Source organism: Nycticebus coucang, chromosome 1, assembly GCF_027406575.1.
Source record: "Nycticebus coucang isolate mNycCou1 chromosome 1, mNycCou1.pri, whole genome shotgun sequence".
In the NCBI taxonomy this organism is placed as follows: Eukaryota; Metazoa; Chordata; class Mammalia; order Primates; family Lorisidae; genus Nycticebus; species Nycticebus coucang.
The window spans coordinates 194,377,461-194,665,818 of NC_069780.1; the positions used below are offsets into that span (position 1 = coordinate 194,377,461).

At 46.7% G+C, this 288,358-nt stretch overlaps 1 pseudogene; it reads left to right on the plus strand.

The window, feature by feature from the left end:
* Positions 1-202,497: 202,497 nt before the first annotated feature.
* Positions 202,498-202,579, plus strand: LOC128591935 (uncharacterized; annotated as a pseudogene).
* Positions 202,580-288,358: the final 85,779 nt, after the last annotated feature.

Below are 288,358 nucleotides of genomic sequence, written 5' to 3' on the forward strand. Positions count from 1 at the left end.
GACAGCCATCATTAGTGTCGAGTTCTGTGACCCCCTCCGCCGGCTACCAGTCAGAGTTTCCATATTTAGGAGTATGTACATCTTGTCTAGGTTTGCAATAACTTATCCTTACTTAATATCACTACACTTCCAACCTCCAAAAGCCATTTGGCACATACTTTTAAATCATAATAAGTTAAAATTAGCGATTGCTTTTTGGAGGAACATTGTGTGCCCTTCAGATAATGATGGGCACTGGGGGAGGCTGCCTTTGGGCTGTTGGAGGTGGGAGGAAGGAGCTCCGCTCTGGGAAGACCCAATGGGGGTGTGACTGAGACTCAGGCTGTGCAGATGCCAAGCCTTGGAGACCACACACCTCTCCTGGCCACAGGGGTGGGGCCCACAAGCACCAGCCCCATCTTAACTTGAGACATGTAGCATTTGGGAGCACTAAACCTTCCCATCTGCACCCTCGCCATCCTGAGGGTGACATTGGTTCGTTTGTGGATGTATGTCATAATTCTTGGGCATCCTGATGCATTCAGAAGCCTATGCACGTGACAAGATAGCTCCCTAAAGAGCTATATCTTTAGGAAATTCAGGGTCTCAATGTCCAGAATAAGTCCTCTCTGGAAAGCACACATGTCTCAAACTCCATGGTTTATGTTCTTAACTGCTGATGGCTTAGAAATCTGGGAACTAGGGTTAAATTTGGAAGACAAATAGGAGAGCAAAACTTGAGTGGGGAAGTTAAAGAAACATCAGAGAGTCCGGTGCTTGGGGGTGATCACGTGGAACTGGAACATTCCTACGAGTTGGTCCTGGTGGTTGGCTCTCTAAAGAATAATGTGTTGGAGAAATCAGAGATAACACAGCTTCCATTGCACTGTTTAGGCACAGCCTGGAAATATAGGTGCAGGAACATGAATACCTTCTCTCCCAATAACAGGGGGAGAAGGACAAAACGCATGGAAAGAGAAGATCATGAAATTTATCTTTGAGGAATGTCCTAAACAGACTAACTAACAGAGCTGATCTCCAAAGCAGGCACAATCACTTAGGGGAGCAGTAGAGCTCCTCCCTGTCTGTCAGTGGACACGAGCCAGCACATGCAAGTCAAAACATGCCACTCCCAGCAACTGCCTTAATGACAGACATGCAGATACAACAGGGCTGAGGAGTGCGTTGGCCGAGCTCCACACTTGAATTCCACGTGGGACTGTGTGTTTCATTTCAGGTTGGCTTGGGAGGCATTTTTGTTTTGTTTTGCTTAATATAGGAAACAAAGAGGTGTAGATATGTGTGCATAGAAGTGGGTGGTCTTAAATTCACCAAGGCAGAAATTTAACATGAGTTCCAAAGAGGAGAATGTCTTCCAAGGCAGAAGGCTTTCCAAATAACTTACATCAGGACGGAGAGTATAATTACCTAATTATGCAAGCCAAGACACTTTGCTTTTATAGAGGAAACGGAATGCACACGGGAGCTCTTTTCCTTTGTGTGAAACAAGGTATGATGAGGGGAAAGATGAATGTACACGTTACAGAGCTGGTGATGGTAACCCATGTTTTCTCCATAGAAAACCTCCACAGGCTTGGACATGGTTGGCAAAATTTCCAGAGCTTTGGTTCTCATGGTGGTAGAATTGAGATGGCCACGGATTCTTTACTCTCCACCACTGAAAGGTGGCTTTTAATTCTCCTCTTCTTGATAATAGGCTGGCCTTAGTGATTGATTTGACTGACAGAATGTGGCAAAAGTCATCAGCTTCTACTTTCTGTGTCATGGGCTCCCAGGAGAGAAGCTAGAATAGCCAGAAACTGTCTTTCCAGAGAGGCCCTGTGTAGGTTTTCTGCTTCAGAGCCTTGGCCAAACCTGTCTTTCATCCTTGTTCACAAAGATACTGGTTATATCAGCAGGAAAGCTGATCGGCTAGCTGAATTTCACCAGTCACCTCAGTTAACAATGTATGGAGCAGAAGAATCGCCCAGCTGAGCCTTGTTCAAATTCCTGATACCAACATTGTGTGATATAATGAATCGGTTGTGTTTTAAGCTTTAAATATGCAATAATTTGTTACACAGAGGTAGATGACTGGAACAGTCATCAGTAGCCTGCTTTCAGGGTTTTAACTCTGAGTTTAGCCTGATGTTTATTAGGCTCTAATCTATAAATTTAAACATGATAAGTAAAAAAAAAAAAAAGGAAAAAATAAATAAACATGATGAGTCAGAATCCTTTGGACATACCTTTTTCTATTTACAGAATATATGCAAAGTAATTCTGAAAATTGTATAGTGATGTTTATGTAATTATGTATCAATTTTATAATCATGGAAAAAGTTTTTAAGCTCTTTTTAATTTTTTTATTTGTAAATGAGAGATAAATAATTTCTACCTGGAAAGTTGCTTTGAGGGATTACAGAGTTACTTGAGAAATCACATGTGAAAGTGCTTGGCATCTTAAAAAGTCAAATGCTTTGAGAAAGAAATATGATAGGAAGAATTTTCATAGGAACTGCTTTTTAATATGAATGATTTCCTATCTATATAAGGGATGGCTTAATTCCTGTGAGTATTAAGCTTTGGGTTCTTACAATATATAGTCCAACTACTCACTTATATAAATAGTTTTCCAAATCCTTTCACAGATTTTTATTATAGTTATTTTTCACACTAAATTCAAACATGATAATTTATAGAAGAAAATTTTCAATGCCAATATTATTTATGCTTCAAAATATTTGACTAAACTATATTTTGCATATAAAAGTATAATAACAAAATAATTGAGAAAACTCTACTACTGTAAGTATAATCACAAAATCTTGAAAACCCTTATTAAGTTGCAAAAAATATTTAAATGTCTGAATTTTTATGGACTCAAGTTTCCTTAATTTGTCTTCTTTGTACAGATACTTTAAAATGTGACATGGAGAAGGTCAGAGCTTCACACTTGCTCCCTTATGTATAAGAGAATGGGGCTCGGGAAAGTCCCCCTGGTGTGACAGCTGCATTATTAGCTCTTTCCAAAAGTGGAACGTTGTGATGTACCAAAATTTATAGCTAGGGGGAAGAAGGGAGGCTGAAGAATATTCCAGAAAGAAAAACAAGGAGGCACAAAACTCCTGAGTCCTGGGGACCAGAGAAGAGGCTTTCCGGAGCAGCAGCAGCGGGAGCCTTGCAGCTGGGTATGGGGTTCAAGGAACAGAAAGGTGCAGTTCTCCAGCACCCTTGGCCACTGGAGTCTGGGATTTCTGGGAAGAGAAGGCAGATAGTGTTGGGTGGAGAGAGGAATTTGAGGAATAGAGGAGAAGCTTGACAGGAAGGTGGGGAGAGGGAGGGAGCTGGATGCCTTTACTGGGTTGAAGAAGGACTTTTTTAAGACCAGAAATGCTCTAATGTAATTACTGATCCAAAGCAAAAACATGCCCCCTTATCACAAAGTTCCCACCACAGCAGGAAGGGCAGAGTTCTACAGGTGGGGAGGCAGGTACACAGAAGGAGGCCTGGGCATCCTTGCAGGTAGATCTTGCAGCTGCTACTGTCCAGGACAGCAGGGGGTGAGTGAGCCTCTGGGATGTGAGGGAGGCAGGCAGAGGGACACAGCCCTGCACAGCTGAGCAATGAGACGGGAGCAGGCCTCTTGGCTGGAGAAAAACAAGGGCTGGGCAGTTCCTCAGGGGCCCCGCTCATTACTGGTCTTCCTCAGCAAGCTCCCTCATCCTCAGCATCCTGCACCCTGAGAGTCCACAGAACTCTCCACTTAGGACAGTTTTCAGCTTTTCCACTTGCTGGGAGAGAGAGCTGCGCAGATGTTCTCCCTGATGCCTGGAGAAGCTGACCAGTAGCTCATCTTCTCCTGTGGACTCCCCTCCTTGTCCTGTAGAGTGGATTGACACCCACATAGAAAGTTCTGTCCAAACATGAGGACTTGCCAGGCGGAGCCTCTGTGTCTTGCTCAAAGGTAGACGTAGGGGCAGACATTCATGTCTCATCACTTCACTTCTTCCTCCCTCTCTAGAGACCCGTGCTAACAGGTTAAGGCCACACCAAAGGAGCAGCACGTGGTCCCCTGCCAAGTGATCGTTCTCCCTTGTTGGAGAGTTAACGCTTTTGTGCCGTAGACATTCAGCAGGAAATCAGGCATGGAAAATTTCAGTCTGGGGAGGGCAGAGTGCCCAGGAAAGAGGCCGAGAAGCTCAGAGGAGTCTATTAAGGGCAGAAACACCATGAAGACCTGGTGATGGCATTGGGGGTGGGAGACTGGCCAATTAGGGGTCAGTCTCTGCCGCCAGCTTGCTGGGGACCCTGGGAGGCGAGGACTGTCCCCATACCCTGGCTGCTCACAGGCAGGATGAGATTAGGCCAGGATCACCAGATAATCTCTTAGATCGTTTCTAGCTTAGGAATTCGATGAAGTCCACCAGGACTTTACCAACCTGGTGAAAACCAGTTTCCGTAAAGTCAATGTTTCACAAAATTTTGTGATTTAATTTTGAATGCTTTAAAATGCCAACCCTGTGTTACTAGCAAATTCTGATTTGCAGGCTTAGAGGTGCTGATGACTTTTTAGAATAATACTGACAGGTGTACTTTGAACCTGCTGCTCAAGCCGGACACCGTTCCAAGTGCTTTGTGTTGTAGGTTGATTTCATTTCAAAGCAAGTCTGAAGTTAGGAGTAAGCATCTTCATTTACAGAGGAGGAGATTCCAGGATAATTCACTCTGGCTGACAGTGAGACTGGCTGGAACAGACACAAGAAATCTGTTACTGAGTTAAGTATTTCTTATCCCATGATTTTTCCTTCCTCGGCGATTATAAATTTGATTCTTAGGTTTATAAATTGCTTATTTTGACTACAGATTAATTAAAATACATCACTTTTCACTTACTTTCGATGCACGCAGGTTCTCAAGGCCAGCAAGCTCAGCTGCTGGAAACCACTTCCAAGCTGACTTGTGGGGCTCCCCCCGCCTGCCCCACAGCACAGGGGCTGCCCCTGACATTTCTTTCCGTGTCAGAGTTGCCAGAAAGAGGTGACACATTTAAGTCAGTTTGGCTTTCCAAGGGCAGAATTCTTATTTCTAAATTCTGAACGCTTGTAACAGTTGGGTACAAGTCTAATTTTCTTTAAAATGACCTTTTCTGAAAACAAGCACCCACAAAAAGAAAATGGGAGGGTTTTCCTACCTATCAGCTTAATACGTGGAAGAAAATGTGGAGCACTGTATCAATGTCTTTGCCACGTTGGCAGAAAAGTCCAGCTGGAAGCTCTGTTCCAGTCACCCTCTGCCCACGTCAGTCTTAATTGCTTCAGAACCTCCCCATTCCACTCTCGATTCAGGCTTCAGGAGAACGGTGGGAGAAGATTTTTTGAGATGGTCATGCCTCTTGTTTCGTACCCTGTGCAGGTGACAATCCTGCTCAATTTCAGCTGTGCTGGGCCAAATGGGAGGGACAGGTGGTCCCAATGCATTATGATGCCCACGGTATTTTATGTGGTATAAAATAATTGAGGTGAAATTCGTAAAACAAAACTGTTTTAAAATAAACAGTGCAGTAACCCCTATATGATGTGACTTGATGCTGTTGTCCAGCCACCATCTCCCTCTAGTTCTGGAATATGTTTGTGCCTCCAGGATGCTTTGGGCTAGATGATGCTAACTCCAGAAAAGGCCACGGTGAAGACCATCCCTGTCTGCTCTGTGAGAATTGCAGACAGATATGGCCAAGGCCAAGACCTCGGGCCAGGACCCATGAGCAGGGTGCAGCACGGGGTAGGGGTGCCGGTGAGGATAATAGCACTTTCCTGTAGAGCTAGCTGGGTGTGGTCCAGTCCCCCTGGCCCCGTGACCACAACCTGAGAGCCTGTGTGCAGGGTGGGACTGAAGCCGGGTCCCCCCCGGCCCTGCCCGGTCCTCTCCCACGGCCTGCCTGGCCCTTCCCTGCCCTCTGGGTTCCCTGAGGCGGCAGCAGCAAAACACCACAGAGGGAGTGACTTCCAACTTGAGGAAGTTATGCCTCCGGGATGGAGGCAGGAAGCCTGAAGCCAGCTGCGGGCAGGTGCCCCCTTCTTGGCTGACAGATGCTGGCCTTCTCCCTGTGTGTGCCTGTCTCTGTGTCCAAGTGTGTCCTTTCTGTAAGGAGACCAGTCACTGGATTGGGGCCTGCCCTACCGATCTCACCTGAACTCTGTCCTCTGCAAACACCCTGTTTTTGAAAAAGGTCATATTTGAGGTGCTGGGTAATGACTTCAACATCTTTGGGGGTACAAAATTCAACCTGTGACAACCACTGTCTGCCCAGACTTTGGTGAGGGAGGCAGGGGGGTCTGAGATCCAGAGGAACAGCTCAGGTGTGTGGCTTGCTCCCCCAAAGAAAGAGGGTGGGTGGTTTGGGATAGCAGCTCCTACCCCCGACCTCAAACATGTTACATTCCACAGAAAGAATCGGTTCTCTTCAAGTGTGAGTGGTGTGGTTTGAATGTCTGCCCCACCCAGCTCATATGGGAATTTTATTGTTATAATAACAGTGCTAGGAGGAGGGGTGATCAGGTGCTGGATCCTAACGGCTGTGACAGAGTATGTCCAGCCCCCTGCCCTCTAGTTTGTGTCCTGACACCACCGTCCAAGGAACAGCAGAAACGGCCTCTTCAGCAGCCATTGCTGGGGTCTGGGACTGCCCAGCCTCCTGAGCACATGCTGTCTACACTGCAGCCTGGTCCCCCAGCATGCTGTCTGCACTGCAGCCTGGTCCCCCGGCACACTGTCTACACTGCAGCCCGGCCCCCTGGCACGCTGTCTACACTGCAGCCTCGTCCCCCGACACGCTGTCTACACTGCAGCCCGCCCCCCCCCCCGGCACGCTGTCTACACTGCAGGCTGCCCCCCGGCACACTGTCTGCACTGCAGCCCGGCTCCCCGGCACGCTTTCTGCACTTCAGCCCGGCCCCCTGGCACGCTGTCTACACTGTAGCCTCGTCTCCCGGCATGCTGTCTACACTGCAGCCCGGCCCCCCAGCACTCTGTCTGCACTGCAGCCCAGCCCCCCCCCCGGCACTCTGTCTACACTGCAGCTATAATTCTGTTAATTCTGTTCTTCACTCAAGCGCATGTATGCTGTCACTGTGTCACAAATGGATGAAAACAGAGAGGAGTCTGCATTTGATGAGACACATATTTATTCATTCAGGACAAAAAAAGCCCAAGATATGCACATTGTGCAAAGCAGCGAGGACCTGAAGAACTGAAGAATCCAGGTAATGTGAGCCTCAGTGCTATGGGGGCTGCTGCACCTTCATGAGCTGTGGTGTAGACAATGTGCTGTTGGAGACCAGGCTGTGGTGTGGACAGTGTGCCCTCAGGGACCAGGCTGTGGTGTGGACAGTGTGCTGTTGGGGACCAGGCTGTTGTGTAGACAGTGTGCCCTCAGGGACCAGGCTGTGGTGTGGACAATGTGCCGTTGGGGACCAGGCTGTTGTGTAGACAGTGTGCCCTCAGGGACCAGGCTGTGGTGTGGACAGTGTGCTGTTGGAGACCAGGCTATGGTGTAGACAGTGTGCCCTCAGGGACCAGGCTGTGGTGTGGACAGTGTGCTGTTGGAGACCAGGCTATGGTGTAGACAGTGTGCCCTTGGGGACCAGGCTGTGGTATAAACATTGTGCCCTCAAGACTAGGAGGTAGTATATAAAGCGTGCCGTCAGGTAGTATATAAAGAGTGCCATCAGGGCCACTGCTGTGTAGACAGAGTGTCGTTACATCCTGCATGTTGGAGATACATTTTAATTGATAAAACAGTGGATTGTGTCAGATGGATGATGACAGTGTCCAGACCGATGTTTGACCCAACCACTGGGCACACAGTGCTCCAAGCCTCCACACAGACCACCTTCTCCTGGTTTGCCCAGGACAGGCCTGGTTTCCACACACTCTTGCTATAATTATTAATAGGTCCTGACACTCCTGAAAGGTGCTGCTATTTGGAAGACACACACTCATCTCCCTTCCAGGGAAGAGCAGGGCCTCCATTAGCCTGCAGAGCTGGTTGCAGGACCGTAAACCTGTTTGTTAATAGGGCCCATTTAATAGTTTTCCCAGGTGTAGCCTAATTGCATCTAATATCTGCTTTCAGTGTAATTGCATATGAGGTTAGGGAAATTAGGTAGTTCAACTCACCCACCTGAAGTTTTCCATAGTCCTTCTCAGCCACCAGCAAGAACCTGTATGTCTTACGTGACCAAATTGGCATAGGTCTGCCGGGGATGCCCAGGCCCCAGGAGGTGTGGCCAGGGGACATGTTTCCCATTTCATTTTATGCTGGCCTGGCTGACATCATAGCACAGATCCTGCAGGGCCCGACAGGTTTGTGGGCAGGGCGGGGGAGGGTAAACTTCTTTCAGGGTGGAAGGCTCCTGTGGAGCTTTCTCCAGCTAAGACCCCCTGATGGGCTCCTTCACCTGCACTGGCATTTCTCAGAGTGAGACCCACAAGTCTCAGAATGAAAACAGATCAGCAGCATTTAAGGATGTAGTCTGGACCCTGACTCAGAGATAACCAATCAGAATGGGGAGGCCGGCTGGCCCCTCAGTGACCAGCCTCTGGAGCCCACACTGCACAGCACTCCATGTGGCGCAAGAGCTGGTCTGTGTGACAGCTGTCCCCTCCAGTTCATCTGCAAAGGGCAGCCTGGCTCTTGGCTTCCGTGGGCCCTCACTCTGGGGAGGCTGGCAAAGGGAGGCCGAGCAGCTTCCAGCACAGCCCCTGGTGAGGAGCCAGAGCCTCCTGGTAGCAGCAGGGACAGACCCATCTAGGAGCAGATACTGCCGTGCTGGTCCAGCTTTGAGGTGATGACAGCCCCCATGGACAGCTTGGACCAAATCTGTGAGAAACTCTGAGCCACAGCCATGCAGTCAGGCCAGTCTGGGATCTGGCCCCCAGACACTGTGCAGGTGGTCAGTGTTCAAGGCGAGTCCGGGTTTCGGCCCCCAGATGCCATACAGGTGACCAGTGTTCATGGCCAGTCCGGGCTCCGGCCACCAGACACCATGCATGTGACCAGGGTTCAAGGCCAGTCTGGGCTCTGGCCCCCAGACACCGTACAGGTGACCAGTGTTCAAGGCCACTCTGGACTCCGGCCCCCAGAGACTGTACAGGTGACCAGTGTTCAAGGCCAGTCCAGGCTCCAGTTCCCCAGAGACTGTACAGGTGACCAGTGTTCACTACCCCTCACTGCTCAGGGCACAGGGACAGACCACCTGTGGAAGGTGGGAGTCTGTGCTTCTGGCAGCAGGTCAGTCCCACACCTCAGTCAGTGGCCTTGAGCTGTGCACAGACAGCCAGGTACTTAAGACAAAAACATGAGATGCCATCCACACAGCAAGTCAGGCAACTATCTCCGGCCACCTGGACCGCAGTGAGTGCCTGATGTTCCTGCAGCCTCTGGAGTGGCCTCACCCAGAGCCAGCGTCTAGCGGGTGGGTTTGGTGCAGTGGCTCTGCCGTCCCAAAGCCTCCCACACTCACACAGGCTTTGCTACAGCCAACCTCCCTGATCTCACATACAATACCCTCTTTTCTTCTCGATGGTCTGGCCATCTTGGCCTCTGGCTCTTTATTAACCAAGCCAGCAATGACCTAGTTCGGGGACGTGGTTCTTGTTGCTTGAAGTCCCATCTCAGAGATTGGTTCTGCAACGACCCCCCACCCCACCACCACCGTAGGTGTGCACCCTCTCCTGCAGCTCCTACCCGAAGGCAGCCAGCAGAGGAGTGCATCTTCTCCCCCGGCTCACTGCCCCCTGCCTGATGCCAGGTGTGTGCCTGACACCCACTTGAGCCTTCATCAGTTTTCATCACCTAAGTGGGGAAAATGCGTGTCTGGGAGATGCTAAGCCCAAGTGCTTATCGTTCCCAGTCTGCTTGTTGTCAATGAATTTCTAACTTTATTTCCATGGGTGCATAATTACCTTAGGAACGATGATAAAATGTCACTATATTTTAATTAAATTACTTAAAATTAAAATGCAGTGCGGAGCTCCCCTCTTCTGCTCCTATGCCTGTTCCTAGTGGGGAGCTCCCAGCAGCAGTGATGCTTGTGGAGCCCACTCCCCGGAGCTCTCTATCCCCAGCACCCCCTGGGGCCGGGCAGGGTCTCCAGGGGGCTCAGCAGACTTTGACCACCACCACCTGCCATGTGAGCTAAGCATCCTCTCAGATGCTGTCCTGGCTCCTGCAGGTGTGGCGGAGACTGCCAGGGCTGCAAACTAGAAATATTTGCTGCCAGTCCTCTGCAGAGAAAATGTGCCAGGCCCTGATCTAGTGCACAGAGGAGTTTGACAACATTTGAGTCCACAAAGGAATAAACTAATAATACTAGGAAGCTGTGATGAGGTGTCAGTACACGCAGGTTAAAAAGATGTGATTTAACTATTCCCGAAATCCCTCTGAAACAGATCACTTAAAATTACACCATCTAAAGACACAAGTCACATATGACATCCATTATTTAGTGGTACGTGTCACAGAACCCAGAGTTGAAAAATTCAGCAGTTCCCATGTGATACAGTTAATAAGCAGTAACTGTGTGCCCCAGATATTCTAAAGTTAGAAAAATGAAACAATAATTTGGAAAATCTCAAATATGATATTGATGAATCTTGTTCTAAAATGTATTCCATGATTAATGGATTTTTTAAATGTATCATTTTATTATTGTCATATAACTTTAATTTGCTTTTAAAATGGACGAATAGCCCAAGAAATTTCTAATTAGTGGCGATTTATGCATTTAATATCCCATGGAGGAGGTTGGATTTTCATAGCTTTTTAGAGCAGAAGTCGGTAGTCATTGTGGACCCTGGTGCTCCCTTTGACACATGGCGGGTGTTGATGGGAAGTGTGTCCAAGCTGAGCCTCGAGAAGCACAGGGCCCTCTCAGTGCACACACGGAGGCTCGGACTTTATGCAGAATGGCTTACTGGGGTGTAATCATTTATATAGAATTGAAACTGAATTTACACGGGGACCGAGACCAAATGAATATCAAAGGCAAGGCCATTAAAAACAAAATTATGACCCTGCTATTCCCAGGCACTCCGGGATCGGGAAGATGCTGGCGTTCCCGTGGGAGGTGAACTCACTCTGCCAAAACCCTTCCAGCAAAGCCACCTCTGCTCTCTGCTCTGCAAGTAGTTTGCTTGTTCTCCAAATTTTAGGGATTTATCTGTCTAGAAAAAGGGAGGCTATGACTGCCCATCCACCTTCTCACTTCTTTTTAATTTGTCTTTTTTGCCTTAGCTGGGTGACACCTCAGCCTTAGGAGTTTCTTCCTATTATGAATAATTAAGAGTGTTTTCTGAGTTAAGTCAGATGTGTGCAAAGGTCATTACCACTGTTTCTAAGAGTCTTGCTATTTCATGTCCCTTGCCTGGACAACAGCATGTGAGGACCTTGGGAAGAGCCCGCTGGGCTGTGAGTGCTCCCTGAGCACCTGCCGCATGCCTGGTGGGGACAGGGCAGGAGCCAAGGGCAGTGGTTTGTCTGCCCTGTGGAAGACACTTTCTAGTGAGGAAGAACAGTGCTAACATGTGAGTAAGTCAAATAGGCAGCGTGTGACCTGGTAACGAGTGCTAAGGAGGGAAACTGAGCCCAGAAGAGACCGTGAACTCCAGGTGAGGTGGCCAGAGGACCTCCCTGAGAGGTGTGGTGCTGAGCCCAGTCTGCCTGGGGCATGGCTGTCCCAGCTGAGAGAAGGGTGGGAAGGGCAGCTGTGTGGGTATGAGGCCGTGGCTGGTGGCACAGAAGGGCTGACAGGCCCAGGTGCAGCCCCAGCAGGGCCCTGCGCTGTGCAAGACCTGCTCCAGGGAGGGGGAGGGGCAGCTGCTTCCCCCAGGTCTCCACTTTGCACCTTAATCACATCTGCCCCTTCTGCACCTGCCAGAGGGCTTCTGCGCTTCCCACCCCAAGGCTTCTTCAGGCTTCACCTGCAGAAGGGATGCTTAGTAGGCCAGACAGGAAGGGGGCGAGCTCCACTAGAAGAAGGCCACAGACACCTGCAGGGGGTCCAGGTTTCTCATCCGGGCACTTACTAGACTGGACAGGTGGCGCAGAGTGCTGCTGTGCCCGGCCAGCTCGCTGGAGCCGCCACATGGGGACAGCACATGCTGGTGGCCTCCAGTGGGGGCAATATGCTTGTATTTGTTGAGGGCTCCCAGTCGGGGCATGTGGCTAACTCTATTGTGGGCTGTACAGAACTGAGATGGAAAGATAAGACAGCCCAGGCCAGGAGACTCAGAAATTCCTTCCAGATGCTTTGACCATGGAGGGAAAATAAAAACCCTGGTGAAGGAGGGGCTTAGAGCAAAACCGTGCCCCACGGGCGCTGTGGGTGCTGCAGCTTCCACAGTACCCGGCACACAGGTGCTCAGTGCACTTTTGCTGAATGAATGACGAATGAATATCAAGAATGAATACATTTGGTTCTGGTATTCTTAATAAAAGCTAAATCTTGTGGTAAAAAAAATCTTCACTTCCACAAATACTAGTTTGATGTTTCCCACTACAACTCAGTCTGCCCTTGGGTGGACAATTTCTCAGGAGGACTCGCCCCACTTGTGAACACCTTTGTCCTTCTGAACATGTGACAGAGAAATGTGTCAGGGCTGGTGATGGAAGACCCTAAATGTGGATTGTTGAAAACCTATACCTACCTTCTTTTAATGAAGAGATTTTTAAAATTCATTGCTGCTGGGCAGTGTAATGGTTCACAGATGATGGAGAACACAGCGGCTGGAGCTCTCGGGGCCATGTCCCAGTTACCTGGGTGCACTCACTGGCCTGCTGGAAACTGGGCATTCAATTTGTGGAACGGATGGTTTCTTAATAGCACTGTATGTTGGATGAATCCTGAACTTCCTGGAACCACAATTTTCATGCATTGTGAGGTGATCTGTAGGGTCATATATTATTATAATCATGGAGTGGAAATTAACAGTCGCTGACAGGGAACCACACACAGAGGGAAACCTCAGCAGCAGGAAAGCTCCACTCCTCCTCACTCTCCTATCTTGAGAAATCTTCCCCTGCTCAGAGATTCTTCATGTTTCCACAAAGGGAATGTGTGGACATCTGGATTTTTTCAAATAATCTATATTGAATGGGCACCAATACTGTTAGAGTAGCAGAATGTTTGATTGCCAGTTTATTGTCAATCTATTTAGATCCTTCTGCTCAAAGATTAATTTCTGAAATAATTTAACTTTCACAATCTTTATAATGAATTACATTGTAGATAAAGTATAGTGTGAGAGTTTTGAATAGAATTCCCCAGCTGGTACACTCAGGGAAAGGTATTTATGCAAAACCATGAACCCAATATTAAATTTTTTTTTTGAGACAGAATCTTACTGTGTGTCCCTTGTTAGAGTACCGTGTCATCACAGCTCACAGCAACCTCAAACTCTTGCGTTTAAGCAATTCCCTTGCCTCAGCCTCCCAAGTAGCTGGGACTATAGGCACCCACCACAACTCCTGGCTACCCAATATTAAGATCACTGGGTCAATATTACTTTTTACATAGAATGCCTGTCAGTTCAGGTGAGCGAGTCTGTGGAGCAATTGTGTGTGTGTGTGTGTGTGTGTGTGTGTGTGTGGACGGATGGCCAGCACTCCTGGACAGGTGGCGTGTTGTTCACTCAGGATGTGAGGCATTGCCAAGATGCAGACAGAGGACAAACGGCGGGCTGAGACCACAGCGACTTTCAGCCCAAATGCAAACGTTTAAGGTAGCGTTTTCAGCCTTTCTTATCGCATGGCACACTAGAACCTATAGCTAAACTTCCACCGCACACTTAAATTATGTTGATAAAAAAGAGTAAAAAAAAAATACACTTACCGTGCTTTGAACTTCTTTTGAAAATAATCTAATTAATGATCTTTAAAATTTTTCATAACACAGCTAAGATCCTCTCATGGCACCCTAGTGTGCCACGGCACACTGGTTGAAAATCACTGTTTTAACATGAGTCACACACTTTGGCATCTGGGATTAGGATAGTTTACACCAAGAACTGAAATGATAGATGGATGTGTGTGCATTTATGCACGTTTTCATTGAAGCGTCTTATCTCAGTAATATACAGTATTTTTTTATTATAAAATATTTGCACAGCAAAGAAGAACAGGAAGTTAAAATCACTGATTTTTGTTTCTAAGAAGTTAAAAAAATGTAAATTAAATTTAGTGTAAGTAAAAGAACGAAAAGAAAAAATAAGAAAGCAGATATCAGTTAAACATAAAAATCGTAAAAAGTGAATTATTTGAAAATATTAATATAATAAGTCACCTCCTGCTGGGGACTTATCAAAAGAAGAGACAGAATCACCTCCCCAAGACACATTAACTCTGCATGATACAAAAGAGCCTTTTAATATTTCTGGATAAGTCGTGTCCCCCTCCCATGGTGATCAATTTTATAATGTGGATGAAATGGACTAATCCCGGAAACGCAACTTAGAAAAACTGACTCATTCAAAAATAGAAACTACAAAGAGTCCTATGGCTGTCAGAGAAACCAAATACGCTGACAGTAAACAGAGAGATTTCCCCACAAAGAGCACTCCAGACCCACATTACGCCCTGGGCACCTTCCTCCACAGATTTAAAGAAGAGTCTCAACCTCACAGGAACACTGTCAGGACAGAGTGAATGGGGATGCTTTCCAACTCCTTCTGTGATGCTAACAGTGCTCAGAAAGATTCGACAAAACCTTTTATGTCCCCCAAATAAAAAAGACAATATTCCTCATAGAACTAGACACACAGATCTTTTATAAAGATTAGCAAATTTTACCCAGCAACACACACACACACACGCACACATCCACCCCACACATACATGGTGCTTTGGTATATTTTATTCCAGAAAATCAATCTTTGCTATTGATTGACTTGTGGGAAAGGGTCTGTCCACCCCAGCTGCTTTTGAAAGGAGGACATATGTGGGCAATGTGGGCCCAGCCTTGTAGCAAAGAAAGTGCTGTTTTAATTGAAAGAATCTGCAGAAAAAACTTAGGGGTATAAATGGGATCAATAAAATATAAGTCACATATTCAGTGGCAGGTTCTAGTGCTCACGGGGCAAGTAGGTTGCACGTGAAGTTTGTTCTGAGTGTGGATTTGCATGTGATTTACTGTACAAGTCACCTGAAATCTAATGATTCCTGCTTTTCATGGATCATCCAGTCCAGGAGGAGGGTGGCAGTCTGAACAAGCTGGAAACACTCAGCCCTGACTTGCTCTCCTACAAACATTTAGGACCAGACAATTTTCCTGGTGGAGTTGGTGAGGTAATGTCAGTTGCAATCAGCAAATGTTTTCAGGAATTAAATATAACATGTCTCTCTTGCCATAATTGCCTGATAACTCCCAAGATATGTAATAAACTAGAAACAAAGCCTTTTGATAACATTTATATAATACTTTTTCCTCAATAAATGTGTTTAAGAACTGCTACACTGTTTGTTGCATTAATTCCCAGAGTGTCTCTGTGGTGCAGGCGTGCGTGTCTGTGTACGCACTTGCATCCATGTGTATAAACATATATCCAGGCCTAAATATAAGTATACAAATATAGCGTGCCCTTTTACTAGAGACAAACTATTGTATGGAAAGCATAATAACACGCCTGGTCTTGTATGGAGAGGCTGAAAGGAAAACACTTATGGAGATAAACTGGCCTCCTTGCTCCGTGGAGGGGTGGCATTCAGGGCCCCAAAGTTTACGAGGTCAGGGAAGGTCCTCTCACTTAGAGTAAGTGACAGCCACTGTTGGTCCCCTCTCAGGAGCAGGTGGCTTTGAACTGTTCGTGCCAGGAGGGGACTGCAGAAGGCTCAGTCAGGAACAGGCCATTGGCAGGAAGCTGAAGGATGGAGGCAGAGGCCACACCAAGTATGAGGCCAGGGGATGGAGTCCATCCAAGTTGAATGGCACCCACATCAGAACAAAAACATTTGTCAGATTCCCTACTGGGGGTGGGTGGCAAATGAGAGCAGCACCCAGGCATCTCATTTGCAGGCTCCTATCTCTCAGGTGTCCCAGCACCGACTTTGGGGGACTTCCCTGCCCACAAGTACCACTGTCAGTCATGAAAGCATGGGGTGGGGGGCGCTGCAGAGAGGCAGCGGGGGCCAGTGACTACAGGCAGGATAACCCTGCTGTCCAGCAGCGCAGGAGAGCACGCACCTATGTGTGATTAAAAATGAGCTATTCACGCGCCCGTGAGCACGCCGAGTGTGCACGGGGAGCTCTGCTTGGTCATATTCATGTTTCCATTACTAAGTTTAAAACACAACCTGGTACACGGGAAAACCCAGTTTGATGCTGGGTTCCTGACCTTCCTGTTGAATATGCAGGAACGAGGTGGGTCTCTTTAGAAAGCAGTACAGTGCCTGCTTCTGGAGACAGCCATCGTGAGCCCAGAAGTCCCACATCCCCCCCCAAAGCCTGGGAGGGACCCTCAAAGGAAGTTAAAAACACACTCGGTGCTGGAGCCAGGACAGGGGTGCTGGGAATGCTGGAGAGGATCAGGAATATCCCCCTGGGATGTGTGGATGGGGCCAAAGGAGAAGGAGCCCTGGGCTCTCGCTGGTCCCCTGAGGCTGGGCTCTGGGTCTCGCTGACATGAAGGTGCTGGAAACCAAGGGCTTCCCGGGGATTGGTGCCAAGCAGGGATCTCAGTGCCACTGGCCTTTCCCAGCTGCACATTTCTCAAGACACTGGGCCTTCCCCAGCTGGAGGGTCCCTTCCCTGCTGCTGGGCAGTTCCCAAACCCAGGAGAGGGATGCTGTCCAGGAGGTGGGGGAGCCACACACCAGCCTCTCTCAGCTCTTCTCCCTTGTCACTCTACCCACGTCGTGCTAAACCCTTTCAATGAGCTTCTTTTCATCTTTTTTTCTTCTCTTGTCTTAAGATGGCATAATTTTTATCAATTTAAAAAGTGAAAAACAAATCCAGCCATTTCCTGTCATCTCTATCCTACTGTTAAGCTTGTTCTGTGATTAAAATTTCAGCTATTATAATTTTCAGCTTTAAGACTTTAGTTTTTCCTTCTGTTTTAGTTTATATTTCTCTGCCATCTACTCTTTTTATGTTCATAATAGAGTATTTCCCTTACATTCCAAACAGTTAGTCACTACAGCCATGTTAGAACCCAGGTCCCCTCGCAGCGACACGGGGGCCGAGGGCTTGCTCCCTCGAGAACACGCGTGGCCTCCCGATCCTTCATCTTCAGTACCGTGAAGGATGTGTTATAGAAACTTTAGATCTCTTTAAGTGCCTCAGAAGACTCTTGCTTTATTTTTTAAGTATGCAATTAAGCCGACAGATGTCAAAATGCAGAATCTGTTCCCACTGGGGTGGAAGGCGACTCAAGTAGCTCTTCGATTCTTTCAGCTCAAGTGGGCTGTGCAGGGCGCAGGCTGCATGTGTGTGGGTAATGGACCAACCAGACACGGAGGCAAAGCGGGCGCAGACTGCAGCTCCCTCCATACCACACAGCGTGAAGTAGTGGTAAGGACAGAGGGCATTAAGTTTCATTTCTGACTTCGTAGGAAAGCTCTTATACTGTTTGGAAATTACCAATCAATTCCTATTTTTGAGGAATTGCTTTTTTTAATTCCTATTTTTAATGCACAGCAGGGTGACTTTTATTAAACATCTCTATGTATCTGTGAAGGTATCATATAACCTCTTTCCTTACTCTATTGGATGACTTTCCTACTACTAAGCAACTCTTAAGTTCTTTGCAGTTTCCAAGATTGGCCAGGATGTCTCCTTTAGAATGTCTATATACTTCGGCTAAGTTTCTTTTTAAGAAATTTTGCATTGATATTCACAAATTAGATTTCTCAGTAAGGTTTTTCCTTGTTAGATAAGTAGTTTTCAGGATTTGGATCAGGGTATAAATCACAAAATGAACTTGCAAGTTTTCCTCCTTTCTCTCTGCTCTGAAACAGTTGGGGTGCAAGGGCCTTCAGAGGTTGAACAGATGTCTCCTGAGGAGATGGACAGATTCCGATTCATTTCTGTGGCTGTGCTTTATCTGTGAGCTTTTCTGGGTATCAATTCATTAGAATTTCTATCTCTTCTGGAGGCAGCTTCAATAAGGAGTACTTTTACATTAATTTGTACACAGAGCAGTTTCTTTTACACTTTTTTAAAATATCACTTTGAATGTTCCTTCTTCCGTTTAACTTTTTGTATTAACATTCACCATCCCATCCCACCTCATACATTTTTCTTAAGTTAGCTAATGTGTTGATTTTAATAAACCAATTTTAAGTTTATTAGTGTACTGGCTTTAAAGTTCTGAGCCCATTCCTCCCTGCCTTTCCCTTTATTCTCTTACCTTAATTTACTTTGATATTCTTTCTCTTACTTCTTGAGTAGGGTACACCATTAAGTTATTTTTACTTGACAACTTTTATTGACAGTGTGTATTTAATTCTTTTCTTTTTCATCTAATAACTATTTTAGCTGTATCTCATAGATCTAATATGTTGTATTTCCAAGAGATTTTTTTTTTTTTGAGACAGACTCTCACTTTGTCGCCCTCAGTAGAGTGCTGTGATGTCACAGCTCACAGCCACCTCCAACTCTTGGGCTTAAGCGATTCTCTTGCCTCAGCCTCCCAAAAAGATGGGACTACAGGCACCCACCAAAATGCCGGGTTATTTTTTTGTTTCAGTGTCGTTATTGCTTTTAGCAGGCCCAGGCCAAGTTCAAACCCACCTGCCTCGGTGTATGTAGCCAGTGCCCTACCTACTAACCTATGAGCACTGAGCCTCAAGAGATTTTTTAATGTTTTTTAAATTTATCTTTTACCAGATTTTGCCACATATAATGTATACTCTTTTGCCCAGATTTCTAAGGGAAAAATAAGAATGTGGGTAGTGTGGCTTGTGAGTGGAAAAGCCCAGCAGGTCTCCCGGGGTGCGGCACCTTCCTTCCTAGGCCCACCAGAAGCACCGGGTCCAGCCCACGGGGATCTGAGATCTGGTGGGGACAGCTGGAGTGGCCTCTGCTGAGCACTGTGATAGGGGAGGGGACTGTGGCAGGGCTTGTGGGCCAGGGCCGTGTAGGGAGAGGGCCAAGTCCTGAGGTGTGGCTGCACTGAGGGGGCCGGACCCCTGTGCGGGGATCCCACAGGCTGGTTGCCTGTGGGCCATGCGACCTCAGAAGCTCCCATCACACCAGCCACACATGTGGCCGTCTCTGCCACAGCTCTGGACGTGGCAGGGAGGGAAGGTCTCCCGGGAGAGAGGGAAGGGGCAGCCTTCACGGAGTGGGCAGCTGCAGAGGGCAGGGTAATCTGCCTGTTTACCAGAGGAGTGTTGGCCCTCGCCAGATGTGTCTTCCACAGCCGGGAGCCAGCTCTCTCTCTCTCTCCCCATCTCTCCTTCTCCCTCTCTCTCTCTCTGCTTTCCTGAAAGTTTGGACCAAAAACATGGATACACATTCCACATGGGAGCACATATATATGGAAAAACGCAGGATGATTCATCACGTATTTAATAATAATTTTTGAAAAACGTAATGGTAGAAAGTTTTTTTATTTAAAATTTTAATTCAATGTATTTTTATTGGATTACGGTTAGAGAATTCTGATTGCATTTTTCCCTATATTTTGTAGTAGTGTATGGAGTGTCTCTTTGTGGCCGAGGGCGTTCTGTACCAGCACACACAACCTTGAAGAGAAAGTTTTCTCTGTTATCGAGGACCCGAGTTCCAGGCGTGAGATTTCCCTATTGAATCTGTTCCTTAAGGCTTCCGTGTCACTACGTATGATTCGTCCACCCCATCACTGTGCAGGGGTAGAGGCCCATCAATGCCTACTTTGGGTTTCATTGGGTTTTTGCCTATTTCTCCTCACAGGTTCTCTGCCTTCTGCTTTGTGAAAGTTTTTATTAATTGCCGTCACATTGTAATCGTGACTTGCAGCCTTCAGTTGTCTAAGGTGAATAATCTTCCTTTTAATGCTTCTGGGTCAGATATAAAAGTTACATGTGTTGCCTTTGCATGTGTTTGTGTGTTTGTGTGTGTATGTGTGTGAGAGTGTGTATGTGTGTGTCTGTATGTGTATGTATGGGAGTGTGTGTGTATGTCTGTATGTGTGTGTGAATGTGTGTGCATGTATCTGCATGTCCATGTGTGTGAATGTGTGTGCATTTAGGTATCTGTGTGTCTTTGTGTGTGAATATGTGTATGTGAGTGTGTCTGCGTGTGTCTATGTGCGTGTGTGTATGTGTGTGAGAGTGTGTTATGTCTGTGTGTATGTGTGTGTCTCTATGTGTATGTATGGGAGTGTATGTGTGTCTGTATGTGTGTGTGAATGTGTGTGCATGTAGGTATCTGCGTGTCCGTGTGTGTGAATGTGTGTATGTGAGTGTGTCTGCGTGTGTCTATGTGTGTGTGTGTGTGTGTGTGTATGAGTGTGTGTGTGGTATATCTTTACCTATCATTTTCATTTTCGTTTTCCCAGGTCTCTGTTGGAGGTGTGTCTGTACCACCAGGCAGTTTGGGATTTGGCTTGGTTAGTTTATTTGAAAAACTTGTCTCCTTTGCTAGTGAACGAAGCTGATAGACAGAGGTGTAGTCGGTGCACCTGAAGTCAGCCCAGCTGTGCTGTTATGTCAAACCCTCAGCTGAATTTTCATACGTGTGCACATAGCCTTGGGTGTAGCTGTTCAATATATGGGTTATAATTTTTGCTTTATATTTTTCTTTCTTTTTATTATATTTTTCAGATTTAACTTTGATTTATTTGTATTCTGGTTACACTTATGTCAATTTTTATATTAATTCCTTAATATAATGACTAACATTCCTTTCATTTCTATTTATTCTAGAAGAAACAACAGTTATATTAGTTACAAACTTTTCTTCCCTCTTCTTTTCTCTTTATTTCTCTTATAACTAATGTGAAGTAATATTTTTCCCCATTAAAAGATGTAAGGCAGTGGCAAGCTTATTTTATTTTTATATGAGCTGTTCATCATCCTGCAATTTTAATGACTGCAATTTATCTACATCTTCAGAGAATACAGCCATCATATACTGCAGTCCATAACATATAATGATTATTTTTTTTGTTCCTCAGTTAGATTAACATTTAATGTTTCCAAACAGTTTTTTTTTATTGTTTTTCAAACAGTTCTTATGTAGAATAGTCTAGTAAGATTGGCTATTTGAAACTAATTTTCTAGGAAAGTTTTCAGGCAGTACTCAAGGGTACAAGACCTCCTGAATTTTTTCATGTTGATAACAATTTAACAAGTATCTTTCATATTTAAGCACCAGCATAGTTAAATACCAAATCCCTGACTCTCATTTGTCCCTTGGAACACTTTAAACACGTTCTATTATTTTTAACATAAAACGGTACTGTCAAAAATTTTACAGTTATCTGTTTTTATAGGGGTCTTGCCGTTTTACTTAAATTTCCAAAGGATTTTTATTGTGGTGTTTTGTTTCTTGAAAGTCTAACAGTTTAAACTAAAATGTTACAGAGTTAGTAATCATGATTTGCTCCCCTCCCCCACTAAATACACCTTTAAAACATGTATTTGTTTTTTAATTACAGGAAAGTAAACAGAAATTATAGCACTGAGTTTTTCTCCTCTTTGTAGGATCCTTTTGTGATGACATTGGGTGGCTCTGCTCTTCAGGCTAGTGTCACCTTCCAAAAAAATCCTTTTCAGCACGTTCTTCACCTCCTTTTCCCGAGTTCTAACGCAGTCCTCATTCCCCGTCTGTTTCTGTAAGCCTCTCTGCCGGGTTCATTAACTCTTGTGCTACTTCTGGGTTAGTCTTCTTTTCAGACATGATTTTTTTTGTGGTTTTCTTGGTCTTTCTTAAGTTCTATTACTTTATTTCAAAGCCTTTATGATTACTTAAATTTTTTAGCATTTATAGATTCTATTATTCTGTTAATGTTTTTAGCTTGTCCTACAATACACTAAAAATAATATCTATGAAACCTCAAACTACCAAAGGTATAAGAAACGGAAACATTCAGTTGGGAGAAAGTATTTTGCAACACATAAAACTTACTTGTGATAAAAAAAATCTTTCCAAACTAATTAGAACTAAAGAAACCAATATAAGGATAGCAAAATATACAAATACATAATATCATAAGAATATTGGTCCACCTTTTCTTTTCAAATTTACAAGTATATGAAATAGAAACTCAGGTGGCGGCAGGACTGGCAGTGAGAGAGGGGTAAATTTTTCTCCCCTGCAGGTGTCCTATTTTCTACTTTGCAAAGAGTCCTGGCGGAAGTAGAATTGAAGTGTCGGAAACCAGTTATGGTACCGTGTTTCAGGAACAAGCAATTCTACTCACAGGATTTTAATAGAAGGAAACAATCAGAGATAGAAAATAGCTTCATGTTTGTTTCAGAAGATGTCAGAACATTGAGTAAAGATCATCTTAACCTGTATTTATTGTAAGTAACTATCCCCCAACACAGAATATTACAAATCTGGGGGGACACTCATAACATAGAGCAAGGTACTGACATCAAAATAATGTTTTAGAAACATATTTCATGTCATAAAGAGATGCTATCACTCACATCGTCCTACTTATATAAGCAAAAGTATTGTAAAAACTGTACAAGAAAAAAACAGAGAAAATAAACTAGTGACTAATTCTCACACACATTGGATTTAATTTTGAGCAAAGTACATTACTTAAACATGAATTTTTAATTCAACTTGTTAATATGTTGTTTAGGATAGTGCATCCTCATTTATAAGTGAAATATGTTTGTAATTTCCCCTTTATAATAATATATTTTCTCCAATTTTAATATCAGGTGTACCCATATCAAGCAGAATGATTTTGAAGTATTTCTTCTTTTGCTAGTGTCTATAAGATTTGGCATGATCTGGTTTTTGAAATTATCTTTTACTTTTATTTATAAATATTAGTTGTCCATTTTTTGAGACTTAAAAAAATATGATAAGAAGTTAACTAATGATTCCATACTGAATCTCAGAGACAAAGCACTCTATAATAGACATACTCTTATTTGACAATGTGAATGCTACTTTCTTTGTATTATTATTATCATTGCTTAATATTTCAATGCAGCAATTATCTGATTTCTTTTCTGAATATATTTATGTTCATGCGTTCTTTACAAGGTTTTTGTTTCTAGTCCTTATCTTAAACATTGTTATTGTTACTAAATTTTAAACCTTTTTAATTTTGTGAAGGCAAAAAATGGAAACCTAACAAACACACGTTTATGTAAAAATAAAAAAAAACTGTACATACAATGTTACCAATTTCCAACAAAAATATTCATAGAAATAAGATGGAAATATATAGATATGTACACACACATATAAAGAGTTGGAAGTTATTTAGTCTAAAGTGTGAGACTATGACAGATACTTTTGTCTTATTTTGCTGTTTTAAGATGTATATAATACATTTTACTGGAATAATCTAATTTTATTTTATTTTATTATTATTTTTATTATATTTTATTTTATTTTATTTTGATTAAATCATAGCTGTGTACATTAATGTGATCATGGGGCACCATACACTAGTTTCATAGACTGTTTAATTTTAATGAAAAACATAAAGGAAAACGTTATTGATTATCTCATTGTTTTTCCTTTGGGTTTCTTTTTTTGCCAAACACTTCTCTTAAATGAATATTTATACTCTAATTTTTAGAATAAAAGCTTATTTGTGAGTCAGAATATCTTTTTACATATAGTCATTTGTGGCCGTGGCAATTTATCTCATAAAAATACAGTATGGTCCTACCACATTTTAAAATAATTAGCCACTTTGTTAACAATGTTGACGTCTACTTTATTAAAAATAATTAATATGCCATAATTAAAAGGGATATGTTTGCCACTTCCTTCCACATGGTCCTGCTAAGTATAAACCAACAAAGGCTTTTCTGGAAGTGAAAACTAAGAAATACTTTGGCTTTCAACAGAAGTTATGACTTTTGTAGTCTCTAAATGCTGGCATAGACGTTGTCTACATTTGCAAACAAAGTTTATTTATTTTTTATTTTTATTTTTTATTAGTATTAGATCATAGCTGTGTACAGTAATAAGATCATGGGGCATCATACACTGGTTTTATAAACAGTTCAACACATTTTCATCACACTGGTTAACACAGCATTCCTGGCATTTTCTTACAAAGTTTAAACCGAAGGGCCACAGATTGGAAGGAACCCTGGTCCACTTGCCTCCTTTGCTACCACATGCCCTAGCTATTTGATCCCAGAATCCGACCCGTGGTTGTGAGCATGTGTGCCTGCGTGTCTGTGTGGACAGGCCTGGCCTGGGGTGCTTCTCTCTGAGCCCCAGGGGACGGCAAGGCGGGCAAACACAGGCAAACACGGCTGCAGCCTCACCCCAGGCCCAGGATGGGCCAGGCTCTGCCCCCAGGGACTCAAAGGAAACCTCTCCCCTTTAGGCTGTGTTGTTCAAATGAAGACACCTCTATGTAAAAGGGGCCACTGGCCGTCTCCAGCAGGACATGCTCAGCTAGACACCGCTGGGCTGAGATGGCTTCACTTTGTTTCCAGAGTGTTCTAAAGGGTGTAGTGCTGCCCGGCTTCCTCAATCCTGTTTGCGTCCCTGCTCCCTTCTGGATCCCAACACACATGCACACACACAAACACACACGCACATAAGTACACATATGCACACACACAAACACACACGCACACAAGTACACACATGTACACAGTAACAGACACAAACACAGGTGCACACAAGTGCACACATGCACACATACAAACACACGTGCACACACTGACACATACAAACACACGTACATAAGTATACACATATACACACTAACACATGTACTTATGTAAACATAAGTATACATGTACATAAGTATAGACATGCACACTAGCACACAAACACATGTACACACATGCATACACTAATACAAACACACCAACACACATGCACACACACATGCACATGTACACATAAGTACACACATGCACACAAGTACACACATGCACACAGACAAACAAACATGCACATAAGTGCACACATGTACACAGTAACAGACACAAACACACGTGCACACAAGTACACACATGCACACACACAAACAAACATGCACATAAGTGCACACATGTACACAGTAACAGACACAAACACACGTGCACACACTGACACATACAAACACACGTACATAAGTATACACATATACACACTAACACGTGTACTGATGTATACATAAGTATACATATACATAAGTATACACATGCACACTAGCACACAAACACATGTACACACATGCATACACTAATACAAACACACCAACACACATGCACACACACATGCACACATAAATACGAATACTCACAAACATGCATTCACACACAAGCACACCCACAGATACATCACACAGGCAAACGTGCACACAGTCACACATGCATAAACTTACACAAATACGCATGCACACAAGTGCACACACAAACATGGAGACACACACAAACATATCACACAGACATGCACGCATCAAACATTCCACACGTAAAGTACATACATGCCACATGCTGCACACATGCTCACACAGCAGACACATGCAAACATGCACACACCACACGGTATCCACCACACATACAACACATACTTAGACACCACACTCCTTGTACACATACTCACACACACATTGTACATTAGCCCCCAACTCCTCACATACAACACATAAATGCTGCACGTGTACTGTATGTGTGCTCCAGCCACACACACACACATCAGAAACACAAAGGCTCTCTCCAAGGCAAGTAGATTTTGAATGACTGTGTTATAACCTTGACCTTATATCATTTTCTCTTTCCCAATAATTAAATTAATTTCAATTAATGATTGAGTCAAAAGGTTTACACCTGTCTGTACATTAATCATTTCCAAAACATGTTGTCATTAGAAATTTCTTACAAGATATTGCTCTTTTGGCAATGTTGCTGGTTTGGTTTAATTAAGGTGTTAAGTGAGTTAGAAATGACATCATCACAGAGAAATGATGACTGGGTTGGAAGTGGGTCAGCGCGTCTCCCAGGAGCACAGAGAAGGGCCCACAGGCACGGGCATATTAATTTATTAAAGGCTTATGTGTTTCATGCAATTAAAACGACTCTTAGTGTTAAGTCTCCACACCCTAACAGTAGCCCCTCCAAGGGCAAAGAATTCAGTGCCTGGGAAGAGCAGCCTCTGTAAGGACCGTGATGTTTGCAAAACCTAAGTTCTCTTTACCTGTTCTCTCCCCGACTACTTGGAAGATCATTCTCTTAGCCTGGATTTTAATTGGATTGTTTGTGTGGGCTGCCTATATAATTATGTCTGTGTTACAGAGAGGAAACAGTTTCTTGTCTAACTTTCTGTGCTTCTGGGGCAGATTGCATTTAATCATGAGCACAGAGTGATCTCGCTTCCCGCCCCGAAGGCCATGCTTACCAGCACTTTGCTCACGGGGCAAGTTCAGCGTTGTTGCCGTGTAGAAGTCTTACTGAGTAAGACTGGGACCTGTGCTGGGAAAGCCTGCTGTAGACATACACGTGGGTCTGAGCCAGAATGGCCCTGTCCCAAGCCAGAGAGGGGCCGGGGCTCTGCAACCTGCAGGACTCCTGTCCTCTGCCATTGGCAGCCTTGATGGGCTGCTTTGCTTTGCCACTTTACCCAAAGTTATTAGAGCTAAGCGCTGGAAGCAAAGGCCAGGTGCTGCCAGCAGGGCCCGGGCACAGGCATTACCAATCCTGGGAAAGTGAACACAGTGGGTGGAGGGCCAGACCACAGAGAAGAGGCTGTGCAGGTGTGGCGACCCAGGCTGCTCTCCAGGACCCTCTTGCTGGAACTCCGTGCACTGCAGGGCTCTCTGAGGTCCTGTGATAGAGACAACACCAGAAAACACGCCTGTTTCTTCTCATCAGTGACCTCTGTGCTTGTCTGTATCCACAATAAGCTGTGCATTTCTGGGTGCTGGGTCCTGGGCCAGCCCAGAGATAAATCATGAGGCACAGGCAGTGTGCCCTGCTCCCGAGGCCCAGAACCACAGGACCACAGAGGCAGCTCTGTGGTCCCGCTGTGCGCATTGGGGGTGGAGCCCGCCGTGCAGGCATAGGGTGACCATCTCACTCACGCTTTCCTGGCTTTAAGGAGGGACCCCTCCCCAGTTACTAGAGTTCAGCGGTCTCAATCTACACTGCAAAAAAGTCTCAGGAAATGGGAAGATTTCCATCTGGGGGGGCTTACAATCTCCCAGCCCCTTTGCCAAAATGAAAGTGGCATTGATCCTGCATCCCTGGCTCCAGTAGCAGCTTCACCTGCTCCTGGTCCCGGAACCCAAAGTGATAAGCTTCCTGACCCCTCCTCCTTTCCCCATACCCATCCCCCAAACCACTGCAACAGCAGGCCCACGGTTTTTAGCGCAAGTTGAGTCCCAGACCAGCTAGCTTTTCCCGCCACCACCCCAGCTCAGTCCTAGCCCCCCAACTCTCCTTCCCGGACAGCGCCTGCCCCATCCATTCTTACCAACTCCAACACTTCCCCACTGTCCTCTGGAAAGACCTTGGATGAAGATAGAAGTTTGTGTCTCCTGGCTGCCCCTAGCCCATCACTGCCTCCCTAGACTCTGGGGTAACCCACAGCTGGCCCTGAACCCTCTGGCCCTGGCCAGGGCCACACCCTCTATCCAACAGGGCTGCTCCACCCTCCCTGACCTCTCTTGCTGATCCATCCTCAGGGCCCTCGGCACCCTCTCTGATCCATGGTTTGGGTCTGGTTTGCTGCTCATGGTGGATACTGCATGGGCTGTGGGGTGCCTGGAGCTCAGAGGAGAGGCCCTGTTCCTACACGGGGCTCAGGAAGGGTTTGCCCCTGAGCAAAACGCAGAGGAAGGTAGGTAGGCGTCAGGAGGTCAGGGAGCTCCTGGCTTGTCAGACGAGTGAAGAGGGCAGCCCACTGGACCCTCTGAGCACAGTGAGCATCCAGGGGTCTCCTACACATGCAGCATCATGGGTGCCCCCCGACACGAAATCTCCAGGCCTCCTGGTTCCCTACCAACCTCTCTTTTGCTCATTAGACACGAGAGTCCCTGGCTCAGGTTGAGCAGGTGTCCCATGGGGGCCCAGAGGTGAGGGCTGGCTGGAGTGGCTATGGGGACCTAGGGGCTTGGCACCTGCAGTCTGGGCTGTGGCCTACTTGCCCCTCTGTGCTCTGACTGGCCTCTTCCGACTCCCACGTGTTCTCTCTGTCTCTCTCCCCCTCTCCCCCCCACCCCCCGCCCGCCTTTGCTTTACATCCTGTCCTGCACCACACTCTCCTGTTACAGACCTAACCTGGGGAACGTTTGGATCTGATTGGATTCCTTCCTTCCGTCGAGGTCCTTTCTAGCACTCCAAGTCCAGGGCGGCCTCGTTCTTTGGAGCGTGTCCCAGTTGCTGGATGTCCAAGTTGCCACATGATTCCGCCATGGATGAACACAGGCCTGCACATGGCTCCTGGGCACGGACATGGCTGCAGGACTGAGATCTGGGAATGGCTGGGTCTGCGGTATACACATGATGTACATGTAAGGCTTTGGAAAGCCTCCCCAGGGGCCCTTGAGAGTTGGAACAGCCTAAGTGTCCACTGATGGCCATGCCCAGTTCTCCTAGCAGGATGTGCTTGAGAGGGTGAAACCGGCCTGGAGGGAGTCCTCCGGGCTGGCCCTGCCCACAGTCTCTCCACTCACAGGGCATTCTTCTCCCTCTCCTCTGCCAGCACTGGTTGGGGGGGGATGTCTCACCCTGTCTTGTGACGCCCAGTTATTTGTGCCTAACCTGATCCCATGCACACATCTGAGGACCTTCTTCCTCATTTCAGCTCCACAGGAGTGACACTCCCCATTCCCAGATCACTATGACAAATAGGCTCTGTGACAGGTGAAGAACAGATGCTCTCCCCTCTGAGCCAGGCAGCGGTGCCCACCCTGGCTCCCAAGGCCTCGAGGCCACTGAGAAGGGAACTCAATGCCGAGATCACAGATGCCTCTGCTAGAGCACAGAAACACAAGCACATGGCGGGTGGGGGAGGACGGGTACCTCCCTCGCCTAGCTGTGGTGGGCTTCAGCTCAGTATGGGCCGTGGCTTTCTGCCATCTTACTCCTTGGGGAACATGCAATGTTCCAGTCTCTTGGCCATCGCTGTCCCTGAGGCCTTCCTGGCTGAGCCACCTGCTTGAATGATGTGTTCCCAGATCAGTGCTTTCCACAGGGCCTGCAGGAAGCCAAGCCGGGCAGACGGTAGCCAGGCGTCTGGGGAGAGAGGCAGCTGTTGTGACCCACAACTGGTGTGAGGATAGGCCATGGACCTGCTGGAGCCACCTGGGAACTGCTCAGTGGATGCAGAGCAGGCGGGACTAGCTGCATCCTGTGGTGATGAGATGGGGAAGGTGGGGATGGCAGGAGCCCCTCTGAGCACCAGAGGGGACACCGCCTGAGGATACTGCTGTGGCTCTGCGGGCCGTGGGCAGGCAGGGACCAAAGCGAGGGGCCTCTGACCTGCGCTGGGGTGAAGACCCAGAGTGGGGTGATCCGCTTTGCTGTGCTCACCACAGACAGGGCCTGGTCCTTCCTGGAACCTCCTGTCTGGCTGGTTATATGCTGTTCTCCCGGAGCCTAGAATGGGATCCCTCAATGAGTATTTCTGAATAAAAAGAGCTTAAACCCATGCACAGTGTAAAGTTGATGTCAAAGGAGGTGGGTAGCGGGCACAGGCCCCTCATGAAAGAAGGTGGTCCAGCAAAGAGGGACCTTCCCACCTTGAGCAGGTGGAGCCACCGGCATCCTGGGCTGGAGGGACCTCACTGGTGCCACCAGGTGACAGAGCTGGCAGTGCCAACCTGGGGAGCCACCCCTGGCCCACCAGTCTCCCTGCCCTTGGATGCAGGATGGCCTTGGTCTGGGCCCCAGGAGCCTCCTGGCTGCTGCCCCTCAGTGCCCTCAGGCCTGACCTCCGGGTCCACCTGCCTGGACCCCTTCATTCAGCCCCCGCCCCCAGCCCTCACAGTGCTTTGCGTGTGTCCAGATGCTCTGAGCACCACCTGCACGTCTCTCCTCTCCATCCCTGACCCTCTGGTTCAGGGCAACTTCCTCTCTTTTGGTTCTGAGGTGGGGGAGGGGAGTACTGACCCTGAGCTTGCCCCTGAGCAGATCTACAGGGCAGACTGTCATGGTGGTGGTGAGCCCTACAGACTAATGGAAGTTTGAGAAGACCCAGCTTGACACAGTTACTGCTTGACACAGGGCCACAGCATACCCCTGAGAAGAGCATGTCCTGCTGTCCTGGAAGGAGCCACTGGGCACCTACTCCTGGGCACACCATGGATGGTTGTCCTCCTTGATTGTAGGGTGTGTCCTGTGGTGGGCAGCTCCAGCGGCAGAGTGTGAGAGGCCCCCCAAATGTGATGCAGTTGCACTTGACCATGGGTGGGCTGTGTGCCAAAGGGACACTGGGCAGGGCTAACCTAATTGGGTGAGCCTCAGAGAGCTGCCTCTGTCTGGCCTGATGACAAGAGTCCATGGCAGGGTCCACCTCCAGGGCCACAGGAAGGGGCCTGAGGGGGCATCTAGGACCCGACTATGTCCCCAGGTGAAAGGCAGCAGGAGACAGAAACCTCAGCCCTGCAACTTGGAGGAGACTAGTGCCACTAATGGCCAGCTGGCCTGAGAGTGGGGCTGGCACCTGCTGAGAACAGCACTCACCGAGGACATGAGCTGAGGACATGAGCTGAGAATCCAGCCACCCTGTGCCCAGAGTGCTGACCCACAGGACCTGTGGGTAATGGCTGCTTGCTGCCCGGACCACTGTTGGCGGTAACTCAGGATTCACCCGGAGGTAATGCTCTGGCTCTGTGATGGCCAGAATCCTGGACACCCCCACGGAGCCACTTCCAGTGTTCCGCGAGGAGGGTACGGTGCCTTCAGCCGCCTTCTCTCATCTGCGGCGTCTTCCCGTCACCCCTGCCCTTGCCGTTCTCTGCTCTGGCACAATCTGAATTTGTGCTAGAATAAGAATGGCCTTTTGTGAAGTGTAATAATCCAAAAGAATTAGCACAATGTTGCACTGTGTTATGTTGACTCATTTAACACTGAATAAGAATCCTAAGAGGATTAATGAGTTCATGTCTTAAGATATACAACAAGAAGGAGCAAATTGGCCAGGCGTGGTGGCTAACACCTGTAATCCTAGCACCCTGGGAGGCCGAGGTGGGTGATGGCCTGAGTTCAGACCAGCCTGAGCAAGAGAAAGACCCTCTCTCTACTAAAAGTAGAAAAACTAGCCAGGTGTTGAGTTGAGAGCCTGTAGTTCCAGCTACTCAGAGGTTGAGGCATGAAGATTGCTTGAGCCCAAGAGTTTGAGGTTGCTGTGAGCTGTGATGCCACAGCACTCTACCCAGGAGTAGAGGCTGGGTAGAGTGAGACTATGTCTCAAAAAAAAGAAAGAAAAGGTACAAATACTATTAAAATGAGATAACACAATTTGCTTGAAGCTCAGAACTATGCACATTCCTGCACTTTGAACCTTTGACTTGCTAGGTGAAATTCCGATGGAGCATGTTACTTTCAAATTCTCTAAATGTGTCTACAGTTTGAATCCAGCAGGAGGTGAGGAAAGGTGCCAGGGTGAGGCGTCCTGGCCTGCGAGAGGTGAGTGGGATGGCAGGAGGCCTGCTCGAGCACGCCGGCCTTGCAGATTGCGGTGTCTGCAGCCACCTCACGTGCTTTACTGCATCCCTAGAGCAGCTGTGGATGTGTCTATTTGGGGAAAAGTCGTCACTATGAGTCCTAGTTATTACGTCCTTTACAAGGGACTTTCTCCTTCTCGTTATGGAAATGAAATATTAATTATCCCCTGTGAGGATGTTCTACGAGGGCCCGGCTTTTTGGTGGCATCTTTCCTGGTTAGTGTTTGACCCACAGTTGATCAACATTAGCTTATCTGTCCTGACGCCTCTGCAGACTCAGCAGATGCTGATGGGAGGGAGGATGAGGCCTCCCACCAGACAAAGTTGGGTGTAGTGTCTTCTGAGCTGTATTTCCGAGATGTAACTTCCAGAAGAAAATTGACACACCACTTGGTCTGAAGAGGAAGAGGAAGCACATATGTCAGTTCAGTGACAGCGTAAGATGAAATCCGATGTTCCTGATAGGTGGTGACTGGCAGAGGAACCAGTTCTGTTTGTAAGCTGTGACGGAGTCCAGACTTGCTCCCAACCTGTGGGTGATGTCTGTTTGCATGTGTGTGAGTGTGTGGGCACATGCATGTGCTCAGGTGGGGTGTCCACTCCTCCACTTAATGGCCCTTAATGGAGTCCCCTTGATCTACCACCAGCAACAGTGTCTCTTTATGATCTCACCCGAGGCCTCCCCACTTTCCCTGCCTCTGCCACCAGATCACTGCAGGCCGAGCAGCTGGGTAGGCCGTGCTCATGAAGCTTTGGACCAGCACGGTATGAAAAGTCACGGAGCCAACAGGATGTTGCAACAATTCGTTTTCTTAACTGTTTCCTGTGACTTTTTACAAAAGTAAATATTGGTGCCTATTTCCAAAGATTAGTTTGGGGGAAAGAGGAACGCTGCCTGGAACCACCTGGTTCCTTCCACCAACAGTGAAGGAAAATCCCGCAGTCCATGAGTTTAAGAATGCCCGTGTCGAACCTGGAAACGTAATCAAACTTTCAGAGAAAAACGGAAGTAACCCAAGCATTCATTGCAATTAAATCTAGGGACTATTCAAAGCAACAAACTATAGTTAAAAAAAGCATAGTGTGTTATGATGTCACTTTCATTAAAAAATAATTTCCTTACAGAATTGTAAGAATGGTCAATGAAGTAGAAACATTTTCTTTTTCAGCCTTATTCTCTCATGCTAACTCCTCCCTGGCTCAACACACACAGTCTCATACAGTCACAAACGCACTCACACACTCATACACAGCCACTCACACATAGTCACACACAGTCACACTCACACACAGCCACACACACTCACATGCTCACAGGCTCACACACAGTCACACTCACACAGTCATACAATCATGCAGTCACACACAGTCTCACACACACACATAACTCACGCATAGTCACACACAGTCTCACACACACACACTCACACACTCATACACAGCCACCACCCTCACATGCTCACACTCACACCTAGTCACACACAGTCACACTCACACACAGCCACACACACTCACATGCTCACACGCTCACACACAGTCACACTCACACAGTCATACAATCATGCAGTCACACACAGTCTCACACACACACACATAACTCACGCATAGTCACACACAGTCTCACACACACACACTCACACACTCATACACAGCCACCACCCTCACATGCTCACACTCACACCTAGTCACACACAGTCATACTCACACACTCATACAATCACACACAGTCTCACACACACACAGTCTCACTCAGACACTCACACAGTCTCACACACAGTCTCATACACACACACACTGTCTCACACACATACCATCTCACACACAGTCACACACAGTCTCACAAACACACTCACACAGTCACACACAGTCTCACAAACACACACATACTCACACAGTCACACACACAGTCTCTCTCTCTCACACACACTCACACAGTCACACACAGTCACACACACTCACACACACTCACACACTCACAGGTACCTACTTCCTCTAGGAGCTGACCCTGTCCTCCTGGTCCTTCAGGAGCCACCTCGTGTCCCCAGTCCTGGCACAGAGCGCTGGTCCAGTGATATCAAATACCCTATCTGGATCATTAACCGTAGAGAGCCCTCACTAGGGGTTGGAGGTTGAGAGGAGATCCCCGCCTACCTGTCTGTGCCTGAGCTCGAAGTTTGTGGTTGGCAGCCACTTTCTCCCAGGTGCCAAGAAAATTAAGGAAAGAAAGCTGACTGGCCGGGAAAAGGAAGAGGCGCTCGGACGCTGTGCAGGTCAGAGGTGCAGGGTGGGGTGGGGTTGGGGCGTGGGAGGCAGTCCTCACCTCCAGGAGCCATTCAGAACCTCGAGGGACATCCTTTTATAAACTCATCTATTGCTTTAACCAAATCAAATTAGATTTCTCTCACTTGCATTCAAAGGAATTCTCGCTAAAACCATGAGATGAAATTGACCACAACATTCATAGTGATTATTGCTGCTTAATAGAATTAGGATGTTTTTTATGTTTTCTTAGTCCCACAGCAAGAGGCTTTCTGGAAATTTTATTTTTTCTTATTCCTGGAGCTTGAGACTTGAGGAAGTATAAAATCAGGAAAACAAATGTGTTTCCAAAGAAAGAAAATAGCGGAGATTTCAAAGCTGCTGAATAAATTGGTTATCTAGTTTATCTCCTAGATACTGATTATTTTTATCTTAATTATTTTCTATCAGGTAAATATCAGGTAATGAGGCAGAAAACACTTAGCAGAGGGCTACCCAGGACAGATGCTCACCTGAGAGCAGGTGATCAGATCACTGCTTGAGAACAGTCTCAGCTTGAGGAGCCTCTGCTCCAAACATGGGATGAGACATGTGCTGACAGAAGGAGTTAGTGAAGCGGCTGCCTGGTGGCCAGGCAGCTCAAAAGAATATTCTGGAAGGTCTTCTGCTGGAGGGACCACTCCATAGCCAGAACCACTTCTGTTTCCACTTGAATTTTCCAGAGGCAACCATGTCAAAGGGCCCCTTGGCAGAGCCCTCCTGGAACTGGCACAGAGCACGTGGTGTCCCCACGAGGACATGCACTCCCAGAGCTCAGGCTGCTGTACACTCAGAATGCAGCGAGGTTATCGTCCCTGCCCAGGTGTCGCATGCAGAGAAGCAGGGATGCTCGGCTGACTCAGAGGTAAGAGTGCCATCTACTGAATCCAATATCTCATTTCCCGCAGCCCCACAGCTGATCCCAGGAAACTTTCCACCCCAGACCCCAGAGGACTCCATAGCCGTGGGGAGTGACCAGACAGAGACCACAGGCAGCAGGACCTCCATAGCCGTGGGGAGTGACCAGACAGACCACAGGGAGCAGGACCTCCATAGCCGTGGGGAGTGACCAGACAGACCACAGGGAGCAGGACCTCCAAGCACAAGGGCAGTGTCAGAGCAGGGTCCACTAGGGAAAGGAGCATTAGGACCATTTCAAAGCAGATGGCTTGTCACTTGCTAGATCAAACGTCAATTATGGCAACTATCTGAGAAGACATGGGCTGCAAACCCTGGGAGTCACACAAACTGTCCTGGGGCAGTTGGTGAGCCGGACCTGCCAGGGAGGACTGTGAAGGGCAGAGCCAGTGGCCAAGCAGACAGTTCAGACACAGCAAAGACATCATTGAAACAGGCCACGGGGAGGTCTGGTGGCCATGCCCAGACCAGACAGAGCCTGTGGATGCATGAGGTTTCCAATCCACCTGGGACAGGAGTGTTGTGTGGGGGGCGGTTCCTGGGCATTAATGTATCACTTTCACTTAGTTTCTCTGTGTGCAAATCAAGGTGATAATAACACACGATTCACCTACCTCACATCTTTGTAGGCAGAAGATTAGTTTGCCAATGTTTTAAAGAGGCTATGAAGACGCTGAGTGTTATCATGATAATTGCTACACAGAGTTCCTGAAAGAGCTTACAGTGAGCTGGAAGTCCACATGTTTCCCTGCATTTATGGTACCCGGCTGCACATCTTGTATAATTTGTGCAAATACCTGATACAATCTGAAATACTAACGTGTCACAAGGAGGGCACAGGGTGCACTTCCTGGGCTGGATGGTGGGACTCTGCTGCCTTCAGGGCATGTCAGACGTGAGGAGGTTCACTTGTTATAAACCTCGATTCCCCTGAACCCATGTGGGCAGCAAGTGAGGAGCCCTCTCCTAGCCTTGCAGCTGTTCAGTGGAGAGGGGCCCCCAGGTGCACCAGGGCTGGGGGAGAAGCTGGTGCAGGGGCTGCTGTAACCGTGGTCTTAGTCAGCACCTTCTCTGGTCAAGCACCAGGAGACAGATTAGTCCTCTGCCACAGCCTGGCCTGGCCAGTCTGCAGGGGAGTTTGGCCTCTCGAATGTGGAGAAACACAGCCCCTAGTTCCATGGATGGAGCCCAAGGCCACTGTTGCCATGGTGGAGCTGCCCCCAGAGAGCCTTAAGGGACCCCTCTGTGGCTCTTAATTTCTGAGGGAATCCTTCCTCTCCCTCCTTCCCTCCTTCCCTGCGTCCTTCCTCCCCCGACCTTGCTCCTCCCTTCCTTCCCCACACAGTAGGTGGTGACCTGTGGCTGGACCTAATGCAGACTCCATGGCTTTGAGAAAGAAAAGGAGGTGAGTGGAAAGCATAAGCCAGGAGGATCTGACCTTCTCTGAGGCTGGACGTCCTCCTAGGCCTCTCCCTGGCTGTGGACAGCTTCTTCTCCCTGTGACCTCCCAGGGCCTCCCTTCTCTGGGTCTGGGTCTCGTCTACTCTTTTTACAAGGACACAAGCATACACCTATGTGGCCTCCCTAACCTCAGTTACCGCTTTAAAGACCGTGTCTTCAGTCACATCCTGAAGTTTTAAGGTTTAAGACATTGACATAGAAACAGTGAGGGGACACAGAAGGTGGGAGAAGGTGGCGTCTCAGGGAAGGCAGCAAAGAAGAGCGAGACAGCTGTGATTTTATTACTTCATTAGCAGCAGGATATGACGGAGAGTCTAAGTTATTCCTCTACATGAAGAAGCTGGGTAAGAGAGAGAGATAATTTTTTGCATCACCAAATCTCATTACATTTTCTTTGATGTTTTATTGCTAAATTCTTTTCTGCAGTGTGATATTCTGATTTAAGAGCAGGTAATACACGTTGCAGCCAAGAATATATTCAAGGTACTATAAATACATTAGCTAACATCTTCCCTTCCAGATTATTTCAGTGATAATTGATGTGAGTATTTCATAGCCTATTGAATTTTCAGCTGAATGAATGCTCTCAGAAGAGAAGTGCTCAACTATCTGAAATGCTCCAACCTCCTTCCTTGTTAAAATATTAGGTCATTTCAAACTTTCCAGAAGCAAATATGTGGTTCAACTCTTCTACCTCTGATTCAGGGGTCTCGTAGCCTATAAAAATATATGATTCAGTCGTGAGTCAAGTAATTTGGTAAGTAAATTACTAACTAATAAAATATCCTTTCTCCCCATGATCTACTATCTCGAATAACTTAATCACACAGAAGCAAAATCAATGCTTGGTGTTGCAAAAGAGATAAAAGTCATTGAGACACGTGCACAAAACTATATTGGAAATGTCTAGAGTATTGAAGATCAAGTGGATGGAGAAACTCTTGGACAGAACATGGATTCATGCATAGGAGTCTCTGCAGCTGATGGGTCCTGGCTGCCACCCACATACTCACACACTCTTTGAAGGGTTTGTAGATTAGCGCACCCAACTGCTCTCATGAACTTGCAGATTAAACACGGGCTTCCTACTTGTCAAAGGTTCTCCCACATGGGGGAAAGGACTTTTGAACAATCTGAAAAGCCAGTGAGTCTTATTTTGGTTGTCGTGCAACTGGAATTATTCAGATGGCTGACCACACAGGGTGGACCCTGGGCCTCTCCAGTGGAGTAGATTAGGGTGGGGCAGCCTGTCCTCTGGGTTAGGGTGTGCTATTTTGTAAACTCAGGTGAAGCCAGGCCCTGCAGAGGTTTCTACGAGAAGGGACCTCACTTCCGTCCTCTGAGGATGCAGCAGGGTTCACCTGCAGAGATCTGTCCAGGTAGGAACCATTTCATAAAGGAGACTTCTGTTAGAAGGAAATATAAGGGCCCCGCCAGGAGCTGCCTCTTCTCATTGCCGCCGCCAGGTTTGTCCTGGAATTCCATGACCGCCTCCTCTCTGGTCTGTTTATTCTGTTGCATTTAATTTCTTCCTCAGGTAGCTGCTAGAGCGAGTTTTTAAAAATACTGAGGTGTGACTCATATGCACTGCAATTTACTCATCTTAAAGGTACAGTTTGATGAGTTCTGACAAATGTATGTAGGCACGTTAACAACCACCATGATAAAGATTTGGGACATTTCAGCCACCCCAAAATGTACCTCTTGCCCCATCTCAGTGGATCCCTCCTGCCACCCCTTGGTATCCACTGACCTGTCACTTCAGTTTCGCCTTTTCTAGAATCGGGCAAGACTGGAATTGACTGGACCGCGTGCCGTGTTTGTGTGGCTGTGTTCACCTCTCCCCCAGAGGGCGTGATGCTTCAGACGTGCACTGGTCCAAGCGTGCCGAGTGCCGGCAGCTCACTCCTGTTACTGCAGCTTTGCATCACTGAGGGTGCGTTTGCTCTGCACCCATCAGATGACAGAGAGGGGAGCGGTTTCCAGTCCTGGCTGTTCAGAATAAAGCAGCCGTAGGTATTCAATTACAGTCTGCAGACATGCTTTCACTTTCCTTAGGTAACTGCTTGGGAGTGGGATTCTTGCCGAACGATGTTAAGAAAATGCCAACTGGGGCAGCGCCTGTGGCTCGAAGGAGTAGGGCGCCGGCCCCATATGCTGGAGGTGGTGGGTTCAAATCCAGCCCCGGCCAAAAGAAAAAGAAAAGAAAAGAAAATGCCAACTGTTCTTCGAAGTGACTAGACTATTTTACACTCCCACAAGCAATGCATAAAAGTTGCAGTTGCTGCACAATTTTATTAATATTTGTTATTATCGGACTTTAAAATGCTTTACCATTCTAGAAGAGATTTTAGTTTTCATTCCTAAAATGCAGTTCGTTTTATCTATAATTAGTCTGATGACGAATTGAGTTGAGGATTTTTTTTATTGGGTACTTACAATGTATTAACCTTAGACACACCTCTTTTAGTTAGTGTTTCTTCAAGTATTTGTCCCATTTTATGTTTGTTAGGTTGTCTTATTATTGAGTTGTAAAAGTTCTTTAGACTTGAGGAGACAATATTCTTAAAAAATAAGATAGATGTTTTTTAAAGCATTTTTCCTAGTCTGAGGATTCTTTTTTATTTTTCCTAAAAATGTATTTGAAACAGCAAATTTTTAAAATTTTAACAAAAATAACTCATTTATTTATTTTGTGGTTTTATAGCTCAGGATTTGGATGTATTATCTAAGAACTGTGACTAGCCCAAAATCACAAGGACTTTCCTCCTAAAATGCAGCATAGAAGTCTTATAGATTCAGCTCTATGTTTAGATTTGTGGCCTGTTTGGGTTGATTTTTGTATATGGTCTGAAGCAAGGGCTCAAGGCTGTTTTGTTTTTTATTTTGCATGTGAATAGCTAATTGTCCCAACACTGTCCGCTGAATTGCCTTGGCATCATCATGGAAAATGAGTTGACTGCATATTTGTACATCTGTTTCTGGATTCCTTAATATGTTCTAATTTTTATGGTAATGTCACACTTTCTTGATTATAAAACTTTATATAAATCTTGAATAATGTAGAAGCCTTTCTATTTTTTCAAAAAGTTGTGTTGGAGACTATAAATGCATTGCATTTCCCTACAAAATTTTTAATGTATTTTGCTAAATTTATCCTTAAGTATTTCACAAGTTTTGATGCTACTGTAAATAGCATTTGAAAATTAATTTATAATTCACTATGGTTTTTATTTTCAAACACAATTGTTAGTTTTAGTAGCTATATGTGTAGCTCATTTCACAATCTCTACCCATGTAATCTAGTTATTTATAAGTACAGACATTTTTCATCCTCCTTTCCAGCTTGTTTACCTTGCCATGTCCAGTGTTTTCGCCATGAATAAGTGTTGGATTTTACAAAATACCTTTTCTGTATCTATTGATATGATCATATGACTTTTTTCTATTATTTTAGCCAAATAAGATTAAATGTATTGGTTGACTTTCCAATGTTAAACCAATTTTGTATATCCTACTTGACAATTATATGTTACCATTTTTTTAATTGCTAGATTCGATTCACTAACATTTTTAAAAGGAATTTTATGACTATATTTATGGTCTGTAGCTTTCTTATAAAGTCTCTGCCTGGTTTTGGTATCACTATGTTGTTGGCATCAAAAAATGATGGGTACAAATATAAATCTTCTTTTTCTTCCTCATTTTCTTACAGTGTTTCTGTAGAACTGGTGTCATCACTTCCTTAAATCTTTGATAGAATTCACCAGTGAAACTGTCAGAGCTCAAACGTTTATGAGAAGGTTTTACAAGGTGACATTAATGTCTTTAATAGAAACAGCTCTAGACACTTTTATTTCTTTCTCAGTGAAATTTGATAGTTTGTGCCCTTGGAGGACTCTGCCGGTTTCACCTGAGCTGCTGAGTTTCCCGGCATCCAGCTGTTCACCAGACGCCTCATTTTCCTGTCGGTGTCTGTAGGATCCATAGTGATGTCTCACTTCTCGTTCCTGACTTCGGGGCAGGACACTGTCAAAGCCTCGATCCCAAGGCTCAGATGCACAGTGATAAATTGCTATTAACAAATTTGAGTCAGGTACATCTCCTCACCTCCTTCCTTAAATGCCAAAGGAATTGAGGCAGAAGAGCTGCTGGATCTGTTCACACGTTCATCCTCTGGAACTCTCCACCCTAGGCCAGGTTCCCACTCCCAGTGTCTTCAGATCTTAAACCTCTTTCCTTTCCTGTTGCTTTTGAACTTCAGGAAACATTGGCCAGCAGTCCTCAGACTTTCCTATGTGTCTCTGTGGCTCTGAGATGAAGCACTAACTATTATACTTAAGAGAAAGACGGTAAGTGTTGTGGGGACCGCCTGTCAGCTCTCCAACTCCGAGTCTTGTGTCTGTAGGACGGATACCAATGAGCCAGCCACAGGGCACTGAGGAACTGGACATGTGTGCAGGCCAGAGCAGGCATGTGCTCTGGGTCAGACAGCCCGGGGGCACCACCCACACTGTGTTCATCCACATTCTTTTCTCAGTATTTCTGCCTTATGCTCTCCTGGCTCATTCCTCGCTGCTCAGAGTAAGAGAAAAGCGTGTCCCTTCCCAGCAGTGATAACTGCCAAAGAGTCCACATGAACATTATTAGATAGAAGAGGAAAATGTCTCCATGCCCAAAGCAAAACAAAACAAATAAGCCACATCTTTACTCACCTTGTGACTTCGTCACTTCTCTGTAAAATGGTTATTAGATGAATTCACATTTCTCCAATAGCTGAAAAGCCATATGGGATTGATGAACTAATATCTAAACTTTTCACCTTCATTGCTGCTGGAGAAACAGTCATAATTACGGAAAGTCTGGATAGCAGATTTTTTTTAGAAAACTTGCTTTAATGAACTGTAATATTACCCTCCAGAAGAACAATAGCTCTTTACTGAAACCCTCTAATACTCCAGATCTGTCCTAGGCTTTCCTATTTATTTCCTCTCTATATACACAAAACAACCATGAGATAAGTATGATTTTTATCTCTATAGTACAAACAAAACAAAACAGGCACTTAGATACGCAATTGGCACAGATTTCACAGTGGGTCACTGGAGAGTTGGGATGTGAGCCAATCTGGTCTGACTACAAGTGCACGTCCTCAGCCCTGTACCCTACCGCTTTGCTAGAAAACTTAGGAATGATTTGTTCCTGCCATATTATAAGTGCTTGTCATGAAAGTGCTCCTATAAAATGCTTGAAAAACTTGCCTTGTGATCCTGACAGAGTGGGGGAAGGTTCGGGTTGCAGAATTGTCTGGAAAAGGCTCAGAGAGGTTGGACACTTGCAGAACAAGGTTGATACATTCTTGCCCAAGGTCTGGTCCTTGGTAGGCCACTGCTTGCAAGGCCTGGCGCAGCCTGGGGTGGTTGCATATCTGATGGGCTAAACGTGGTCACGGGTGGTAAGGTGGTGGCACACACGTCACGATGCCCATCCAATGATTTGAATGCCCATGTCACAAGCAATTAGCACATGTGGGCATGGAGAGCTGTTGTTAGTCCTGGTGCTGTGCAGCTCATCCATCTGCTTTGCTTTCTAGAATAAAGCTCCAGTGACTGGGAGCAAATTTAAACGCATCTAGGCCTCCCGGTGTGTTTTAATTTTTTGTGCACTGCTTTTGACAGCAGGGGCCTGGGCGTATTTAGTGCTTGTGGACTGACACAGCCCAGTAGCTTTCTTTTTTATAATATGTCTAGAGGGAGAAAGTGAAAAATACAAAACAAAATCAACAAACAAAAAGATAAAAATGATAACAACAAAATTTCCCACACCCCGGCAGAGCTGTCTGGCCCACGGTGGTGCTGGACTGCGTATCCTCCCACACCCAGGAGAGCTGTGTCTGGCCCACGGTGGTGCTGGACTGCGTGTCCTCCCACACCCGGCAGAGCTGTCTGGCCCACAGTGGTGCTGGACTGCGTGTCCTCCCACACCCGGCAGAGCTGTGTCTGGCCCACGGTGGTGCTGGACTGCGTGTCCTCCCACACCTGGCAGACCTGTGTCTGGCCCACGGTGGTGCTGGACTGCGTGTCCTCCCACACCCGGCAGAGCTGTGTCTGGCCCACGGTGGTGCTGGACTGTGTGTTCTTCTGACTTCTGTGTCAGGATGGCAGTGCCTGGACATGGGTGAGCCTCATACCAGGACACTGAGGGAGTAGAGGTGGGGCTGGGCAGGAAGCTGGGGGCAGGTGGGAAGCAAAGCTCAGTGTCCAGCATGGAGTAAAGGACAGAGAAGGCTGAGGACAAAGGTTCAGTGGCATCTGCTGGGTCTCAGGTGAGGGCTATTACAATGAAGAACAGAAGTCCTGAGCTTGACTTTGAGCAACTAAACATTCGTGTTTTCTCCCTAAAATAATAGGGAAGAAGCTGGTTAGGGGATGAGAAGGATCTTGGATGTGAGGTTCAGAAGACATTCTGGTGGTGTCCGGGGGTGGTAGTGGCAGGCGACAGGCCTCAGAGAAGACCAAGGTGGAGACAGACCAGGGAATATATGCTCATGTATGTGTAGTCCCGGGGGACAAGAAAACCCAGGTCAGGGAACAGTCTTAAGAGGGTCTGCAGGAAAGGACCCCCCAAAGGGAGGCCCTACTCACATTGGGAGGCTGCAGGGGTGCAGGGGTGCAGGGGTACAGGGCAAGGGCCCTGGGTGCGTGATCGTTGCAATGGCCCACAGTGGTCTGTCTTCTGGGTGGCTCCTGCCCTCAGAACTGTACCCTCCTGCTTTGTCCTGCATCCCTGCCTCTGTCACCCTGATCCTGCCTGTCCTCTCTGCTTCCAAGTGGCCCCAGAACACGGATGCACTGAGTGGAGTCCCAGGACCACAGGGCTAGCCATGGACACTCTTGTTAGCTTATTAAGGAATGACTTTCCTGTCTAGTCTGACTGTCTTCATTTCACGTGACTGCTGTGACACTCTCCAAAGCTTTATTGGCAAGTCAGTAGCCCTCCTGGTGGCATGGGGACGTCTGAACCTTTTCCTGAGCCAGGAGTACGAGAAGGGTGTGCCCTTTGCATTCCCAGAGAGTGGCCGAGCCCTCTCCACTGTGACTCACCCTCTGGCCCTTGCTGCCCTTCCCATCTGTCCCTGGACACCTGTTCAGGTGCCACTTTCAGCACGAGGCTCCCCACACCCCACCCGGCCCTTGTAGCCCAGTCCTCAGGTCCTGTCCTCACCTTGAAGACCAAGCTTGGTGATGATGTGGTTCCTGTGTTCCAGCTCATCACTTGACATTGTCCACTTGATCTATTGGTCTCCAAGAGCAGGGTGCTAAAACTTTCAACCACAATTCCAGGTGTAAAAGCTGCTTTTGCAGTTCTGTCCCCAGCTTCATGGTAAAACAATTTCAAAAATTTAATATTTTTGCATTGGATTCTGTCCATTGCACAGTGCTTTTTGTGGGGACAGGAGGGAGGGCATCGAGGACTTCTGCGTTCCCTCCAGGGAGCCCTGCCTGTGCTGATCTCTGCCTGGAAAGGGCTTGTGTGGACTCACGGTCAGACTTGTGCTGCCTGGCTCCCAGTTGGGCTGGTCAAGGGGACCCTACAGAAAACAGAGGCAGCACCAGCAGGGTCAGAGTGACTCCCGCCTCCCCTTCCAGGCTGCCCCTGGGTGCCATGAGCCCACCTGTGCTGCCCAGATGGTTGACTCCAGGGGGCTCTTGATGTCCAGCCTAGGAGGTGAGTCCTCTCTGTAGCTGCTCAGATCTGGAAGTGCCATTGGCTTGCATTTGCCCTGCTCTGGTGCTGTACCAGCCCTGGCTTACCAGACCCAGTCCTCTGAGAGGGGTTTGTGGATAAGCTCAGTTACTGCGTTTTGAGGGGGCCATCTTTTTCCTTTGGGGACACACATGGCAGGTCTTAAGTCCATTTCTCAACTTGCAATCTGTGTCCTTCCTGTTTCTTTTAAACACTATATAAAGGAATATTTTAAAAGCATTCCATGCAAAAACTCTTTACTTTTGAATAACTGATATATAATCAGTACTGGGGGATGGGTGTAGTTCCACCCACGTATTTTGTGTGTGATTGTCTATTCTACACTCTTTGTATTTCTCTGGCTATTTCCATGCTCTTTTTATTTTTTCTTTTTCAATCTTGTATTGTATTGATTAAATTTTTATTGCTTTTTTCCTCCTCTGTTGGTATGTAACCTATGTATTCTATTTATATTCTTTTGGTGGTTACTCTTAAAATGTTAACAAGCGTACTTGACCTACAAAAGTCTAAAGTTAATCAATATCTCTGTGCTTTACCCCAACTCTCTAAGGGCCTCTCCACTAACAAGTCATTCTTTATGGCATTTTCCCACCTCCCCAACCTCCATATGATTCATCTTGATCACAGTGCTTGCCCATCACAGCTCATGTACATCAAAGGGGACTTTCCCCACTTCCTCTCCCCGCCACTGCTTTGTACACCCAGCCTTTCCATTTGAGTTAACTTTCTCCTTGCTCGTGTGCGTCCTTTGGTAATTTTTTCAGTGAAGGTCAATCCATGTTGACACCATTTGCTCCCATTTTAATAACAGTTTGCCAGGGGCAGAGTCCTTGGTGGCCCGATACCATCCCTCAGCATTTTGGCACCTAGCTACCTTTATTTCTGCACCCCAGGTGCTACTGAAGGGTTTCTGGTTGGGCTAATTGGAGTTCCCTTCATGGATATGTCTTTTCTCTGGATGCTTTGAAGACCTGTCTCCGGGATTCTCCTGTTCCATCAGAATGTCAGTGTCCCTTGTTTCTGTTTATGTGAGTGGACTTCAGCTTCCTCACTAAGGACTGTCTCTTTCATTGCATCTCGGACGTCACCCCTCTTCACATGTTCTGGAATTTCTGAGTATAGCCATCTTCCTGCTGGCTTCCAGGGTCCCTGTATCCTGACCTCACTGCCACCTGCCTCCCTCTCACCTCTCTGGGCATATCCATGTGGTTCAGATCCCCTGGGCAGTTTGCCAAGGTCTCCCCAAGTGCTCACTTTATCATCAAATTCATCCATTGAGCTTTACATTTGAATGATTAGAGTTGTTCTCTTTTTTTTGAAATTATATTTCCCTTTTGGGCCTATCCACTTAAAATTGGTTCTGACCTCTCCTTCGGTAGCTTAAAATCGTTGGAAACCACTTACCCTGTAGTCCCTGTGTCAAGGTCAGTTCTCACTCTCAGGCTGGTGCATCCTCCACGGCCGCATCTTGACTCTTACCCTGTGGTCTCTATGTCAAGGTCCGTTCTCACTCTCAGGCTGGTGTGTCTTCACAGCCATGTCTTGACTCTTACCCTATGGTCTCTGTGTCAAGGTCACTTCTCACTCTCAGGCTGGTGCGTCTTCACAGCCTTGTCTTGACTCTTACCCTGTGGTCTCTGCATCAAGGTCAGTTCTCACATTCTGGCTGGTGCGTCCTCCACAGCTGTGTCTTGACTCTTACCCTGTGGTCTCTGTGTCAAGGTCAGTTCTCACTATCAGGCTGGTGCATCCTCCACGGCCGTGTCTTGACTCTTACCTTGTGGTCTCTGTGTCAAGGTCACTTCTCACTCTCAGGCTGCTGCGCCTTCACAGCCTTGTCTTGACTCTTACCCTGTGGTCTCTGTGTCAAGGTCAGTTCTCACTCTCAGGCTGGTGCGTCTTCACAGCCTTGTCTTGACTCTTACCCTATGGTCTCTGTGTTAAGGTCAGTTCTCACTCTCAGGCTGGTGCGTCCTCCACAGTTGTGTCTTGACTCTTACCCTGTGATCTCTGTGTCAAGATCAGTTCTCACTCTCAGGCTGGTGCGTCTTCCAGGGCCGTGTCTTGACCTTTACCCTATGGTCTCTGTGTCAAGGTCAGTTCTCACTCTCAGGCTGGTGTGTGTTCACAGCCTTGTCTTGACTCTTACCCTATGTTCTCTGTGTCAAGGTCAGTCTCACTCTCAGGCTGGTGTGTCTTCCACGGCCGTGTCTTGACTCTTACCCTGTGGTCTTAGTGTCAAGGTCAGTTCTCACTCTCAGGCTGGTGCGTCTTCACAGCCTTGTCTTGACTCTTACCCTACGGTCTCTGTGTCAAGGTCACTTCTCACTCTCAGGCTGGTGCGTCTTCACAGCCTTGTCTTGACTCTTACCCTATGGTCTCTGTGTCAAGGTCAGTTCTCACTCTCAGGCTGGTGTGTTTTCTATTGCCATGTCTTGCTTGACCTTTACCCTTTGGTCTCTGTGTTAAGGTCAGTTCTCACTCTCAGGCTGGTGCATCCTCCATGTCTGTGTCTTGACTCTTACCCTGTGGTCTCAGTGTCAAGGTCAGTTCTCACTCTCAGGTTGGTGCGTTTTCCCCTGTGGTCCCTGTGTCAAGGTCAGTTCTCACTCTTAGGCTGGTGTGTCTTCCACGGCCATGTCTTAACTCTTACCCTGTGGTCTTAGTGTCAAGGTCAGTTCTCACTCTCAGGCTGGTGCGTCCTCCACGGCATGTCTTAACCCTTACCCTGTGGTCTCTGTGTCAAGGTCAGTTCTCACTCTCAGGCTGGTGTGCCCTCCACAGCCGTGTCTTGACTCTTCTCCATCATGATTCCTGATCTGGGTGATTCATTCTTTCCCTTTGTTTCCTATGAGAAAACAACATGCTAGATGACACTTCAGAGGTTTGGTGTTTTTGTTTGTTTTATTGTTTTTCCCCAGGGCATAGGTAAATCTGTGATCACTGAACAGTTTATGTATTTATTTATCAGTGTGTAACTCTTGTGTGACCTGGGCCAGCTGCATGAGGACCTTACTTGCAAGTTCCACACTGGGGCTTTGATATAGGTAGATTTAGCTTCTCTCTCTCTCTTATTTGTCAATCACTTCTTTCAACTTCCAGCAGATGAGCAGCCTCCTTCTTGCTTTTCCAGGAGAGTGGAAAGAGGCCCCAAGACTCTCCAGGTTGAGAAGTCATTTCATTTCTCACGGTGAAGCTGATGATCTAGGCTCTCCAGAAGCTCACCAGGGCAGGGTCCACTGTGCTCGGATCTTCCTGGGGAAAAGGTTTGTGTGAGGACAAGAAGGGGGGACATGGACCAGGCTGTGAGCTAAAACCAGGACCCAGGCCCCCCTGAGGGGAAAGAGGGAGTGGCAGGTGGGGATAGTCCTCAGGAAAGTTTGGTAGGGCCAACAGTGACTGTTCAGGGCAGCCCAGGTCCCTCAGACAAAGGCAGTTCCTGGGCAGCTTGGTCTCTGCTTGAGTGCGGCTGACAGTCTTAGGACACATTAGCAGCCCTGGACCTGTCATGCACCCTTCAGTCGAAGTCTGAGAGTACAGCTGTGTGGAAGCTTCCAGCCTGTGACCAACCCTAACAACTGGAACTGCCTCTGGGGCTCCCCAACCTGATTTCCAGTTCCCTGCTTGCCTCGACACATGAGGGTTCCCCGTTTCTGTGACTTGAGCACCCTGTTTGTCTTGGCACATGAGGGTTCCCCGTTTCTGTGACTCAGTACGTGTGTACAAACTCATTTTTTTATGAATCTGTATTTTTTATGAATTAGAAGTTTGACAGTTTTTGCTTCCTCTCAGGCCAGCACATTGACAAAAGGGACATTTTTGGTTAAAATTGCAGAGAAAGTATAATGATTTCAATTTAAACCATTTCTTAGAGTACATGCCTCACTCTCTGAGAACACTTATTTTTGACAAGCCTGTCTCACTTGATACCAGGCTGACTGGTGAGTGCCTCCTGCTGCCAGGCCCGTCCTCAGGAGTCAGCCGCAGGGTGTTCCTGGGTGTCATCCAGCCAGGCAGTTCAGTGGGGATCCCCTCCCTCTGCCATTACGAGCTTTGTAAAGTTTCCTTTGGCAGAGGCCTCTCAGAACCATTCTAGGGGCTGATGTGAATCCACTCTGAGCTCTGTGAACCCACTGGTGCTAATGCACTGACCACTCCCAGCTTTGCTCTGACCTTCCCTAACTGTGTGCCAACTACCTGGAGCTCTGAGCTGACCACCCCTCACTCTGAGCCGACCACCTCCTGATCTGTGCTGACCACCCCCAGGTCTGTGCTAACCATTCCCCCTCTGTGCTGACCACCCCCAGCTCCATGCTCTGCTGGTGGAAAATCTCTGCTTCCCTCAGGATAGCTTCCTGCTCCCACAGCTCGCTCCAACCCTGGCTGTAGTGGCCAGCAGAGCCCCCAGCCCAGTGTCTCCCATTTCTCACTTCCACTTTGGAGCGGGCCCCGAGGGATTGGGTCCAGTCCCTTTTTGGGATGTCTAGGAAACCTCTCTTTTCTGAAAAAGATTCCACGAGTGTCTCCTGCTCTCCTCCCTTAACACAAGGGAGAGAAGAAGGCAGGCTAGCACTGGACAGCAGCCGTCCTGGGGTCACTGGGGCTGGACACTGTCCAGGACCCAGGACAACAGAGCCCAGCCCTGAGGGGAGGCAGGTAGGAGTCCGGAGTCAAGCCTGGGATTTGGTGTCTCCCTTACTGAGACTTGAGACCCACTACATCCAACCTGAGCTCTCCTGCTCGAGATGGAAGGCCTCCCAGGTGGCAGGTTCCCACAGGCTGAATCCCTAGCCTCAGTGAGCACCCCCACACCCACCCCCAGAGCTGTTCACAGCCCCAGAAAGTTATTAGAAGGTGATAAATATTTGTTGACCTGAAATGAACTCTCTGGAAACAGAATAATTTGAACATGATTAAATAGTTTTCTGATGACTCAAGGTCATCATTAGGAACATGATTATTGCATTTTGTTACATTGAAGAGATGCCCTCAGGAGCTTCTGGTCTGTCCTCGTTACCCACTGCAGCCCTTCCTCGGGGCCCAGGCTTCTCTTTGCTCCCATTCTGGGACAGCTCTAACACCATGTCTGCTACAGCTTCAGCCACTGCTCATGGTGCCCTGACAGCACCCAGGACATGCACAGGACGGGCTGGGGCCAGGGCTCTCCAGCGGAGGCAGTCGGTCAGCCGGGCCTGGTGTATCAGGAGTGCTGATCTCTCTCCCAGCACCAAGTATGTCCAGTGCTCCCAAAGACCGGGACCTGTGAAGGCCCCCCCAGAAGCCCTCCCCCCAGGGTCTTCCCGGCTGACGTCCTGACCTATGGCTGGATCCAGAGTGCTCTGCTTACCGGAAGTCTGACCCCCAGACATGCTGGGAATTACAGTAGCTCCTCACTTAAAAGATTTGTTAAAAGACTCAAAATGACAGCCGGGTGAGAGGAGCACTTCCAGCACTGGGCAGCACTGCAGAACGGCCGCAGTTGGGAGGTACACGGAACACCCCAGAGTAGGGAAATGATAAACGTTCCAGACAATAGCTGTGCTAATCTCCCTGACCCGATCCCTGCACATTACATGCCAGGGACATCACTCTGTACTCCACAAATGTGTACAATTATGTGCCAGTTAAAAAGAAATAAATGAAATTTTTTAAAAAAGTAAGTGGTGTCACAGAAGCTTCACACAAGCCTGCCCAAGATCTCAAGCAGACAGATCACTGCGGACAGCCTGTTTCTCAGTTAAGGGTGAGGTTGGCCAGACCCCTGGTGGCCGTAGGCCTGGTCCAGCCCAGTCCACACTCCAGGAAGCTGTGCCCTTGGCAGTCCCCCTACCTTCCCCCCAGGCTGCCTGGGAGGACTGCAGTTACGCTGGCTCCTTCCTGCTCCGGGTCTGCCCTGTGCCCCCAGCTCCCTTGTCCTGGCCACTGGCTCTGGAGACAGTCCTTTGATGGCAGCCACACGGGTGAATTCAGCAGGACACCGGGGTGATACTCCACCGCCTCCCACCGTATGTGCTCCCTATAGCTGCAGATGGCTGTGAGGTCTGGGCGCAACTGCCCTCAGCCTGCTCTGACACCACCCAGCCTGGGTTCCTCCCTTCTGGAAGTAGCAGACCAAGGACTGTCACCCAGTGCTGGGCTGCCAAATCTTTTCACTTTCTAGTCTCTCAGAACCTGTGTGCTGACTTGGCTTCTGTTTCTTCGACCGGTATTAGAAACTGATATATAACTTTTGGACAACCTGCTGAATGTGGAGTCTATGATTCAGACCCACAATGATGAAATATTCATAGGGAGTTCAGCTAAAACTGGAGCAAAAGGGAAGGTCAGCTCCTGCCCACTGCTTTGAGTCGATGTTTATTCTTTAATCTCTCCATCGATGAGCACGTTAGAGAGTTCTCTGTCAAAGGACCTAAAATTCACTATTTCACAGGTGACAAAGTTGAGGAGGTGCGGCATGGAGAACACACCGGTGGCACACAGGGACCGTCCCAGGAGGCATTGCTGCTGACGTGGGAGGAAGCGGGGCTGATCAGGCACCTCCAGCTCTGAAGACCCAGCTGGGCACCACTCAGAGCACACGGCCTCTGTCTGCACCGCACCCTCGGCTGTGCTCAGTCCCAAGCAGGCGTCTGGGTTTCAGGCGCCAGGGAGGCTAGCATGATGGAAATGTGGACACTCACATTCTGACACTGGAAATAAAGAGAGGATCCAACCAGGGGGTTTAAATTGGAAGCTTGACAAACAGGAAATAGGTACCCAGAAGCTTCCATCTGAATTTCAACATCTTATTATGTATAAACTGAGGCAGCTATTTTGATTTTTTAGGCTGATTAAAAAATAAAGTTAACATCTTCATAATGCATTTATTTAATTTTAAAAATCCCTTGTTTGCCTTATCAATAAAAGTAATTGGCAAAAATATTTAACAGTGCAAAGACTGGAATAGGAGAAAGAGCTAATCTTTCAGGAAAATCCTGCACCCGGGAGCTTTTGTGAGTGTGGTGTGCTCCAGCCCCAGAAGCCACAACTGGGTGCACACCACTCAGTGTGCGAACCGCGGAGAAACAGAAGATGGACGGATGGGATCAATGATGACGCTCTTTTCTATGAGGCACAGCCACAGATGAAGTCAAACAAATGTTGGTTAAAAGTCAGCTGCCCACGTGTACACACTCATATCAGAAGAATGGCTCTCAATGTTTTTGCCTCTTAGGATACATCACGACATTTTAAACCATCTACGAGTGATTGATTTTTCCACTGAATGGGAAAAAGCACAGTGTTTGTGCCGGTATTGCGTTTGGAGAGCTGTCTGCCTGTGTCTGGAGAGGGGGGTCACATTCCGAGGTCTGGTCACGTCCACCCCACAGTCCTCTCCAGGGTCACCATCCCTCTGGTGAACAGACATTTGGAGCAAGAAGTCAAGAACTACAGTGTCTGCATTCTCCACGCAGAAGGTTTCGATGTGTTTTCCAGTGTTTGTTCTCATCTTACACGCAACAGAAATTTTTAATACATAAGGCACCCACTGCCTCTCACTTTCCCTGTTGTTTTAATCATCCATTTAAGGAATCCCAACACTCCAGGTCTCGGAGTGTCAGGGTCCTTCTGAGGCGTGCAGCTGCCCCACATGAACCCCTGGCTGTGTGTGCAAGTTGCTGCAGAGACACCAGCAGGCTGAGCACAGCTCAGCATGACCAAGGGTGACCAGCTGTGGGCATTGCTGCCCCCTGGGAGCCAGACCTGGGTTTTTAACTAAATGTCCCCTGATGGCTTCGACAGCAGGAGCACACGGGGCCTTTGCTCCTGTAGACAACCGTAAAATAAAACCAACATTTTGATTGATTTCGTCTTCCAGGCAATACTGCAGCTAGTCTGCATTTCTTTTTTTTTTTTTTTTTTGTAGAGACAGAGTCTCACTTTATGGCCCTCAGTAGAGTTCTGTGGCCTCACACAGCTCACAGCAACCTCCAACTCCTGGGCTTAAGCGATTCTCTTGCCTCAGCCTCCCGAGTAGCTGGGACTACAGGCGCCCGCCACAACGCCCGGCTATTTTTTGATTGCAGTTCAGCCGGGGCTGGGTTTGAACCCACCACCCCCCGTATATGGGGCCGGCGCCTTATCGACTGAGCCACAGGCGCCGCCCGCTAGTCTGCATTTCTTAATCAGAGATATCTGATCATGCCTTACACATGGGCCCTTAGGTGACTTCCTGTTCTGCTGAAATTTAATTCTGTTCAACAAACATGTACGGCCGTTTGCTGCGTGCATGCTGTACCGATACAGGTGAGGGGGCTGGGATGTGCCCATCAAACAGGGCAGGGTTAGAAGCCAAAGGGTTGTGGGTCTGGGATGGGGGAAAGACCCTAGAGGGTATGGAAGGACCCATGGCTGTGGTCCTTCCAGGCTTTCAGGAACTGGGGCAAAATTCCTCTGCCATCTCCCAGGGCAGGGATCACACGCTGTCTCCCTACCCTCATCAGCAGGCTCTCTCTCAGCCACAGACTGTCACTCCCCGCTCTACTTGGACACAGACAGAAAAGGAAGAACCAGCATAATTCTGGGAGGGACAGCAGGTGAATCTCGAAGGCACCATGCCTCGGCTCGGGAGGCAGACAGCTGTACTAGGGTCTCCAACTGCACTGAGCTGGCCCTCTACAGCATCTCACAACAAACGGATTTTGAATGCAAAGTAACTGACCACAGGGTTTCATCAGGAATTTTGGTTTGATTTACTGCCTGCATTGAATTCAATTCAAATTTGACCAATTTCAGCAATTTTTTTTTAATTTTGTTGTTGGGGATTCTTTGAGGGTACAATAAGCCAGGTTACACTGATTGCATTTGTTAGGTAAAGTCCCTCTTGCAATCATGTCTTGCCCCCAGAAGGTGTGGCACACACCAAGGCCCCACCCACCTCCCTTCTTCCCTCCTATGTACTCAATTTTGATATGAGGACAATTAATGACAATTAAGATTATGGGGGGGGCGGGAAGGAAAAGCAGAGAGAAGCAATTTCATCAAATTTTTATGGGATATCTGCTCATAGACAGGGGCTGCATGGAGAATATAAAGTCAAAAGAACATGTTTCTACATTCCTGGAAAAGAGGAGAGAGTATAAATTAGGCATCAGGAGCCCACAGCTCAGTGGTTATGTGCCAGTCACATGCTACGGGGCTGGTGAGTTCAAACTCAGCCCTGCTAAACAAACAAACGAAACAAACAAACAAAAAAATAGCCAGGCATTGTGGCAGGCGCTTCTAGTCCCAGCTACTCAAGAGGCTGAAGCAAGAGAATCGTCTGAGCCCAAAAGTTGGAGGTGGCTGTGAGCTATGATGCCGTGGCACTCTACCAAGGGTGACAAAGTGAGACTCTGCTTCAATAAAAAATAAATGAATAAATAAATAAGGCATGATGCTAAAAGCCAAAAATAAACTGTATTTCATATTTATTTTCTAGAAGATTTCTCCTTCTTCAGTTAATTTGTAATTTTGTTGATTCTCTTACTTTTGTCTTGGGAACTGGGGAACAGCATGACTCATGAGGTGTCCAACGCGTTTGGGGTGGAAAAACAATCTTTAAGACAATCTAACATTTCAGACTCCAACTCAAAGTAATGGTTTTTATTCTTGCTAAAGAGGAGAAATCAAATAAATAAGTTAAACTAGAGCTAAGGATGAGGTGAAAGAGTGCGTCAGCCTGTGTGTCAGTGATGCCGTCCGGAGACCCGGCTGTGGGAGCCTCCGCGTGGCAGCCCTCCGTCAGGGGCCCACGGTACCTTGTGACTGCAAGGCACGGCCAGTGCACTGTGATCAGGTTTGACAAATTCCTACCCACGGCCTGATGCTCTTTCTTACCAGGAGAAGCACAACCATTTGTAGGGCTCAGGCAAAGACTCAGAGCCTGCGTCTCCTGTTTGCCCCCAGATGGTGTTTCACGCAGCTTAGATTACGGAGCTTAAATTAGCATGTCCGATAAGAGAAGCTGCATCGTTTCTTGTCACAAGGGCAGCCAGCGCTGGTCGCTGTGGCCAGAATGGTGACCTCCAAGCAGACAGCCACAGTAAGGCGAGTCGCTGTTGGAAATTATTTATCACCCCAGCAGGTCATTTTGTTTCAGCCTCTGAGACCCTGCGCATCAAATTGACACAGAGATAATGGCCTATGAACTTTTGGTCCAATTAATTGTTAATGAGCGTTTTGATTAGCAAATAAAAGGCCTATTAGGTTAGCTGGTTGCTTTTCTTTTATGATAGCAGAGGTTCACAATTTGCCGGAAGAAAAATAAAAGTACGGCTTGTGCTTCTCTGCTAAGTAAGCCACTTGTTCTTTGATATTAAGTAAAGTTAATCAGAAAGTTTGGTCAGACCTAGAAACACATGCATAAACAGACATGCTAGATATATTCTTGAAGTGTGCTTACAGATGCATTTTAAATCATAATAATTCTTGTGATTCTTGTGACGTTTGCCCTGTATGAATGTAATTTAGAATTTCATTTGTCTGGTATAAGTGGTAGAGGAAATCAGTTTTATCTTATGCAATTAGTTTCTTCTTTTTCTTTTGAGAATGAAACAGAATTTATATTTTCCTATGATTAATAAATGCTCATGCAACAGATCAAGAAAATCCAGGAGCATATTTTTGAAAAGTAGAAAATCACTCCTAATTCTCCCAAGGAGAGATAACAATTGCTGAGTTAGCGTGGAACGCCACAGTTAGTTTGTGTCTGTGGCACCTCCAGGGGATGCCAGTCTCGCCAGGAGCTGCCCAAGAGGCTCCGGAGCTGGGCAGATGTGGCACAACCTGGACATATTTTTGTACAAAACACACATGTACATGTGTGGCTGTGTAATTACAAAATCAAGCTTATGTTGTTTTGAATCCTTTGCTTTTAATACAGGAAAAATTTTAATTGCTTCCCCAAAGAGATATCATCATTGTGCTCTGAATGTTCAACAAAGAAAGTGAAGTCTTGACACCTCCGTGTAACTGTCTTTAATTGGCACGTTGAAGAGGCTCCTCTAACAGTCAAGTGTGTATGTGAGTCAGAGTGGGCCAAAGTGTCGAAACTCGGCACAGAAAGTGCTGTTTTTCTGCTCACCCTGCAACAGGCAGGCAGGGGACAGGCAGGTGCACTGGGTGCTCACAAGAGTCACTCTCAAGTCTGGATGTCACTCGTTATGTGACATGATTGAAGCACAGCGGAGTGGCTTCTGCTGGAGTCTCACCTTTACAGCTTTGAATATGCCATGCTAATATATTGTTGAGAGTTAACACATCAAGCTGTCAATCAACCAAGCCCTACAACTCACTGCCTCCTGGCTCCTGACTCATTAAGTGGGTGACCTTCTGCAGTCAACCCCCTCCGAGGGCCACTCACTCTCCTCCATGTGGAGTGTGGCAACCAAGGTGAACCTCCTCACCATTCCTGGGGACTGGCACACAGACAGCACTCAGCAAATAACAACACAAACACTGTTGTTGGTTCTAGTGCTATTCTAGGGCACAGAAATTGGACAGTCAAATGTTTGCATGATTTGGTTTAATCAAACAACCTGGTCCCTACATGGCAGACAAGGTCAGCTTCGTCGATGTACAGCAGGCCAGACAGAGGGTGAGCACTGGCATGTGGGAAGTGACCAGGTGTGGATGGCTGTGTGGAGTGTTGGCAGAAAGAGTCCCACTGGCCAACTGGCAGCCAAGGACAATGGCTTTAATCACTCTCCATGCCCTGTCCAGCATGTCCTCAGCGTCGGGGTGATATATACTGTGTTATTCTTGGCTCAGGACTGTCTGAGGCTGACAGCAGCCATGCCAGACTGACCAGCTCACAGCCTCATCCCCCAGTGGAGCCGTGGCCCCTGTGTTTTCTGTGTTGGGCCTGGGGAGACAGGGCATGTGGCACAGAGGAGATGTCTTCAGAGAGGCAGGAGGGGCCTCAGCGCTGGGCAGAGGTGTGTGCAGGAATGTTGTGTGGAGAAGGGCCGGGCTGTCCCGTGGGAATGACACGCAGCCCACGCTGGGCAGTAGCACAGGCAGATGGACAAGTGTGTGGCGGAGCTCATCAGGGGGCCTGGGTGCCATTCGTGATGTGTGGTCCGAGAGGCCACAGTGGCCAGCTCCTTGGGAGTATGTGAATGGTCAGGAGGTCGGCTCTGGGGAAGGATGGCAGTGTCCTGCTTCCCACGGCCTGAGTCACCTTCGGCACTAGGTTGGGCACTCCAGCTCGGGGCCCCCAGAGCAGCTTGGGCTCCTCATCTCTCCACCTGCGATCCATTGATCCCCGGATACCTGCACTCCATCCCCATGCTCAAGTGCACCCCTGCTCCAGAGGAGGGAGGAGGGAAGGACTTCTGAAAGAACAGCTGCTCACTCCAAAGACGTCTGCATCTAAAGAGCTTGTTGAAGGGATCCCAATGGGAAATTTCGACTTTCACTAAGTAAATAATTCATAAGACAGATTAGTTAAACCTGAAAAAGATGGAGAGCTTTAAGTTTGGTTGAAAATCTCCTTAAACCAGTGGCAACTAGTGAGAGAATCAGGATTATCTGTTGGAAATGAACAGCCTCTCTTTTGTTTTGCATGGTTGAGCACCAGTGAGGAATATGTTTCAACCCCACTAATATACCATCTCATTATCTTCCCAGTATACACAGGACAGAGGCGCCATCCCTACCTCTGTGCAAAGCTGAAGAAGCAATTATTGAGCCCAGCGGCCAGGCCTAGGAGCTCGTCTGTAAACTACCATGCCCTTCCCAGAACTCCACTCTGGTCCCAGAGGAGAAGATTAAATATATTTTTGTCAAAGAGGAGAAATAACAATGGGTTACTTATTGCAGAACTAAGGAAAATCAAACATGAAAATATTTCAAATTTCAGAACAGACAAAGGGCTGAGTATTAGGGTTGCACTATGGTTTGACAGACAAGGGGGCAAGTATTAGGGTTGCACTATGGTTTGACATAAAAGAGGGTGAGTATTAGGGCTGCACTATATTTTGACAGACACGGGGGTGAGTATTAGGGTTGCACTATGGTTTGATAGACAAGGGGGCGAGTATTAGGGTTGCACTATGGTTTGATAGACAAGGGGGTGAGTATTAGGGTTGCACTATGGTTTGACAGACAAAGGGGTGAGTATTAGAGTTGCAATATGGTTTGACAGACAAGGAACTGAGTTTAGGATTGCACTGTGGTTTGATAGACAAGGGGGCGAGGATTAGGGTTGCACTATGGTTTGACAGACAAGGGGGTGAGGATTAGGGTTGCACTATGGTTTGACAGACAAAGGACTGAATATTAGGGCTACACTATGGTTTGACATAAAAGAGGATGAGTATTAGGGTTGCACTATGACTTGATAGACAAGGGGGTGAGTATTAGGGTTGCACTATGGTTTGATAGACTGGGGGTATTAGAGTTGCACTCTGATTTGACAGATGGGGGATGAGTATTAGGGTTGCACTACAGTTTGACAGACACAGGGATTATATAGGGTTGCACTATGATTTGAATGCATTCAGCATCCTGCTTGCAGGCTTGTGGGTGATCTTGGTACAGGGCAGGATGTGTCTTTCTGAAAGCCCTTCAAGTGATGCAAAGTCCACCTCTGAGTTGAGAGCTGCTCAGGAGCCTCTCAGGGCCTTTTAGGTGATAATGACCCCCCAGAGAGGCCCAAGGTCTTCCTCAGTCCTCACACTGACCTCCAAAGGTGATCCTTAAAACACCTGCCATGGAGACAAGCCTCAGCTCGGCAAGGTCACCTCTCTGACAGGGGCATAGTCCTCAGCAGGATGTGAACCCCGACCCTCCCGCCATGCCAGATCCTAAGGCTTCCCATCTTAACTTTCTCTGCTCCATTTTCAGGGACCACTTCCTGTTTCCCAGGCTCCACTTTCCCTGGACCACCTGTCCCTCAGCCTGGGGTGATCAGCACCCAACTTGGTAAACCAACCACACATTCCGAGTTCCCCCTAAAGCTCACCCCTGCACAAGCACAGCTTATGGACTCCTCTCTCAGTCTTTATAAGAACACTCATTTTTCTCAAAACATGTACTGATTTCCCTGACTAGTTATTCTCATGTCTGTCTCTTGTTGTGCCATCACTTCTAGAAGGCTGAGACCACGGGGCACCCTAAGCCCAGTCCTTGTCACAAAGATGTGAGATGGAGAAATGAGGCCTTGAACAGGTGACCGGCAGATGGAATGCGCATTGCTCAACACCAAAGTCGGCACGTAAGGGGGCTCAGTCATCCTGAGCATTTTGAAACTTCTGTGTGAACACAGAAAAGTTCATGTTTGATATTTATATAATTGTGCATTTAAACTTAAAAAAATTAACTCAGAGGCTGAAGCAGGATTTCAATGCTACGGTGAGTTGTGATTAGGCCATTGCCCTACAGCCTGCATGATAGAGTTAGACCCTGTCTCACTCCCCCCCCAAAAAATATAATTTAACAAGGGAATGGAAGTGTTAATAGGCATAATGAAATGTTGGTGTTTAGTTTCATTCTCGTAGTGGTGATTCTAACTGGAAGTATTTCCACCGTAATACAATTCTCCCTAGGGTTCCCTCTGTCAGGGTCTCTACACTTATCAGGCTCTTACCAGGGAACCCTTTGGGAAGCCATGGAATATAGCAAAGAACAAAAATTTGAAGTTAAAAACTTGAAAAATACATATACTTAACTATTAAATAATTCAGATGGTTGAATTATAATTCCATGTGGACAAAAGAGAGGTTTTTAAATCAAGAGAAATAATTTGCCTAATGACATATATAAACATGGGGCTGATAATAAATTAATGAGAGGAATGTAGAAAATAATTTTGAAACTGTAATTATGTCCTTATACAAAGATTGTATCTTAAGGCATGTCTACACGATACTAGGTTAAGGGGAGATTAAGCAAATACCGTTTTCTTTGATCAGAAGAGTCAAGTTGATTATTTCAAGCCAAACAATTTAACTCTGAGAACATAATTATCAGTACTAGTTATCTACACAGAATAAATTAACCAGCTAATTGTTAAATTTTTACTTCATTTTCTCTTGTTGCAGCTTTAGATTAGATGATTCAAACCTGCTACTTCCTGAAACATGTAAACCATTCTCTTTATCCCAAAAGCTCATCTGTCATAATGAAATTATCTGATCAGATTTTTACATCCATTATGCCATAACTGATACTAGAGCAACCTTCCTTCTATGAACAGCTATGGACATGGACAAAATTTATGAGGCAATGAAAAGAAGGTAAGTTCAGGATGTGGGGTCCATGGTCACCCAGCTCTCACCAGGGGACAGTGTACAACTGAGGCAGAGACTGCTGGTCCCAGTGACCTGAGGAGGCAGAGGTCAGAGTTTGGGACCCAGAGATAAATGTGACCCTGTGAGATGAGGCATTGAGACAAGAGAGCTGTGTGCTAGGGAGACCAGAGCACCACAAGGGGCTTCCCTGCAAGTCCAGGGCTGCAAACCCAGCCTGTGTCTGTGTGCAGGGAGAGAACTTTGGAAGTCTGGCAGAGAGCAGGCACTGTGGAGTTGAGGTGGGAACAGAGATGCTGGAGACGGGGCAGTGACAGGGACCAGCAGGATTGGTCCTCAGGAGCCCCAGCTTTGCCCACATTGGGAAGGCTGAGCTCAGCAGGGAGGACCGAGCTCAGAGTGAGATCTCGTCTAGATCTACCCTAACCAAGTGCGAAACCAAGTTTCACAAATTAAATGTGATCAGCCAATTATCTGCTGCCTGCAAAAAACAAGAACCATAATCCTTCAGAGAGCAAAAACGAAAGTTGGAATTTCTAGAACATTCGATGCATCAGAAGTTATTAAAAGTGCAAAGGAACGGAAAATAGCTTTGCAGCTAAAGGCTGTGCGTGCGCGTGCACACACACACACAAAGGAAAGAAAATGTGGCCATGATGAGGTGCCAGAGGAATCTGAACACAGCACTGAAACCACAAAAAGAACCTGAAGAATATTCTAGAACTGAACAAGAAAAAAGTAACTGAAAAAAAGTGGATAGTCTTAAGTGTAGACTGCTGAGGAAGGGAAAGAAAAAGTCGATTCACTTAAAGACAGTAGAAATTATTTAAAATTAAAATCAGAGAGAAAATGGATTGAAGAAAATTAGACTAAGCCTTAGGACTTGTATGAAATCATTTACATTCAGTAAATTGGGCACCAGAAGGAGCAGAAAGTGAGTCTGGAGTAGAAAAACTGTTTGAAAAAAATAATTACTAAAACTTCTTAAATTTGATTTTCATTTATAGGACACTAATGGAAGAAAGACGGTCAGTGAATCTTTCCCACGGGCACGTGTGTAGGAGAGACTGAGTAACACACCGTCTTTCAAGGCCTGAAAGAAAGAGAAAAAGAAGTTCTGTACTCAATAATGATTTCCCTAAAAATAAGAGAAAAATAAAGACATCTTAAGAGTTTTTTTTAAAGAAAATCTGAGTATATTTGTTGCAGGCAGATATAATACAAGAAATAATAGTGAAGTATTCTCATAGGAAAGAAAAGAATATGTCCATAACAGAAACTGGATGGTTAAATATATATATATATATATATATACACACACACACACACACACACATATATATACTGATACCACACTCCCACATATATATACTGATATGTGTACATGTGTATGTACTTGGCCGGGGGCGGGTTTGAACCTGCCACCTCTGGTATATGGGGCTGGCACCCTACTCCTTTGAGTCACAGGCGCCGCCCTGAATGGTATATATATTTAATATACCAATTGCCAGAACAGGCAAAATAAAGCTGTGCTAGTAGAAATCAGATGAAAAAAAAAAAATGATTTAAAGTACAACTGACTTTTGCCAAAGAAAAAATAATAACATTGTATGGTAAGGATTTCATAACTACATAAATTCTTTAATATATAATATATGTTATATATTATGCAGTTATATAATAATGTTATAATACTAGTATTATTATACACGACAACTCCAGTAATGATGGAGGATAGGTCCACAGAATTATATGTAGCAAAGTTATTACATTTTTGAAGTGAGATGCAAAAAATGTCAGGCGTAAAATGTGAAGTCTTAAGTGGGAGGAAATAAAATATTGAACCTAGAACAGACTCTGATAAGTAACGGATGCTAGTTATTAGCCTTAGAGTAACCACTAAAAATAGTAAAAATAAGTGCATGGACATTAGAAGCTAATAGGGGAAATAAAAAGAATATTAAACTATTTTATTAATCCAAACAAAATAGTAGTAAAACAAAACCCGGGAAGAACTCATGATACTAGAGAGAAACGTGCAGATTTAACACAACTGTGTCAATCAGGATATTGGATTTACACAGACCAATTATGCAAATTATAAGACAGAGATTTTAGACTGATTAAAAAGCCAGACCCACTGATTAAATTGTCTGCTAGAGATTCGTTTTAAATATAAAGACAAACATTAAACAAAAGAATGGTATTTGTGTAATACATACATAAATGTATTCCAATAAACTAATAAAAATATTTATAAGGTAGACATCCCAATAAAAAAATGAGTGAACTATTTTAAAAGCTATTTCACAAAGGAAGACGCCTAAGTAACCAATAAGCATATGAAAACTGTTCATCATCATGAGTTGTCTAGTACATGCTCCCTAAGACCACAATAATCCCAGTTCCCAGTAAAAGATAAAAAGAGTGATAGTGCACAATGTTTTAGAGGACAAATGGAACTCTCATATCCTGCTGGCGAGACTATAACCATTTTGCAAAACAATTATAAAATTAACACACACCTTACACTTACCACAAGGTCCACTCTTAAATATTTACCTTAATCCCCATGAAAATGACTTAAAAATATCCCCTTTCTCAGCAGATGGATGGACACAGGGCATCTCACCACGGATGGCCACTAGCACAGGCAACACATGGCCCTACAGGTGCTCTTGGGAGTCCAGAGTCCAGAGAGGGAGCAGTAAGGTCTCTGCGATTTTGTTTATATGAGAGTCCAGAACAGACAGAATGAAGCTGTGCTAATAGAAATCAGATGAATGTTGGTCCTAAGACGGGTCATTTGGTGGGGCGGAGACCTTGAGTCACTTCCTGGAGAGAGCGGAATGTGCATCTTGACTGAAGTAGTTTCTTAGCTGAAATGTCTGTTAAAAACGTACTCCAGAAATGTGTGAATTTCACTGTACGTGAGTTACACATTTACATTAAAAATGACCAGACCTAGTGAGAGCTCGCTGAACCAGCTGGCTGGCTGGTGTCTTCTCTGCACCCTATGCTGCCCCATGTTGGACATCAGATAAGGGAGGAGACCTCTGCACACAGCACACCCCGGTGAGGCGGACAGCAGGGCAGGAGGCCAGCTGCCCTTTCCTGCGGGTCGAGTCTGAGTGCCTGTGGCTGCGCACCTCAGGAAGGTGGCAACTATCTCCAAGGCGATCTAACAGCACCAGCATCTTCTGCAGGCTCTGCCCTCTGCCAACCTGCCAGTTGGATTGAGAATAGACCTATTGTTTGGAATACCTGATGAGCAAAATTCTTCCATCCAGGACTGACTCATCCACGGTCATGTTTCCAAACCAAAATGTTACAAAACAGAATGATTGTGTGCTGTGCGCTCCTTGTTTTGAAATTTCTAAATTTTACTTAGGAATATAATTTTCTTACAGTTACCTAAAACATAAATTATAAGTGCTATCTGAAATTTTACCCAATTATGGATTTTGATTTACTACCTAAAGCAGCCTGCGTTATCTGGGATAAATTTGTCAGATTCATTCACACGTTATATCATCTATTGCTTCAGAAGCCTAGAAACGCTAATAATTTTGCTCCTTTATTTTCTTTCAAAGCCCACAGAGTCTAATGTTTTCTCCTTTGCTTAGATTGTTTTTTTGTCATTAAAATTTGTTTTGGCTTCGTCCCAGCTCTTCCATCAGTATGTTATAATCTCACAATTAAAATGTCTAATTTATTTCCTCATGTTCCCGATGTTATTGAAATTGGCTAGCACGCTCTGGAAGAGATGCCAAAGCCATAATAGATACCAAGGTAACAAAACATTTTGTCTGCTTTTATTTTTCTGTTTTCATTATACTAACAAAACATTTAACCTATAGTCAGATTGAAATTAATTTGCTTTTATTTATTTTAGAGAGAAATCACTCTGCCTTAAATAAAGGTGTTTTTATGATCTCCCATTATAGAGAGGAAATACAGTCAGAAAACGTAACGTTGGGATGTTAATTTTAATAAAACAGTAATTTCAAAAGCTACCTCACAGCCATGGCTAATGCTGCGAGGGAAAAGGGACCAGTTCATCTTCATTGTGTTTTTTAGGCTGATGTGTCTATAAATTATAAACGTGATAAGCAGAATAACTGGATGGAAATTCTAAAATGAAACTGAAATGTAACTTTTCTGCCTCATCTCTCCACTTGAGATTTCCCCATGTGAAGCTTTACTCGTTCTAATGTAAACTTTTCAAATTAACTGAAATACTTGTTAAGCTCACACCAACCCTGGTTATGACCAAGAATGGCCAGGAGGAAGTGTGAGGATGGCAGGGTTTGGAGGGCTGCCTGCCCAGTCATTCAAGACGCAGCACCCGTGAGGCGCCCGAGGCAGCTCTCCAGGCTCCCGACATCCCCACTCACTGAGATGACCCTCCTGGCCAAGACCAGAGGTGGTGCCATCACTTTATCCCACTGGGCACTGGGCTACAGCCAGCCCTGTCCTTGGAGAAATTTGAGTCTAGTGGGGTAAACAATAATTCAGGATGGTCTTGAGAGACACCCACAAGGGTCTCCCCTGTGTCATTGACAACACAAGGCCCTGTTGGTGGAGCTATTCTGATTGCTGCATAACAGAGCCTGAGGCCGAAGACACCATGCTGCTTTAGCTCTCAGGGGTCCGTGGGTCGCCCAGACAGCTGGACAGTTGGCACTTAGGGCCTGTTGCACTGTTGCAGCCAGATGTGAGGGGGCTGATGCCCCTGAAAGCTCCACACTGGACACTCAGCTGTCCACCAAAGCCTAGGACGTGGCTGCTCTGTGGCTCACGCTGCTCAGGACACAGGGGCTGGCATCCTGAGGGAACACCCAGGAGCAAGTGTTCCCAGAGGCGGGCAGAGGAGCCGTTAGGCTCAAGACATCAGAACTTTGTGGAGCAATCACAGCCCCACCCACTCCAAGGGGTTAAACAACAAGCCTCATCTCCTGGTGGGAGCTGGGAAGGACCCCTTGCAGAGGGCCCTGTGGGGGAGAAAAGAACAAGGCTGTCATCTGGGATGCGTAACTCATGGCTGGATCTAAGATGGCTCCTGGGCTGTCTCGCATCGTGGCTAGTGAGACAAAATCGCAATAACTTTTTGGCTGGGAAGTGCCAGACTTGCCAGCCACATGGTGCCTGATCCCTCCCTAGTAAGTCCTCAGGACACTGGTCAGGGGAACTTTGCCGCCAAGATTCAGCGTGGAGAATCCAGGTGGGCAGAGGAGACCCGGACACCAGAGCCCTAAGAAGGGTGCCAGCAGCCAGCAGCACTTATCTGTCATCCTGGTTTGAGGTTCCCGTCAGCAGGATGCCTTTCTGCTCATTAAAAATAAAGGGAAAAGTAATATTCCACCACCCCGCCCACCATAACTCCTGGGCAAGGCCCAGCTTCCGTCAGAGGTCCCCACGAGGCCTCAGAGCTAATGGCCACATGAGTTTGTGGCACTAGCTGGGCCCCTTCTCACAAAGCCCAGTGTCCTGTGAGGTGGACACAGACAGCCTTCACTCCCAGGTCTTGGGGAAAGACTGTCACATGGGTTAGATGGGGGTAGACATGGACCTTTGCTCTTCGAGGCTGACGTCACACCATGTGACACAGGAGCAGCTCTTTCTCTGCTGAAGCAGGTCAGTGAATTCATCACGCTGACTTTTCCTTCAGCTTCCATGCTCAGAGAACAGTTTCTTATTGGTATTTATTCTGCTCCAAATTAGCTATTTGCTTATTGACCCAAAATAGTTATCATCTCAGCTGGAAATATATTGGAACTCTGGTTGCCAAACAAATATTCAGCAAAAGATGAATAAAAGCATATGGGGAGGAAAACCCCACCAAGCCCGGCCTGCCGGCGCTCTGGACGGCGCTCTGGACGGCAGCCATGTGCCCCGCTGGACGCAGGATGGGGGTGGCAGTGATGGATTTAGCAGTGGGAAGGTGCTAATGACAGTCGGCGCTGATGGCTGAGGCACTTTGCCGTCATTTGCACCTCCATTCATCATCTCTGCATTTATCATCGCAAGGAGGACGCCAGAGCTAATTAAAGTCTGGGCTAACAGGGTGGCCAGGGAGTCTGGTGGCCACCGCCGCCGAGGCAGACCCAGGAAGGCTCCAGCAGGAAGGACACCAACCTCTCAGCAAACCCAATTAACTTAATTCTTAACGAAACCATTTGAGGCTCTTCCCACCGGGTAGACGAGAAGATTACAGCACACTTCATATTTTATACTTAAATCAAGGGCTTGGTGGAAACAGGCCTTGGCCACAGTGTTACCTATCCACCCCCGCCCCCCGAAACCCTATTTCTGAAAGCCCATGCATTTCCAAATGCAGAAGAAACATTTTCAATCTAGATTTTAAAATAGAAACACGGCGGCTTCTGTTTTCCTGGCACTACACGCCTCTGTAATGCTGTTTCAGATTTTTAAAAATTATCTATAAATTTAATTCAAGGAATAAATTCTAGATCATTCATTCCCTACATGAACACAAATCATTGATGCACATCTTTGGAATAAGATGGGACACTTGTAATTCACTCCTTGCATGAATATACAAGTTATGATCTCCAAAGTCTATTTTTCACTATGTGCAAAATTTCCTTAATGTATTTTCATCTGTGTGTTTTTCCCCTTTAGTATCCATGACAATAAATGGCATCATTAAAGGATGGAATTTAATTTTTCCTTTATGAGTTTTAATTAGAGACTGACACTTTGATTCCTCTTCCCCTACACAGCAGATCTAGGTAGGCTGTTTAGGGGTTCAGCTCAGCCCTTTGTCCTGAAATTGATCTGGGAAATCCAAGATGCCCTTGTAAAAAGCCCTCGTGCTGCTGTCCTACATGGAGGAAAGGAGAGGGGAGGACCTTGACACTTTGTAGAACTTGGGGGGACTCTGAGTCTGGATGGAAAAGGGGGGCCCTCTGCAGCCTTGGACATGACAACGTGCCAGGAAGATGCGTGGTGGGCGGCGTCCACGTGAAGTGCCCTCTGTTCTGATCTGAGGCGAGGCTTTATGAAGATGCTTCTCCCCCGGAGGAGGCCTGGTGAGGCATTCTTGATGGAAAATGGGAAGCAACGGTGGTGTCCTCGGTGCCCAGGGCCTCGGGAGGTCTGGGGTGCAGCGGGGCCCACACAGCTGTGTTTGGGGCTTCTCCCCTCTGCCTGCACACTAGGAAGCTATGGTGGGGAAAGTGCAGCCCCTCTCCTGGGTGGCCTTGGGGGCTGAGCACCATGCCCTCTGCCCCGACACCAGTGCCATCCCGTCACCCCATATGCCGTGCCCCAGGGCTGCCTTCTGGGATGTGTAGTGTCAGCAAGGGAGCAGGAGTCTTACCCCCCCAGACAGCACGCCCAGGGGACCCTGAGCAGGTGGGTGCACAGCAAGTGTGCAGCAGGCATTTGTGAGATGAGGAGATAGAGGAACCCTCCACTTGTACTCAGAGCGTGTGACGGGGCTGCTGTGCTGGTGGCAAATCTGTACCTCGCTCCTGCCCTGAGCCGTGCCCTGTTGAATCCCCGGCTCTGGCTGGCTCCACTCCCTGCCTGTGAAGTGGCTCCTTGAAGGGAGCACTTGCTGGGACCACTCTTGGTTCCACCTTCCAGCAGGACAGGCCACCTGCAATCGAGGCCGGCTCTGCCACCGGCCCCCACCTCACTGTCTTCGAAGCCAATGCACTCTGACCTTAGGGTGCCCCGGAAGGCTCTGTGCTAAGTGTGGTGTCCTGAGTGTGGAAACAAGGAAAGGCTGTGATGTAGGAATCAGAAATAAATATTTCACGAAGAATGATGAAGTTTATAATTGGAGAAATGATGCTTTCTTTCCATTACCAAGGTACTGTTGATATAGGAGCGTGTCTCCCTCTGAGCGTTGTGTCACTGTGCTGATCTATCCCACAGATGAACTGAATTACTCTGAATTCACAGCAAGGAGCAGGAGGAACCAAAGCAGTCTGGGAACAATCAGGCTTCCTGCACCAGAGGTGGCCCCGAGCGGTTGCAAGCGCCCCATCAATTTCCTCACACTCCGTTAAGCCACTAACCTTGCAGCTCACCAAGATATAAAGAAACCGATTTTCCATTCCTTAATTTAATTCCAGGGAGCCTGATTCTCAAAGAATGTGAGCTTCTCCCAGGAGGAAGTGAAGCGCCATTATCGTCACGCGGTCACTGTTGTCATCAAAGCATCTATTAAGCACCTAACTGTGCATAGCACTCGGGTAGGCGGGGAGCACAGACGTGGAATTTCTGGACTTCTCCGAGCTTATTAGGCACAGAAGAGAGTGAATACAGAGCCAGATGAGAAGCCACTGGGTTAGTTATCCTGCAGGGACAGAGAAGAGGGACAGTGTCACCTCACGGGGGAAGATGGCTCAAGTTGCCCCCCAGCTGGGCGGGGACTGTACTGAAGGCATTCCAGGTGCTGCTGGGAGGGCCAGGAAGGAAAGTGCCCAGAGGGACATGGGAAAAGGCCCTGGGGGACAGGCTGCCACACTCAGAAACCAAATCCACTCTGGATACGGGTGACCACATGTGGGCTTCCAAGAACATCAATGGCATGGTTACATTTGATCAAAGACTTTGAATAATAAGAATCTTGAAAATGACCTCCAGAGGTCATGGCTTTGTCACTTGTGTCCACCGTTTGACGTGGCAAGTGTTAGACGTTGCTCACAAATTATCCGTGTTGGAGAAGAGGCAGGTTCCAGGAGGGAGCAGGGAGCAGACAGCAGGAGCCAGCGTGGCCCACGGGACACCAGGTGGGGACATTCCTGCCATCCTCCTCCATGTGCTCTGCTGCCAGCTGTGGTGGGGTCAGCACGGGGGGCTGCGGGAGGCTAGGGAGCCGTCGCTGTCTATGACTTCCAGGCAGAGGGTCCTTGCCTCAGATCCATATGGACACTTGCTCTGATTTCTGACTCCCAACTGCAAATTCCTGGGAGGGAACCAAGCTGGGCCAGCTTGGAGCAGGCGGCAGTATTGCTGCCCAGTCCCCGTGACCAGGCCGGACACACAGGTCACCAAAGGTAGCAGGTGACAACTGGCGGGTTGGTGACCTTGGTGTCCCTCTGTGAGGGTCTGCTACAGAAGTCACTGGCCCCTCAGCATCTGGAAACCACAAATGCAGAGAAACTTTCTAATCAACTGTCACAGAGGCAGCATTTCAGTCATCAGACAACACTGACTATTTTTTCTCTGAGGCTTTCTTTTAATTTTCTTTAGATTAATCTTTTTCATTTTATTATACTCCGTGTTGTCTTTATGGAGACGTTAATTGGCATGCAGTAAAATCTGCTCATTTTAAGTGTGCGGTTGGGTGAGTGTCGGCAGCTGTGTGTCACCACGTAAGCACCTCCACCCTGCAGAACCTGCATCATTTCCAGGTGTGTCCTCCTGCCCCAGCGCAGTGGATCCTCTTCCCAGTGCAGGCCTCTGATGAATGCCGCTCTGCTCTCTGCCACTATATCTTGTCATTTCTAGATTTTTATAGAAATACAGTTATTTATTATGTTTTTGGTCCGACATTTTTCACTTAGCAGATGCTCTTGCAGCCCATGCGAGTGGCCTGTGGCTGGGGCCTGCTCCCTGCTGGGAGGTACGGGTGACATGGACGTGCCCCCGGGTGCTCACCCCCTCACTGAGGGGCTGTTAGGGTAAGGCAGCTACTGGCTCACGTGAAGTGTCTCGGTGAGCGTGGGCTTTGTCTTCTGCTGGGCCGGTCCTGGGTGCCACGGCTGGCCGTAGTGATGTGCAGTTCTGTAACATGCTGCCCCTGTTTCCACGGGGCTTTACCCTTCTGCATCCCCACCAGCAAAGTATGTGTGTCCCACCATCCTCATGTCACCACACTGTGTGTGTGCAGCTGCGTCTGTGAGATGCCCTCCTTCCTCCATTTGTTTAAGATTCTTGAGTTTTTATGATGCTAGCTTTTTAAATCTGTGTTAGCTCCTTCAGTGGTGCTCAGGACTGAAGCAGCTACTTGCTGGGCACACAGTGACCAAGCTACAGTGCATTCCTGTCTGCTAGTCTGGTGTCCCCGCCAGCGCCTGGCTAGCACCAGCAGCAGAGGGAGCGGCGAAGTGCACGTCGGGGCAGCCCCGGCCTCCAGCACACATCAGCAGTGTGTGCCAGAGGCTTGCCGGGAGCAGATCCTGGGAGGGCCCCTGGACACCGAGACGTGCCCCTCCACTTTCCTCTCCTCTCACACCACTGCAAGTGCTGTGATCTTTACCACATGGCTGCCACATGCACTGATAACTTTTCCTTCTCTTGGCAGCTTCACTACAGGCTGACACTGTGACTATATTCTCCTGGCTGAATCACAGCCACCCTTAAAGCTTGATATTTATTAAAAAAAAAAAAAGTCAGTGGTTTAAGCAGAGCACTTGTATGGTTTCCAACTCCATTTTGTTCTCATTATTTGAACCCAACCCTTACAAACTGACTATGTGCCACTCCACAGTTGAAGCCCTGATCTTTGAATGTTGGGGTATGGGGTGGGTGAAGCCTTTCAGAGGAAATAAGGGTGAGATACAGTCTTGAGGGTAAGGCCACCCCAGAGTGCTGCGGGAGCTCTGTGAGAAGGTGGCCGTCTGCACACCCAGAAGAGTCCTCCCCAGAACCAGCCGGGCGGGCAGTGTGGTCTCAGACTGTGGGAAATCAACTCCTGCGGCACAAGAGCCCCAAGCTGTCGGGCCTTGTTCCCGCGACCTGATCTGACCGCCACGCTAAGTTCCAGCCAGCATTTAAACCGCGCTCGTCTGCTGCCTCTGAACTAACCTCACACAGCCCATCTTTCTGGTGCCTTTTGAAAACCAGCAACATCAAAGATCAGAAAACAGGTCAGTGGTCGTCGGGAGCAGAAGGTGGGGAGAACAGGTGCAGCTTCCTCTTCAGGGTGGTGAAAATGTTCAAAATTGCATAATTGCATAGCTGCGCAACTCTACATATACCAAAACCACTAAATTGTACACTTTAAAGAGAATTTTACAGAATTTGAATTACATCAAAAAAGTGTTATTAAAAATACTATAGAACTACATATGGAATAACCAATTGCAATAAAAATCCATCTTCTCTTAGCCCTTTGATCTGTGTGCCTGGACTCTGGGGGTTTGATGAACAGGGAACAAGTTTATGTCCTTCCCCCGAGATGGACTGGAAGGGTCTGGGCAGCACGCAGACATCGCTGACCACGCTACTTAAGGCCAGATGGCTGTTCAGGAGCACATGGACATACAGAAACCCCTATTTCCAGTTATTATTTTATGATAGGACAATGAATATCTTACATTTAATGTATTTTCTTCAGAAACTTCCAAAGTGCAAGGCCTGTGGTATGATAAGCAAACTTTTGTTATGACTTGGTTCTCTTGTTGAATTTTCTGAAATATCTGCTTTCTATTTAGCAATTTCCTCAACTGTTCTGTTAAATCCTTTTACTACTTGTTTGAGAATTAAGATTCTTTAAGGGAAGTTAATCCTTCAGCCTATCCTGGCTCCTTTGGCAGACCCAGGTGTGCACCACGGGCCTGCAAGTCTTTTGTGGACGGCCCAGGGCTCTCCTTGGACTTTGAGGCTGCTCTGTCTCCACGTCTACACCTCTCTCGGAGAGGAGGCTGAGGCAGTTCCCCTCCACCACTGGGATGGGGAGCTAAGGAGAAGGAAGAGGAGGAAAACACATTTGTCCAAACATGTCCTGAAGAGCAGGCACCTTCCTAGTCTGTCAGCTCGTAACTGACCCCCCCAAAGGAAAGAGGGCTCTCGTCCTGGCTGTCTTAAGTTTGTTTGTTTGTTTACATGTTGTTTATACTCAGAACTGGGTTCTTTCCTTCTAGAGCAGTGTCCTCTAGCAGAAATACATTGTGAGCTGCAGAGGTGACTTAAATTGCCTAGTGGCCATTTTTTAAATAAGTAAAAATGAACACAGGATGAAATAAAAAAACCTCTTAGCATATCCAAAGTATCACTTCAACACGTAACTAATATAATTACTAAGGCATTCTGCATTGTTTGAGTTACATGAGGTTGTCCAAATATGTGAAAATTTAACCTCTATAATGCATCTCAAACCAGCACCAAATCAGTGGTGATTTAAATGAAGTGTCATTTTAGCAAAAAAGTCACGTTGTGTTTAATAGATTACCCTGCATCAGCCTTAAAATCTCAGCTGCGTAAATGAAGATGGACATTCTGAGTCCAGTCCCTCGGGCACCACGGTTGTTTTATCAGAGTGGCTGTAGCACAGGGCAGCACGGTCCGGACCATGCCACCCTGGGAAGGGAGCAGGATGCGAGTGGTCACCTGGGTGGGGCCACAATCTCCCTACACGTCACAGGTAACCAGGTGTGTGCATGGCCCTTGCCCCTTGACGTGAATAACGGGTCTGTGAAGACGGGTCTTGCTACCAGGAAGAGTTTGAAGCTGACTCCCTTCTTTCCAGGTTCCATAGCTGATCCCAAATCCAGGAAGATCCATGAATCACAAGTTTGAAGGCACATCTGCAGAGCCCTTGGAGAACCATCTTATCTGCTATGTGAACTGTCCCCCAGAACGCACCTCTGAGGTTGGGGTGAGGCAGGAGGCACAGCGTGTTGGGCTGGGAGAGCTCCCTGATGCGTGGGGAGACCATTCCCCCAGTGCTCGACCCCTGGCCTGGAGGAAGCCACCACTGTCCAGGTCCCTCTGGCAAGGCCACCTGCAGATGCCTCTAAAGTCTAGGTCAGCAGGTCTCTTAGCTCTGCACCGCACACAGGCCTGAACTTGTGGCTGGGTCTGGAGACCCAGGGAGGCCCTGACATGGGGTGGGGTCTTTGTTTGCTGGCTCCTTCCCCAGCCAGACCTGGAGGCCCTAGAGATGGGGGTTGACTGGGTGACACACTCTGCCCAGCAGCCAGCCAATGGTTCAGAGGGACAGTGTGGTGTCATGCTTTGCCCTGAACCAGGCCATGTGGGGAGGACACAGGAGAACAATGCTTTGCCCCAACATTATTTGCACTGGTATATGAAGAGGGGGAGACTTAGAAGCTGCCCTGTGAACACAGCTCCTGCTCTGTGAAATGTGGGGCTGACCAGAGGGCCCACAGCTGCTTCTGTCCTGAGAGGGGCAGAACCTCTCATTCTAAGCCTGCCTGAAAGAGGCCATCGATCCCTTCATCTGAGCTGGCACAACACTTGGCTCTGACTTCCCTGATGGCAGTCGTCAGACCCACACAGCCGCTGGGATGGCTTCCTGGAGGCATTTGCTGGAAGCATAAGTAACCTGGGCAGCAGAGACAGAGTTTGTGTGAGGCTTGGTGACCTGGTCAGATCAGAAGGCCTCCTTCCCTACACAGACACACCCACACACGCACCTGGGAACTTAGGGAAATACCTAAGATTTCAACAAAATAAAGAGAAAGTGCATCCATTTTGAAAAAGAAGAAAACACTGCAAAGGTCGAAGTTAAACTTGTCTATTTCTGTTCCCAGAGAGCTGAGTCAACTCCAGGAGATAAGGGCAGGAAGGAGGCTCCTCCATCGGGGCCAGGGGCCCACACCTGGCCTCTCTGTGACCACCGGAGCCAGCCAGCCCCAACACCCATCTAGGAAGCATGTTGGCGAGGTGCACCACCATCCAGGAACAGCTTGGGGTGTGATGCACTGTCCCGTCCTCACCAGTGTGTACCCCAAAGTTGGAGCTCGAGGCAGACTGGAGTTCAGGTGAGGTGAAGCAGGAAGAAGGGATGGAGGAGCTCAGGGACCTCAGGAGACAGGTCAGAGCTAGGAAGACTTCAGGGAGAGAGTGACCTTGGACTGGACCTGCAGGTGGCAGCTGGTACAAGAGCAGAGGCCAGAGGCTCAGCCTGCTTCTGGACCACAGCCCACGTCTCGGGCTGGTGTTTTCTGAGCACTTTGAGATGCACAGCCAGAGAGGGGAACGCCTCTCCCCCCGTTTTCACTGGGAATTACTGACTAGTCACTATGATCCCGGCACACAGTCAGCCGTTTTGAGGCTGGTTGCTCTCTTAGTGGGCCAAGTTTCAAAAGCAGGTGGTTGATTGTCCTAGTTGAGGGAGGACAGGCCCTGCTTACGTCTCTCTGAGAACCCACAAACCCCTGGTGCTTCTGCTCCTGAAAGAGGACAGGGTAGCCGGGCGATCTGCATCCTTCATGGGAAGCATGTGAAGGGCTCAAAGGCACAAGGGGCCAGTGCTGCCCCACATTTAGTTTACTGGACTACTGTGAATTATTTTTATGAGGAAATAAACAAAAAGGCATTTGCCAATGGGAAGAATCATGATAGATGGAGAATGGACGGGTGGATGGGTGGAGAAGGAAAGAGAGTGTCTGTGCACCTGAGTCACAGGGCTGCCTCAGTCTCAGCCCTTGGGTAACTGCAAGGGCTCTGGTGATAAAGGTGACACAGGGGTGATGGAGTCCCCTAGGGTCGAGCCTGGTCTGCCTCAGAGGGACTTTGGGTTTCTCTGTGTTGGGGGAGCTGCCCCTCCCTGTTAGACCAACCTCTGTTGAGGACAGCATGCCCATGGGATGGGGGCTGAGCAGCAGCCCCGGCAGGTGAGCGTGTGTGTTTCTGAGCAGTTCCTTCCTGGGAACTGAGATGGTGGGATAAATAAAATTGTAAATAAAATTGGGAACTATCTGCAGCCTTCCCTAGACTTTTAATCCTGAAATCCAGGGGCTTCCATGGACACCGAAGGCAGAGATAGCTGACCCAAGTAAAGGGCACACTTAGTCTTCCAGCAGCCGTGTCCCAGGGACCCTGCCTGGACAGGAAGGTGAGGGGTTGGAAGGGAGGGACAGCAGGTGAGGGGACAGGAGGTGAGGAGAATGGGAGATAAGGGGGATGGGAGATGAGAGGGACGGGAGGTGAGGGGACGGGAGGTGAGGGACGGGAGGTGAGGGGACGGGAGGTGAGGGGACGGGAGGTGAGAGGGACGGGAGGTGAGAGGGATGGGAGGTGAGGGGACGGGAGGTGAGGGGACGGGAGGTGAGAGGGACGGGAGGTGAGGGGACGGGAGGTGAGGGGATGGGAGGTGAGAGGGACGGGAGGTGAGGGGATGGGAGGTGAGGGGACGGGAGGTGAGGGGACGGGAGGTGAGAGGATGTGAAGTGAGGCCCCAGGAGGCTGCAGAGAGCAGCCCTGAGGTGGTGGCCCTTCCCTGGTCTCTCTCCCTCTCCTCGTTCCTTTTTTGTTTCCAGTCTTCTTCTAACCATCTTGTCTTTCCTTAAATTTTAAAGCCATTTTTCCTGTCCCCCCTTTCCTCTTTCCACTTAAGAAGAAAAGTTTTGTTTCCCTTCGCTGGCCCCTGCTCTGCCTGCTTCTTGCCACAAGACAGTTCCCAACCTCTTCCTTTTGCCTCCTCCTCTCTGGCCCTTCCTGCTGTTTCTTTTTTCCCTATTTTTTTAAAGTTATTGAGAACCTCCTGCAGCCCCGGCCCCCTGCTGGGCCGGCGACAATGGCGGCTGAGCTTCTATAGAAGGCCGGCTGCTGCCAGGAGCATCTTTCCTGGCGGCTTAAAGGAAGGGACAGGCCAGAGGCTCTGGGATGACAAAGGTCCCCTTCATGCCCTTTCTCTCCCTCAGAGGGGGTGGGTGGGCTGTGTGCCCGGTGTGGGCCACCTCCAGAGCCCTCCAAGGCCATCTTTTGTGAAAAAGGTTTCCCAGAAATTAGTAGCTGACTGCTCCCAGGAATCACCAAGTCTGCCCTGCGCTCTGCAAGGCCCGGGCACCTGCCTGCCACTTTGGTCTCTCTCCAACAGGCCACAACCAGGAGATGCACATTCCTGGGCATTGCTGCCCTCTAAGGGGTTACAATAGGGTGAGAAAGATTTGTGAAAACGTTGTTATTTTTAACTTCATCATCTCATTGAAAGGTCACAAGCACAAACAGAGAACTGGAATGAAACAGATCTTAAAAAAAAAACAACAACCATCAGAGCAAACCTTAAAATAGCTCAGGGTGTCAGGTTCTCCCTGCCCAGGAGCTGCTCAGGCAGCATGGCGCCGCTTGGCGGTGGCCTGTGTAGCATGTGTGTGTGTGAGCAAGCTGGACGGGCGTGGGCCTTGTGTCCCGGTGGTGCCCATGGGCCCAGGCCGCTGCAAACTGCAGAATGCCCCCGCCCAAGTGCAGTTCCACCCAGTGACAGACACTAGAACGCAAGGCACAAGGTAGCAGAGAAAGGCACGCTGTGCTAAGTGCCCACCTGCCCCAGCCAGCCCAGGCCCTGCTCCCCTGCACGGCCACCACGGCAGTCATCACCCCTAACAGGCCCGGGGCGGCTCCCAGTCACCCTCCTGTAAAGGGCGAAGGGGAGGAGAAGAAACCACTTTAAACAAGTTGTTTCTGCGGCTGCTCTTTGTGATAGGGGACGCCTGTGCCACGCTGTCAGCCTGGCGCCATATGCTGCGGGGGAGCAGGGGCCCTTGAAGGAGCAGAGGCTCCTGAATTATTGATCAATGATTAGCAAATGCAATCGAAATTGTAGACTTGATGTTGTGCGGCCATCCATAATTTATGAGTGGACAAAATAGGCGGTGGCGGAGGTAGCAGTAGGTGACTCCAGCCCACATATTGATTACTTAGAACAACAGGAGGTAAGTACACTCTGACAGATGGGACAAGAGCTGACAGCTCTCTGGCTGTCCATCAGCACAGCCCGGAGCTGGGGAATACGGCCGACTGCAGAAGCAATTGCATTTCCATTGTGTCTCTTTGATCATTATGCTGTTCTACGAGACCAAAGGACATATTTGTTTATAATTTATGTCTTCTCTCACTATAAAAGATTGATGCTGCCCTCTTAGATGCTTGAGTATCTAAATACCCAGGTAGTTTGTACCTGTGACAGCCGGCAAAGCGGTGCTGTGAAAGTGTCCTCCACGGTCAGCTGCAGAGGGGCCGCGGCTGTGCCGGGCACTGGGACCCTCGCTCGCCGCCGCTCCCTCGGGGACACGCTGGTCTGGAGCTCCGCCAGGACACGGGGGGGAAGATGGCCTGATATTAACCCCTCAGTCAGTTCCCTCAGAGTAGAAGTCAGTGCAGGTGAAATGTAGTCTTCTTCTGGGGAAGTTTAAAAGAGGACATTTGAAACCAATTCTCTTTGATAGCCTAAATTTATGAAAATTATGTATTCTGAAGTATGTAATTTTAATTACAGATATAATAAAGGCAGTTTGTCCATTTAGAGCAGCAGTTCTCAAAAAGTGAAGCTATTTTGCCCCCAAGAGGGCACTGAACAATGTCTGGGGACATCTGTGTTGCCACAGCTGGGGCGAGTGCTGCTGCTGCTGCTGCCAGCAGGTGTATAGAGCCCCAGAAGCTGCTAGCCACCCGCAGTGCCCAGCACAGAGCACACCAGCCAGAATTGCCAGCTGCAAAGGCCAGCAGGGCCTATGTGGAGAAACCCCAGTTTAGAGAAAGGGAGCAAAAGAGAGAATTCATAAAGTTTCCTCCTTCTTAGGGAGGCCGCCCCATCTCCAGGAGCACCTGCTCAGGGCTACCTCTGCTTGAGGATGACTGTGGCTTTTCCACAACTGGCTCAGCTAAGTGAGGAATTCCCAAACCTTTGGGTCACAGTGACCCCCTCATGGAGTAGGGATGCCTCAGACCAAGTCTGCCACACGTGATGCACTGAACACAGGTTAACTTACTAAGTCTATTGTGACTGTAGTTCACTAAACAGCGCACACTCCAACTGTCGCAGCAAGAATTCTGTGCAAGATTCAGCTTGCTTATTTTCTTTCAAACCTATCATCTATCTATCTCTTTCATGTATTTATTTACAAATCTAGAGAGATGAGTTAAAACAGATCTGACAACTTTCATAATTCTGAGCCCCTTCCCCCAAAATGTGGTGAGAGAATAAGAAGGATGCTATTAAATAACTCCATTGTTAAAGGTCTGCAAATCACTGCAAAATGTTTCAGAATAGCATTATAAATGACAATAGGAACACCACTGCACTCTGGGAAGTCACTGCAAAATATACAATGGATAAGAAAGCATTCTTAGATTAAGGGAAAATATTCAAGGAGATTTTTGAAATCAGTTTGGAACTCCTGCCCTCTATTGTTTTAAAAATGTAAAACAAACAAAATGGAATTTGTTCACAAGAGCCTTCACGGTTTGTCATCATTTGCTTTAGAAGCTTAATTTCTAGCTAAAATGGATTTTGGAAAAGTAATTTACAAAAAACTGATAAGAATAAAACTGCCAGCATTCCAGTTTTCATAATTATTTTATGATTAAGATCCAGAAATGATCAAATAGCTACCCAGGCAATGACTTCTAATCCTCTCAGGACTGTTACTGCTTTAAAAAACAAGAGCAGCTGTCCCCAGGGCAGTGCCGAACACAGAACTCCAGGGGCCTACGTCCTCCAGGCCTCCTGAAGCCCAGGTCTAGGCTCTGTCACTAAGAGCACTTGTTGCAACATACGGTGTCAGGGTAGTGTTAGAGATCTGGCTTCATCTGCAGGGTTCTTCCAGCTGAGTGAGGTGCCTGACTCAGGACACATCTGCCACCAAATAGTGTCTATAAAACATAGATGATGAGTTTATCTGCTCAGAAGGAGGAGGTTTTTCTGGTCAATTATAATAATTTTAGTTTGTGTATTATGAATTTGCAATTAAACATTCAGAGCTGCAAAGCTCACAGGCCAGTCTCTCCTCCAGAAGGTGGTGATGTGCTTTCTATGGTGTCACACCAAGGCAGGTGCTGCCATTAGATGAGCTGATTTTACCAGGAGCTCTTGGCCACCCATCCCAGAGAGTCCTTCAATGGCAGGGCAGGTGTGCTGCAAATTCTTTGATGCCCAAGCCTAGAGACAGAGCCCATGCATGCCCCAGCCCTCACCCTGGCTGTGCCTGGCTGTTTCCACCAGTGCAGGAAGGCAGGAGTGATGTTAGTGACTTCTGAGGCCGGGTCATGAAAGGCAACCCAGGTTCTGTGAATACCTCCAATTGCAGTCTTGAGCTGCCACATCAGAATCCTCCAGCCCTGAGGGCTCCCTGGCAGAGGACCTCACTGGGTGCTCAGGTCCAGAGTCTAAGCTGCACCCCGGTTTCCAGCCATCCCTCCAAACCAGGCATGTGTGTGGTGCCATCCTGAGCCCTCTACAACATCCATCTACCTGCTAAAGACACCAGACGTCTTTTGTTCATACAACAGGAACAGATGAACCACCCAGCTAAGCCCTGAACAATTCCTGATGCACCGGATTGTGGGATATGAATGGTAGGTGTCCTAAGGGAGGTGTTCTATGTTTGGGGGATTTTGTTACAGAAAATTACAAAACTGTAATATCAGGCTAACTCAAAATTATAAAGAGAAAGATTCTGTGGTACAAAATAGCACAAATACAATTTATTTAAAGGTGGACTTTTTGTTTTAGTGGCTTTCAGACCCTATACTACAAAGTACAATTAGTAATTGTACACGCATATAACAGAAACAAGTGTCACACAGTGATACCCAGGCACACCATCTTCAATAAAATCTGATATTTTCTCTTTTATTCTGGTTTTACTTTTATTTCATTATTAAAATACTGACAGAGCCCACTGCATTGCTAGCATCTCGTGTTGTGGACCATGACCCACAGTTTGGGAAACACAGCCCATGTGACTTTCAGCCCAGGAATGCAGCTCTTATCTGCTTCATTACTTTGTTTGAAACTGAGGTACTTTATTTTCCCAGTACTTGTTTGGCAATATAATTTCTTTCAAATGCTAGTTTGTGCTTTATTTCCTTCTGGAAATGTTGACAAATAATTGTAAGGTTTTCAAGATGCTGTTAAGATGTGGCCCTTTGTGTGTCTGCAGACTCCTGTGTTTGCGGGCAGGTGGATGGGGTCTGTGGCCACAGCAGCTCCCGCACATACACACCCACCCCAGCCGTGGAGCTTTCCACATTTCCCACTAATTGGTTCTGTGTTTTCTGACTTCTATTTCTGCTTGACAGAAAAAAAAAAAAAAATCACCTGGTTTCTGTTTTACAGGTTCTACAGGTAAATTCAATCAAATCTTATGATTTCCCAGGCAAACCCCAGCTCTGTTAGGTCTCTGGCAGATGAGAGTGGGGTGGAGTGAGGGGATCACACGGCAGGCACCAGCCTTTGCCACCCAGTCCTCCATCCTGCCAGGTCTCTGAGCCCTCACTGGCCATGGCTCTGGTGACCCACACACCTGAGACACACAGGAGGACGCTGGGCTGTGACCCTGCCTATTGTCAGTGCTCCCTCCCAGCACCCCTGAGGCCTCCCCACTGCCCAGGCACTGGAGGGGCTTCCCTGCTGGCCTGGCCCCCGAGCTGACCCTGAGGGGCAGGTGCAGCCCCTCCCTGGCTCCTCCAGGGAAGGGTCCAGTGTTGTTCCATTCTGCCTCAGGCTGCAGAGACTGGGGGTGGTGGGGTCCCCATCTACTGTGACATACAGACTCCTCTCCAGTTCCTGTGGACATTGCCTTCTTCAGGAGGGCAGTTTTTATCTTGTTTCTCTGCCTGGTAAAGTTTCTTCCAAATCTGTTGTTCCAGGGCAAACGCTGGCTCAGGCCCTGCCTATGTGGCTGATTCATAGAACCACACAGCCTACCTCTCTCCTAGCACATTCTTTTATGGGAAAAGCCTGGTTCTTGGAAATCAGAAAGGTCTTGTCTTCAAGAGAACGATTCTGTTTTGGATTTAAAAGCAAAACAAAATAAAACAAAAGGCAAAAACCAGAATATAAAAACACTATATTCAGAAATTACATCTGACTTTTTTTTTTCCATTGGATTTTGGTGTGTTCTTCGTTCCCTGGGGCACGGGTGTGTGTGGTGTGTATTTTGTGTGTGTGGTGTGTGTGGTGTGTACTTTGTGTGAGTGGTGTGTATTTTGTCTGTGTGGGGTGTGGGTGTTTCTGCAGAAGGGTTCCGAGGGAAGGGCTGAGGCCCACAGGAGAACAGTCACACAGAGCCCTGGATTCCACCAGCCGCAGGTAGACACAGGTTTGTGAGATACCACCTTCCTCACAACAGTGGGCGTGTAAAACAAAACACCACAACCCCTTCCGTAGATACAGAGACCACATCGTAGACAGTGAAACTATGATGGAGTGCCTGCATCAGAGATGGAAAACTCAGGCAGGTTCTTGGGAAACAAAATCAAGCTTTGTTTATCTCACACATCATTCTTGGGTTCCATGAACTTGAGAGAAAGTTAGGAAGAGCTGGGCATGGCTTATGTTTTTGTCCAACCCGACAAAGATCAACCTTTCCTGTAGAATTTCCATCTCACTCTGGCTGAGTTGATGGACACATTGACACCCAACAGCCAAAACGTGCAGTCAGCGTAGCAGACCATCTAGCCACTGCAGAGCGTCACCCTGGGTCCTCCAAAGTCCCGTCTAAGGTGCCTGGCCTCCTTTCGCTACTTCTGTGCCCTGAAATAACCTAAGACTGAGCTCCCTTTGTGGGGGACAGAGCTGGCTTTGTTTTGCTTTCTCCTGGTTTTCTTCTCTGGAGACACCAAGGCTGCAAATCCTGCCGGATCCTGGGCCTGAGGCTTGTTGGGCCCCTGCCCTCTGCTGCCAGCTCATTGGAGGGACTCTGACTTCAGAGACTGATTCCTGGACTTAAAGACGGTGGACCAGCAGGCAGTCATCTCCCTCTGTGGTGCTGCTTCCTGATTCAAAGGGTCTCACCCTATCAGCATGGCAACTCTGCTCCCCTGCTGAGGCATTGTATGTCTGCTGTGCCCACCCACGGATGGCAGCTAGTGACTTGAGACTTCCACCCCAGAAAAGGCTGTGGCCACAGCTGGGGGTTTCTTTTCTGAGATCCTTGATGCTGCCGCTGCTGCTGACGTCACCTTAGGAGTGAATGTTTACCTGGGAGAAAACAAGCCCAGGGCAGTGTGGCCTTAGGATGGGGACTGGTGTGCACTTCAAGCCGGGGTCCTATCGGGACACTTCCTCAGCACAGTGGTAGTGTGAGGCCACACCAAGTCTGGTTATCGTAGACCAGGCCTCCTTTGATAAATCAGTTGCCAAACACTTCAGATGGGATCTTACATGAACACATTTCACAATAAAATTGTTTATTTAGCAAATGACATCATAGCAAAGTATAAGCATCCTCTGTGACGGGCTATGCCAAGGTGGGTGTCCTGCCTGGGGCTGCCGCAGGAGAACGCTCGGGACAGTGGCTAGAGAGCCCCATCTGAGCACGGAGAGGCCCTGTCCCAGCACAGAGAGCCCCCATCTGAGCACAGAGAGCCCCCATCTGAGCACAGAGAGCCCCCATCTGAGCACGGAGAAGCCCTGTCCCAGCACAGAGAGCCCCATCTGAGCACGGAGAGCCCCCATCTGAGCACAGAGAGCCCTGTCACAGCACAGAGAGCCCCGTCCCAGCACAGAGAGCCCCATCCCAGCATGGAGAGCCCCCGGCCCAGCAGCACCTGGCCAGACTCTTGGGTGTGAAGGGGGAATGGAACTGAGAGGTGGCTCCACGGGGCTGGATGAGATGGGCAGAAATCTCAGCGGGAGCTGAGGCTGCAGCAGCTGCCTCTGCCAACCTGTATGTGCTGTAGGAGGCAGCAGATGCCAGGGGACAAACGGAACTTCCCAGGAGATGTGAACTGTTTGTTCACGTGCTGGGGTGTCCTCTTTCTAGGACATGCATCGTGGTTTAAGTTTATAGACTGCAGATGCCTCACAATCAACACTGACCCCGTAGAGACCCTGTGTTGGTCGTGGGTGGCACTGACTTCTGGGCTCCAGAATTCCCAGGGAGGCTGTCCTGGGCCTGGGTGTTCTGGGTCTATGGGCTCAGGGGCCTGATGTGGGGCTAATGAGGGTCTCAAAGTCTCCAGAAAGTGGGATGGGAAGATTTGCTTTATCTGAAGCAATTCCTTAGGCCATCATGGGAGCTACACTGGTTCTGGGCAGAGATGGCTCAGGATGCAGCTGCTGAAAGATCCTCCCTCCCCCAGCTGTGAGTCTGAGTGCGAGAAAACCCTGGAAGGAAGGAATCTACCCTGTGGCGTCCAGGAGTCCAGCTTCCCCGTGCGTCCAGCTTCCCGCACATTGTAGCTCATTCTCTGCATTTCACTAGGCGAGCACCTTCGGCTGCTGTCTGCTCCCTGGCAGGCTCGGTTGGGCAATAAGTCCAGACAAAATCCAGGGTGGAGAACAAACTGGGACTGACATCCATCCTGACGCACCAGCCTGCGGCTGAGCAGGAACAAGTGTCCAACCCCGAGATGCCGGAGAGAAGCCCTTGGCTACAGCCCACTTCATCCACATTGTTTTTGAGGCAGGGTCTCTCTCTGTCCCCCAGGATAGAGTGCAATGTCCTATAGTTAACCTCTAATTCCCAAGCTCAAGTGATCCTCTCGCCTCAGCCTGCAGAATAGCTCAGCCTACAGGTGCACCACCACACCCGGTTAATTTTTCTTTTCTTTCTTTCTTTCTTTCCTTTCTCTTTCCTTCCTTCCTTCCTTCCCTCCCTCCCTCCCTCCCTCCTTCCTTCCTTCCTTCCTTTCTTCCTTCCTTCTTTCTTTCTTTCTTTCATGAGAGAGTCTCCCTACAGTGCTCAGGCTGGTCTCAAACTCCTGGCCTCAAGGGATCCTCCCACCTCAGCCTCCCACAGTGCTGGGATTACAGGGTGAGCCACTGTGCCTGGCCTGTCTTCATTTTCTTGTTATTGTTTGCTTGCTTTTTAACAGCTCAGTCACCAAAGTCTGATGTTCTGATCCCCACCTGCCCGTTCTGTCTCTTCCCATTGGCTCCAACTTGGGCGAAGAAGGTACAATACTCAGCTCAAAATTCTGTACAGACCTGCTGGGGCAGGTGCTAAGCAGCTCATGCCCTTTTGCCCTTTTAACCTTAAAAGAGTTTCATGGAAGGTAAATTGTTATAATTTCCAATTCACAGGCAAGGAGAGCCAAGGCTGGGAGAGGGGTGCCTGCCCTCTGTGGTCATCCTACAGGACATGAGTCCAGGACACCAGACCCCAGAGACCAGCTTCTGACCAGTGTGCCACACTGTGGTGGGGACAAGACCAGACCACGGATCAGAAACCAACCTTAGCTCATGAGCGTCTGTGAGTGAGGGGGGAGATTTTGTTCACTTTTAGGGCACAGGTTTTGACTTGGTTTGTTTCTTGGAAATTTTCCAGCTGGTCTTGTGGTTTCACTGGAGATTTTTGTTCCTTTGTTTTTAATTGACAGATAATCGTGCGTATTCATGGGTACAGCATGATGTTTTCAATACTTGTACTCATTGAGTAATGAACAGATCAGAGTACTTAGCATTCATCACTCTAAACATTTATCCTTTCCTTGTGGTAAAGCATTCAAAATCTTTCTTCTAGGTATTTTTAAATACACAGTACATTTTTGTTACCTCTAGGCACCCTGCTGTACTTCACCAGACTTATTCTTCTACGCCACCGTAATTTCGTACCTGCAGACCAACCTGCCCCCACTTCACCCCTCGCTCGTGGTAACCCCTGCTCCACTTTCGACTCCTAGCAGATCAGCGTTTTTAGATTCCAGTGTGGGTGAGGTCAGACAGCATCTGTCTCCCTGCGCCTGGAGTATTTCACATAACATAGAATCTTTCAGGTTCATCTACATTGTCACAGATGACAGGATTTCTGTTTTATGGCCAAGTTGTATTCCGCTGTGGATATCTGCCACGTTTTCTTCATTCACTCGCCTAATAATGGACACTTGTTCTGTACTTCGGCTGTGGTGAGCGGTGCTGCAGCGACCTGGGAGGGCAGGTGTCACCTGAAATACTGATTTCATTTCCTCGGGCACATACCCAGCAGTGGGACTGCTGCGTCCCGTGGCAGTTCTGTTTCTGATGCTTTGAGGACCCTCCACAGTGCTTTCTATAGTGGTTGTAGAGATTTGTGACCCTTCACGGTTGCAGGGGTTTCCTTCCCCACTTCTCCCCAGCACTTGTGATAATGACCACTCTCACTGGAGCGAGATGGGGCCTCACGGTGCTCTCAGCTTCCTTGTCCCATGGTTAGACATGTGGATGCTTATTTATAGCCCTGTTGGCCACCTGTTATGTATTCTTTTGATAAATGTCTATGAAGAGTCTTTGTGCCCATTTTTAATTAAGTTTTTGTATCTTTGCTATTGAGTTGTTGGAGTCCCAATCTGATTAAAACAGACTTCTGAGAAGAGAGAGGGCTATGTCAGAAGTATCAGGAATTTTTTTTAATTCACAGTTAATTTAGTGTGCGTCATGTTTGACAGCAAATTTACATGAAGTTTTCATCTGTCATTGATTTGGGGGCATCTCAGTCACCAGGAGACCAGGTTCCGACAAGTACAGACAATTTTTATTCAAGCTACTTACACCTCAGAAAGTCACTGCAAGTGCTGAATTATAGAATTCTGAGCCCCTGGGGAGACACAGGAATGGGCTCCTCCAAGCCTTGGGCTACATCAACCAGTCCACATGTAGCCTGGCTTCATGGGTGTCTGTCTAAAGACACGTTATCTGTCATGTGACAAAGGAGCGTGTTTCAATCAGTGATGTGAATCTTCGCTGCACCTTGACTATGTTGAGATCTGTTAGATCCACAAGTGTTTACCTTGTGCTGCTTCTACCTGCACTGTTTGGTACAGTGACCAGCTGTGCAGGTGTATGGCCGGGGCATAGGCTACACTATGCAGGTAGTGTAGTCAACCGTCTGGGTGTCCACGCCTGTGATGCCTACACAGTCAGGAAGTTGTTAGTCGCAGAAATGCATTTCTCAGAATGTATCGCAGTTGTTAAGCAACATAGGATGTGTATTGTTGATTCATTTACACCAACCTTGTGGCCAAGCACACTGTAACTCATGCCAGAGGGAGCCACTAAACATAAGCGTCACAGCTTTCTTGTACTAGACAGCAGCTCGATTTTATGCCTGGAACCATTTGAAACAGCAAAGTCACCAAAAAAACACAAAAGTATGGCACTAAGTAGGCTATAGAAAGGACAGTTACAGGATGACAGCTGCCACAAGAAGAGGCAAACACACAAGCCCACACACTCACACCCACTCACACACAGTCACACACAATCACACACTCATATACACTCGCGCACACACACTCACACACATATACTCACATACTCACTCACATACTCACACACTCGCACACACATTCACACACACACGCACACACACTCACTTGCACACACATACAGTTACGGGCACTTGTACACATACACACACCCATGCACACACACAGCCTCACATACATCCACGTGCACACACACTTACACAGTTGCACACACAAACTCACACAGTCCCAGGCACTTGTACACACACTCGCACACACTTGCACGCACACTCAGCCTTGGAAATTGGTCCCACTTCTCCTGGTTGGCCAGCTCCGAGTCTTGCACAAAGCTATCAACACCACACAGCAATTTTCCATAAAACCTCTTGGCTCATCTCCAGAGCTGGCCTCACATTTTTTCCCTCATATTTCAGGAAGTGAAATGGTATTAATTTGAGCATCTTCATGTATGTGGTATCAATTCAGTATAAAACCTACTCACTGCTCTATTCACTCAGGAATTCGCAAAGGCTCCCTGGGCGCCAGAGTCGCACTGGCTGTCGGCTGGTCGGGGGAGCTGGTGAAAACGGCGACCAGGCCTGCCTGGCCCTGGAGTGGCATCTTTCACCCTTTTCTAGCTTTTTCCTTCCTAGTCATATTCTATAACCCTAAATATTATCAGAGATAAAAACGTGAGTAAGAAGTGATTCTGCCTTTCAGGAACCTGGATTCTCTGTGGCATCTCCAAACTGTGTCCGGCGACGTGGCAGTGTCTCTCAGTATTAAAAACTTCTTGAAAAATGTGCTTTGTGGGCCACATCCCCACATAGACAGAATACGACCATGAACACGTTGAAGGCTCTGGTGGACAGTGAACAGACTTATTTAATTTGGTTAAAATAATTAATTGGAAGTCATTACAGTGAGGTGGGTGCACAGTTTAGGTCCCTACATAAGTAAACCAAAGCCCAGCTCATTGCAAATGATAAAATGAAACTTCAGCCTAAACGATCAGAAATTGCCAATTAACCTCTAACTGGGGACTTTCCCCGGAAGGATAAAGCCACTGGCCCCTTTTAATATGGCATGTTCTTCACGTTGCTTCTGCACTCTCCCCACAAAGCCCACCTGGAGCTGGCCGATATAGAAGTCGTGTCTGCTCAGGTAAACCTGGCTGTCCCGACTAGGTGTTTCCAAGCAGTATTGTCCACTGAACTCCTGGCACGTGTTAGAACCACGTAAGCCCCAAGAAATACAGCACCCCCGTTGCTGGGTGCTGGTGGGAATCCAGGTCTGAGGGTCACTGTGGAGTGGACTCAGAGAGGGCAGAGGGGCCAGGGGGCAGGCAAAGGGCTCCTCCCCTTCCCATGCTTGGAGGAGGGCTGCTGCCTGCCATAGCTCTTTTCCCCACGCACTGCAGAATTTAGGTGGGCTGAGAGCAGGCTCCTGTGGGACGTGCAGACTGCCCATGTGGTGATTGTTTTCCTGCAATTATCTTTTATGAAAAGTGTCCTGACCAAGTCTGTGAGGAGCAGGCCCACAGTACGGGAGGCAGCAGTGGGGCAACTCTGGCCTGTCTACTCCCCAGAGGGTAAGGGCAGAGCTGCAACCCGCTTCCTGGGTCCTTGGAAACCTGGCCACTGGAAGGTGGGGAGTGGTGACCACTTGCTTTCTCGACATCCTAGTCCGTCCTCATCAGGCTCAATAGCTTCACACATCTTTACAGAACACTTTCATCTCTTCTCCATCAGTAATGTGTCTCCAGCCCTCGCTCTGTTTGTCAGTTTGTAAGTATGTGTAGTTTGAGTACCCCCCCCCCTGCTCTGAGCACCTGTCATAGCCCCAAGTGCCAGGTATTGTGGCTTCTCTGCTAGCCACCAGGTCTCACTGGTTGGAGAGGCTTTCAGACCGTTGGGAAAACAGACGTGCTGGACACTGGTTTACACTGCTGCAGGGCAGCTACCTCCCTGGGCCACCACGGCGGCCTCACCCATCTGGGGGCTAAAGACATCTTGAACGGTGACCTGAAGTAGGTCAAATCCAAAGGAGAAACAATGGCTTATTTCAAAAATATGACTTTCCATATTTTGGATGTATTCTGTATTAATAACATCTGAAAGGCATGGGTGACGGTGTTTTGACAACTGCTGTTTATTTTCAAATTCAATCCAAAATATAGATACATGCTCTCACTGCAAGCACAATGTATTATAATTAAAGTGAGCATTTAATTGTAGAAATAATGAGTGCCCAACAAATCGTGGTTATCCATCGTTAGACTTCATAGATTTACAACGTGACCGATGAATGGGAAGTGTCTCAGTTCTAGGGATGTCTGAAGTGTGTCCTCTCATCCTTTTGTTTGTAAGCAGATCTGTATTAGACATGCAGGGATGCATTTGCCTGGTGGGAACTCAGGAGTGGGAGGGAGGAAGGGAAGGGCCAAGTCACACAGGAAGCCCCCAGGCCGGCGCCAGCCCGGAACGGCAGCACCGGGAACAGTCCAGGCCGGCGCCAGCCCGGAACGGCAGCACCGGGAACTGTCCAGCCCTGCGCCAGCCCAGACGGCAGCACCAGGGAACTGTCCAGCCCCACGCCAGCCCAGACTGCAGCACCGGGGAACTGTCCAGCCCAGACTGCAGCACTGGGGAACTGTCCAGCCCGTGTTGCCGATGCGGGATTCAGAGTTGGGATTCCCAGAGGAGTTCTGTGATCCAAATATGAGTCTGTCCCTGCTCTTTGCGAGACTTGTATTTGGGAGAGATTCTGCCCCTCTGATGCTCAACCCTCAGCTTTGACCCACTCTGCGGCCACTCTAGGAAGGCCTGTCTGGCTGTTTCCCGAGTCACGTGCAAGTTTTTCAGGTAGCACTGGTCACCTTGTGATGAGGATTCCATCCACGATGATTGTTTTTTCAAAAATAAAATGATATAAATGGAGTCTCAGCACAGTCACCTCCTCCCATTGGGTGACTGTGAAGGGACCATCCTGTGTTAGCAGGTCTTTGGGGAAGATACATTGGACTTTAATAAAATTTGATCAGTACGTTTAAGTCAGATTGAATTATATGTAAGTGAATAGGCTTGACATATGTTTCAATATCTGCGAGTGATACATTATTCTCCAGTGAGCATAAAATTTAATGAAATATAAATACCCATTAATCCTTGCGTTTCAACCAATCAGTCACTGCCGCCCCTGCCTGCTGTGAGCAGAAGCCAGCCCAGAAAGTCATCTGTTTCATCTGCGCGGGAGCCCAGGCCTGGAAAGACATCAGACGGCCTGGAGGAGAGGAGGCCGGCTGGGGAGGCTGCCAGCTCCTCTGTGGGGCGCGGCAGCCACAGCGTGAGCGGAGACTCGGGCAGAGGGGGCTGGTGCCTTTGAAATCGTCCAGGCAAAGAGCACAGGAGCAGGACAGAAACCGCTGCCCTCCCCAGACATTCTCTCCCTCTCGTTTCACAGTTGAGTTGTCATTATACATCGTGAACAGTGCCGGGCATGGCCGCTGCTTCCGTGGACAGTGGCACAACAGAGCTCTTGCTGCACCAGGAGGGGCACTGGGATGTCCCCTAGTCAGGGGGAAGCTCTTCAAAATGTGCTCACAGAAAATAAAAGTGTCAGACCAGGAGGGTAAGAACGACAAGCCAGATTTCCAGTCGCATGTGCCCACGCCTTTCCCTCTGCAGCCAAGAAGCAGAGAAGAATCACCTCTAGGGCACAGGCAGCTCTGAACCCCCCTTGTGGGGAGGATGCTCTGTGGCCCCGGAGGCCATATGGGGACTGATAAGTGCAAACCACAGGCTGGGCAGTTGTCCTCTGTGGGGGAGAGAGGTGGACGTGCAGGAGGGTGGGGACAGGTAAGAGGGCAGGGGGACACAGGGGGGCACTCATGGGAGGTCAGCCAAGCTGAGACGACTGTGAGCCCTTAGTCTCACTGTTTGTGATGTCCAGCCACCCAGGGCTGGTTGCTACAGAAACTTGGATTTAGAGGGTAATGAGGCTTTGTTGTTATGTGACAGACAGTTTTATGCTGAACATCTTTCCAAGGGGCCGTTGTGTACCTCACAAAGAGTCGGGGCCCCAGGTAGTGACATTCCACTCAGAGTGAGACCCCTGGCAGCCAACACGATTTGGATAGGGTCATGTTCATTTAGCTCCTGCCTCTGCTCGGCTCAGGCTGTGAGTGAGGCAGGTGGGCACCCAGCACCTGCTCACCAGGAGGGCCTGTCAAAGCCAGAGGCATAAAGGCCTCATGTGCAAAGGGGCTTCACGAGATTGGGATGTGGTTGGGGGCGGCAGACCACCCTGACAGGGAAAGTGAGTCCCCTGAGGGGAGCAGAAGGGCCCTGTGGGCAGAGGGGGAACTGCCTGCAGGGGTTGCTGGGAGCACAGAAGGTGATGGAGGGACCCTGAATCCCTGCTGACCTAGGGCCGGGGGCCTTGCCGGGCAGGCCCAAGTTTGCAGTTGCAGTTAGAAGACCAGGCTGGACGATGTTCCAAACTGAAGAACATCTAAGCCTAAGGTCACAGTTGGGTGGAGAAAGGATGCGGCAGCCACCTGGGAAGGGACAGCAGTGTGGCTGAGGAATGTCCAGGCCCTCTGGGACCCCGGGGGGGGTGGCTCCCTCCTCACAGCTGCTCCCAGCCTGTAGGCTATGGGCAGCGTCCACCGCACATCTGGGGCCAGGGAAAGAGCCACCTGAGACCCCGCAGGTGCCATCACCTCTGAGGCCAGAAGACCTGCCCTCATCCCTGGTTAGCCCCAGCTTGCCAGAGTTTCCGATACAGAATTTTCTTCTTAAACATGAGACAGAAACACAAGCTTGTAAGAAGGATTGGTAAACTGAAGAGGGAGGTGAAGACCCCAGTGAAGATTGAGATTTATGATGCCACTAATGTATTTACCGACATTTTTATTTTTCCATATGCTTAACTCTCAGTTAATTAATTCACATAGCATGATGGTGAAGAAAGAGCCACCTCTCATTTTTATTTCACAGATGAGGGCCATAAAATTAGCTAAATTTAAATGGCCCACATCAAAGGAGGTACCTAAATTTCTGGCTGCCATCTGTAAACCACCCTAGATGTGACTGCCCCAGCCACAGGTAGAAACCCTTTAGCAAATTTTAGACAGTGATGACTCTTGTATGTATCTTGGAACCTGAATTATGTGAAGTCACAAATGTCAACTTCCTTTGTAATCTGTCTGCTTGTCTGTAGAGTGATAGGGTCAAATTCCAGGAGTCTCTTAGCAGGGACTTGAGGACCCTCTGCCCCCCGGGACCTGGAGAGGCCCCACATTCTCTTTGGCACAATTTTGGGTCACAGGCCTCCAGGAGAAAGGCACATTTTTATGTTGGATTTTCAGGCTCTGGGACGGGCTGAGCATGAGGACACACCCATGAAGAGGAGCTCAAGCTGCTGGAGGTCAGAGGCACATCTGTTCTTGACTTCTTAAAACATTGTGAGATACAGTAAAAGAAGAAAAAGCATAAGGTCACTCTGGGGTGACAGGCATGTCTAGACCCTGACTGTGGCCGTGGGAGCAGGGATGCAGGGGTCTCATCCAAGCTCGTCAAAATGCATCGATTAAGTATGTGCCATTCTTTCTGTGTTGATCCTGCCTCAGTAGAACACAGAGGCTAAAAGCCACACTGACCCAGCTGCAGGAGACTCGGCAGGCATGCCGGGCTCAGCTCTGCCCCGGACTCAGCTCCGCGCCAGGCTCAGCTCTGCGCCAGGCTCAGCTCTGCCCCAGACTCAGCTCTGCAACGGGCTCAGCTCTGCAATGGGCTCAGCTCTGCGACGGGCTCAGCTCTGCACCCGGCTCAGCTCTGCCCCAGACTCAGCTCTGCCCCAACTCAGCTCTGTACCGGGCTCAGTGTACTGGCGGATTTTTGTTGCCAAAGGCTGCAGTGAGCTCAATTGGATCATTATTATGCTTGGATTGCACCCAACATGCTCTCCTATTCACGACACACGTCTAAGACGTCATCATGTTAAATAGCTAGAGGCCTCCTGGGCCCCCAAGAAGGGAAGAGCTTGGGGGAGGAGGTGCACGTCCAGCCAATTCACAGGGGGCTGGGAGTCCAGGAGGCAGGGACAGGCATCCCTCATGCTTACCCTTTCCTTAACGCCTAAAGCAAGCCAAAGCCTTTTCTGTGCAGGGTGTCTCTCCTGTGTGAGCCTAGGATGTCCCCAAGGCATGGGTGCAGGCGCGGTACCCTGTGTGACACTCCAGGGCAGGAGCAGATGGGGCACAAGGTCTCTGCTGCACTGCACAAAGGACGACCTATCCTGTCAAAACTGAACTGTGCAGGAACACAAGGCTCTGAGTCTTCAGCTGTGTCAAGGGACAACTGAGGGTGGGCAAGGACCTGTGTCTCCAGGAATCCCTGGATTTCTAAGAACCGCCCTTGGGGAGTGATCCCCTTCCGAGTGCATGTTAGTGAGCATCTGTGGTTGCGTCTACTCTCGTGTGAGGAGAGGCTGGGTCTGGTGGGCACTGTCCATGTGGCCAGTGAGTCAGGACAGCTGAGTTGCCTCATTCTGTGTTCTCATCCCAGGGTTTGGGCTGCTGGGGTGCCTGTGCCATTGACTTCTGTGGTGGCACAAGCAGCCTACTTCTCCACCCCAGAAATGCCATTGACCTCTGTGATGACACAGGCAGCCCATCTCTTCACCCCAGCAATGCCGTTGACTTCTGTGATGACACAGGCAGCCCACCTCTCCACCCCAGCAATACCGTTGACCTCTGTGCTGACACAGGCAGCCCACCTCTCCACCCCAGAAATGCTGTTGACTTCTGTGATGACACAGGCAGCCCACCTCTCCACCCCAGCAATACCGTTGACCTCTGTGCTGACACAGGCAGCCCACCTCTCCACCCCAGAAATGCTGTTGACCTCTGTGATGACACAGGCAGCCCACCTCTCCACCCCAGCAATGCTGTTGACCTCTCTGATGACACGTATAACCCACCTCTCGACCCTAGCAATGCTGTTGACCTCTGTGATAACACGGGAAGTCCACCTCTCCACCCCAACAATGCTGTTGACCTCTGTGATGACACAGGCAGCCCACCTCTCCACCCCAACAATGCTGTTGACCTCTGTGATGACACAGGCAGCCCACCTCTCCACCCCAGAAATGCCATTGACCTCTGTGATGACACAGGCAGCCCACCTCTCCACCCCAGAAATGCCATTGACCTCTGTGATGACACAGGCAGCCCACCTCTCCACCCCAGCAATGCTGTTGACCTCTGTGATGACACAGCCAGCCCACCTCTCCACCCCAACAATGCCGTTGACCTCTGTGATGACACAGGCAGCCCACCTCTCCACCCCAGCAATGCTGTTGACCTCTCTGATGACACGTATAACCCACCTCTCGACCCTAGCAATGCTGTTGACCTCTGTGATGACACGGGAAGTCCACCTCTCCACACCAACAATGCTGTTGATCTCTGTGATGACACGGGAAGTCCACCTCTCCACCCCAACAATGCTGTTGACCTCTGTGATGACACGGGAAGTCCACCTCTCCACCCCAACAATGCTGTTGACCTCTGTGATGACACGGGCAGCCCACCTCTCCACCCCAGCAATGCTGTTGACCTCTGTGATGACACGGGCAGCCCACCTCTCCACCCTAGCAATGCTGTTGACCTCTGTGATGACACGGGCAGCCCACCTCTCCACCCTAGCAATGCTGTTGACCTCTGTGATAACACGGGAAGCCCACCTCTCCACCCTAGCAATGCTGTTGACCTCTGTGATAACACGGGAAGCCCACCTCTCGACCCCAGCAATGCTGTTGACCTCTGTGATAACACGGGAAGCCCACCTCTCGACCCCAGCAATGCTGTTGACCTCTGTGATAACACGGGCAGCCCACCTCTCGACCCCAGCAATGCTGTTGACCTCTGTGATAACACGGGAAGCCCACCTCTCGACCCCAGCAATGCTGTTGACCTCTGTGATAACACGGGAAGCCCACCTCTCGACCCCAGCAATGCTGTTGACCTCTGTGATAACACGGGAAGTCCACCTCTCCACCCCAGCAGAAGAAATAGCCCCTGCTTTCTCTTCCGGTTCTCAGTTGGGCTCACAGAGCACAGACAAAGGGCAGATTTAAACCATCATCAAGTGGGGGAGGTGCCTCTGCCTGCACCCCCAGTTAGACGCTGTACCCCAGAATTTAGTGGGGTATAGACTTGGCTCCTCAGGCCTCTGTGCCAAATGAAAACATCACCGTTGCCCAGAGCACACAAAGACTTCATGGCACGGCATTGCCGTGGCTCCTGAAGCTGGGACACAATGGGCCTGACGACACTTAGTACTTTGTGGCTTAGCACAGACCTACAGGCCATGGGTGTCCCTGCCACAGGTCACAGATTCCTCTTCTAACCAGCATCTTTTGGTAGAGCTTAGTGTGGGTTTTTCAAACTACCAAGGACCTCAAGAGTGATTTTTAGAGTAAAAAACATAAGAATTGCGTATCGTTTCACCTTTTCCCAAAATCCCTGGTTAGTTATGGGACAGGGGTTGACGTGCTGTCAGAAACCACATGAGTTGCTGGTGACAGCGTCTGGCCCCACCAGAGGCACTGGACTCTCTGAGGAAGTCAGGGAGCACAGTGTAGGGAAGCGCACGGATGCTGGAGGCCTTTCAGGACAGGTGTCACAGCTCTCCATGGAAGAAGAAAGAGAGGGGTATTCTCCAGCCAAGTCAGAGCTGCCATTTCATTTTAAAGTTGAAGAACCTCTGTTGTGAGATGATTTGTGTCTCTTCATTTCACACTGGTTTCAGACCCAGGTGCCATCCCCACACTGACGGTTGGTATAGGGGGTCCCAGTTCTGGGGTCTACCTGATGTTTTCAAAGAAATCTGTCTCCAGACACTTCCAACAAAACTGTGGAGGACCTGCCTGCAGGAATATTGGGGTTCAGTTACATCGTTGCCTCAAATGTCCACAGCCTGGTAACCAGAAAGGTGCAGCGTGGCCCTGGGGCCATTGTCTGCTGCTGCAAAATATACTTCATAATTTAAACAGCCCTAACAGGGAGTTTCAAGTGATATCCCATCCACTGTCCCTGTGATGGAGCAGAGGCAGCTTACCTGTCTGCCAGTGAGCTGTGGCCGAGCTGCTGGGTCCACTGCTGGTCAGGGCCCTGAACCTGTGTGGGGCCCACTGCTGGTCATGGCCCCTGAGCCTGTGCGGGACCCACAAGCTGGTCATGACCCTGAGCCCATGCAGGGCCCACTGCTGGTCATGGCCCCTGAGCCTGTGCCACCTCCTACACTGAGCTGGGTCTTGCTACTCCAGCACTCCAGTGTGGGGGCTGCCAGTGTCTCTCCATTGCCAGCAGCACTGCGTGTTGGGCTCTACCATCGGGGGACCGGGGACCCCTGGGAGGAGGTGAGGACCTCATCCAGGTGTTACTCCTGCTCCCGACAGCGTCACCCATGCCCTGAGGACTCCAGCCCTGGCACCACCACTGCCGGCTGCCCTGGGCCTGACCCCTGCCCCTCAGAGCCACTTGGGCCCAGCTCAAGACCAGCATAGCTGCCCAAAGTCACTAAGTGTTCAGTGTCTTGGGGTCCCTGTGCTATGTTTTTGGTTCTCCAGAATCTATTTAATGAATTTTCTATATGAAAAATGTTCTGCTAAAATATGAGAGTTGATTATAATTTCCAGGCTGGATGTTTGCCGATCACTCCCAAATCTAGAACACCCAAAAGAGGTGGAATATGGGAAGAATATTCTGAGCTCCCTAAAGTGGATGTCACCGAGCCTGCGGCCCACAGGTACGCCAGCCTGAGTCACGGATGCCTGCTCCGGGGGAAGCAACATGGAAAGTGTTGGGTGTGAGGGTTGGACACAGCCTGCCCCGTTCCAAGTAGGCAACCATACGTGGCAATAGCCACCAGGCCAGAGACCGGGTGGTTCAGAAAGGAACACACTGAACTCTGATGCTGTTGGTCTCACAGGCAGAGCAAAGCTGGGAGTGTGGCCAGCAGAGCAAGGAGGCCCCTCCACAGTTGGGGGCAGCAGGAACCAAGCTTTGCCTCCGGCCTCACCCAGACCCTCCTATGAAAACAGCTCCAGCAGGATTACAAGTGGAAATTTAGAAAAAGGAGCACAGCAATGATCTTAGAAATGTCCATGTCGGGAAGAGTAAGACCAGATAGTCTGTTAGCAAAGGAGACACGGAAGCCATAGAGGCTGCTGTGTGCCTTACTGGGCAGAGTCAGAGCCAGGAGCTCTGCACACCCACCGGCTTTGCCCTCAGTCTCTTACAGAAGGACAGCTGGTGACCACAGTGACAACAGAACATCCAGAGCCAGTGAGACTCTGTAAGGAGAGTCAGAAAAGAATGAGAGTGTGGGACATTTTAGGAGTATAGGGGGAAAATGTGATTTAAGCACATACCAAAGAGGTGTTTAAGGGGACACATTTGGCTTTCCTGAGAAAAGGTGTCAGCTAGTCCAGTCATCCTGGTTAGGAGGAGAACTCTCTGGGGCCTCTACCTGCCCTGGAAAAGGTGAATCATAGGGTCACTCCAGGCAACTTGCTGATAAAATCTGCCTTTTATTTTTTTTATTTTTGATTTTTTATTAAATCATAGCTGTGTACACTAATACAATTACAGGGTACAATGTGCTGGTTTTATATACTATTTGAAATACTTTCATCAAACTGGTTAACATAGCCTTCACCACATTTTCTTAGTCATTGTGTTAAGACATTTATATCCTACACTTAGTAGATTTAAGATGTACCCTTGTAAAATGCACCATAGATGTGGTCCCACCAATGACCCTCCCTCTACCCTCCTCCACTACCCTCCCCCTCCTCTTTCCCCTTCATCTTGGGCTGTAGTTGGGTTATAGTTTTCATATGGAGGTATGGGTGCTTACATATTGCTTTCATAGTAGGGCTGAGTACATTGGATACTTTTTCTTCCATTCTTGAGATACTTTGCTAAGAAGAATATGTTCCATTCCATCCATGTAAACATAAAAGAGGTAAAGTCTCCATCTTTTTTTAAGGCTTTTAATATTCCATGGTGTAAATATACCACAATTTATGAATCCATTCATGGGTCAATGGACACTCGGGCTTCTTCCATGACTTAGCAATTATGAATTGGGCTGCAGTAAACATTATGGTGCAAATATCTTTGTTATAAAGTGATTTTGGGTCTTCTGGAGATACGCCTAGTAGAGGGATTATAGGATCAAATGGCAGGTCTATTTTTAGATCCCTAAGTGATCTCCAAACATCTTTCCAAAAGAAATGTATTAGTTTGCATTCCTACCAGCAGTGTAGAAGTGTTCCCTTTTCTCCACATCCACGCCAACATCTCTGGTCTGGGAATTTTGTGATGTGGGCTAATCTTACTGGGGTTAGATGATATCTCAAAGTGGTTTTGATTTGCATTTCTCTGATGATTAAGGATGATGAGCATTTTTTCATGTGCCTGTAGGCTGTGCACCTGTCTTCTTCAGAAAAGTTTCTATTTAAGTCCCTTGCCCACCCTGAGATGGGATCACTTGCTCTTTTCCTGCTAATATGGTTGAGTTCTCTGTGGATTCTGGTTATTAAACCTTTGTTGAGGCATAACCTGCAAATATCTTCTCCCATTCTGAGGGCTGTCTCCTTGCTTTAAGTACTGTGTTCTTGGCTGTGCAGAAACTTTTTAGTTTAATCAGATCCAAGTAATGTATTTTTGGTGTTGCTTCAATTGCCCAGGAGGTCCTCCTCATAAAGTATTCTCCCAGGCTGATTTCTTCAAGTGTTTCCCTGCACTTTCTTCTAGTATTTTTATAGTTTTATGTCTTAAGTTTAAATCTTTTATCCATTGGCAGTCTACCTTGTTAATGGTGAAAAGGGTGGGTCTAGTTTCAGTCTTCTATAGATTGCCAGCCAGTTCACCCACTGCCATTTGTTAAATAGGGAGTCTTTCCCCCGCTGAATGTTTTTGATTGGTTTATCAAAGATCAAATGATGGTTAGTAGCTGGGTTCATCTCTTGGTTCTCTATTCTGTTCCATACATCTACTTCTGTTTTTTGTGCCAGTACCATACTATTTTGATCACTATCGATTTATAGTATAGTCTGAGGTCTGGTAGCATGATTCCTCCTGCTTTGTTTTTATTTCTGAGTAATGTCTTGGCTATTTGAGGTTTTTTCTGATTCCATATAAAATGAAGTATCATTTTTTCCAGGTCTATAAAGTATGACAGTGGAGCTTTAATAGGGATTGCATTAAAATTGTATATTGCTTTGGGTAGTATGGACATTTTCACAATGTTGATTCTTCCCAACCATGAGCATTGTATGATTTTACACTTGTTAACATCTTCAGCTATTTATTTTCTCAGAGTTTCATAATTCTCTTTATAGAGATATTTCAAGTCCTTTGTTAGGTAAACTCCCAAATATTTTTTCTTCTTTGGCACAATTGTAAAGGGAATAGAGTCCTTGACTGTTTTCTCAGCTTGACTATTGTTGGTATATATGAATGCTACTGATTTGGGAGTATTGATTTTGTAACCTGAGACGTTACTGTATTCCTTGATCACTTCTAAGAGTTTTGTAGTAGAATCCCTGGGGTTTTCCAGATATACAATCATATCATCTGTGAAGAGTGAAATTTTGATCTCCTCTGTTCCTATTTGGATACCCTTGATTGTCTTCTGTTGCCTGACTGCGGTGGCTAAGACTTCCATTACAATGTTAAAAAGCAGTGGAGACATTGCCACTCCTGATCTGAGTGGAAATGATTTCAATTTAATTCCATTCAATACAATATTGGCTGTGGGTTTGCTGTAGATGGCCTCTATCAGTTTAAGAAATGTCCCTTCTATACTTATTTTCTTAAGTGTTCTGATCATGAAAGGATGCTGGATATTATCAAAAGCTTTTTCTGCATTGATTAAGAGAATCATATGGTCTTTGTTTTTTATTTTGTTTATGCGATGTATTATATTTATAGAGTTACGTATATTGAACCATCCTTGAGACCCTGGGATAAAACCAACTTGGTCATGGTGTATAATTTGTTTGATGTGATGCTGGATTCTGTTTGCTAGGATCTCATTGAACATTTTTGCATCTATATTTATTACAGATATTGGACTATAATTTTCTTTTTTTGTTGGGTCTTTTCATTAAAGTATTTAATTTCTCCACCACAAATGAAACTCAGTTTAGCTGGATACAGGATCCTGGGCTGAAAGTTGTTTTGTTTTAGGAGATTGAAGGTTGATGAACATCCTCTTCTGGCTTGAAAAGTTTCAGCAGAAAGATCTGCCATCATTCTAATATTCTTCCCCTTGTAGGTTATGATTTTCTTATGTCTGGCTGCTTGCAGGATTTTCTCTTTCATATTAACTTTGGTGAAGTTAATTACAATGTGTCTAGGGGATGCTTTATTTGGATTGAGTTGTGCTGGGGTTCTGAAACTATCTGCTATCTGAATTTCAGAATCTCTTGCCATATTTGGAAAATTTTCCTCTAAGATCTCTTGGAGTAGAGCTTCTGTCCCTTTCAGATCATTCTCATCACCTTCAGGAATTCCAATCAGGCGAATGTTTGATTTTTAGGAGTGGTCCCACATCTCTCTCAGGGAATGATCCATCTTTGCTCTTCATTTCTCTTCGTCTTTGAGCATTTGGGAGTGTTCAAACGCTTTGTTTTCAATGTCTGAGATCCTTTCTTCTGCCTGCTCTGTCCTATTACTGAGGGCTTCTACTATATTTCTCAGGTCTTTGAGGGATGCAAATTCTTGCCTCAATTTGTCAAAATCTTTCATGATTTTATCTTTGAATTCATTGAATTCTTGAGACAAGTTTTGAATTACTCCTTGAACTTCTACTTCCAATTTTACTTCAATCCTATTAATCTTATTTGCTATCCAAATTCTGAACTCAATTTCTGACATCTCAGCCATTTGTTTGTGAATGGGATTTTCTGTTGTGTCTCCTTTGTCGTACCTTAGGGGACTGGATCTACTCTGTTTATTCATGTTCCCCAAGTTTTTCTGCTGATTCTGCCCCATTATTATTTTTTCATTGTGTGTTCAGTGTGGCTGGAAAGGTGGAATCAAATTGAGGGTCACCTGTGGTGCATGTTAGCCTTGGCAAATGTGGAATGTAAATGTCTTGGCAAAGTAACTAAGAAAATGCCAGGAGGGCTATGTCAACTAATGAGATGAAAATATGTCAAATATTCTATGAAACAAGTGTATGGTGCCCCATGATCATATTGATGTACACAGCTATGATTTAATTAAAAAAAAAATTGAGGGCTCCTGGAGATGTAATTAACCAGCGCTTTACCAGAGTGCTGGGATTGGTGACTGCGGTTTTTCCCCTACGGGTTTACCAAAGTCAAGTTTGGTACTAGAGCCTGAGACTCTGGGGATCCACTTGGTATGATGGGGCTAGATGGGTCTGTCTTGTATTTAGCTAGACTCTAACCAATCCTAGTGGATCTGTGACTTTGGGTTGAAATCTCAGCTCAGTGGAGGATTACAAGCAATTAAGACATCCTGACCCCCACTGGCAATAACTGAGAGAAGAGAATCAGACCCTCCCTCTACAATAGAACCAGGGTATAATCTTGGAGAGTCCCTGGCTGATCAGCCCAAATCAAGAGTTCCAAACCAATTGTCCCAGTCAACACAAACACAGATCAAGTGGGAGAATTCAAAAGGTCTCCAAGATCAAGTGGGAGAATTCAAAAGGTCTCCAGCAACTGGACAGCTCCGGTCACACTGACAGCTCAAGTGTGACTTGCTTCAGTGGTCTGTGGAGTCAGAAAGGCCTGCCCACCATAAGAATTATTCCTGACCGGGGGTGGGGGGTGGGGGCTGATGCCTCTTTTCCCACGTTGCATCACTGTCACCCCCAGTCACTGGTTACTTCACAGGGCTGCAGCCCAGCTCTCTCTAACACTCAAGTACACCAGGGATTTGCACCTAAGTCAAAAAGGAGACAATGACTTACCCACCAGGCCATCTCACAGTGTGACCTGCAGGTGGGAGGAGTTCAGGCCTGATTCCCTCTGGTGATTATTGGAAACTGGGGAGTGTTCCACCTGCATCTTTGCTCTTCATCTGTACCCAGCTGGGGGTTACCATGGAGGAGTGTGGTTCTCTCCCTCAGAGACCACATCTCTGCCTTGGCCACACTCCATCTCTGGAATCCCTCTAGGTCAGGTCAGGTCCTCTCCGTATTCTACAGAATTGGAGAGGTGTCTCTCCCGTATTTGACCCCAGTGGGAGGGACTGTGGAGTCTCCACTACTGTCAGGGGTGGTGTTGCCACTGTTGGGGGTGGTGCCTCCAGTCTGGGTTACTGGTGTGTCAGAAGTCATAGGAACCGGGTAGAGAGCTGGAGGTCTATTGCCACCAGTTGCATGGGTCACTGGAGCCAGGCAGGGAGCTGGAGGGTGGAGCCGCCAGCTGCACAGGTTGCAGGACATGGGCAGTTGCTGGGGAGCTTTAGAGCTGGAGGGCAGTGCCCCGTGGGTAGCAGAAGTGGGCAGGATGCCAGTGGGCATTGCCAGGTCCCCAGTGGTCAGTGGAGCACAGTCTATGCTCTTTTCTTTTTTTTTTTTTTTGTAGAGACAGAGTCTCACTGTACCGCCCTCCGGTAGAGTGCCGTGGCGTCACAAGGCTCACAGCAACCTCTTAACTCTTGGGCTTACGCGATTCTCTTGCCTCAGCCTCCCGAGCAGCTGGGACTACAGGCGCCCGCCACAACGCCCGGCTATTTTTTTTTTATTTTTATTTATTTTTTTTTTTGGTTGCAGTTTGGCCGGGGCTGGGTTTGAACCCGCCACCCTCGGCATATGGGGCTGGCGCCCTACTCACTGAGCCACAGGCGCCGCCCGTCTATGCTCTTTTCAACATGGGGCAAGTCTCTCTCCCTTGATGACTCTCTGCCTCTATTAAAGCTATAGTTTCAGTGTAACTGCCCCACAGCCCATGAGATTCCCTGCCCTGACAAAAATCTGCCAGGCTCTCTTGATTATGCAGGGGGTTGTCCTGCAGACCACCAGGAGAGGGGAGAAGGATGGATTGGGAGTTAAGGAAGGTAGGGAGAATATTAGCCCAACTTTTATCCCAGGCAAGAGACTACATGGGCTTGCAGCGGTATCTCTCTATGGAGGAAGTCCTGGCCTTCAGTCGTTCTCTCCTCTTTGGTGAAACAAAAAGTTCTCTGTTCACTACTCATCTCTCCTGGGGTCGGGGAGGGGAAGGATTCCCATCCTCTTTGAGATGGGTTTTGTATCTGAATTTGTTTGCTTGAAGTCCCAGCTTGCCTCAGCAGGGGTGATGTGAACCATCAATCCTCTCTCTCAGCTCAGCTTCTGATCTTCTGCCTTATTGGGTTGGTTCTGGCTGTTATTTCTCCCTCTAGACAGGAGCCTCTGCTGAAAGCTGGCTTCAGTTGGCCATCTTGCCTCTTCCCCAAAATCTGCCTTTTAGAGCCTGCTCATGCAAACAGCCAGTTGATATCCATCCTGCTACAGGGAACACCAAGGCATCAGGAGCCCCACACAGGCCTGGACACCCACAGTAGCTGAGACACAGCTGACCATCCTACATATGCAGGTCAGCCCCACAGGCCTGTTCCCACCAACACCAGAACCTGCAGCCTGTACTAGGGATTTAAACTCAAAGAGCCCTGTCCCTGCTATGGCTCAATGGAGAGGTCTTCCCCTTCCAGCCTTTCACACAGTCCTCCTCCCACCCCGAGACTGGGAGATGGGCCCTTTCACACCAGCACCACATGGCCCAGCTGACTGCCTCCTGTCCCCGGCCTGGTGCCTGTGCTGCCTGCCATGGCAATTGTGCCCATGATCTGGTGTCTCCCACCATTGACTGACACTTCCATTTTCTCAAATTCCTTCCTGCAGAGATGACTGTGATGTGGCTGGAGTGGTATCCCTGGGACTACCTCACAATTAACTCGCAGACAGTCCAAGGCCCAGCTCAGGTGAGCCAGAGAGAGCCGACCAAGGACGACACCTGTCAGGTCACAGAGCTCTTCATCTCTGACAAGCAGCTGTAATCCCACAGTCCCATGGCTCTGAGCACAGAGCACATCCTGAGAGGAATCGGGTGCCACATCTCCTTTCAGAGAGAGGACAAAGAGCCACGACTCTTTGGTGGCCCCTCCCCTGGGAGTGGACAGGCCCTGGTGGCACAGATAGTCCTCAGGGGACTCACTGACCCAACCTCAGACACCTTGGGGGCTGTGCACTGTCCAGTACACTCTGGCTTTACTTCTTTTCCAAGAAAAAGGTGCCATAGTGACCTAGAGTGTGGCCAGAAGTACATGGTTTAAGTCCCACACAGACAAAGCAGGTGTAACCCCTATGCAGATGGTGACCTCTGTCTACAATGGACCAGATGTGGACGGGGGCCTCTCGGGCTGTGACGCCTTATTCTTACTGTACCTGCTCTGTGTTTCAGTGTATCCCAAGCATGGACAGTGACCACTGGGTCACAGCTGCCCACAGCATGCAGGACATTCACAGGCCGCGCAGTCACATAGCCTGGGCACAGGAAGTCACCAGCTGGGTTTGTGTAAGGACATTCTGTACTGTTCTTGCAACAGTGAAATTGCCAACACGTTTCTCAGACTATGTCCCTGCCAGGAACCAGAGCGTGGCCTACTGCCTGGTGTGCAGCCAGTCCCAATCCTCTGTGCTGAGAGGCCCCTGAAGGGGACCTTTACAGAGGTCTCCACACGATGTAGTTGCCTGATACACGTTCTTCTAACTAATGCTCTCAAACCCTGTAACTTAGTGCTATTATCTCCTAACATATAAATAAACTAAGATTTTGAGAGGACAAGCGACTCAGTTAAGGCCAAAATCAGCAAAGTTGTGATCTGAGGGTTTAGCCCAACCATCAGCTAATACAGTTTTATTCCTTTCTTGAAATGTGTACACATCTTTTTGTCACCCTTCATGTACAGGGAAGAAATTCTTTAAGGGAGGCATCTCCTCCTCTGTGAGCAGAGCTGAGCTGTGTTTCCCTGGCACGTTCACAGCCGTGTCCTATTCTCCTCTCCGTCGTCCCCTCCCCTCTGTGAAGCCCAGAGCCCACCATCCTGTCTGTCTGGCCAAGGGCTTATGGACATTTCTGCCTCCTGCACAGCTCCGCTGTGCGTGCTTGTGGTGGGGTTGGCCTGGTGGGTCCCACCCTACCTGGCAGCAGGGCCCCTGCTCATCTGACTGGTCTGAGATTGCAAGGCCCCCATGACCCAGAGTTCCCTGGTGGGCTGTGCTCAGTCATGGTGGAGAAGCACCAGGAGCTGGAAACCTCCCTCTCAGGAGCCTCCTGGGTGGTGGATTCCACCTGAGCCAGCAGTGAAGCTTCTCACCTCCACCTGCTTTTTATCAGATCTTCTGGGTGTGGCCAGAAGTCCCTGTGGCTGAGACAGAAATCCATTAATGTTTTTATTTTCAACTTACTGAGAAAATACTGGCAAGGAACTATAAACATGTCCCTGATATACAGGTTTGTGGCTGTACATCATGGCACAGGGACCCTGGAGCAGAGGGGCAGGACATGCAGGTGGGCAAGGTGCAGAGACCCAGTCAGCCATGGGGCACTGCAGAGGGGCCGGACGTGCAGGTGGGCCAGGTTCAGAGACCTATTCACCTACGGGGCCCTGCAGAGAGGCTAGACATGCAGGTGGGCAAGATGCAGAGACCTAGTCACCTACCAGACATTGCACAGGGGCCAAATGTGCAGATGGGAAGGGGCAGAGACCCAGTTGCCTACAGGGCACTGCAGAGGGGCCGGACGTCCAGGTGGGCAAGGTGCAAAGACCCAGTTGCCTATGGAGCACGTCCTCCATGTTCAGGGAGCCTGTCCACACTCTGACAGAAGCCCCTGGTGGAAGCTGCCACGTAGACCTGGGCATGCATTTGAGCTGCTTTCCCACACCACCCCACACCTTCGCCATGTTCTGGAAACACCAGCTCCATACCTCCCCAACCAGGTGCAAAACCAGCACAGCATGCTCTGGAGTGTGTGCTGAGGGACAGGACATGGTGGTGTGAGTTCCAGAAGTCCTCTCTGCAGCGTTGAGCTCAGCCTCAGGCAGACCTGAGCGCTCTGTCACAGGGAGGGTGAGAGTGGGGCTCTGGGAGGGACTCATTCTGACTCAGGCTTTAGGAGTCTACTCTGGATCCTCTTCAGGACACCGTCCATGCCAGGACATAGATGTGAGTCTCCCCAAGATTCCTATAACATAGGCAAGAGGTTCAGGTGGCTTGGACAAGGGCTGTGGTAGGGTCAAAGAGAAGAGGAGGGAAGGGACGGCAGGTGCCCTCTGGAGACAGAGACAGTAGGAAATGCTATAGGGTGGAAGGAGAGTCCAAGTGGGGCCTAGGAGTTTTGGCCTGAACACCCCATGAGCTATGGCAACTGAGTGCAGTAGGAAGACGGGAGGTTGGCTTTGGGTGTGAGATTCCTGTTAGATACTCAGTAAGGAGTAGGGGTAGATATTCACCTATAACAGCCCAGAATTCCCAGGGTTTATAGGCTGAGAGATGAACACTGGAGTTGTCAACAAACAGGTGGCTTAAGTCAGGAATGAGGTCACAGGAGACAATAGAGACCACCACAGAGGGAGTTCCCTACCACTGTGGCTTGGGCCTTCCACCCTGCCAGCTGGGATGTGAAGCCACATCAGCCCCCAGGACTGGGGGAAGGGGTGTGCCAGGGCCATTGAGTGTGGGGGTCAGACAGGGTCGGGAGAGACCCCCGGGTCAGGCATACAAGTGCAGAAGTCTCAGGAAACGTCCACAGAGGCAGCCATCAGGAGAGAGCCTCATGTCTGTTTCAACAGCCAGTGGCTAGGACGCAGACAGAGGGGACAGAGGAAGCAGGACCCAAGCAACTTGACCCCGGAACCCAAGCGTGTGATCCGCTTGAACTGAACGTCAGGTTTCTCATTGTGGAGGTGCTCAACAAAGCCAGGAGGCCAGGAGACAAAGTGAAGCGATGGGTAATCAGTAACTAGAGGTCCCCTACTAATAAACACCCACACGGTGTAACCCGAGTGTGACTTTCATCAAAATAAACTAAATTATAAGAAGAAAAACTAAAACCTGGTCTCCATTTACAGATTTGCACTCAGTTACACGAGACAGTGATTAATACACAGTAATCTTTTGTCTCTTGGGCAAAGATTACAAATTTTTCATCCATCCTTCTTATTCTCTTTCTGATTGAAGACCCGAGCTTGTCTACAAATCACAGTTAAAATGCATATTGTTAGAATATGATTATTGTTGATTTTGCAATTTGTCTTTGTTCTCCATTTCCTTATGCTTTCATCCCATTTATTAATTTATTATTCAGAAGTCATTTATTAAACCTGTTGGATTTTCTAATCTCCCAGGGGAAATCATGGAGCTGTACTGATTCTTTCCTAAAGTTATGGAATGGAGGCAAAGTCCTGCGTGGGCTCATGTAGGTCGTGTCCCAGTGACCAAGGACTCTCAGTGGCCGAGGTCCACCCACTGGGCAGCACCTGTCAGCCTTTGGGGTCAGTTTACTGCCTGTCCCTGGAGCATTCAACAAGGAGGATTAGAGCAGAGTGGTCAAGGCCACTCTGAGTGTACAAGGTCAGAAGCAGGCCCCAGACAGGCCAAAGCCACCACCGCAGTCACAGGGGGAGGCCACCCAGGCCTGGGCCAAATGTCCATGCTGCGTCTCTAGCCGAGACCAGAAGCTTTGGGGGCACAGGAATATTAAATGCCTCCTCAGTGTGGGGCTGATTGTGCGGCTCCTCTGTGACACTGCCTGGTGTTGGCCCAGTGCAACTTCCAACCTCCTTTGGGACACTTTCTGTGCACAGCGTGACACTATCAAGTGACTCGTTGCATCTAAGATGTACACAAGCTATTTAGTAGCTAAGTCGAAATAAAGAGAACCTCATCCAGCTTCTAAGAGCAAAGATGGGTTTAGTAAATGGGGTCAGTAGCTCCCATACCTTTAGGGCAAGTAAGAACCAAACTTAAGTGCCAGGAACAACATAGCTGGAGGGGGCACCCAACTGCTGGGCAAGGCTCTCCCTCTGCAAAATCCCCACTGTCACCTCCAGCTGCTTGTCCCACACCTGGGTCAGCTGCAGGATGCTCTCAGGGCTGTTCCAGGAGGACGGATGCTATGCTGTGGTCCCCCCCACCACCCCCACCCCATCCCGTGTAGTTATAGGTGCTGGCCCATGCTCCAATCTCTAGCTGTGAGGGGGTGTAGGAAAGGTTCTCCTCTTCCTCTCTCTCCATTAAATATTCATGCAGCAGAATCCACAATGTGGAGGGCTGTCAAAAGAGCCTTGAAATGAGCTTTGAGCAGCCCAGGAGCAGGTGTGCACCAGGAGCCTTGCAGATTCGGCTGCTGTAATTATCAGGACTAACGTGATCACCCAGGATTTAACACTGTTTGAAAACAAAAAAGACACAATCCTTAGAAAGTTCCTTTTAATATGCCTCTTTATACTTCACTAGATTCAGGGGGGTAGAAGTGGTTTTTCTTTGTTTATTTTGTTTTTTTAGCATTGCTGAACTTTACAGTCGTGAAGTCAGGGCTTTCAGGGTACTCATCACCTGACTAGTGTACATTGTACACAATCGGCAGTTTTCATCCCTGCCCGCTCCCAGCCTGCCCCTTCCTAGATGCTGGTGTCCATTGTCCTCTCTGTATGATTGTCCTCTAGCTCCCACTTACCAGTGCGGACATGGGGCACTTGTTTTTCCGTTCCTTCACTTAGGAAAATGCTTTCCAGTTCCATCCAAATTGCTGCAGAGGACATTCCTCCACTCCCTTCTCTGCCTGAGCAGCACTGCGTTATCAACACACGGCATTTGCTTCACACACTCCTCAGTTGATGGGCACATCGCTTGATTCTGTATCTATACAATTTTGAGTTATGCTGTAATAAACACTTGGATGCAGGTGTCTTTAACATAATGACTTTGAGTAGATACCCTGCAGGGGGTTGCTGAATCAAATGGTAGGTCTACTTTTAGTTGTTTGAGTACTATCCATACTGCTTTCCACATGGTTGTAGTAACTTACATTCCCACCAGCAGTGTGTAAGTGCTCCCTTTCCACAGCATCAATGCCAACATCTATTGTGTTTTGACGTTTTGGTAATGGCTATTCTGGTTATCTAACTGTGGTTTTATGATATTTTAAATTATTTGAGAAAGTAATATAAAAATTGAAACAACAGCCACACACACACGAAAAATAGATTTTAGATGTCTGGAGGGAAGCATCATAATATTTGGACTTTGCACAGATAAAATTTTTAATGTTTCTTCTTAGAAATCGTCAGCAACTGTTAATTAGATGTAGGGACCTCAGAGAAGATAAGGGTAGGGATGTAGTCCTAGGATGAATTATCTTCACCAGACCTAGAAATAACTGATATTACCTTTGATAACCTGACATGTGAAAATGTAATTATTTGAAATTTCTCAGGGTTTAAAAAATATTCAAATTAAACTCACCACCCCATGCTTTCTCTCCCCTCTTCAGTATCTTGGAAGAGATTTTACAAACTCTAATGCTAGCCCAGGACACTCCAATCAGGCCTGGGAAACCAGAGTGAACCCGTGGACTTCTGCCCAGCACTCCCAACTTCTGCAAGTCAAGACCGTGGTCACAGAGTGATCTGAGACAGCGTCACATGCATCCTGTAGGGCCTGGGTCTGCCACTCACAATGCTGGCCTCTGTGTCCACTCTGCTGGGCACAGAAAGGTCCTAGCAGAGCTTGTCTGCAGCCAAGAAGGGCCCTGACAGCTCTGTGGTAGGTGGATGGGCTGCCCGCACCTGAGATCACCCAAGGAGGCCTGCCTGGTCACCATCCCAGCACACCAACACAGAACCCAGGGCTTCATAAACTTTACATTTACTGGTTATTATTACAAAATACTCACTTTACCTTCTAAGTTTCCTTATCATTGGATTGAACACCCAGAGAGGGAGCAGTAATAGTTAAGGGGAGATGGTGATTGGTGCACAATTGCTAGGTAATAAAGCTTTGCCAAAGCTCTTCCAGAATTCAATATGAAGGTAGTTAGGATGTGAGGGAAGGTGACTGGGAACTATAAGTGAGTTATTTTTCTTTAAATGCATTTGTTAATGAGTGGGCTTTGCTTGACCTTTGGTTCTTTCTTATTTAGAACAGTGTGATTCAACTGGGGTGTTGTGTTATTCTCTGTAATTCAGACCCTTCTTTACTCCAGGAGGAAGTGGGCCTCTCACCTGAGGAGCCAACCCAGGACTCAGAGGGCCCCACTCGGAGGGAGGGCGGGTGCCTGTTTATGAAAGTGTGTGTCTGTCTTCTGTACAAGTATGGCTAAGCGGCAGTTTCTGAATATGTTTCTAAATAAAATATGCATAATATCACTTTTCATACAATATTTTGGGATAATCTCATTGTCGCCTGAATTGCTGTGAACAAATGGGAATCAACTGCACATCAGAAGAGAAACACTGGGGGAGCCTGTGTCGGTTGTTTTCCTGCCCTGGCCCAGGCTGACCCAGCCCATGATTTGCATGATAATAGTCACACTATAAGTACACATTTTTCTCTGTCACTATGATATAGAGGATTTAATACCATAGTGAGCGTAACATATCTGAGACTATAAAGGCAGAGGTTGAAAAGGGTGGGGGGGTTCCTGAAGGTTTTATAAATGTCTTGTGATTCATTTATGTGAATATTGTCAATATAAAAACAAAAGTTAATTTGGGAAGATTTTAAGTTATATCTGTGTTCTTCTTCTTTTTTTTTTTTCTCATCATTTTTCTTCTCTGGGTGGGTTGTGGCTGCACAGCCACACCCCATATTTACAACACAGCAGCTAAGCACAGTGGGAACCCCAGTAACATGCCCCTACTTTGGGGTGCAGTGGCCAGCAGCAGGTCTCTGAATCCCAGCAGCTGCACACCAGTAGACACAGCTCTCCTCCTCACTGTCCTCCCAGTCTGGTGCAAGGTGACATCCTTGAGACCACATTCCAGCATTCTAGGCAGGCCCAGATGTCACCTAGAGTAACCCAGTGCTATGCACCTCAGAGCCTGTCAGAGCCCAGCTGGAAGGAAGGTTGAAGTTAAGATGGGTTCTTAAAAGTTCGTGGGAAATGAGCAGCTCTGAATTTCTTTGTTCTAGAAGGTCCCCCTGCAGGGCAATGAAGAGCTGTCATGGCCGGCTGGCTCTTCTGAGCACAGCTCCACCAACACTTGTGGCCAGAGGAACCAAGCACAGCAACACCCCTCCACTGGTTCTCACCTTAATTACACGGAGTTTGGACACATCGGTTTTAGCATCATGAGCTGGGAAGGTTTGGGGCACAGGAGTGTTTGGTGGGAAGCTGACTTTTCCTTTAGATGTGCTTGGAAACTGCTGTTCCTCCAGCATCATTGTCCACAGTGAGTATCTCGGTCCATTTCTGCTGCTATAACAGAAGACCGCAGGTTGGGTAATTCACAAAAAAAACTTCCACAAATTTATTCTTCGGTTGTAGAGGCTGAGAAGTCCAAAGTCCTGGCATCAGTAGATTCAGAGCTGGTGGTGTGGTGAGGGGGTGGGGGCATTTGTTACAAAAGGTGGAAGGGAAAGGACCAGGGTGCTCCGTCCAGCCCCCCTTAGAAAGTCCCCAATCCCATTCATGAAGCCCCCTCAAGACCTCACGGCTGCCTGGGACCCGCCCATTAGAACTGGCACAGGGGCACATTAGTGGGAAACACATGCAGACCACAGCCCAGGCTCTAATTTCTTCCAGTTTGAAGTGGTAATAGTGGATCTTAGTGACACATGTACAGTGGTATCCTAATTTTCTTTAACAAACATTTATCAACCACCTAGCACACCCCAGACATTCCACAAAGTCACTGGGTTACAAACTGAACAGGACAGAGCCCAGGAATTAGCCACTGGCAAGGGAGAGCAAGAGGCTGATTCGGCAGCGCCGGCCCCGCCCAGAACACGCCCAGTCCCGCCCTCACACTCAGGCCCCGCCCAAACCCCCGCCCTCACACCCAGGCCCCACCCCAGCCCCGCCCTCACACCCAGGCCCCGCCCCAGCCCCGCCCTCACACCCAGGCCCCACCCCAGCCCCGCCCTCACACTCAGGCCCCACCCCAGCCCCGCCCTCACACCCAGGCCCCCCTCTGGACCCGCCCTCACACCCAGGCCCTGCTCCTCAGCCTGTTGCCTTCGCACCCCGGCCCCACCTAGGCCCCGCCCCTTATCCTGTCCAGGGCTGCCCCTTTTATATTTTTATCCACTAGAGCTGGGCTGGTGGGATTTTGGCTTTGCTGTAGTGACAAGCGGCCTCCAGTGATGAGAGGTTTGGCATAACCGAGGTGCATTTCCTGCTGAAGTGCTGTCTTTTGTGGACAGGTCCTGCACAGGCTGGCCCGGCACACCCGGCTGGACCGTCCTTGGCGGCTCGGCTCCTGTCTCTACAGCATTCCACAGTATGGAGTGCCGGAGCAAAGCAGGCTGGAAACTAGAACAATGAGGACCAAAGGCTTGTCTCCGGAGTGGTCATGTCACTTCCGCTCACATTTTATTGGCCTAAGCAATTCACATGACCATGCCCCTCCTCAGAGAGGTAGGGAGGAGCCAGCTCCCTGTCCACACCTGCGAAGAGACAGGAGCCCCCCAGCACCCCCACGTGAAGCTTGCTGATGCAGACCCGGGTGTGGTCCGCTCACACCCTTGGCAGGTTGCTCACACTGTTAGCAAGTGACGTGCTAAGTTTCACTCCCAGACAGCTCCTCTCTGGAAGTGTCCACTCAGCCACCACATCAGCTGGCCTGTGGCGTTGCCTCCAGGACTTCTGAGGCATCTGGGGTTTCCAATCCTGGCTCCGGGAGCTTGGAGGGCACCCTTGATGTGGAGTGACCATGTTCCTTCAGAGGCAGGGGGTGAAATAGTAGGCTCAATAGCTATGTCCAGTGAGGGCAGTGTGGATGGGGGGGTGCTTCTGCGTGGGGGAATCTACAGCCATCTGTGGGGAGGCCTCCCCTGGCCACTGGCCTCTGATGCACCACAAGGCGGCCATGCAGACTGGACTCGTGGGCACAGTCCACCTACATAGTGGACATGGACATTCCTCTTCAGCACTCCTGTTCACAGCAAGGCTGAACAGGAGCGCTGATGTGGTCTGATGCCATGGGTCAGATGGGGTCTGACCCATGGCGGGTTCCCTTTTTTAGGTTTGTTATGTCCCTTAGAGGCCAAACACATGTGCAATATTTTTTCATTAGATTAGAATATTTTTACCTGATTAATATAATTTGACTAGTTTTAATAATTGTATGTTTCTAATCTTTCCTATATTTTTTTATTCAGACTGCATATATCTTATTTTTTTTAATTTATTTGTTTTTATTGTTAAATCATAGCTGTGTACATTAGTGCAATCAAGGGGTATAATGTGCTGGTTTCATATACAATCTGAAATATTTTCATCAAGCTGTTCAATAGTGCTTGAAACTGCAACCTGAAATCTGTGAGCTCTGCTTCTGGAGCCAGTCACTCCTGCAGATGGCCAGTGCTCACTGAATTGACATTTATTACAGCGATTCTAAATTCGTGTGAGGAAGAGGTAGGTGTAAGTGCCTTATGCTTATTCATCCTCACCACCCTAAACTAAAACAGACTTTTAAATTAAACACAAACAAAATTCCAAGTCTTACATAACTCAAGTTGCAACACATATCTAATGTGACAGATGAGAGTGTTCTGCTGAAGCACAATTACAGGAGGACCAGCGGGTCAGCCTCACCTATATGCCCATCCTGACTGTCCGCAGTACCTGGAATCATACATTAGAGAGTAATGCACTAAAATTCAAGCATCCCGGGGTGGGTAGCACCTTAACTCATTTCCATCAATGTCTCTACTTTGTAGTTCTGGGAAAACCCAGGGTCATCTCATTCTACAAATGTTTATTTCTAATTTACCCTAAGAAAAAAGGTTTCTTAAGCTCTAAATTTAAATGAATACATAAACCCAGGCATTCAAACAAGATATAAACACACATGCCACCCAGCAGCTATGGGCACCCGGGTTTCTGGGACATACCACTTCCTTCCTATCTGTGCCAACATTTATTTTATTTTAATTAATTAATTAATTTATTTATTTATTTTATTATTTTTTTATTAAATCATAGCTGTGTACATTGATATGATCATGGGGCATCATACACTAGCTTCATAGACCGTTTGACACATTTTCATCACACTGGTTAACATAGCCTTCCTGGCATTTTCTTAGTTATTGTGCTAAGATATTTACATTCCACACTTACTAAGTTTCACATATACTCTTGTAAGATGCACTGCAGGGGATTGGTGTGCCAACATTTAGATGTAGCCTTTTCATCGGGAATATCGTGGGTTTACTTGGTCACTTTTAAATTAAAGCCTGTGTCTATCTGCTGATGGAAAATCACCTGTAATTCTTATCTCACTCAATAGTTGTGCAAAACAAACAAACAAAACCCAAACACATCTTAAATTGTACAATACACATGCATGACTTTTTGGAAGTTTTAATCTCTCTTATTTGATCTTCAATAAGCAAAATAACCTTGATGGACAACTGGGGGACAAAATGCTATAATGCTTAGACCCTGATTCAGGCTAGGGAGGAAATAGGAATTGTATGAAACAAACAAGCAGAGATTGTGGCTGTTTTCAAACTGTGAGCAAATATCTGAGCAAGGTCAACATTGAAGTCTCTGAGATTTATTAAAATGACATCGGATACTAGTTAAGCTACATTTGATAAATATTTCATATGAAAGAATAAAGATTCAAACTGACTGTGGAAATGCATGTCACAGTCACAAACTCACTGTAAGTCGTGTGTCTTGAAAACACAGCATGGCCTGGTGCTATTTGGCATCTTTGGCCATTTAACTTTGGACGAGGAATATCTTTCAATTTTCAAGTTTTATATTGCTTCAGTTGAAGCACAGCAAGAATTTGCAAGTTTAGCAATTAGAAAAGTTGCTGTCAGTGGCAGCTGCTTAGTTTTATAAGTCAGAAGATTCTCAATACTGTGCAGGCTGAAGAAATTACCATAAAAATGAGTGATAAGGCAAATATGAGTCCAACTAATAACCCTAATTAAAAATTTGTATTAATCAAAACCTCCCAATTTTTTGATGTATTAATTTTTGCTAAATGCTAATATAAGCTTGAACATATCCAATTAATTTATATGACTCAAATACCACTCTTCTTTCTCCCTTTTTTTTTTTTCTTTAACATCATGGGGATTTAAGAAAAAGATGATTTTTAGCAAGTTTTTTGCAAAAAGCAAGTTTGGAATATGTTGAAACAATGTTTTCTGAAAAGCAAAGACAGATATGAAAAATGAGATTTAAAATAAAGAATGAAGTTGTCTTGATTAGAGTAAAGGAAATAAACACAGAATATTAGTGAGAGGGCTTAAGGGTAGTAGGAACCAAGAGCTTCCAGACACAGCAGGCGGGCTCTGGATCCCTGGGATGGTGCTAGGACCTCAATGTTTGTGTACTCCTACAATCCGTATTTTTTTTTTTTTAAAGATAGAGTCTCACTATGTCACCCTCCATAGAGTGCTGTGGCATGACAGCTCACAGCAAATTCAAACTCTTGGGCTTAAACAATTCTCTCACCTCAGCCTTCCAAGTAGCTGCGACTACAGGCACCCACCACAACACCTGGCTACTTTTTTTGTTGTTGTCATTGTTGTTTATTGGGCCCGGGCTGGGTTCTAACCCACTAGCCCCAGTATATGTGGCCAGCACTATACCCACAGAGCATGGGCACTGAGCCCTGAAATCTGTATGTTGAAATCCTAATCCCCCAAATGATAATATCAGGTGTGGGACCTTTGAGTAGGTGATTAGGTCATGAGGGTGAGGCCCTCAAGATGGGATTGGCACTCCTATAAAAAGGGGCCCCAGAGAGGTCTCTGCTCCTTGCACCGTGGTGGGCCAGGGAGCTGTCCTCACCAGACACTGAGTCTACCAAAGTATGTTGATCTTAGCCTTTTTTTATAAAAGGCACTCAGTTTATAGTATTTTGTTAAAATAGCTTATGAAGACTAAGACACTGGTAAGAAAGGAAGAAGCCTCAGTGTGTAAACACCCTCTCCCATTTCTCTGAGCAAGTTGACACCCTAATGGATGTCACCTGTTAGGCCACCCAGGCCTGGGCCTCCTTGGATCATGGCAATAAACTTGCTTTGTGCAGTTCTGACGTTAACAATGCAGAATGCTGTTAACATGGCTGATAGGTAAACTGGCTTCATTCTAGGAAGGCAGTGGTGTTGGTGTTTAATATTAAGGAGACTATTAAAATAAGTCCTACATTAACAATTCAGGGGGCAAAAACATAATCACATGCTAACAATATGTTTAAAAAATAAATCTTAGTTACTAACCAAAAAAACGCTTATTAATCTACAAATAAAAATTATAACCACTTAATATTTTTTGGAAGATCTCCACCTAAAAGAGCTAAACTCAAACATGTTCAAACGAGAAATTTATGCTAACTTTAACAAAGAAACGCTTTCAGTGCATCATCTTACTCTTCCCTGTCAGTTCAAGACAATGCAATAAGGCAAGAAAAATACACAACTCGTGAATAATGGATATAAGGAGATAGCATTATATATATTTGCAGAAGATAAAAAAAACCCAGCCTAGCTGGGAAAAGGACTTAACTGAAAAACAATTAGAACTAAAAAGAGAGGTGGTTTGTTAATAGAAATACATATACAATTTACACACTAAAGCTGTGTATCAGAAGATACGCAAAATATATAGAAGGGATAGAATTGGTAAAGATGAGCATTCACATGTAAGTGTTTATGTGTAGGAAAAAAATACAGAGATAGATGTACAGAAACGGAAACAACTTCAGTGGTGCATACACAAGGAGACATTACATTAGTAGAAAACAAATACGCTGTGAACAGACTCTCAGTATTATAAATGTGAAATTTTATAAATTAGGTTATAGATTAAGTGCTGGTACAAGAGAAATTTTATCTGAATTTGCTTAGAAGATGACAATATCCTTCTAAAACTTACTTGTAAGAATAAGCACATAACAAATTTTCACTTTAAAATGCTGAGCGGTGGAGCAGCTTTCCATACTGTGGGTGAGTATGCTGTGATGTGCAGACACACCCAGCCTGGGCAAGAATGGAGAACACGAAAGCTGCCATCTCAGATCAAAGCAAACATGCACTATTTTTGAAACAATGTTTTGAGTTATGTGTGTTGTCTAATCATTAAAAAAAAATCAAATAATGTCAAAATGAATACTATATGGTGCATATATAAATTATACATTTATAAATAGAAAATGAAATACCCCAGAAGAGCGCTATGCAATAGAAATATAATGTGAGCCACACATACAGTTTTAAGTTTTCTAAAACCCAGACACAAAAAATAAAAGCAAATAGGTGAAATTAATTTTCATAATACATTTGATTTACTCCAATAAATCCAAAGTCGTCATTTTCACATGCACTGAATATAAAAATTACCTGCAAGTGTTTTCACATTGTTTTGCTCACACTAAGGCCCTGGCACTCAGAGTGCACGTCTCACTATGGGGCAGTCGAGGGTTAAGTGAGGATAATGACGCAGTAGCTGGCAGTGGAGACCAGGAGGTAAAAGGCAAATAAGTGTTTGCAGGTATCATCTCTAAGAAACGTCCTCCCAAGCAGAGCACCAACAACACAAAATAAAAGGTGAACGTACGTCCATCTTCTGCTATAATCATCTCTGTGTAAAAAGCTCAGAAATAACACAAGTATGTATAAGGACGAGTGAACCTTTAATAGAACGAGCAAAGACCTTCCAGCAAGTCACAAAAGTAGAACACAGTAACTAATAAACTTTAAAAGTCATGCAAGTTCGAAGACTGGATTCCTCTGTAAAGAATCCCACCCCTGACACGTCCCCACCTGAACGGAGAGCAGCTCTGTCACCCGGGTCCTCCTGCTGGGGCTGGTGGGGGCGCTGGGGAAGTGGGGGTTGGCACTAACGAGAGATGTAGTGAAGTCCCCTCCTCAGCCTGGGCACGTGACCCCAGAAAAATTAACTTCTCATATGCCCTGCTGCTTCCTCTGTACACAGAATAAGCAAGACGGCCTTGGCATGGCTGCTGCCTGGTTAATTGTGAGGGTGTGTGTCTAGAACCCCAACGCAGCAGGCTAGCCGGGGGGCTTACTGCATCACCAGAGGTTTTGTGTTTTTTTTTTTTAACATAACATACATTGAGAATAATCATTTGTAAATTAGAATCATTTACCTAATTATTTAGCCAATTAAAATAATCTTTTTATAGCTCATTTTCTGTAGGTAATATAATTTAATCAGAAAAGTGAGTGTGGGCTGCATCTTCTTATCTCTCTCTGGGTTCTTTTCAGCCATTAATTTGCATACATATAATTTTAGAGACGCCTTAGACTGTTCAAATTAGCCTCCATGAACTAACATTTACACAGCCAGCTTTCATCAGATCCAGCAGCACATGGTGTCCTGGTGCCCAGCTGTGTGTTCAAGCTCATCTGCTGGCCAGTAGAGGTGGCCGCCCCTAGCAGAGAGATCAATCGGTGTACAGCAGTGTCTTCCAAACTTTGTTATCTCACTACACACTTGAACCTGTAGTTAAACTTCTGCAGCTCACTTACGTTGAAAAAAAAAAAAAAAAGAGTTAAAAAAGGAATATACTTACTGTGCTTTGAACTCCTTCCAAAAATAATTTAATTAATGATCTTTAAAGATTTTCATGGTACACCTAAGATCTCACGGCACACTGGCTGAAAATCACACAAGTGTGTAGCTCAGAAGTCAGCACACAGCTGTCCGCACATGGTGCTGCCTCCCTTCCCGCCCTCAGGGGAGGGTCCGCAGCTTCCATAGCTGAGGACATGCTGGAATCCTGAGCACGTTTGGATTTCACACAATGTGCCATTAACTGAAAAACTGGACATTTACCATCACATATTTTGGGAACTGAGAGGCATTTGGAAAATATTTACTCTAAAAACACCTTTTTAAAACAAATTTGGGAAGAAAATCTAAAGACACAAGTTCCAAACCCAGGGCCCCAGCGATGTTTCTTCGGACCTGTGTGGGATCTCCTACAGTTAACACGCTGGGAACCTCCTCAAGGTAATTTCATTTCATTTTTGCTTTAGTAACACATTGTGTGTTTCTGATAGAAGCAGCTGCCTCTGGAGTCTTTGTGGTAAGCACACCCAGAGGCACACATGTGTGTCTCGCACTTGTCCCCACATCCTTCAGGTGAAGCCTGACTTTGTCTGAGAACGAGGATTAGCTTTAAAACCTTGGTGATTGCAGAGTTACTAGACCCTGACAATAGCTGGAAACCGAAATTACTACCTTGCAGGGCCCACATTTAGTTAAGTCTCCAAATTAACTGCTTCAAATAAGGACTTAATTTAGGTTTAATAGGACATCCAGTGTATGCTAATTAAAGACAAAATGATTCTTGAAAAGGCATTTACTGAGGGGTTTAACAACTGTGTAATAGAAGCAGGTCTGATACATTCTGTGGTTGCTGAACTTCTGTAACTGGGTTTTTATTAATCAGTTGGGTTTAATCACCACGAAAGACTGATCCTGGCAAATCTCAGTTACTCAGTCTCAGTGTTGGAAGGGCGGGCTTTCTACCACTGCGGGCAGAGGTGTTCAAGTTCCATTTGTTCACGGCGCACCATGGACATTCAGGAGATGATTCTGCTACAATCCCCCAATTTTTCACTATTTGATATATTTTTCTTATCTCATTCTTTTTTATTTTAAATGATACCTTTATGTTGGTTTATCTATTTTAAATTTATATTGAAAAATTAAAACTAAGTAATTTTATGTTTTTATGGTGCAGATATTTTTATCTGTTTTGCAAAAATCCATGTTGAAATAAAAACAATGCATCCTCTAAAACACATTCAAATGATTAAAGTCTGTGAGTAATAAAGAAAGTATTGAGTAATTTCTGAGTCTCCATGGCTTGCCGTAGGAAATGTCACAGAAACAGGAGGCTTGGCCAGCACAAATTTGTTTTCTCATTGTTCTGAAGGCTAGAGGCCCAAGACCAGGGAGCCAGTGCACCCAGCTCACGTACAGGCCTCTTCCTGGCCTGGAGATGTCCCTCCTGCGGTGCCCTCAGAGGGGAGGGAGGGCACAGCTCTCTGGGGTCCCTTCTTGTGAGGACATCACAGGCTCCCGACTCACGACCTCACCTAAGCACCTCCTGAAGGCCCACACACGTTGGTGTTGTGGGTTACGGCTTCAGTCCATATTTACAGTGACTAACAGGAGAGGAAGGCAAAGTAGGGACCAAGAAAAACGTAGACACAGCACCATGATCCTCCAGTCCTCTCCTCCCACGGCTCTGTGGAACATACCAGAAGAGAAGGCTCCCTTCTCCCCGTTGCAGAGCATGTGAACCCCTGGACGCAGCTCTGAGTCAGTGCTGACAAGTTGAGTAGCAACCACTGTTACTTGTTTATGGAATAACCACCCCAATTTCTGGGCTCCATCAGCCACCTCTGAGAGCCTCTGCTTCATGGGTCATTTCCAAACACCAGCTTCTGAGGACCCTTCTTCGACTTGGGGGTCCCCTCTGCCCCATCTGTGCTTGCAGATGATTGCAGCCGGCTCCAGTTTCCACAGAGGCCACCTGCCCAGGGGAGGGGCCCACAGTGCCCTGGGGTGCTCAAGAGTGTCTGCTGGATGACAGTGTGCTTTGTTGAGGCCCCTCGGGGGCTCCCCAGTCCTTCCCGTCCCTCCCACCTGTGACCCCCACCCCTGCTTCCTACTGGTGAAGGGCATCTGTTTCCTCGGCTCCCTCCCTAGCTGCTGGGCGCCTGGCGCTTGCTCAGCCAGGGCTGCTGACCAGCCCAGAGGCAGGGAGTGTCCTGGCTGTGGTGTTGGGAGGACAGTGAGGAAATCCATGACCTGGAGACTCCACAGAAGAGGAGCAGGTGGGAGTACTGCCCAGAAGCCTTCCACTAAGAGGCTGAGAACAGAGGACCCAGGAGCCACTGCCGTGATTGTCCCAGAAGTTACTTGTCTTCCCCCTGCCCACAGAGCAGCACCGGTGCATTTAGTGAACATGCAGAGCACAAGTGATTCAGCAGCCGCGTTCCTGGGGTGCTGATGCTGATGAGGGAGGTGCAGCGTGGACACCCCAGATGAGAAGGGCGGGGACGGCTGAATGGGACTACTTTGGGATACCAACAAACCTTGACAGTTAATTTGCTTTACTTTGGGGCTTCTACCTCAACTCTCATCCCGAAAGTGTGAGTGGACATCAACCTGGAGGCCATGCTGCCCCATGTCCCTCTTCCAGGTCACACTGCAGGACTCCGAGTCTTCAAGTTTAGGGGATGATTTTTCCTCAGCACTAACAATGATACCAACAAACCCTGACAGTTAATTCTGATATAAAATTGTTAAAGTCTGATGATAATGACATTTTTAAGCTAGACGGTTTTCAAAAATAAATACTTGACAACAAGTCTAACTGCTTACTATTCTAAATGGCACTTATATTTTGGCAAACTTAGGTAAATGTAAACCTACATACAGAATTTTTAAAATAATATGGTAATTTTACAAATGGCATTTAAATATTTTTGACTAATTCCATAGGAATGGTAGCGGAGATCTGTTCTTTGGAAAGAATTACATCTCGATTCATTTCTTCTTTCATTACTAATGTCACCTAACAAATTATGATATGGTGCAGCTGGGTTTAAATTTCACTCGTTCCCACCTCTGAATGACACGTGTTCCCTGGATTCTCCATACTGCATCGTAATTATGTCACATCTCTCTGGGGTTTTAATAATGCAAAGTGTTCGGTGGCTGCTGGGAACAGTCACTGCAGGTGCCGGGCAGAGCAATGGTGGTGGGCAGTTGGCCTTTCCCAAATCCAGTCAGGAAGCAGGAGGACTAACAATGAAACAATGGTCTCAAATTCCTCTTCCCCTGGTCAGGAGACCACTGATTTGTCATCCACGCCGAAGTGAGGCCACAGCAGGCACAGATGGGGCTGCTTCCTGAGGCTCACGACATCGTCAGAATGCTGACAGTCATCACGCACGGTGCATCCTCTGCGCCCATCTTCCATGTAACCCTCGGAGGAAGGGTCGGTATACACATCCCCAGTTTTCAGGAAACGGAGGCTCAGAGGGCCGGGTTAGTGACCCAGGTGAAAGGGAGAGTTTGTAGCAGACCCTGGTCATGGTCATCCTTCATATGTGAGGATAATCCGCCACTTGCACACCAGCACACGTGAGTACATTCACACATGCACAAGAACACACACATGTGTGTGCACACATTCACAGGCACATGTGTGACACGTAGCAGGCATGTATGTGTGTGCAAGCAACACATGCACAATGGGCCATGAATATCCTCCCACTCAGGTGTGCACACACACTCAGGCAGGCACTAGCACACACAGATGCTCAAAGGCGTGCATGTTTCCACCTGTACACACCCACACATGCACACAGCCGAATGTGAACATACATGTGAACACACCTGCACACTTAAACAGGCACAGAGGTGCACAGTTGATCACACGCCAGCGATGCACAGGTGTGCCCACACACACGTGACACACTCATGCCTGTGTGTGCAGTCCTGCACCTGCACGTGTCCTATCCGCATGCAGGGCACCCTCTGAGTCATGGCCGAGTGGGAGGCACGGTGAAGGTCTGTGGAGTGTGCTTGCTGCTTCACTTTTACACCAATTTCAGAGGTTTAGGGCTGATGAAGGGCTAAGTCACAGTCAGTTCCCCTAACCTCATCATTTCCACAGGTGAAACTAACATGCATATGACTGGCTCCTGGACGGCCAGCACCACTGATACCAAAGGGTGGGAGCCGAAGGCTGTAGGGACGAAGCAGCCGAAGCCCTTCCCCATCCCTCTCCCATCATCCTGTACCTCCTGGTCTTCATCTTGGAGCAAGGGCTCAGAGATGTCGTCAGGTGGGACAGGTCCCCAGACGGGAATTTCCACTTGTGGGCTGCTCCTGGGGTAGCCAAGCCACCTGCCCAAGGCTGGCCTTGTCCCCTGGACTCACACCCCACTCAGGTGACCAGGCTGGACTGGGAAGCCTTCGGCTGGGTCCCTGTCCCTCCCAGGCTTTGGGCTCTCCTGCCAGCATTTCCAGATGGGCAGGAGGAAACACTGGCTACTCACTGGTCAAGTGTGCAGTTTGCACCAGTGTTGGTGTCATGACCCCATGATCCTCAGCCGACTGTGAGGTGGCACTCACTGTCCTAAGACTCACAAGGCATGTGGGCTGCCCAGAGTCCCAGGGCTGTACTGTTTCTGGTGCCAGCATGTCATAGCCAGTAGCATGGCATGGGGCGCTGCCCCCTGGTGAGGGCTGTCTGCCTGGCTCCCCTCAAGCTTGTCACTGTCCCCTTGCAGTCCTATCTTCAGCATCCAGACTCCTCCCACCTGCCCCCTGGTGCTCCCACATCATATTCACCCAGTCTCTGGACATTTCAGGTGCCACCTGGCTGCCATGCCCTCATGGTCACCCTCTGCCAGGACAGGATCTTTGTCTAAGAGGCGACCTCAGTGTCTAGATTCTCATCATTCTTACGTCCTCTCCTTCTTTCCAAGGTGTTGTTTCTGCCCTGCACCACTGGCCATGCACACCTGGGTGGAAAGTGAGGGAGGACGTGACGTGCATCTCCCTGATGGCCACGCCCAGCTGTCCTGGAAGCCACCAGCTCACATAGGCATTTCTTTACCCAGAGCTGTTTGCTGAACAGAGTTCATGGGCACCAGGTCCCCCAGAGGCCTGGTCCTAAGGAGGGGTCAAAGTGCCCCACTCAGAAAAACCCTGGTGAAGATAAACTCTGTCTCGGCAGGCTGACCTTCTTCCTCCAAGGGGCACCTTTCCTCTGGTCCAGACCACAGGAGGCCACCTTGCTCTTTGCTGTCTGGTGATGGGCCAGCTGCTCTCCTCAGGGGTGGGCTTTGCCTGTCTGGGCACCAACTTCTGACAGATTATTTGGTTTGAAACACCTGCCCCAGCTCTACGCCCCCCCAAGCACACAGACACATTCACATACACACACATACACATACGTGCACATTCACACACACATACATGCACACACATTCACACACGTGCACATCCACACACAGGTGCACACACGTGCACACACATACATGAGCACACACACACATTCTCACACATGCACACACATATACACACGTGCACACACATACCCACACATACACACGTACACACTCCTGCACAAGCAGTAGCATGACCAGTCGCATGAAGACACCTTCATGTTCTGCTCATCTGGGGGACAACCAGGTGAGTGCCTGCCGTGGACGTCTGGGCCCCCCATCTGGGCGTCACATGTGGGACCCACACCTGGGAGGGACTGGGGATGGTGTGTACTGTAGGGTACCCATCTGATGTGTTTATGCCAATAATTCAAGTTAACATTTTTAACATTTTTATTGTTTTCAGCTGAACAAAACCAATTAGCTTCATGAAGAAATTTTGCTATTTTTTCAACTTGAGTGAAGATTTTATTATAATTCATCTTTAAAAATAACTAAGGTGTTTTATTAAGTCACTTGCTTTCGAAATCTGTTGTTGCTCAATCTAATCATTTAAAACTCAAGTTGCATAATATTTGTAGTAATGAAGTGAGCTCTTCATGCATCCTCACAACTCCAATGTGGCTACTTGTAGCAGGGGCGCGTCTGGCACACAGGCAGCAGTGGGAGAGGCCTCCTGCTTTCTTCCTGACCGTGCGCTCCCGTGAACCCTGCAAGGGCTCAGACCTCCTGCTCCAAGGGGTCCAAAAGCTCTGGACAGGGCATGCGTCATAGCCATCTCGGAGGCTGCAGGAGTGCACCTGGGATCCAGAGACCTCCCCCATCTGCTATCCCAAAGGCCAAATGTTACCTCATTCTCAATTTCTGTTTAATTATCTAACACTTTGTTTCATCTAATAATGAGTGAATGTTAAAGATGTAGAATCACCCTTCAGAAATAAAACAAAAATGTAATCTTTCTCCTGTGCCTTTTTCCTTACTTATAATGCTGGGAAAAGCTTTTCTGAGCACAATTCAATGAGAAATAGGCAGCACTGTGGGGCTTTAAGAAAGTCGGTTTTCATTTGGGGAAGCAAAGCTGTTTACTTCACCTGGGGGGGAGGGGGCGGGAGTTGGCACTCACCAGGGACATTCAAATGCTGTTGTCAGCCTTTGTCCTTAGAGCAGAACCCACCAAATCATTTCTTGCTAAGGTGAAGGCTGATGAGCAGAGATTTTCTTTTGCTCCTTACTGATAATCTACCCAGAAGACGCATAGCCACATGTCTGCCTGTGTTCCCAACCACCGTCATTCGGGTGAGCCGTCTTCTGCTTTAGAGCCTGATGAGAGACCCTGAGGAGCTCTGTGCACCATCGCCTGGGCTGCAAGGGACCTGCGCCCTCACTTCTACAAGGAACTGGGGCACACAGCTGGATCGCAGCATCAATTCCTCAATAATTAATGATGCATCTATTAAACTTTAATGGCAAGTTGGTAAGTAATGGCTTGACTGCCATGTCACTAGATTGTTCATAGAGCAAGTTGCCTGGAAATGTTGGGATGTTCTGTCTGAGCCCAGCATCGTGGAACTAAAGGGAAGCAAAAGGAAAAGAGGTCTGTCTGAGGGAACGCCCACACCTGCTGGTCGCTGAGAACTAAGCCGAAAAAAAGCACTTAGAAAAGGTTAAAAAGTATTGACACATGACAGGCAGGGACACAATAACTCCATTCACTGCCCACCACCCCCTTAAATACAAATATCACCGTGCCTTTAGACTATTTGCATATTTGGGAAGCTTTGGTTCAGAAGGAAAAAACAGGCACAGCTGAGTAGTTCCAACCTAGGGCCAGGGGCAGCCGTTTCAGGGAGGCGAGTGTGGCCTTCATATTAAGAAGACTTTTCTCATAAAATCATCCACATGAGTACGAGGGGCCTCATGCGATAGTGAACACTAAGAAAGGAAAAACAGACAGCCCCGATATGACTCAGTTCACACAGCTCGTCCAGGGCTGGTCCACGGGGTCAGGAGTCTCCCGGCTGCTCCGCAGGCATGGCCAGAGCGATTTGCCCTGTGGCTGCCCTGGCGTGGCACAGGGAGACAGATCAGGGCCGGGCGGCACTTCAGGGTCAGGGCTCCCTAGCCATGGTCTCAGGCCTCTGCCCAAGTGAGAATCAGGGCAAGAAAAGGACGTGTCTGGACAGCATTGCCATCCCAGTCGGGCACACCAGCACAGCGCCTGGCTGAGGCCTGCTCAGGGCAAATGCAAAGAATTATTTCTCTTATAATCAGAGGGGGGGAAATGTTTTAAATATGTGTGGTTAATATATTTGTTTGTATACCAATGCAGCTGAAAATATGATTTTTGTTTTTATTTTATTTACTTTTTTGGAGTGAGGGACCTCTGAGAAGAGACACCCTAGAACCCAGGAGAATCCTGACAAGCTCACTCAGGGGCTCAGGGTCTTTGGCTTCTCTAGGTCTTAGGGGTCTTAGGGGCTCAGCGTCTTGGGCTTCTCCAGGTCTTAGGGGTCTTAGAGGCTCAGGGTCTTGGGCTTCTCCAGGTCTTAGGGGTCTTAGAGGCTCAGGGTCTTGGGCTTCTCCAGGTCTTAGGGGTCTTAGGGGCTCAGCGTCTTGGGCTTCTCCAGGTCTTAGGGGTCTTAGAGGCTCAGGGTCTTGGGCTTCTCCAGGTCTTGGCTACTTGGAGTCTTGGGGCCTGGGGTTTCCAGGTACTCAGGATCTTAAGGTCTCGGGGCCCAGGGTCTTGGGGTATTCAGGGGCTTGAGGCCTTTATGTCTGGGGTCTGCAGCTACTCAGGGTATCAGGATCTAAAGTCTTGGGGTACTCAAGGCCTCCGAGTCTGAAGTCTTGGGAGACTTGGGGGTCTCAGTGTCTCGGGTCCAAGAGCCGGTGATCTGGAGTACTTGGGTCATGTTACCATAGCAGGTAGCTGCCCGATGTGCCTGACGAGTGCCTGCATGGAGACGGTGGGACAGCAGGACCCCTCAATCTGCCTCCCTGAGGAGCTCAGGGTTAGGCTTTTACAGGGTCTGGACAAGTAGTAGTCCAAGGCATAAGGGTTGTTAATCTGTCAAAGGGCCCGATGGGTGATGATGAAGCTGTGTTCTCGGGCTGCTGCAATTCCTCCCTGGAGGTCTTCAGGCGTCTGGTGTCAGCCATTCCTCTGGTTTCAGGATCTGGAAGCATCTTGAGCAGTTCTTAGTCAGAGGCCTGTGATTCAGCATCAGAGATCCTGTCTGCAATAGTATAGGAACACAAACTCAGCCTGACTGACACTCAGATAGAACCATGTTTCTGTCCAGAACCCGGCGTGGGGCTCTGCTTGGCCCTGTGAAGACAGTTTCAGCCTTGGGGCCTTGGGGCCTTGGGGTCTCTGAGTCTCAGAGTCAAGACATAGGTGGGGGGTGCAGAGCCCCCGACCAGCACCCTCAGGTCCCGGGGATGACAACCCCCAACCCCTCCCCTCCCCTGGAACCCATCAGAGAACTGCGGGGACTCAGCTATGCCCCCCAGGTAACATCTTTAAATGCACACAGAAAGTTTTCTCTAAATGCCTGCCATCTCTGGCGCCTGCTGGAACAGAAACAGCTGGTGTCCACTGGTGGAGTTGATTCTGCCCAGGAAGTACAGGGCCCAGGTGGGGCTGGACATCACCCTCTTGCTGTGTTACTGGGCCAGAGAGCAAGGGACATGTCGTATGATATATATATTTTTTGGCAGCTTTTGGCTGAGGCTGGGTTTGAACCCACCACCTCCGGTATTTGGGGCCAGGCGCCACACACATCTTATGATTTTTTATGCCCCATCTTTATGTCAGTCACCTTTCTGCAGACAGGATGCCAACTGGAACCAGAAATCCTTCTGCTAGAAGAGCTGGTGTCACTTTCCGCTCTGCTCCCTTGCCGCCCCCACTCCCTGGGATGACATGTGGGTGATTATGTGCTCCACTGGTCATATGACTGGCACTGGCAAGGTCAGCCAGGCTCGGAGCTGGCTGCCCTCAGAACTGCAGGTGACGCTGCCTCTCTGCCCGGATGACTGCCCCCACCCAGGCTGCCCAGGACCCACCTCTGGGCAGAGTCTGTTTCCCCACTGGGCTGAGCACAAGCTACCTACTTACATAACTGCAAACAGTTTCTTCATATCCTGAAAAATGTCTGACAGGCGTCTTATCCTCTCAACTGCCGGGTTTTCTGCTGTCTTAACGTACACAGTGCGTGCGTGTGGTGCTGGGTGTATTCTGGTTATCGCTAATACGCAGGAGCACAGCTGGTCTGTACGTGGAGATTCCGTACAGAGCGACCTTGCTCATTTAGTTTTGCATTTTAATCATTTACTTTTAAATGTTTTCAGATGATTTATACACAGGGTGTCCATAAAGTTCATGTCCAATTCAAAATAGTAGACTACTTTACATGATCATGCTGACTGCTAACAAGAGCAATTTTATTTATTTTTCAACATTTATTCCATGACAGACTACTCTCATTTGTTATGTTAGGAGAAAAATTTCAATATTTTTCCATTTCATGTGATGTAACCTGAAGGTCAGGGGTGTCCGACCCATGGCCCACCGGCTGCATGTGGCCCAGGATGGCTACGTATGCAGCCCAGCAGAAAATCGTAAACTTCCATAAAATTGGACACGATTTTTCTGTGATTTGTGGGGGGGATCTCAATTGCATGGTCCTTGAGGGTGTGAACATTGTAGAGGCAACCTTTTGTTGTGACGTAACGTAAGGTAAACACGGTCACACTCTCCCTGTCTGTGCTTCTCATGGCTTCACTTTTACCCGGTGTGAGGTTTCCTGGGTGCTGTCTCCCAAGCGCAGAAGTCGGATTGACATCATCAAACATCACAGGTGCTTGTGACTTGGTGAGGCTGCGATTACCAACAACATATCAACCTATCATTGCAACATTAGGTGTCTAATATTATTTAGCAGTCAGGTGAACATTATTATTTGATGATTAAGGCACTTCCACACCTTGAGGGCACCTCACACATCACCCGACTCACTTTACAATCGGCCTCCGCCTCGCCCGGCATCTTCCAAGATGTGGAAGGGCCAGACCTTGCTTTCTCTTTTCTTGTCAATTAATTTTCACAATAAAAGTAAAGATAGCCCCTTATCTATTATTATTTTTCTCAAATCCCAGCGTGGCTATACAACATCTCAAAAGAAAACAGAACACCCTAAAAGAAAATTATTATGAAGGAAGATTATTCAGTGGAAAGTGGACAGATCACTACTTTTCTTGTCGAGGCAAATAGTAAGGCACTCTGCTTAATTTGTAGGGAATTTGTGCAAGTTTTCAAAGACTATGATTTGAGAAGGCATTATGTGCAAAAACAGGATTTTTTTGAAGGATTGTGCTGTAAGGACAAACTAGAGGAGCTGAAAAAATGTGTCTTCTCAACATTTTTTTTTTGAAAAGTACAACTCAGGTTCCATCGTAAAAAATCTAGTTATGTAGTTGCATATTTAGTAGCAAAACAATCAAAATATTTTGTGATGGCAAGTTTATATATGAGAAGCATATCAGATATAAGTTGTCTGTTAAGGCAACTGTTCTTCCCAAGTGGGCCAGAGATGCCACCAGGTTGGACACCCCTGCTGTAGGTTGATTTTTTATTCCATTTGTCAGCTTGAAAATGTTTCTTTATGTTTTTTACTAAAACTTATAGAATTTGTATCAAGAAGTAGCCGAACTTTTCACGTGCAATCTTTACACCTTGTGAAATGTTGTATATTTTTCCCCTTGTTTTTTTCTTGAAGTAATGTGATGTATTAACTTTCATTTGTTAAATTCAATCTTATATTCTTGAAAGAAACTGAACTTTGGGGGGCATTCTCTTATATTTTGTATGTTGGTGGATGTATAGATAAAGCTGGGCCTGGAGATTTCCTTGTTGAATATTTTTTTTTTTTTTTTTTTGGTTTTTGGCCGGGGCTGGGTTTGAACCCACCACCTCTGGCATATGGGACTGGCGCCCCACTCCTTGAGCCACAGGCGCCGCCCCCTTGTTGAACATTTTTAATGATATATTTAATTCTACAGTAAATTCAAGGCTATTACATTGTTTTATTTTTTCTTAGGTCAGTTTTAGAAAGCTGTGTTTTTGTAGTAAGTTAACAGCTTTGTTTAAATTTTCAAACCCGTTGCTCTTCGTTATTTTTACCTTTATGTGTCTGTGGCATCTGTGGGGATGTCACATTTTGGGCTTCTGATACTGATTCACTGGCTCTTGAAAATGCATTTCCTGTTGCACACGGGGCTTCCTGGGCCACAGTTTCTTCTTCCTTCAAGTTTGACCCATCCTTCCTTTTTTTGCCTTTGCATGCCTCATACTTTATTGTTGTTGCTGTTGTCCTGGAAAACAGGACATTTTAAATACTGTGATGTGCACCTCCAGAGACGGAGCCTTCCTCGCCTGAGCAGCTTTATGCTGCTGCTCTTTCTTGTTTTGTTTTAGTTTGTTTATTTACTTTCTTAACTACTTTGTGAAGTCTGTTTTCATCGTGTGTGCCCACCCTAAAATCTCTGCGCGGCTGCCCTGGTGGTCAGCTAAGGATGGGCAATGCTTTCCTGAGTTGCCCAGTACCATGAGCTGACCAGTCCTTGCCGAGATCTCCATGAGCACGTGGGAAACACCCTGGCCACACGGCCAGGTCACAGCTCTGCCCATCTTCTGCTCCCCGCCATGTGCGGCCAGAGTATAGCTGCAGGTGATAGGAGGTGCCTTCTCAGTTCTTTCTTGAGCGTAGACACAGCCCCGGAATCACTCACATCCTTATTCCCTTTTAGCTTTTTCTCTTAAGTGGTCTGGTCTAGTAAGCCTATTGGTTGGCCTTAACTGCTGCCCCAATGTCATCTCCTGTCTCAAGCAACCCCAACCCTCAACAAATGACTCTAATTGTTTTTGACATGCACCGCTGCAGAAAAGCCTGCCCTGCTAAGCGAGCATCTTGTAATGTTAAAAAAAGACAGCCTGGAGAATGAGTCTTCCAGGGAAATACCCGACAGCTCAAATAATGCCAATTCTTGGGGATAGGCTTTGAGGAACTTCTGCTCTATTCTCTCTAGGGGCTCCTAGTATTTTACTGTGACTATAGGCTATTGGTTTTCAAACTTACTTAGACCTTGGAAGGAGGTGATGGGAATAGTGGAAATTAAAATGCCATGGACCTCTTGTTTACTGAGATTCAGTTGTTTTCCCTGAATACACTCATCCCTGATTGCTATGCAACTTTGGTTAATTTCCAAACTCTTCAGAAAGTTGATTCTGACCAAGCTTGTGCAGTGCTCTCCTGAGTTTTATGAATGCAAAAGTTTTTGAGGTCCTTACTTTGCTCTTTCCCCTGCTGTCCCTTTTCCCTGCCGGAGTTTTTAGCGTTTTGTCCCAGGGCAGGAATCCCAGCCTGATGGCTGCTTCCTTCACTATTTCCAATCTCTCTTAGGCCATCTTGGCGCTGCCATTGCTCCCACTGAGGGTCAGCTTTGGCCGTACCATCTTTGTTTGGCTTTTTTGCAGTTGCTCTGGTTCTTTTAAAGAAGTCTTTGTTGCTGTTACTGCGGATGCTGGTTCTTTTGTCCACTAGATACTTGGGTTACGTGGGAGCATTTTTTCTCTGTTATTTTTTCATAATGACTGGGGTCACTGTCGGCATCTTATTGATGAAAACCAGGAATGGTAAGATTTCTGGGATGCGTGGTGGAGTCCTCCAGTGCACCCAAAGTGTTCCCACTGCAGCTCCGCTGATGCTTCGTGGAGACACCACGGTGGGGAAGGTGGTACCTAAAGAGAAACCTGCCCACACCGAGGCCTCCTGGCTGTGGGGCTCTATGATTTGGACCCTCCACTGGGGTGGCAGAAATTTGTGACATCCCATTTTTATGGACGACATGATCTCAGGAGCTAAAAATATCCAAGACTCCAAGGGGAGGCCTCAGAGATGACCACGCTGTGTATCTTGGGATGCCATGATGGACTCCGTCCCAGAGAGAGAAATGTGGAGAAGGGATTGGATGCTTTTTCCTTTAGGAATTGGCAGTCAAATGGAGTTAGGGATAGCTTCTTTGTCCCACAAGAAGCAGCACACCAGTTAAATTCACCCAGGAGCTTTGGTTCTCAGGCATCTTACTTAAGTCTCACTGTGAGAGGCTGATCACTGGGTCAGGAATCTGGAACAATTTGCTTTCTCCAGGCTCATTTTCCAGAAAGTTACTCCGTGATGTTAGCTTAGAATGTGGAATAGAGATGGAATAATTCTACCTCGACCTCTGAAATAAAGACTAAAACTTGAGGGAAAAAAAATCTGCCCATAGTTTTTCATCAACCAACTCTCCCATTTTTCTTTCCACATGGGCAAAGATGGACATTCTCCATGTAAATTTTTCAATTTGAAGAATTCATAAGGTGTCAATCTTTCCTACAAGAGAAAGATTCATTACAACGATTTGCTGCCTATTAGAAGTTGTAATCATGCAGGTGGGGTCAATTGACCTTCTCCTGGTGGAACCCGGGGCCTAGCTAAGCAGGCGTGTGGGCGAGGAGGTGCTTTTTGTCTGTTATGGTGTGAGATGTTCATTTTCACATCACCCTCATCCTTTGGTTCAGTAAGTGGAGAACAGCAAAGATGCAGGGAGTCAACTCACTAATAAAATTCTGCGAGGCAGACGCAAAGAAAGGACACAAGTGTCTCTGGTATACGGAGAGTTCATGTCGATGCCTCCTGATGGGTTTTTGCAGATAAATTCTTGGGGACACAGAAGTGCCCAGTTCCTCATTTTAGATGGGTAAGGGTAAGGTTTTCTGGCAGTCTGAGTTCCTGCCACATGTCCAGGGCCATCTCAAGGGACTGTGCATTCTGCAATGTTGACCTTCCCAGCCGAGATAAGTTTTCTCAGTGTTACATAAAGTCCATCTATTGCAGCATCCTCTGACCCTGCTCCCAAGTGGATTTTCTTAATTTCTGATGTTTAAGCCAGTCACCTGAAACTCGCCACACACAACTCACTCTTTCTCCCCCCAGTGTCCTCAACATCTCAAGACTTAATTCCTACTGCTTTTTTAGGAGGATAAATGCCAAATTTTATGTCCTGCAAGATAGGACAGCAGGAACAGCCCCTAGAGAAAAGGGCAGCTTTTGTAACTCAGGAGTGCTGCAAAAATTTGCATAGGTGATGAAATTCTATTGCTGTAAGAGCAACATGGCCACTTAAGGTGAAGGACAAGGGTTTTAAATAATAGAAGCTCCTATTAGGTGAACTTATAAGAAACTGAAAAGTTATACCAATAGTGTGCACCCTTCAATGCCTTGTACTCCGTGAATACGTAAGTACTCCTGAATCATTTATGCCAACATGCAGGAAACTGATAAATTTTGAACAAATTTAATTGAAATCACCCCTGGAGTGAGTGTGAAGGCAACATTAAATTTAATGGTCTCACCAAGCATCACGGCCCTACACAGCTCCCTTCTGAAGTCTGCTTTTTTTCCCTAAATAAAAGATTTCAAACCTCAATCAAGAAAGAATGTGAATTTAATCACATCTTAGAAATGAAAAGCACGTTACTCCACCATGTAATGAAACTTGAAGAAGATGTTTAACCAGACCAATCACAAAGTTTAGCTTCGCTTTAGTAGCAGGACACGGGGAAACACCTGCCCTGTGGGGAACTCAGCATTGCTGTCTTCCCAGGTCACAGGGGTGTCCTGCTGTCTCCTGAACGTTGTCACCATGAGACACCCACTCTTAGAAGGATGTCCGTATCGCGTCGCGTACATCTCCATGGAGGCATCGCTGGTGGTGCAGACAGACGGCTCATTAAGAATGTGGCACTGATCAAACCCGGTAGTTACAAACCCCAAACTGACACCTTAGGGACCACACACCTGAGTAGACAGAAGGGAAGCAGGATCTTCCGAACCACAGAAAGGTCAGGTGGGGAGAATTCCCTGGTGTCCAACCAGCTCATCTAATAGGAGCCCAGTGTGGTCATCCCATGTCACAGAGCCAGCCTCAGTGGGAAGGAGCCTTCTAAATCTAGGACGGCCATCAGTGTGGAACAGTGGGCTCTCTGAGCACCCCATTTCTCGTAGGGACATGTGTCTCAGGACAACTAAGTCCTGTCTGCCCACTTGGAGCATCCTGGGAGCTTTCCTGGGGGTCGTCTTCTATCTTGCCATGGCCCATGGCAGGATGGAATTTGTATGGCTTGTGAGTGCATAGTCTGTCTTTATTACCTTTCTGAGAACCTCTAAGTTGGATTCCAAGACTGGGAAAAGGCAGGTAATTTGTTTGCTCAATTTGTGTTTTTGAGTTATCTTAGTAATACCAGCTATGTGCCCCCCAATCTGATTCCACCCACCCAGCATGGGCTGGGCCAGGCCAAGGATGGCCCAGGAGGAAATGCCAAGATGCTCCCCACTTTATTGTTGGGGGGTCCTGGGACCGTCTCTCAGAGGAGCCATCCTTGTGGGACACTGGATTTGCAATCTTAAAAAGAGTGTCTGTGCTAATAGGATGTCATGACCAGGAAAAGAAACTCCTCCCAACTGAAATGGCCATTCTAGAAAAGATGTCAGCCAGAGATGTCTGCAAATAGAATCATTTCTACATGAGAACAGTGTTAAAAAATAAAAGTCAAAGCCAAAACCCCCCAAACCAGTTGTTGTTGGTATCAGGGAGAAAACACCAGCCACTGTCATTCCAGTGGGTAAGACAGTGAGGGCCGGAGATTTCCAGGGCCAGGAGATTTCCAGGGCCAGGAGAGAGGCCGGAGCCCAGACCCGAGGGCTGGGCAGCTGGGGCGCTGCAGGGAGAGGGGGCAGCCCGCCCAGTGAAGGCAGCTTCATGGCGTGTTGTATAGGATGGGAGTCCACCTGGGCAGGAAGAGCAGGAGGCCTTTTGTCGTTTCAGGTGGGAACCTCACATCTCAGCTGCACAGAGAAGCGGGAAATCACCGTCCTTCCCGCGTCACCCGTGGCTCTTACTCTGCAATTCTCACTTCCCATCTTGTTCCCTCTCTTCCCTGCAACCACCCTGCACTTCTGTATTTGTCTCTGCCCTATCCTTAGGTGGACTCTGTGACAAGGAGGCCAGGAAGGGCCACAGCAGAGCATCCTCCACCTGAGTCCACGGGTGGGACCCGGAGGGTGGCAGCAAGGACGCCCCCAGAGCCCCTGCCCCACAGAGCTCGCGTCTGAGCGGCCCAGGCACGCGGGAGTCTGCAGGCTGGGCCTGGCCCAAGTCAGCTCCCTGGGCCTGTCCTTGGATCCTACATTTTAACTTCATTTCCAGATATAAAGCCGTCAGCTGTGGCAGGCACTTTGATTTCTCTGGATGTCAGGCACCATTTCCAAAGGTAAATGTGCCCCAGGTTAGTCTTAGTGAGTCACCTGGCTTGGAACCAGGCGCACACCTGTCAGGTGTGGCTCTGTGACCTTCCACCTTCGTGTAATCCTTCATGTTTCCCATCAAAGACAGCCTCCTGCCAGCCCCAAGCTGAAAGCAGAATTATTCTCAAAGGAATTTATGACAAATACAATAATTCCTTTTAATGCGGGGATTGTTTTATCTACCAGCACACTGAGTACAGTATACCACCAGGAAACAGCCATTATGTCTGCGATTACCATATTATACTTGGAGAACACAATTAATCCTTTAATTAGAGTGAGAAATACCTGGTTTCCTCCGTGCAGCTCCTCTGGTTTTAATCTGGAGGGAATGCAGGGCCGCCTGCCTCCTCACAGGGGTGCTGGACAGAGTGAGGACACCTTGTGATGTTGTCACGTAGCCACCAAGACCCCCCACCCCCACCAAGTTATCTTTCCTGACTAACTTGTGGGTGCTACCGTTCCAATGCTCGGCGTAGGACCTCAGCAGTTTCTCAAAGCTGTTTTTTCCCTAACTCGAGTGGGGATGGCACGTCAGAGCTCCCACACCCTGGTCCTCCTAAATATAGGATTTGGAATGTTCTGATTATAAAAGCACCAGCATCTCCTCCCTGTGAGGAACGGGCTTGAGACCACTCCAGGGAATCCCACTCAGCCCAAAGCTTTGCCCCAGCTCTCACCTTCCCCAGACCTGGCATCAAAATGAGTCTGAAAACTCAAAGGTAGTCATTTCAAGCTGAGAAGCAAGTCAAGTGTGATAGGACCGTGAACTGGGATTCCATAGCTTCTCATTCCTCACAAAACGCACTCGGTGATCAGGTGCATTTCCGTGCCATGGTCCTCATGCCATGGTCCTGGCACCACGGGCCCTCCTCCAGAGCTGTTTGTGCCCCCTCTGTAGGAAGGGCACCTGTGTGACCAGCCTGTGGTCACTTCTCAGGAATAAACTGTGTCTCCCCAAGTTCTTATGAAGTCCTATGCCTCAAGTGGACAGTATTTGGAGAAGGAGCCTCTGGGAGATAATTTGGCTTAGCTGAAGTCTAGAGGCTCTGTGATGGTGTTAGCATCCTCACATGGAGATGCCACAGCGCCCGTTCTCTCTTCCAAGTGTAGAGACCACAAGGCAGCTTTAGCCTAGAAGCTGGCCTTCGCCAGCTGATCATGTAGCACCCTGACCTTGAACTTCCAGCCTCCAGAACTGTGAGAAAGTGAATCTCTATTGTTCAGTCCCCCAGTCTGTGGCCTGTTGCTGTGGCCCCTGAGCAGAGGGGCTCCAGGTCACCTTGTCATCCGAGGGAGATATGACACTTTTTTTGTTGCTATTTACAGTCTATCAAGGGTGTTTCTTCTCAGCAATTAATTATATTTGAATATAGGACTTGAAATGTTCTGATTATAAAAGCAACCCAAGCAGTAATTTCTATAATTGAGGAATATATTTTAATAAGAAAACTAAAAATAGACCATAATCTTACTTTCTTGATTTATTTAAACAAGGGAAGATTTCTTTTTTTGTACGTAGATATAGATATTGGTCTTTTTTTTTTGGTATGTTTGAGATCATTACATCTTTTTTTTTTAAGAAATCTAATTTTAATGTTTACAATATGAGAAATTTTGGTTGCTATTATATAGTTCTCATAATCTAGACACAACACACTACTTTGATTTTTTTCCTCACAAGTGTGCCTGTTCAAATTTTTATCATTATGCACTCCACATGCTTGTCACCTGCTGGAATGTGTGTGTGTGTGTAAAACTATTGGCATTTCCAATTATCTTCATAGGCTGTAATTCCTAGATGATTTCTAAACTTAATCAAATAAACTGATATAATCACATTTGAGGCATATGTATTATTTTCCATCCTGCAAGAAGAGAAGAAATACTGAGAAATTTATGAAACCTTAGGATACAGTTCACACCTGGGCATTAGGACACAGTTCACACCTTGGCATTAGAGCACAGTTCATATCTGGGTGTTAGGACACAGTGCACACCTGGGCATTAGGGCACAGTTCACGCTTGAGCATTAGAGCACAGTTCACATCTGGGCATTAGGACACAGTTTACACCTGGGTGTTAGGACATAGTGAACATCTGGGTGTTAGGACACAGTTCACACCTAGGTGTTAGGATATAGTACACACTTGGGCATTAGGGCACAGTTCACACTTGAGCATTAGAGCACAGTTCACACCTGGGCATTAGAGCACAGTTCACACCTGGGCATCAGGACATAGTTCACACCCGGGCATTAGAGCACAGTTCACATCTGGGTGTTAGGACACAGTGCACACCTGGGCATTAGGGCACAGTTCGCACTTGAGCATTTGAGCACAGTTCACATCTGGGCATTAGGACACAGTTTACACCTGGGCATTAGAGTACAGTTCACACCTGGGCATTAGAACACAGTTCACAGCTGGGTATTAGGACACAGTTCATACCTGGGCATTAGGACACAGTTTATACCTGGGCATTAGAGCACATTTCACAGCTGGGTATTAGGACACAGTTCACACCTGGGCATTAGGAGACAGTTTACACCTGGGCATTAGAGCACAGTTCACACCTGGGCATTAAATCCAGGTGAAAGGCAGCTTCTCCTGTCTACTGGCTCTTTTCAGACACTTGTTTGCTTCAAAATCAAAGGCAAATAATACTACATTTTCAGAACTTGAGCCTGGTGAACATTTTATCCTTCCTAAGTGAGAGTAAATACCACACCAACAAAATAAGACATAACCATAAAGCACTTGTCTGAGTGTTCTGAAAATTGTATAAATGAAGAATTGTGACTACAGTAAAAGCTAAGAGTGGGGAGAGCCAAGGTCTGTCCAGAAGAGGAGCCAGGACCACCTTTTGGGTGCCCTTTATAAGAGATGACCTAGACTGGGCACAACCTCTGGAGAGTTTCACTGTGCACATGAATCAGCAGGCCCATTTAGCTGTCTCAGGCCCAGCACCTGGTCTTTTTGAGGCATCTGCAGTGAGAGGTGAGTTCCAGATGAACATGAGTTGGCAATGAGAAGTCCAGGGCCCAAAGTTAGTTTTTATTGCTGTTTGTATGCTCCCTATTTCTGAAGTTTCTTTTAAGATTAATTCCTAGATGCATAATGAAATGGAACTAGCCTCTGGCTGCTGGATTTGGAAAAAGAGAGGGTCTGGATAATGAAGGTCAATGGCAAAGGTGGCTTTCTTCTTCTGGCTCCTCCCAGCCACTGTCTCCAGGGACTCCATGTAGGTGCAAGGGCCATAGAGAGTGAGCACCACAGATAAAGATCTACACCCGGAGAGATCTGATAAATGTCTTTTTCTCTCTTAATTGTACAACTTCAAGTTCGTCTCTCCTTGAAGAATGCAGCATCTCTTTGAAAATGTTCAAAGACATTCTTTCCACATTCTGAAGCTGTTTGTGCAAGATCTCTGTTAATGGGTGCGGTGGGAGTGGCATTTTACCAGGGGGCTTTATGTTAAATGTTGCAAATATACAGGGGGAAACATTAAAACACAGATAGTTAGGTTGGTTGTTACATGAAGCTGGACTCTCCAAGAACTCTGAATGTGGGTGAGAGTCTCGGGATCATGATTGAGAGAAAAAAAAAAAAACCGCTGTGTGGGATAGGGGTAGGAATAAAAATATGAAGGTTTTAATGATTTGTAAGACTATCACTGCTAATGATTCCTTACTTGAACAAAGTTGTTTCTCTGTATAAATGCACACCATTCTTGCTCTTCTCTTTACATTTTACATAAAGATGCTGTGGGTTTTATTTCACATCAGATGACTCTGACAAGTTTATGCTAGCAAAGTATGCAATTAGACGCGATTCCAATCTTTCTAATTAATTGAATTACCACCAGGGTAAGAGTAATGTTGTAAAAATATGTGTACGTGGGTGGTGTTCCCTTTGGCAAGCAACGTGCACACAGGACGAAACCAGGATCAAAAAGAAAGGAATATTTAATTTGAAATTAAAATAGCATATCACATTGTTTAATAGAAAGAAAATGAAAACTCCACAGAGCCGGCATTCTCTGCAAGTATGTTTATGTCTCTTAGACATGATTTCCCCTGGAGTAATCTCCAGGGCGAACGGCTTCTGATTTGGGGACTTTTCCTCTCTTCACCCCTCTGACCTCCAGGATGAGTCAGATGGTGCAGAGCTCTGGGCTGCTGCTGCTGCTCCCAAGGCCCCTTCTCACAGAGCAATCACAGCTCCCACTGCCGCCTCCTGCGGATGGCTCTTCACAGACACCCGGGCAGGAACCCATCGGCAGCAGGGGAGGCCCTGCAGGGCATCCGTGTCCGTACTACCACACTGAGCTCCCCCGCTTCTGTTGGGTCTGTGTGTGTGACTGAAAGGGTGCTGTGAAAGTGTTTTCTTGCTTTGGAGTTGTGAGACAAGAAGTTTGCCAGGTGTGGGTAGTTTCTGGTGTGCAAAATGACACAGGACTAGGAGTGGTGACGGCAGTGCTCACTGCAGTGTCAGTGTGGTTGGGGGCTGCACAAGTAGCTGCAGTTAATCACAGCACTTGCTTTGCCAGGTGGACGCTATTTTCACTGTCTCCATTTGTTAGATGAGGATACAGCATCTTCAGGAGGTTACCTGAGGGTCCCCAGAGCCAGGGCAGCATGAAAGTGGGGCTTTGGCCTGGCCTGGATACCAGCCCTGAGAGCCTGGACCAGCAGCGTGACTCAGCCTGGCCCTGTGGACTCTGTGGCCAGGCTGTTCCTTGTGGGAAGGGCTGTTCTGTGCTAGATATCAAAGGCCGGTATCATCTACATGTTGTGGCAAGGAAAAATGCCTCCCACCTGTGCAGAGTGTACCCTGGGATGAGGTCACCCTCTGGGAACCAGGAGGGCCTTTGCTTTTTTTTTTTTTTAATCTATTATTAAATCATAGCTGTGTACATTAATGCAATCATACACTGGTTTTATAGACCATTTGACATATTTTCATCACACTGGTTAACATAGCCTTCCTGGCATTTTCTTAGTTATTATGTCAAGACATTTACATTCTACATTTAGTAAGTTTTACATGTACCCTTTTAAGATGCACCGTAGGTGTGGTCCCACCAATCACTCTCCTTCCACCCATCTTCCCTCCTCACCTCCCATCCCTCTCCCCCTTCCCCATATTCTTAAGTTATAATTGGGCTATGCAAATTAATACATTCCTTTTGGAAAGATGTTTGGAGAACACTTAGAGATCTAAAAATAGACCTGCCATTTGATCTTACAATTCCTCTACCAGGTATATACCCAGAAGACCAAAAATCACATTATAACAAAGATATTTGTACCAGAATGTTTATTGCAGCCCAATTCACAATTGCTAAGTCATGGAAAAAGCCCAAGTGTCCATCAATCCACGAATGGATTAATAAATTGTGGTATATGTACACCATGGAATATTATGCAGCCTTAAAGAAAGATGGAGACTTTACCTCTTTCATGTTTACATGGTTGGAGCTGGAACATATTCTTCTTAGCAAAGTATCTCAAGAATGGGAGAAAAAAGGCCTTTGCTTTTTGACTCAGGCTTCTACTGCCCAGCCCTGAGGTTTGGCCCCTGGAGGTGTGCAGTGGCCCCCTGACTGTGGCACTGCCTCACACCATCACCTTCCTCTGTCCTCGGGCTGGAACACAGGCCTCCCAGAAGCTGCAGCCTGGTCACCAGAACAGCTGACAGGGCTGCAGTCTCAGACCCGGGGACCCTCAGACCAGGATCCTGTGGCCAGGCTGTGGGACTGCAGTGTGGGTATGTCACAGTGTACCTCCTGGTGGGAAAGCACAGCCAGGGACTTCAGGACCAACAATCTGAGCAGAAGTGCAGAAGCCAGAGGCACTGATAAAGGACAGTCTATCCCCTGGCTTGGTGCTGAGGGGACAAGGAGCACCGAGGACACCGACAGAGGGTGACCCTGGGAGAGGAGGTGGGCAGGGCGCAGAGCATGGCCAGTAGGCCAGTAAGAGCTCGCTCTGCCCCTGGGCCTCCTGCCTGACCCCTCATTAAGGTTCCTTGGAAAAGGCGAGGAAACCAGTCTTGCTAGAGCGAGCAAAGTCCCTTCCCCTCGAGGCACTCGGCTGTACCCCCTTTGGGGTTCTGCTAGCACCTTCGTCCCCCCAGGGAGCATTTTGCACACAGTGGCCATAGACATCTGAGCTGAGACCTGTCCTCACCAGCCACAGGGGAAAGGCCTTCACACGTAGGCCAGAAGCATCAGCAACACGGTGTCACCTGAGCCAGAGGTATGGAGGGAAAAACAGTTGCAGGACCCCAGAGAGGGCCAGAGGGGGAGGGCAGAGAGATGCTGGGAAGAAGGCAGGTCCCAGGCAGAAGCAAGTGGGGTCACTGCAGCCCAGCACCAGGCTGTAGGGAGCTACACGTGCCCTTTCCTGACAGCCGTGGTCAATGCTGCTGGCTGTTACTAATTTTTGTTTTTAATTCCCAGGCACCACATTGAGAGCACCAACCACTGGGCTGTCACTGCGTTCGCCAGTTCTTGGCCTTCCTCTTCGTCACTCCACAGATGCAGGGACATCCACAGACCCAGCCCAATGGTGTCAGGTCCATACCCAGACAGGTCTCCCCGGAGGTCAGGCAGGGGTGAGTGACTTGCCCAGGGTCACTCAGTGCAGGCTCAGGCCCGGACCAGGCTGAGGACTCCCAGGCCATGAGCAGCTCAGGGGCTCACCCAGCCACCCAAATCAATTATCTTTAAAACATACATTTCCCTTTAGTGATTCACGCCGAGTCTAATTCACTTGCTGTTTAATGTCACTTAGAACCATCCAGGGACTAAAACAACTCCACACAGAGAACAGATTTTAAAAGTATATTTTAAAGATAAAGATGAGGCTTTAATATTCTACAGGATTTCAAATCCCTGGGCAAAGAATGTCAGCTTAGATTTAAAAGAAGCCCTCTAATATTGGTCTCTGGCAAAGAAAAAGACAGCAGGGCCTTCCAGAAAGCAGAAGACTCACCTTTTTCAAATTACAGTTTTCAAGTCTGATACAGCCAGATAATCATCAGTGGCTCAAATAAAATCATTATTTTGTCAGAGAGAAAAAGCATGTTCAAGGGGAAAATTAATGACAGCAGAGAAAGAACAAAGTTGAGTCCTAACGGGGAGACTTTCTCTGAGATTAAAGGAGTGCTTGCCCTTGTGTTTTGCTTCAGGTGTTACTCTAAAATCGTCTTAAAGGTTACATGAAAATCTTGCCTTGACAAAAGCAGAGATTGGGAAACCCATTCAGGAGAAACCAGAAACGTGACCCCCTTCCCACCTCAACTTCAAATGTGCAGGTAAATCTATTTATTTTCCATAGGCTGTTAGTTCCCTCTTTTTATCTTAACTATCACAACACTGTTTTAACCTAGGGGGCAAAATGAGCAGTGAAAATTACGGTGATCCCAGAGCAGCCTGTCCTCCCACGGGGAGAAAAGTTCATTCTTGATGATTTAGAAGGAAATTTAAAGGGGCACCTAAATCTTTTTAACTCAAATTCAGAGTGCAAAGTCTTCAAAGTAGTGTGGCCAAATTTGGGCAACCAGCTCTTCGCTAAAGCATCATCAGATTTTAATTTGGTGACTACAGATTGGGAGGGGGACTGGGTGCTTCTGTCCCCCACATGGCTCCCCTGTGGCATCCTCCTGAGGGACCCACGCTCTGAAGGGTCTGTGTAGCAAGGGCGGGCAGGGTCGGGGGGCAGGCTGTCTGCCTCCACTCCTGCAAGGACCTGTCTCTAGTTGGCCACATTCACTGCCCTGGCCCACCCTTGATATGTCCATCATCCTTCCTCCTGCTGAGGGCTGGGCCATGCTGCTGGCCACCACTTCAGGAGCTGGAGGATGGGTCAGCAGGCTTCTGGCCTGAGGGCAGGGGGAGGGGGGACAGAGCCAGTGGCAAACCAGGCTTCTGCATGTCCTTTGGGTCCTTCAGACATTTCCCAACCAGGGCAGCCCTTGCCTCCTCTAAAATCTCCTGGGGGACCATGCTCAGGCATTGTGTGGTCGCTGCTAGACAGCCGCTGCATCTGTTTTATTTACTTATTTCGTTTTCTCTTAGGAGGGTAAAATTGCTCAGAGGTGCAACTCAGGGAAAGTTCTCACTCACCACCTCCCAAAGCTTATCCCGAATCCTTATTTCTTTTGAGTTCTGCTAAGATCATTATCCGGTGGAAAATTACCATAAGAGAGTAATTTTAATCCTTGCTTATATTCTCAGATTTGGGGCTAGGAAGCATGTCTGATACTTGAATCTGTGTGTGTGCGTCACTTGAACAGAATTAGATAATTATTGTTACAGGATGGACAATGTGAGCGTGTCACGTTGAGACAGGTGAATTGTTCCATTTTTCCTGCGATCTTCAGTTACCTTGCCCCTGGGACCAGCACCTGTGTCTTCTGCAGCCAAGGTGGCTCTACAGTCTAATTTCCCAGACTTTCGACTTGTGATAACATAGAAATATTTATTCAAAAATATTTATTCCAGAGAGTTCTGGATCTATCAGACTGAATTAGACTTTGAACATTTCTACTCCATCAGTAATTGAGGGTCTGGAGGGGACCAAGTCACAGGCAGGGCATGAATGCCGCAAAAAGCGGGGCATCAAAAGAACAGCAGACCCAGGTCCTTCTGGAGCACAGTCTGCGCATCTGGTTGAGGGAAGGAAGATGTACAAAGTCATAAATAGAAACTTACTTACATTTCCTTTAGAAAGGTTAGATGCATTCAGACCCTGGAGATATTAATCAGGGTGTGGGTTGTATTTCTACCTGGGGGGGAGGGGGGCAATGAACCAACTGCCGGGAAGAAAATTTGGGGCCTCCCGGGCAGGAGCAGGTGGGGTGCCGGGCCCTTCCACGTAGCTCCTCGGTCACAGAGCTGAACAGGTGCACCTGTGTGTGCAGAACCTCAGGGAGCACAGGGAACCACTGGGGACCCAGACAGGACCCAGGTGGGGAGGAGGGGGCGCTGAAGGTTCATATCAACTGCATGGCAGGGAATGCCTTCCCAGTAAGAGATAAGAAGTTCAGACATATTTCATATCTACTAAGTTTCTTCTGAATAGAAAAAAAAAAAAAGAAGCTTTAATTTCAAACCATATTTGAAATCTAGTCCCATTTACATCTCCTTAATTCAAATGTGAACAAAGTAGCAGGGCTGGATATCAGCCCAAAGACAGAGCTCGTCTGGCACTGGAGGAATTCTCCTTCGCATGAAAGGCTGTGGTGTTTATGTAGAGCAGAGAGAGAGAAAAAGTGAGTGATAGGGAAAAGCACACAGCCTACAAACAAGCCATGAGCTTTAAGAAGGACGTAGAGATCAGTAGTGTGCAAAATGCAGCTGGAGCCTCACTGCACCCACCACCTGGGACCCAGCTGGTCAAAGAGGCTTGCGGACCTGCTGCGTCTGAAAACAGGAGCTGGGAGAACGCGCTGGTGGTTGGTCACCCTCTGCCCCTGGATACCGATGCAGAGGTTGAAGGAGGGAAGGGTGCCCTGCAGCCCAGAAGCCAGAGGTCAAAAGGAAGAAGCACCTGGGAGAGGCAGGCCAGTTACAGAATGTGTTCCGGAAGTTTCCACGTGGTGGAGGAGAAACTGCAGCCTGAGCAGCTTTCAGCCGTCCATGGCATGTACCTAGACCAAGGGCAAGTGTGCACCTGTCCTGCCAGGTAGACTGGCCTCAGGTGCATGCTAGTGTCCCCTTAGGGCTACGTGGGGTCTAAAGATGGCCCCGGATGTACAGTCCTCCCGGAATTTCTCGGACCTTCAAAACTACAGCTGTTAATTCTATGTGCAACTCGGAACTTGCTCCCAGGAAGCCCGTAAGCAGCTGCGAGATCGGAATGGTGCTAATCTCACCACTGTACACACCCGTATTTTTTAGGGCATACTGCCTTGTGGGGCACTCCTGACAAACATTCTAGCTAATTCAACGTGTTCCTCCCAGCCCTGAGTATGATATTTTGCTTGGAACTGACACACAACCACGTCCTTGGAGTGGTGTGTGTAGAACGCTACTTTACAGAGAAGCCATAATTGTCACGGGTTCCAACTGGATGATGGATACGCTTAAGGCTCTTAGCAGGCTTTGGCAGGCGTGTTTACTTTCTGGGAAGCGCAAACATCATGGTATTGTCAGGGCTATGAATAGAGCTTTTGTGAGGGTGTTATGGGAATTATGGTATTTAACGAGACACATCTTACTCAAAGATAACTTTCAAATGTATTTAAAGTGCATTTCTTGACAGATTGTTATTGTAAGTGGATCTGGGCAAATCACCCATACTTTTAGGAATTCAGCTGCACAAGAGGTGGCTTTGCAAAGCAACCGTTCTGCAGGAGGGCAGGAGGCCGCGGAGGAGGTGCGGGGAAGAAAGTGTCTGCCATCCCATTAGCATCTGCTCAGCAAGGCTGAGTTTAAAAACCAAGGCAGTAGATTCACAGCAACTGGTGTTCTGACTTACAAGGAGACCCACAATCCCACACAACTGGGAAGAGAAGGTGAGGGGACAGTCTCTTGTTGGTGTGGTACATTTGGGACAATGTGTCCAATGGGGCCATCCTCCCCCCCGCTTCCCCCAGGAAAGATGGCGCTGCCTTTGCAGAGGTGGAGTGCGTGGAAGCCGCATGAATGTGAAACTGACTTGCAGGTGGAACTTTTCTTCTCCTGAGGACGGAGACAACAGCAGTGTGGGCTGGTGAAGAGACTGGAGAACAGCGGGAACTCTGAGAGAAACTTTAAAACACCTAAATTATCCAGCTGCATAGAAAGTGCTGTCTCTCTCCTCTGGCACATCTAGAAAAGACCAAAAGACCTCAAGGGAGGTCACCTGCTGCTCTAGGTTTCTAGAATGATCTATCTGTGTCTCCATCAAAGCAGTTAAACAGCCACACTGTTCTTCATGCCCCAGTATTATGTGTCCCAGGCTTAATCAATCACACACCTCTTGGACGCCACCTGGGTGTCACCCTGGCGAGCAGCAGGGGAGGAGAACAGTACAGGTGCTGGACAAGTTACCGCTCATCGCATCAGTCCTGACAACCAGACTGACAGGTAAGACTAGGCCACTGCCCCCAGGTGCATAGCTCCTTCCAGTTGACCCGAGAAGTCCCTGCTCACACGCTCACCTCCTCCTGACCCAGACACTCCAGGGGCCACTCTGCCACCTGTTTGAATTACAGACTTTGAAATATTTATTCCATATGGTTATGAAAACCCAATACTGGTATACAACATTTGATCTTGTTCTTAAAAAAAAAAAAAATTAAAAGATCAGAGAGGAATGGAATTGCATCCTAGACAGCTTCCTTTAGGAAACCAGTACCCAGGGAGGTCATTGTCACACCACTCTCCACCCTCGTCATGGAGCCCCAGCTCCTGTGACCGGGATCAGGTTAGTGAGAGAAGTAGCAGGACTGTGTCTTAAGGGAAAGTACTGACAGCCGAATGTCCAGGCGTGCGAGGCCCTTAATCAGAGCGCTGAGCCCAAGTACACCTGCTTCAGAGGGATGACGGGGGTGTGGAAAGCAGAACATGAACAAATTAACAATTTGGCATAAAATGTCTAAAACTCAGTTTGATTCCTAAGTAGAAAGGTTAACAAAATGCCACAAGTTCAACGAAGTAGTATTTAAGCATTTGCAAGGAACAATGCTCCCCATTCCGAGCCAATGTGAGCGGAGTGTGTGTCTGTGCTGCCATGGGTGCTGTGAGGTCCGGCAGCAGGAGAACGGCCTCGTCCCCTGACTCTGGAGCCTACTGACCGGCCCGACCCTGCACGGTCTTGATGTCCCTCCAACCACCGTGCTGAACAGAAATCATGATGAGATGGAACAGGAAGAGTAACGTTCTCCAAGGGGACATGTCCTCATCAACCAGGGTTGGGAAGCTTTTATTGTCGGAAGCCACATCAATTCAGCTGTCATCAAACAAGGTAGCATTCAAGAAACTTCAGGTACATACACTTAAAAATGTGCATTCTTTTATAAAAATTTAACTATCTTATACTTAATGATGTCAACAAAAAACTACTTGTCAATTTTAATGTCAACTTGATAATTTTAATGTCAACTGTCCCTTTCATGACTTTCTCTGTGTTCTCTTTTTGCTAGAAGCGTTTGACTATTTGGGGGCAGCAGGGAGGTCCGCAGCGTCCACCCCTCCTCCAGAAGGGCATCAGCAGTAAGCGCGTGAAAAGCAAATAATGTGTTCTTCGGGCATGTTGCTGAAGGAGTGGGTATTCTTCTTCATCTTTCCATATTTCTTTTTTTTTTTTTGGATTTATTTATTTTTTTAATTTTTTAATTTTATTTTTTTATTTTTAAATCATAGCTGTGTACGTGCATCTTTGTCAACATCAAACAATAATTTCAAAATGCCGTCTACTGAGAGCTCAATCAGTCCCATCCGTCGTTCTTTGGATGGCTTGGTGTGTCAGCTAGGCGAGGAGGAAATACTAATTTGACTGTGACGTCACGATTCTCAGTCAGGGAAGTTTTCATTTATTCTCTAAAATGCCTGTAACAGCAGCGTGTTCTACAAATGATTCATGTATATCATTCTGCTCACCAAAGACCTTCCTGAACTGGGGAAAATGTTCAAATTTCATTCTGAAGAAGTTTTTTGAAAAAATATAGCTTTTCCAAAAATGTTTGGATTTTTGGCCATATTCCGTGTGTAGACTCAGTTTACCTTGCAAAGAAATACTCGAGTCGTTTTGATTGACATGATATCACACTGAAATGATGTATTCCTATAGAAATCTTCTCTCAATAATTCACATTGCTGCTGATTCTGTTCTTCATAAATTTTAAGTATGTGTTTTCATGGCGATACCATTTTGGCTCAACCTGTCCCTGGATGGCCAGAACACTTTAGAATATGGCAACTCTGACTGAATCCCTCATCCTTCAGCATGTTACAAAATGGACATGCCATGATGAATTTTCAGGAATATGGTTAACAATTCTTACAATTTGTTTCGAAAGTGCTTAAAATAGTGCCTTTTATCACATTTTGCTTATACGGGATACCATGGGGAGAAAAAGTGAGAGCCTCTGGTTCTGGGTCTTTTAATCTGTGCAATAAACCCTAAGGACAGAGCACTCCCAGGTGCCTTGATCCAGCTCCCTCCCTGGGGACATTAGATGGGCAGCACCTGCTGCTGGAGCCCAGGGAGGGTGCTGGTCTCGGCAACTACCCCAGGCTCTCATGGTGACCTCCTGGCACTTCCAAGATGCCGTATTCTGCTGTAAGTGTGGCTCTCACATAGGTGGATGAGCATGTGGGTTCACATGTGTGTGTGGCTCTCATGTAGGTGAGTGAGCGCATGGGTTCACACACATGTCCAGAGAGGGCCTGTGGTGCAGAACCTCTGGGCTCGGATGGCCGAGTAGGGCACAGTAGCCCGAGCTACCCATGTGGATGAAGGGTCCTGAGCCCACTATGGAGTTTCAGATTTGGCAGCTAATTCCCCGCAAACATTCCCCTGTCCTGTGGCACGTCCTCTGAAGGGTACGCAGACTCTCCAATGCCCTCCTGCAGGGTACGTGGACTCTCCCTACAAACTTTCAGCATCAGCAATCACCACCCACATTGTACCCTTGAAGGAAGGGGATCCCAGAAGTTCCAAGGAAAGTACAAAGGGGTAACTGATCATTCCGGTACTCGAATTAGACCTTGATTGTGGAACCAGCATCTTAGTTACCCAGAACGTTGACAAACCTCCAGCATTAACCTGGGAATGCCGGCTTCGGTCCCGTCCGTGGTACAGGGCATAGAAAAGCAGGCAAGGGAACTGATCCTGATACAAAACGATGGATTCCTACATAGCAGACACTGAGCTGGCGGTCATGGGCGATAGTCTCTACAGAGGATGGGACAGACACAGAGAGTGTACCAAGCCTGCTGGGGCCCACCAAAAGTTGGGGTGTCCCCACGTCCCCCTTCATGCTGATGGGCATTTCAGGGCTCATGGGGCCTCAACAGCTCACCCTGTGTCCTGCTGCTGGCCTGGCACTGACATGGCTCAGGTGCATCCTGGGTGAGAGAAGGGCACAGCCCAGCCTGTGTCAGTGTCCCAGGTGGTTTCAGCAAAGCAGCACGGCTGGGGCTGGAGACAGAAGCTCCAGGTCCAGTGTCTGCAGGGCTGGCTCCCTCTGAGGCTGTGAGGGAGAAGGCGTGCCAGGTGTCGCTATGGGGGCTGCTCCCCTGGCCATCCTTGCTGCCCCCGAGACTGCTCCTCCACTAGCAGACACATCGCCCACACTCTGCCTCCTGTCCAGACCAGGCTGCATTTGCCTAGGGCACACCCCACCTCGGGAGGGTGGCATCTTAACTTCAGGGATGCTAGGTTCTATTAATAGATTTTATTTTACTTTTAGTTGACACGTCCAAAGTGTACCTATCTACAGGGTTTGATGTGATGTTCTGGTAGGCGGATACAAAGCATCATGGTGGAACCAAGGTAATCACCACACCCAGCACCTCTGACATTTAGGCTGCCCTCAGGGCGGGTCATTCCCAGTCCCCTCTTCTGGCCTCACTATTGACTCTACTCCCCGCTGCGCAGCAGAAGGCCAAACTTCCTCCCCCACCGAATTGGCCTCGTCATACCTGGCTGATTTGGGGCATCCCTGTGTGTCCCCTCGACCTATACTCACCCGGAGGTTGGCCATGATAGCCACCCGAGGCCTGTGCTGACCACCTCAGCAGATTATTCTCCTCTCAATTGGCCACATTTTAAAAAATAGTTTACTTCACCAGGCACAATTGGGGGTCTCAGCCAAGACTGTCAGGGGCTATACACCCAGAGCCCTGATTCTCATGGTTCTCTGCATGTTTCAAGAGAGGCTTCCCTAAGCTTCCTGAGGGAGAATGGGTGCGTGTGAATTTAGCATTCTGAGATCTGTTCTCCCTGCTTTAAACAATATGTATATAATTGATGCTAATCAGCTCCGTTGCACAGGACAGAAGCAGTCACAATCTATCAGGGATGTAGAGATCCCCAAACTCTGCCATCCACTTGAAGATGCTATTGGAAGGATAGTTATTCTAAAGCTTCAAAGAGAGAGCTAGCTGGGTCATCAGCTCTCCAAGCCTCAGCTTTCCCCTGCTACAAACACTGGAACCACATCCTGTGTATGGGGAGTGCTTGAGGACTGGCTGCTGTGTGCACTTGAGTCTCCGGTTTGGAATGATCTGGGTAAAGCTAGCGGAGTAGCTGAGGGTCTTCACACTGGACCCCCTCCCTCTAGTCTTGCCCCCAGGGCTGAAGCATCACCCAACTCTCCCTGTTGGTGCCACAGGCCCCCAAGCCTGCAGGGGATGCCCACTCATGACAGCCAGGTGGAGAGTGTACATCCTTCCCTCCCAGGGGTCACCTTCAGCCTGCACCTAGGGGACCCCTGTCCACTCTGTGCTGGATGCTGAGAGCCACTCACCAGTCAGCCCTCCCGCCTCAGCAGCTGTGCACAGGCACGCACAGAGGCTCACTGCATACACACACGCACATGTGCACACACGGGCACACAATGCACAGAAACACACATGCACACATACATGCACAGGTGCACAGAAGCACAAATGCACACACTCACTCCCATGCACACACACAAGCACACAGGCACATGCACACACATGCACACATGCATGCACACACTTCTGGTCACGGAAAGGCGTGGCTCTGCAGCTCCCTCCATCTCTCCTGCAGGCCTGGGCCATACTGTTCCCACTGCCTCCTGCCCTCAGAGGTTGCATCCAGCCCTTCACTGGGAGATTTATTTTCTCCAAAGAGGGAGAGCTGCACATTTAATCTGACAAATACATGACTCGCATTTGTAGAAGTACCTGAGGTTTTTAAGTGAAAAGATTTCTACTAGTTTCAAGGGCAAAAAAGCACCCTGAATTTCCTCTTCAATATATATGCTTTCAAAGTTCTCAGAATGGTTTCTGTGAGGCTGTATGAGTTCATTTCTTTGTTTCTAGAGCATTTAGTCCATGTGTTTCAAAGTAGCAGCAGGAACAACCAGGGAGGACCTTCTGCAGCTTTAACTGCAGCACCCGAGAAGCCAGAGCGGCGGATCTGGCTGCCTGGAGCAGCGATTCCACAACCCACGTCATGCTCTCGGTGTGCAAAACAAATCTCTCTGCATCAGCTGTGTTACAGCGAAACTGTAAAAATCTGGGAAAACTTTGCCAACATTACTCAAAATAGGCAGCTAGTTTTTTTATTTTATTTTATTTTTTATCATTTCCAGGTGCACTGGGGGATGAGAGAGTTCTAATGGACCTAAATTGGCTGCATGCTTCAAACTCCAAAAGTTACACTCGCACATGTTGAAGAGACATTGCTTTAGAGACATAAAGGAAGGTAATGTGTCCCCAAACCAAGCACAGTGATTTGCAGAACCCCTCATTGCACTTTCAGCAAACGCCTGAATGTTGCTATTTTCTTCAAAATATTCTTGTCACGGAAATTGTTTCTTGATCCCAAATTCTGGGAAGAGATGGCCCTGTCACTGACCAGAAGGACTTGCAGCATTAGGCTGCACAGATGCCAAAAAGTGCTGAGGACTCAAGATCCAATTTAGGAACCTGAGACAGAATGTCACTCGCCACCGACAGACCCCGAGGCTCCACCAACGCCCGGTGACACAGTGCAGACTTGTGCAGGCTGGCAATTATGTTTTCCTGCTTGGGCAGACAAGTTATGCTGACAGCCCTTATTTTGGACAGAGCACTGAATTCTACCTGGAAATTTTAAAAGTTGAAATTTAGCGAAGACTTATCCTTTCATGAAAATGTTCACAAGTACAGGTCCATCAGACCAGAAAGGTGTTTGTACCTATGATTTTATTTAATTATAAGGAATTTAGCACAAGAAGATCTGGGTTGTTTCTTTTGATATTAGATCTGAGAGTAGGTAGATTTTACCACTCAAAAGATTGTACTTCCACTTTGGAATCTTAGGATTGTGAATATTGGTATGAACGGTGTATTGACAGATGGGTAAGGAGAAAGTTCAAGAAGCCAAGGTCACGATGATGACCAATGAGGCCTCCCCCTGCTCTCCCCACCCTGAGCTTCAGAACTTCCCTAGACAATCCGGGGAACCTGGTTAGCTTCTTCCCAAGGGAACTGTCCCGCGGATCCCTGACCATGGCCAACACCTCCTCAAAGCAATTTCAAAAGCGCCTGATTGTTTGAAGTTACATGTCTTCTGCTTCCAAAGCCTTCCACACCTGCCCTGTACTTACTGGAGTGCATTTCACACTACTTTCTGGTGACAAGGTGCTTTTTGGGGTGTTCCAGAGTGGCAACCATGCACATCACACCTCCGACCACCTCCTGGCATGGGGGCCTCTGCTCCCATCTCTGGTGTGCAGACTCAGCACCCCCTACATCAGCTGACTCACTGGTCTCCAGGTGACCTGCATGCAGCGCCCCACCCTGCCCCAAAGAGCAACCTCTTTCCTCACCCCGTGGAAGCTGTTCAGGGCATGGACTGTGCTGTACGCCTTCTCATCACCACGATGTACCCAGCACAGGTCCAGACACACAGAAATCAGTGCAAAACCCCGTTGGCCTTGAATCTGCCCAGGAGAGAGAGGACACTCCTTTGGCCAGAGTCCTCAGTAACTTAGAGATTCTGTCTTCTCCCACATGTGAGATTCTTGAGGAGTGGGTGACAGTGTCATCTGTGTAGAAGGGCAGAGTCATCTGGTAGAGGCGGCAGCTACCAGCAGGGAGAGCTTCAGCGAAGGGATTGTAATGCAGTGACTTGGTTCCCTGTTGCTCTTTCCTTCCTAATTGGTGAACTGAGCCTAAGACACCTACGTGTTGCCACGTGGAGGGTGTGTGGCACTGGCTGAGGGGAAGGGCTCCTTTCGACCAGCAGGAATGGAGTAGGCTGGGAAGGACCAGGCTCTTCTCCGGAACAATCACACTTTCCCACCAGCCACTCTCAGAGAGGATCTTTGGGGACATATTCTTGAAATAAGCTACGATTCCCTATTTACTGTGAGGACATAAGAACCATCTTCAAGGCTTCATTACAACCTGGTGCTAGGAGCAGCCTGGTCTGGTCCCTGAGGGCCACAGAGCAGTCACAGTTTGCTCCTGGCCTTTATTATCACTGCTCTCAGGCTATTTATTCTTTTTGACACATGTTTAAAAAGTTATTACAAAAGATATAATTGAATATTTAATAAGCCTGAGGAAACTAGTGATGGCATTCATTAAAGAACCTCTTAAACAAACGATCTTCTCTACTTACATGATCACCTGCTGAGACTCTGTCTTGGAGGCTGGAGAACATGGATAGGGGACAGATACTTTCCTCCACCCAACTTCACTTGGTTGAGAGGAGTGATCCTTGCCTCCGAGGTAGGAGAGGGCTATGGGTGAAGGTGGACAGGAAGGAGCCTGTTCATTTGACACATCCCACTGTTTTGAATGCAGAATTACTGGATTCCTTTGTGAACTTGAATGAATCTAAGGCAAGGTAACTATGTGTGTTCCCTTGAGAAAGACGAGCTGTCTGTAAAACAGTAAGGCAGGAACCACTGTTTTCAGAGATCAGATCATGCCTGGATTGGTGGAGTATCATGGCAATGGGGGTCCCGGCAATGCCCTGTCCTGCAGCCCTGTCAGGGCCTAGAGGGGTCCTCTGGTCTCTGTTCTCAGAGATACAACTTACACACACATGCACACCACTCCCGCAGACATGCCCCTGTCTGTGCAATGCACAGGCCACAGATAGCAATCCCCAGTCAGCGTCTTAGAGGACATGGCCAGGAGTGCCAACACTGGAGGAGAAAGACCTGACTATGGCGGTGGTGGGCACTGTGGGCAGCTCCACACCCAGTCAGCTATAGCTGTCTCTCACGCCAGCTCAGGTAGGAGTGGTTCTCATCAGCTGAGCTGACATCCTTTTGTCTGGCCAGAGGGCAGACTTCCTGAGGACAGTGAGAAAACACTCACCCCTAGTTTGGGCCAGGGAGGCTCTGGACAGACATCCTGATGTCTTCTGGGTGTTTACTCACTCCTGTCTTGGAGCTGTGAGTTGTTACTTTCATACTGGAGTGCTGCCACCATGGGAAAGAAATGGCTGCTTCTGGAGTTTCCAGAGCTGAGCACCTTTGGACCTTTGAACTCTGAGGACCCCTTGGCTGACCTTTGCATTCTGTATCTGGGTCTAGTTGAAAATGAAACCTGCTGGGGAGCATCCTGGCCCAGTCCCTCTGGCCACAGAGCAGCAGTGCTGTCCACCTGACCTTTACCACGGCTCACAGAAAATTTACTTCTTTTTGACACATGATTTATCTTGATCACGGAATGCAAACACAACATTATGATACGGTTTTAATTTATTCTATAAAAAAATGTTGTGATTAGTGCTGCGAACAAACCCCTTGTTTCTCTTTGCTGAGCTGGGAAGAGAACTTCCAGCTGGTGCGACTCTGGTTCATTGGAAAGGGAAGAGGACCAGCTTCTAAGCTCTGTGGCAATGAGGCCAAGGCGCTACTTAAAAGCCAGGGAATCATTCCTCTGAACCACAGAGGGCCACTCAGCAAGGGAGCTCCTCCCATCCCCACTCGAGAAATTGGCAACACAGGGAACAGTAGCCAGGGAGGGCAGCCAGTAAGAGCTTCGAGACTGTCCTTAGAACCACTGAGCCAGGGAAGCTTCGCCTGTGAGTCCTGGAGGGAAGCCCTGCTCTGGGGCCTGCTCCAGTCACAGGAGAAAGGAGGGACAGAGGCCAGAGTCCTCACCTCAGCCTCCCCAGTGTTTCGTGTGGCCTGGAACTTGCCTGGCTGAGCACAGAAGTAAGATTCCCATCATACCTGTCATCTGATTCCTGCCCCCAGCCTGTTTCCCAGGTGGGCTCAGGCTCTGATGAAGGCTTGAGGAATTATGAGCCTGCAACACAACCGCCACAGTAGTGCACGGTGGCCTGGATACCACACGTGCTGTGACAACCCTTGTGCAGTGATTATACATGTTGTCACCGGTAGAGCCAAGGGTCTAAGGGATATATTTTAAGAGGAAATTTTAAAACTTTTTCCCTGGGGATTTGACAAAGAACAAGATGTTTGGAGAATGGTCTTGAAAATATAATGCAGTTTGAGTATCCAAGAGACCACATTATCCTTGTGGATATTGAGCAATACTGTGTGTGAGAGTATTGATGTGTGTGCATGAGTCTGCCCTTGTAGTCACCTGGTGGGGGGTGTGGTGGCCGACGTGACTCAGCCTTCCCTGCATCTGTCATCACCCTCCGTGACCCGCGTGACGCAGCCCCCAAGGGCTGTGCCACACCTTGGTTATTTCATTTGCAGAGTGCACGTTTGTTTTACTTCCTACCTGAATCTCCTGTTAAAGGCAGAGACAAGGAGAGAGAGCAAGAGCCAGGGCTTCTTTTGGTTTTTACTGAATTTCTTGTCAATTTGATAGTGAGATGAAAAACTGTCCTCTTGTCTGGCTTCCTGTGAGTAAGATCATCTATTTGTGGGGAAATGTGTATTTTTTGATTCTAAGAACGCATTCGGGGTGTTTCAACAGTGTGAGGCTCATTCAAGAGTCTGTCGGAGACACTTCCTCCTTCTGTTCTGTGCTGGGCTCTGTCGTTTCATTTGCAAATACTGCTAAACCCACCTAAAAATAATGGAAACTCGATAGAGTACTTTTTTTATAATAGGTAATTTGATATTAGTTAGGCTGTATTGGGCTGGATCCCGTGAAAATTAAACACTAAGTTGACAAAATGATCTCATTACTGGGAGGATTGAACCACACAGAGTCCCCAGCTCAGATCCCTGAAGAGAGTATTCAGAAGTGGTTTGAGTGTATTTTGTTTCTTAGAAAATTGAATTAATCAAGTGATAATACATGTATTAGAAATGAGTACAAGTTATTAAAAATATTCAACAAGGATTTATTGAGCACCGATCATGTGCCAAGCATGTCTGGGTCCTGGGGATACAGCTGTGAGCACGACAGGCCAAGTCCCAGACCTCATAATCCTTACCATCTTCTGTAATTTATTTTCCATTTAGAATAATTTATCTCCTTAACTTCTTTATTACCAGTTCTTTATTGTGTTCTTATGGTTATTATACTTTAAATTATAAAAAACAATAAAATTTAGCCATACTAATTTGGTGTTACCACCTGCTTGATGGCTTAGAAAGCCAAGCTGGGCATTGGCGGTGACTTTGGAAGCTTACCCAGTGTTCCCAGGGTCAGACCACTTCAAGAAAATTCGATGCAAGTGAAATTTATAAAACTGTTAAGGAATAAGATGCCTACTGTTTTATTAAAACATTAAATATACCATTTCTTTAAACAACAATGCCACAGATTGGGCTGATATATTATTAAACTCATATAGATATATATAAATCCACTTCTTTCAATTCCACAACATAGACCATCAAGCTCCATACTATTGCCCAATGGGGGGAAAGTACCCAGATCTGTGCCCCCCATGGAGGAGCATGGAAAATGGAATGAGCTCTCCACGTGCACATCTGGGGTCTGTGTGACAGCCAGTCTCCAGGGGCTGCTGTTGCTAAGAGGTCCCCTGGCCTGATCTTAGCAGTATTGGATGATCAGCCCTCTCTGTCCATGGGATCAAAGGGGTTCCCCCACTGAAACTGGGACCACCCAGGGCAGACTAGAGGAGATGCCCAGTCTGCCTCCACCCACTCTGCAGGTTAGGTGAGTCCACAAAGGGACCCCACTGCAAGAGGGAGGATTCCAGTGCCTGTTTCTCAATGGGATGAGCAGTAAGGACTGCAGAGCACAGCTTTACTGTGCTGCATGCAATATAAAGTCCTGAGCACAAGAAAAATATGGAGAAGAAGACCACTATGCCAAAAAATCCTCCCCAAATTATAAGTTTAACACAGTTGCAATTTAAATCTCTAAACTGTCTTTTGGGAAAGACTAAAGTCTGAAAATAGCCAATAGATGTACAGACACATTACCTAAGAAACAGAACTGGAAGCAAACATTCTCACCTTGTGTTAATAATCCATTACCCACATTGAAGAAGAAAATATAGAGAAATTTATTACATTAAAATTAAAGAGTTTGGGCAAAGATCTCCACCACAAACAAAGAGATTAGATAAGTCATCAATTGTATAGTAATTACGTAAGTGAAAGATTGGCTTTATGAATTAAAAGAAGGTTTTTCAGACTTCTAATCTCACAGGATTACCTGAAGGAGAAGAGAAACATGGCAGAGGGATTGAAGAAGTAGACACACCACACAGAAGAGGACCCTGGGAGAATGCAGAGAATGAAAACTCAGGGCACTACCAGAGAAGCTCATCGGTTTGGCAAAATTCTTTCAAATATGACCCCAGGAAGTCTGGGTGTGAAAGTGGAGAATCCAGGCACCTCCTGCTCTGCTGCTGGAATTGCAGTATAAGGTGGTAAAAGAACTTCCAAGACAAACATGGTCAAGCTGAAGGTATCTCTACATGACTACACTTTCAGGTATGTGTCCTAAGAATGTTTATTTCAATATTGTTTGAGATATAGGAAAACACTAGAAATAATGTAAGCATCTAGAAAAGAGATAGTGATAAATAAATGATGGGATATTTATGCAGTGGGCACCTCACAGGAGTTTGAATAACGGACTTCATCTGAAGCAGAAATCTGAAAACTATACCCCACAAGACAAATCCACCTGTTTTATAAATAAAGTTTGGTGAGAACACAGCCAGCCCAGCGGCTTATGTGTCATCAATGACTACTTTCACATTTTGAGGACACAGCTGAGTAGTTGAACACAGAACATAAGATAGCTATCACTGTTCCCTTTACAGCAAAGTCCACAGCAACGTCTACAATGAAGTCTACATCAGAAGTCTACAGAAAAGTCTACAAGAGAAGTCTACAGAAAAGTTTACTGCAAAGTCTACAGCAAAAGTCTACAAGGAAGTCAACAGCAAAGTCTACAGCAATGTCTACAGTGAAGTCTACAGCAAAGTCTACAGCAAAAGTCTATAGAAAAGTCTACATCAGAAGTCTACAGAAAAGCTTACAGCAAAGTCTACAACAAAAGTCTACAGGGACATCTACAGGGAAGTTCACAGGGAAGTCTACAGAGAAATCTACAGTGACGTCTACACAGAAGTCTACAAAGAAGTCTGCACAGAAGTCTACTGTAAAGTCTAAAGCAAAGTCTACAGTAAAGTCTACAGCAAAAGTCTACATAAAATTCTACAGCAAAGTCTACAGGGAAGTATATGGAGAAGTCTCAGGGAAGCATACAGGGAAGTGCACAAGGAAGTCTACAGAAAAGTCTACAGTGAAGTCTACAGCAAAAGTCTACAGAAAAGTCTGCAGGGAAGTCTACAAAGAAGTTTACAGGGAAGTCTACAGGGAAGTGCACAGGGAAGTCTACAGAGAAGCCTACAAGGAAGTCTACAGGGAAGTGCACAGGGAAGTCTACAGAGAAGCCTACAAGGAAGTCTACAGAGAAGTCTGCAGTGAAGTCTACAGGGAAGTCTACAGAGAAGTCTGCAGGGAAGTCTACAGGAAAGTCTACAAGGAAGTCTTCAGGGAAGTCTACAGAGCAGTCTACAGGGAAGTCTACAGGGAAATCTATAGGCAATTCTACAGGGAAGTCTACAGAGAAGTCTACAGGGAGTCTACAGGGAAATCTATAGGCAATTCTACAGGGAAGTCTACAGGAAAGTCTACAAGGAAGTCTTCAGGGATGTCTACAGAGCAGTCTACAGGGAAATCTATAGGCAATTCTATAGGGAAGTCTACAGAGAAGTCTACAGGGAGTCTACAGGGAAATCTATAGGCAATTCTACAGGGAAGTCTACAGGAAAGTCTACAAGGAAGTCTTCAGGGATGTCTACAGAGCAGTCTACAGGGAAATCTATAGGCAATTCTATAGGGAAGTCTACAGAGAAGTCTACAGAGAAGTCTACAGGGAGTCTACAAGGAAATCTATAGGCAATTCTACAGGGAAGTCTACAGGAAAGTCTACAAGGAAGTCTTCAGGAAAGTCTACAGAGAAGTCTACAGGGAAGTCTACAGGAAATTCTACAGGGAAGTCTACAGAGAAGTCTATAGGAAAGTATGGGGAAGTCTGCATGGAAGTCTGCAGAAAAGTCTACAAGGAAGTCTACAGAGAAGTCTACAGGGAATTCTACAGAGAAGTCTACAGAGAAGTCTACAGGGAGTCTACAGGGAAATCTGTAGGCAATTCTACAGGTAAATCTACAGGAAAGTCTACAAGGAAGTCTTCAGGAAAGTCTGCAGGGAAGTCTACAGGAAATTCTATAGGGAAGTCTACAGGGCGTCTACAGGGAAATCTATAGACAATTCTACAGGGAAGTCTACAGGAAAATCTACAAGGAAGTCTTTAAGAAAGTCTACAGAGAAGTCTACAGGGAAGTCTACAGGAAATTCTACAAGGAAGTCTACAGAGAAGTCTACGAGAAAGTGTACAGAGAAGTCTACAGGGAAGTCTACAGAGAAGTCTACAGGGAAGTCTATAGGGAAGTGTACAGGAAAGTCTTCAGTGGTGCTCCATAACCTGACATGGAGCACACAACACATTGCACTGCACAGGGACGTCCTCAGTACAAGGTCACGTCTAAGTAAAGTGCAGCAATATATACAAAGTGTGCCAGGTTGTCTACAGATCAGAGAAGACATAGCAAACATTTTCCCAGGAACCCCCCATGACCACAGGTCCTGGGTGGGGTCCTCTGATGAGATGACAGTGGAGAGCCCAGTGTGCCACAGCCACCACATCAGTCATTTTCTATTTCCTTTAAAGAGATCTGGATAATATGACCAGTTCCCAGACTGGAGGTGGCTATGTGCCAGATGTACTCACTGTCATTCCCTGGACAGCAGCAGCTGTGGGAGAGTGCAGGGCAGGCATGCACAGTGGCCGTGCACCCCATTCCCCTAGTAAGACACACTCAGGGGAGAGAAATGAGGCCTCAGGTCCCCCTAAATGCTCCCCTGCCAGGCTTCATCTTATTTGTTTCCCTAGAGCAACAGAGAAGTAAGGTTGTCAACAATGTGAAACGTACAGAAATAGGTAACAGAATAAAATCAGACTATAAACGGTGTTAAATAAAACAATTTCTACAGTACATGGCATGTTTCATTTATAAGTGTCAACAAGAGCTTTAGGGGTGTCAAAGAAAAAACAAAAGTGGCAGCCACCGTTTTGAAAACCCGAAGGCCAACCGTCCACAGCCAGGTAACCCAAACTTAAGTCAACACAATTTCCTCCGAAAGCTAGCACTAATCATAAACAAAGCATGAAACACAAGTCTTACATCCTTGCCAGCATGATTCCATGAGGGTAAAACAATCTGCTATAGACAAATGGCTTAAAAAGGAATATTAGAGTGAAACAGCCAATCACAGAAAGGTCAGGAAGCCTCCTGTCTGTGCTGTCCCTGTCAGAGAAGAGCTTCTCCCCTGCTTAGGTTTGAAGTCTCTGGGTTTGCAGACAGTTCCTTTATTTATTTATTCATTTTTGAGACAGAGTCTAACTTTGTTGCCCTGAGTAGAGTCCCATGACGGGGTCTCACTCCTGCTCACGCTGGTCTCGAACTCCTGAGCTCAGGTAATCCACCTGCCTCATCCTCCCAGAGTTCTGGATTACAGGCGTGAGCCACTGTGCCCAGCCAAATGGTCCCTTTGGGCACGCAAGTAAAACAGTGTTTAAATTTGTACACTCAAAGCAGGCTCAATCTGGCAAAACACTATTCTTTCAACCACAGAATAACAGGAGGACTGTGTGAAAATGTTGGACATGGATGTCTACATTTTCTTAATGACCTGGCTGGATACTTTTCACACAGCCCCTGAACATATATTCCCTTCACTTCTGAGATGACTTGGCCATGGGAGGTGGGTGTGTGAACCAGCAGTGTGGGAGACGGGAATGAAACCAGGGTCCTCCAGCGCCTAGCTGCTGCAGGCAGAGACAGCAATGAGGGTGTGGGCTGGCACCTGCGAGGGTGGGGAGGATACAGCCTGGGGCTGATAAGGAAGCCGCTTCACACTGTCTCCACCCGGGGCTGACCCTTGGCCAGTGCCAAAGCAAAAAGGCTCTTTAGACTTTCTCAAGTTGGGGTTGGGATGTTGGTTCCCCCTGTAGGGGCTATGACTTGGGGCAGAGCAGGTTTTGCACTTGAGCTGAGCCCTGAAGAAAGCCGGCGTGCAGCTTGTCGACTGGCCCCGTGCCCAGCATCTGAGCACTTGGTCGTCCACCTTGCCGGTACATCTAAGGACACCTCCAGCACCACCATCTTATATAAACAGCAAACCTCTGGGTTAAAAAAATTCTGGAGCACTTTGCACTTTAAGAACACAAGATTAACCACTTTCAGGAAAGCTTAAGTTACTTAAAGCCAGCGCTTCTCCAGTTCAGTATATCTTCTAGACTATTTTATTAGGGTTCAATTTTGCTTTATTGAGCTTTATTGGATAAGCTGTTGTTTGGAAGTAATTTTGATTATTAGAGCAGTTAGACAGAGTTCATATCTTCCTCCCTCCAGGGTCTGCATGATTCAATTGGATGCAGCCCATCCAGCCGGCACTGTGAGTGTGTCCAACAGGGCCAGGCAGGCTGCACCACGCCGGCTCTGTGCTCAGGTCCACTTCCATCCCCACACCTAAACTGGGGAGCAAAGGTCACATCCTGAAGGCTTTGTCCCCTTCCGGGCACAGCGAAGGGGGTGTTGGCAGGAGGCAGCTGCAACCTCAATTCCATGTCTCTGTCAACAAAGCAGCCCCCTTAGCCCCTCTGAACTTGCAGTTTTCTCACCAGAAAAATATGGAGTCATTGCTCCTTTGTTCACGGAGCAGTTAAAATCAAATTAGACCACGCGGATTAAATGGCTACTGAGAAGTATTGATTTGATACAAGTTTTCTTTCATCCCATTCTTTTAAAATTCTGCTGGATTCTGTCGCCCTCACTTGAAATAGTTAAGCATTTTCCCTTCATTATGTAAATAATTCTTTCCCCAAGCAATTGTATGTATTTTTAAAATTTTCATATAAAGAACCCATGCACTCTGCGGTCAGCTTCTGGCTGGCTGTTCTCTGCTCTAACACCACAACCAGCCCGTCAGGTCCCTTCGGCTCACTCTGGTCCTATGACAAACCAGGGAGTGAATTTGGGGGTTGCTCTTCAACAGCACCTTGATCCTGCGAGCTGGTGACTTCTGAGCTTCTGGGCCCATTCTGCTGGCACTCAGGTCAGCCTTGTCTCTGCCGTTTCTATTTCCTGGTTTCTCCCAGGACCTGGGCTCTCCTGGAGAAATTGATAGGACTTCAGATCATTCCCCTGCCGTGTGCTGCCCCACGCTGCACCTGTCGTGGGTGGTAGAGCTCTCCCAACATGTGGGTACCTGCTACTGTCTCTCTGTCCCCAGCACATCCACCGAAAAGCTCTGTAAAGTCTCACGCCTCTGCCACGCTGCCCTGGGCACTCTCCCCTCAGTGAGCCTTGTGCTCCTTCCCTGCCCCCTCCCTGGAGTGGTCTCGCAAGCACGCACCCCACATGCTCCACCTTGGAGAAGGACACTCTGCGGACATCCCTCGTGGTGGCTGGGAGGGGGGCTCCACCCGCAGACGTCCCCCCTCATCTAACTGATATCACAAATTCCCATTTCCTTTGCTAGGAATATTGTGCCCGGGTAAGAAATTGTGACCTGGCCACTAACGCTGTTCTTCCTCCCTAAAGTTTCTCTCCCACAGTAAAGCATGGGTTTCTAGAAACAAGAACTTCTGTCCTTTCTCCATTTTAAATGAACAACAGGGTTTTTGTGCATAGAAATATCTTGCACATGTTGAGTTGTCTGCTGAATTACCGCAGTGACCAAGCCTTGTGTGTCTTCCTTTCCTTCTTAATGGCCCCTGTCTTTACCTGGGAAATAGGAAATGCTTCCTGTTGACCTCACTGCCAGCCTCCTCTGTGTCCACTCCACTGTGTGTGTGTGTGTGTGTGTGTGTGTGTAATTTCCCTGTAAGAATTTTAGAATTCTTTATGCCTACATAATTAATTTTGAATCTAAACTCAAGTCATCGCCTCCACCTGTTGGGAACTGCTTAGATCTTCACTTTATTTTCTTACTTAATAACCACCTTTTGGCAGATTCTTTGTCACCTGAGTACCTGCTTGAGATGGCACCAGTTCTCTCACCCAGGACACTGATTCATGTTTTAGACAAATAAAGCCAAGACAGAGCCCGAGGATGTCACCAGATCCCTGCCCAATCTGGCATGTGTCCACCGATTTGTACACTTTGTGAAATGACATTCTGACACCCAGATCCCCAATCAGTCCATGTTACTATCCATAGAAAGATGATTGTGTTGACACTCTCATATATAAGTGAATTCCCCCACAAATTGATTGATATTATTTTCCTTTTTAAATGGAGAAAGGACCTCAAGTGTGACTTTGATAACGCCCTGGACAGGGACAACTGGGGGCTTCTGCTCACATTGGTGTCTTCTTTTCTTTTTTTTCCTTGAGACAGACCTTGCTGTGTCGCCCAGACTGGAGTGCTGTGGTGTCATCACAGTTCACCACCAGCTCAATGATCCTCCCACCATTCAGCCTCCCAAAGTGCTGAGATTACAGGCAGGAGCCACCACGCCTCTTCCGTGTGAGTTGTTTCTGCCAGTCCTTGTGCTGACTCCCAGCTCCTGACGCCGCTGTTATGTGGCCGACCTTCCCTTCTGCTCTAGCCATCCAGCCTGTGCTCCCCTCAGCTGCCACGATTTCACCACAACTCCTACCTCCCCACTCGCGCTGCCAGCTTTGCTGTGCAACTTTGAGCAGATTGCACATTCTCAGTCTCTGCTTCAATTTCTGTAAAAGACAACAGATAAGGTTATGTTCAGGGGCTGCATGAGAAGGAAGGAGACAGTTTACATGAAGCTCTTAGACTCTTATCCACAGGGTGATGTTGGAGAGGAGTCGTCACCCGACCTCGTCCTGGCCTTCCTCAGAGCTCACTCGCTGACAAATCTTTGAGTAACGCACAGCACTGACTTTCTGTTATCATGAACTCTGATTAAAGCATTTTATTATTATGGGGTTTTCCCCCTAAATACTTACAGCCTTGACAAGCCAATTAGAAGCTTCCTAGAAGCAAAAGGAAAAAAGTTCTGCATGGCCCCTCAGAGCCCCCACAATATTCACTTTCCAGGTCTTCATATGCAAGGAGATACATATGTGTGTGTGCGTGTGTGTGCGTGTGAACGTGTGTGCATGTGTCTGTGTGGGCATGCGTGTGCATGTATGAGTGTGTGCACGTGTGAGCAGGTGTGAGCTCTCACTAGACACACATCCTGCTTGTTCTTCAGTGCCCCTCTGAAGGTCAGTCAGAGCACTGCTGCCAATTTGTATTTAATTGTTCACACTTTCTATAATTTTTGAATTTACATCATAATTACAATGAATGAATACATCCTGATATGGAAAAAGCATAAAATGCACTGACTTGATCTTTTAATTTTAAGTTCTGTGTGTTGGTTCAGAGTTTTGATGTCTGGCTACATCACACATCTCTCTGCAGATGAAAAGATGGAGCTTTAAAGACATGTTGGTTTGAGACAACACGGGATGACAATCCCAGAGGTAAGGGGAGAAGGGGGAGGGAGAGAAGGAAGGAGGGTTGGAGCAGGAAGGGAGAGAGGGAAGGAGGAGAGAGCGAGGGAGGGAGAGAGGGAAGGAGAAGAGGAAGGAAGGAAGGGAGGGAGGGAGGGAGGATGGACAGAAGGATTTCTCTGAGGTCCTGATGCTGTGCTGTCCTCTGAGACCTGCTAGGGTGTCCAGTGGGCAGCTGGCAACTCGCCACATGCTCTAAACTGTCCCAGGATGGCAGAGCTGCCCCCAGACTGCGGAGCCATGTGTCTCCCCCACCCCAGGTCTTCCAATGCCCTACACGGTTCCTTTGGTTTCCATCCATGCCAGGGAACTTCCATGGCACCAGCCTGCCAGGTCTTACAGATAACCAAAGGTGAGACCATGCCAGAGGTCCATGGAGCCCCTGAGGGCACTTCCAAAGCCGGCCTGTGACTTGCTCTATGACCCCAGGGGAATTTTCCTGAGTAACTATTTTTTAGAACAATCCCCAGTTTTCACCAGCAAAGTTATCATTCTATTACTTTTACGGGTGCATGTTTGGCTATCTGTGAACCCTGGTATGTTTATATATTTGAATGATCACATACATGTAACATACATGCATAGTTATATACCTGCGTGTGGCACATGTACGGTGACTCTGGGTCTCAGACAGCAAGCTGCGACATGCAAGCTCCTTCTCACCTTTTGAAATACGTGTGAGCCCTGCCTTCTTGACTTCACCTAGACCTGGATTTCCAGCCTGCGCTGGCTGTGGAACAGCCTCTGCCGTGCACAGGGCTCTCCTGAGGCCACCAGCTCCAGAGTGGGCATTTCTTCATTTGCGGAGACAAGAGCTGAGGCCCGGGTGGGGGCGGGGGTGGCTCCGCCCAGCTCAGCCCTGCTCAGCCCGGCACCCCCGTGACAGCTGCCCCAGGCTCCTTTCTCTCCACAGACCTGCTGGCTCGAGCCAGCTGACTTGTGACACCCTCCAATTGTTATCTAATCAATTCAGCTGAAATTAAAAGGGTGTATTTGTATTTGCTTTAACACCCTTTGGCTCGAGTGTTCACAGTGGTGACCTTTCAGTACTGGATTCTGATGCCGATAGCACACCGCTTGCCAGATTGCTTTGGCCAATAAATAATGAAGCCCCTTCTGGGGACAGAAAGGGCTGCGGGGGACTGAGCAGGGCTGCTCCCAGATGCCACCTCAAGTCTCTGCACACCTCAGAGGACTGGGGGCCACACTTGGTGTTGTTATCTCACTTAACTGATGGGTCAGAGGCTGGTTTTTAATTTGCTTTTACTGTAGGAAAATGCATAAAATGTAAAAATCACAGCTTTAACCATTTTTGAGTGTACACTTCAGTGGCATTAAATTCATTGAAAATGATGTGTTACCATCATCCCTATGTCCAGAACTTCTTTTTTTATTTATTCAAACAAAAACTTTGTACCCATGAAAAAAAAAATATGTCCCCATCTGCTTCCTCCACCAGGACCTGGAAATCTCCCTCTGCTTCTGTCTCTGAACCTGCTTCCTCTACATACTTTCCACAAGTGGAATCGCTCGGGGGTCTTTCCCTGCCTGGCTTCTGTCACTGGTTTAGCATTTTCAAGGTTCATCCATGTTTTGGCATAAATCAGTCCTTCTTACCAGGACGGTGAGTTTCCAGTATTTTTACTTTTTCTGCCACATGCAACAAGTTAAGAATTATTAAAGAAAAATGTAAAACATTTTATTAATATGTTTTTTAAATTTATTTCAAAGTATTATGGGGATAGAAATGCTTTTGGTTACCGGGGCCCCTTGTGTCATGCTTGAGGCACGATGGGCGGAGTGTACCCATCACCCAAGCAGGGTTCATTGTACCCATTAAGCAGATTTTCCCCCATCTCCCCCACCACTTGGTTTCCAGTGAATTTTTCTTCCCTCTGTGCACACGTGTGCTCACCAGTTCATTCTAATTTAATAGTGAGTACGTGTGGTGCTTGCTTTTACATTCATTAGATACTTCACTTAGGAGAATGGTCTCCAGTTCCATCCAAATTTTTCCAAAAGGAACTACGTCATCCTTTTTATACCACATTTTGTTAACCCACTCATGAACTGATGGGCACTTGGGTTGATTCTACATCTTTGCAATTGTGAATTGTGTTGCAATAAACATTCCTGTGCAGGTGCCTTTTTGATAAACTGAATTCTTTTCCTTTGGGTAAATACCCAGTAGTGGGATTGCTGGATCACTTGGTGGGTCTGCCTTTAGTTCTGTAAGGAATCTCTGTACTGTTTTCCTTAGAGGCTGTACTAATTCAAGGTCCCACCAACAGTGTATAAAATGTTCCTTTCTCTCTTCATCCACTCCATAGTCTATTGTTTGGGGATTTTTAAAGAAAATTCATTCTCAGTGGGGTAAGGTGACATCTCATTGTGGTTTTAATTTGCATTTCCCTGATGACTAGTGGTGTTGAGCATTTTTTTCATATTTTTATTGGCCATTTTTTTGTCTTCTATTGAAATCTTCTGTCTTTTGCTGGCTTTTTGATAGGGTTGTTTGTTTTTCTCTTGCTGGTTTGCTTGAGCTCTTGTAGATTCTGGCCATTAGCCTTTCTCAGATGCATAGCTGTGTCTACTTCCTCCAACTCTATAGATTGTTGACTTGCTCCATTGAATACTTTCTTAGCTGTTCAGAAGCCTTTTTAATTAAATTAAGTCCCGTTTGTTTTTTATTATTGCTGTGATTGCCATTGGGGCCTTTTTTCAAAAATTCTTTGCCTACACCAGTATCTAGAAGAATTTTTCCTCCACTTTCTTTTTTTTTTTTTTTTTTGTAGAGACAGAGTCTCACCGTATCGCCCTTGGTAGAGTGCTATGGCATCACACAGCTCACAGCAACCTCCAACTCCAGGGCTTAGGCGATTCTCTTGCCTCAGCCTCCTGAGTAGCTGGGACTACAGGCGCCCCCACAACGCCCAGCTATTTTTTGGTTGCAGTTCAGCCGGGGCCGGGTTTGAACCTGCCACCCTCGGTATATGGGTCCGGCGTCCTACCGACTGAGCCACAGGCACCGCCCTTTTCCTCCACTTTCTTCTAGAATTCTTAAGATTCCATGCCTTACATTTAAGTCTTTTACTTATCCTGAACTAATTTCTATGAGTAGTGGGAGATAGGGATCCTGTTTCATTCTTCCACATGTGGCTGTCCACGTCCCAGAACTGTTTGCTGAGCAGGGCCTCTTTCCCAGTGTGCGAGGCTGTCTGCTTTGTCAAGGGACAGCTTTCTGTACATGGATGGCTTTGTGTGTGGGTTCTCTGCTCTGCCCCATCAATCTCTGTCTCTACCTTTGTGCCAATACCATGCTGTTTTGGTTACTATAGCTTTGTAGTATAGTTTGAAGGAAATAATCCTATTTCTGTAGCTAACACAGGAGCACCTAGACTCATAAGCAAACCCTGCTCCATCTAAGCAAAGAGATAAACAGCAGCAGCATAATTTCCATGCCTTCATAATTGGCAGAACTGGACAGATCAGCCAAGCAGAAAATAAAGAGTCACTGAATTTAAATGGGACTCCAGAACAAATGGGCTTAACAGACATTTACAGAACATGTTACCCCAAACTACTGACTGCACATTCTTCTCAGCAGCACATGGAACTCTCTCCAGGACTGACCACAAAACCTGCCTCGACAGCTTCAAAAACATGGAAATCATGCTGTGTATCTGCTGAGGCCACAGTGGGAGAAAACTAGAAATAACTGCAAGAGAAACACTCAGTTCTGCACAAAATCATGGAAATTAACCTTCTGACTGTGAACAATGCCTACAAGCCTTCAAACAAGAAGGACATTTGGAGCAATCAGCTCCTGTAGGTGTGTCCATTTTGCACACAGAAACGGGATGATGCATGCTACTGGCATGTCACCCGACTGGAGTCTGTGAGCCTTATACACTTCATCCTCAATATTTTTCACAGTTGTCCCTGAAATAATTTGTATACATACTGCAAACTTTAACCAAGTTGGGTGAGTTATTTTGATTAGTAAAAAAAGAAGGAGCATCGAGCAGTGTGCCGTGTACATCATGGTCCCTGCGGTCACTGCACCCCTCAGCTGGCATGCGCTCCATTTCTGAGCACTCTGCAGAGGGTTAAACAGCCTGCTGCTGAATGATTATTGGGTCATTAATTAAATTAAAACGGAAATCAAGAGGTTCCTCAACCTGAATAACAAAGAGGACACAAGCTATCAAAATTTATGGGGTTCATTAGAAGACGTCCAAAGGGAAAGTTCACAGACTTCAATGTCTGCATCAAAAAGATGGAATGATCACAAGTTAACAACCTAACGGTACGTCTCAAGAAACTATAATGATAAGGAAGACAAAACAAAACCCAAAGGAAAAAAATAACTAAGGTCGTAACAGAACTAAATGAAATGGAAAACAAACAGACAAAAGGGTACCCCCTCCCCAGCCAGCAGAAAGTCTGTCACTATGAGCCAGGAGGGTGCTGGCTACTCCACGACTGCAGAGTGGTCTTCCCTTAGCAGGGAGATATGACAGGGAGTGGTCACCTGGCAGTCTTACTGTTTACATATGAACTGCATTGTGCTCCATGGAGTTAATAAATAAAGTAACAATGGTAGTGATCCCAGGAGGCACTGGAGTAGAGACACATTGGCCCCGAGGGGAGGCTGGGCTGTTACTGCTCTGGTGTATAGGAGAAGCACCTGGAGGCTCTGATGGCAGAGCAACCAGAACGTGGAGTTGCTGACATCGCATGCCCTGCACAGCCAGTTGCTGACATCTGGTGCCCTGCACAGCCAGTTTGAGCATCTCGTGCCTCCTGCTCAAAGTGGGCAGTGTGCTTTTGCAACACTGGGGCTGAGTCCTCACAGAGCTGGGAGGCAGCCCTGCTGATTTGGGCTGTTGCAGTGAGGTATTCACACAGTGGACGAGGTTAGCTCTGTGTAGTCCAGGAATAAAAGCACCAAAACCCTTGACTGCACCAAACTCATCACCAAAGCCTTTAAGAAAGAAGTGGGTTTTATTTAAATTTGATTTACATATTTATTAACTTAATCTGAGGAACTATATTTATTTAAATATTTTAATACACATAAACGTCCACATGCCCATGTGTGCACCTAAGCACATTATGCAGACATGCATGTACACGCGTGTTCTCCTTCTGACTCCACCTGCCCCGTGAGGTGCACTGGTATTTGGGGTGGCAGGCCCAGTGTCCAGGTGGACATGCTCTGAGGGTCTGTACCAGCTGGGTTCACAGACAGGGCCACATGGGGTGGGGATGCCCAGGCTCTCCCATGGAAGTCCTGCTGGGACTCAAGTCCTGACCATAAGGTTGGCAGGCTCAAAAATCCCTCCAGAGCACTCTGTCCCCAGAACCTGTCTGTCTTCATTTGGAATCGGGCACCAAGCATCAGACCAACAAGAAGAGCAAACAAGCCAGGGCTGCTCGGGCCACACCAGCTTCTCAGGTCACACTGGTTCAGGGCCATGTGCCTTTGTCCCTGGAAACCACCCAGATATCATTACTTTGGAGGGAACAGCCAGAACATTAAATGCATTCATTATTTTAATACTATCATTTCACTTGCACATAAGTGGAAACATAATCACAGGCAGAAGACACCACACTAGTATGTTTTGATTATTTGAATCCACATTTGAATTTTGATTCTGTATAAAATGAATCAATTGTCTCCCATTTGTGGGGGTGTTTGAATATAGCAGAGAGAGACGTTGCTGCAGTCAGGAGGTGCAGGTGCACGACTCGGGGAGCTCGTGGGACATGGACACCACAGACCAAGGGCAAGCCTCAGATGTGTCAGACCGAACTGTGGCCTTCAGGGTATAGGTGCTGGGTACGTCCCCTCCTGGGGGACAGCAGGCACCATGCTCAGGCTTCCTAACAGCAAGGTGAATCGTTCATGTTTGGATTTAATCTGTGCCTAAGATGCATTTTATTATTATAGGAATATTTTAATCTTCCATGGTAGATCAATCGAATTGAAGTTAATTGGCCAAAGAATGCTAATGATCGGTTCTTCCCGACTCCTATTTTACACATTGAGGATAAGGTGAATTGAAAAGCTCTGCTAAAGGCATTATTATTAATGAGGGAATGTTTAATAACAAAATATGGCCAATCTGACTGCAATACCAAGCCCCTCCCCACATTATCAGCAAATATTCACAAAGGGCTCAAAAGCGCCCACTCGAGTGAAGAGCGCTCTGATCTGCAGACAAAGGTGAGGCAGGGAGGCACACAGATCTCCCGTGAGCACGGAGAGGAGAATGAGAAAATTGAGTTTAATGATGGAGGATTATACGCAAAGTGTGTGTAGAGGAGAAAAAGTGCAAGAATAAAAATTGCCTTGTGTTGGAAAGAAATTTGTTATTGCCCCTGACGAGATTAACCACAGTAATTGGCACTGTTTTTTTTCTTTTTTTAACATATTGTGCAGCCCTGTAGCAGCGGCGGTAATAAATAATGTGCACTTAGCCGCACCATTGGTCATTTGCAGCCCTATCACCGCTGCCTCTCCCATTCAGGGAAGATAAATGTGATTTAAATTAATAGCCAGTCCTAAATAACTCCTCAGCTGGTAAACGGCCCATTCATCAGGCCCAGACAGGCAGTGTCCTCTGATTCATGGCCCCCCTCACAATGTGAAGGGTGCGTACAAAAATTGTTATTACTTTTTAATAAAGTGTAGCAGTCAGTCTTAGTCATTTATCAGCAATGCTGGCATTCTGACAAACAGAAATATCTTAGCCGTGGATGAATGAAAGGGATAAAGGACACATTTCTCAACAAAAATAATCACTGCCTAAATAATCTCATAAAAGTCAATTTTTAAGTACCTTGAAATAAATGCGTTCAGAAAGATACAGCCCCTGTGGGTTGTTGAACTAAAAACTAAACAAACTATTTTTATATTCACCTTTGCAGGGAGAAGCCTTGTTGTTGCTGACTCTTTGTGTGGTAAAGATTCAAATATATGCAGAACCAGTTACAGTTTGAAAAGAGCTACCTGCAACCTTCCACTGCCCACAGGATGTGAGCAGCAGTCTGATGGCGGTGCAGGGGAAGATGTGTCCCTGTAACTCAGGCACTAGAAACGGGCAACAAGAACTAATAATGGAGAACAACTTACTACACTTTAAACATGGAAAATCTGCCATTGTTTTTAATTTTCTCCTCTTAAATAATTTTCAGCACAATAGCGCACTTGGCTGGGTCTGGATTTGTTTTATGACTGATTATCCTCAGACTCCCATGCTTTTCGAAACATACTTGCAATTACCCACATAATTGGATTGGTCAGCAAAAATGAGGAAGGACGCTCAAAGCCTTCTCTGCACAGAAATCCTTTCTCTCTTAATTAAATAACGAGTGCAAACTCTGCGGTGTCAGCGGGTCATCCTTTCAAAGACATGGGGCAGGGACCGCATGCCGATCACCGGCGTCCCTGGCGATGTCCTTTGTGTGCTGGGCAGCAGCAGACTTGGGGCCTTCCCATAGCACCCCCTCCTTGCGCAGAACCACGTCCAGAGGGTCGCTGTCCAAATGGACTTTCGTAAGGCACACGGCCACCATCAGAAAGGCTCAGGCATGGAATGTTCTTTGCAATTTGTAGAGCTGGAGCTGTGATACAATTTTCAAGCTTCACCAAAGTGAGACTTTCCAGTGAATTGACATATCGTAGGAAGTGGTGATTGAAATCAGTTTAACTCTGAGGAGAAACTTTAGTTCAAAATTTAGATTTTAATTCATAAAAAAAATCTTGAAATCTACCTTTGTTAGGCATTTTAAGTGAATTAAAATTAATAATGAATGTGTTAGGCAAGCAGAACAGTGTATGGCCAGTACCACCTGAGTGCTGGGTATTAACCCCTTCATGGGAGGTGGAGTCCGGCCAGTACCACCTGAGTACTGGGTATTAACCCCTTCATGGGAGGTGGAGTCCGGCCAGTACCACCTGAGTGCTGGGTATTAACCCCTTCACGGGAGGTGGAGTCAGCCAGTACCACCTGAGTGCTGGGTATTAACCCCTTCATGGGGAGGTGGAGTCCGGCCAGTACCACCTGAGTGCTGGGTATTAACCCCTTCATGGGGAGGTGGAGTCGGCCAGTACCACCTGAGTGCTGGGTATTAACCCCTTCATGGGAGGTGGAGTCCGGCCAGTACCACCTGAGTGCTGGGTATTAACCCCTTCATGGGAGGTGGAGTCCGGCCAGTACCACCTGAGTGCTGGGTATTAACCCCTTCATGGGAGGTGGAGTCCGGCCAGTACCACCTGAGTGCTGGGTATTAACCCCTTCATGGGAGGTGGAGTCCAGCCAGTACCACCTGAGTACTGGGTATTAACCCCTTCATGGGGAGGTAGAGTCTGGTCAGTACCACCTGAGTACTGGGTATTAACCCCTTCATGGGGAGGTAGAGTCTGGTCAGTACCACCTGAGTGCTGGGTATTAACCCCTTCATGGGGAGGTGGAGTCCGGCCAGTACCACCTGAGTGCTGGGTATTAACCCCTTCATGGGAGGTGGAGTCCGGCCAGTACCACCTGAGTGCTGGGTATTAACCCCTTCATGGGAGGTGGAGTCAGCCAGTACCACCTGAGTACTGGGTATTAACCCCTTCACGGGAGGTGGAGTCAGCCAGTACCACCTGAGTACTGGGTATTAACCCCTTCATGGGAGGTGGAGTCTGGTCAGTACCACCTGAGTACTGGGTATTAACCCCTTCATGGGAGGTGGAGTCCGGCCAGTACCACCTGAGTGCTGGGTATTAACCCCTTCATGGGAGGTGGAGTCTGGTCAGTACCACCTGAGTGCTGCGTATTAACCCCTTCATGGGAGGTGGAGTGCGGCCAGTACCACCTGAGTGCTGGGTATTAGCCCCTTCATGGGAGGTGGAGTCCGGCCAGTACCACCTGAGTGCTGGGTATTAACCCCTTCATGGGAGGTGGAGTCCGGTCAGTACCACCTGAGTGCTGGGTATTAACCCCTTCATGGGAGGTGGAGTCCGGCCAGTACCACCTGAGTGCTGGGTATTAACCCCTTCATGGGAGGTGGAGTCCGGCCAGTACCACCTGAGTGCTGGGTATTAACCCCTTCATGGGAGGTGGAGTCCAGCCACTACCACCTGAGTACTGGGTATTAACCCCTTCATGGGAGGTGGAGTGCGGCCAGTACCACCTGAGTGCTGGGTATTAACCCCTTCATGGGAGGTGGAGTCCGGCCAGTACCACCTGAGTGCTGGGTATTAACCCCTTCATGGGAGGTGGAGTCCAGCCAGTACCACCTGAGTACTGGGTATTAACCCCTTCATGGGAGTGGAGTCTGGCCAATACAACCTGAGTGCTGGGTATTAACCCCTTCATGGGAGTGGAGTCCGGCCAGTACCACCTGAGTACTGGGTATTAACCCCTTCATGGGAGTGGAGTCTGGCCAGTACAACCTGAGTGCTGGGTATTAACCCCTTCATGGGAGGTGGAGTCCTGCCAGTACCACGTGAGTACTGGGTATTAACCCCTTCATGGGAGGTGGAGTCCAGCCTGTACCACCTGAGTGCTGGGTATTAACCCCTTCATGGGAGTGGAGTCCGGCCAGTACCACCTGAGTACTGGGTATTAACCCCTTCATGGGAGGTGGAGTCCAGCCTGTACCACCTGAGTGCTGGGTATTAACCCCTTCATGGGAGGTGGAGTCCGGCCAGTACCATCTGAGTGCTGGGTATTAACCCCTTCATGGGAGGTGGAGTCGGCCAGTACCACCTGAGTGCTGGGTATTAACCCCTTCATGGGAGGTGGAGTCTGGCCATTACCACCTGAGTGCTGGGTATTAACCCCTTCATGGGAGGTGGAGTCCGGCCAGTACCACCTGAGTACTGGGTATTAACCCCTTCATGGGAGGTGGAGTCCAGCCAGTACCACCTGAGTACTGGGTATTAACCTTTTCATGGGGAGGTGGAGTCTGGCCAGTAGTACCTGAGTACTGGGTATTAACCCCTTCATGGGGAGGTAGAGTCTGGTCAGTACCACCTGAGTACTGGGTATTAACCCCTTCATGGGGAGGTGGAGTCTGGTCAGTACCACCTGAGTGCTGGGTATTAACCCCTTCATGGGGAGGTGGAGTCCAGCCAGTACCACCTGAGTACTGGGTATTAACCTTTTCATGGGGTGGTGGAGTCTGGCCAGTAGTACCTGAGTACTGGGTATTAACCCCTTCATGGGGAGGTAGAGTCTGGTCAGTACCACCTGAGTACTGGGTATTAACCCCTTCATGGGGAGGTGGAGTCTGGTCAGTACCACCTGAGTGCTGGGTATTAACCCCTTCATGGGAGGTGGAGTCCGGCCTGTACCACCTGAGTACTGGGTATTAACCCCTTCATGGGAGGTGGAGTCCGGCCGGTACCACCTGAGTGCTGGGTATTAACCCCTTCATGGGAGGTGGAGTCGGCCAGTACCACCTGAGTACTGGGTATTAACCCCTTCATGGGGAGGTGTAGTCTGGTCAGTACCACCTGAGTGCTGGGTATTAACCCCTTCACGGGAGGTGGAGTCTGGCCAGTACCACCTGAGTGCTGGGTATTAGCCCCTTCATGGGGAGGTGGAGTCCAGCCAGTAGCACCTGAGTGCTGGGTATTAACCCCTTCATGGGGAGGTGGAGTCCGGCCAGTACCACCTGAGGGCTGGGTATTAGCCCCTTCATGGGGAGATGGAGTCCGGCCAGGACCACCTCAGTACTGGATCTTAACGCCTTCATTGGGAGGCAGAGTCCAGCAAGGCCAGCACATCCAGATGGAGCAGGAAGGCAACACAGAGGAAACAAGCAAATAATTGACAATGGCATGTGTATCCTTCCCAGAATTTAGGGTCTTAAGAAATTTCCTCTGCTGGTATTGTGGACAGCCGTGAACAGGCAGATTGTCACTTGGAGACGTGTTTCTACTTCCAGAGATGTTTACTTCACTGAAGAGTTTGGCTTTATTCTGAATAAAAGGGTCACTTCATATGATCCCCAGTCTTTTGTCTACCCTGTGAATTTTCAGGTCTACAATTTAAGCTCATGACACACAAGAAATTCCAAGGTTGGCACTGCAACTCAACATCACCAGAACAGGGATAGGTATGTTCACCTGAAATGTCCAAAAATAATACTTTTCTTTTAGTGAGATATATATTCCCCACACGAGAATGAGTAGAGAATTCTAGGGCTATTTCCCATAGTTTAGGATTGATTTACAAAGAAAGGCTTAATGTGGCTTCTCTTTTAGACACACATGTCTCTGGCTCACCCAGGTGATAAATGTTGAGCTTCCTTCCGGCTGTGTCGGCCTGTAACCAGCTATAGATGGTGTGATTATAGGTCAGGGACAGGGCAGGCAGTCTGTCCTGCCGTCCTGCTATTTCTGTGGGAGACTGGGATGCCCAGCTCTCTGGCTAAGGGGATGTTTAAGGTAAATAGTTCTGGTGGGAGAAAAGGAAGGGCTATCTGATACTACTGCAGCCGTGCTGGGTTTCTCTTCTTTTCATTTATTTATTTATTTATTTTTATTGTTGGGGATTCATTGAGGGTACAATAAGCCAGGTTATACTGATTGGGTTTCTATTCTTAAAATCGACTTTTTCACATGTGTCATTCAAATCTGCTTTCCATCTGGGCGTTGTAATCTCTACACCCCAGACCCCCACCATGGCTGAGGGTGCCACAAGAATCACTGAAGCCCCTGGGTCTGTGCCTGCACCTGGGATGTCAGGGACCCGCCAGGGTGTGGGTGAGGACACAGGGAGCCTATTCTTGTCCCCAGCCAAGTTCTCAGGAGCCGTCTCAGTGCTGGTTTTAAAGACGTGCTGCTTATGGCTATCCTCTTGACAGCGAGTGGCCCCGGCAGCGTCAGGGGAATTTCCCCTGGGAATCCTCTGGAGCCCTGGCCGCCCCGCTTCCCACGCAGGTAACAGTCAATCCATTAACCTTTGCTTTGCGCGACCTGCGTCCTGGTGCCCAACTGCCCCTTCCATCCGCCGTAATAGCAGCCCCAGGCTGCGCTGCCTGCCCAATAATGAGCCCCCCGCCCCTGCCCTCCCCACTGCCCGCCTCGCCCTGGTGTCAGTGACCATTTTTCTTGCATTTTTCTTGCCTCCCTTCTTCTTTAAAAGAAGCTAATCTAGAAGGAGCCGAGGAGGCTGAGGTCGTGTTAAACTGGAACGCAAACGCGAGTCCTCGATTAACGGGAGGGGGAAATGTCAACGCCACGGGCGGAGCAATTGCACTGCGAGGCTGCCGGGGCCGGGGGCTGCTGGCCGCGTCCCCTCCCTGGCGTGTCCTCCTCACCCTGAGCCTTGCCCTGCACGTGCCTGTCAGTAATAAACACTGCCGGTAAGTGAAGACTGCCCTGCATGTCAAGTGTCCTCTGGAAGAACAGGGGAGCCTTTATAACAAAGGCTGGCTGCACCCCCACACACGTGTCCCCACCCGTGCAGGAGTTTGCTTTTCTCCTATGCAGGTTTAATGTAGAAACCGAATTTGTCCAGTGTTCCAAGAATGAAGCCTTCGTGTTTCCTATGAAAATGCAACTTCACATTCCAGGAAAACAGTAAGACAGAAAAGAGACGGAATTAGGAATGTCCTGGGCCGTGCCGGGGCTTGAGGACACCAGTAGAGTGGAAAAGAAGGAGCCCCCAGCCCCGAGGGGGACACGATGGGACAGCCGGGCAGGGCTGGGGGTTGCACCCTGGGCGCCCGCAGGAACCAGGTGGGGGAACCCACAGCCCCTTTCCTCTCTGCAAGAACCATTTCCAGGCCCGGGTGCCACCTGTCTCGAAGCCCACATGGTGGGGTTCCCGGCGGGAGGCCAGGGATGGGGTGCGGGGGTGAGGCGTGGGGTGGGCGTGGGCCCTCTGTGCGGTGTCGAGTTAGATTTCACTTTTCTTCTCCTTTTTTTCTTTCCTTTTTGTTTGCAGAGGTGGGCTATTCCCTGAGTGACCAGGAATTCCTTAGACCAGGAATCTAATTTGGGCTGTGGGAATCTAATTATTTACGTATAAATAATTTAAAGGCAGGTGTGGTAGGTCCCTGGTGCCTGGTGACAGTACACAGTGGTCAGCTGAGGCTTCTCATCCCTGTCGGGAAGGCAGAGCCAGAGGCAGGTGCCTTGGGAAGACAGCGGCTCCGATGTCTTCCTCAAACCCACCTGTCCACCCTAGGGGACCCTTGCCCATGAGGGGACCCTTTTCAATGTGCCTGGTCCTTGGAAGAGCCCACCCCACCCCGCAGGCCTTAGGGAGGCCTCCACAGGCACTGAGGCAGTGACCCTGGAGATGACCCGGTGGCCCCCACAGCCCCCTACCCCCTCCTGTGTGAGAGCCTCAGGACCCCCTGCCCAGGGTCAGCCCTTTCTGTCTGCTTCCTTCCCAGGTATCATGGGACAGTGTCTGGATTCCAACCACGTGGGAGCAAAACTCTAAACCAGCAATTCTCAGATTATCTGGGGGAAGGGCCTGGGGTGTGTATTTTCCCCTTGATATGTATAAACACTTTTGTAAAGTATATGATAAAAGAAAAAATTCCTAGTAAAGGGCATTTTAAAGTCATACTTCTGCCTCACAAATGTCTTGTATGAGGTTCAACAGACAGGACCAAGGTGGCGGCTCCCTGCGCTGACCTGCACTTGTGCTCAGGCTGTGACAAGCAGTTGCCAGACTAGCTCACCCTCTCCCTGGATGACGCAGATGTTTGTAAGCAAGGCTGGCTTCCTGTGTATTAGTATAGAAAGACAACAAAAACCAAGATCCTGGTAGAAAATAACAGCAATCACAAAGGCTGCACTTCACCAAGTGTGTGCTGCCTCCCACAGAATCTGCCACAGCTCGGAGCCGTTCTGTGCTGCCTCTACCTCAGATGTCAGGACTCAGAGCAGGCTGCCTGTCCAAGGCAGGGACAGCGTGACAGCCAGGCCAGAGCAGACTTGGGCTCCTGTCCTCGAGCCCCGGCCTGCAGCCTTCTGAATGACAGGAGCCATGGCAGCTGTCCCTGTGTGCCAGGTGGCTCAGATGGCCACTTGTCCAGAGATAAATACTTAAGCCTTGTTTTCTGCCTTGGTGTATTAAGGCAGGATTTACCTAACTTTAAAAAAAAAGGTCAGTTACATTTAAAATTATTTTCAGAATAAAAAAATGATATACATATGCTATTTTTTTAAGTGCTGAAATAAATATGACTTCAGTGCAAAAGGATGATGTATGTTTTCCCTGTTCTAGTGAAGATTATATATTAAAGCATTAAAATATAGAAGAAGGTACTAAATTTAATTCTAGCTCTTTCAAATGTTTAATTGTATTTTAATTTTAAAATAATAAATTAAAAGGTTATCATGCATTGATATAACATTTTTCTTCAAGGAATTTCTTTGCTTTTGTTGAAGAGGAAAAAAATAGGCTTTGTCAGCTTCCCACAGTGTATTTTGGTGCGATCATTGTAAACAAATTATTTCATGTAGTAATTAGCATAGAGGCCACTGTCCAGGGACACTGGCTATTTTAAAACATTATTTATTTTGTTCTCTTTCTAACAGAGCTTTGCAAATATTTATGAAACCCCAACATTAGTGTTGGTTCTTTTTGTCTTTCTATCCACCTAGCCCTGTTGCAGCCTAATTGAAATACAATAATTATAAATGGGCTTAGTTCCTCGATTTAATTTCCTTGCAAGCAGTGCCATTTATTTTTTTCTTTGGCTTTGTTAACATGCTTTAATTAAAAGAGTTAACAAAGCTAAGGAAACAAAATGCCATGGAGGGGCATTGCACCCTGGGTTTCTTCTGCAAAACAACACTGTGTGACTGTGTTCAAGTTCATCCCCTAAAAGGCAAGAGAGGCGAGTCCCTGTGTACGGAATAGCAAAACCACTGCCTGACACACCCACATGCACAGAGGACTGAGGAGTTACAGAGGCAGGAACAGCCCGGAGCTCAGGAGAATGGGCTGTAGGCAATGCTCACCTTTGCGGAGAAGGCTGTCATGTCCACTGGGGTGCCTTTGGGTGAACAGTTAATATGACTGAGCCTCCACTTCCTCAGCTCTGTTTTTTTTTTTTTTTTTTAGAGACAGAGTCTCACTTTATCACTCTCGGTAGAGTGCTGTGCTGTCACAGCTCACAGCAACCTCCAACTCCAAGGCTTAGGTGATTCTCTTGCCTCAGCCTCCCGAGTAGCTGGGGCTACAGGTGCCCACCACAACACCCGGCCATTTTTTTGTTGCAGTTTGGCCGGGGCCGGGTTCGAACCCACCACCCTCGGTATATGGGGCTGGTGCTCTACTCACAGAGCCACAGGCACTACACCCCCCTTCCTCAGCTCTTAAATGGGACAGTGGTATCCATACCACAGAGCTAGTGTGAGTGATGACTGTCCTGTTCCTCTAAGTTCCTACTTAGTATAAGTAGCTAGCCCAACATAGGCCCTCAGTAACTAACAAATATACCTCCTGAATTTGGGTAAATAATTTAACTTAAAAAGTATCATAATAGCTAAGTCATGGAAAAAGCCCAAGTGCCCATCGATCCACGAATGGATTAATAAATTGTGGTATATGTATACCATGGAATACTATGCAGCCTTAAAGAAAGATGGAGACTTTACCTCTTTCATGTTTACATGGATGGAGCTGGAACATATTCTTCTTAGTAAAGTATCTCAAGAATGGAAGAAAAAGTACCCAATGTACTCAGCCCTACTATGAAACTAATTTGGGGCTCTCACATGAAAGCTATAACCCAGTTACAACCTAACAATAGGGGGAAGTGGGAAAGGGAGGGGGGTGGGTAGAGGGAGGGGGATCGGTGGGATCACACCTGTGGTGCATCTTACAGGGGTATTTGCGAAACTTGGTAAATGTAGAATGTAAAGGTTTTGGCACAGTAACTGAGATAACGCTGGAAAGGCTATGTTAACCACTGTGATAAAAATGTGTCAAATGGTCTATGAAGCAAGTGTATGATGCCCCATGATCATATCAATGTATACAGTTATGATTTAATAATAAAAAAAGTATCATTATAATGTCAGTGAAACATTCTGAAAAATTATACTTCTGCATCACTTGAAAATGCTAGAGATCAGCTAATCCTAAAACATGTTTTAATTGGACATGTGAAATAGCTGATGTCAAACACCACTGTCTTATTGATGTCCAGGAGCATGGTTGGAGCTGCTCTGCTCGTCCGCAGACCCGTTTAGAGCAGCCTCATTCCCCAGATGGCGAGGGAGAAGCAGCCACACAGAACACCAGTGAGGAGACAGCCCCGAGGTCAGGGATCTGCCGTCTCTGCTTCTGCTCAGCTGAGGAATTTGAAAAGTCACTTAACCTCTGCGGGCTTCAAAAGTCCCAGTAAAACTGGTAGGAAGCCCACTCAGCACAGAGACACAGGAATGGCTTTGCCAGCACAGCCCACTCAGGGCCAACGTCTGCCAGTGTCCAACTTTCTGCCACCTCAGGATTCCCCTCTTAAAGGGACACCTGGATTATCACCAAAACAAGCCAGTAACTTCCTGATAAAATAAGAGGCACTTGCTGGTACCAGTCATAATATGTACCCATTGCTCAAAACTCTAACAATGCATAAAGAATGATGGGAAATAAACCACCTGTCCCAATTATAAGGCATAGTCTTTGCTTTCAAAGCACTTTAAAAAACATTAGGAAACCAATTCAGTGTCAGCAAACATGTCTGCAAATGCAACGTAGTTGTGTTACCCATCAGGATGGGCTGAGCCTGGGGTTACAGATCAGACCTCTGGGTGGCTATGCTCCCCACTCAGTCTGGAGCAGGCTTTTCACCTGCTCTGAATCTCCAAGGCATCACTTTAACTCAGTGGTTCTCAACCTTCCTAATACCTCGACCCTTTAATACAGTTCCTCATGTTGTGGTGACCCCCAACCATAAAATTATTTTCGTTGCTACTTCATAACTGTAATTTTGCTACTGTTACAAACTGTAATGTAAATATCTGATATGCAGGAGACCCCCAAAGGGGTTGCGACCCATAGGTTGAGAACTGCTGCTTTAACTGGAGCTAACAATCATTCTGATATTTTCAGAGATAACAAAATATTACTCATAAAGATGTTTTGATAACTTAAGATGTATCATGAATGAAAAAAGATGAAGACTTCACGTCTTTTGTATTAACCTGGATGGAGTTGAAGCACATTCTTCTTAGTAAAGTATCATAAGAATGGAAAAGCAAATATCCAATGTCCTCAGAACTAACGTGAAGCCAGTAGATGATCCAACACACGTCCACATAATGACAAAAACTCAGTTCAATTCAAGATGGGGTCAGGGGGAAAGAGAGAGGACAGGGGAGGCAGGCGGGGGGTGGGATGCTCCTACTTAGTGGGCACCATGTAGGGTGTACGGCACACCTTCAGGGAACAGGACATAACTGCAAGAGGGATTCTACCTAACAAATGCAAACATTGTAGCTTGGTTGTTTATACCCTTACTTTAACCTGAAATTTAAAAAAAAATGTGTCACCAATGTTAGTTTTTTTAGGCAGTATTTTATTTCAAATTATATGTTATATTAGGGTTGAGGAAAACTTCTCATTGGAGTTGCAGAAAACTTCTCATTGGAGTTTAAGCTTGAATTGGGTTCCAAAGGATGGGTGAAGTCAGGTAAATGAGGCATCTATCTAAGGTGGAATTTCCTGGGGGCCTTTGGGACCAGTGCTGGCACCTGCCTGTCTGTGCAGGTGCTGAGTACCAGGAAACCTGGAGGTGGTGGATGGCAGGGATCTGGAGGGTATCCCTGCTGGTTAATGGGTTAGGTAGGTACCTCCATTCCACTGCTGTGCAATGCCACACATTGGGGTAAAAACAAAATCACAGTGGTATAAAAAGGACATGGAAGGATGATTACAATCCTGAAAGATGCCAGGAGTATCTGTGTGTGTCTTGAAAATGCCAGCGCCTGGTGTGATGAAGGTGCTGTGCCCTCTGTCCCGTCTTCCTTCCATACAACTTCTGACAAGGAGCATTGAGCATCCCAGCAATTTCTGGGTGATGTGGAAGCTAGTTTCGTTATTTTAATTGTATACCTGAACAGCCGACATCATCCATCATTTTCCTTTCCGTGAGTCAGAAGCAAAAGCAAGGTAGTTCTTTCCAGCAGCAATAAGACCTGGAAATAATGTCACTGAAGCAAATTACAAAGTAGCTGATACACTCAGGGAAGAGGGAAGCCATTCAGCGATGTAGAAGTTATGAAAGAATACATTGCCCACGTTGTAGACGCTTAGACTCTGGTAATGTTTTGAAGTACAAACACCTGCCGCTTTCAAGAACCATCACTGGTTGGCAGCATGAATCTGCCTTCATCTTTACAGAACAATTTAATGCAATACTTCAAAAGGAAAATATGTATCTTTCAATGGCTTTGGATGAATCAACGGACTACTGACATCCACACATTTACTTCATTCAGGTCATAACAGAAGATTTTCTTTGCTACAGTTACTCTGGACACTCTTGAAAACAGAACATAAGCAATAGCTATCTTCAACAACTTTCAAGATAACTGTGATGAAGTTGGACTGAATTTGGTAAATTTAGTGAATGTGTGTACAGATGGTGCATCTTCCACAATAGGAAACCACGAAGGGTTTATTGCACAGATTAAAAATGTAGTAACAGGTCCAGACGCTCTCATTTCTGTTCATGGTATCTTACATGAGCAAAATCTCTGTGCTGAAGCTACTATTTCAAGTGACACTTTCAACAGATTGTAAGTATTATTAGCTATATTCTTACAAATGTAACACAGAATCATCAGGTTAGTAACACATCCAAGTTGAAGGATTAGTTGTTTAGTGTGGATTTACAGCATTATTCTACAGTAGTGTTGGCTACGTCAGGGGCGGGTGTTGGCCACAATGTTAGCCCTGTGAAAACAAATGGTTAAATTTTATGAAGCGCAAAATCAGCAGTACAAATTATTTTTTAAAAGATTCCTATAGGAATACAGCATTTCTGTGTGGTATCACGTCAAATGAAAACGACTTCACTATTTCTTCATAAGATAAAACTAAGTCTATATATGATATGTGGAAAAATATTCAAGCATTTTGATAAGAAGAAAAAAAGCTATCTTTTTTCAAAAGACTTATTCAAAAGGAAATTTTGGATGAACATTTTTGTCAGGGAGCTGTGAGGACCTCGGCCCTGGTTTGGGCTTTCTCCTAGAGAAAGACCAAAAACACTTTGACTCAGCTGCACAAAAAGAGGAAACCAGGGGCAGAGCTGGTGCAGAGAGAGGAGGTCCCAGGCGGCAGTGGCAATGAACAGAAAAGTTTCATTATTTTAAGCAGAAGAACACACTGAAGGTCATGAGCAGACAGAGCACAGCCGAAAGGGAGGTGGGGTCTCGTCCTTGTCAGGGAGGAAGGGCCCCATACTTTCCCTGTTGTACTTGTTCCCCACTTCCTAACTTTGCTCCATCTACTTCTAAAGTTTCTGCATTTCCTAACTTGTGTTTAAGCATTTCTTTCAGCCTACAGTCTTGGTCAAGCTGACTCTACGTTCGTTTTAACTAAGTTCTCCTTTGGAAAGTCTCCAAGATATTAATAGGGCATCAATTAATCATGTTTAAATGATTCTTTAAAAAGTTTCTACCAATCAATCACTCTGTAGGCATCTTAGAAGTTGAGCAGTGCCTGAATTTCAAACTGTTCTAAGCACAGTCCTGGCTGGTTCTGCTTCTGTAGGAGCCCAGAGTTCTCTGTCATCCCCACCCGTTCGGGTCTCTTTCCTCCATCTCAGCAATTGTCCACCTTTCTTATCCTTCCTTCCCTGTTCCCTACTTGTCTCTAGCAATTTCCCCAGTTAGCAAAGGTCACTGATGACCAGGATAATACATGTGAGTCATTTGAAGAATATGCAGCTGTCATTGACCAATAAATTGGAGAATACAAGGAAAGTTTCACAGACTTTGAGAATCATGACATTGTTAAACCCGAGAATTGGAATCCCCAATGACCATAAGAAGAGCCAGATGCCGATGCAAATCACACGAGGGCGTTTCTTCAGGCTTGAGCCAGGGCTGTCGGCCTTTCCAGACACAGCTGGGACCAAGAGCACAGTACCTATTGCACGGAGGGTTTTTATGCAGTGGATATGCGGTGAGGGGCATGGGAAACAAAGCGTGGCCCTTGGATTGGTTATCTCTTATGCCTATACTAGAATTTAAAGCTGATAGGGTCCCGCCAATCTCAATGGCCGGGAGGCAGGTGCACTTCGGGAAGTAGGAGAGGTGTGGTTTACTAAGAAACGAAACAAAGGATTTTCAGGTTGCTTTTAAAATGGAAGACAAAAGCTTGAAATGATGAAAAGCCCAAAATGGCATCACTGGGTCCTTCAACATCACACTCAAATTAGCATTTCAGCCTTGCTTGGTTGAAACCACCAAGAAACCTAAAGAACGACAGATGGAACTGATTGAGTTCTCAGTAGGTGACATTTTAAGGCCTTTTTTGTGGGGGGGGGGTTTAAGAAAAATTCAATTAAAATATGGAAAAATGCAGTAAAATACACATGCTTTCAGCAACATGGCCAAAAAATGCTTCTTGCTTTTTCACCATTTATTGCTGTGAATCTACCTTCTCCTAACACTGTTGAGTGAAGTTTCTTGTGTGTGGTTGGTGTCGCAAAGTATAGGACTTGCTTTTGAAATTGTATGGAGTAAAGGGAGACTACAAGCTCTATGATGTCCAGTAGCAAAGCTCTTTATTTCTCTCCAGCTTATGTTGCAGGTGCTGCACGTACACACTGTTAACCACACAACTACACTGTAACAACAGATGAACTCTAGTGTCTGGTAGTCTACTGATTAACTGATATACATTCTTCTATGTTTTTTTACTCTATGCAGAATAACTTTCTTTAAAAAAACATGCTGTTAACCGTTTACTCACATAAAGATAAGGTTACAGAGCAAAGCAGGGGCAGAAGCCTGCTTGGATGTCTGTGTTTTAGGCTCAAATACATCTGGAGTTAGTAAATTATCTTAAAAAGAACACAGTCTGGACATTCCTAAGATATACTGTTGACTTGTATGAAGTCCCCAGCGTCCAAGGCCAGCCATGAGTTATGGGAATTTTACCTCCTGCATACTCAGGCTATAGGTCTTTTGTTGAAGTTCTATCCCAGTCTTTCCTAGACTGTGCCAACAAGATTGTTTACTGTCTCACTCTCAGACTGGCAGAGCCAAAAACATATAGGCCTTTCCCCTATATACCACCCAAGTCAAGACACCCCAAGGTCACAGCGCCTGACACCCACCTGGAGGATCAACTGAAACCATGGACCTCCATGCTAAAACCAAATATTCAAACATTTCCCAACAAAAAACAGACACAACACAGTCATTGAAAGATTTGTTGACTTTTAAATTAACAGTTTTAAACTTTCTGAAAGTATTAAGTATGTAGTAGTTAGATTTTTATAAAATAATGCACATCTAATTGAAGTCGAAGGACATCTACTTGAAGTTTCTTAAATGTGGTCTTATTTGACTTTGACTAAAGTAATGCACTCTTCCAACATGAAAAGGTTCACCACCCTGACTTAGAACAAAAACAGACAAAACTTAGACAAAATCAGAAAAACACTTATGATCTGAATGGCATTATCAACAAACGTGACCCAGTTGATATTTGCAGATGACTTTGCCTCAGAACAGCTGGATGTGTATTTTTTTTTTTCAGGTAGACACTGAAGTTTCCCCAAGACACACTGCATTGTATTGTAAGATGAACTACACAAAAAAATTTAAGAAATTCAAAATATTTAGATTATGCACAGTATGTCTCAGACCATATGGAATTTCATTAGAGATCAATGACATGAAATTATTAGGAAATCTCCCTAATATTTCACAAATAAAAATACTTCACAAATACTTCATATGGGTCAAAAAGAAATCATGACAGAGATTAGAAAAATGGTTTTGAATAAATTGAAATTAAAAAAAAATCGAAGTGTATAGAAGTTAGTTAACAACAAGGTAAAAGGAAGTTTATGAAATTAAAATGTTATATTAAAAAAGAAGGTCTCCAATCAATGATCTAAGCCACTACCTTAAGAAACTATATAGAGAAAAGTAAATTGAAACAAACAGAAAGAAGAAAATAACAGTAAGACTGGAAATAAAATTGAAAAAGGAAAAACAATAGAATGATATGATTTTATAAAAGATAGCAGACTAGCCACGGGGAAAAAAAGAAAAAATATAAATTACCAAAGCAGGAAGGCAAAAGGTGACATCACTACAGACCCTACCAAAATTAAATGAATAATAAGAAAATAGAGCAAATTATTCTCTCATACATTTAACAATTTAAATAAACAAAATTGATGAATTCCTTGAGACCCACACACTACAAAAGCTCATCCAAGGAGGTGCAGAGAACTCGAGTAATTGCATCGTCACCACTGACTGTACACAAACCAAGGAAAGAAATTGTAAGAAAGTTTTAGCAAGTCAATTTATCAAGAAATAAAAAAATAACAAAACAAGGCCAAGTGGGGTTTATTCCAGTAAAGTAAGCAATTCACGTAACTCACTATAGTCACAGATTTTAAATAAAAGATAATTTCAATGAATGCAGAAAAAAATGACAAAATTTAATATCCATTCCTGTTAAAAATTCTCAGCAAATTTCTTAATATTGTATATGCCTTAACTTATAAGATGCTTTGTTAATGAAATCTAAAAATAATATACAGCTAACATCATGCTTCCCCGCTAAGACTGTGAAGAGGGCAGAATGCGTGCAGCCTTACCTCCAGTTGAACACTCAAGTTTCTAGCAAGTTTAAAAAATCAAAGAAATAAGAGGCATACAAATGCGAAATAAAGAAATAAATCCCTTCTATTCCAAACCAAAGGGAAACAAAATTATATGGGCTGCAGAGACAGGTTAAGGCTTTCCAAAAGTGGAAGCACCAGAATGAAGTCCAAGGAATGGGCTGGAGGCCAAGGGAGAGCCACATCCTTCAAGGAGGGCCTAGAACAGGCAGCCTTTTTTTTTCCTTTTCTGAATTTGTTGCCAATTTTTAAAAATCAATACATTTTACACAACAGTGAGATTTCCAGTCGACAGGAGAAGACCTGAGTTTGTGTCTCTGCATGAGAACATGAGCTGGCTGGCGTGGAGGAGGACAGTCTCTCTCCAGCATGCAGTAAGGGTAGACTGGAGTGGCTGGGCCTGGGTTCAGGGGACAGGGCCATTGGATGAGCCTGGACCTGAGGGGTAGAGAGGAGGACTCAGGGGTGGGGGGGTGAGATGCTGGATCCCTGCCGGGTTGTGATGGCAGGTGGGAGAGTGGTGCCTCTGGTGGGCTGGGCCTTGTGATGTCACCACCTGAATTCTGACACCTCTGTCTTTTTCATGGAAACTTTCACAGCTCAAATTATCTTGCTAGGGTCTTTCAAATACAGCATACTGTTCAAGGGTAGGTGGGCTGTATCTGTAGGATAGAGGTAGTTTTATTGGGTAATTGTGTAAATCACTGTTTGCAGTGGGTGGTAGAGAAGTGTTGTGAGGGGAAGAGAAGCTGAAATCCAGTCGCAGGTTGATGTCTGTTGTTCCATCCCAGCTGTTGAACAGAAAAATCTTCTCCCTTTTACAATGCTAACTAGTAGATGCAAGGCATTTTCTAAGTAAGACACGCATTTTAATTTCTCCAATTCTCATGATTCCTGTGTGATTATTCCCATATTCTGGCTGAAAGAGTGAGGTCCAAGCAGTTAGGAGGCAGTTAGGTGATGGAGAAACTGCCAGTAGTCTGGCAGTGAACTCAGGTGGTCTGGGTCCTAAGCCCCTGCCCTGAGCTCCACAGGTAGAATCGTTTTGATCCAGTATTTTTGGAGAACATACTTTATAGAGCAAACGTACTTTATCCATCAAGACAAATTCATTGCTTTATTTAATTTTAATAAAACAAAAGTTATCCTCTTTTTAAATTTTATTTTGTTGAAATTATTTCTATTAGGATAAATTATTTTCTTTTTTTTTTAACTTCCGTGGTCCTTTATTTATTTATTTTTTTATTAAATCATAGCTGTGTACGTTGATATGATCATGGGGCATCATTCACTAGCTTCACAGACCGTTTACCAAGTTTCACATATACCCTTGTAAGATGCACCGCTGGTGTAATCCCACCAATACCCATCCCTCTACCCACCTACCCCCTGCCTCCCCTCCCGCTCCCCCTTCCCCCTATTCTTAGGTTGTAACTGGGTTATAGCTTTCATGTGAAAACCCTAAATTAGTTTCATAGTAGGGCTGAGTACATTGGGTACTTTTTCTTCCATTCTTGAGAGACTTTACTAAGAAGAATATTTTCTATGTAATTATTTTTTTCAATGCGTCCAGTTTCTTTTGTAGTCGTTAGTTTTACCAAGCTGAATGTTCTGAGGAGTCAAGTGTGTTGTTATAAAAGTCATCAAAAAGATTTCACTATTTGTCTGATTTTTAGTCAATGATAAATTTTAAGATGTACAGTTTTAGTCAGAGTCAGTTTTGTTTTTCCTGGTTATTCATACTCATAATGTTTACTATAATTTGCATTATTTCTTGAATTAGAAAATTGGGAGCATGTGGCTCTCAGGGTCACGTCCCTGGGCGACGGAGTCCCCATCAGTCCCAAGCCTCCTGTGGGCCGTTCTGCTTAAGAGCCATGCTACTTTCTTCTACTGCCTCTCTGATGAAATTAATTAGAAAACTTTTGTTTTAAATGCAACTTGGGGAATTAGAAGTCTTACCAATCATTGCAAAGTATCCTGAAAATGAGAATGGTAATGGTGTACTGGGAAAGTCCTTTGTTTCTCTCTGGAAACTTCTCTACTTCCTCTGCTCTCATCTGAGACCACTCCCTGCTCTGGAGCCCCGGCCGCATCCGGCATCACCCCTGTGCTGTCCTCTTCTCGTCCTTTAAAATCTATCTGCTTGATTCTGAATTAAATGTGAGGGAAATGTGGGTTGCAACTCAGTTAACTTTTATATGCCTCTTAAAGATGCTGTAGCTGTCCTGTCCTCCTCAGCAAGACACCTGCCTCATGGGCCTGACAGCAGTGATTAACCCTGAATGGCACCCCTGCTCAGACGCAGCTTCAAAACTGTGCTTTAAATTGTGACCCTTACAAAAAAGGAACAGCTCTATACTTAAGACAGATTTTTCGGTGCCTTTAAGGCTCATGATTACATCTTAGTAGAACATGTTAAGTTGGGTGGCCAGCACCAGGGGCACACTGTCTGGGGCCCTAGGACAATGCAGGGACAGTGGTATCCAGGAAGGCACCTCCCTCATCCATGGAGAGGCCCCACGTGTCTGGGACTGAAGTTCCAGTGGCCTGAGCCAGGCCAGGAACCCTGCTCAGCATCCCACACGAGTCCCAGCTCCTCTGTAGCTCAGGGGAAGGGAGCTCACTTTGCCTTTTTTATCCTAATGGAACAAAGCCAGCTCTTGATGGGATACTCACTTCCACCGTCACTCAGGCACCTTTGCAGATGGGGTCATCATTGCAGTGAGCCTGGGTCAGTCTGTGGGACACGGTCAGCTGGCACCAAGTCCCGAGTCCCGTGGTGCAGTGAACCTGGGTCAGTCTGCGGATACAGTCAGCTGGCGCCAAGTCTTGAGTCCCATGGCACGGGGAGCCTGGGTCAGTCTGCAGGATACGGTCAGCTGGCACCAAGTCCCGAGTCCCATGGCACGGTGAGCCTGGGTCAGTCCGTGGGACACGGTCAGCAGGGACCAAGTCCCGAGTCCTGTGGTGCAGTGAGCCTGGGTCAGTCTGCAGGACACGGACAGCTACTTTCTCAGCTGGCCAAGAGCAGTGGCACCAGCATCTGAACTCATTGCACACGTTGATCTTTCTTTCAGGTCCCTGAAATACTGAGCTGGCTCCAGGCCTGTCCTTACACCCATCTGGCTCTCTGTCCAGGTGGCCAGTCCAGGGGAAAGGACTCTCTGGGCATCACAGTGCAGGAGACGGGTCCCTCACAGGGGGTCTGGACACAGCACCGCAGAGCGTGGAGTTTCCTTGGCTGACTGGGTCACAGGGTTCTTTGAACCTCCTGCTTTAATCCTGCTTCCTCCTGCCCTGAGCTAGACCAGGGCTGCAAGGTCACGGCAGGAGGCAGGGATGTCGGCCCCCTGACCTGCCCAAACCTGTGGGCCTCAGGGCTTTGGGGGCACTTGGGGCAGGGCAGGGCTGGCAGGTTTCCAGGTGACTCTTGCTAATGTGGGGGTGTCTTTCTGACAGGGTCCTAGTCATCCAGGGTGAGGAGCTCAAAAAGAACGTAGCTGCCTTTGCCCACCAGGCTGGGTCGCCTGAGCCAGGCTGGTGCTACCACCACAAGCAAAGGAGTCCACTGAATGTGCTGAAATGGACCAAATAAATGAAAGTGGTTTCTATTCTCTGCCTGTGGACATGTGTGCCTCCACCATCAGTGCAGGTACTGACATTGTCATGCCAAGCGGGAGCGGCCCCACCACTGCCCTCACACGGCAGGCACAGAAACGCCTCACAGGCTCAGGGCTGTATTCTCCCCACAAAGGCACCGTGGGTAACACCGATAACCAAGGAACGGGTGAGCGAAAGGTAATAATCCCATCACTGTGAGTGACAGTGCTGGGAGAGGACCAATAAAGTCCCACGTGTGAAGGAGTGCAGCTCCTCCCAGGGTGGGGGCTGAAAACACCGGGGTGCGATGGGATCAGCCTGGAGGGGCTGTGTCTACCCGGGGGAGGCAGCTCAGCCCCCGGCAGCCCTCAGCAGCCTTCTCCTTGCACACAAGCCTGCCCCACTTTCCTTTTTTTTTTTTTTATTAAATCATAGCTGTGTACATTAATATGATCATGGGGCACCATACACTTGGTTCATAGATCGTTTGACACATTTTCATCACACTAGTTAACATAGCTTTCATAGCATTTTCTTAGTTATTTTGCTGAAACCTTTACATTCCACATTTACTAGGATTCACATATACCCTTGTAAGATGCACTGCACTTTCCAATCAGGATGAGCCTCCGCCGTCGAAGGGCAGGACACATTTAATGAAAAGATGGTGTCTGCCTGATAGCAGAAGCTCGGGCCAGGGCAGCTCCACGTGGGTCCAGGCCGGAACCTCCCAGCGACTCAGGGAGGGAGCTCTGTGCCATGGGGTGGGATTCTAGTGACCTCAGCCAGGTCATGGCACTCTGAACTTCCCTGTGCCAGCAAGAGCCAGCATCAGGCAAGTGGTCAGTCCAGCCGTGGTCATGGCAGTGTGCTGGCCCACACCTGGTGAGGATTGTCCAGAAAAGGTCTGGGTAGGGCTCAGTAAAGGACTAAATGACAGAAACTCGGTGTCACCAGTCCTCATGTCCAAGATTAACAACAACAAGGACAGGGTGCCTTGGTACAAGAAGCAGCCAGTCCTGAGAGTGTGGGTTCCACAGTGTCCTGGGCAGCACGTGGTTTCATAGCCATGAGTGAGGGGCCTACGTGGTCCTCTTGCTCAGACATCTGAATGGCAGTCCCCACCGTGGGCTGTCCAGTGTAGGTGAGCAGGATGGCCCAGCCCACCTGCAGACGCCCAGTGAGGACACAAGGGGTGACATGGGGGAGAGTGTTGAATGAAAAAGTCTCCCATGGAATCCCCAGAAATGCTCAGCTCTTGTTCAACATCAGTAGCACCATTGGAAATACACGAGGGCACTGTTTAAAATTACTTCTAAACAACTTTAGACTTAACTAAATGATAGCAGATGTCAGATGGAAACAAGCTCTGTTCATGATTTGGAAAAATGTATGTTTCTCATAACTCCCCTAGAAAACATCTTTGGAGCACAAATATTTCAAATTTCATACTCCAGAAGTTATCAGTTTCAAGCTATTTTCTTTTTATTGTATCAACAATCAGGAGCTAAACACAAAGTAAAATCTCTGATCGCTACCTACTGTAACACCAACAATACCCCTATTCCCGTAGAAGTTGTCTCTCTTCCTCTTTCTTTTTTTTTCATTATTAAATCATAGCCGTGTATATTAATGCGATCATGGGGCACCATACACTTGTTTTATAGACTGTTTGACACATTTGCATCATACTGGTTAACATAGCTTTCCTGGCATTTTCTTAGTTATTGTGTTAAGACATTTGCATTCTACATTTACTAAGTTTCACATGTACCCTTGTAAGATGCACTGCAGGTGTAATCCCACCAATCACCCTCCCTCTGCCCATCCTCCCCCCTCCCTCCCCTCCTTCTCCCCCTTCCCCCTATTCTTAGGTTATACCTGGGTTATAGCTTTCATGTGAAAACCATAAATTAGTTTCATAGTAAGGCTGAGTACATTGGATACTTTTTCTTCCATTCTTGAGATACTCTTTCTCTCTTTTTCAATAAAACAGTGAGCATTATTTCTGAGTGCTCATGCAACTATCTGTTTAAATCCAGAGCCGAAGACGGGATTCTGTTCATCAGTGAAATAAAAGAAAATCTTAAAAGGCCAAGTACTAGAGAAAAAAATACAAATATCTTCCCATTATTAGAAGACGATTAGACAAATCTAGAAATTAACAACAGATGTCGTTTTGACACATGTATGTTAATGTTTTGTAATGAAGTTAAAAAATTTTTAATGCCTCTCCCCAAAACAAAACAAGAATACTCAACTGAAAAGGAACAGGCAGCTATAACCCTGCATCCTGAAGACCAGCCTCTGCAGGGAGGAAATCCTGGTGCAGCATTTCTTTGTAAATGCACCATGTTCCGTGAGCCACCTTCAGTCTGAAGCTGTTCTTGCTTTCCTGACAGTAGAGTAGCCCCCCGCTTATGTAAAGAGGATGACTTATTATCCTCACAGGACAAGAAGTAAAAACAATTCTGTTTGGAATTACAAAATTTGACATTTTATTTGTTAAGGAAAACTTAAATACATGAACCATTAATTAAAAATAACAACAACAAAAAAGAAAAGGTTCTCACAAGGTCATGAGTCTAATAATGAGTTTTGTTTTGTTTTGTTTTTTAAAAAAGCAACCCAAATGCGGTGGCTCACACCTGTAATCCCAGCTCTTTGGGAGGCCAAGGAGGGAGGATTGCCTGAGCCCAGGGTGGGAGACGAGTCTATACAAGAGTGAGACCCCTGTCTCTACCAAAAATGTTTTAAAAATAACCTAGCCGGGCATGGTAGCACACACCTATAGTCCCAGCTACTTGAGAGGCTGAGGCAAAGGGATATCTTGAGCCCAAGAGTTTGAGGTTGTTGTGAGCTATGTTTGAGACTCTGTCTAAAAAAACAAAAGTAACCAAATCTGTGTCCCAGCTGCTGACAGCAGTGTCCTGATGTTCTCCAGTCCTCCTCACGTCTCTGTGGAGTCCTGTTGACGGTGGCAGTGCCCAGCTCATTGTCATCTCCCAGAGCCACACTGTGTGTGGGGAGTCCCACCCTGGTTCTCATGACAACAAGGAAGCAAGCCTGGATCTCAGCACCTGAGTCCCTGCAGCCTGAGTCCCACACGTCCTCTGGAGTCAGCATCACCCCCAGACAGGTGGCGATGTTTGGCTTACTCTTAGCTGACCATTCTTAAAACGGACCAAGTTGCACTACAAAGAAAGCAGTAACCTCAAAATAAAATGTAATGAACTAAGGAGAGTCTCTTGTTTTAATGCTCCTGTCAGAATGAAAGCTGGGATGTTTTGTAACAGGTGTCCTTTGCAGAGACACAGAAACCCCTTCTGAGTGTGCTGTGCATTTCATTGGCGAATGGACAGCCAGCCCTCAGGTACAGCTCGCCCTTGTGCTCACCCCTCCTGCCCTTCCTGCTGGGCTGTGGCCCTTCACTGCAGCCATGGTGTCTGTCCATCACCTCCTGGACACCCGTGGGCAGAAACCGGGGGCAGGGAGGGTACCTTGGTGAGCAGCAAACTCTGCACTGACTGGAGGGTCTAAGGACAGGCCACCCTCAGACCTTCAGCTCTCAGAGCCTCTGCCCCAGACAGTAACTGCCCAGTCTGTAGTTTCCTCTGATCTGCTGACCCTGGGATCCAACCCCACTGGGTCCAGGGCAGGCCTGGCCCTGGAAGGAGGCACCACCACACAGGGCCATGTGGACACGCCACTGGGCACCATCCTGCCGAGGATGGCTCAGGTGGGGCTCTAAGTCCACGTGTGTGCTCAGTGGCCAGGCTTTATGAATTCTGCCTAAACAAGTAACACGAAGAACTACGGGCTGCTTTCCTACCTTCTTTTTGTGCTGAGATTTCAAAAGGAAGGTTTTGCTTTTCAATTTTAAAAAACAAAACAAGAACACCACCACCAATAACAATAAGACCTAGGTTTTCCTGTCACCAAAATGACTCACAGCCCTTGACCTGGGGAGCCAGAGGATGCTCTGGGCTGCCCGGAGGGTCCTGTAGATTTCCAAGTTCCAGCACAAGGTCCTCACCTGCCTATGAAGAAGAATCTGGGGGGACCCTTGCCCACCACATTCTGGGGGTCCCACGTACATGAATGTCCTTAGACCATCATTGTCAGTGTGAAGTGGCTTCATTACTGGGAATTTTCCTGTGGAGTCACACCCCTGGAGTGATAGATGCAGGACTGACATGCTGCTTCCTGCCAGACCTGTGTCAACTCCTGTCCTGCTGGTTAATTTTCACCTGTGGCCCCCCCTTCCTAGAAAATAGGAATGATGCCTATTTTGTGCAATTACGGTCAGTTCAGACTAATTTAAAACTCTAAAAATCAGACACCAGCAGGTGATTGAGAGCCACTTATGAAACTGAGATGTTGGGTGACTGTCCACGTTTTTTGTTTTCTTGGGAAGTAGTGTCACACAAAAATAAATTGTGGTATATGTATAGCATGGAATATTATGCAGCCTTAAAGAAAGATGGAGACTTTACCTCTTTCATGTTTACATGGATGGAGCTGGAACATATTCTTCTTAGTAAAGTATCGTAAGAATGGAAGAAAAAGTATCCAATGTACTCAGCCCGACTATGAAACTAATTTATGGCTTTCACATGAAAGCTATAACCCAGTTATAACCTAAGAATAGGGGGAAGGGTGGAAGGGAGGGGAGGGAGGGGGGAGGATGGGTGGAGGGAGGGTGATTGGTGGGATTACACCTGCTGTGCATCTTACAAGGGTACATGTAGTACCCTTTACTTAGTAAATGTATAATATAATCGTCTTAATACAATAACTAAGAAAATGCCAGGAAGGCTATGTTAACCAGTGTGATGAAAGTGTGTCAAATGGTCTGTGAAGCTAGTGAATGATGCCCATGATCATATCACTGTACAAAACTATGATTTAATAAAAAAAAAAAAGAAAGAAAAAAAGAAAATGTGTCAAACTATTTATAAAACCAGTATATGGTGCTCCATGATTGCATTGATGTACACAGCTATGATTTAATATTAATTTTAAAAAAAGGAGTTTCTTCCCACAAATACAAGTCAAAATCCACAGGTTAAAGACCCAAACCCACGGTGTGTGCCCCTTCTTGCAAAGATGCCTGATGGAGAGCAGTATTTGTCTTCTGAGAATATCTGGTCTCTAAGCACAGGAGCAATTTGAGGTTGGTGACAGGACTCAGCTGTCATCTTGGTAAACAATCAAAAAGACATGTTAGGTGATGTTCAAAAGATGTCTACAGCTTCGCCTGCTATCTTACAGAAGAAGCCCATTCCTTGGGATGTTGCCTGGAGACTGGCCACAACGCAGAAGCCCCGGGGCTTACTGATCCTCTCAGGTACCCTGGGTCCAGCCACAGACCCTCCTTCCTGCAGCTGTGGAGTGGGGCTCAAGGTCTTCAACTCAGTCCAGAGTGCCAGACTCCACCAAACACACGCTAGAGCTCAGGCACAGACCGTTCCATGCATCCATGCCTTATAAACCCAACTGAGCTTGGCAAGAGAGTGTTAACAACACTAGGAGGTTTTAATTAGATTTCTGTGTTTCAACCTCCAGCGTGCAATATAGGCGTTATGAACAGAGAGATGAGTAATCATTTCCACATTAAGTCTGGGGTGGAAAGAATGGATTCAATCACTTCCTTAATCAGACATCTTCAGGGTTCAAACCACACTCAGGGTGGCCGGGAGATTTTATCCTGCAGTCCCTGTATGAGAGATTGGAACGATGAGCAGGAAATTGAACTGTTCTCATGCAGGAAATAACAGCACTCTGTCAAAATCTACACAAGAAACACGTGTTCAAATTTTCCGTCAGTGCCTGGCCTATCTGATCATTGAGCGAGAAGGGCAGGATGCCCAGGAGGCGTGGAGCTGTCAGCTGGGCCACGTCCCACAGCAGGTGTCAGTGGCTCAGTGAAGGCAGCTTCTCTTCAGTGAACACACACACGCCCCAGAAAACCGGCCCATATACGTTACTCATAGGTTGAAGTCCAGTAACGACTTTCTAAAATCAGAGTTGGAAAAATATTGCCATAATTAATAGTCACTTATGATTTATAACCAAAATAAAAGAAACACCTCCAGAAAAAATGAGGCAACAAGAATTAGAAGTTGCTGAAATTATATACAAATAGATGACATTATATTTAATGTAATCATCATGTGCCCTGTGTTACATGCTATCCTGTGCCAAAGGTTACGTATGACGTGTTTTCACATGAACTGCGTGTTATATAACATGTGCTGTATCGTATTTTGTGTGACATATATTGCATATCACACTGCGGTCACCACCCAGCTGGCTGGACTCTGAAGTCCAAAGTTTTTATAAGTTATGACCCACTGGCTTCTTGGTGTTGTTGAGGCAGAACTCAGCACTGGGGTCATTGCCTGAGCCACCACGGGCCTGCTCAGCTCCTGGACAGGTCACCTCGCCTGAGAGGTTTTTTTTTTTTTTTTAGGTTTTTTCCTATCTTTATCTCTTCTTGAGTTTCAGACTGGAAAGTGTCCACTTACACATCTTGGGGCTTCCTAACTCTCTCCTTCCATGTGCCTGTCTACAGGTGAACCTGTCAAAGGCATTGTCCACTCCTGCTGTAATTGTTATTTCCAGCACCGCCCTGAATTCTTTCCCAGAGTCTCAATCTCTTTGATTATGCTGGTATTATCCATCTGTTCTTGTTTCTTTTTTTGTTTCCGTTTTGGATTAAAAACCATTTAATATGAGATCTACCCTTTTACCGTGTTTCTAAGTGTACAGTACAGTATTGTTATTTACAGGCACCAGGTTGCAGGTCGGATCTCTAGAACTTCTCTCCCATAATTGATAGAATAGCTCATTGATTAGCAACGCCTCCTCCCTCCCCCAGCCCCTGACAGCTACCATTTCATTCTTGACTTCTCTGAGTTTGATTGTTCCTGGTACTTAATCTAAGTGGGGTCATGTAGCATTTGTCCTCCTGTGCCTGGCTTATTTCACTTAGCGTAATGCCCTTAGCGTTTACCTGTGTTGTAGCATATTCATGATTTCCTGGTTTTTAAGGCTGAACAATATCCACCATGTGGATATGATACATTTTACCCCTTTATCCATTTGACTTTCCTCCCACATCTCAGCGAAGGTGACTCCTGCTGCAGTGAACATGAGAGGGATATGATCCTTCATGGCCATAATTTTATTTCTTTTGGATAAAACCCTAAATTAGGATTTTGGATGGTATGGTAGTTCTATTTTTAATTTTTTGAGGACCCTCTATGCCGTTTCCACTGTGACTGCACCATTTTGCATCCCTAGCAGCAGTGTGAAAGGCTTCCAGCTTCTCCTGATGCTCAATAATTTTTTTTAGTACTAGCCATCCTAATAGATATGAAGCTACATCTCACTGAGGTTTTGATCTGCATTTTTCAAGAGGAAAATTACTTCAATATAACGAAGGCCACATCTGAAAATCCTGTAACTAATATCACACACAACAGTGAGAAATGGGGCCTCTTATCAAAATCAGGAACAAGGAAAGGGTTCCCACTCTCACCGTCTCTGTGCAACATGGAGAGTCCTGACCAGAGAAAGTAGGCAAGAAAAAGAAATAAAAGGCATCCAAACCAGAGACAAAGAAGTCAAGTCTTTTCTTTTTGCAGCTGACATGATCTTACATGTGCACATACACAAAAAATCCTACAGACTAAAAAAAAAAAAAAAAAAGCCAAAACAAGCAAACAAACAAAAAACAAAAACCTACCTGGTAGGTTAAATAAATAAATTCAGTAAAGTTACAGGATACAAAAGCAAATTTCAAAATTTCTATACACTGATAACAAACTATCTTAAAAGGAAATTAGAAGAAAAATCCCAATTGCCAAAGCATCAAAGGAATAAAATACTTAGCCATAAATTAAACTAAGAATCATTGATGAAAGAAAACTAAAAACTAAAAATCATTGATAAAAGAAATTAAAGGAACACAAGTGGAAAAACCACCTGGATTCATTGATTGGAAGACTCAATACTCTTCAAATGTCCACACAATCCCAAACGATGCACAGATTCCAGATTTGATGCAATTCCTTCCAAAGTCCTGATAGCATTTCTCATCAGAAACAGAAGAAGAAACTCTATAATTATATAGAACCACAGAAGATCCTGTGGCCAAAATACTCTTGAGAAAGAGAAAAGCTGTGGCATCACACGTGCACTGGCTGAGCAGCGTGGTGCTGGATGAAGACGGGTTTGACTGAGGGACCAGAGCACAGAGCCCAGAAATAAGTGCACACGTATACGGTCTACTGATTCTCCGCATAGGTACAAAAAATGGGGGATGAATAGTCCTTTGGAAAAACTATATATTCACATGAAAAAGAATGAAATGGGTCCCTTATCTTATGCCATACACAAAACTCAACTCAAAATGGATTAAAGACTAAAATGTAAGAGCTAAAACCATGAGACTCTCAGAGAAAGCACAGAGAGAAAGCTGCATAGCCTTGGTCCTGGCAATGATTTCGTGGATGTGACATCAAAGCACAGGCGACAAAAGAAAAATTATACAAGTGTGATGGAATCAAACTGAAAAGCCTCTGCACAGCCCACAGTCAACCGCAAGACACAGAATGTAGAAAATGTCTGCAAACCAGGTGTTGAGAAAGGGATTCATTTTTAAAATTTGTAAGTAACACCTACAACTCAGCAAAAAAACCAATAACTCAATTAGAAAGTGGATTGCAGACCTGAATACACATTTCTCCATGGAACAGCTATGAATGGCCAACAGTTACAGGCAAGTCCTCACTTGGCAGAACTGACAAGCTCTTAGGAACTGCCAGTGGGGGTGAAATGAGGTAAAATAAAACCAATTTCATCATATGCTAATCAATATAAACAAAAGTTTCTACAGCATACAGCTGGTCACACACAAAAAAAATTATTTCTGGGAGGCAAGATGGCCAACTGGAGCCAGCTTTTCACCAAGGCTCCCATCCAAAATGAGAGTTGAAGGACAGAAGTTTAGCAAGTAAGCTGATGGTTTGGATCTGAGCCAAGAGAGATTGAAGAATGCACATCAATCCTGCTGAGGTGAGTTGTGAGCCCAAGGAAACAAACAATAGGTACAAAATCCATCACCAAGCAGACAGGAGTCCCCTCCCCCATGAGAATGGCTCACAGTATACTTTCTACAAACAAGCGAACAGAGTTTCAATCTCCTCCTATTTTATCCCATGGGAGAGACCCTCTAAAAACTGGAACTCCTTCCCAAGAGAGGACTCACTAGTTGCCACGGCACTCTCCTGCCAGGCATAAAACTGAACATGTATGCTACCTGCATTTCTGAACTCCCAGCACACCCCTTCACTCTCACCCCATGGTCTGGAAGCCTGTCCCCATATGGAGTCCAGATTCTTGGGTATTTTCTTGAGAGGTGTGTACAGGGGTGGGTTGTTACAAGTCTGTGCTGAATTGGTGGCACAGGTGTAAGCAGGGACTATGGAGCAAGGAAGAGACGGTGCCCCACGGTACAGAGGCGGGAACAATAGGGCTCACACCCCTGGTGATGTTATGGAGAAATACTTCCTGCCTCTCTTATCAGGCAGAGGGAGCCGGGCCTCTGCTTCAGTAGTGGCCATAGGCGAAACAGATCTGAGATGGAAACACAGGCCCATGAGCACGGTATGCCTGAGGCAGTACCTGCCCATGTAGGGCACAACAGGGATGGTGAATAAAATTTGCACGTGTGCAGAGGTGGCATACTCTCAGGGCAGGGCTGAGTCAGAATTGCTGCTTTTGTGAGCCCAAGATGCAACCGGCCCCCTGGGAAGCATAGCTAGGAAAAAAGCGGATGTGGCAGCAGCAGCAGCCCAGGGAAAGGCAGGAACTGAGAGCTGTTTGTGAGCTCTAACTGCACCCACCAAAACACACAGTGCAGCGAGACAGAAACGCCAGCTCTGTGAGACTTGCACAGCTGCACAGGGCAAGGCTGAGTCTCAATTTCTGTGAATTCAAATCGTGCCTGGCCCACAGGGGAATATAGCTGGGACAGAAAAGGAAATTCTGCAAGAATATAAGCGGTAACAACATCAATCCAGGATGGGGCTGGAATTGAGTGAAACTCCGCAGCCTCTGTTAAGCACGTGAGGTTGTCATGCTTCAGCTCCCCCTGCCGGCTGGTGGCAGAGTACGGCAGCCTGGCCAAGGAGACATAGATCTCCCAGTGACTCAGGCAGGTGCAAACCCCTGGTGCATTTGCTCATTGGAGCGAACTGGATGACAGCCCTGCAGGGATACTAGTGACTGGGTGTGACAGATGTGCAAGGTGGGGAAGGAGACAGCAACCTTTCTGGACTAATTTATTTGCTGGGTGAGCCCTTCTGAGTCCATGGAGCACCAGAGCGAGTCATACTCAAGCTGCCAGCAGACCCCTGCTATCTAGTTGCTGGAGACCTTTTGAACTCTCCCACTTGAGAATGGGGGCTGACTGGGACAATTGATTTGGAACTCGTGACCTGGGCCAATCACCCAACGATCATCCAAGGTGGTACCCTGGTTTTGTTGTTGTGGGAAGGTTTGATTTTCCTTCTCCAGTTGTTGCCTGTGGGGGGAGAGTGGGAGAGTGTCTTAGTTGCTAAGAATTCAACCCAGAGTTACTGATTCACAAGGATTGGATAGAGACCAGCTGAAAACAAGACAGAGCCACTTAGCCCCACCACACCAAGCAGGTCCCCAGTGTCTCAGACTGTAGTACTGTATGGGCCCTTTGCAAAGTTGTAGGGGCAAACCTGCAGTCACCAGTCCCAGCTCTTGGGCAAAGGGCTGGTTAATCACTACACCAGGAGCCCTAAATCCAATTTCACCTTATTTGCTCATCTAGTGAAATGGTAACAAATAATCAAAGGGTGGAATCAGCAGAAAAATTCTGGCAACATGAATAATCAGAGTAGATCAACTCCTCCAAGGAAAAACAAGGCAGACACACCAGGTGATCCCATTCGTAAACAAATGGCTGAGATGTCAGAAATCAAATTCAGAATTTGGATTGCAAATAAGATTAACAGAATGGAGGTAAAGTTGGAATTAGAAATTCAAGGAGCATTTCAAAAGTTTTCTCAAGAATTCAATGAATTCAAAGACAAATTACCAAAGATTTTGACACATTGAGGCAAGAACTTGCAGCCCTCAAAGATCTGTGAAATACAGTAGAATCCCTCAGTAACAGAATGGAGCAGGCAGAAGAAAGAATTTCTGACATTGAAGACAAAGCTTTTGAACACTCCAAAATGCTCAAAGAGGAATAGAAGTGGAGAGTAAAAATGGATCATTCTCTCAGAGAGCTCTGGGACAATTTCAAGAAAACTAATATTCACCTTATAGGAATTCCTGAAGATGACGAGTTTGCTTTGAAAGGCCCAGCTGCTCTACTTCAAGTGATAACAGTGGAGAACTTCCCAAACATGGCAAGAGATTCTGAAATTCAGATAGCAGACAGTTTCAGAACCCCAGCATGACTAAACCCAAAGAAAGCATCTCCCAGACACATTATAATTAACTTCACCAAAGTTAATATGAAAGAGAAAATTCTGCAAGCAGCCAGACATAATAAAACCATAACCTATAAGGGGACAAATATTAGAATGACGACAGATCTCTCTGCTGAAACTTCTCAAGCTAGAAGAGGGTGGTCATCAGCCTTTAACCTCCTAAAACAAAATAACTTTTAACCCAGGATCCTGTATCAAGCTACACTGAGTTTCATTTACCATGGGGGAATTAAATATTTTAATGACATTCACTTCAAATGTTAAAGAAATTTGCCATAACTAAACCAGCTCTCCAGGATATTCTCAGACCTATCCTCCACCAAATGACCAGCACAATCCTCTACCACCAAAGCAAACTCACTCAAAATCTTTTGAACAAAACTCAACTTCTACAGTAATGAAAGGATTAAAAATGTCCATTGGACTTTCAAAAAATTCGATGCTCAAAATACTACCAGGCTTATAAATATTCTCAATTAATGTGAATGGCTTAAATTGTCCTCTAAAGAAGCAAAGGTTGGCTGACTAGATACATAAACTCAGGCCAGATATCTGCTGCATACAAGAATCTCACATTACCTTAGAAGATAAATATAGAGCTTTGCACAGTGGCAGTATCGTAACCAATGAGGTTTATCTGAGGCATGATTATTGATAATTGAAACAAAAAAGATAAATATAGACTCAAGGTGAAGAGATGGTCATCTATAATTCAGGAAAATGGAAATCAGAAAAAAGCAGGTGTTACAATTTTATTCACAGATACAATAGACTTTAAATCAACGAAAGTACGGAAAGATAAGGATGGTCACTTCATATTTGTTAAGGGTAACACTCAACATGATTCAATTTCAATTATTAACATTTATCCACCCAACCAGAATGTACCTCAATTCATAAGTTAGACTCTAACAGACATGTGCAACTCGATTTCCTCCAGAACCATAATAGTTGGAGATTTTAACACCCCTTTGGCAGTGATGGATAGATCCTTCAATAAGAAACTAAGCAAATAAAATTTAGACTTAACCTTAACCATTCAACAATTGAATTTAACAGACATCTGCAGAACATTCTATCCTAACAAAACTGAATACACATTCTCCTCATCAGCCCACGGAACATACTCCAAAATTGATCACATCTTAGGTTACAAGTCTAATCTCAGCAAATTTAAAAGAATAGAAATTATTCCTTGCATCTTTTTGGTCCATCATGGAATAAAAGTTGAACTCAGTAACAACAGGAATCTGCATACACATACAAAAACATGGAAACTAAATAACCTCATGCTGAATGATAGCTGGGTCATAGATGAGATTAAGAATGAAATTACCAAATTTTTGGAACAAAACAATAATGATGACACAAATTAACAGAACCTCTGGGATACTGCAAAGGCAGTCCTAAGAGGGAAATTTATAGTATTGTAAGCTTTCCTCAAGAGAACAGAAAGAGAGGAAGTTAACAACTTAATGGGACATCTCAAGCAACTAAAAAAGGAAGAACATTCCAATCCTAAACCCAGCAGAAGAAAAGAAATAACCAAAATTAGAGCAGAATTAAATGAAATCAAAAACAAAAGGATTATACAACAGATCAATAAATCAAAAAGTTGGGTTTTTGAAAAGGTCAATAAAATAGGTGAAAATTTGGCTAACCTAACCAGGAATAATAGAGTAAAATCTCTAATTTGATCAATCAGAAATGACAAAGGCAAAATAACAACAGACTCCTCAGAAATTAAAAAAAATCCTTAATGAATATTACAAAAAACTCTATTCTCAGAAGTATGAAAATCTGAAGGAAATAGACCGATACTTGGAAACATGCCACCTGCCTAGACTTAGCCAGAATGAAGTGGAAATATTGAACAGGCCTATATCAAGCTCTGAAATAGCATCAACTATCCAAAATCTCCCCAAAAAGAAAAGTCAGGAAAAAGATGGCTTTGCATCAGACTTAACTTTTTCCATAATATAGAAAAATAAGGAAAAATACCCAACACATTCTATGAAGCAAACATCACCTTGATCCCAAACCAGGAAAAGATTCAACAAAAAAAAGAAAATTATAGACCAATATCTGTAATTAATTTTGATGCAAAAATATTCAATAAGATCCTAGAAAACAGAATCCAGCAACACATGAAACAAATTATACATCATGACCAAGTGGGTTTTATCCCAAGGTCTCGAGGCTGGTTAAATATACATAAATCTATAAATACAATTTATCACATAAACAAAATAAAAAACAAGTACCATACAATTCTCTCAATTGATGCAGAAAAAGCTTTTGATAATATCCAGCATCCTTTAATGATCAGAACACTTAAGAAAATAGGTATAGACAGGACATTTCTTAAACTGATAGAGGCCATCTACAGCAAACCCACAGCCAATATCGTACAGAATGGAGTGAAATTGAAATCATTTCCAATCAAATCAGGAACCAGGCAAGGTTTCCCATTGTCTCCACTGCTTTTTATCATTGTAATAGAAGTCTTAGCCATCACAATAAGGCAAGAAAAGGTGATAAATTGTATCCATATAGGGTCAGCAGAGATCAAACTTTCACTCTTTGCAGATGATATGATTATATCTGGAAAACCCCAGGAATTTAACAATAAAACTCTTAGAAGTAATCAAGGAATACAGCAACGTATCAGGTTACAAAATCAACACTCACAAATCTGTAGCCTTTATATATACCAATAATAGTCAAGCTGAAAAAACAGTCAAGGACTCTATTCCTTTCACAGAAGTGCCAAAGAAGATGAAATATTTGGGAGTTTACCCAACAAAGGACGTGAAAGATCTCTATAAAGAGAACTATGAAACTCTAAGAAAAAAAATAGCCGAAGATGTTAACAGATTGAAAAACATACCATGCTCATGGCTGGGAAGAATCAACATTGTGAAAATGTCTATACTACCCAAGGCAATATACAATTTTAATGCAATCCCTATTAAAAAACCACTGTCATACTTTAAAGACCTGGAAAAAAATAATACTTCATTTTATATGGAATCAGTAAAAACCTCAATTAGCCAAGACATTACTCAGAAATAAAAACAAATCAGGAGGAATCATGCTACTAGACTTCAGACTATACTATAAATTGATAGTGATCCAAACTGCACGGTATTGGCACAAAAACAGAGAAGTAGATGTCTGGACCAGAATAGAGAACCAAGAGATGAATCCAGCTACTTACCGTTATTTGATCTTCAATAAGCCAATTAAAAACATTCAGTGGGGAAAAGATTCCCTATTTAACAAATGGTGCTGGGTGAACTGGCTGGCAAGCTGTAGAAGATTGAAACTGGACCCACACCTTTCATCATTAACTAAGATAGACTCTCACTGGATCAAAGATTTAAAACTTAAGACATGAAACTATAAAAATACTAGAAGAGAGTGCAGGGAAAACTCTTGAAGAAATTGGTCTGGGTGAGTATTTTATGAGGACGACCCCCCAGGGCAATTGAAGCAACACTAAAAATACATTCCTGGGACCTGATCGAACTAAAAAGCTTCTATACAGCCAAGAACACAGTAAGTATAGCAAGCTGACAGCCCTCAGAATGGAAGAAGATATTTGCAGTTTATGTCTCCAACAAAGGTTTAATAACCAGAATCCACAGAAAACTCAAACATATTAGCAAGAAAAAAAACAAGTGATTCCATCTCCGTGTGGGCAGGAGACTTGAAGAGAAACTTCTCTGAAGAAGACAGGCGCATGCCCTACAGACATATGAAAAAATGTTCATCATCCTTAATCATCAGAGAAATGCAAACCAAAACTACTTTAAGATATCACCTAACTCCAGTAAGATTAGCCCACATCACAAAATCACAAAACCAGAGATGTTGGCGTGGACGTGGAGAAAAGGGAACACTTCCGTACTGCTGGTGGGAATGCAAACTAATACGTTCTTTTTGGAAAGATGTTTGGAGATTACTTAGGGATCTAAAAATAGACCTGCCATTTGATCCTTTAATTCCTCTATTAGGTATATATCCAGAGAACCAAAAATCACTTTATAACAAAGATATTTGCACCAGAATGTTTATTGCAGCCCAATTCATAATTGCTAAGTCATGGAAAAAGCTCAAGTGCCCATGAATGGATTAGTAAATTGTGGTATATGTACACCATGGAATATTATGCAGCCTTAAAGAAAGATGGAGACTTTATCTCTTTCATGTTTACATGGATGGAGTTGGAAGATATTCTTCTTAGCAAAGGATCTCAAGAATGGAAGAAAAAGTATCCAATGTACTCAGCCCTACTATGAAACTAATTTATAAGCACCCACACTTCCAAATGAAAACTATAACCCAACTACAGCTCAAGATGAAGGGGAAAGGGGAGAAGGATGGGAGGGGAAGAAGGAGAATGGATGGAGGGATGGTAATTGGTGGGATCACACCTACAGTGCATTTTACAAGAGTACATGTTAAATCTACTAAGGGTAGAATACAAATATCTTAACACAATAACTAAAAAAAGGTGGTGAAGTCTATGTAAACCAGTTTGATGAAAGTATTTCAAATTGTATATAACTAACACATTGTACCCCATAATTACATTAATGTACACAGCTATGATTTAATTAAAAAATTGTTTCTGAATAAAGACCAAAAAACTTCTAATATTAAACATTTAAATAAATGTGAGCTATGCACACATTTAAAAAGAGTAATTAAAACAAGTAGGAGTCTCATCTACCCAACTATCCCCAACTACCATATGAGTAGCCCTGACCTCTCCTAGCAGCCTGGGAAAGCAGGCAGACTCGATCCACAGCTGTTGGGAAATCTTGTGAGAACCCAGTGGGGTTCTTGAAGGTAAAATCATGATAAGGTGGGGCCTCCACCAGATTTTTTGCACCCCCTGGGAACTTCCCGCCCTCAGCTTCCAGAGATTCTTCACAATTCCTCCTTGTTTCCACCCATTCCTGGAAGCAGGGCATCTGCCCCAGGAAAACACACATCAGCTGTCTCTCCAGTTTCTAAGGCAGTTCTGCCCTGCAAATGCCCTTACTGGTGGGATTCGGAACGGTCCCTGATGTTCAGCTTGCTCATCTTGGCCTTGTGGTAGAGACGGAAGGCAACTCACACCCCTCTGTGTCAGCGTTGGGGTCAGAAGTTCCCATTCATGTCCATTTTCTTGCATCCCTGTCAGAATAAGGGGAAGCACTGATAAATAAAAGGAAACGTACAATTTTTTAACTTCATGATGTTCAAAAACCTATAGTCAACAGACATCACACTTGAAGGACGCAGGCAATGATTCTGTTTTTCACTTTCAGTACAATATTCAATAAATTTCACTTTCAGTACAAACAATGTAGATGAGATAGTCAACATTTTGTTAAAAATGGGCTTTATATTAGAAGATTTTGCTCAACTTTAGGCTACTGTGAGTGTTCTGAGCATGTTTGAGGCAGGGTCGGCTAAGCCATGATGCACTTTTGACTAAGGTGTTCTTTAGGTAAGGGTGGATCTCTGAGGACACTGCACCGCCTTGACAAGAATCTGCATGTACAACCCACAATGAACATTTAACATACTAAACACCTGACATTATCCTTCTTCCCAGCTGAGTGGGAAGAGCAGCTGGGCCTCATGTGATGGGACTCACTGATGAGGAGAATGCAGGGCCAGGTGCCACAGCTCAGATCCTCAGTGTCCAGAGAAGTGCCCAGTACCGCCACTCACAGTAGGAGTGACCGCCAGGGGTCCACCCCTCCTATGCCTCCGTGTACCTCACAATCCACAGAATATCCTGGATTCATTATTCATTTCATAGGTGCCACCCTGGAGCTCGGGTGGTAAGGTCCTCGGTGGGGGCAGGATTTCAGACTGATCTTGATGACAAAGTTCACTCTCCGGTGAAGGCAGGTTGGAAAAAAATAAGTTTTAAAAGTGATTTGTGATCATTGAATGACAACATTTATTTCAGGCCTTTGAATGAAGCATCTTATTCCAAGTATTTTTCAACCAAATGTAAAGAAAATTATTAATTTAAATCCATTTCCTACTGCTAGAAAAATAATTAAGCTTACAGAGAATGAAGGTTAACAAATAAATCTGCCTTCATCAGGCCTCTGACTTCCACAGTTGGTACACCAGCAAGACCATGAAGCTTCAGATGAAACAGACACTGCTGGGGCACGAGAGGAGTCCGGTGGGGAGACACTGGCAGGTCAGCCTGGGTTTGCTGCACTTTTCCTGCTCTGAGTTCTTGGAGCAGCGGGAAGCACAGAGTTACGGCACCTGTGAAATTAACCCTCCAGGCATTTCCTACCTCTCAGAGCAGGTACGGGGACAGGTCACCCAGAGCTCAGAGAGCAGCAGCTGGGAGGATAACTCAGCAGCTCTGCAGCAGCCTGTGCCCTGGGGTAGGACGGAGCCTGTCCTCAGGGGAGGAGACACCTTGGAGAACACCTTCGGCTGAGAATTGAAGGGCTCTCCTTGGGCACCAAAGCTAACTGGACACAGACTGCTTATACCAAAGCCTGAAAACCAGCCCCAGCGGGGTACACTGCCGACCTCTGCCCACTCCCAGAGAACTCAACCCTCTGGGGAGACACTGCAGAGTTGCTGCGTATTTCCACACATGGTGTCTAATTTTCAAACAAGATTACAAGACATTCTAGGAAAAATAATAGAAAAACAAAACATCAAGAGGAAAGAGAAGTATTCATACCTACAGATGATCCAAATATTGGACTTACCAGACACAGACTTTAAAAATAGATTAACTTGTTCAAGCAAAAGGTACGAACAGAGGGAGAATCTTAACACAAAACTAGAATCTAGAATCTATAAAATAATACTAAAAATGTTAGGGCACAAAAAATATACTAATTGAAATTAAAAATGCAATTGCAGCAGATTTGACAGAATAAAAAAAATAGCAAAGTAAAATTATAGTCAAAAATATCCAGATTAAAACATAAAATGGAGAAACAGTGGACATTTATTTTAAAAAGCATAAGAGACTCGGTGCCTGTAGCTCAGCAGCTAGGGCACCAGCCACATACACCAGAGCTGGCAGATTCGAACCCAGCCCCAGCCTGCCAAACAACGACAGAAAAAAAAAAAAAAATACCCAGGCGTTGTGGCAGGCGCCTATAGTCCCAGCTACTTGGGAGGCTGAGGCAAGAGAATCACTTGAGCCCAAGAATTGGTACTGTGAGCTGTGGTGCCACAGCACTCTACTGAGGGTGATACAGTGAGACTCTGTCTAAAAAAATAATAAATAAAAATAAATAAATAAAAAAGCATAAGAGAGCAGAGAACATATAGAAATTGTTGAGGAAAAATGTTGTTCATTTTCAACAGAAAACGAAAGGAAAGCTACCAGTCATGATTTAAAAAACAAAAATAATACGTACGTTCCAGAATCTACGTGGACATCAGCTGGATGAAGATCCCACCACAGTTAACTTCTGAACACCAAAGACAAAGAAGAAAGAGGCGCTCACTGCCAAAGAGGGGGCGTGATCCCGACACAGCTTCTCAGCAGAATCTATAACAGCAGGAAGGCAACGGGAGAATGCCACAGTATTAAAAGAAAATAGCTAGCAAATCTTCATTCTTTACCTTGAGAAAATACACTTCCAAATTCATGGGAAATAAGAACATTTTAAGAACAAGAACTGAGACTCATCTCCAGCAGACCCTTAGTGTTTCTTCCAGCTCTTCCAGAGTCCTGGTAAATTTCTTTACATGGGAGGGGTCCTGCGATACAGAATTTTATAGGGTGACTAACCTGTTCTTCTTTTTTAGTTTTTTGACCCAAGTTACATTGATTGCATTTGTTAGGTAAAGTCCCTCTTATAATTCTGTCCCCCCCCCAAAAAATATCACACACCATGCCCCCCCACGCACTCCCTCCCTCCCTATCTTTGCCCCCTCAACCCTTTACTAGGTTGTTAATTGTCCTCAAATTAGAATTGAGTACATAGGATTCTTGTTTCTCCACTCTTGTGATGCTTTACTAAGAATAATGTGTTCCACCTCCATCCATGTTAATACAAAGGATGTAAAGTCTCCATCTTTTTTAATGGCTGAATAGTATTTCATGGCATATATATACCACAGCTTGTTAATCCATTCCTGGGTTGATGGGCATTTAGGCTGTTTCCACATTTTGGCTATTGTAAATTGAGCTGCAATAAACAGTCTAGTGCAGATGTCCTTATGGTAAAAGGATGTTTTTTTCTTTCTGAGTAGATGCCCAGTAATGGGATTACAGGATCAAATGGGAGAGCTAGCTTGAGTGCTTTGAGGATTCTCCATACTTCCTTCCAAAAAGGTTGTATTAGTTTGCAGTCCCACCACCAGTGTAAAAGTATTCCCCTCTCTCTACATCCACGCCAGCACATAATGAAAAAATAATTATAAATCAAATTGCAGCCTTAAAGAAAGATGGAGACTTTACCTGTTACATGTTTACATGGATGGAGCTGGAATATATTCTTCTTAGTAAAGTATCTCAAGAATGGAAGAAAAAGTATCCAACGTACTCAGCCCTACTATGAAACTAATTTATGACTTTCATATGAAAGCTATAACCCAGTTATAACCTAAGAATAGGGGAGGGAGGGGGGAGGATGGACAGAGGGAGGGTGATGGGTGGGATTACACCTGTGGTGCATCTTATAAGGGTACATGTGAAACTTAGTAAATGTAGAATATAAATGTCTTAACACAATAACTAAGAAAATGCCAGGAAGGCTATGTTTACCAGTGTGATGAAAATGTGTCAAACGGTTTATAAAACCAGAGTATGGTACCCCATGATCACATTAATGTACACAGCTATGATTTAATATTAATAAAAATAAATAAATAAATAAAATTGTCTAGAAAGAAAGGGAATAATTTCAGATAAAAGCAACCTCATAAAGGTAGGAATAAAGAAGTTCATAGAGGAAACTATGGAATTCAAAGGTGATATGATCCTCAAATTGTCCAGGAAGTGATCAAAGTAAAAATTTTAAATATACTAGAACTCGTTAATGCCAGGTAATGTAATCCACATGGCATAATTACAAGAAAAATAAATAAATGAAATAAAAGACAATTAATTGACTAAAACCAAACGAAGCAACCAGTAAGAAAGACAGGAAACCAATTTGTCCTAGTGAATTTGTCAGTCTTTTCATGCAGATGGACTAAATTAATAGATACAGATTGCAAACTTGAATTTTAAAAAGAAAGCAAAGAAAATCTAAATATGCTAAAATCTCTGCAAATTGACCACCAACAGAAGGTGTAACCACCTTCGGGACTTTCACAGACTGGTCAGCACTGGAAGGGGTGACCATAAGGAACTAGGCCTACCGTGCTGACACCTACAGGTGGTGCATGTCCAGTCTATGAGAATTAGGCCACTTTAAGGAGGTGGTCAGTGTCAGGAGGGGTCAACTACAGAGATTCTGCTGTATATGGCGTTTTAAAGAGATAAACATTAAATACAAATAGGGAGGTTAGAAATAAAAAAAAGTAAAAGAAAAGCATGAAGAAATAACTTTTGCGCATGGTGTAAAGTGGGGAGTGTTTTCTGATGATTATTACTAAAGCTTCTTTTGGTGGTCAGAATAATGGCCCTGCCCGAGACACTCACCTCCCACTGCCAGGCCTGTGAGTATGGTGGGGCAGCGTCTGTACAGAGAGTGACCACTCCACGGCTGATCGTGAGATGGGGACTTTTCATGGTCTGGATCATCTGGGTGGGCCCAGTGTGATCCCAGGGATCTTGGTGAGCCTAAGAAAAAGGAAAAAGAAAAGACTGGACAGGAGAGACGGAAGGCAGGTGTTCACGGCTGCCTCAAGCACAGATGGGGCTGTGAGCCAGTGAGGCGGACAGCCTCAGGAAACAGATTATTCCACAGACACCCACGAAAGGAACACAGTCCTCAAATCAAGACCCTTCAGGGCAGCCCCACTTGTTCACTTGTCCGGACTGTGTCAGGCCTTGTGCAGCCTGGAAGGGATTCCCTCTGTGAGACCCCAGACCAAAGCCCCAGGGCATGGGCCAGAAGCCCCTCGGCAGACCCCTGGGTGGTCCAATGACAATGTCCTTGGTCCTCACGAGCTGGGCATACCCAGGGAGACGAGGCAGCAGAACAACTGGGCTGGGTGTGCCCCATCCCCGAGGAAGGAGCAGCCAAGCTAGGAACAAACTTGAGCAGCAGCACTGGGCCCCAATTCAGACATGGAGATTCACTCCCATCTCAATAAATAGTTGAAGTAAGTGCAGGGAGAGGGGTCAGTGCCCTTCGGTGCTACCAGACCTTGGCTGCTCAAAGTTCTCACATGGGTCCGAGAGGAGGTCCCTGGGGGAGCTGTGGGGGATGCAGGACCCCCCCTTCCCCAAGACACTGGGTGGGCATCTGCTCTTCAGCCAGGTTCCATGATTCGCACTGCAATTCACATAATCACAGTTTCAGGAGCCCTGTTGGGGCCTCCAGACACTCGGCCCACTGCAAAACACTGCCTGTCTGAGGGTGAGACTCACCACTCGGCTGACCCCACAGTCCCCAGCAGGGGGTTCGGGTCTCCCTAAAGTGGGGTGAGGGGCAAACAATGCCAGCCTGCGAATCCCTCGCACAAACACACAAGGGAATCATGCTTCCAGGAGGAACATCTTCCAGGAAAAACAAGCTCAGCCTCTGTTTTCACTGCCACTTTGTTAATTGCAACACTTACAAATGTTGGCTGCCGTTCCGAGTAACATGGAGAAAACATTGGAATTATTTTCCATCCCACTTTGTTAAAGCTATGATGTTAATAACGTGTGAGTCTATTTGCTTGTCTCTCTGAACTTATGTTATAATATTCTTATTTTAAAACAACATCTTGAAAGAATTTGTTAACATTGCAGACCATAAATGTAAATCAAAATATCACATGGAAATGAAATAAAACACAACGTGTTTCTCATCCATTAGAAGTGATGAGCCTATAAAAAGACATCATTAGAAAGTGAGGACGCTCACCTGGACCTGGGCGTAAACTGCAGGTGGAGTGTGGGTGCCGAGTCTCTGGTACTGGCGCAGCCTTCCCTGGACTCGTCACGGTGCGTCCGCTCTGGTCCTTAGCTGCTCTGAGATGTCACGCAGCTGTTGACCTAGGCACTGGGAGCAGGACGCCCACTGAGCTGCCCAGGGGTTTGAGGCTCGGTCTAGTGCCCTGTGTGCCTGTGACACCCTACAGGACGTGGCACCACGGCTCAGAGACAGGTTAGTAGACTCGAATGTGTTTATTGTGACATGACAAGGACGGTTTGCACCTGCACCTATGAATGGGATGAAATTATCCCACTTAATTCTCCTAAAAAGCCTGATGAGGGTGGTGCAGTTTTATGTTGTACAGGTGAAGAAACAGGCACAGCAGGGTAAGGTAACTTGATCTAGCAACTTATTTATGGTTGAAGGGTCAAGATCAAGGACCGTATTGAACATACAACATGGTAACCTGTGGTTTTGTCGTGGGCAGGCTATTAGGAGGTTAAAGTAGGTGATTTGCTAGATAAGTGAGGGATGGTGTCAGGACAGCACTGCTCTCCGAATAGAAGGCGCCTTCGTCTCCAATAGAAAGTATTTTACAAAAGTATGATGTACCCACATACCCTCATGGTGAGAGCTTCTCCTCCCCATGGGAGGAGGGGCGCGGGGAGCTGCCTGACTGGTCAGGTTTGCCACTTGCATTTGGAAAAGACACTCTCACTATCATTCCAGTAACTTTATCCTTGAGACCACTGAAATGCTCAGGAATTAAGTCTGCAGGAGTTGTTATTTCTGGGTAAGTAATCCTCCCAAAGTCCCATAGCCCACGAGGTGTCAAACCCCAGAATCAAAACCAGTTTATGAAAATTGCCAGAAGCTGAATACCAAATTATTACACACAGAAGCGTGCTCTCCACGGAGCTCATGGCCCAATTTCTTAATTTAGTGACTCAATCATGTTAACTAGCGACTGATATCGGGGTGGCTCTTTGGAGATTGTCTTCAGGCTGCACCAGTGGTGGAGGGTAGCAGAAGTGAAAGCTCTCAGCTCCAGGATTCAGGGGGCTTCCATGCCACCTGTGAACATGCTACAGGGAGCCCGGACATGCGCCTGGTTCAGATGAATCAAAGTAAATTTTCTCCGATCATGAAACAGGCCCACGGAGCTGGGGAGTCCCGCCATCCTCCAGCATTCCTCCCCCAAATCAAACCACCTGGAGTCACAGGGAAGGTGTGCAGTTGGCACGTGAATGTAGCTGCGTGGGCGGGAGGAGGTGAGGACAGAAGCCTCTCCTGGGCAGCAAGAGAGAAGCGCTGGACCGCCCACAGGAAGCCCCACAGATGAAGACAGGACAGTGAGCTTCTCACATCTGTAGTGAGAAAAGGCGGGTGAGGACGGAAGCTGGTCCCCGGCCACGCCAGCTGTCGCCACTGCCCTCCCCACCGAGCCCAGAGCCCTGGGCCCCGCTGGCAGGCAGAGCAAGCTGTTGACATCTCCGATGCGTGCTACTTGGGGATAGTCGGCTGACGAAGGCGGCTCTCATCTGGTGAGGGGAGCAGAAACCGGCACCCACAGCGAGAACACAGCCCCACACACGGAACAGATGGCTGGATGCCTGCTCGGTTCTGTTTCTGGGGCTGTTTACATTCTTAAGTGACTAATTTTGACATGTTATACTACTAATGAAGTTTTCAGTGTGACCCAGAAAACCATGTTCCACACCAACGGGGCTGCACCGTTTGGCTTTGGAGCCTGGCCTGCTTCTATTCTACCAAGAGCAGAGAAAACAGCCCTGGCCTAAATAATAATGACCAGGGCTGCCCCAGGATGCAAGGTGCCAGGAAGCTTCCTGAGGTGTCTAATCACAGCCAGAACTGGGGAGACCCAGTCCATGTCCTTGGGTGGCAGCCCGTGTCACCAGTCTGTAAACACTTGCAGGGACAGAAAGTGAGACAAGAAGCACAGCCCCCAGGGAGCCACCTCCCGCTGTCCCGTGACCCTGGGAAGGGCTGCCCAGACCCTTCTCAGTGGATCTCTTGAAGCCAACAGGCCACTGCCAACTCTCAAGATCGCTTTATGTGTCTGAAAACCAAGCCTCCGTGGGTGAGAGCCAGCAGCCTAGCGAGGTTTCCAGCATACCCCACGTCTCTGGCAGACACCCCACTGCAGAGGGAGCTGCTCTCCTGACACCATGCCGGGTCGCACGCAATTTCAGAGGCAACTGAGACCCACAGCACGCAGGGGAGAAAGACGAGGCCGTGGACTGATTTGAACCCAGTGTGGCTCAGCTCCGGACAACACTGGGCTAAAATTCAAGCAGTGTCTAAAGTTTCTCCAACCATTTTGCATGTTCTGAGTCAGCAGCCAGTAAATCAGAGACACCCAGAAAAACAGGCCACAAAGGCCCCACACATCCTCCTTGGACCCTGTGGGCACACTGTCTGTGCCACAGGTCACCTGTGTAGATGTGGCAGGGACAGGGCTAATTACTAGCATCATAAGTGGTTATGAACCATCCCCATGTTCCAGCTACTTTCAGAAATAAGATGGATAAAGTATAGAAATGGCATAAAAGGAGGCCTCTTGCAAAGTGCATCTGAGCCAAGTCTCAATCACACCCCTAATCAGAGGCCTTGTCGCCTTCCTCTCCACATTGTCACTCGTAGCACCAATATGTTTGCACAGGCACGCTGCTGTCTGTACACGTGGATTTGCTGACATTCAAAATATTTTCATAGCAATACTTAATTTAATTCTCATTAATTCTACTAGTTAATTGGAATGACTATAGCTGTCCTATTTGTGTTTATAAAGAATTCATCTCAAAAGTCAATAATTTATCTGGCAAGTCTTGATATAAACCCAGCTTTACATTTGATTCATTTATCTCTTTTATTTTAGAGACAGAGTTTCCCTATCACCCAGGCTGGAGTGGAGTGGCACAATCGCAGCTCACTGCAGCCTTGAACTCTTGGACTTCCGGGATCCTCCCACCTCGGCCTCCCATGGAGGTGGGATGGCAGGTGCAGTCTCCATGCCCAAGGTTCTTTTCATTCCCCCTGTGTCAAGAACTGTGCTTAGTACTTCTGAAACATAATCCCTTGTCTGAAAGAACCTGGTGACACAGAAAATCACATCCACAGACACAGAGTGACTAAGGGGGGTAACTCAGTATACCCTGAAGCGATAGTCAGGGCTTGAAACATTCCGCCTTAATGAAAGGTGGGCTGGGTGAGCAGAGGGGGCTGAGACATGGTGTGCTTCAGCTAAGCTCTGGGGTAATAAAAGACAGGAATCTACCACTGCTTAAACAAATAAATCTGACAGATTTTATAATTAGCCGTACCTTAACTGTAAACCTGAATAATTAGGACATCATGATGGTAGCATTCTACTCCCTTCAAGGAAGAGGCAACGCTGTTTGATACAAACACTTATCCTGCCAAAATGGTTTTGTCAGAATAACAGATTTGTATCTTAACAAAATTTTGAATAGTATACATTTCTAATTAAACACATATTCCCTAATGTTGAACTGAGATCTACACAAAAGTCTTTATCGGCACAAATGTGCTTTGGGAAACTAAGCCTCACTCAGTCTCAGGCAGTTACAGTCTAAGATCACTGAGCATCTTAAGAGAGAATCTTCTTGGCAGGGGATTGGAGCTCCAGCCCACGCACGCTGCCCCCACGCAGGAGCTCACCACAGGGGAGCAAACAGCATTCAGGCAATCATTACCTAGTGCTGCTCTCAGACCTTGGCACAGAACTGTCATGTGGTTCTCTTGCAAAAATATTCCGTGAATGAGAAATTGTTAAAAATTATAGTCAATTCCCTGCCATAATCGAGACTGTCATCAGAGAAGAAAATGTCTGAGGTCCCGGGGCCCTGAGCATGCTGGAAATCTTTAAGAAAGAGGTACATGGAATAGCATCGCAATTCTACTAAGCGCTGGTTTATTATTACTTTAGGATCCTGATTCAGAAATGTTAACTTTGCTAATAATGCTTTAGTGTTGTGTTCAAATACGGGTGTCTTAGGTGCAGCAACTTTGAAGGGATGAGTTTCTGTCACGTGCTGTGTCACTGGTCTACGTAACAGTGACACACACGTATACATGCACGCACCTGTTCACAGGTGGTGGCTCTACCTTGTGTTAGGGGATTCAATGCATTGAAGGAAAAAAATGTTTTAGAAAGTTACATGAAAATTTAGTTGGTGTAAAAATGGAAATACCTGATCTAGGTGAAGGGGTATAAGTCAGAAACGTAGCCATGAAGGACAGGAAGCAGAACGCAGACACAGCAGCTGCAGCTGAGGGTGTAGATGAAATGGAAAGAACCGTGCCGACCAAACTTCCCAGGGTGGGGACCAATGTGGCGTGTGCAGGGAGAGTCTTCCAGGGACAGAGCGCCAGCCTGCCCTGGGTCTGCAGGAGAGGGGATTCAAGACAAGGAGACAAGGGGCCCAAAGGAGATCGCGGCACAGCTTGGACTCAGCCAAACCGCCGCGCACCTGCCCTGGCTTTGACTCCCCGCTGCTTGTCAGTGGGAGTTTGGGAGAAATTACTGAGAATGTGTTTAAGCTCCTCTTTGCCTTTGCTTTTTAGTCAGGTACAAACATCCAGAAGTTTATGAGATAGCATAAGCCAAGGGTTTGGAAATGAGTTAAAACAGATGAGGCTATTTGTGTTGGGCTGTTGAGAGATCACAGGCATTTGGGGCATGGACCAAGCTGCAGTGTCAAGCAAGAGGCTGGGTGTGCAGGACAGTGAGATGGCAGGGAGGCGGGGAGGCCCTGTGAGGCTTCATTGGTGAGGACGGTGAGACAGCAGGGAGGCAGGGAGGCCTTGTGAGGCTTCATTGGTGAGGACGGTGAGACAGCATCCTGCCTCCCTCTCAGTTGCCCTCACCAATGAAGTCTCACAGGGCCTCCCCGCCTCCCTGCTGTCTCACCGTCCTCACCAATGAAGGCTCACAGGGCCTCCCTGCATGGGGAAGTTTTTGCTGTTTCCCTGGCATGGGTACCTGACACATGGCAGGTGCACAGCTGAGTGAATGGGCTGAGGGGAGTTGGGACTGTGGTGGGATCCAGTTCACTCAGGGTAACGCTTTCTGGAGCAGTAGACAAGGTGAGTCCCCATCTGGACTTCTCCTTAGGTCCCACCCAGCCACGTGAGGCTCTGCAGTGTTACCTTCCTGTCTCCTGAAGAAACGTCCAGACCAACGCTCAGGCATGTGAGGGAAGGGACAACTGTGTTCTTAGTTTGTCTCTGTGACTTTGTGAACCCAAGTGGGGATGGCTGTGACCATTCATGGGCAAATGAGGACTCTCTCCAACAGCTGGAAAGCAAATAAGTAATTTTTATGTTTCTACTGGGCCAGAGCTTTCTGAGCAAAACCTCCAGGCACATGGGAAAGCTTAAAGAATAGCAAACAAGCCCTGGAAGTTAAAAAATGTGACATGCTCCAGAGAGAGTTACAGGGCCATCTCTCCTGGGACAGTCTTTTTTTTTTTTGTAGAGACAGAGTCTCACTGTACCGCCCTCGGGTAGAGTGCCGTGGCGTCACACGGCTCACAGCAACCTCCAGCTCTTGGGCTTATGTGATTCTCTTGCCTCAGCCTCCCGAGCAGCTGGGACTACAGGCGCCCGCCACAACGCCCGGCTATTTTTTTGTTGTTGCGGTTTGGCCGGGGCAGGGTTTGAACCCGCCATCCTCGGCATATGGGGCCGGCGCCCTACTCACTGAGCCACAGGCGCCGCCCAAAACAGTCTTTTGTGTGCTAAACTCCTAGGGAAGATCTTCCCAGAGGAGATTGGTTTACATTAGAAAGACGAGGTCTTCCTCCTTGCCCTGAGAGGAGGGGGCTGTGCAGGAGTTCACCTGAGCTCAGATCCACACCTTCTAGTTCCTCTGCTCTGCAAACCCTGCCTCCACCTGTGGCCCTTCTGCTGTGCTGGCTTCCTGGGCAGGGTGGCCTGGGGGACAGGCATCTCACCTTAAGAATCCTGAAGGTCAGTAACGAACCTTCCTCGGACCAGAAGCCTTGGGTGAGAACACTGGGAACTTACCTTCCAGGGTTGGGGGACTTTTTGTTCCAACCCCTCAGCTTAGAGGGATGGAGGCAGGAAGCAGTATGGGGGGCGCCCAGCTGGCTTGTCCCCCCCTTACACTCCCAAACTGCAGCCCCTGAACCCCAGTCCACTAGGCAGGCTCTGCACAGCCAGGAACCACCTGACTGTCACCTGAAGGGGCCCCTCTGTGTGGGATGTTCCGGAGTCCTGAATGAAACATGACACGGTGACGCACAGAGGGACGTTTGCTATCTGTTGGACAAGCAAGCCATGAGCAGAAGTGGGCTGGGAAGGGGCCGGCCAGCCCACTGCTCTGGACCCTGTGCTTCCCGGGGCCGTCTCCTCTTCCTGCTTTGGTAGAAGTTTTAAAAGATGTGGAAAGTCGGAAGGCCATGAGGTGGCTGTCCCCACGGCCCACTCTGGGTGCAGCCTGGGAAGAGTCGGGATGAGCTCAGTGGTTTGTCTTCTCTAGTTTGCTTTTACTTTTGGGAAGATCTCTCTTTCCAAAAGAGGGATAATTTTTCTCTAAGCTATAAGAATGATTTCACCCTCTGAAGTTGAGAAGACAAATTTGGGTTATTGGTCAAATGGCTCCTTGTCTATAGATCTCAGCCCCCAGGATGCATGTCCTGCGCAGAGACCCCACCCCCAGCCCAGGCCAGAGGCTGCTCGTTCTCCGAGTATCAGGCTCAGGAGCCCCTCCCTCTGTGTGCTGCTGGGCCTGACTCCGAATGTGTCTCCCCACTCAGTACAATGTGAGCAGAAAAGCCTGACTCCACCTGGGGCTTTTTATGAATAAAACTATATCCACCCTCAGACTGGAGAGGAGAGGGAGGGACCCAGAAAAAGCAAGATGTTGAAAGACAAGGATGGGCTAAGGACTGATAGGGCATCACAGCCTCAGGTGGACCAAGTGTTTAGAAGAAACACCTGCATGCAAGGACCAGATTTAAATTGCTGGTATTGTGATGGCTGTAAAGTGAGTGGGGGACAGCCAGGGGAACATGGTGATGACTTCACAGGCAACGCAGATGGCACAGCGGGTAGGCAGCACAGCACCCGCCGGGTACACGTGACAAGGCCCACTGAAGTCCTTGTGCAGACAGACAGACAACAGACAGATGACACCTAGCCTGGGTGGTGACAGCAGGCTCAAGGGACCCAGCATGGCTGGACAGCAGGCTCAAGGGATGTGACCTGGCTAGTGACAGTAGGCTCAAGGGACCCAGCCTGGCTGGACAGCAGGCTCAAGGGACCCAACCTGGCTGGTGACAACAGGCTCAAGGGACCCAGCCTGGCTGGAAAGCAGGCTCAAGGGACCCAGCCTGGCTGGACAGCAGGCTCAAGGGACCCAGCCTGGCTGGTGCAGGCTGCTCCCTCAGGCCCAGGCACGTGTGTCTAGGAGCTGAAAGGGTGGGCAGACACGTGAGCAGGTGGGGGAGATGAAGGGAACCCACCCGCCCACTGGGAGCTGGCCCGTGACGCTGGCTACAGTGCCACCCTGGCCTGGCTGTGCCCTCTGGGTGCCTGCCTCACGATCCAGAGCCTCAGCTCCAGCCGCTGGGCGTGGGCAGGTGCCTGGGAACATTGGGGCTTCAAAGAGGGAAAACTCAAGGAGGAAAAAGAACAGTAAGAAAGAAAAGGGTGTTGGAACGCCCCACGCGAGCACCCCCACATACCTCCTTGCCCTTCCCCATGGCACACTGTCAGGTCTGAGCGACCCTGACCGCTTGGCACCCAGCACCTGTCCTCTCATCACGGCCGCTGGCAGCCTGCAGAACAATGGATGAGCAGGACCCACATGCGCGTCACAGCCAGAAGTTACAGCCCCAGCAACACCTGGAAGAGCTGCGGGGTGGAGAGCAGGTGACCTTCAGGCTGCAGAGACAGCTGCCTCCTGAGCGGTGGGCGTCCACCCACTGCAGAGTCTGCTGGCCCTCCAGCTGCCCCAAGCAGCCGCCCGGCCTCACTGTGCTGCCAGGCGGCGGAACCACCATCTGTTTGGGGTGCTGGAGGGCCCCCCCTCATGTGAGAGGTTGGACCACACTCCAGATGCTTCTCAACCCTCCGCCCGTGGGCCTGTGGCCACCAAGAGTCCAGTTGTGACTTTCTGTCAGTGAGCAACTATGTGTTAAAAAGAGTAGTGGGTGTGTCGGCTATACTGATATTAATAATTTTCTAGAAACTTGGGAGGTGGGATTTCTCTCCCCTGTGGCCCCCAGAGAATGCTGAAGCTAGTGATTTAATGGATTTGCCTGACTCTTCACAGCAAATAAGCCGCCGTCAGCCCGGGTTTCCGGGACACAGATTCCCGGCATTCTCTCGTATCTCATCCAAGGACTCCTGGGAGGACACCAGTCTGGCGCGAAAAAGGCAATAATCACAGACTCTGGACTCAGAGCTGCAGCATTCCGTTTTGACACCAGATTAGAGTACACTGTAACATGAAAATATTTTTGAAACCAAACGTTGGTCCTCTTTTAGCCTTAAAAGACAAGTAATATCATTCTAGGTGGCATCTGTTACCCAGCAAACCACTGAAGAGGTGCCAGAACTTCAGAGACTGCAAAGTCTCAGGGTGGGTCGGCTATCCCCACCTGCTTCCAGGGGCAGCCCGTGGATGCAAACAGAAGTGAGGGCTGGTCTGTGTGATGAGGAGACTCTGTTGGAAAGCCTGGCTGTGGAGTGAGCCAGCTCTGGGCTCTGAGCCCTTATACCCAGGGGAGGGGCTCCCAGGACCCCTCACTCTATAGGAGCTATCAGGCCCACACCCCTGTAGCCAAGGGTGGGGCTGACTTGGTGCTTGGTGCTTACATGTCCACAGGTCAAGGGATCGAGAAGACAGCTCCAAGTGGCCAGCACGTTCCCAAAGTGTTAGGCCTGCAGGGCCCAGACCCTTGGACCACCCACAGCTCCTGGGCAGGACAGCGAGGTATAGAGAGGGCTCCTGCCTTGGGACCACTTGGTTGTGAGCGTAAAGCAGGCAGGCTGGGCAGGCCCAATTTGGAACCCTGGCCTGTTCATGAAATCTTGGTTTCATTTTCAAGTAACTTATTTCCACTAAGCAGGGTACTGTCATTCTATTTTGGAAACTTGGCTCTTTAGCCAGGGGAAACATGGTAGGAGCCTGGACAGGGCTTCTGTGGAGGGGTCTGAGCTCATCTGTGGCCCTGGAGCCTTGAAGTCTGGGCTGTCCTGAGATTACAAGAGCCCACCCCACCCCACCACTGCTGACACACTGTAAAGACCAGTGACCTCCACTGCTGCCCACACACTCTGTGAGGACCGGCAGAACCCACCCCACCCCACACACTGTGAAGACCAGCAGAGCCCACCCCACCCCACACACTGTGAAGACCGGCAGAGTCCACCCCACCCCACATACTCTGTGAGGATCTCGCCCCCACACACACACACGCTGTGAGGACCAGCAGAGCCCACCCCACCTCACTGCTACCCCCACACACTGAGAACAGCCACCCATCAACATTCAAAACAGCAGAAGCAGAAAAAAAGACAGGAAATGACCTCACTGCTGCTTTCTAACTCCAAATCCTATAGTTGCTTGGAAAAAGCCTTAAGAAAAAGGACCTGAAAAGCCAAGCATGGATATGGCACATGTTTGAATGTCAGCCTGTCAGGGTCCTCCCCAGGAGCGTCTGGGGCACAGCCGCCCCCTGCTGAGACCGACGGTGACAGTCTGCCTGGGGGCTCAGAGCTTTCCTTGTTCTGACGCCAAAGCTGTGGGCTGACAGTCTCAACTCCCATTTCAAGACCATCTGTGAACTAGAGGTGTGGACATTTCCCCCATTACCTGGAAAAAATACTCACAGCCTCTGTGCTGAAGTATCATCTCCAAACGGGAGGCAGGAAAGATGTGCATCTCTTAAGTCTAATGAGATACCTGGGGTCAAATTTAGCAACCCCCCCTTATTACAAGACTGTCATACAGAGGCACCTCCTTCTGTGACAGTGGTCAGGAACCCTGGTGGGGGCCCCTGAGGCCTGGCGGAGCCCTTGGCACCCAGGGCCATAGGGTCCAGGGTTAGTTCTGTCTGAAAGGGACCTTTGAGGGAACAAAAGAATCTGTTCCAGAGTTTCTCCAGAGTTTCTTAATCCAATGCAGATAGTTCACCAATGCAGATAGTTCACTTGAGAAGGAGCAGACTATTTCTTTTCAGAAACAGATTCATGGGAAAGTGAGCAGAGGCAAAACTAAAGCCTTCTCAGGGGCTTCGTTCCACTGCCCAGTTTCTAACTGGGAGACACTGTGTGCTTTGCCGTCCTAGGATCCATCCCTTCATGTGGAACAACCATTGTGCATCACAGACGCCTCCTGCCCAGGGAAGTCCGTGGCCGCTCCACCCAGTGCAAACCGTGTTTGCCTCTGACTCCTGGGACAGCTCCTCCGTCCATTCCAGAAGGGCCTTGGGGTTCTCCTGGGCTCAGTCGCTGCCCCTTCATGCCCAGGGAGTGAACACAGCATTGTCTGACCTTGAGAGGGCCGGCAGGCCATGAAAAATGAAGCTCCGAGGTTGATTTATGAAGCTGCGCGTAAGACTGCACATAAGGGTAGCAAATTACATGTAAACGAGCTGTGGTTTAGATGTATGGTCATTAAAGTTCGGAGCTCCAGCTTTCAGTATAATCTACTATAAAATCAACTCATGGGGTAGGCTGCATGGTTTTCCTTGGTATGCCATAAAATAGCCCAAATCTTTGTGTTTGCCTGTGTTCAGGCATTTGGAAAGTGCCTTTGAGGTTAGCACTCTCCACGCAGGGGAGTCGCAGAGCACACAGCCCCCAAACGCACAGAGGAAGCTCCCAGACCACAGGCCACAGCTGCGAACACGGGCACATCACCCCCTGTCACAAAGAGAGTCACACGCACAGGAGTGGGGTCCTGCGGACTTTGTCCACTTGGCTGACGCTTCCACAAGCAGAGACTTTGCACCTGGGACTGTAACCACACCCCTGACCCTCAGTACACAGGCTTCTATCCAGAGGCATTATCCACAAAGGTTATTTTGGAGTTTAACTTTTTTTTTCTTAAAACATAATACACATTCAATATGCAATGAAAAAAGGGATGCAGACGTAAAAGGCTTATTTTGGGCTTGGGGCAAGTAACACTGTGGGAGGCGCTGTTGCTGGGCAGCCTTCTCTGGGCATTTCCAGGCTTCTTTGCTCACTGTAGACACTAATGAAGTAAGAGTTTATGAAGACAAACCCAGCAGGGGGCCAGCTCTTCCATGCTGGGTGCTTCTACAGAGTAGCAGAAGGTTTTTTTTTTTTTAGGCACAGTCTCACTATGTGGCTCTGGGTAGAGTGCCATGGCGTCACAGCTCACAGCAACCTCCAACTCTTGGGCTTAAGTGATTCTCTTGCCTCAGCCTCGCAAGTACCTGGGACTATAGACGCCCACCACAACACCCAGCTATTTTTTGGTTGCGGTTGTCATTGTTGTTTGGCAGGCCTGGCTAGATTCGAACCCACCAGCTCCGTGTATCTGGCTAGCGCCCTAGCCACTGAGCCACAGGCACCAATCCTAGCAGAAGGTTTTATACAGACGTGAGTTGAAATAGATGCTTCACCTGAGCTTGCCTGAATATAGGACGCTCTGGCCCCATCCCTGTCACTAGGGCAGCAGGAAGAAATGGTGGGGCAGCCCTCGCCAGCCCCTGGAAACCTGGACAGGGCGTCTCACGCCTGGGCCACTGGAAGGAAAGCCACAGCTGAGAAATTTAAGTCTGTTTAACAGGAAATTTAAGCTTGACTACTGCTCATAGATTGGATGGCAATGTGTATGTTATTTCCATATTTGGAAAGTCAAATTTATTTCTTGAAATGAAACTAAATAAGTGGCCAAAAGTGGGACTTCTCAAGTCCCAGGTCTAGTGTCCTCGAAACCTTCCCAGGTCAAGCAGGCCTACAGTGGACATGACTTACGAGAGAAAACCAAACACATAATGTGCTTTGGAATGGAAAAACAGAAAAATAAATAATTATGGCAGGAGTTTCTGCACCATCCTGTTGTTTCTCAGACCACCTGCATCACCGGCCCTTCTGGGCAGCAGAAAAGGGCTTCATGAGACCCCTGACTCCATGTCCTCGGTGCAGAGTCACTGGACAGCCAGCTGTGGGCTGACATCCTGCATTGTGGGGTTGAGCAAAGCATCTGAGCACAGGCCTTCTTCCCCATGAAGCGAGGAGAAGGTGTGATCTCCCCCTCCCCGCTCAGGCCCAGGAAGGTGAGGGGGAAAGACTTTGCAGATGTCTCTGCAGGCAGAAGGCCCGAGAAGGGACCTAATTGAGGGACAGATGGAAGTTTCTAGCCCAGAACCAGCTTCCTCTCTGCTTTGGGGTCTCAGCCAGGGGACAGTAGCTGAAAAGAGCCAATTTCTTTTTTTTTTTTTTTTTTTTTTTTGTAGAGACACAGTCTCACTTTATGGCCCTCTGTAGAGTGCCATGGCCTCACACAGCTCACAGCAACCTCCAACTCCTGGGCTTAAGCGATTCTCTTGCCTCAGCCTCCCCAGTAGCTGGGACTACAGGCACCCGCCACAACGCCCGGCTATTTTTTTGGTTGCAGTTTGGCCAGGGCCGGGTTTGAACCCGCTACCCTGGGTATATGGGGCCGGCGCCCTACCGACTGAGCCATAGGCGCCGCCGGAAAAGAGCCAATTTCAACACCACCATTGAGCAGGTGGTGATACCGGAGTTTCAGGTTCTTGGTCTTGACAATTGAAGAATGAATCCATGGACCACAGGATCAGGGCTAGGTCAGGATTTATTCACAGACACAAAAATTACAACTACAAAAACCAAACCTCCTGGCGGAGAGAACCCAGGAGTGGAATAAGCTCTCCTGTTCCCTCTTCCAGGTCTGTCCTTGGGCTCTCTGCTCAGGGGTTTATATAGTGGCATGGGGGTTGTACTGCTAGGGTGTGGGTCTTGTCAGTTACAGCCAGCTGTCCAATGAACTCAGGCCTTGGAAACTGACAGGAAATCCACCAGTCAGAAGTGCACTGGGAGAGACAGCAAGGCGCCAGGTCTCCCCTGCAGGTGTCCGGCCCTTCCAGCAAGCTGGTTCCTCCATCTTGCAGCATCAACACCTCTAGTGCTAAAGTGGCAGGTTGTGGTGCCACCTTGTCATGCATTAGTGGGATAGAGAGGGACAGAGCTCCTGTGCCCAGAATCACTCCTCCTGGTCCCTGCAGGGGGAATCTCCACTCCCCATTTGTTTATACATTCACCCATGAGCTCCTCATTCACTCAGAAAATATAATATTTAAAATTTAGCACAGATTCTGACATGCGGAGTCACCGAAGACAACCCCTGCCTGACGCCATTCGAGGTCAGCCCAGATTTGTTCAATCCCTTTTCAGGCTGCACTTAGCTTGGTGCACATGGGCCCTGAGCTAGTCCCTGGTGATGCAAAGATGAGCAAGAAATTGTCCCTGGTTTTAACACCAAGAGGTCACAATAGGTAAGCAGCTGCTTGCAACAAAATGTTACAAGGTTATGACAGAGCAGAGGCAGAGATGATGCCATGTGCATGAGACCCCAGCCCTGAAATAGTGATAGCAAGAGGCTTGATGCAAATTTCAAAATGGGGCTCAGGAGCGAGACAGTGAGGGGTTTCACGGTCTGGTAAAGGCTTTCACATTACCCAGACCAGATGTGAGCTACTGAGCAGGGGCAAGTTTGAGACAGAGGCTCTGCAGGACTGTGGGGCAGCTGAGTGGTGGGCAGGGGCTGGGAAGGGGATATGCAGGTGAAGCCCTAGATCAGACAGGGTCGGGAGAACCAACGGACAGAAGATCCCCAGCAGGTAACGGAGCACGGAAGCTCAGGGTAACCCCCGGCGACGTCACCAAGGTGCACTGCAGAACCGCAGACCCGAACAAAGGAGGTTGGAGGAGCCACACAGAGCCATCTTCAGGGCTGTCCAGTGGGTAAGGTGAAAGTCTGTAAAGGGCACAGACAGGCTCAGTGCCAGAGTGACCTTGCTCCCCTGTCCTCCCAGCAGCCTGGTTGTACCATGTCCCAGCCACACTCAAAAGACCCCCGTGTTCTCTCCCCATGCCCACCTGGGCTGGGAAGTTCTGCACTCACTGCCCTTGCTAACAGCCCAACGTGGCTTTCAGAAGTGTCACCATTGGGTTAGGACAGACAGAGGAGGGGGAAGGAGGTGCCTCGTGTTCCTTAATTAAGTCCTTCCCAGGACTCTAGGAAGTTTCCATCATTACGACCATCACACAGGTAAGAAACCTGAGGGTCCCAGACTGGGACCTGGTCAGCGTCTCACCAAGCTGGTGTGGCTTGCGGGAGGGCCAGTGAGGGTACCATTTCACTAGAATGGTGCCAGCGCTCCTTTAAAAGCTACCCGAAATACAGAATCTGAATAATAATAACAGTAAAAGGTAAGTTTTCCATCTGGAAGATCCTCACACCGTTCACCATTTTTGAAAGCTTTGTTAATAAAAAGGAAAAGGCAGGAAAAAGCAACTTTAGGAAAAGTAAATGCCTTTCTCGAGCTCTGAGAAGCCAGTGGAAATTCCTCAAGAAAGAGGAGCCAGCAGCCCTCACACCTGCCACGATGCTGGCTCATTAATCACGGCCTGTTACTGTGATTTTAGTCAGTGTTGATCTTATTTTCTTTGGGTAATCCGATTAGTTTTGTTTTCTTAGCCAGCACCAGGGACCTCTCGGTTCCCAGCATTCTGCCCATCAGTCCACTTTAGGTGGGAACAATTCAATTCATTATCATTAAGCCTCTACTTTTAATGCCACTTTGGGGGAAAATCAGTGAAATAAAATCTGCCTGGCACAGCCCTTGCCCAGTGCAGGTGGAGATGATCTGTTCCGAGCACCTGAGCAGCCCCAAGCCACCGTCCTCGGGGTCCCTAATGTCATTCTGAGCTGTGGCTCATTAACACCCCACCCTCTGGCAGCCTCACTTGTCAGGGAAGAAAGGGAAAGTTAAATATGGGGGTTGTGAAACAGTCACTCCGGAGGGACATGGTAGATTACCTCTGGTGCTGCCAGGCTTGGCCAGAGCGCCCAGGGAGGAAGGGTGCCCTGTGAGTGGCTGTGAGCACCGGCAGACGGCCACCACACCACTCTGGTCATCCCATCTCTGTCATGTGGCCTGCCCTCGGTGCTACAGCAACCACAGCTCACAAGCACAGCAGAGGCCGACCTCCACATTGCCGCGGCAGCTGTTTCTCCTTGACAGGTGAACGGGACCACTAGAAACCTCTGTTCTTTTTCTGTTTCAGGAGCTAATGCTCACAGACTCACACACTAGCAGCCATGCCGACATCCCTTACTCTCCTTCCTCGGCGGCCCTGCAACCCTTGTGTCCTGCTGGGGTGAGGCTGGCACTCACTTGGTTCCCCTGCAGCCTCTCTGTCCCTTCCCTCCTGCACTGACGATGTCCAGGGCCTCCTCACTGATGGGATGGACACAGTGGGCAGCTGGAGTCATGGCCATGCAGTATAGACGTCTCCAGGTGTAGAAGGACACGACTGAGAATAAACTGAGATCTGGATTGAGGGGAGTGGGAATGAGGAAACAAAATGCCTCCTCAAGTAACCTCGTTTGAGCAGCAGAAGTAATTGAGAAGGCGATTAACCCTCGGTGGTCAGCACCTGCCCAGAGGTCTGAGTCGCAGCGTGTCGGCCCACCCTGAGGAAAGGCAGCAGAGAGCTGCACGGGCTCTGCAGTGGGCTCAGGGGGGCTTATCCACGGAGCTTATCCAGAAATGCCAAAGTCACAGGGAAAATGATCAAAGAGGAGGGGTTCTGCTAGGTACTCGACACTCAATCACAGACTATTCTGGACCAGCCCAAGGGCCTCAGAGAAGGCGCATGTACTGGGCCCGGCCAACATGAGAGCCATCAATGCTCCTCTCTACCCTGTACCTGGAGGCATCCGTGGACTGTCATAGCACTTCCTCACAGCTGGACTCGGTCCCCTCTGTTGCACACATTTTTGGAGCAAAGGTGCTTCACCGAGGCGGCTTCTCCCTCAAACAGAGTGAGGTGGCCCTGCCTTTCTCCATCTGCACAAGACCCAGCTTGCACTTTCTCAGTGTCCAGGAACAACAACGTGAAGATGAAGAAAATGCTTTCCCTTGAAAGCATTGTTTAAACTTTGGAGCACTCAACAAACACAAGGAATTGTTAGTATAAAAACACTTTTGTGTTTATTATTTCAATGAAATTGAAAGTAAGCCCTGGGATGTTTTACACAAACGCGGTCTATGCAAACAGAGAAGCCCTAGTGTGTGGATGGTCCACCTCAGGGGGCCTGTTAAAACTCCAGCTCATATTCAGCAGGTGAGGCGGGTGAAGCCCAAGACGCAGCACTTCTAGCAAGTTCCCAGGAGAGGCTGCTGCGTCCTGGGCTGAATTTGAGTAGCAAACACTCAGACACAGGCCCTGATGCCAGACGCCATTGCCCCCCAGCATCGTGGAGTGGGGCCAGATTAGCACCTTTTGAGTGCAGGTGGGAAGAGGATTTGACCCGTTAAGACACATCATGCACTGGTATTCCTTCCTACTGTGGAACCAGCAAAAGTACGGGTTATTGTTAACACTGTTGAGTTTCTTTATTCAATCATTGGGTGGTGCTAGATATATACTGATCCTTGATCTTGGTAAAAATATTGCTTATTTCAAAACTGTACATTGCTATTTTGTTGTGAATAATATGTATAAATTAAAACTTATTTTTCAAGGACTTGAAACATATTATTCCATATTAAAAATTTGATAAATAAATAACTGCATTTTACTCATACTGTTTTAGAAGCACTTTTTATACTTAATCAGATTAATTTTTGTGAACAGGTTTTAGAATAAATCTATATTTCTGAAAGATAACCTAGGCTACAGCGTAAAATAAACTTTCACCTTATTATGTGGTTTTTCCGGCACAATGTATGGAAGATGGTGAAACATCACCAAAGCAGGTACAGGAGTCTCTGTGTTGAGACTGCTGTTCTCCTTTAAAACTGGCACATTTCCAACTTGAAGTCCTTTCCTTTTTTAAGCTTACCTTTATATGAGGTCAGACATTAAGTTTGTGAAGTCATCCCAGAAAAAGTGCTACATACCTCTTGCTGAATATCACTATAGTCACCTTCCAAGTCTTCCCTTTGGCCATCTGGTGACCTTAGTGATATTCAGCAATGAGGTACGTAGCACTTTTTCTGGGATGAGTTCTCAAACTTAATTGTCAGGCTTTGTACATTCCAAAATTGCTCTGAAGGGTGGACCAGGGGCTGATACACAGCTACTAAGGAGAGCACTGCAGAGGCCTGTCCTAAGACTTAGCAGTGAAGTATGTTGCACCTTGTCCAGGATGAGTTCACAAGCTTGATTGTCAGACTCAGACCTCGTACATGGTCATAAAATATCTAAGTCGGGGTTTTAAGAGGCAGGGTTGTAACACTCGAGGGTGGGCAGGGTCATTGCTCAGCTGCTCAGAGCCCAGACTCCAGCACTGCCTAACCACACGGTGCAAACAGCGGTGCGTCCGACAGAGACCAACCTGTGATCCTGCCTGGTCAGAGGTAACAGCAGTGGCCAGCCGGTGGTTCCTGTTGACTGCAGATCCAGTGATCTCACAGGCTGAAGGGGGCCAGTCAGCCCCCCATCCCACCTCAGCGCACAGGCAGCAGCCCCCCCTAACTGGAGGTCAAGGGCAAACTCTGTGGGTTAACCTTGACCCCAGCTGGCTCGGCCTGAGTTCCAGGCTAGACCCAAGAGTGAAAGTCTGTCCCTTCCCTACCACAGTACATCCATAAGCGCCAGAAGAGACGGCTGCTTCCTCCAATGCACAGACAGCGATGGAGGAAGAATCAGAATGATGACACCACTGAAGAAGTCCTAAATAAATAGAGGTTTATGAACTGGCAACAAAGAATGCAGAATACATTTCTTAAACTAGTGAACTGCAAGAAATGGATAAAATGAAATTTGAAAATCAATACATGATCAAAATGAGAAGTTAGACAAAGTAATAGAAATAGCAGAAGAAAAACAAAACTTCCTAAATATATAGAAACCCAACAGATGAAGAAAAACACAAGGACTGAACTAAAAAATACAATAGAAATGTAAACAGACTCAGTCAAATAGAAGAAAGAAACAGTGAGCTCAAAGGCAAGACGTTTGAAATTACCCAAAGGAGTGAAAAGGGCGGCAGGGGGTAGGATGAGGAAAAGCCTGTGGGAATCACAGGGCACCATCCAGGGAACCAGCTTCTTCATGGTAGGAATCTGGAGAGAGGGGGATGCATGTGGCAGGTCCTCCAGACGGATTGTACTTAGGTCACAACGAACATTGACCATATGAGAAAGTTGAAATCACAGCAAGTCTCTTTCCTGACCACAGGAGTATAGAACACCAGAAACTGGAAGAATCTCGGAAAATTCACAGACCTTTGGAAGTCAAACTGCACATTCCTAAGCAACCACTGTGTCAAACAGCGATCGCCATGACGAACGGGACAATGAAAATATCAGGAGACGGGTGACACTTACGGGGTGCAGCAAACACACTCGGCAGAGGGAAGCTTATAGCAATAAACGCTTATATCAAAAAGAAGGGAGCTCTCAAATAATGTTACACCTTAAGGATCTAGAAAAGAGGAACAAACTAAGCCTGAATTTAACAGAAGGAAGGAAACAATAAAGACCAGAGCAGAAAGAAAGTGATAGGCTAGAAACACACTAGGAAAAATCAATAAAACCAAGGGGTGATTTTTTGAAAAGATAAACAAAATTGACAAACTCTTAGCTAGACCAGCCAAGACAAAGACTCAAATAAAATTAGAAATGAAGAAGGAAGCGTTATAACTCACACCTCACAAAGGATCATAAGAAACTACTATAGGGAATTCTATACCCACAAAATGAATAACCAAGAAGACTTAAGTAAATTCCTAAAACCTACAAACTACTTTGACTGAATTATGAACCAAGTCGGGATACTGAATCAGTATTACAAAGTCTCTCATCACACGTGCTCAGACCCAGAGGGTCATGGGTGAATTCTCTCAAACGTATGAAGAACTCAAGAGAATCCTTCTCAAATGCTTTCAAAAACACTTAAAGGGAGGGAATATTTTTAAATTCATTTTTGGAGGCTCACATTATCCTGATACCAAAGCCATAAAAAGATAAAATGAGAAAAGAAAAATTAAAGCGCAACAGCATAAACACAGAAAATCCTTAAAAATCCAACAGTACGTGGAAGGGGCCATTCACCACAGTCGAGTGTGATTTATTGCTGAAATGCAGGACACGTCAACACATAGAAATCAATAAGCCTGGTATACCATATTGACATAATGAATGATAAAACCATGCAATCATCCAACGATGCAACAAAATCATTTTAGAGAATTTAGCATGCTTTCATAATATAAATGCTCAACAATTTGGATATAGAAGAAATTTCTCTAATACAATAAAGGCTGTCTATGATAAGACCATAGCTAACACCATATGCAACAGTAAATAATTAGCAGCTTTTCCTACAAACCAGGAACCAAATAAAAACACCCTTAATAGAAATGCTGGCTAGAGCAGATGGGCAAAAAAAAAACAAAAAACAAAAAAGTGTTCAAATACGGAAGTGAAAAGTGAAATGGTTTCTGTTTGCTGATGACAGACCTTGTGTCTGGAAATCCTTACGTGCTTCACTGTTGAGCCCACTGCCATGTGCAGGATAACAACGTCACACACGACCATCAGGAGTATTTCTAACACTCACAGCAAACTGTCCAAGTAGAAATTAAGAAACAATCCTATTTACAATAATATTACAAAAATACTTAGGCATACATTTAGCCAAAGACATAAAATATCTGTATACTAAAAGTTATAAACACCGATGAAAGAAATGGAAGAAAATGCAAATAAATGGAAAGAAATTCTGGGTTCACGAACTGGAAGAATTAATATTGGTAAAATGTATGTATTATCCAAAGATAGATAAAGATTTAAAGAAATTTTTATAGAAATTCAAAATCCCACTGCTATTTTTCACGGAAATAGAAAAAAGGTAACTCTAAATGTGGGGAACTGCATAGGACTCTAAACAGCCAAAGCAATCTTGAGCAAAAATGGACAAACCTGGAGTCCTCACACTACCTGATTTTGAAAAACGTCATGATGCCCCATTCACTGGTACCGGCACAAAAACAATGGACAGACATGGAGCCTGGAAACAAACCCACACATTTAGAGTTGATGGGTTTTCCATAAAGGTGCCATCAAGAACATTCACTGGGGAAAGAAAAGTCACTTAAATAAATGATGTTCGGAAACGGAACACCCACATACAGAAGAATAACGTGGTGCCCGTATACCATGTCTGAGACTGACGCGGATGGATGTGAATCCAAGCACGAGAACTGAATCTGTAAAACTACTCAAAGAAAGCACCGGGGAGGCTCCCCAACATTGGTCTGGGCCGTGATTTCTTAGATATGACCCTCAAAACACAGGCAACGAAATGCAAAAATGGACAAATGAGATTCTGTCAAACCCAACAGCCTCTCCATAACGAAGGAAACAGCCCACAGAGTGAAGAGACGACTCCCAGATGGAGAGGCGGTGTTCACAAGCCACACGTGTGATGAAGGCTTAGCCCCCAAGTATGTGAACAACTCAACCTGAAAGCAAGCAAGCGAATAACCTGATTCAACAAAAAACCTGACATTCTCACAAGAAGAAATATGAACAAACGGCCAACAGTTTTATGAAAAATTTCTCTTTGTAGAATAATTGAAGAAATGCAAATTAAAATCACAACATCACTCTACACCTATTAGAATGGGTATGGACTATAAAGAAAAGATAACCAATGTTGCTGCAGATGTGTGTGGAAGGAGGCGCTCACACACTATTGGTGGGAATGTAAATTAGCACAGCCACTGTGGATAAAAGGATGGAGGTTCCTCAAAAAGCTATAAGTTGAAATAGGACGTGAACCAGAAACCCCACTACTGGGTGTCTAACCAGAGAGCCTGAGCTCAGGATCAAACAGCCCCCTGCACCCCCACCCCCTGTTCACTGCACACTACTCACCATAGCCAGGCTGTGGAATTCACCCCATTACCCATCCATGGATGAATAAAAAATGCGGTATGTGTTTATATAATGAAATGCTATTCACCTTGGAAAGAAATAAATTCTCCTATTTACAACAACATGGATGAACCTGAGAGATATTGTGCTTCGTGAGTTAAGCAGGGCACAGGACAACACACCCATGTGATCTTACTTACATGCAGAGTCCAGAAAAGTCAAACTCATGGACGCACAGACTAGAATGGTGGCTCCCGGGCTGGTCACAGGCTGCAAAGCTTCAGGATACAGACGGAGTGAGTTTTTGAGATCTATTGCCCAGCCTGGTGACCACAGTTAACAATAACATCTGTTTCAAAATTGCTAACAAAGCAAATTTAAAATGTTCTCACTACAAAAAAAAAGTATATGAGGTGATGGATATGTTGATTACCTTGATACAGTCACTTCACAACGTGTACTACACATGGAAATATCTGTGTGCCCCGGAAGTGTAGCAGAACCTCCACAGCTGCCTGCTTACCCCACGACCTCCTTGAGCTGACCTAATAAACGGTGGCACCATATACACCTCAGGACAGCAGGCCCAGTTCCTTACGATGTCCACCTCTCCATGTTGACCAGTTTGTTACAGTCCCTGGGGTGGGCCCTTACAGAGGTTCTCCTGTATATGCAACTATTATTTGTCAATTAAAAATAAAAACACAAGTAAAGAAATTAACTGAAAAGTATTGGAAACAATGTTTTCTTTCAGTTAATATTTATGCCCGCAAGGGGCTAAGGTTCTAAGATTACAAAGGTAAACTAGACAGAGAGGTCCCGCCCTCAGCCAGGTCACGGTCTCAAGGCCAGGCAGTGGACACAAGCTTCTGGGTGACCATTCTGTCCCTCACGATAGCTGGGATAGTTACGTTGAAAAGGCAAGTAGCTCCAGCCAGGAAGGACAAGAGTCACAGAGAGTTCAGAGAAGGCCTCCCGAAGATGTGATGTCTGGTGATACAGAAGTGTCAGGAGTAGCACATGGGTAAGGGATTAGTGAGGGCCACAGTCAGAGGGTCCAAGGCACAGTCAGGGTTGTCTGAAGTAGGTCAGGGGCTGGAGGTAGGCAAGAGGTCGCCAGGGCCTGATCCTGCAGGCGCTCAGGCCACATTAGGAAGTTCAAACTCTATCCTAAGGAGAAGCCTGGCCTTGGCTGCGGGAATCCCATGCTCGATGGAGCATCTTACACAACCACTCTTCTCTTTCCTGTGAATGCCCCGCAATCACCAGGTCAAGACTGCACATGTGCAGCCACAGACAGTAGGTGGGGAGAGGAGGTGGACCCTGGGCCCTGAGGAGCTTCCCGGGAATGACAACACACAGCCTGTCCTGGGGGAGGAGAGGAAGAGATTGCAGTCTCATTGGTGGGGGCGTCCACTGGATCCCAGCAGGAGAGGGTCAACTGGGATCTGTCCAAATGTCTCAGAGCTCAGGAGGGAAGCCTGAGAGGAGGCAGTGACCATGAGTGGCTTGCAGAGATGAGCCGGCCCCTCCCAGGAGGGCAAGCAGCACCACCAGCCAGGTGAGGGCGATGTGAGCAAGAGAGGTTTAGATATGCGCAGAGATCCGAGGCAGGACGGAGAAAGACGGAGGGACGGAGGGACGGAGGGGAGGGAGCAAGAGGGAGCCCTGGAGGGACTGCATGCAGCTGGCAGCCACCAAGGGCCGGCTGAGTCAGGGACCCACGGCCGCGTGCAGCTGGCGGTCACCAAGGGCCAGCTGAGTCAGGGACCCAGGGCCGCTTCATAGAAGAGGCTCAGGAAACACTGCTCTGGCCCAGCTCCTCCTGGAACTGGGGTCCCTTAGAGCCCGGGGGCTGTTCTACTGCAACAGCAAAATTCAGAGTAGTGCCCCAGAGTCCACTCCGCGTCGAGGGCCCCTTCTCCACTGGGGTATGGGATGACGGGTCGGGCCCTGGAGGGCACGAGAGACCAGGTGGTCCACAGGCTGCCTGGCCAGGGCACACACACTGAGACACACTGATGTGTCCACCAGCCTCTGTGGTACCTGGTTGTTGGGAAGGCCGGAGAAATCAAAGAAAGAAAAAATAATAAAGAAAGGAGGAAAGGGGAGGAAAAGAGGAAGGAGAGAAAGTGCCGGCCCTCAGTTTCCCCAAACAGCTCACGTCCACGGGGTCTATTTCCCTGATAGACATCACAGAACAGTTTCCAAATGCACACGAGTCACTGTGCTGGCTCCAGGTCCTGAGGGCAGAAACCTCACCAGGATCTGCCCCCGGCCTGTTCCCTCCACTTTCATGAACAGCACCCTAGGTGCTCATGCCTTCCAGTTCAAGTGCCCCACATGCTCACTGGCACCTGAGTGTGGCCCACTTCCAGAGCTGGGGAGCACGACGCCCCCATTGCCATCACGCTGTGCAGCTGTCTCACCTCTGGAGCCAGGAGCCTTGAACAGTCAGAGCCACCAAGCTGTCCCTGAGCAAATATTAAAGCATCAAAACCCACGGTGCTACTTGGCACATATTGAAAACAACCTTAATTATGTTTCATGTTTGCACAAGTTTTACACATTTGCTTTATGTTTTCATGTGTATATTTGCTTCAATGTTACCCCTTTTCAATTGTAAACTAGAAGGGAGAGAAGTAGACTTTAATGATGTTTGCACAGGACTTAGCACTAACTCTCGACTAGAAGGACAAGGTCAAATCAAGTAATCTCTGGGAGTTCAGCATATGCATTTTTCCAAATCAACAATTTAAAGCTTTTATTATGGTGTAATCCCCACTGGAAGGCACTTGCTGTGTGGGCGCCTTTTGTAATGCCTGTATCGCTCACGGATAGGCTGGCGCTACTTACCTACACCTGACAGATGAGGCCTGCGGCTGAAGGCTTGTAGTTAAGTGGCCCCGTTGCACCACCCATGAGTGGTGGAGCCAGGACTTGAATCTGCCCTGGCTGGACCGTACCGTAGGGCCCATTCCCTGAGCTTTCTCACACAGCCGGTCAGTGATGACACCCCATTAATTTCCTTTGCTGCCTAACAAGCTATCACAGACTTAGTGGCTTAAATGTTCCTGTGTCTCAGTTCATGATTTCCATAGGTCACAGGTATGAGCTGGGTCTCACAGGCTACAGTCAATGTCAGCCAGGGTCGTGGTCACCTCAGAGGCCCAGCTGGAAGAGGGGCTGCCTCCAAGTCCACCATGTTACTTGCGGATTCGTCTCTGCAATTTAGGACCATGTTCTGTGTTTTCTTCCCAGCTGTAAGCAGAGACCACTCTCAGCTCCCCAAAGCTCCCTCAACCCCTGCTGAGTTGCCTTCCACTCTCAGCTCCCCAAAGCTCCCTCAACCCCTGCTGAGTTGCCTTTTCACAGCAAGCCGGGTTGCTTCTTCCAAAGCCACATGGGGGTCTCTGCTTTAGTCTGCCAGGAGGGGCCTTACACTGTGAGGCAGGTGCCCCCTTGGGTCCACCAATTGCTGGTCTGGTCCAAAGCAAGTCCAGGTTCTTCCATTACTCAGGGGTGGCTGCGCCCAGCCAGCTTGCCAGCCACCCTGGGATGTGTCTGCCCAGTGCTGCTAGGACACAATGCTCCTGCTAGAACCTCACAGACTTAGTGGCACTATGCTGAATTTTGGCTCCACCAAATCTCAGGTTTTCTATTTGACAATCACGGGGCTGGGACCAACCCAGCTCTGCCCTTGGCCCCTGGGCACCCCAGGAAGCCAGTGCTGTGTGGGCACACCCAGAGGGCCTCCAGGGCCTCGTAAGTCACCATATGGGCCAGAAGCCTTCACAGTGAAAAAGAACAACCCTAATAGTCCAGGACATGGGGCCACACCAGAGCTTCCAGAGCCAGGGAAGACAGACGTGTGGCTGTGCTGGTGATGCCCACCGTTCAATAGCCGTCAATGTAGCTCCCAGGGGCCGAGACTCTTCAGGGGACACAGACCTTGAGGCTGGGACCCAGGTCCCACTTCTCTTCTCAGCTATACAACCTCAGATATGAGGCCTCGAAGAACATGGCAAATCAGCTAGGCAACTTCCGTGGGACCAGGTGATGCACCCAAAACTCCTAGCAGAGGACTCAGTATGCAGGCAGCCTGGAGACCCATGGCCTTCATTACAAAGGAGACGACACTAGTCCATTACATTATCATTGTGGTCACTTGCTGAAGGTCAGGCCCATCCCCTTAGTGGAGGGGGAAATCCTCCCAGGGACATGCAGAGCTGCTGAGAGCCTGGGAGGGCGTAGTTGGCATGGCTGAGCACAGACCCCTCCTCTTATATGGGCAGAGGATGACACAGAGAGTGGTGCCCCTCAGAGAGGAGGGAGGGGGCCACGCAGAGCAACACACAAGCAGAGACTCAGGAAAGCGTGCACAGATTCATGTGAGCAGGTGGCCTCACACTTGATCTGTGTCCACTGTTTATCAATAGACACCATGGCTCCACGCTCAGCTCACGGGTTCCTGCCGCCAGTGGACGTGTGCTACGTTGTCTTGGGTGAATGTTGAGTCCAGGGAATGGGGTCAGCCTGGGAGGGCTTTGGTGAAACCTCCACGCCTGTGGCACAGCCTGGTGGCCACCAAAGGCCACTGATGGGTCCAACAGGAGGAAAAAGAGATGAACAGGTGTGTCCCAGAGGGAGCACTGTGTGCTGGGATGGGGATGGGAAGGGAGCTGAGAGGGGCAGGGACGGTCAGGTCATGCTCAGGAGTGGACACTGGGCATGACAGGGTGGTCGGCTGGAGTGCAGAGAGGTTGTGGCCAAAGATAGCAGAGGTCACTTGGTGAGAGACTCACTAGAATCTAAACTCACTTATGCTGCTTTCATGGCCTGAGTGCATTCATTTTCTTATTTAAAAATGCCCTACCCTGTATCTGCCACTGAGCCCTGCTTTAATTGTGCACAGCAGCCGACACTTTCAGACAGCCTCCCGAGCAAATTCTCTTATCTGTACACCTGCTGGAGTGGGGTTCATGCCACTAACATATTTCTAATATTTTGCACCTACCTTGAAGCTAAGTCCAATCGATTTTTAATATCAGGGCTTTCTGGAGGTCACAGCACTGTCTGCAGGCCCTCGAAGGAGCGTTACACGTGCTAAATGTTCTGTGCCCTGTGTTGGCGTAAAAGAAGATTGTTGGTTATCACAGGTCCTGGGCACACTCAGTCTCTGATCACTCTCTATGAGAACTGCAGCAAAGAGGGAGCACTCACTATCTGAGGAGCAGCCTGGTTCTTCTTCTCCAAGTCCCTCCCCAGGGCCCTGTAATTGCATTAGCCAACCACTTACCCAAAGCAAGGGACTGATTGAGAGTGTATTATTGTTTAAATAATGCATTTGCTTTGGATGTGCAATTATGGAGGGACGATGGGGAATCATGAGAGGAAGGATACTTCAGGGCAGCTGTTGGGCAAGTGCTTGACCTTTTGGCCGGCTCCCTCAATGTTCCCCTTCAGGAAGAACAAGTCCATTCTCTCAGCCTCTGTCCTAAATAGGACCTGTCCGTACAGCTGAGAATGCGTGAACATCAATCATTTCTCTGATCCCAGTGACTCATGGCAAGCACCACTGACTGATCAGTGACCTGTATCAATAACTGATAAATGGGGCTGTGAGATTGATCACTCGGTTGTCCTCACTGCAGAATAGAAGCCGGCCGGGTGTGAGTCGCACTGAGAGCCCATGATGGGTGGGCCATTTGGGACCCTGCAGGTGAACAGGCTGGAGATGTCAGCCTCACTCCTGCACTCTGTCAGAAAGGCACACACCACAGACAGCCCCTTGTGGAGCCGGAACGCTGTTCCTAGTCGCACACAAACAGGGGCAGCTTCAGAAGAGCAAGAAGTTCATTCTCTACACAGTTCGGGTGGACTGAGCTGTTGACAGGCCTGGACCTTGCAGTTTAGGGATGCTGAACACAAGGGGCCACACAGGAGCGGCAGGTGCCTTGGGGAGCTCAGTCTTGCTGGGGCGGGAGCTGCTCTGCGGAGGCAACACAAGGGTGAGATTTTTGTGTTCCCGACTTAGTGGGAAGGAGATACAGGAGTCTACAAGAGGATGTCATATCCTCAGAGTCGAGCCTCGGGGAACACCCCCCCCCACCCGTCAGCTCGTATCAAAGGCACCAAGGTGGTGACTTCCGCAGACACCAGACAACCCAGCACAGTCAGAGGGAAAGAAATGCACCGTCTGGGACGCCACGTGTGGACCCCAAGCAAGCACATAACGTCATCTGTTCATAACATTGACCTTGGAATTACCATCCCCTCTTCTGCTAAGAACGCTGAGCCCGGGTGGTGAAACATCACAGCCCCGCAGCCCCGTGAGCTGGTAGGTGTGAGGCCGTGTTGGAACCGACGTCTCTTTGGTTTTTGTCAATGTGGACAGGTATTTTGGCTGTGAGGATAGGTGGGAATTAATGGGGCAGTGGTCAGATCTCAGGCGATCTTAGTGGACAATTAATATCTTTTTTTTTTTTGCAGTTTTTGGCTGGGGCTGGGTTTGAACCCACCATCTCCGGCATATGAGACCGGCGCCCCACTCCTTTGAGCCACAGGCGCTGCCCAACAATCAATATCTTTTGATATATTGTGATTTATTAGCTCCTTTACTGCCAACAGAGGATAGTACAACCCTGATGCCTCCCTGGGGGAAAGCTCTGGCCTGCCTTGATCTGTTTATTTACCCCTTACATCAGCCTCCATCCCCGGCCGGCCGTGGTCTGTGACACTGGCCACACTCACAAGCTTGCTTGGCCGTCTCTTCCCAGCAGCTCTGCAGCTGCCTGCCGGGTGCCAGCGGCCAGGCTGAAGGGCAGCTCCCAAGTGACGGCCCAACCAAGGTCCACCACAACATGGCCCTGCAAGCCCTCCAGTCTGCAGCCCATGGAGGAGCTGGCTGCCCTCCTGGCGTGAAGCGTTTGACTCAGAGGCGAGACTCCCTGCCTTTCCCCAGCACAATCTCTTTCGAAAACTCAAATTTCTTGAAGAGGAAATCTGAGGGAAGGATGTTGTCATATTGCTTCTGCTTTAAAATCAGTATGGTCAGCCCTACCTGAGACAAGGGCCAGGTGGTCTGGTGACCTTGGACATTGATGGGGAAGGAAAAATGCTACAGGGAAAAAATACCAGTTATCACCTCAGTTAATTACTACATGGCCATAACCTTGTGAGCTCCCTTTGGTGGGGGTCGAAGGATGGGCCCCTTCAGGGTCATGCTGCAATTCCAGGACACTCTCTGGTCTCCACACACCTCTAGGTTCAGTCTCCAGGGCTCAGTTACGATGGAGCAAACAGGCCACACTGCAGCTGAGCAGAGGCCACTTCCTGCAGGGAGCACAAGTCACACCCTGGCTGAGAAGAGGAACAAGAGAGACTCAAGCGATTTATCTTGCAAAGATAAATGTGCTGAGTCACTGAACGCCCCACTCCTGACAGTTTCTAAAATACATGTCCAGCATTGCACGTCCTCAGATGCACAAGGAGGAGACACGTGACAGGCTCCCACGCGGTAGAAAGAGCCCGGCGTTCACTGCACCAGCGTCACAGTCCCAACTCTAGAACTGGAAGCTGCTTCCAGGGCACTTGCATGTTAAAAAGCTGTTGCAGAGAGATTCTTCTGTGCTTAATATTTTACATCTTATAGGAAAGAGGTTGCAGGTGCCCCCTCTGTAGGAGAACGCAGGTCTACTCAAGGATGGAAAATGTGCTGTGCTCCCCAGTTTCCCGTTCCACTTTGGGTGCACACAAACCATTCCAGTTTCTCATTTTTTTGTTTTTTACAGGTGAAAATAATTCATTGAATTAATCCATACTTTAGAGCACCATGAGAGTTTTAAAAAGGGAAGAGTAGTCCAAATATAAAAATTAGAGTGCATGTCAAGTTCTACAGACGAGAGAAACACTGAGTGGTCCAGAGACCAAGGCCGGGCTCAGGGAGGTGTCCCACCTGCTTGTCCGCCTGTCCTGTTTAGAGGACTCCGCGCCAGGCCCAGTCTCTGGTTGCTCTGCTGACCCAGGAGGCGAGGGTGAATTCCAGCACCACCCCTTCTCCCCACATCTCTTTTCTGTGACCACTTTTCTGTGAAGGGGGGAGTACCACAAAAGGTGGGCATTGCAAAGTCCTGACAGGCCTACACAGCCTCTATGGGCGCAGCGGTCAGGAGGAAACCCTTCCTGGTGCCACAGTGAGCGGTTGTCCAAGCAGGACCTTCATGACAGCAACCCTCAGATGTGGGCTATGGGTGCAGGCTTGTCTTCCCGCCCACTGCAGAGCTGCTCAGCGCACGGAGCCTCGGCCTTCTGGGGACAGCTGCTGCCTTTGCTATTACACTTTGCCTTGAAACTCTGCCCTGGAATGAAATGTTTTCTGCTGTGGAAATTGTGCATTTTTCCCCCACTAAAAGAACAATATAGAATAAAAATTAATAACAATGTAGCAAATGTATAAAAAACAAAAATATAGAACACATTCTCCATGGCCTAAATAAACCATATCCAAAATGATTGGCCAAACTCAGTAGCTTTTAAAAGTGGTACGTTGTTAAAAACAGTGGATTTGTACACAATTGAGCATCCCTCTTTCACGAAGGGGCAGTTAGAGACAGAAAGTAAGAGGTAACCAGCTGTGGGCTCTAGTTCGGAAGTGAAACAGCAATGCCTGAGGCTGGCGTCTGTAGCTCCTCTGAGCCAGGACTCTGGGTCAGCTGCAGAACCTCTGCAGACCCCAAGTCTCCTGGGGATAACGGGAGCCAGGTCCTTGCCTAGCCAAGGCCTTCTTCTTTGCAACTTCCACAGCTGGCCTTTTAAGAAATTCCTCCTGCACCAACACTGTGCTGATGAGAAGCCCTCATACCACCAAGAAATCCTCCCCAGACCAGACGGCCAAGTCGCTTCCCATCTTTGCCCGAGAAGCCGCCCAGTGCTCTGTCCTCCTCGTGCCTGTCTGGACACTCAGACATGACCAGCACAGAGCGCAGAGCAGCCGGACCTCTGTGTGTAATGGCCATGCTCCCTCAGGGCCACGTCCCCAGGGCTGTGGCTCAGTTCCATGACTGGCACATCTGTGGCTTCTATTGTCATTAAGCTCAAGTAGCCTAATGCTGTGCGTGGATAACGAATTCTTTCAGCCTGAAATTGAGAATTTATATTTCATCCTATTTCTCTTAAATTGGTTAGTTTGGGTGCAACATCCCTGCTCCTTCAACTGTTCTGACTGTATTTCAACACCTACGTACCAGCTGTTACTCCCAGTTCACGTCAACTGAGGATTTTATGGTCAGTCCTCTGAGTAAGCATTTTGCCCATGGTTGAAACATCTCTGTTTACCTCGAGCGTGGATACAAGGTGGGAAACATGGGATGCAACAGGAGGGGACAGGCCCTGGCCCCAGGACCATCTGGGGGTCTGCTGGGGACCAAGCATCTCAGCATGGCCATGACCCTGAAGGTGGAGGTGTGGAAAGCCCAGGTAATGACTCCAGTTTTTCCCAGGGGTGATCTTAGCCTTGGAGCAGCATATTTTTCAGGCCTATAAAGACTTCCCAATTGGAGAACTGGCATTTTAAGTAACTTTTGAATAATTTGTACCACTCCAGCCTAAGAACCGAGCCAGTGGTGGAACCTGCAGCCTTAAGGCCACTCGTGACTTCTGGGTCTTTAAGTGTGGACTTCTGACTGAATACAAATGTTATAGAACAAATCCTTTCATTTTTTAAATATACTTTTTGATTATTTTTTATATTTTTATTTTTAAAAGAATGTATTTAAAATACCAATGACTAAAATAAGTTTGAGTGAAATAATCCTCCCCTGGGTGGCATTTGTGGCTCAAAAGAGTAGGGCGCCGGCCCCATGTACCAGAGGTGGTGGGTTCAAACCCAGCCCTGGCCAAAAACTGCAAAAAAAAAAATAAGAAGAAGAAAGAAAGAAATTATCTTCCCAGATTGATGAGCACAATTAGAACACTAGCTGAATTGTTGGCTGCTACACTCATGATTTAGTTGTCACTTCCCCGCCTTCCGGGGCCACTGCCAGGCCAGGCTGTTTGGTGAAAATGTACAGGGGTTGAGAACATCAGTCTGTTATCAGCTTTGGACAATGGTACACGGTGCCTCTGTTTGAAGTAGAATTTCTGAATAGTTTCACAGCTCTAATAGTATTTTCTAATTCTTTCTGTTAATAGCCCATCGTGTCAGAAACAGCCACAAGAAGAAACAGGTGTCTTAATGGTTGGGAATTGTGATGCTGTCTTGTCTCTGCTAAAGATAAGATGATTTGCTTGCTTTGTGATGCTGCCATATCAACATTAAGAAATTCAACACTTATCAGCATCTTAACATTCATAAGGACTACAGATTTTCTAAATTAGATGAAGAGGCATGAAAAGGAAATTAAAGAAATTAAAGGAGGAAAAGTGAAAGCAAAGACAGTTCTTTAAAGCAGCACTAGGATCTGGAAATTGTGTCACTGATGCAACTTAAAAAGTAGCTGACAAACTTGGGGGTGGGGAAGGGAAGCCATTCAGTGATGTAGAAACTGTGAAAGAATTTATCGTTATAAATTGTAGGGTCGGTCACATTTCTAGGTACAAACTGCCACTTTCCAGGAGAACCATAACCATTTGGCAGCCTGAATTAGCCTTCGATTTAGCAGAACAACTTTATGCAATACTTCAAAAGGGAAATGTATGTTGTTATTCAATCGCTTTGGATGAATCAACAGACACTGCTGACTCGGCACAGGTTTCAGACTTTATTCAAGTTATAATAGAAGATTTTCTTTGCTACACAGAATTATTGACTTTGGGCCCTCTTATGAACACAGCACAGGGAATAGGTATCTTCAACAACTATCAGGATAAAGGCTGTGAAGTTGGACTGAATTTGGTAAAGTTAGTGAGTGTATGTACAGACAAGGCACCTTCCATGCCAGGAAAACATGAAGGGTTGATTGAAAGGTAAACTATTAACACTTTCATGTCTTTTCATGTTTCGCATCAGCAAACTCTCTGTGCTGAGGCTACTCTTTTAAGTGACACTTTGCAATAAGTTATAAGTATTATTAACTAATTTGAGTTCTCTGTAGACTCTAGTTATCAACCCTTTATCAGATTCATACCCTGCAAATACCCTTTCCCATTCTGAAGGTTGTCTTTTTGCTTTACTTGTTGTGTCCTCAGCTGCGCAGAAGCTTTTTAGTTTAATTAAGTCCTATTTGTTCATTTCTGTTGTTGTTGCAATGGCTGCTGAAGTCTTTGTCATAAAATCTTTCCCCAGTCCAACATCATCAAGGGTTTTCCAACCCTTTCTTGTAGGAGTTTTACCTTTTTGTGTTTTAGATTCGATTCTTCTATCCATCTTGTATCATCTTGTGGTGAAAAGTGTGAGTTAAGTTTCAGTCTTCTACATGTGGTTATCCAGTTCTCCCAGGACCATTTGTTAATAGAAATTCTTTTCCCCACTGTATGCTTCTGTTTGGTTTATCAAAGATCAGATGGCAACTAGAGACTGGTTTTATCCCTTGGTTTTCTATTCTGTTCCATATGCCTATGCCTCTATTTTTGTGCCAATACCATGCCGTTTTGATTACTGTGGACTTGTAATGTAGCCTGAAGTCTGGTGTGGGGATGTTTCTGACTTTGTTTTCATTGTTAAAAATACCTTTAAAAAATAGTAAACAATCCCATCTACTTCTGGGCAAGAGATATGAACGAACCTTCTCTGACAAAGACAGACGAATGGCTAACAAACATTTTTAAAAAAATCTTCCCTGATTGTCAGAGAAATGCAAATCAAAACCACCCTGAGATACCATCTAACCCCAGGGAGAATGGCCCACATTACGAAGTCTCCAAGCTGCAGATGCTGGCGTGGATGTGGAGAGAAGGGAACACTTTCACACTGCTGGTGGACTGCAAACTAGTACAACCTTTTTAGAAGGAAGTATGGAGAAACCTCAAAGCACTCAAACTAGACCTCCCATTTGATCCTGCAAACCCATTACTAGGCATCTACCCAGAAGGAAAAAAATCCTTTCATCATAAGTACATTTGCACTAAACTTTTTATTGCAGCTGAATTTACAATAGCCAAAACATGGAAACAACCTAAAAGCCCACCAACCCAGGAATACATTAACAAGCTGTGGTATATGTACACCATAAAGACTTCCCAATTGGTGAACTGGCATTTTAAGTAACTTTAGAATGATTTGTACCATCTCTAATGCACCTCCAGCCTAAGAACTAAGGAATACTATTGGAATACTATGGTATACCTATGGAATACTATTCAGCCACTAAAAAAGATGGAGACTTTACATATTTGGTATTAACCTGGATTGAGGTGGAACACATTCTTCTTAGTAAAGTATCACAGGAATGAAGAAGAATCCAATGTACTCAGTTCTAATACAAAGTCAGTAGATGATCTAATACGTTATTGTTTTTAAACAAACTTTTAATTTGAGAAAACTTTCAGGTTCATAGAAAAATGTTGAAGGTAGTGCAGAAAGGCCCGACATATCACACATCAGTGTTCCTTCTTGTTAACACCTCTGTTGATAACACAGCTAAGGTGCCAATAATAATGCATCATTGTTAACTAAATGAAGTGAACTTTATTCAATTTTCCTTTCTTTTATTTATTTTTGGATTTTTGGTAAGATTTCAGAGGATTAGGGGGTGCACACATTTTGCAGACATACTTGGTTTTTGTGCAGATTGAGTCAGAGTTATAAGTGTTCCCTTCACCTGGACGCTGTGCCCTTTTACAGTCATCATTTGATGCTAAAAAAGAGCCAATTGAAGGATGGAAAAATGCTGCAAAATACTCATATCTTTGGCAACAGGCCTGAAAAATGACTTCTGCCTTTTCAACCACTTATTGGTGTGAATCTGCATTCTCCTACCTGATCCAAATCAAGACATCCTAAGGTCACAAATGCCTGATGCCCATCTGGGGACCAAGAAGATGCCCTGTCATCAAAAAGCAGATACACACAGCAAAGTCATTCAAAGTTAGTTAACTTCAAAATTAACAGTTTGTATTTTTTGAAATTATTAAGTACAGAGGCGTTAGATACTTTACAAAAACAACGTTCATTTTTAAGTATACGTAATTGAAGTTCCTTGAATGGGGCCTTATTTGGTTATAGCTAAATTAATGTGGCTACACAAACAAGCATACCCCAGAGATCCGAGCAGTTCTGCCAACAGAGGCCAAAAGGTGGACCAGGAAGTCTGAGCAACCAGAAGGCCAAGGCCAGAGTGTTCCAGGTGGTTTCGATATTGAATTTACATGTTGCAAATGTATTAATTTCCTTTACTGATGTAATAGTTTGTAGATTTCCTTGCATTTCTATGGGGAAAACTCTATCCTCCAGAAGGATGATGCTGTAGCCTCTCTCTGGACACTGCAAGACCTTCTCTTTCTCGTGCGGTTACAAAGAGCAGGACTCTCAGCAAGACACTGAAATGGGAGCCGTGCGAGTGGATGTCTCCGGCTTGTTCTAATTTGAAGGGAGCTTTCAATGGTCCCCTTCTGTCTTTGACATCTGCTGTGGACTTTCCAGGACTCATTCTTTCTCAGGTTAAGAAGGTTGCTGCCACTCTTAGTTCACAACTTTTAAAAAACAAATTATGATTTATATCACGTGCTTTTTCTGTTCTTTGTCTTTATTGATCTGTTGTTTGTCTTCTTTTTTATTATTTAATGTGTTAATATGGCAAATGGTTTTAATACATTTCACAAAGTTAAAGCATCTCATATTCCTGGACTAAGCTCAATTTCTTGAAAATATGTTATTACTATTCCTCATATTAATTTTATTGAGTTCAGTTAATTGACATTTGTTTGGTATTTCGAGTGTTCAATAGTGAAATTAGCTTTTGTGCTTTTTATTTTTTACAATATCAGCATCTGACTGGGGCATCAGATCTTAGTACTCTCAAAACATTACCTGGATATTGTTATTTTTATTCCTTTGAAAATGTGTTGTGGTTATTTGGTTTTTGAATAATTGCTATAATTTGCCTATAAAATGTCTTTCCCAAATGGTTTTGTTTTAAGAAATAATCTAATTCACCTTAATATTTACATTTATTAGCCAATGTTTTTATGAAATCCTTTATTATTAAATCTCTACTGTACGCATAGTCATCATAATCATCTCTTTAATTCTAATAAACCTGAGCCTTATCATTTTTATGGATCTATCTATTTTATGTTTAATTTATATCTTAAACCATTATCTTGTACCTTTTTTGTTACCATTTATGGTATTCTTATTTTTAATTTCATTAGTTTATCTTATGTTCTCCATTCCACTTGATTTGGGTATTATTATTTAAAATTTCTCAAGCTAAATGTTAGGATGTTCTATCTTAGCTTTTCTTATATTGTGGGAAATATAAACAAATAAAAGTATCTATTTACCACAATATATTCCTTAGATGTTACTTCTCAGAAAGTTTGATGTTTGCTATTTTCATCATCTTTGTTATTTAAAGATGTTTACTGGGTATAATTTATAAAAGTCACCAATTTTTAATGTTCACCTGAGTGATTTTTAGTAAGTTCATTGAGTTGTACAATCGTCACCACAATTCAGTCTTAGAACATTCTCATTGCCCCTTCAAGAAGTCCCCTTGAAACCATTTGCAGACCCTCCCTGTCTGGCTGTAGCCTCAGGAGGTGACTGACGGCTCTGTCTCTACACACTGGCCTTTTCTAAAAAGTGTGAGTCGGTGGTGCACGCCAGAGGTCTCTAAGTCAGATGCTTTGACATCTCATCTTCCTCTTTTGTAAAATTTCAGAGCAGTAACAATGATATGGAATCTACACAAGCAGTTCTAAAGTACAGAGAGTTGGGGGGTGCACGCAGCAGGCCTGTGTGTGTTTACATATTGTGGGTACTTCTATATCTGGTTTCCTCTAAACAATGTTTCAACATTCATTGTTGTAACATGCATCAATAATTTGTTCCTTTTTATTGCTAAATGGCATTCCATTTTATGGATGGACAACATTTTATTTATTCATTAGTTGATGGACTCTCTATTTTTTCCAGTGTTTTGCTTCTATAAATAATGCTGTTATGAGCATGGCTGTACAAGGCTCAGTACAGACTTACGTTTTCAGTTCTCTTGGCAAGATTTTTACGAGTTGAATTGCTTGGTCATCTGGTAAGTACATGTTTAATATTTAAGGAAACTGTCAAGTTGTTTTCCAAAGTTTCTCTAACATCTTTATTTCCACCAGCAATGTATGAAGATTTGTCTCTTCATGTCTCTAGCACTACTGGGCGTTGCTGGTCTTTCTTGAAAATAAGTTTTGTTTTTTAGAGCAGTTTTAGGTTCACAGCAAAATAGAGTGGAAAATGCAGAGAGTTCCTGCACGTCCCCACCCTGACACATGCCTGGCCTCCCTGTGTGATCAAAATCCCCGACCAGATAGGCCTGTTGGTTACAACTGATGAGTCTGCCCTAAAGAATCATTATCATACAAATTCCGGAGTTCATGTGAGGGTTTGCCCCCAGAGTTGTGCATTCTGTGGGTTTGGATAACTTACAATAAAATGCACCCACTGTTATATTAGCAGCATCATAAAAATCGTGTCGCTGTCCTAAAACTCCTCCATGGTCCCCCACTTATCCCTCCCTTCCCCTGCCGACCAAGGATGTTTTTACTGCCTTCATAGTTTTGCCTTTTCCAGCACATCACGTAGATGGAATTGTGCTGTAGAAACACCTTCTCGGACCCGCTGTGTTCACTCAGTAATATGCATCTGAGGTCCCTCTGCGTCCTGTCATGGTCAGATAGATCATTTCTGTTGAGCACTGAATGTTGTGTATGTTACTGTCTGCATTGCCACAATTTATTTATTCATTCACCTACTGAAGGACATCTCAGTTGCTTCCAAGTTTGGGTAATTATGAATAAAGCTGATATATGCTTCTCTGTGTAGAGTTTTGTGTAGACATGCATTCAACGCCTCTGAGTGGATACACAGGAGAAAGATGACTGGCTCATGTAAGAAGCTGCCATTGCACCTAAAGAGGTGGGGCCGTTCTCTGTCCCCACCAGCATTCTGCACCCCACCGTCAGCGAGGGGGCACCCCTTCTGCTTTTCATCCCCCCAGCATTTGCTGCTGTCAGTGTCAGGATTTGGGCCGTTGTAACAGGTGTGTAGGAGACCCTAGTGTTGTTTTAATCTGTATTTCCCTGATGACGTATGGCGTGGACCATCTTTTTACATGTTTATTTTACACCCGCACATTTTCTTTGGTGAGATTACTGTTAGGGTCCATGATCTGTTTTTAATCAGGTTGTATTTTTATTATTGAGTTTTAAGAGATTTTATGTATTTATGATACCAATTCTTTCTTGGATATGTCTTTTGCAAATATTTTCTTTTAAGGAATGGTTTTTCTTTTCATTCTCTTGACAATGTCTTTGCAGAGTAGAAATTATTCATTTCAAAGAACTCTAGCTTATGAATTAATTCCCTTCCATGGCTGATGCCTTATTAGTGTTACACGCCTTTGAAAAGTTATCACCAAACCCAAGGTCATCTAGATTTTCTCCTTTGTCTTTTTGGCTCTAATCCCTGTAGTCTACATGCAGTGGTTTCAAATTGGAGTTAATGTGTTTGCAGGGGTTTCGAATTTCAGTTTTAATTTGCATTCCTCCAATGATGAGTGATGTTTAGCATCTTTATATGAGCTTATTAGCTGTTCACATATCTCCTTTGGTGAAATGCATATTTTACATGTTTTAATTGAGTTCTTATTTTTCTTTTTCCCCAGCATTGTTGAAGTCTAACTGACAATTAAAAATTGTACATATTTGAGGTGTACAACCTGATGTTTTGATATCTGTACCTGTCGTGAAATGATTATCATATAATCATTTCATGGTAATTAGCATATTTATCACCTCATATAGGTACCACTTCTTTGTGATGAGACATGATTTAAGATCTACTTTCTTACCAAATCCAAGTCTGCAGTTTAGTAGTGCTGACATAGTGCAAGGTGCACATTAGGGCGGCAGAACTTCTTCATCCTGCGTAACTCAAACTTTTGTGTCCTTTGGCCAAGATGACCCCATTTTTCTCCCCGATTGTCCCTGGAAACCCTTCTACTCTCTGGTTCTACAAGTTCTGCTTTCTCAGATTCCACATAAAAGTAAGATGATGATAAATTTGTCTTCCTGGCTTATTTGACGTAGCATAATGTCCTCTAGGACCATCCATATTGTCACAAATAATAAGATTCCTTTCTTTTTAAGGCAAAATAATCTTTTATTAATTATATACAGAAGGTGCATAAATGTATACATTTTAAGAAAAAAACTATAATAGCCATCGCATTTTAATTCTGCAATTACACGAGATACAAGATTCAATTTCCAAGACAACAAACATTATCAGTATATCTTGAGTATTACAATTTTAAGCAATTTGAGTCTTCTTTTTTTCTTTCTCAGTCTAGCTAACGTTTTAGCAATTAAGTTACCTGCTCAAAGAACCAACTTTAGAGCTGTTTTCAGTTTTTTGTTTTTTCCTACTTGAACACTTTCCACCCTGGTCTTCATTATTCCCTTCATTCTATCTACTTAGGATTTATATTGCCCTCTTTTCTCTACTGTCTGTTGACAGAAACTTAAATTGCTGATTATTTTCTTATGTTAATGAAAGGTATAAATTCTCCTCCAAGAACCTCGTTAGCTAAATTCTATAATCTTGACATATTGTGTGTTAATTTTCACTCAACTTAAGATATTTTTAAACTATTCAGAATATTTTACAACTTACCTTGTGATTTACTTTTTGTTCTTTGGGTCATTTAGAAGTTTGTTGTTTGGTTTCAGATATTCGTAGATTTCTCCAATTTTTTTCCCACTGTTTAATTTTGTTACGATTGAAGAATATATCTTTCATGATTTCCACATTTATAAATCTTTGATTTTTATTTTACAGCTTAGAAAATGACCTGTCCTAAATAATATTTTATGTGTGTTTGAATACACGTGTATCGAGCTGTCATTGAGTGGAGTTTTCAATAAAGGTCGGTTCATTATTGTTCGTATTCATCTTACTATCATTACATTTCTGCCTAGTTTTTCTATTCAATAATGTGAATAAATTTTTTAGAGCTCCAAATACAATTGCTAAGCTATTTATTTCTCCACCTGATTCTATGGAGAAACTTCATGTATTTTGGGAATCCATTGTTAGTGGCTACACATTTAAAATCATCATGTCTTCCTGGAATTTGGGCCATTTACAATTATGAAATTTTTCTCCCATCTCCAGTCTGATTTCCTTTAGTCTGGTTTCCTATCAGTCTCTGTATTTCCTGTAGGAAAGTCTATTTTGTCTGATTGTAACACAGCCCCCTCTCGCTCACTGGTAGTGATTGAATGTTACACACTTTCTGTCAGTTTATTTCAAACTAATTTTTACCTCTATATTATATATATTTAAGGTGTACAAAATGATGTTTATATATATATGCAATGAAATTATTACTATAGCAAGAAAATTAATATATATTCATTTTTCACATAGTTACCATTTGTGTATGTGTGTGGTGAGGGGATCTAAAATCTACTCTCTTAGAAAATGTCTAGTATATAATATTATTAACTATACTCATCGCACTGTACTTTAGATCTTTAGACTTATTCACACTACATAAATGTAACTTTGTTCCCTTTGACTTACATTTGTGTCTTTGAATCTAAAATATTCCTCTTGTAAACAGCATACAGTTGTATCCCGTGTGTTATGCAGTATTACAGTCTCTGCATTTTAATTAGAATGTTAACCCATTTACATTTAAGGTAATTTTTGGTATAGTTGGATTTATATCTGCCATTTTTCTATTTATTTTCTATGTGACTCATGTATATTTTGTTTCTCCTTTAATTTTTTAATAAAGCAAGGTTTTTATGGTATCATTTTAATTCTTTGTATACTTTTAGGTGTATTTTTTCATTTATTTTATTTAAGAAGCAATGGGAACTAAAACATTATATTAAATTTTTCAGTCTGTTTCAGGTTCATACTGAATTAATTACAATAAAATATAGCAACTTTGCTCCAATATAGCTTCATTTCCACTCCCTCGTCTCCTCTGCATGTGTGTGTGTGTGGTGTGTCTATGTCCAGTTTTGCATCTCTAATACTTTACAGGATTTTGTTTTTGAATGAGATCTTCATTCCAGGTGAGGCCATGATGCACACACAATTCTGCACTGAGAGCTTGTTAGATAAACTGTCTTGTTAGATAAACTGTCTTTTGCCTTTGGCTGTTTTGAAAAACCTGATATTTGTCTTCAAGCCTCTGAAGTTTGACTTCAGAGTAAAATGTGTAGGGTTAGATTTCTGCTTAACTTACTCAGATTAGAGTCATTTTGTGAGCCTAACTCTGAAAGTAGACTGTCATCGACACTGGGAAATCCTGCCACCTCCCGTCTCAGATGCTGCTTCCTTCTATTTTCTGCTATCTTGCTAACACCTGCTCACCAGATTCCACATCTTCTTTTATATTTTCTATTACTCTCCCTCTTGCCTGAATGCTGAGTAATTTCTTCCAACTGATCTTCTAATTATCTACTTATCCTTTGTCTGTGTCTAGTTCTGTGAGCACCACTGACTTTACTTTTCTCACTTGAATGTAGGCTTTTGTTTTGCTTTGTTTTTGTTTAGGTCAAGTAATTCTTTCTGGGTACATTTAGAATGTAACATTTTCTGTAGCCTCATTCTTTCTTCATTTTTAGTGAATGATTTTCTCTTTAAATATTTTTAAAAAGTTGTTTTACATTATGCATACAAATATTCAAACACCCAAAATCCTTGACTGTTGTTTTTCTGATAATTTATGCTCATGTTGAATTATTCTTTTTGCATTTCTCATATTTTAAAATTGTAAACTCTATTATCTAATCTAGAGAATCCTGGAAGGGCTTGGTGGTAGATGTCTCTTCTAGAGAGGTTTTCTTTCCTCCTGCCATCTGCTTACATTGCTGCCAACCTAGTAACTCCTCAGTTACATCAGTAATGAACTTCAGTTTACCAGTTAGGATTGCTTATCTACTACACGTCATTGGTATTTGAAACATCATGCCATCTGAAGGCAAAATATGACTAAGCATTTTTAATTTACATTATTTTCACTTCTGAAAATCAAGCAGATGTTTCTTAACCCTACCCTCCAGCAGATACTATTCTTTGCTTCCCTTATAACCATTTTCTCTTTTTCCTTAGTTCAGGAGTTTTATATAAGGTATATCCCTTTATTTAGCTAAATAACGACATTTTCAGGTTCCTTCCCAGATAAGAATGGTTGATGGGACAAACTTATAGCCAATGAGACATTCTGCCTAATGGAAAGCCCCGCTGACCTGTCATTTTCTTGACAAAGAAGATGGACTTAGTGGGGGTGTCATCTTGTCATCCTGTAAAGAGATGGTACCTGGGTCTCTCATGGTGCATCATAGACACTTCATCCAACCTAGACTGATGAGCTCTGGATAGGAACAAACCTTTCCTTGGCTAAGTCATGTAGCTTGGCTCTTGTTACACACAGCCAGGCACAATCTGTGGTGACTGGCAGTCTCTGAGGGTGTGGCCCTGTAACGGTCCCAGCCACATGTGGAGGCTTCCGTAACTTCTTCCCATTGTTCAAACCATGCTGTGGTCAGTCAGGGAAACAGGGGATGACAGAACCTGGGTCTTCTCACTGCTGGAGTCAGCAAGTTCCCAAGGCGAGCCTGGACTTATTTTTGTATTACCCCCTGTTCTTTAGCTTTGGGATTCCTGTTGGGGAGACACTGAGCCCCTTTGTACCTATTTCCCCAAGAAAGTAAGAGAACCCTAGTACCTGCCTCAGTGGGTGGTTGTGGAGTTACAAGTCAGTTCATGTAAGGGACATGGGAGTCCCACCTGTGCCACTACCCTGAATAAAGAGCTATCTGCAGGCGCAGTCACGAGAGCACATGGAGACATGGAGGGTGACAGCGGAGCTGCAGGTGTGTCCTCAGCTGTTCTGTCGAGGGCTGCGACTAAGCAGAGCTCCTGCTCTTGGTGGCTGACTCAGAGCAGAGTGTATCGTAGGATCAACGGGCTGCTTTGTGGAGAAGATGTCCAGTGGCAGCAGTGAAATTGTGGAACAGATGATGGTGTGAACAGACAAGAAGGGCCAGGAGCCAGGCAGTGGACAAAGAGAAGACAGCCAGGGGTGTGTTTTTAGTAAAATATCACCACATTGGTTTGATACACAGAAACCTGATAGTTAGCTTGGTTACAAGTGGTAAAGCAGTGACATTAAATCAGGAACTACTCATATGCTGTCTGTACACAAAAAAATACAATGATGAGTATAAACAATTCTGGAAAATTCAGGTCAAAAAATAACACCTGGAAATATCATGTTCTAAACCTGGACCACCAACCCATAGAAAGTGGTCATCTGTGTTGAATTAACTGGGAATTGAACCAAGCCACAGTATGACAACAGGTGAAACTCCTTCTCAGGCAAAGCTCTTTTCTGTGGCTGGGAGTTGGGAAGAGGAATAAATATATTAATATACTTCTTTGGGTGCTTGGAGAATTTTCAGGATAATGTCTGTAATGAACTCTAAGCTTCTTAAAAAATAATCCTTGTGAAGTCAAGCAGGGAGACTCATTAAAATGGTATCCTCTGGAGGAGCTCGGCCAGGTGAGAAGTGTGTGGCTTTATAAGGATGTCCTGGTGGTAAGTGGAGAGATAGCCCCCTATGGACACAGTTGAGCCGCCCAAATGTTGCACAGAATTCAGGAAAGGTCATCTTAGCACCATGACTGAGTGTGGACTGTTCTCCATCCAGGTAGCGTGCACCTGTGTTTCAAGATTCCTGTATAGGAGCTCTCGTTCCTCAGCCCTCTCCTCAGGTGACAGGCCCCCGGAGCTGGTCCTGCCTGCAGGCCCATGCGTTGATCTGCCCTTCCCTCAACACATGCACAGCATCTTTCCTATCAGTGGTGAAACCAGCACACCCCTGTAAATCTGTGTGGATCGTACAGGAGTTTGTGTACAGCTTGTTTGTATGGATGTACTTCTTAAAAGTGCTCCCAAAGCTGTCGGAGGGACAGTGACCTGGAAACAGAAATTCCTGTCCCTGGAGTTGGCACACAAGACCCAGAGAAGCAAGACAATGTTCTCATTGTGCTCAGAACCTGGTGTTTGTACAGGGGCAGGTCCTCAAAATGGTCCTGTTTCTGAGGCCAGAAGTTGGTGACACACAGGCTTCCTGACAAACTGCCCGTGAGCAGGCTCCGCTCTCCTCTGCCTCTGTCTCCCCATGTGGAAGCGACACGTTCTGTGACACCCCAGAGCATGCAGACAGAAAGTGCTGTCTCCTTCACTCTCAGAAATGACCAAGCCAGACACCCAGCGTGCCAGCGTCCCCTGGGATCCTCAGGAATAATGTCCTGGTCCCCGTGTGAGGGAGTCCGGGCACTTTCTATGAGGCCCCTCCAGCCTCTGAGTGGAATGCTCTGTTTCAAACCTCCCTGAACTTAAAGAGAAACCCATGAGTTACACCATTCTGACAGAGGCAGATCTGAGGCCACCCGAGCTGCGCCTGCAGACTCTCCACCATTTCCTAGTGGTCCAGACTAGGGGTTGGCCCTGAGGAGGTGACCGAATGAACTTGGAGAGACTCCAGGGTAGCCGGCCACTGCCAAACCTCAGTGGTGACACAGAACACTTGGTAGGTGCCACACCTCTCTAGATACAACTTCCAGTGCCAGCCACTTCTTAAAAAACATTTAAATAAACTATTGCAAACCCCTGAGTATTTAAATCCCACAGCTCCTGATGGAACCAGGCATACATGATTTTCTTTTCTACTTTTTGGGTCTGTGTACCATGTCCTAAATCCATCCCCACTGTGTTCAGAGCAGTGATTAGTGAGGTTCTCTAATTAGCAGTGAAGAGCTCCAGATTATTCCTCAGTAATAATTAAAAACCAAGGACCAGATATTTAAACTGTTTTGCGGAGACAATGAACAGTTTCCAGTTTCCCTGGAAATGTCAAGAGTGCATTAGGTATGAGTCTTCAAAGCTCTTCTGGAAAGTTTGCAGGCTCAGAAGGTGCCATTGGGAATTCAAATGAGTTCTGTATTCAATGACCAAGGAGGACAAATTTATGCAAGTTGGAGGGAAATGCATGCTCACAGCTGTAATGCAAATCTTAACAACATTTAAATGTGTTACTTAAGGAACAGCAATAGTTTTTCTTAATATCCGAATCAATAATCACTTAATTTATATCACAATTTATAAAATTTTTAATAAGAGCTACAGATGGAAATTTTAAAATCAAGCTAGATCTATCTCCACTTAAACAGTTTTATCTTGTAGTGTGGATTTAAAACATATTTTCCAAGCACAAATATAATATTTCCTTCTTACTAACAATCAGGTAAGCGTATGTTTTTTGCAAAATAATTGTATCTTATGTGGACAAATAAAAAGGCTACTCTTTGTTTATAAACTTTTAAAATTAAAATGTTTAGCTCTAAATATATACCATACATAATAACAAATTATAGTTTACTGGTAAAATCTTGATTTTATACATGTATATCAATAGCAAATGGACCTGTTCTGAACTGTTTAAAATGTGTCTCTCAATCAATTGTGCAGCGTTTATGCCACAGCCACAATCCCTGCGTGGGGTCCACACGACAGCACTAGCCTCACCTGCAGCTTGTCAGACAGGCTCATTTTCGGCCCCACCTGAAAAGTCCTGACTCTGAGATGCTGAGGCTGTGGCCCAGCCTGCTCCAAGGTCATTCTGACGTGGCTGAAGTTTGAAAACCACCTGCTGTAGAAATCAGTCAGCTGATTGCAGTTCCCCTGGTTAGTAAAGCCCTAAAAATGAAGAAGGCTGATAGGTTCTGGAAATAGGGTCTCACCCACTGACCACATGTATCTTCTGCCAGAACCTGTGTTTCTAGAGGTTCCCATTACACAATCTCATCACTCACGCCAGCCTTGTAGAGCTAAGAATTGGCTATTTAAAATGATAACAATGTACAATTAAGCCAATTACATTATAAAAATTGACAATCAAGCAAATCAACAAGAAAAAATCAAACAACCTCATTAAAAAGTAGGCAAGAGACAGGGAAAGGAACTTTCCTTGCAAAGACAGATTAATGGCCAAGAAACGCATAGGAAAAGGCTCATCTGTTCTCCATCTGAGAAATGCAGAGTCCAAACCACATGGATGCCACTGACCACAATGGCTCTCAGTGTAGAGTCCCCAGACGTCAGATGCTGGTGTGGACGTGGGAGAGAAGGACTCTCAGACTCCACTGGTGGGACTGCAGACTGGGCAGCCTCTGTGGAGGGCGGCATGGACATCATCAAAGAGCTAAAGGTATACCTACCATCTGTCCTGCTAATCTCGTTACTTGCAATTCTCCCAAAAGAAAAAAAGGGCATTCTACCAGATGTTCACAGGAGCACAGTTCACAATCGCAAACGTGTAGAAATAACCCACATGCCCCTCATAGCAAGAATGAATTAATAAATTATGGTATGTGTATACCATGGAATATTATTCAGCCCTAAAAAGATAGAGATCATGTAGCTTTTGTAACAACCTGGGTGGATTTGGAGACCATTCTCCTAAGTATCACAAGAATGAAAAAAAATAAGACACCACACCTGCGCAGGACTAAACTGGATGTAGCAGGTGGTTCCCTCTGTGTCACCTGAGAGAAAAACTACAAAATTCAATGTGCGGGGCAGGGTGGGGGTGGGAGTTGGTGGGTAAATTCCCACCCAGCAGGTACCTAGCACAGGAGTACGGCCCACTGCCCCACTGTGCGGGGCACCTCTACCAACTGGGCTTTAACCTGACAAATGCAAACAAAGGAATCTAACTGTTGATACCCCCACATTAATCTGAAATCTAAAAATTGATCAGCACCCAAACTCACCATTTCCTAATTGTTTCACTGCATTTGACTATCATGTACACTTCTGAGGTTACCTGAGTGTCATACCCACGTGATGGAAATGCCATGTGAGTCTACACTCGGCCAGGTCCCGTGGCGGCAGAACAGTGCCGTGGTGGGAGCTCACCCGACCCAGTCCCAGTGCTCCACTCCAGGGCTGGATTGGTTGTGTCGACCGTGGGCCTGAGAAATGATGGAGAAATGCTAAGATGCAGATAAAACCTAGAAGGTGGTGCTGCTGTAGCCGTTGCCTTTGTGAGTAACACAGGAAATCGGAGAAACGTGCTGTGAACATTCAACAACTATCACAAAATTCAGCACAGAAGTTGCTGTCGTCCTCGCGTCGGCGAGCGGGTGAGGACCTGACCCACGTCTCTGTGTCTTGCTTCTCTCTTACCCATGAACGTGAATAAAAGACCAACTAACCTCCCGTCAGGGCTTCGGTTTACTCAGTGTGGGCCCATCTTGTTTCCTACGCTGCCCCCACTGGATTTACCTTCTATTCGACGCTGCTGCCATTTGAGTCGGGACACCCCACACCAGCTTTCCCAAAGTGCCAGCCACGTGTGTCCTTCTGACCACAGGACGGTAACGCGGGAGCTGCAGAAATTCGTTTCCTCCACTTTCTGTTTTCTCCGTGACCCAGTTCTCTGGGGACCCTCCACTCGGGGATTCCTGTGTCTTTCCCACGATGTGTCTGTGTCCCCAGAGGCAGTTTCTAATTTCTGCCTGGTCATGACATGCTGCCCTGTCACCGCCAGTGTCCCTCTCCAAATCTCTCGTGCTGTCTAAAGGGGAAGTTGGAGGCAGACAGGGTGAGGTACGTGCTACCTGCCGTCACACAAGGAGCAGCGTCTAGGGAGGACTGCCCAGGAAAAGAGGATGTTAACTTAAGATGACCCCCACAAAGATGACTGAAGACCAAACCTGGTTTCAGACTTTATCCTTTGAAGAGGACCCTCCAGGGGCCCACAGGGTTCTCAGCCAGGCGTGGTGGATGGGGCCAGAGGGACAGAGCAGGGGACCGTCTTTCCCCCGGACACGCCTTTCAGTGTCAGCAGTGAGGTTCCCCGTCCTTGTAGGAACTCTCTGGAAAGGGCACTGCTGTTCACAATAGTTCACAGGCTGGTTTTGCACATTAAAATGAAGATAGTGTCATGAAATCAGTCTGAAAGAGGCTTCTGAACATTTTGCTTTTGTTCCTTTTTAAAGCAGCCATTGAGAACCCAAATGCAGGCCACCCCAGACCAGTGCGAGCCCTGTGGAGCCCCTCTCAGGAGCCTGAGAGAAGGGGGAGTCAGGCAGAGGAGAAAGTGTCCCTGAGGGCCGGGGACTGACATCTGCACCACGTGCCTGCTGGACAAACAGACCTCAGGCCCAGGGTGGGAGGCCCTTCTGGCATCTGTACAAAGTGAGAACCCTTCAAGGTGAAACAGCATTATTGATCAAAGCACAGGTAGCTCCATGTGTAAAAAGGAAAACAGCCGGGGTCACCCTGTGCCACTCGCACGCCCCAGCAAAGATGCCCCCTCTTATTAAAAACGAATCGGTTGCATCCCAGCCCCAGACTGCAAAATTAATGACCAGCTTGCAGTGAAGTTCCTGCGTGGACCTCAGCCTTGTAATACAACATGATGACTCGCGGTTTTTATTAGCGGGTCTGAGCAGCAGGCTGGGCCGGCTGGTATTTGACACACAGATGGGGATGTTCACAGGCGCGCTGGGCGGCTGACTCACTTCAAAGTCCCAGCCCTGCTGGCTTGGTTTACACCTGAGCCAATTAGCCCTGGAGATCAGAGGGCCTGGAAATAGAGCCCAGTCTCCTTCCTGGGCTGGGGAAGTCACTTGATCCCAGGTAAGTGACACCGGGGGAACAATGGCCGCTGGAGCAGGGGCAGCAGGGGGCGCCTGCTCCCAGGAGCTCAGATGCGGGAACCTGGGCACAGGCTGAGCTCCGGCCGCTCTCAGGGTGTTTGTCGGGTTTTTGTTGGCAACAAAGGGGCTAATTGAAGTGAAACAGGCCGCAGCCTGTTTGCTGGCACATCAAATATGCTGTAAGAGATGCTGATTCGTGCTGCTCCTGAATTATTGAACAGCGCAGCTCCAAGAAATAAGGGGAAAGGGAGAGGCTTACAGGGCGGCTGCCATGCACAGGCTCTGCTGGCCTTCACATCATGCGCAGAGGCGACAGCGCTCTAGACACCTGGGAACTCCCGGGTGGGCAACACTGCCCAGTGGCTGCGGTCAGAGCACCCATTCCAGGCTGAAACACAAGGGCGGGCTTTCCACATGGGGGACCGGGCCAGCTGGAGGAACGTAGGGGAGTCTGCACCTTGCATCTGGTCCAGGAACAGTCTCTGTTAGAGTCAGGTGATGTTCTGGGCTCCTCTCCGTGATGAGGCAACAATTGTCAGTTCTGGAGACAGGTTAAATGGCACAGGGTCCCACCACCAGGACTCAGCAGAGTGACAGACATGGGAACCTCTCTAGGTGCCATGTGGTCATGGCAGACACAGATGTGAGACTAGAGTTCCCTTTAGAAAACCATAAAAAGAACAGAATGTGTATGTTAAAGCCAAAAACCAAAAACACCCGTCTCTATATGTAGATGTGTGCACCTGTGTGCGTGTGGGTGTGAGTGTGCAGACGGTGCGGGAAGTGACGACGGGGAGACATCAGGCAAGCGTGTCCTGGGGACCTGAGCACAGCGGTCAAGACAAGGGCACTTGATCCAGCTCCTTGATAGCTTTAGATACGTTTTTCTCACCATGGTTAAGTCAGAGTTACACTCTCTCTGAATTCTGGGGTGACACGAAACCCCCAGGCATTTCTTTTTCCCTAATGAGTCCAATTGGTGGTGTCCCTGGGTACACAAGCAACGCTGCCCCACGTGGCCTCCAAGGTCCACTCTAGCAGAGCCCTCAGTGCACAGCCCACTTGGCTCTGACTGAGGCATGTGATTATTCTTATGATAAAGGGCGTGTGAGGCTCTGACCTGTGGTGTCCCAGCTGGGGGAAGAAGTGGTGACCACAGCCAGTGGGGACAGGTCGGGGCGATGACACAGGTCCACTGCTGAGAGCAGCCCCCACACATAAATCAGGCGTCACCAGAACAGCAAGAGAGATGACTCTGTTCCACAGCAGGCCCCAGCCTGTGGGCTGGTCATCGCAGACTGAACTGAGATGGTGATGTGGGATCAAACACCACAGATTCCTGGCTACCCAGAATTAGAGGAGTGTCACTGATACCCTGGGGCCATCCGGAAACAGGCTCTGGGAATCTGAACACAAACTCACTTCTGCAAAGTATCAGAATATAAAATTCCTGGTGATGTAATTTAACTATTCTTACTCTACGTCCCCTCTGGCACATCTGAAGAACAATTGCAGGAGCACACATGTAGGGCCATGAACACATGTATGTGAGGGTGTGAGCCCATGTGTGTAGGTATAAGCCCATATGTGCAGGTGTGAGCCCTTGTGGGGGGACCATGAGCATGTGAGGGGGTGAGCACATGTGTGCAGGGGTGTGAGCACATGTGTGTAGGTGTGAGCCCATGGGGAGGTCATGAGCACATGTGTGGGGGGGTGAGCACGTGTGTTGGGGTGTGAGCACATGTGTGCAGGTGTGAGCCTGTGTGTGCTATCTGTGTGGGGCCATGAGCATGTGGGGGGTGAGCACATGTGTGCAGGGTGTGAGCCTTGTGGGTACATGTGTGCAGGCATGATCCCGCCCACCCATGCTTCAGAGAAGACACCCAGTGCTGACCTCCTGTCCTCTTCTCAGGTGGCCGAGCAAGCAGAGCAGGGATCAGAACAGGTGGGGGGGGGGGAGGAAGACTCCCATGAAACAAATCCCTCTCTGTTGTTCATGCTTCAGATCAGATGAGCAGCCCACCGGCCACTTTCCACAGGCCCTAACCTCCCTCTGGCACATGAGGAGTCCACCACATCAGGGATGCCGCCAGACAGGAAGCACGTGTGACCATGGAGAACATGAAGAGACTGCTTCCCTTGCTCTATATAAAAATAGTTCTTTGATGAACACCACCTCTTATTAAGTATTTAGCATTTTATAGCTACAGCAATATTAGATATTTGGCCTCAAATGTCAAACATGTGGATTTGGCTCTGAGACTCCTCTGGCCAATGCATCTGGATGTTCTGAGACCAGAATCCCTGCAGGGTCCCCCACCCCCCTCATTCTAAGGCCCTCAGGCCACTGCCTTTTCTTGTAAATAAGGCTTTACTGGCATCTGTGGCTGTTTTTGAACTGTAGTGGCAGGATTGGGAGTGGCCACAGAGACCACACGGCCCCCAAATCTGGCTGTTTACAGAAAAATATCTGCCCTCCTGTGTTGTAAATTACTTTGGATGTGTGGACACTGGCAGAAACACACTCACAGGGAAGGACTGGTGACTGGCTGGAGCTGCACTAACCATCAGCTTGGTAAGAGGGTGACACTGAGCTGCCCAGAAGGACACGTCCCTGCCGCTACTGGGGACAGCAAAGCGTATGCCAGCGGCAGCTTCCTCAGACTGTGGGGGGAGGATAGACAGTCTCTCCCATTGCTGAGGTATTCCTAGCCCTGGGAATCTGGGGTGGGGTGGGGGGGGAGATGCCGTGTTCCTCAGCCGGGATGGAGCCAGGGATCCCAGGACACCAATGACAACGGGCTAATGAGCAAGTAGCCCGGAGCCAGAGCAGGTCCTGCTGCGGAAGCCGCACACCCCCTGCTGGCTGCCCACATCCTGGGCCCTGCACCTGTCAGCACAGACAAATTCAGTCCTCACTCAGGGGAGGGAAGCCTGGGGGACAGGGTGGCTGTTTGCCAGTCAGAGCTCACTCAGGCAGCAGAAGCACTGGGATTTGGAGGAGATAGTTCAGAAGAGCAATCTGAGCAAAGTGGAAAAACCCAGAGAGATGGCTGCCCAGTCAGGCATTTCTGCCTGGAGAAGCTACATGTGTGGAGTCCTGGTGCCCTCCCTCCCCCCCACGCCTTCCTCCCTCCCCCATTCCCTCCTCCCTCTCCAAATGCCCTCTTCCCCCCTCCGCCCCCTCTCCCCCATCCCCCTCCCTCCTTCCCTCCCTCTGCTACTTTTCCCCACCCTCATGCACCATCCATAGCTCCTCCCATTGTCGTGGGCTTCCCACCTTTACCTAAACACAAGCTCTAGGCAGCTGGATGAGATGAAGCTGTTGGGGCATGTGGTCTCTCAGGCAGTGGCTCCTGCCTCCTCCCACTATCTCCTCCAAAGGGTGGTGGCCAGGAGGCCAGAGGGGCCAAACGGGCCACAGAGTCACCTGGAGTCCTCCCAGGAGAGAGTGTGAAGATGGGATGAGACGTCTGAGAAGTTCACAGGAGAAAAGGTTGGTGAGAAGACCTGAGAGGCTGTCACGACACAGACATCCTGTCAGGAAGAGAGGGGCCAGGGGGTGGAGCAAGATAGTGGCCGAGTAACAGCTTCCTTGCATCTGGGCACAGTGAGTCTGGGGAGATAAAACTCCAGGCATCTCTGGCCGGTAGGATCTGCCTATAATCATCCTTTTGAGGATACAGGGAGTCAGCAAGGGACTTCTGGACCCCAAGAGGAGCACAAAACAGTGGAAAACTGGCAAGTGGTTGCATGTGTTCCATCGACCTAATCCCACTGGCAGCCTTAAGTACAAGCGGCAGTGAGACTGCAAACTGGAAAGGCCTCACCTGTGAACTGTTTCGGTGTTTTTGGACTTGGTGCTCAGTTGAACTGCCTTGGGGAGAGCTTGAGCAGGAGTGCAGAGAACTTTGGGCATTGTCTAGGGCCCCAGACTGAGCCGCTGAGCCAGATGGAGCTAATAGTGTTTGGCTGTGGGCTACAGGGAGCCATTGTGAGTGAACTGCCCCGGCAAGCTCTGCCCTCAGGGTCGTAGAGCAAGGATCTGGCGGGAGCTAGTAACCTAGTGACTGAGCAGCCTAAAGATGGGGACTGAGCTGCCTTACAGCCTTAACCGTCAGGGGCAGAGTGAGACAGGTTTTGGCACACTGGAGCCTCGGGCTATTGCCCTGGGTAGAGTGCCGGGCGTCACAGCTCATAGCAACCCCAAACTCCTGGGCTTGGCACCGCCCGTACCTCCATAACAGCTGTGCCTTAACCCCCACCTGTGACCCATGCCCGCCGAGCATCCGCATGCCCTGACCAGGAACTGTGGGAGCCACACAACCCTGTGTCCTCCCTCCCAAACCCTCCCTGCCTCCACACCGGCATGCTCGTCTGGCCAGGGACTCTGGTAGCTGCATGCCCTCCAGAGCCCTCCCTGCCTCTGCACTGAGCCCTTCTCCAGGCCAGGGACTGTTGGAGCCTTAGGCTGTCTATGCCAAAAACACTTGGCACCAGGCACTCCCAGAACCGTGCACACCACCACCTGCCCAGTTGCTGGATCCGGGTGTGTCACACTCCGGAGCTGTTTCCACAACCAGAACTCCCTGGCTGGGGAAGCCCCAGAGGAACTACACAGGGTCACTCCCTACAAAGATCAGACAACAATAGAGTGATCACACTGAGGTCTAATCTTGGAGAGACACCTCCCCAACTCTGAGGACGGCCAGAGGCAACGGTGAAAAACAATCATGAGGCAAAATCAACAGAAAAACTCTGGCAATATGAATAATCAGAGTAGATCAACTCCCCCAAGGATCAATGGGGCAGACACAGCACAAGATCCCATGCACAAACAAATAGCTGAGATGTCAGAAATAGAATTCAGAATCTGGATAGCAAATAAGATCAAATTAGAATTCCAAGCAGTAACCCAAAAGATATCTCAAGAATTCAACCAATTCAAAGAGCAAATGACCAAAGATTTTGACACATTGAGAAAAGAAGTTGCAGCCCTCAAAGATCTGAGAAACACAGTAGAATCCCTCAGTAACAGAATGGAACAAGCAGAAGAAAGGATTTCTGACATTGAAGACAAAGCTTTTGAATGCTCCCAAACTCTCAAAGAGGAAGAGAAATGGGGAGCAAAAACAAGTCACTCTCTCAGAGATCTCTGGGAGAATTTGAAGAAAACCAATATTCATCTTATAGGATCCCCGAACACGACGAAGTGACTTCACAAGGCACAGAGTCTCTTCTCCATGAGATTATGAAGGAGAACTTTCTAGAAATGCCAAAAGATTCTGAAATTCAGATAGCAGACAGTTTCAGAACTCCAGCACGACTCAACCCAAATAAGACATCCCCCAGATACATCATAATCAATTTCATTAAAGTAAATATGAAGGAGAAAATTCTGAAAGCAGCCAGATGAAACAAAACCATCACCTACAAGGGCAATAATATTAGAATAACTGCAGATCTCTCTGCTGAAATCTTTCAAGCTAGAAGAGGGTGGTCATCGACTTTTAATCTCCTAAAACAAAATAACTTTCAACCCAGGATCCTGTACCCAGCTAAACTGAGCTTCATTTATGATGGAGAAATTAAATACTTCAATGACATTCACATGTTGAAGAAATTTGCCATAACTAAACCAGCTCTGCAGGATATTCTCAGACCTATCCTTCATAAAGACCAGTGTAATCCTCCACCACAAAAGTAAACCCACCCAGAAAATTTTGATCAAATTCCAACTTCCAGTCTCAAAAGGATTAAAAATGTCCACCGGTCTCTCAAAAGGCTTACCAATATTCTAATTAATGCGAATGGTTTAAACTGTCCTCTGAAGAGGCACAGGTTGGCTGACTGGATACAAAAACTTAAGCCAGATATCTGCTGCATACAAGAATTGCATCTTACATTAAAAGACAAATATAGACTCAAGGTGAAGGGATGGTCATCTATACTCCAGGCAAATGGAAAGCAGAAAAAAGCAGGCATTGCAATTCTATTCGCAGACACAATAGGCTTTAAACCAACTGAAATAAGAAAGGATAAGGATGGACACTTCATATTTGTTAAAGGTAATACTCAATATAATGAGATTTCAATTATTAATATTTATGCACCCAACCAGAATGCACCTCAATTTGTAAGAGAAACTCTAACACACATGAGCAACTTGACTTCCTCCAGTTCCATAGTAGTTGGAGATTTTAATACCCCTTTAGCAGTGCTGGATAGATCCTCCAAAAACAAGCTAAGCAAAGAAATTTTAGATTTAAACTTAACCATTCAACATCTGGACTTAACAGACATCTACAGAACATTTCATCCTAACAAAACTGAATACACATTCTTCTCATCAGCCCAAGGAACATACTCCAAAATCGACCACATCCTAGGCCACAAATCTAACCTCAGTAAATTAAAAGAAATAGAAATTATTCCTTGCATCTTCTCAGACCATCATGGAATAAAAGTTGAACTCAATAACAACAGGAACCTGCATACCCATACAAAAACATGGAAGCTAAACAACCTTATGCTGAAAGATAGATGGGTTATAGATGAAATTAAGAAGGAAATCGCCAAATTTTTGGAAAAAAACAACAATCAAGACATGAATTACCAGAACCTCTGGGATACTGCGAAGGCAGTCCTAAGAGGAAAATTTATAGCACTGCAAGCCTTCCTCAAGAAAATGGAAAGAGAGAAAGTTAATAACTTAATGGGACATCTCAAGCAACTGGAGAAGGAAGAACACTCCAACCCGAAACCCAGCAGAAGAAAAGAAATAACCAAAATAAGAGCAGAATTAAATGAAATTGAAAACAAAAGAATTATACAACAGATCAATAAATCCAAAAGTTGGTTTTTTGAAAAGATCAATAAAATAGATAAATCTTTGGCCAACCTAACCAGGAAAAAAATAGTAAAATCTCTAATTTCGTCAATCAGAAATGGTAATGATGAAATAACAACAGACCCCTCAGAAATTCAAAAAATCCTTAACAAATACTACAAGAAACTCTACTCTCAGAAATATGAAAATCTGAAAGAAATCGACCAATACCTGGAAGTACGCCACCTACCAAGACTTAGCCAGAATGAAGTGGAAATGTTGAACAGGCCTATATCAAGTTCTGAAATAGCATCAACTATACAAAATCTCCCTAAAAAGAAAAGCCCAGGACCAGATGGCTTCATGTCAGAATTCTACCAAACCTTTAAAGAAGAACTAGTACCTATATTACTAAACCTCTTCCAAAATATAGAAAAAGAAGGAATATTACCCAACACATTCTATGAAGCAAACATCACATTGATCCCCAAACCAGGGAAAGACCCAACAAGAAAAGAAAATTATAGACCAATATCACTAATGAATATTGATACTAAAATACTCAATAAGATCCTAACAAACAGAATCCAACAACACATCAAAAAAATTATACACCACGACCAAGTGGGATTTATCCCAGGGTCCCAAGGCTGGTTCAATATACCTAAATCTATAAATGTAATTCAGCACATAAACAAACTAAAAAATAAGGACCATATGATTCTTTCAATTGATGCAGAAAAAGCTTTTGATAATATCCAGCGTCCCTTCATGATCAGAACACTTAAGAAAATTGGTATAGAAGGGACATTTCTTAAACTAATAGAGGCCATCTACAGCAAACCCACAGCCAATATCATATTGAATGGAGTTAAATTGAAATCATTTCCACTCAGATCAGGAACGAGACAAGGTTGCCCATTGTCTCCATTGCTTTCCAACATTGTAATGGAAGTTTTAGCCACCGCAATTAGGGAAGAAAAGGCGATCAAGGGTATCCACATAGGGTCAGAAGAGATCAAACTTTCACTCTTCGCAGATGATATGATTGTATATCTGGAAAACACTAGGGACTCTACTACAAAACTTCTAGAAGTGATCAGGGAATACAGCAATGTCTCAGGCTACAAAATCAACACCCATAAATCTGTAGCCTTTATATATACCAACAATGACCAAGCTGAAAAAAACACTCAAGGACTCTATTCCTTCTTTGGCACAGTGCCAAAGAAGATGAAATATTTGGGAATATACCTAACAAAGGACGTGAAAGATCTCTACAAAGAGAACTATGAAACTTTAAGAAAAGAAATAGCTGAAGATGTTATCAAATGGAAAAACATACCATGCTCATGGCTGGGAAGAATCAACATTGTTAAAATGTCTATACTACCCAAAGCAATATATAATTTTAATGCAATTCCTATTAAAGCTCCATTGTCATATTTTAAAGATCTTGAAAAAAATAATACTTTGTTTTATATGGAATCAGAAAAAACCTCGAATAGCCAAAACATTACTCAGCAATAAAAACACAGCAGGAGGAATCATGTGACCAGACCTCAGACTGTACTATAAATCCATAGTGATCAAAACAGCATGGTACTGGCACAAAAACAGAGATGTAGATGTCTGGAACAGAATAGAGAACCAAGAGATGAATCCAGCTACTTACCATTATTTGATCTTTGACAAGCCAATTAAAAACATTCAGCGGGGAAAAGATTCCCTATTTAACAAATGGTGCTGGGTGAACTGGCTGGCAACCTGTAGAAGACTGAAACTGGACCCACACCTTTCACCATTAACTAAGATAGACTCTCATTGAATAAAAGATTTAAACTTAAGACATGAAACTATAAAAATACTTGAAGAGGTAGCACCTGTGGCTCAAAGGAGTAGGGTGCCGGCCCCATATGCCAGAGGTGGCAGGTTCAAACCCAGCCCCAGCCAAAAAAAAAAAAAAAAAATACTTGAAGAAAGTGCAGGGAAAAACTCTTGAAGGAATAAGCCTGGGTGAATATTTTATGAGGAGGACTCCCCAGGCAATTGAAACAATATCAAAAATATACTTCTGGGACCTGATCAAACTAAAAAGCTTCTGCACAGCCAAGAACATAGTAAGTAAAGCAAGCGGACAGCCCTCAGAATGGGAGAAAATATTTGCAGGTTATACCTCCGATAAAGGTCTAATAACCAGAATCCACAGAGAACGCAAATGTATTAGCAAGAAAAGAACACGTGATCCCATCTCAGGGTGGGCGAGGGACTTGAAGAGAAACTTCTCTAAAGAAGACAGATGCACGTTCTACAAACACATGAAAAAAAGCTCATCATCCTTAATCATCAGAGAAATGCAAATCAAAACTACTTTGAGATATCACCTAACCCCAGTAAGATTAGCCCACATAACAAAATCCCAAAACCAGAGATGTTGGCATGGATGTGGAGAAAAGGGCACACTTCTACACTGCTGGTGGGAATGCAAACTAATACGTTCCTTTTGGAAGGATGTTTGGATAATACTTAGAGACCTAAAAATAGACCTGCCATTCAATCCTATAATTCCTTTACTAGGTTTATACCCAGAAGACAAAAAATCACAATATAACAAAGACATCTGTACCAGAATGTTTACTGCAGCCCAGTTCATAATTGCTAAGTCATGGAAGAAGCCCAAGTGCACATGGACCCACGAATGGACTAGCAAATTGTGGTACATGTACACCATGGAATATTATGCAGCCTTAAAGAAAGACGGAGACTTTACCTCTTTCATGCTTACACGGATGGAGCTGGAACATATTCTTCCTAGCCGTGTCAGTCATCGACGCCACACTTCCTGAAATTCCCTTCTTCCCACGCCTTCCACCCCCTTGTCCCCTTGCCTGACTGTTGCCCCTTCTTACCACTCTCCTCAAAATCACTCGGGCAGCCAGTGCTCTCTTCCGGTTCTGCTGCATCTCAGGGCAGCTCCTGTGTCCTGCCTGCGGCTGCCTCTGGTCACCAGCTCTCCTGAGAGTCTGAAGCCTCCTCAGGGACCCTGGAGCCCCAGCACCTCCCATCACACCTCCAAACACTGAGTTAAACGGAGCTTTGAACTTGTCATTGAATCGGGACTCCAGGCCCATGCACTGGCCTTTCCCTGCACCCCCGAGTGAAGCAGCCCAGGATGCCAGAGGGACAGCTCGTAGCCCTGAGTCCTGCCCCCACCTGAAGCTCCCGTCAACTGCCACGCAACCGTGTACCCACATTGCTCATCCATATGTGGGTGTATAACAGCATACCTCTCAGGGTCAGAAAGGATTCTTTAGGAGTACCTTGAAGCTCCTGGGACACTAGCTGGAGCATGCAGGCAGTCCAATGCATAGATGCTGGTATCACAGGGTGTGATGGCAGAACACAGGTAAAAACCCTTTGCAAAGGAGAGTTTCTGAAATAGCCTTTAGCTTCTCCTTTGCAGACTTCAGACCTTAGTCTTAAGCTGATGAAAATTAATTTTTATTAATTTGTATTAAATTACAAACTAAAGACTCAGCAGCCTTTACCTTGCCCCATTGCAGGGCGACGTGACCCTCCAATCCAGGCCACCCATAGTCCTCATTTCCTGCTCTCATATTCCGAATAGCCACTCCGCAAATGCTGTTCAGAAGTTAGGCAAGTGAAGAATGTATTCCTGGGAGTATTTCTTTTATTTAAACAGTATTTAGCCCACTGGGGGAAAGACCTTCAACTGTTTACCCTAAGAACACTTTTTCTTCAGCACAGTAAAACAATTAGTTTCTTGTCAGGAAGATACTTTGTGAAAGTGAGTGTTTCGTCAACGAATGAACACAGTCAAGGCAGCAGCTCCCATCCAGAGAAGGTCCCAGTGCTGCCCATTTGCCTCTGGGTCCCCCCCCCCACTCTTCAGCCTGGCCTACTGGATTCCTGGCGTGTCCTCAGCAGCTGCCCACACCTTCATCTGTCTTGTAAATGACCCCAAATTCACATCCGTTTTGGCTTCTCATTTTTCTTTCTGTAATGTGGACCAAGAACTTTTTTAAGTAACTTATTACCTTTATCAATAGTGTTGCATTTTCATTTCTTAGAAAAGACAACTTACTTTTTATTGAAATACATGTTTTATCTTTTATTGATAAATAGCATTTGATTAGTTAGATTACCACGATAGAAGGGCCAGTTGTCACAAACACTGGCTCTAGTCAAACACACGGCAAATCGTGGGAGTAGAAGTGTGTGGGAGCAGGGCGGGAGAGCACAGGACGTCGGGGGGGCCACAAGGCCGGCTCCCAGGGCACCTTTCTAGATTTCCTATCTCCCCATGTGCTCTTTCATTCATTAAAATCACTCTAAACTGAACACCACCCATGCCATCTATGAGTGTCCACTCCCCTCTCTCTGCTCCTACTAGCAACAAATTTATTTACTTCCGGGGAGGATCACTGATAAATGGTGGGTGTTTCCTAGATACCTGCCCAAGATTCTGGATACTGTGAAGATGCCCCATGTCTATGCACTGTGGTGGCAATGCTGTCAGAAAGGGGGTCACAGGGATGACCACTGGGCTCAGGACCATGGCTGCTGTGGGCATGAACATGGAGCTGAGAGGGTCAGCACTTGCCCAGCAGCTGCCCATTGAAAGTGAGGTGAGTGCAGGAACAGGGTTCCAGATGTCAACACACTGCCAGGAAAGCTTTCCAAAAACAGCCTGGCTGGCCCATCCCCAGGCCAGCCCCCAACTTCTGCCCCACAGGGCAGGAGAACCAGCCATTGTCTGGCTTAGATGTTTCTCCTGGGATTTGACCTGCTGTCTGCAGGTGACACATTCATTTGGCAACTTGCTGCTTAGCTGGGGAAGAGAAGTCTGTGGACGTCTCCCCACACTCCAGTGTGTGCCTGAGCATGCACACACATTTGCGCAAACACTTTTTTATAAACACCACCCAAATGGAGTAAGATTTTCTTTCTTTTCATAGATTTTTCCTTTGTTTTGCTTTTCCTTGCTTTCATAATTTCCTGCAGTCTGTTACTGACCGGAGCCACCAACTCCCTCCAGGTGTAGAGAAGTGCACGGACGTGAGTGGCCCCGTTTAGTGGCCAGGGGCGTGTCCCTCTATCCTGCCGCCCAGTCAGAGCCACTGCCCCTAAATACAGACCGCTGTCCCCATGGCTCCCCTCCCTCCTACCCTTGTGCTCTCTCCTCATCTGGTGCCCAGTTCTGGAGCCCCATCTTCTCCTTTTATTTGGCGCACAGCCGGGCACCCTCTGCATGGGGAGTAAACAGGAGATCTTTGCTTGAAAACACTTTTGAATTGTACTTTTGCATTTGAAACCTTAGAGGATGCTTAAGAAATAATTGAAGTGTGCCCATGTGCATAAGTGTGTGACTGTGTGAGAATGTGTGTACATGTATATGTGCATGTATGTGAGCATGTGTGCATGTGTGTGCATGTGTGCCTAAGTGCAAGCATGTGTGCATGTGTGTGATCGTGTGACCATGTGTATACATGTGCATGTGTGTGAGCGTGTGTATTTGTGTGAACCTCTATGTGCCTGTGTAAGCGTGTGTGAGCATGTGTGCATGTATGTGTGTAAGCCTGCATGTGTTTGTGTAAGCATGTGTGAGTGTGTGCATGTGTTTGTGTGCAAGTGTGTGTGAGCCTGCATGTGCCTGTGTAAGCGTGTGTATGTGTGCATGTGTATTTGTGTGCAAATGCCTCTGTGTGTGTGCATGTGTTTGTGTGCAAGTGTGTGTAAGCCTGCATGTGCCTGTGTAAGCGTGTGTGAGTGTGTGTGCATGTGCCTGTGTAAGCGTGTGTGAGTGTGTGTGCAAGTGTGTTTGTGTGCATGTACATTATTGCTCCACTGACAGAAACCCCACTTGAAAACCATCATGGGTTCAGAAGCTTTTGCATGGGAGTTTTTCTCTGGGGAAGGAGGCCCCAGTCCTCCGAGAACTCAGTGGAAGGACCAGAAGGTTCTGCGTGGCTCTGGTTTGGGGAAGACACTTCCCAGAGCCCTCAACAAGCCCGGTGCTTGTGGGGGACCCCATCATAGTCCCCCCAAAGTCTCCTCTCTGTAGGCCCACTATAGGCCCCCCACGGTAGTCCCCCACAGGCTCCCATCACCCCCTAGCACCCCCTAGCACCCCTTTAGCCCTTTCTGCCCCCCTCCCCCGCTGGACCTGTGCTTTGCTCTTGTTGGGGCCTCTGACGTCTTCTGGGGTGATGCCACGTGCCCCTGCTCAGCTCCCTGCAAGGCACCTGCTTGTCCACCCAGCTGCAGCTTCCAAGTCTCCTGACAAGGTCTCTCCCCTCTCTGGCTCACTCTGGCTCATGAGCTCATTCTCATTCTTTAATTTTACAAGAGCTTCAAGAAAGGAGGAATAAATGTGTCTATTCAAAGAACTATGAAGAACTAGAAGCACATTGTGTGATAAGGAAAATAAAAGAAACACTGGTCTCGAATACAGTGGGTCATTTTTCCAGCATGTCTGACAACACAAATTCTGTCTCCAGTGAGCAGCTCGGGACATAGAAGGAAGTCAAGCTCCACCAATAGCTGCGTCCCTTCTCCCGGGGCTTTCCCAGGTCTACGTTGATTCTCCCTCCCAACTACACACGGGTTTCACTCAGGGCTCCACACGGGCTCCATTCAGGGTTCCACTCAGGGCTCCACTGGGGGCTCCACACGGACTCCACATGGGGCTCCCAGACAAGGGCAAACAAATGACACGGCCTGGAGAGCACAGAGGACCGAGCACTTGCCAGTGATTCTTCCGGAGTGCAGGCTGGTCTGCCTTAGGCCACTGCGGCAAAGATCTTACATCTTCCTTTCCTATCTGAGCATTTTCAGTTTCTTTCTGTTTTTTCCCCACCCATTCTGTCTCTTTCACTCTCTTAAGTGTCTGATTTGCCTCTGAGTCCTGGAGGCCCAGGGGACCCCCTCGGGCCATGACCCAGAACCCTGCACCCCCCACCCAGTTTGCACCATTGTGCTCACAGGGCTCTTCACGCTCCTTCCGCAGTCTCTGGCTCCCCCAGTAGACAGCCACTGCTCCACGCACAGCGCCGTGACAGTGTCTGACAGAGGGCAGCTTCTGGACAAATATTTCCAGATGAGTGCCCCCCACCCCCCACCCCTGCAGCTCAGGTGCACGGAGCCCCTTGCTACATACCTCAGTGTGCCCAAGCCACCCACCCAGCGCAGGTGTGGACTTTAAAATAAAATATCTGCTCTTCCTTGCATGGTATTAAGCCCTAGAGTTACTAAACATTCTTATTGGATTTCATTTATGAAAATGGAAAGCTAATTTTCAAATATACGACAAATACCCTGATTCTTAAATGTATGTTTTCTGGAAATTTTTACATATATGTTGAATACCATTTTTATGCTCATCATATTACATACTAAATGTCAAGTGATACGTGGTACATCCATGGACTCCTAATGCATCTTATAAGCATTTTCATGCAATTCTCTTTTACTTATGTGTAATACACACGCACACAGTTTTTTTACTTTTAGTTAGAATGGGTGGAAATCAACTCTGATGTTTAAGAGTCATGTGTACATTGAATTTCTAAGTTTTTATTCTGGTAACTGCTGTCTCCCCTCCTTCTCTCCCCACGTAACTCTGTCTGCCTGCAGTGTGTCTGCAGTGCTTTCCCAGACACAAGGTCGGCCCCGAGACTGGCTTCTTTTCCCAGCCTGAGACTTTAAGGACACAACACAGAAAATTACATTCCTGTAGGTCTTTGCTTTACAAATTTCTATTGTTTTATAATTTATTTAATTACAGTTTATTTACTGGCTTGATGTAAAAAGGTCTGTAATGTAGGAACTCACATTTTCTGAGGTGCCAATTTTAAATGTGAGCAAACATGTTACTGTAGCAGAGATGAAGATGATTGAATTAAATGGTAGTTTTTATATAGGGGACTATTTAATTAGAGAGTTTAAAAAAAACAAGTTTCATTGCCCTCAAATAATTTCAAAATTTAGATTTCTTTTATCAGATATTAAGAAACCCAAAATAAGCCACAGCATAAGACATTTATATTAAAAATCAGAAAGTACTCAGTATAAGGAGGTATTTGATATTTGAGTAAGTTGCCAGGAGAGGGTGTGAAACTTCTAAAGGTTTAAGGGCAAAAAAATGATATCAATTTGCACCTGTTTGGTATGACTTAGGCATAAATCTCAAGGACAGAGCCTGGCTTTGATGGCCAAGGACGGCACTGGAGACCACTCTGGGGCAGCTGACCAGGGCCAGGGAGACCTGCCACTGGGGAAAAAGCAAAGAATGAATTCTGTGCTTTGCATCTGCAGCGACCACAAGGAAACCAGCTATCAACGTTTTTCAAGGTTCTTCTACACAACGCACCACGAGATACACGCGTGGTGGGCCCTGGCGCCTCTCTCCCTTGTTTGTTTGTCGATTATTTATTTATCACTCTAGAAAGAATATGCTGAAATATAGATAAGGAGAAAGCTCTCAAATGAATACCGAGCAGCGGGGATCCAGAAGACCAAGACCGTCGATAAGCCAGAGAGAGGGCGGCGCAAAGTCCAGGGTGAGGCGCCGGGAAGGAAGGAGCCGCATCTGTATCCTGCACCTGCCACACCCAGCCTGGACTCAGGGTGAAATCCAACCTATAATCCAGCCTGAGGCATTCCGAAGGACTAAGCTGCAAGATTTTCCTTTGATTTTTCATGGGTAAGGACGAATTCCAAAATGGAATGCAAAGAAAAACTAAGAAAATTATCTTGATAATTGAGAAGTAGATTATGAAAGAGACAAGCATGCTTTGTGTCCAACACCCACCTTCATTGACGGAGACTCTCTGCAGCTGCCTGGCTTCTTACCCACATCAGCCAGACGTAAATATAAACACAGTGGAGTCTTGTATCCTAATTATCAGAATGTTCCTTGATGTTTCTGCCTCACACTGGCTTTGAGCAGTAGATGGGACAATGTACCTAAAAACAACTGGAATTTAAGACCTCCTTTACTAGGGAAAGAAATCATCTTTTTCTTTAAATAAAAAGAAATTCTGTTTAGAATTTACTTTTTAAGAAACAACTATTTTTAAATGACAGATCTTTATGCCTTAAATAATTCTTCCTCACATGTGATTTTTTTGCATCATGATTAAGAACAAGACACATCGTATTTACCACAGGAGGCCACGGAGTTCAGAGTGGCCTCAGCTTTTCAGGAAGGGAGATGACTGGTTTCTTCATTTTCCAGATATTGCAGGTACCTGGGGGCATTCAGCCTTCCTGGCCTCACAAAACGTGTTGTGAGGTCTCTGCCTGCCTGGGAGAACAGAGGAGGAGACCCAGCTCCCCAGGACACGCTCCTTCAGCTCCACCCCTCTGGGTCTAGTCCCCTGCCTGGGAGAACAGAGGAGGAGACCCAGCTCCCCAGGACACGCTCCTTCAGCTCCACCCCTCTGGGACTAGTCCCCTAGCAGGAAGAACAGAGGAGGAGAGCCCAGCTCCCCAGGACACGCTCCTTCAGCTCCACGCCTCTGGGTCTAGTCCCCTGCCTGGGAGAACAGAGGAGGAGAGCCCAGCTCCCCAGGACACGCTCCTTCAGCTCCACGCCTCTGGGTCTAGTCCCCTGCCTGGGAGAACAGAGGAGGAGAGCCCAGGTCCCCAGGACACGCTCCTTCAGCTCCACGCCTCTGGGACTAGTCCCCTGCCTGGGAGAACAGAGGAGGAGACCCAGCTCCCCAGGACACGCTCCTTCAGCTCCACGCCTCTGGGACTAGTCCCCTGCCTGGGAGAACAGAGGAGGAGACCCAGCTCCCCAGGACACGCTCCTTCAGCTCCACGCCTCTGGGACTAGTCCCCTGCCTGGGAGAACAGAGGAGGAGAGCCCAGCTCCCCAGGACACGCTCCTTCAGCTCCACGCCTCTGGGTCTAGTCCCCTGCCTGGGAGAACAGAGGAGGAGAGCCCAGCTCCCCAGGACACGCTCCTTCAGCTCCACGCCTCTGGGACTAGTCCCCTGCCTGGGAGAACAGAGGAGGAGACCCAGCTCCCCAGGACACGCTCCTTCAGCTCCACGCCTCTGGGACTAGTCCCCTGCCTGGGAGAACAGAGGAGGAGAGCCCAGCTCCCCAGGACACGCTCCTTCAGCTCCACGCCTCTGGGACTAGTCCCCTGCCTGTGAGAACAGAGGAGGAGACCCAGCTCCCCAGGACACGCTCCTTCAGCTCCACACCTCTGGGACTAGTCCCCTGCCTGGGAGAACAGAGGAGGAGACCCAGCTCCCCAGGACACGCTCCTTCAGCTCCACACCTCTGGGACTAGTCCCCTGCCTGGGAGAACAGAGGAGGAGAGCCAGCTCCCCAGGACATGCTCCTTCAGCTCCACGCCTCTGGGATTAGTCCCCTGCCTGGGAGAACAGAGGAGGAGAGCCCAGCTCCCCAGGACACGCTCCTTCAGCTCCACCCCTCTGGGACTAGTCCCCTGTGTGCACAGGTTTGCTGACAAGTCCCTGGGGGTGCCTGGCCTTCTGCATGCCATCCTCCCTGCCCGCCCTGGGTGCAGGCACAAAGCATGGTGCTTCCAGCATGTCCTTTGTGCCATTTCTGGGGAGGGCGCATTGATGTGGCTCAGGACAGTTGTTGCCAGGGCCCACATTGTCTCTGATTATGCCATCTATTCTTTCCCCCAGTGCCCGTGGTTGGCACGACCTCCTCCTCCCCGCCCCCCGACCGAGGCTCCCATCTCCTCTTCAGAAAGCAAAAGGTGGCCCCACAGTTGTGGATCCATTTGACTGTTTAATTCCCCTCTGGAGCATCTTTCTCTTCAACAGATGTTTTCGAAATAATTAAGTGGTGGGGATCATGCATTATTGAAAATGCTGGATGCCTCCCTAATGCTCTCCACATTTGTGTGTTTGTCAGCTCCGAACTGTGTGCTCAGAAATGTTGTGCTTACTGATTTTTCAAATTTCCAAACACTCACCCCAGTCAGCCAAGGAGAGCAGAGGAACGAGGCAGCCCAGAAGGTTCTCTGGTCCCTGCAATTGCCCCGCTGCCATGAGTCCTGTATGATAGGGGAGCCATCATAAAAAACTAACTATCCAGTTGATTGCTCACCCATGGCATAGTGCTTGGAATTGGGACCATTTACTACTTATTTACTTTTAAAATTTCAGAAATTTCATATTTTCTGTTGATACCTTTCTCCCCTATGTTAAGTAACTCTTGGTCTGAGAAAATGTTCCTTTGTATTTAATTATTTTTAAAGTATGTGAATCTATTCCATATCGACAATCTTTTTTGTTGTTCTTGAGACGGGGAGTTGCTGTGTTACCCAGACAGATCTCACAGTCGTGATCTGCAGACATCCTGCCTCCTCAGCCTCCCAAAGTGCTAGGATGACAGGTATGCAGCCTCTACAGTTGTGCAGCCTGGCTTACTTATGGCCCTTCCTGTAGCCCTCAGACTTAGCTGGGGCAGATGTTGCATCCCTGAGCTCCGGGTCTTGGCTCTGACTGTGGTCATCATGCAACAGGGAAGAACCTCATTTTCTTTCAGCACAGGCTCACATTTCAAAATTACAGACTTGTAAATAATTCTAAGAAGTATATGGGTCTCCATTATTGAAATAATTTTGTAACTTTTATGGGATTCTAGATTGTTCTTTCCCTTTGAGGGTGTATTTTGAGATGTTATTAGAATTTATTAGAAAATATTTGAATTCAGTTCTTCAAGTTGGGCTGATAACCTACACTTTCTCACTTTATGCCCCAGACCTATCTGTTTGCTAGACCCTCTCTGAGGTCAGTAGTATTTGAAAGTATCATGTAAGATAAGATGTTCTCCTCAGAGTAAACAGATTGTCAAGCCCATACAAGCTGTTCAAATATGATCATACCTCTCTAAAAGAACATTTTCTGGGAAAACACTTTGTTCCAGAATGCCTTAGCCTTCAGCATGAAAAAAATTATTTATTCATGTTTTCAACAATATTTATAGAGTGCTAACCTAGTTCTAGGTTTAGTAAATAAAGTCCTAAGGGTGACAGGGGAGACTCTCGTTCTCATGGAACTTAAACGATGAAGAAAAGTGACAGCAAAGTTACCTTTGGCAAATCTTTAGGCACCTGCTTGTCGTCTGTCAACTGCTGCATGCTAATTGATCTTGCCCTGATGACCATATTCCCAGTTACTCCAGGTCAACTTGGCTTTCTACCCTGTTTTCCGGACTTTGAGGAAAGTTGGAAGGTCATAATCAAAACTGTGTTCAGAGATACCAGTGTAGTTACGGGCTTTTCTGTATGAGAAGTGGTGCGTGTGACAACACCCTCAGGGGTCATCTCCCCTCACACCTCTGGGAGGAAGCACCAAGTCCAGGAACAGAACCCACTAGATTCTGGAATACGATTCAGGATGCGTTATCTAACTCCTCATGCAATAACAGGCAGAGACACTTGGACTGTGCCTGTTGGAAGAGATGGGAGGGAGAGAAAGAAGAAAAAGGAGACAGACAGAAAGAGTAGTACTTAAAACATAAAGTCAAAAGGAAGAGAAATAGCATGCCTTTCTTGTTGATGTTAAAAAATGGCATTTTTTGGTGATAAAGGAATTTCTGACGAATAATGAAAAATCACTGTCAAATACTATCTGCTTTTAAAAGAGTTTGGATATTAAAAATAAGAGACATACTGGACTTGAATGTTGTGTCATGAAACTGGCATAGCCAATACCCTTTTAGATAGGAAGTTAAAGCCAATGTCTTAAGACATGGATATCCTCAAGATTTATAATAGAAATTCTTTCAGAGAAAAATGAACACTGACAGAACTTCTGCTTCTAGAAATATGGAGTAAATGTTTCTATTTCTCTTCTAAATATAATGAAAAACTTTGGACATTGTGTAGGAAACCAACACAAAAATACTATGAATGGTGGAAAGGAGATAGACTGGCTGGGGACACTGGGACCCAGGGAACAGCAGGGTGGTGAGTTACCTGGGTTGGGGACACTGGGACCCAGGGAATGTCATGGTGGTGAGTTAGCTGGGTTGGGGACTTTGGGACCCTGGGAATAGCATAGTGGTGAGTTAGCTACCCAGGGAATGGCATGGTGGTGAGTTGGGTGGGTTGGGGACATTGGAACCCCAGGAACAGCATGGCAGTGAATTACCTGGGTTGGGGACACTGGGACCCAGGAAATGGCATGATGGTGAGTTAGCTGGGTTGGGGCCACTGGGACCCAGGGCATGGCATGGTGGTGAGTTGGCTGGGTTGGGGACACTGGGACCCAGGGAATGGCATGGTGGTGAGTTGGCTGGGTTGGGGACACTGGGACCCGGGGAACAGCATGGTGGTGAATTGGCTGGGTTGCTTTGTAGATTCAGAAATGACAGACTCAATGCAGAAGAAGTCATAAAACCATAAATTCAGGGGCACAGGGGAAAAGTCCAACAAAAGTTGTCTGTCTGGACAAAGAAACAGGCAAGGATCAGGCTGGTGAGACAGAAACCTATTCCAACCACATGCCACATAAAAACCATGACCCTACACAACCCATGCCAGCCAAGCAGGTGGAGAGCCTGGACCTCCATCTTCATGAGGCTGTAACATGATTTTCCAACACTCCTCCAGGTAGCATCAGAGAGTGCTTAGTAAGGAGACTGGAGTCTCATTACCATCAGCCAATAACCAGGATCTCACGGTCAGGAGAAACCACATAGGGAGCCTGAATTTCCAACCCCGAATGGCGGTGATGAGGTGTGCCTTCCCGCTCACTATGGTGGTGGCAGAGGGGGCCCAGTGAAGGATCAAGATTTCACCCTGCCCTGCAGGGGTAAGCTCATCCACCTGGCCACAGTGGGTCCACACGAGGGGCCAGGATGCCCATCCCACCCTGTAGCAACCCTCATGCATTAGGTCAAGGAGGTTAGTGAGAACCTGACAAAGAGTTCAAAACAGCCACGACAAAAGCACTGCAGTAAGCAGCATGCCACACTTGAAAACAAAGTAGAAAGTGGATAGTCACAGCAAAGAAGTCGAAGATATAAAGAAGAACCAATTTTTAGTTTAGAACTAAAAATACAAAAACTTCAGTGAAAACACCACCACCGATGACAATGGGTTGCCTGACACAAGAGAGAGCAGAATTTGTGAGGTTGAAGACAGAATAATAGAAAATAACCAATTTTAATACCTGAGCGAAAATAGACAGGAAAGCATCCTCAGAGCCTTCCCTGTAGGAAAACTGCCAAACGCCTGCCAGTCACGCAGTCACGCCACTCGAGTGATAAAGAGAAGACAGGAAAGGGCTCTAGGAAACTTTTCAAATACGGCAGAAAACAGAAACACATAGATCCAAGACACTGAGAAAACATTCTCAGAATAAAATTTCCAAAGGAATAAAATCTCCCAAATTTATTTCAAGGCACATTGTAGTCAAGCATCTGAGAACTAGAAAGAATGAGACGTTGAAAGAGAAACAGCACTTTACCTATGGGAAAAAAGTAATTCAAACCACAGCAGATTTCTCAACGCAAAGCATGGACGCCAGGAGAAAGGGGCACAGCATTTTTCAATTATTGAACAATTTAACTATGGACCAGAATCCTACCCAAGTGAGAAAGCCCTTGGAGAGTGAGCGCAAGACACTCTCAGATGAAGAACGACCGAGACAAACTGCTACCCGCTGTTGTGCCCTAAATGAATGGCTAAAGGAATTTCTTTAAACAATAACAAAAAAGTTACAAGGTGGAATCTTGGATTTTCAGGAATAAAGAAAGAAGCACATAACGAGTAAAAATTATGAGCACATGCAATAGGTTTTTCTTTTCTTTCTTTCTTTTCTTTCTTTTTTTTTTTTTTTTTGTAACAGAGTCTCATTATGTTGCCCTGGGTAGAGTGCAGTGGCATCACAGCTCACAGCAACCTCAAACTCTTGGGCTTAAGCAATTCTCTTGCCTCAGACTCCCAGGCATCTGGGACTACAGGTGCCCACCACAATGCCTGACTATTTTTTGGTTGTTGTTGTTGTCACTGTTGTTTTAGCAGGCCCAGGCTGGGTTTAAACACACCAGCCCCGGTGCATGTGGCCGGCACCCTAACCACTGAGCTATGGGTGCCAAGACAGTAGGTTTTTCTTTTATTCTTGAGTTTTACAAAGTATGTTTGATAATTGAAACAAAAATTATAACATTGCTTCATTTTATTCTAAGTATCTGCAGAGGAACTACTTACAACAATTATTTATAAACTAGGAGGATAAAGTGACATAAGGAGAGGTAATGTTTTTTTATTATTATTTTTATTTTCACATATACATGTGTTCATTAGGCTTCCACTTTTTGCCTTCACAAAATTAAAAAAGGCTTAAAATTTAACAACAATAACAATGTTTAAGATAGGGAACAGAAACATAAACCTCATAAAGAACAAACTAAGACAAATACATTCAGAAAAGAAATCAGACGATTGCTGCAACAAAGTATTAAGCAATAGCAATAATAGTAATGCAAAGAAAGTAACATTCACATTGTCAAATAAGAGTATGTCTGTTATAGAATACTTTGACACTGAGGTTCAGTATGGAGTCATCAATTAACTACTTCTTATTATTTTTTTCCCAAAGTATCAAAGAATAGACAACTAATATTTATAAATAAAGATATAAAATAATTTCAAAAAATAGATCATGCCAAATCTTATAGACAATAGAAAAAGAAGAAATACTTCAAAATCATTCTACTTAATCAGGATACACCTGATATTAAAATTAGAAAAAACATATTATGTAAAGGGTAAATTACAAACATAATTCACTTATAAATGAGGATGCAGTATCCTAAACAACATATTAATGAGTTGAAGTAAAAATTAATGTTTAAGTAATGTACTTTAGCCACAATCGAATCCAATTTATGTGAGAATTAGTCACTATTTTCTTTCTTCTTCTTTTTTTCTTCTTTTTCTTACCCTCACCCCCTCCAGGAGAGGTAATGTTTTTAAATGACTCATACTCATGAAATGCCACGAATTGACTATGATAAATTATGTATATATAAAATAATTCCCAGGGAACTCCCTAAAATTCTACACAAAGAAATACCCTTGAAATTTATAGATATAGGAAAATTTAATTTGAAAAATATATACTTAACTCACAAGAAAATAAGTAAAAAGAACAGACCCCAAAACTGGGGAAAACAAATAGAAAATAAAAAATAAAGTTTCAATTCCTAACACATCAATAAATATATTAAATGTAAATGGTCTAAACATAGCGATTAAAAGACAGAGATTGGTACAGTGAATTTAAAAAAGAAAAGAAAACTAACTCAACTATATATTTCTACAAGAACCTCACTTTATTTATGCATTTTACATTTTGATCTTAAAAATAATTTTATTATTGTTTTTTAGGGCTCCTCTCATTCAGTTTGAAAGTAAAAGTCTTGTTTAGGCTTAGTTTAAAGCAATGCCTTTTAAAATACTAGCAAGATTTTTTAATACATATGTACAATATTATTAAAAATGTGTGTGGAAACAAAAAGCTGGCAGAAGAGTTTTTAGAAATTTAAAAAGAATAAGGTTCTAAGCATTTGTTGAACTGATTTAAAGACTTACCCTGTTTCCCCGAAAATAAGACAGCGTCTTGAGGTGTGCTCCCAAAGATGCCCTAGGTCTTATTTTCAAGGGACATCTTATCTTTCCTGTAAGTAGGTCTTATTTTCAGAGGATGTCTTATTTTCGGGGAAACGGGGTAGTACAAAGCACGCTATTCAACACTGGGCTTTTGGTGGGTAGATGGTTACATAGATCAAGGGAGTGAAACAGAGAACCAAGGAGTATATACCCATAAACACAGCCCTGGAGAATGTCTGTGTGCATGCCTCACAAACTTACTGTTGGCAAAAGGGATTCAATGGGACAAGGAGAATCTTTCAACCAATGTTGCTAGGTATACTTGGATATCTGTAAGTGCTCCACCAAACTCTTACAGTTTATATACAAAATTAACCCAAATAGTTTATAGATTTCAATATAAAGTGTAAAATTATATGAGTTTGGGGGCAGATAAAAACAGTGTCTGTGAAGTAGGGTCAGGCAAATAGTTTTTAGATTTGACAACAGACCATGATCAGGAAGAGGAAAGAATTTAAAAATAAAATTTAGTCAAAATTAAAAACCTTTACACTGTGAAAAAGACCAAAAAAAAAAAACTGTTAAAAGTGTGAAATGACAAGCTACAGCCTAGAAGAAAATATTTGCAAACTACATCAGAAACTAACTAGCATCTGGATTATACAAAGAAGTCACAAAACTCAACACTAGAAATAATCTGGTGTGGCATCAGAGTTTGTACCTGTAATCCCAGCATTTTCAGAGGCTGAGGTGAGAGGATCCCTTGAGCCCAGAAGGTTGAGGTTATGGTGAGCTGTGACCTTGCTGCTCACTGAGCTGAAAGACAGAGGGAGACTCTGTCCCCCACCCAACCAACAAAAATTAAAAAAAAAAAAATTCCAAGTTGTAATGGGAAAATAGTCATGAACTAGTATTTCACTGAAGACAATATACAAATGGCAAAAACCACATATATTCAATGTTTTTAGCACTTAGGGAAATACACGTTGAAACCACAGGGAGACATCATTACACATCTATCAGAATTGCTAAAACCAAAACATCTCAGCACCATGATACCTCCAGAGGCTGCAGGGACCTGGAAGAGTTGAGTTACTCACACATCTTTGATGCATTATCTGTGAGACTATGAAAAATAAAAGGATATGGTCATTATGAGAGGCAGCTTTGTACCTTCTTGAAAAACTAAACACGTGTCAACATAAATGACAGAAAGGGAAGTTCTAAAGGAAAATAAAAATTATTTGGGAATGGAGCATCACAATGGGAATACCCATGAAATAGTGAACTGTGTGCATATTTAGGGAGGTGGGGAAGAGAAAATTTTGAAGGAGTAGAATCACACCGCTGCTTTGAGATAGTGTCCTCAGCTATGAAGATCAACAAAGAGGGTGGCTGGACGGGCAGATGCTGGGCAGGTGAGTGTGCGAATGTGAGTGTGTGAGTGTAAGAGAGGCTCTGATGGGCTTTGTGCCTGGGGGTAGCTTTTGCAGAGGCCTTTGTGAGGGCTCCTGTTGTCAGGCACTTGTGTGTGAGATTCTTCCCTTCATGGTCTTCCCTGACTCGATTTGGAAAGGTTTTCATTGGTTTATTTGTTTTTTAGGCATCATAGTCAAAACCCAGAAACATCAGATGGCCTTCAGGGGTGAATAGTGTATAAGCAGGTGCACCACATCATGGAATATTACTCACCAATAAAGAGAAAACAACTACTGATCCATGCAGCCACGTGGAGGAACCACCACAGAATTATGCCACAATAAAAAGCCAATTTGACAAGGTTCCCTACTGCGAGATCACATTTATATATTATTCTAAACGTGCTAAGTCATAGAAAGGGGGGACAGGTTGCCAGAGCTGCAGAGGGGCTATGGGTGTGAGGTGGGTGTGGATGGCGGCATGGGTCCTAGGCTGTGCCTGGGGTGTGTCGGCACGGGCTTCCTGCTGTGACACTGCGGTTCTGTAACCATCAGGGGACTGTGGGGTGCATGCAGCTCTCTTTATTTTTCTTACAGATGCATAGGAACCCAACCTTCGATTTTCTCAAAATTAAAAAAAAAAATTAAACAAAGAACAGGGCAAAAGCTTGATCATTTTCCTGATATTGAGAAGATGTCAAATTAAGTCAATTATTTACATTTAATTTCATATATGTCATATACTCTATATACATATCATAGAAGAGAGAAAATATTTTAAGCTTACTCTAATAGGAATATAAAAAGTGTATGAGCTGCTTTTTAGCTTTTAAAAAGTCTTTTCTCAACATGAAGTTAGGCAGTTCCCACAGCTGCCTCAATTATGCTTTATACTGATGTGTTCTTAGATAATCGTCATGTTCACCCAGAAGGAGCTGAAGAAAGACTGTGTAGCAGATGAGGATGCGCCCGGGAACACACGTGGAAGACTTGCAGCATCTCACGGGAGTCTGAGCGCAGAGTGCCTGCCCTGTGCCGTGCGGTGCTTGTATTTGGAATGTCAGGAAGAGGGCGGCAGGTGCAGGTGTCTGGCTGAAACAGGGTGACGTCACTCTCAGGAGAGTGGTCCACACCCCTGTGTGGCCTCCATGTTCTTCAGCAGGTGTTCAGAGACACTGGACCCGCTAAGAATCTCCTTCTCCCTGCCCAGGGGCGTTGCTCTCATGTTGGGGTACAGGGGCCCTCCCAAATGCCTTCTTGTCACTCCCATTTGTACTCCCATAACAGCTGCTGCTGCCTCTGAGCCGGGCCCCTTCCCTGCTCCAGGTGCCCCCACAACCTGTCAGCAGCACCCCAGATCTCCCCAACACATGGTCTAAGTGGAGTGGGAAAGATTTGTTTGCTTGCTGGCTTGCTTGCTATTGGTCATATCTGGAAAGAAATTATAAGTGAGTCCTCCAAGCGTGGGCAGGTTGTCCCCCCACTGGACACACCTTTGGGCTATAAAATGGTGATTACAAGAGCAGGCCCAGCGTGGTAGTCGCTGAAATCAGCCTTGGGACTGTCCCAGCAGCTCCTGGTTCTAGAGGTTCCCAGGGCACCTGCTCCCTCTGCCCTTCCTCATCTAGACCATGAGGTGCCGGAGGGCAAGGGTCACATTAGGGTCACAGGTATGTAGGTGTTGTTGGTGTATACTGAGGACCCCAAGCCATGCTTGAGGCGATCACACACACTCTCCCACATGCACCACAGTTACATGCAAGAAACATACCCCACGTTCACACACAGAAAACACACACAGAGGCAGCACACGGCGTCACATCGCACAAGAAAACACCTGTGGAAGTGGCTTCAGATGAGCACAGTGTCAGGGAGAGTCAGGCAATGAATGTCCCCCAGCACCCCCAGAACAGACAGAGGGGAGCCCCAGAGTGACCACGGCCGGCCGGTTAGGTCAGACAGCATCAAGGGCAGCTCTGTCTCCACGCCCCTGTGAGACACCGTGAGAACAGCAGGGAGGCCACCTGCAGGGAGCTGAAGCGGGGATAACCTACTGACGAGGTCCTGATGGTTCCGGGTGCAGGTCCTGGTCAACACCGAAAGTGACGGCTCGCCCATGTCTTCAGGGACACGTGGGCTGAGTGGAGCCCCACTGGGACATCTCCCCACATGATGTCCAATGGGGTTACATTTTAATCCTTGGCCAACAGAAGACGCTGCTGTTAACAGAGCAGCTCAGAGAAGCACCAGGCGAATGCAGACTCTCCAAGAGCAGTTTGCAAACTAAGGGAACGCAGCCTTCCCTACAAAACAAAGCAGCGCTCCCTAGGAAGAAAGTTCTAGCCCAGCTCTTGAGGGACGCAAGCTAGTTTGGTCCCCATTCGTGGTGCTTATGTTGACACAGGTCACAGCCCACTGGTCAGGTTACAACCAGGCCCTTGCAGGGCTT